This window comes from Haliotis rufescens, unplaced genomic scaffold (assembly GCF_023055435.1).
Source record: "Haliotis rufescens isolate VD_foot unplaced genomic scaffold, xgHalRufe1.0.p SCAF_75, whole genome shotgun sequence".
Lineage (NCBI taxonomy): Eukaryota > Metazoa > Mollusca > Gastropoda > Lepetellida > Haliotidae > Haliotis > Haliotis rufescens.
The window spans coordinates 394,496-637,448 of NW_025964367.1; the positions used below are offsets into that span (position 1 = coordinate 394,496).

Here is a 242,953-nt window from a genome sequence, read left to right on the forward strand (position 1 = left end):
AGTGTTCAAACATTATAAGCCATACCACCAGCTAATGTGGACTTGCCTGTCAGGACTCTGATAGCTTTCCTTGATGTTTTAGCTATTTCAGATGCAGTAAAGGTCTAGTCGAGATGTTCTTGCAACCAAATACCTAAATATTTATAATCATGAATAATTTCAATGTGATCACAACCGATTGTGAAATTAACTCCAGATCTTGTAACAGACGGTATTTTCTTAATATTTACAGAGTCGCCACTGCGAGGACCTGCGAGCTACGCAATCCAACATGCGCTGCAATTCTCATCGGGCGCAATAAGCGCGACGACAATAAAATACTTAACATAGAGCCCTCCAGCTGATTACCAGAATATAAACTACAGATGTCTCTAGCCAAATCACTAATAAATACTGAAAAGAGTATTGGTGACAGCACATATGAATGCATGACCAAGTATTGTCGCACATGGTTTGCACGGCATAGAGAAATTTACCATTATAACCAAGTTTCAATAGTGTATTGAACAGACAGCTACGGTTTACCTAATCGAAGGATTGCATGGCATCAACGTAACAGACATAAGTAGACTGTCTCGACACCCTCCCATTGTATATAACCGAAAATATACAATATATGTGCCCTTGTGTACTGCGCTTAGAACGAAAACCATTCTGTTCATCAACTAATACATTCCTAATCGCCTGCCAAGTATTAAGTATAACTTAAAACTCTTACATGGTACTAAAACATGAGTGAAATACCACGATAACCAAGAGGATCTGCCTTTTTAATTGGATTAATAATATTAGTGCTCCAAATATCAGGGCAAACATTGTTTTCGAAACAGTGGGTAAACAATCTAAACGGAACTTCAATACAGTTCGCATTCTTTAGGGACTCCGCTGCAAGTAAGTCAATCTAAACGGAACTTCAATAAAGTTCGCATTCTTTGGGGACTCCGCTGGAAGTAAGTCAAGTCCTGCATCCTTTTAACGTTTAGCACGTGCAATCACAAAGTCAACCTAAGCCCTGGATATGGGATGATCTGGGTCAGTTGTATCTGAAGTCGAATCCTGTGTCACAAGATTGTTTTCAGACTTTCCGTAAATGGCTATCATCAAACCCCGGGTATGTATTAGCTACAAATAAGGGGCTATACTCGTTTTCCCACTTATTGAGAACATCACCTGTCAGATTACAACATTCCATCTTTCTCGACTTCCAACAGAATACCGTTACATTTTTCATTGGCTGTGCCTTGGTGTCCTATTGCTTCCAAAAGCTCCGAGAATCCCTACCACCATAACCGTCTAAAAACGCCGCTGTTCAGAAAGCTGATAAGAATATTTATGCTTACGTAACATTTTTTCAAAGTACATTCTTTCCGAGGTATAATATTTATCGATACGCCACGATACGGAACGCAAATCTCAAGTACAGCGTTTCCTCGCTATTGTGCCTTTCAATAAACTGCTAACTTGGTTATAGCGCGCGGTAACGCATGGCTCCCAAAAACGTACTTACATTTTTAATAAGCTCAGGTTTTACACCGACAGATGTTTTTCCCATCTCAAAATCTCAATACCATTATTATAGTTACTATCTTGTTATTAAAACGTGTTCATTATATATCTGGACTTGTGTTTGAAATATATTTTATTAATTTTATTCAAAATTTCATTTAACATTGATTTCATTAAGTTATATTATGTGAAATCGTGTGTGAAGAGATACAGCAACGAGGGTCAGATTACCACTTTTGACGCATTGAAACGAACTTTAGTTGCTAGAGAATGGATACATATATTAAAAATGTCATACTTTCACTCGTTAAAAGTCATATTTGTGGCAATTTTGCGAATATATGTCAACATAACGTTTTCGCAATCGAAATACATGTAGCACGGGAAGTCCCTTGGGTGACTGGTCAAATTGTTCCATACGTAAACATATCCTGCAACAGCAATCACCAGTACCAAAATGCTACACTTGTGGTTCTTATAATTTGAAATATATATATAGTAAAAGCTGCAACTAAGGTAACACGATATTGGAATATATTATTCCTGATAAAACAATAATTTCAGATACAATTTCTTCGACCATTGCATCAACATTCTTTGAAGTTGTATCACTGGTGGAGTACATTAATTATTTTCTGGTGTTTGAACTTTGAATGGTTTTTAAGGAAAGTTAGAGAAAGTGCTACTTCAGTAGTCTTGTTATTATAAAATAATTTTGAATGTTCCAAAATCATGAAAAGTTCAGTCTTGACATGCTTTAAGTCTTGTTTTATTTATCATTGCGTATCGAGATACGTATCGTATCGTGACCAGAATATCGAGATGCGTATGGTATCGTGACCTTCCTGTATCGTTGCAGCCCTAGTATAGTGTAGCATTTAGCTTTTCTGAACCTGGCCATTTTTGAATTACATATCTTTTGAAGTGCAAATATCATGACCAAAGAAATAGATTTATTTTACACCATGATGTAGCCAGCACATGTATGATGTACAGTACGATGGCCCAGAAAAATACAGTGTGAAAATGTAAACGCATAGCTGTTGCGCATATTTGAAGGTACTTATGTTGAGGTCTGTGTTCGTCACAACCCAAACGAATCTTAAAAGTGTTAACGAGGAGGCGTGGCTTACTTAGCAGGGCCGTTGTTGCAGGCTCAAAACAATCCCTTAAAAATTCACCCCGGAGTAATGTCAGCCTAAGTTCAATGCACTCTGGAATGCTTTCAGCCTGGGCGCAGATCATTCCCCTCTGCTTGACCATTAAAACACATCTGTGACGTCATTCTATTGTTTGAACGCTCCATTATTTTTCAGGAATGGAGAGTTGCTTGTCAACTATACATTATCTTGAAGCAGCCTTTGAATTTTTCCAATATTTTCAACTACAGAATATTTTGTCAAAGTGTAAAAGTAGGGATGAGTTTTAAGTAGGGGAATATCCTCGTAACTCATTCCTTAAAAATAATAGGCCTCGGCCCCTGCGGGGCCTCTGCTCCATTTATTTTTAAGGAATGGAGAGTTACTCGGACATTCCCCTCTACATAATACACACTCCTGGTTCACACATCACTCCCCTGTTTAGTGTTTGGTTACAACTCCCTTTGATTCCACTTTAGTTGTTTCTAATCAAAATAATCATATCAGAGTTATGTCAAACTTCGACGTACAATTGTGTATACACACAAACACCGTTTCCCCGTTTCAATTATTTTCAAGTCTTACAGTGACATATGTCGTCAGTCGATGGTATTCATTTTGCAAATAAAACGATCCAAATACAAACAGTTCCTTATGAAGTGATAAGTATGTATTGTAGTGTCTGTTCGATATGTGTATATAAAGATAACAAAATAATGTGAAATATATACAATTTATGATGTAGCAAAAACTATATTTTGTAGTCAACTGAAGATCTTCAACACCTTATATTGCATACTGTTTTGAAATGCCTCGTGCACGTGTAAAAAAAATATTTTGTAGTCAACCAAAGAAGATCTTCAACACCTTATATTGCATATTGTTTTGAAATGTCTCGCCTAATGAACACGCTTATTATTTCAATACCGTATTCAATTTCACACAGTACTGTATACAAAATGTATAGTTACATGTATATTACGGCTACGTGGACTATTTGAAAACAATTCCCGTCTGACTCTCAAGACAAATATAACGGTAAACACAAACTTTTGTTTGTTAAACAATTTAGTTTGTTAAAACACATGGTTTTTTAAAGGGAACTATGTGTATTTACTTGTCTGTTCACGTAACCAATTTCAACTAATGTTTCCCGAATAAAATATTATTTAAAACACATTAGCTTACCTCTTGCTGAAATGTGTGGTCCGGGCAATATCAAACATCCTTGTCAAGGAAAACCCAGAGATTACCGGCATACACATATCACATACACATATCATTTGGTATCATGTAACACCAGATGTTGTCGTCAAGCAGTACTCGTGTCGTTAACAACCAGTAGAAATATGAGTGAGTGAGTGAGTTGTGTTTAACGCCGCTTTTAACAGTATTCAAATTATATCCAGATGAGTACCCAGTACTCTCTTACAACCTCAATCATATCTCCGTTAATAGGCATTGGTGGGTTTTTTTAATTTCTTCATTCGAAAGTCTATGACTAGTTGTCCTAGGTCTGTCATGTGATGTACCATATTGTTTTGCCCAGGTGACATATACTTACCTTTTTGTGCAAATTATGTGGGTGTCTGGTGCTATCGAGTGAGTGAGTGATTTTGGTTTGAAGCCGCTTTTAACAGTATTCCAGTTATATCACGACGTGTCAGCTTCATGTGGGAGGAAAGCCCCAAGTGATGCATGTCTTACTCGTTTACCACTTCGGTGAAATCCACGAGCACGGGTATGGTGCTGACAAACCTAGAAACATAATCGGGGCGAACCGGGATTCGAACCCACAATCATAGGTTTCGAGCGTGCACAAGGGACGTAATTGCGGCGCCTTAGACGACTGGGCCACCCGTGGCCCCCGTAGAAATATGAAACGTCAATTCGAGAGAATAACAAGTTTCAATTTTCCAACAATAAAAAATCCATTTTGTATAATAGGTAAAAGGTAACATTGAACATTATCACTGAAAATCAATAATGACGCCAGGTGTTTGCAAGCTTGGACCTTGTCCATATTCCATGTGTAAAATGTATCTACATGGTGAACATGTTTGTATAGCTGAGATATCCAAAGCCTAAACAATAATGTATAGCTGAGATGTCCAAAGCCTAAACAATTTTGTGAACACGAGATATACAAAGCAGAAACAATGTGGTGAAGATGATGTTTACAAAATTGTTTTTCTTTGTATATATTGGTAAAGGGAGATCATTGCTATGTATTGTTATATAATTGTTCTGTATGTGTCAAATGCAGGGTTTAAGTCGAACAATAGTATTAGCAAGTTTCAAATAAAACTGCAATAACGTTTTCATGGGAACATACCAAGGAAGAAAAACTCAATATTTAGACTATGTCGCCCATGGGCCTGCCCATGGGCGAAGTGTGGCCCATGGGCCTGCCCATGGGTAGGCCCATGGGCGAGAATATGTTCCTTTACTTAAAACTCGTGTTTTTGTTTCGCAAATACATTTAATGTATTCATTCAAGTATCATGACACAAAATTTAACTCATTTTAACTTAATTCAACGATTTTATAGCGATATTGAAATATTTCGCCCATAGGCGAGAAAAAGGTTTGGCCCATGGGCGAGAACATGTTCCTTTACTTAAAACTCATGATTTTGTTTCGCAAATACATTAAATGTATTTATTGAAGTATCATGACACAAAATTTAACTCATTTTAACTTAATTCAACGATTTTATAGTTTGGCCCATGAGCGAGTATATGTTCCTTTACTTAAAACTCATGATTTTGTTTCGCAAATACATTAAATGTATTCATTGAAGTATCATGACACAAAATTAAATTTGGTTGGATGTTTCCTTTAGTTCTACAAATTTCACCTGTTTTACATATTGTAGCGATCTTTAATTAACCCGGCCTTACCTCTCAAAACGTTTTGACAGTTTATCATACGAATTCATGTGCGTGTACTCCAATTCATTGGAGTTATTTTCCACAACATTAAATTTTAGTTAGTTTCTATTTCATTTCCCATTTTATGTCCCGTTGATACATCACACTGGGCAATTACGTGACACTAGGTATGCAATATACAGGTACGCGTGCGCGTATTTTAATGAAAGAAACTATTCGTCTTTTATTGCATAACGTTTGGCTGAATATCTTACATTCTAACGAAATCTCGAAATAATTATTTAATTACATGCGGTTTCGAACTGACCAGTGGGAATTATGTTTCAATGCGATTGAGGAAAACGTGAGTGAATATTGTGACACTAAAGCAACTTTCAACTGCATTGTCACTTTTGGTATGAAAATGGTAACAGTTCAGAAAAAACAACAGCCTTCTTATGATAATTCTCATTAGTACGTTGTATCTAATTACAGTGTCGGCCTTATTTACAGGTGATTCTACAACACCTGCTCTCGGTCAATTACGATCTACCACACCATGCGTGAATAAACAGTTATGCAGGTGTTGCTGTGGGCAAATACCTAGCCTGAAAATGTTTGGGTTTTTTAGGATACATGTTTTACAAATGTTCGTTGATATGTGGATATATTAAGCACAAAGACAAAAAAATGTTTATGAAAGATGAATTAGTGCCTTGATATATTCATCGAGATGTGAATCATCGTTTAATGGGGTCATTCAATAAACGTATGTTTGAAGGAGATATCAAAGGAGCCACTCAATATACACAGTGTCGTCCGGTGAACTACAACCCCACCCTGTCCATAAGAGTTATGTAATCGATACACAAATATATTTGATGCGGTGTCAGTGCGGAAGGAGTTTGAATTACGTCCGCCACTTGCCACAGAAATCCTCAAAGTACAGAAACAATAAACAAGGTCAATCCGTACTAATTACCTAGTGACGCACGTAACAACGACTGTCAATAGGGAAAATGGTGAAAACAAATTGAAATAGATTTTAATAAAACATTATTGTACTTAATAACTCGCAAAAGCGGTGCCTAAAATTGTTTGACCGTGTTATGTGTGTTTTAAACTGACGAATAGCAAGTAATTGTCATGCTGTACGCATGGTTCCATATACAAATTCAGTTATACAACCGGTATGAAACTGAGAACTGAGATACCAAGTACAACCTGTATTCACACACGGAAGCAATATACTTGTGTGTATGCCCTCTCCTCTAAAAAATGTATCACTAAAGTATTTGCATTGTAATAAATATAGAAATGATAAAACTTGGTAATTTGGTAGGTCTCCGACAGATATGATTTTCAGTTTGTTTACACCTTTGATTGATACGGATTACGTACCTGTAGTCTAGTCACTGTCTCTAATGTATCTGCTTGTTAGAAATTTTAAATGTCTTGTTATAGCACTGTTCCTAAAATACGGCAGTTTCTTTTATCGGGTATAAATAGTTGATTCGTCTTGTCACGCAGTCATTTTTACTTGATCGAATGATTTCCACAAAAAATTACGGCAGAGAGTTTTGTATTTTAGTATATTTTTAGAAGATTTTAGAAGATGCTTACATCACTGTATCTCAGAACGTAAAACTGATAACATTCAAACATGTAATTACTACACAGTTAATTGTTACATATAATTTCCTGCATATTCCTTTTTGAACAAAAAGCCTACATGTATACTGATATCGGTGTCCACTGTTAAAAGGGTATTAGTGCAGTCAGCCATGGTAAATGGAGAGACAATAATAAGGTGATTAATTATAGTCTGTTGCAGAATATGCGGTATAAGTGTAGTCATTGATACATATACACATTACACATATACAGATGAAATACACGATATGATGCAGTGCAAGAACAAATTAAGATACGGTTTCTATTAAAAATAATTATACGATTTTGGATTTAATTAGCATGTTTAAATTTTCAGGCCAACACGGCTGAGATACAGCATCGGCATACTCAACTGGAGTTGTTTTCTGCCGGTCGTAAGTTCATTGTTTGACTGAGCACACTCGTGTAGGGGTTGCGATATTTTCTTCTCTTTGTTGGCAGCCTGCCACCGGTCTGAATTTTGAGAAAGGTCTCAGCATGGGACTGTTAATTACTTCTTAATGATGTCTACAAGCTTACAAACTTGTAGATGTTGGGTGCGGTTAGGACCAACCTTTTCAGCTCAGAGTGTTAGTGGTCCTGGAACCCATAGTGTCAAACAGGTTCTGCACAAAACGTCCATCAGATTCTACTGTTCAGCAACATTGTCACTGAATTTCAGAACTCTGGCATGATATAATAATCAAGGATTTCGAAGGTGAACGAGGGAAAAGGCAGACGCACGTGGATTTACCCTCAGGTTATTATTGTCTTGAGTTCACATTTTGGGGCATTTCACATACTAATTGAACAGAGTTCACCTGCACATGTCCACTTTAGTGATACAGACTGTAACCAAAAATGCAGTTAATCCCTTATAACAACGGTAACAACAACTAGGATGAGGACACAGCAAGGTTAAACCGTGTCCAACAGACAATCTGAGGTGGCTATCTCCCATCAAGTCAGCTCTGTTTTTAAGCGCATAGTTATGTTTTTACATATTGAAATAAAAGGAATTTAAAAAATTATATTTAACAAACCTACACATTAGCAAATACAAAACTTTATAACCCTTTCTAGACTTCGTTCCAATTAACCTGGATCATTCAACTCGCTCGCGAATGTCGTATGCGACTTTAAAGTGAATACGTCTGCAGTGTTCAAGTAACTTTTAACTGTATCATATATACTCATGATAAGCAATTATTTTCGTTCCTAATTCGAATGAGCACATTCTGAGGCTAAATCTGCAAAAGGACAGATAAAATATTTCTTTGTACAATGCAAACGATACAAACTTAGCGGCTGATAATAGAGACAATGATTTAATAATCTGCAATATATCAAGTGTTCTCGTTCAATCTATTGTACATATTGAAGTGATTGTAAAGTTTCAAGGAGTACTAAAATGTTGTGGTATTATGAATGTATTTAGAATATGAATAGCGAAAAACAGTGTACATGTATAACTTGTCTTCCAACACCACGCTTGTGCCGAGGCCCATGGTCATAAAACTTATCGGTCCCATAAAAGGAGCAAATAGTTTCGCAGATACTTCTTGCTATGGTTCACTCCCAATTGTCAGACGACCTAATCATCAGTCAGACCAGTCAAGTGTGACCAGCGTACCTGCCTGGTTTTGGCTCCTAATTACTGAACTGTCCAATACTGTCATACTGTGGGCAGAGTAAGCAGCCTCGTTGAGTGATACAGACTAACCAGATTATGATTCTGTTTGTAAGTTGCGTTTAATCTGTGTCGGGTTGCAGTTGTTTTATTAGTCAAGACTAGGGGTAGTTTTTTCAATGAAACCTTTTAGCCGTTGAGTTTGTTTTGCATTCATTTCATTAAATACATTGTTAGGTAGAATAATAACACGTTATATGGATTAAACATCTCCCTAATCTGAGTATAATCTCACATGTACTCTAAGTACCGTACTATATTACTTTGCGGAGACAATGAGTATAATTTTTTAGTTGGCATTGTATGCTGTCTAATGACTTCACACAAATCCCTGCATTCAATAGACCCGTGAAGATCTTCAACAAACCATTCTTGACGTAAAAGGGCGACAGCGCTTGTCGTAAGAAGCGACTACCGGGATCGGGTGGTCAGGCTCGCTGACTTGGTTGATGCATGTCATCGTATCCCAATTGCGTGGATCGATGCACATGATGTCAATCACTGGATTGTCTGGTCCAGACTCGATTATTTACAGACCGCCGTCATACAGATGAAATATTGCTAAGTGTGGCGTTATACAACTAACAAACAAAACACAAAAAAGAGAAAGTGTATGAGTACTAAAACTTGCAATAGATATGCGTACCCTACGTACACACATGAGTCCCATTCGACAGTCTACAACACACGAATAACTGTCAAACAAGTATGGGTATCCCTTCTGTTCAGGCAAGTTATTTAGTTCGATAATTTTGTATTAAAATCCTTTTCAATTTGTTTTCATCCTTTTTCCCTATTCCATGCATGTTTATGTTGCTACATCTTATTGCTCATGTTTCCAAGTATTGTAAAACACTTTAATGTTTCTCCTTCTTAATCTAACGTTATAACATTTCCGGTCATTGCCATCATCTAATACACAAGAGATGATACCAAGACATATTTTATTCGGTTTTATGGTCTATGCTGTCTTACAATTGATTTTATTAGTCTTTAAATCTTATGTCTAGTAAATATTTTCACAAACAGGGCTGTTAACTGATATAAGGAATGTGACATCCAGTTGAGGACTGAATACGACGTACGTTAGTCTGGTAACGACATTTCTACAATAATTTTTTGAATAAACCGTTAATACGCCAGTTGTGACAGAGATGATGGTATGGTAGATGTAGCAGACATATTGACAGCCGTTGTTACGCGAGTCACTAGGCTATTAGTACGGCATTGGCCTTGTTGATTGGTACTATACTTGCTGTGGCCACTGGCGGACGTAATTCAAACTCCTTCCACACTGACATCGCACCAAATATATTTGTGTACCAATTACATAACTCTTACTGACAGGGTAGGGTGGTAGTTCACGCGAAACGGACGACACTGTGTATATTGAGCGGCTCCTTTGATATCGCCTCTCAACATACTTTTAATGAATGACCAATTAAACGATGATACACATCAGGATCGCGGAGAAAATACAAGCTTCGTTCGCGTTGAATATATATATCAAGGCACAAATTCATCTTTCATAAACTTTTTGTGTCTTGGTGCTTAATATATCCACATATCAACGAAAATATGTAATACATGTATCCACAAAAATATACATGTACAGGCTAGGTATTTGCCCACAGCAACACCTGCATAACTGTTTATTCACGCGTGGTGTGGCAGATTGTAATTGACCGACAACAAGTATTGTAGAATCACCTGTAAGTAAGGCCGACACTGTAATTAAGACACAACGTACTAATGAGAATATGAGAATTATCATAAGAAGGCTGTTACGTTTTTCTTAACTATTACCATTTTCACACCAAAAGTGACAATGCAGTTAAAAGTTGCTTTAGTGTCACAATATTCACTCACGTTTTCCTCAATCGCATTGAAACATAATTCCTACTGGTCAGTTCGACACTGTATTCAGATATTCAGCCAAACGTTATGCAACAAAAAACGAATAGTTTCTTTCCATTAAAATACGCGCACGCGTACCTGTCACGTAATTGCACAGTGGGATGTATCAACGGGACATAAAATGGGAAATGAAATAGAAACTAACCAAAATTTAATGTTGTACACGCACATGAATTCGTATGATAAACTGCCAAAACGTTTTGAGAGATAAGGCCGGGTTCATTAAAGATGTTGGGTGCGGTTAGGACCAAACTTTTTCAGCTCAGAGTGTTAGTGGTCCTGGAACCCATAGTGTCAAACAGGTTCTGCACAATACGTCCATCAGATTCTACTGTTCAGCAACATTGTCACTGAATTTCAGAACTCTGGCATGATATAATAATCAAGGATTTCGAAGGCAAAACCTTTTCTCGCCCATGGGCGAAATATTTCAATAAATCTCTAAAATAGCTGAATTGAGTAAAATTGTGTTACATTATGTGCCATGAAAATAGTACGAACACCTGCATGTATTTGCGAAACAAAAACATAAGTTTTAAGTAAAGGAAAATATTCTCGCCCATGGCACAAACCCTTTTCTCGCCCATGGGCTAAATATTTCAATATCGCTATAAAATCGTTGAATTAAGTTAAAATGAGTTAAATTTTGTGTCATGATACTTCAATAAATACATTTAATGTATTTGCGATACAAAAACATGAGTTTTGAGTAAAGGAACATATTCTCGCCCATGGGCCTACCCATGGGCCAAACCTTTTTCTCGCCTATGGGCGAAATATTTCAATATCGCTATAAAATCGTCGAATTAAGTTAAAATGAGTTAAATTTTGTGTCATGATACTTCAATAAATACATTTAATGTATTTGCGAAACAAAATCATGAGTTTTAAGTAAAGGAACATATTCTCGCCCATGGGCCAAACCTTTTTCTCGCCCATGGGCGAAATATTTCAATATCGCTATAAAATCGTTTAATTAAGTTAAAATGAGTTAAATTTTGTGTCATGATACTTGAATGAATACATTAAATGTATTTGCGAAACAAAAACACGAGTTTTAAGTAAAGGAACATATTCTCGCCCATGGGCAGGCCGATGGGCGATATAGTCTAAATATTGAGTTTTTAAACAATTGTTTTTTAAATTTTTCTTCCTTGGTATGTTCCCATGAAAACGGCATGTTTAATTTTGTAAATACCTTTAACCGAGACTGGGCAAAGAGCGTAGAGTTTCTGGACTTTTGGGTTTCCAGAATTAAAATTGGACGTGTTAATACAAGAAAAGAAAGACGAACAATATTTTTTTATATGTCACGTGTAAATACATGAGGGTAACGTTGATATCCCAATATATAAATTACAGGCACGCGGCCAATAGTCCTATGAGGCATCAAAAATCATTAAAAAAACATGATTAAAATTGAAAGTTAAAACCATGTGTTGGTACAGATGTTACAGATTCAGGTAAAGAGTATGCATGCATGTGTTACAACGTCTAACCATTAGTCATACCTGTGCGGCTTGGAGTTTAACAGACCTCCCATTCCGCATGAGAAAGATAATCTGCTCATGTTTATACATGAGGGCTCGAGAGAAATGGCTTCCTTCCACAAATTGTATCTAAGAACAGAATAAAATTTACAGCTAATTAAAAAGCGAGTTGCATCCTCGACAGTATTCGGGTTACAAAGCTTACATATTCTGTCCTGTAACGAAGTCTTTGGACGACTAAACCTACCAAGCTCGACTTCTAAGGGGAGGGCACCACAGCGACATGTACTTAAAATACTGCCTTGTGACCTATTCATGATTGTACTAACATACGGTTCTACGGTCTGTAAGTACAGAGCTTGTTGTCGTGGACTTGACCCCTGTCATTCCATAGACCAGTTAACAAATCAGTATAGTCAAGGGAGACCAACTAGTATTTCGCACAATGAAGCTCTAGACCAGACATATTAAACATTTCAGGGACAGGTAACTGAGTGTTCAGCAATGTAACAACAGTGTTATTCCAAGACTTGCGGAAGTGTACAGAAAAACTTTGAGTCCTGTTTTCATCGGCAGTGGAGCCTTCGCCAAAACCGTAAAATGTCGATTTTTGTTTAAGTAAAGAAGACAACCAGCCCATCTCACCTCTGACTGCTAAATCGGGAGGCTTTGTACACACACAGAGAAAATTAAATCCAGATCTTGTAACAGAGTCGTCACTGCGAGGACGTGCGAGCTACGCAATCCAACATGCGCTGCAACGAATTCTCATCGGGAGCAATAAGCGCGACGACAATAAAATACTAGACATAGAGCCGTCCAGCTGATTACCAGAATATAAGCTACAGATTTCACTAGCCAAATCATTAATAAATACTAAAAAGAGTATTGGTGACAGTACACATGACCAAGTAGTGTCGCACATGGTTTGCACGGCATAGAGAAATTTACCATTATTACCAAATTTCAATAGTGTATACCACAGACAGCTACGGTTAACCTAATCGAAGGTTTTCATGGCATCAAAGTAACAGACATTAGTAGACTGTCTCGACATCTTCCCATTGTATATAACCGAAAATATACAATATATACACATGCATAAACGTTAAGCACCACCATATTCATAGTCTCTTGATTTCACGTGTGGGAATCAGAAATACGAAATATGATGATGTATGACTGAATTAGGCTTCCATAGTTTCATGAACCCTAATTTGTCCAGATACCACAAGGAAAGCGTGCTTTACGTGTTGCTGCAGTTCCCCTACCCTATAAATAGTGAAATTCAAGTTACAGACACGTGGTTGCATTTTGCTCCTGTGTGAGATTCCCCTTCCAATAGAGGTTGAAAATCAGCCATGGTGAGGAGAAAGTTAACGAACGCTGAAAGATGGCAAGTGATAGGCATGAAAAATGCTCGCATGTCATGCAGGGCCATTGCAAGACAAATGAGTCGTCATCACAGTGTTATCACTCGTTTGATTGTCAAACATGGTCAAACCAATGATGTCAATGACAGGCATAGGTCTGGTAGGCCAAGAAAGACCTCTAACAGAGAGGGTAGACGTCTTTTCAGGATAGTCAGACGAAATCCATTTGCCACTTCAACAGATTTAAGACTGCAGTGGATTACCCATCAGAGACTCTCGACGATGACCGTAAGGCGTCGCCTCAGAGCAGCTGGTTATAACGCCAGAAGACCAGTAAAACGTCCTCAACTGACTGAGAGGCACATGCGGAATCGTCTGATATGGTGTCGTGCCCGTAGTCGATGGAACTTGGCCAACTGGAGAAGGATCCATTGGTCTGACGAGTGTCGAATGCTGCTACGAACTGTTGATGGTCGAATACGTGTTTGGAGGCAACGTTACACTCGTTTTGCACCAAGGAACATCCAGAAGACCTTAGCATGTGGCGGGAGGTCTGTCATGATATGGGGCTGTGTTTCCTTCGGCTGCAAACTTCCGCTGGTGACAATTCGTGGAAACCTGAATGGCCAACAATACCAAGATGCCGTTCTTCGTCCAGTGGTAGTCCCTCATTTTGACAACCATCCTCTTCAGACAAGACCTATATACATGGACGACAATGCTAGACCACACAGGTCTCGGGCAGTTTTGGCTTATTTGCGTCAAAAAGCTATTGCCACTCTTCCTTGTCCGGCCTGTAGTCCGGATCTTAATCCGATTGAGCATCTCTGGGACATTCTTGACCGGACTGTCAGACATCGTGATCCCCCAGTTCAAAATCTCGCTGGACTTGAAGCCGCACTTCATGAAGAATGGATCCGTTTGCCTCAGAGAAGCAGTCAACGACTTGTAATGAGTATGAGGCGTAGGCAGGGTTGAAGCTGTGGTCGATGTCCGTGGATCATAGACACGTTACTGACGTTTCTGTCTTGCAATAGACTCTGCACTCCCTAGGGTATCTATGATATGGTCTGCTGATATCATGACAGTTACATGACAAAAAAAGTTTTTCAATGTTTTCTAATCCTTCAATTTCTGGTCTTCGGTAAAATTCCTTTCTGCTCATATTCTTTTGGAATACAAGATAATCTTGCTTTGGGACAACTTTTGCATCACATGAGGTTTACATATACGGCTTATAACAATCGTACATCTCGTATAATAGTCATCATTAATTGCCAAAAGTAACAGCTCACAAATATGGTTGGTGGCGCTTAACTTTTGTGCATGTGTATATGGGCCCTTGTGTACTGGGCTTAGAACGAAAACCATTCTGTTCATCAACTAATACATTCCTAATCGCCTGCCATCTATTAAGTCAAGTATTAAGTATAACTGAAAAATCTTACATGGTACTAAAACATGAGTGAAATACTACGATAACCAAGAGGATCTGCCTTTTTAATTGGATTAATAATATTAGTGCGCCAAATATCAGGGCAAACATTGTTTTCGAAACAGTGGGTAAACAATCTAAACGGAACTTCAATACAGTTCGCATTCTTTGGGGAATCTTCTGGAAGTAAGTCAAGTCATGCAGCCTTCCCACGTTTAGCACGTGCAATCACTAAGTCACCCTAAGTCCTGGAAATTGGATGATCTAGGTCAGTTGTATCTGAAGTCAAATCTTGTGTCACAAGATTGTTTCAATAGTCTCAAAAGCATCATTTACGGTTGCAATGCACTCATCACCCTGTAGAAAAGATTACTTATCTTACTCTTTACATAATACAACCAGCGTCAGCAACATGTACGGCTATGGCTAATGACGTGCCCGCTAGGTACAGACAGTTCCCAGGAAAGTGTTGACTGGTCTGGAATAGAGTCCGGAACATTAGTGCCGTCATTAAGGGATGACATCGAAAGTACTTTAAAAATTCTTAAAGTAACTCAGCTGCTCTTAAGACAAGCCGTTCTGAATGTACAAGAATCCTGATTACCAACACGCCCATTGGGCATACATAAGTTACATTCTATCAAAAAGCCAATACAATGATCCCCAGGGGAGTTCTCTTTGAAGTCGATCACCTCCCTGTCTGGGATACAATCAACACTTTCGATACATCAGTTCCAGTTCCAATACGGGAACTAAAATACCAACAAAAGCACAGTATTCCTTTATTCTTGGCTTCATATATATTTTCTACTTATTTCTGAAGGAACTGTTCCATGTCATTTACCCTAGATGAGGACATTAGGGCACAATTTTAAAATTGACATCAAGACGAGATCTAAGTTATACCATATAATGTCACATCAATCTCTATCTGAAATTTCAACGCTAAAATCTTGCGATTAACTGATCTAAAAAAGCACCAAGTCCCTCGGAGTGACACTTGACACGCTATGTAGTTAGCTCGATTGTTGCCTAACCATGTATAGCCATCCACGGCGATGGTTTCACCTTTTAGTAGAAAAGTCTCGTTCACACGAAAGACATCGAAGTTTAGATTTGAAACAACAGTTTGTCGAAACTATGTATCACTGGAATCCCGCTAAGATCCTCCCGAATATCAAAAACCTTGCGGCAAGACGTCCTATGCCTTATTGACAGGGATCTATCGATCTATGGTCTTGTACCGGACTGACATAGACTGGTAGCTTGTTGTTGAAGCAGGTCGCATAGATCGATGTTATCCACTTGAATATCTCTGGATGAAGGACCTCTCTATGGGCACGATTTGTTCATTTGGGTAGGCCATCTGCAAGGATGTTTAATTTCCCAGGGATATGACGTGCTTCGATTTTGCAGCTCACTGAGTCTGCCGTGTAACCTCCTTTAACTAAAGTCGTGCCCCCTTGATGCTGTAGTAGGTTACTACTGTCGTATTGTCTGTGGTATGCAGTATGCCCTTGTTGAGCTGGAATCTTGTCCCTATGTAAATGATATCTTGGGAGAGAGGATTAATTCGGACTCTTTGAACACGACGTGTTCTGCTTTTATGTTTATTGTAGCATCCGTGGGTGACTGGTGGAATGACGTGTCTGATGGAAGAGTTAATGTAGGCATTGATATTCAAGGCTTGTTTGTTGATATGATCCAAATCCTTGTATCCGAGTCCTCGGACAGACCGATATTGTGTGCTCCAGAAGCGTTCATGGATGAGTTGATGTTGTTAATGACGTCATATATATAGGAAGGGTAAGGTAGGGTACAGAATGTATCTGACTTCATCTTGGGTTCCCCATAGCCTGCAGGTTCCATTTTTGGTTTAGACTCCTCTATGATGGACTGTAATGCTGGCATTAGATGGTATAGCTCCTGAATGATGTCTCTGATAGAAAAGTTGTTTGGTCGAAATATATCTTCAGGGACGGGGTCAATGACTGATGAAGTACTATAACTGTTAGGTCTGGACCCCCTAGGCAGGCTGCATGAGGGAGAGCTGTGAAAGCTGTGGTTAGAGCTGTGTGCTTCACGTGCAGAGTAACAGGACCCTGCTGACGCAATCTCGGGCGAGCTGTCGAAGGCAGAGCTCGTACAGGTCGTGGTATGAGATGGGCACGCTCGTAATCTGCATGAGAGTGTTAATGGTGTCTGCTATCATGTTTCTTTTGCGACCTGTTATAATGATGTTTGCGGGAGCACGTGATTCACGTTGATTACCTTTGTAATTAGGTGAAGTTCTGTTCCAAGTGAGTGAGTGAGTATTGTTTTGTCACTTTTAGCAATATTCCAGCAATATCACAGTGGGGGACACCAGACATGGGCTTCACACATTGTACCCATGTGGGGAATCGAACCCGGGTCTTCAGCGTGACGAGCTAATGCTTTAACCACTAGACTACACCACCGACCCTCTGTTCCGATTCCCTTTGTTTGTTAATTACTTTGTGTCTGACCTGGTTGACTCTTGTATGGTGTTATGTCATGCATGGAGCTTGCTTGTGACTTTGTATTTTAGTGTGACAGAATTTTTTATTAGTAAAATTTCTTGAGCAGCTGATAGCATTTGTTGGTCAGTTTAGTTACTGTTGATGAGATTTATTCCACCCTAGTGAATCAAAGTGTAGTTTTGGACTTTTTTGCCGATCTTGTGGCTCTTTTTATATCAGGGTTTTTGCCCCATGGCTTGTACAAAAGTTTGAATTTTGTCTTTGATGAGTCCTTGCAGTAACCCCATCTCCGACAATACTTTTAATAACTACATTGTAATTACCTACAAGACCCATCTTGCTTCTTATACCCCCTTGAAGTGCAGCAGTTCCTGTAGAATGTATTAGTAGTCAAACTTGAAGATGTAAAGTGTATATTGTAACCTATTGTTCAGATGTGTGGAGCAATGTTTTTGCCTGTTTACATCTGGACACACAGGAAAGAAGTGATGGTTTCCCGCCTTGCACATGTGCAGTTGCGCTTCCTGTCAGAGATTGTATTAACCTCACAAATATATACATAGATTGGCAGTGAAGAGGACGTCTGTTGAAAATATCAATAAATTTATGGTGTGATTGACAGCCCAAACAGGAATTTATGAGTGAGTGAGTGTGTGAGTATGGTTTTACGCCACTTTTAGCAATATTCCAGCAATATCACGGCGGGGGACACCAGAAATGGGCTTCACACATTGTACCCATGTCGAACCCGGGTCTTCGGCGTCACGAGGGAACACTTTAACCACCAGGCTACCCAAGCACCACTGGGAATTTATGACAATGATGTAATATTGGTGGGGTATTCAAAGGAATTATGGCGTTTAACATCGCATCCAATATTATGCATGCATGTGTGTGTGACTGCTCGTACTTGTCCAGACTGATACCAATTTTACCTTTTTTAATGCTGAGTGCCAGGTATGGTAACAACAAGTACCATCTTTTGGTATGACACTTCCGTTTATCGAGCCCCATACCTTCCTCTCTCAGGGTGAACACTCTACCACTAGACCACAGAGGCGGTCCTGACTAAATGAATAATTAGTAATGAGTCTGTTAGTAAGCACTTACTAACATAAACTTCATCACTTGGTGACACATGCTTTGGAAGGACAGCCCATTTTCTTTGGATGTCACTCTCAAATGAACTCCAGTTTTTTATATCTCTTCTGAAAACACCTATTCAAAGCCTGCTACTATTAACAAAGATGTCATTTTGTGAAAACTGTACAAAATAAAGTTGACATGATGATAAAAAGGAAAATTAACATGTACCATAAGTTTATTCTAAATATGCAAGTGTTACACAAAGTATTCCTTCAGAGACAAAGCATAGGCTGATATAAAGGCAACACACATTACATGTTCCCTATTTAATGGTATACATGTAGTCAACAATTGGAAGGAGCCACATGATGAACAAATACATGTGCCTCTGACATCCATCCGACATTACACAACAACCTCAACCAGACAATAGAAGCATCAAGGGAAAAGTATTCAAATAAAGGCCAAAATTTAAACAATGGTACCACATGAAAGGCCACTCTTATGAAAGTCGACAAGATATTTTACTCCAATCAAATACCAGTACCTCTCTTCGGGAAGATCCATTATATTTGGTTCAATCACGTTAACTTTCCAATCAGCTAATCAGTATTGATGTTTCTAAAGTCTCAGCAAAGTTGAACAAATGAAGCATTCAGAGCAGCATATTTGATTTCAATACTGAAAGGAACATCAATGGGCTGAATAATGTTGTGCTTATTTCATATACCTTGTTGTTTGACAAAACAAGAAACAAAGAGCTCTGCAAAACAGCAACCAGGAAACCAGAAACAACACATGCCTGATTTTCTGTATTTTGTGAAATGTCTGATGGCAGCCACATTTGATCTCTGATCACGATTCAAGAAACAAACTTGAAATGGAGATCACCTCAACCAACAATTTTCAATCCACAAAGTCCTTAAGTTTTGGAGACGATGTTTCAATCCTTTTCTAAAAATTTAAGATTGCAACCACATTGATGCCTTGAACAAACTTGACCCCTCTTCTCATAGCAACACACACACAAAATTTCAGCTGAATCCATCAACCATTACAGAAAAGACTTAATTATTTTTAAAAAGTTTATTGATGATAATGACAAGATCAGCTACCGTGTCCTTTTTGCTACAACTTAAATATCAATGATGAAAGGTAATAAACTAAAATGAACGACACGCAGATGCATAAGATGGAATCATAAACAGATAAGGGGTGGAAGTTCACACACAAAAGCATGTTCCACATGTACCTTTCCATTGTTATAATCCTGAATCTAAGAGCAAAAAATGTAATTACTAATTAATTACTTTTCAGGCTCTTACCTAGAAGTTGACCTTGATATTACTGTCCAAAGTCTCAAAAACCTTTATTCACATTATCTTGAAGTATTTAAATCTAGATAGATTGATTACCATATTAATACATACTGTGTATTGGACATTGTACTTGTTGATAAAACAAATAAATGTTCTAAATATTATTTGAATCACATTCTAAACTCATATTAGATTTCCTGTGTGAATGGATGTGAAAATATATCCTGGGAGAATCCCTGCAAATTTTTGCTGGTGTTTGTTTTTTCTTGAAGCATGGTGTGTATACATTTCCTTTATCATCATATTAAAAAACATTATTATCAGGCTGGAACAGACTCTCTCACTGGTTTTGAATGATCTCCATGGGCTAAATGTTGAGGAAAGAATCCAGTTAAATGTACTGACTAATAGATAAAGTGTTGGAAACACACACAAAAGCAATTATTGTATGTACCGATCCATGGTTATGATGCTAAATCCAATAGCAAAAACTATGACATATTTCACATCGGTACCATGACACAAATGCCTTACCACCTTTTCTATTAAGTTACATGGATTATTGCAATCAAACATATTTGCACAAGTAATTTGTCATCTAGCATGTATCTTGATATTTGAAAAGGTACAGTGATCTGTAGGTAAATGTGCTCTTGGCCAGACACTGGATGATGTTTTGAAACTGATGTAGTCAAGAATATGAACATATTGAAGAGGACATGACTGTACTGGCATACATATTGTTTTTCTTTTCCTCTTGTCATAAATGTAGTGTTTTCAAAAATAGAACCACAAGGCTCTGTAGCTCACCTAAATCTTTCTGGAATATAATATTATACAAAACATGTCATTCAAGGGTAAAGAAGAATCAACAAAAGAAATAATAGTTTTCACACATGTTCATATTAATACATCATATCTGGCTATGTAGAGGGCCAACCGTAAACAACCATCATGATTGCCATGTAAGAGAAGCCATTTCAACTCTCAAAACCTTAAGTAAAAAGTAGACCACAGTTGATTATATCAACATTATTTACAAATGTTAAAATTAGAGAATGACATGTCAAGAATTACATCTATTATGGTACTCTATCATGTTAGACAATTACTGCAGATGCTAAAATCTGAGACAAATAGAAATGGTGCTTTAATTAATATAGTGAGTGAGTGAGTTTGGTTTAACACCGCTTTTAACAGTATTCCAGTTATATCGCAGCTTAATTAATATAGAATTTGGAGGATGAAGGTAACCTTCATATAGCATCTCTCATCTCATTTCACCTGGGTCAACGATTTCCATGGTGGAGAAGCACATCTCCTTACACTTTTGTCATTTTGTACTGCCAAACTAGATTTTTTAGATTAAATTTATACCATGTAAATCTCTGACATTCCAACTCGTCACAAATATATGTTGTCAAGACCAATAATAAACATTGACAGTGAAACCATATTTCCCAGTCATAAATATGTAATATCTATGATTAATACATTCTTCATGATTGTAATGTTAAGTATTCTATCATAACATTTGAGTCACAGCTATTAATTGTATGCATATCTAGCATACAAAATTGTAAAAGCATCACATGCCATGTTAAAGGAGACAAGATGGATACACTTACACATTTCAAGATGTAATTGCAACACAACAGTACAGCTAAGCTGTCAAAGAAGGTTGTGTACTAAGTGCACCAAAGTGGTGGCGTTAATGGATATCCAAGTATATAAATGATAAAAGCATGTTAATATCTATGTTCATACACAAACTATTTGACAACCTACAACAAACCTAGTGCAGCAAGGTTAACAATCTATCAAACTCATATTCTTGTAAACATTTTAAATCCCTTTTAGATATTGAAATTTATTTCAGAGTTTCTATGTCTCTTCATCTAAGAATCTTTAGATGCAGCAGTCTTAAAACTGGCTGTAAAAACTGGAAGATACCAAGACATGAACTCTGAAGAAAGACTTTGTTCAGACTGTGTACTGGAGTAAAATATTACACAGAAATCAAATTTCACATTTTGCTTGTGTATGAATATGTATATTTGCATACTATTGATATAGGAAAATGTATACATATCCAATTCTATGCACATGATGAAATATTCCATAACACCGGTGTATAACCTTAACAGGACAGCAACATATAAATAGTTGCTAACATATTCACATTGTTTATACCTGTATCTGATTAATTGTATGTTTTAATCGGAGTATATGGCATACCCGGTAGGTAAATTTGAATGTGAAACTGTCTTCCTGTAATGTCTTACCATTAAAGCTTTAATAAATATAAAACTTTCTTCTACTTTTGAGTGGAGGCAGTCAGGTAGCCTAGTGGTTAAAGCATTCGCTCATTACTCAGAAGACCCAGGTTCGATTCCCGACATGGGTACAATGTGTGAAGCCCATTTCTGGTGTTACCATGTATTATATGTGTGCATGTGTGTGTGTTTGTACTAGTCCGGACTAATGCCTGTTTTATTGTGAAAGCTGATTTATTTACCATACCACAGTTTAACATGGATACCCCACTCAGAAACATTATACTGACTCCGAGCCAACCAGTCTTTGTTTTATCCCCTGAATACCAAGTGCCAGCCAGGGTAACAACAAGTACCATGTTTTAATGTCTTTTGGTATGACACGGTCTGGAATCGAACTACCAAGTTGAACCTTCCACTCTCCAGGTAAACACTCTGTCCACTAAACCACAGAGGCGGTCTTCAACTTTGTGTAGAAAATTGGCATAAATAAAGTGTTAACCACACACAAAGAACCATGACATAAGTTCACATTGATGATGTTAATCCAGCAAAATAACAAATATACAATATATAAAGACAAAGAGGACACTGTCATCACTGCCACATTCAAAGATACAGGATAAATTGAAAGCTGAAAGATAACTGAGAGATTAATAATAATGTGGTTTCAGTGAAGAGCTGTTACTTGCAGATAGCATGTATCATATTGTTTCAAAACTTTAAATATAATACTGTCAAATTAACCGGTAATATTAAGAAACAGATTTACACATACATCAATGTACATTTAACACATAACTCCTCTCAACTGTGTAGACCTGTGATATGAATCATCAACTTCCAGACCTGTATCAATACAAGCTGGATATGAATCATCAACTTCCAGACCTGTCTAAATACAAGCTGGATATGAATCATCAACTTCCAGACCTGTCTAAATACAAGCTGGATATGAATCATCAACTTCCAGACCTGTCTCAGTACTAGACTGGATATGAATCATCAACTTCCAGACCTGTCTCAGTACTAGACTGGATATGAATCATCAACTTCCAGACCTGTCTCAGTACTAGACTGGATATGAATCATCAACTTCCAGACCTGTATCAATACTAGCTGGATATGAATCATCAACTTCCAGACCGGTCTCAATACAAGCTGGATATGAATCATCAACTTCCAGACCTGTCTCAGTACTAGACGGGATATGAATCATCAACTTCCAGACCTGTATCAATACAAGCTGGATATGAATCATCAACTTCCAGACCTATATCAATACAAGCTGGATATGAATCATCAACTTCCAGACCTGTCTAAATACAAGCTGGATATGAATCATCAACTTCCAGACCTATATCAATACAAGCTGGATATGAATCATCAACTTCCAGACCTGTCTAAATACAAGCTGGATATGAATCATCAACTTCCAGACCGGTATCAATACAAGCTGGATATGAATCATCAACTTCCAGACCTGTATCAATACAAGCTGGATATGAATCATCAACTTCCAGACCGGTATCAATACAAGCTGGATATGAATCATCAACTTCCAGACCGGTATCAATACAAGCTGGATATGAATCATCAACTTCCAGACCTGTATCAATACAAGCTGGATATGAATCATCAACTTCCAGACCTGTCTCAGTACTGGACTGGATATGAATCATCAACTTCCAGACCTGTATCAATACAAGCTGGATATGAATCATCAACTTCCAGACCTGTATCAATACAAGCTGGATATGAATCATCAACTTCCAGACCTATATCAATACAAGCTGGATATGAATCATCAACTTCCAGACATGTCTCAATACAAGCTGGATATGAATCATCAACTTCCAGACCTGTCTCAGTACTAGACTGGATATGAATCATCAACTTCCAGACCTGTATCAATACAAGCTGGATATGAATCATCAACTTCCAGACATGTATCAATACAAGCTGGATATGAATCATCAACTTCCAGACATGTCTCAATACAAGCTGGATATGAATCATCAACTTCCAGACCTGTCTCAGTACTAGACTGGATATGAATCATCAACTTCCAGACCTGTATCAATACAAGCTGGATATGAATCATCAACTTCCAGACCTGTATCAATACAAGCTGGATATGAATCATCAACTTCCAGACCTGTCTCAATACTAGCTGGATATGAATCATCAACTTCCAGACCTGTATCAGTACAAGCGGGATATGAATCATCAACTTCCAGACCTGTATCAATACTAGCTGGATATGAATCATCAACTTCCAGACCGGTCTAAATACAAGCTGGATATGAATCATCAACTTCCAGACCTGTCTCAGTACTAGACTGGATATGAATCATCAACTTCCAGACCGGTCTAAATACAAGCTGGATATGAATCATCAACTTCCAGACCTGTCTCAGTACTAGACTGGATATGAATCATCAACTTCCAGACCTGTCTCAGTACTAGACTGGATATGAATCATCAACTTCCAGACCTGTCTCAGTACTAGCTGGATATGAATCATCAACTTCCAGACCTGTATCAATACTAGCTGGATATGAATCATCAACTTCCAGACCTGTCTCAGTACAAGCTGGATATGAATCATCAACTTCCAGACCTGTATCAATACTAGCTGGATATGAATCATCAACTTCCAGACCTGTCTCAGTTCTAGACTGGATATGAATCATCAACTTCCAGACCTGTATCAATACAAGCTGGATATGAATCATCAACTTCCAGACCTGTATCAATACAAGCTGGATATGAATCATCAACTTCCAGACCTGGCTCAGTACTAGACTGGATATGAATCATCAACTTCCAGACCTGTATCAATACAAGCTGGATATGAATCATCAACTTCCAGACCTGTCTAAATACAAGCTGGATATGAATCATCAACTTCCAGACCTGTCTAAATACAAGCTGGATATGAATCATCAACTTCCAGACCGGTATCAGTACAAGCTGGATATGAATCATCAACTTCCAGACCTGTCTAAATACAAGCTGGATATGAATCATCAACTTCCAGACCTGTATCAATACAAGCTGGATATGAATCATCAACTTCCAGACCGGTATCAATACAAGCTGGATATGAATCATCAACTTCCAGACCTGTCTCAGTACTAGACTGGATATGAATCATCAACTTCCAGACCTGTATCAATACAAGCTGGATATGAATCATCAACTTCCAGACCTGTCTCAATACTAGCTGGATATGAATCATCAACTTCCAGACCTGTATCAATACAAGCTGGATATGAATCATCAACTTCCAGACCTGTCTCAGTACAAGCTGGATATGAATCATCAACTTCCAGACCGGTCTCAATACAAGCTGGATATGAATCATCAACTTCCAGACCTGTCTCAATACAAGCTGGATATGAATCATCAACTTCCAGACCTGTCTCAATACAAGCTGGATATGAATCATCAACTTCCAGACCTGTATCAATACAAGCTGGATATGAATCATCAACTTCCAGACCTGTCTCAATACAAGCTGGATATGAATCATCAACTTCCAGACCGGTATCAATACAAGCTGGATATGAATCATCAACTTCCAGACCTGTCTCAATACTAGCTGGATATGAATCATCAATACAAATTGATGAAAATACAGCTGTATCAAACTAAACAAGTCTGATCTACACTTAAGTTTGTAAGTGTCTCATTTCTAAGCATAGTCAAATCTAAACGTTGCAATATAAGTATCACAAAAAGAATCAGGTCCCATATGATTCACTGAAATCATTGCTTGATTTTGCATGTGCACAGATATTCAAGAGTATATTTAATTTGGGATAAAAGTTCACAATTACTAAAACTTATACACAAACTGATGTCTGTTTGGTGTTTAACGCTGCACTCAGCAATTGTCAAGCTCGGTGTATGGTGACGGCCTCCAAGTAACTGAGTCTAGAACAGTGATGAGCATGATGAATATATCGTGAGCACCATTCCACGCTGTCAAGGAACCAGGACACACAATCCAGTCACAGAGCCTGGCTTTTACTTGCTCCATACAAGAAGCCTAGCTGATGGGGACCAATTCTAATCAAGAATCCACATGGCGCCGCCAGTTAATAAAGAACAACAATATGGATACTAATTCTGTAAATCTGGGAACATGCAAACACAAACAATTCTTAAGTCAGGTTACAGTCTTACCAATTTACAATCCTTGCAAATTAGGTTGCTTTACAAAGCCATCTGGTATCTTCAATATAATATGATCACAAGAACAATCCTAACTGACAAATGATTACCCTAACTACATTGAAACTATCATCTTCCTGAGGCAAGGGTGTTAACTGACTGTAAAAGTCCAGTTTCCACCCTTGCCGAACTAAGCTTGAATTTCATGGCTTCATGGTAGCCCCACCAGTGGCTATTACAAGTTATGTCCCTTCGACGTCCCTCCTATTGGCCAATCAGATTCCACTCTCACATCACTTGCATTTGCTTGAAACAAAATAGCGTGGCCCAGTCAAAATGATCTGATCGATAATCAAGATCTATATTGTAATAAAACAGGATTAACCCTGCGAAGTGCATCAAATCATTTGAGCACCTTCATGAAAAACATGAGGAGATTTTGAAATTATCAGTCGACAACCAGTACACATGCTTAGCGAATCCTTCATTCAACGGAAATCTGCACTTTGAAATCCATGTTGTTTATGAACCGGATGTCTAGTTCATTGCATGACTTTGATGGGACTATGCATAGACTTGTTAGTCAAGTCAAAATGTAACTCTGAAATTCCAGCCTATTTTGGCAAGGCTGGAAACTTGACTTTCTCAGACAGTTAACTCCCTTGCCTAAGAAAGATGAGAAACTATGTAATTCACACAAGACAATAATTACACCATCTTAACCTATATCATGAATGAGCCTACCTCGTGCCTCACTGAGGCAAGTTAACACAAATACTGCTTAAATACATTGAAAGAATATAAAAGGTCATTGAATTCATGCATAAGTGATAAGGTATTCTGGATAGGCCTGGGTGTCATTAAAGATTATGTACATTCCAGGTCCACTGACATTGTCAACCACAGAATCAAACTGTATGTGATTGGCAGCATCTCTTTGTGGCGGGACTCTCATCCCACCTTGTCCTCGACAGTACATCCCTGTGAGCACCCGGGCTTGAAACATGTGCTTGTGACCCTGTCTGTCTGGCACGGCGTAGGTATTTCTGTCTGAATAAGCAGCTTGAACTGCGAAGTATACACCTTCTCCTACTGCGGTGGCTAAAGGAAGTAAGAATTCATCATGTAATATTTGTCAAACATATTTTGAAATATTTCAAAATAATTTAAGGTCATGATACCAGGGAACTCAAGAAAATGCAAACATTTAAATAAAAACACACATGTGCTTGAGCTTACACTACTGTGCAGTGGAACCCAAATTTCTACCTTCTATAAAAGTTTTGGATGAGTTGACATCTCCCATCCAACCACAGTTTACTGTCTACCAATAAAATATATATGTCTGAGTGATAACAAAAATGACATTTTCAATATAGCTATCATGGCTATTCTGTCAGCAAGTATTAGAGAGGCTAACGTTGGTAACATCCACGTAAATTTCTGCATGGCTTCATGTGTTAAGTACATCATATGTTAAAAGGCACAACACTCCAAGGTATTGAAATATGGATGGCAGTTTTCTTTGCAGAGTCACAATTGGCTTATTTTGCACCATAATCTTGACTGATGTGACTATGGGCATCTGGTGATTACACTGTTTAATTAAAGCGGCACCGGTAAGAAGAGTTGCTCTTATAGAAAACATAAACGTCAGCAGTAGGAGGGTAAACTGACAGTTGGTGGGACAGAAGGAAAATGAAAACCAATGCCACAAAAGAAGCTCACTTCAGCCTTTAGTTTAGGCGAGGTGAAAATATGACTAATGCAGCTCAGTCATTCTCTCTTGAATGACCACCTGGATAGTACATACCATTCTTTCCACAGTAGCTGCGATTAAAGCCACCTTTATAGATACTGGGAATGGCATCCACAGCTGTCCCATGCCACAACACTGTCTCATTCTGATGTCCTGGGTTCTGTTTTTCCAACTGTTGTTTCTTTGCAACATACTGCTGCCACAGGAACTTAGTCTGTACCCGCTCAATCTGAAAACATAAAAAATCATACAGCACACTTTTAAGTTTTCTGGAATATTATATCTCATGAGATTCACAGAAGGGAAAACAAGAACATTCAATACACTCACAGACAGACAACCTCACTGCAGATACTGTGAATGCACATAGCTGGCTGAGAAGTGGGTTGGTTGGTTTGTTGTTTAATGCCACACTCAGCAATAATCCAGCTATATGACGGCGGTCTGTAAATAATCGAGTCTGGACCAGACAATCCAGTGATTAATATCATGAGCATCGAGCCACGCAATTGGGATCGATGACATGCATCAACCAAGTCAGCAAGGCTGACCACCCGATCCCGTTAGTCGCCTTTTACGACAAGCATAGCCGCCTTTTACGGCAAGCATGGGTTGCTGAAGACCTATTCTACCCAGGAAGCTGGCTGAGAAGAGTGAAAACAATGATGTTCAACAATCCCTGGTTTCAAAGGCTTTATGTATTTGGCTTGTCTTGCCAAAACAGAGGTTCAACAAATCATCAAAATAATGGTTAATAATTCTTAGATAAATACCTCTATTACATCATTGCCATAATCCTGTATTTTGGCTGCAATCAGATGATAATACATTTTTTCAACAAAAATCCTCTTCAATGTTAACTACATAACCAATTGCAGACAGCTCATCTTTCAAAACTTTTATCCGCAAGAGACTTCCTCTGTGGCAGAGCGTCCGCCAGGAGAGCAGAAGGTCCGGGGTTCAATCCCCGGCCACATCATACCAAAATACATTAAAAGATGGTAGTTGTTGTTACCCTGCCTGGTACTTGCCACTGAGGGGCCAAAACAAGGAGTGGTTGGCCAACAGTCAGTATACTGTTCCATTCATTAATAGCCATCAAGAGGCCTGTCCAATCCATCAACAGAGCATCGACTTGGAAAGCCATCGGATCCGGCACTGGGCTCATATACACTGGAAGTTGATTGTTTAGGTAGGTTCCAGATGTGGAGTATGCCATAGAGAGGTTAGATTTCTTGATTAAGAATCCATTCCGTTGCTCCAGTTCTCCCTCGTTAGGAAAGGCTGTCTGCTAAGATGTTCACCTTCCCAGGAATATGTCTTGCTTCCATCTGAGTCTAAGGCAAAAAATCATGTAGTTTACATTATCAGGGAGCTGGACTTGGTCCCTCCTTGCCTCTCGATGTATGCCACAACTATGGTGTTGTATGCGGCGATGAGTGAGGAGTAGGCGATTCAAGAGAGTATACAATATTGTCTTCATCTCCTTGCAGTTGATGTGGAGGTGCTCCTCTAAAGCATACCATAAACCCTGGATCATGAGATCATCCATGTCGAGTCGGAGGTGTCCGTATATAGATGGTGCTCAGAAAGACCAATGGATGTCTAGTCGCAAGTCGTGTCTGAACAAGAAAATCCAAGGTTTGAGATCAGAGGGAGATGAACCAGAAGATGCAACATCAATCTTCCTCTGTTAGTCATGTCTTGGGGAGATGTTAGGTTTCCTAGCATGTGGCATCCAGGGAATGTTCTCCAAACTCTTTGTCAGGAAAAGTTGACCCTTGGGCTTTGACTGCAAAGTTGATCATAGAGACTTGAAAGGGCTCTGCAGTATATTGACGGACCTCGTCAACGATATTCCCAAGCTTGTCATTGAAGATCTTGGGAGCAGTGATGGATTGGGACATGACCACCTTCTTAGCTTGAGCCGAGACTGCTCTCAAATTAATCTGTGGAGTTGTTGTCTCTGAGCCCAAAGTAGTTGGGACAACATCCATACTTGAGTGGCAAGTAAGTCCCCTTGCATGGTTTCCTGCAGACTGTGTATGAGGCCAACGTGATCTATATGAATGTCCGACAGCAGTGTGTCCCCTCATTCAATGATTGTTATAGTGGGTGACATACCTAATCCTTTGCCCAGTGCTATTGTTTTTCACAATCATATTAGAAAGAGTTTGCAAATTCAGTAAACCTGGTAACCTGTACACATGTAGAATGCCTCAAAAAGATGATCTGGATCTACATATGATATGTTATTATTCCCCTGACATCATATAGCTGTAACATCACTGAGTGCGGCAATAAAAAACAAACCCATATATATCCTCACACAACATACTTACTACATACAGAATGCCATTAGGATACATGCTCAAACATGAAGGTGTTTGCACTATGTGCACAAACTGAAGATGTTCAATCCCTTGCACAAAGATACAATGTCAGGACCTGTCAGTTAAAATGGTAAGCTGTTGACTAAACTTGGTTCATCCTACTACTGTGAACACTTCTTGAGTAATCACAAACATTCAATAACTCAATGAACAACAAAAATATAGCATATGTTTCACATTTAATGGAGGTCACTGTCTGCCACAATAATCATAGGATTGTCATCACATGTCATGCATAAACAGTCAGATAAATTGAAATAATATACGATTTAATAAATATATCTGCAGGAACAGGTATTTAAGTGAAAATAGCAAACATTGTTTACTAATAACCTTCACTGTGACCTTGACCTTTAAATAAGGTCACTCAAGACCATTTCTAATCTTTGTCACGCCCTAAAGAAGACTGTAACAAGTTTCATAGATCTACAGTAAATTCCTTTTCAATAACGCAGTGATCATGAAAAAGCCTTTTCAGCCTATGATTCACGCTATCAGTAGAGCCTTGATACTGTAACAGCGCAAGTTTGGGCGGCAATAAATATAAACTGAGTACAAGAAATGTCCTTCCTTGAGAAGTAAAGTTAGAAGTGATTTTTTAAAATGTATACAATGTAAATGCAGCAGGATGTGGAGTCATCCCATGGATGACATCGTTACCATGTCAGCTTGCTGACGGGGTTAATCTCTTTGGTTACGTGGACACGGCATCAGACCTTGGACCAGAAGGTCCATGGTTTGAATCACATCAAGGGACTCCGTAGTTTTATAGCCGCTACATAACATTGAAGTTGTAGCTATGGCCAGCTTGGCAAATCAGCGAGGCAGACCCGTGAAGATCCGGGGTAGAATAGGTCTTCAACAACCCATGCTTGCCGTAAAAGGCGACTACGCTTGTCGTAAGAGGCAACTAACGGGATCGGTTGGTCAGACTTGCTGACTTGGTTGATGCATGTCATAATATCCCATTTGCGTGGATCGATGCTCATGAAGTTAATCACTGGATTGTCTGGTACAGACCAGACCACCGTCATATCGCTGGAATATTGCTGAATGTGGCATTAAACAACAAACAAAATTCAGCGAGACAAAAGACAAGGCTGGTGCATGCAGGGGCAAAGAGTGTTGCAAGTCAAAAGCATGCAGTGTGACAATAACCGGAGGCTAAACTAATAGAAAGCTTACTTGATGTTACAGAGCTAAGGAATGAATGTTTTAGCTATACAATACTGAAGGATAACATATATTCTAATTAATACTATATTCTTTGATGTAAGTATCTAAGGTATTTAACTGATTAAATGTCTTCGAGTTCATACAACCTTACTAATTACTTACATAACTTAATATTGAGCTATGTACATATGTACAAATACTTGAACCTGCCACATAACAACACATCAATATGTCAAAAACAATAAATATAACTTGTGTATGCTTTAATAAGCACTCCACTTTGTCAATTTTGTAAGCATCAAGGGTGCTTTTACTGCAAGTACGACATGATGTGGCCCAAAAATATTCAAGTGATCCTACCTTCAAGATGGTGGGATATCTTCCAAGGCTGCTCACAAAACTCTGCTCAACATCTGTGTACTCTTGAGAGGGATTGTTAACTGGAACCATTTCACTTTCTTTTGTCATTGTGGTCCAGTTGGCAGGAGCCTCAAATGATGCACCTGAAGATCATAGATACATGTCAGCAGCCTTGTTTTGTTTGTTTGTTGTTTAACGCCGCACTCAGCAATATTCCAGCTATATGATGGTGGTCTGTAAATAATCGAGTCTGGAGTCTCATGAGCATCAATACACCCAATTGGAATACAATGACATGCATCACCCAAGTCAGCGAGCCTGACCACCCTATCACCTCTTATGATAAGAATAGTCACCTTTTACGACAAGCATGGGTTGGTGAAGACCTATTCTAACCCGGATCTTCAAGGGTCAAGCAGCATGGTACCAACATATTACCACCATAATTCTGAACAACATACACATGCTATTAAGTGTATTGTAACATCAATTCAGCTTACATCAGCTATCGTGATTCCAATACAGGAACTTAGAATAGAAACATTGTGTTACAACAACTTAGTTAACTCAAAATAAAAGTTCCATACTAAAGTGGGTAAAACTGTAAAAATAGTAAATAGGGTAGTTCATGAGACACATTAAAAGGTTGAACTTGTTTCAAGGAGTTACATTTTGATTTACCACAGGATGTACATGAACACATGTTTACATCATTACTAAGGAATTGACCTTCACTTTGTGTGAGTTCATTGGAGTATGAACCTTCATAGAGTGAGGGCCAAACTGTATGAACGTCGGAGCATGCGAGGATATTCGTGAACAATCATGCAGTCACGCTCTCTGACATTTCTCAATGTATACTGAAACGCTGAGACCAAGAATAAAGGTTCTAAATAATCAGAAAGAACACTTATGTGTGTTTTCTTGCTAGGGAATTCCCAGGAGTTTCCCCAGGAATGTGGAAGTAGTCCGTCAGTGTTTACGTCATTTCAAGAACACGGTCTCGTGAAAAACGTATGAATGTCAAATTGTGTTGTTCATACAGTTATGAATGTCAATTTCGCGGTCATGTGACCGCTCTCTCGTCCAATGGAAAAGCCGTATATCGTGTAAACTTCAAATTAAAAAATTATTTGCAGATGTACAATGACAGGCATTGTATATGTTAAAGTGTGAAGAATGGCTTTAATACTATCTACTTGTGTAGAATGCATGCATATTTTCCTCAAACATGGGTACTTCAAAAGCAAACATGAAGAGTGCACCCCCAATGAAGCCCTTTCAGAACAAGACACATGATGTGTGCACATGTGGAGGGATCCAACAATATGTTCTGCAACATGTGACAATAGTTTCTAACCTCAAATAATCTGATGATATTGATCATTGATGCTGAGACCAACATACCTTTGATTAGATCTCTTCTGATGACAGAGACTCTATCACTGGGATAATCTGAATTATATTCTTCCATTCTGGTTAAATCAACAATGTAAATGTCTCCATTAGTGTCAGGCGGCAGAGATACAGAAGACTTCTTGCTCTGATAGGCTTCTTCAATTTGTTGATTGATGATCTTTTCATATTCCACTGTTGTGTGTGAGCCTGCTCTATCTACATCAATGTATGACCACTGAACATAGGATGACAGCATCTCGGCCTTATCAGACAGCTGTTCCTGTCGAAGAGCATCCTGTACAATCTTGTGTACTGCCTCCATGGCTGCGATGACATCATTTGTCAAGCCCTGAAGTCTAACTCTTCCTGATGAGCGGCTGTAGTCAACAGAGATGCCAAACTTGGATCCTAGATCTTGAATGTTTGCTTCCTAAAACAAAAAAGATAGACAAAATGTCATAATTTAAATTCTCTCCCTGCTCCTTGAGCTGCAAGGATAGCTAACTGGTCATGGTGATTTCATGTTTCCTGCAGTCATTCTGTTTTGACCTCCGTGGTCTAGTGGTAGAGCGTCCGCCGGGAGAGCGGAAGGTCCGGAGTTCGATCCCCGGCCGCGTCATACCAAGTGACGTTAAAAGATGGTACTTGTTGTTACCCTGTATGGCCCTCGGCATTAAGGGGCTAAAACAAGGACTGGTTGGCTCAGAGTCAGTACACTGTGTCTGAGTGGGGTATTCATGTTAAACTGCGGCATGGTATCTCAGTGGGCTAGCACTATAAATCGGCATCAGTCCGGACTAGTACAAGCAGCCACACAAACACACACACGTACATGCACGTCGCTTTATAACTGCAATAATCTTGGACGCGACGTTAAACCCAATTTCACCTCACCTCACCTCATTCTGTTTTGCACAAAGATACAATGTCATGACCTGTCAGTTAAAACGGTAAGCTGTTGACTATGTCTGTCTATGTAAAATCAAACCAAACATATTTCATTGAGGAATTACTTAAAAACCAAGTTCTACTTTGTAGCAATTTATATCCAGAAACCTCTTGATTTCAGTGAAAGTCACAAATGACATGACTACTAAAGTTAAGTTCAGATCCACTAAAATATGCTCAAGATATATATCATTCAGGATCTTTCTTACAAGGATGAGCTATGTAAATAACCACTAATACCAACTTAGTTTACAGGCCACTGTACTAGTCTGTTTGGGAGAATGTTAAAAAAAAGTGTTTTCAACTAGTACAGATTGCAGCATCCATTTGATTTCTTTCACCATGTTCACAATAATGTTCCAAGTCCTTTATTCCTGTACCATAAGTCTTATCAAACAAAATAATTGTTTGTGCCTACCCTATTGCTGCTTCTTAAGGTCTAAAATCAAATTCTATTCTAATTCTGTTTTGTTGTAAGTTGTAAATAACAATGATCTTCACATGTAAAGGTACTCACCTGCTGTTTAGTCAACGTCTTGAGTGCTTCATCGGATATTGGCCTTGTCATCATATTATTTTGGTACTCGGTTTCTAACATAGATTTTGCTTGTTCAATATGTTTGATGTCATCCGAGAAGAAGTAGAGGGTGACATCATTCACCGGCTGAACTGTTGGCTGTGTGACATGGCCAGTCTGATCATCAGATCCCCCCAAGACAAAATCTACAAAACAAGAGTGAAAGACTCACATGCTGACCCACAACAGCTTGATGAAACATGTATTTCTGATTAAAGTGAGTGAGTGAGATGGGTTTAACGCCGCATTTAACAGTGTTCAAGATATATCATGGCATGTCAGCTTAGTGTGGGGGGAAAGTCTGAGGTGATGCAGGTCTCAGACATGTACCACCATCACTGAAACCCACGAGCACGGGTATGGTGCTGACAAACCTAAAAACATATACGGGGCGAACCAGCTTTCGAACCCACTATCATAGGTTTCTGGCCTGCCAAAGGGACGCAACTCTGCACAGTGAATCGCAGTGCCTTAGTTGACTGTGCCACTAGTGCCCCCATTTCTGATTAGAGGAATTGATTTGCACACAACAGTCATCACAGGATCACCCCAGTCCTATTTGGATGAATAGCAAACGGTGTGTGTGTGGTTATTGCTTAATGCTGCTGTCAGCCACATTGCAGCTATAAGTCGGTGGCCTGGACCAAGCAATCCAGTGATTGGTATTATGAACAACATTCAACACCATTGGGGCAAGCTGACCTGCAATCAACCATGCCACAGAGGCTGATCTTACGATCCTGCATAGCTTGCTTTTGCTAACCCGTGAAGATCCGAGGTAGAATAGGTCTTCAGCAACCCATGCTTGCCGTAAAAGGTGACTATGCCTGTGGTAAGAGGCAATGAACAGCATCGGTATGCTGACTTGGTTGATGCATGTCATCGATCCCAATTGCGTGGATCAATCCTCATGATGTCAATCACTGGATTGTCTGGTCCAGACTTGATTATCAACAGACCGCCGTCCTATAGCTGGAATATTGCTGAGTGCGGCATTAAACAACAAACAAACAAAGCATAGCTTGCTATGGACCAATTCTAACATGATATCCAATTTTACGACTAGCAATGGTGTTTGGGACACACTGTACCCTGAGTGTACATAGGGTTGCAGATTTGCAAACAGCTTATAATTACCGTAAATTTTTTGGAGCTTTCCTTTCTTTTTGGTAGATAGAGCCTTGCTAACTCCTGCAATGAATGGGTCAAGCATATCTTTCTGGAAAATCACCATTCGAATATCTGATATCATTCCATGTTTTTGAGGAGAGCTCTGGTAGTCCTTCACAGCTTCAATCAGGCATGTGGCCATCTGTTCTGGTGTCATATTGCCCTGACCTGTTGAAAAGTTTAAAATGTAAACTTCATTTACAACATTCTCAATGATTTAATGCAGGCTTTTTGCAATATGCAGCTCACTTCGATATACTATGTGATTATAAGACATAACAGAGTAATACTCAATACTTCAAAATGATATATAGATTGGTTATGCCAAAATGGTGCATTAAATTACTTCATCTATACAACAGTATAGTTTGGATAGGCATATAAAACTGAAGAAATGCTTACATTTTCGTTGTGATCATTGTAATTCCTGCATTCTAATTCGCTGAATTGGTCACGTGTTATTGCATTCATTTCTGAATGAACGTAAAACAATTAAGCCAGGCCCACAAAATGGCCTACTTTTATTACTACAGAATGTCTAGGAATCCCTATATTACAGTTGAGGGAATTCCCATTCTGCTCACATGTATCGTCGTGCACTGGACATTTATTGTAATTCATGCATATTCATTGTCCAAAGTACCCATTGAGACCGAAGGCCGAGAAGGAATGATAAAGCAAACGTGGAGGCTTGCTTTGCCAGTTTTTTGTCCGCTCGCCTGGTTTCCACAAATTTCATGTCTTTGGGTTTCATTTCTAACCTGCATTTTTGCAACTATTTCTTCCAGTTCTCAGGGAACTAATGTTTGAATTTGGCAGTAACTGACCAAGTCATTTGAAACAGCTGCCTTCTCCCTTGTGAAGTATTTCAGTGAAATCCCACTTTTCATTACAACCATTCAGTTGAGTTTGCCTGTGCAACTTTTGGGAGATACCCTGGAATGAGCACATGGCTGAATATACTTAGTCAGATGTTGACTTGGCTCCCTGTTGAGTCCTATGTACCAGTACATGACATCCCTTACATATTTTTTCCGGTTTGTTACAGTCTGACTATTGCAGTTCTTCTTGCCTCTTGCCTGGATTGACAGGTCCTATGAACTTTGTTTTCATCCTACTCTCCTTGATTGTCTGCTGACTTTGTGGGCGTGTCAAGTTATGTGCAATAAACTCCAGTCAATCCTTAACCGAAATAATTTGAGCAAACTCTTCATCCAGTTGAGCTAAACATACGTACCTGTTCCAAGGGCTGGGAATGCTATTGACCACACACCAGGTAGAGTTCCAGCTTCTTTAAGACATTTTGAAATGACTTTTTTCCAGTCGTGCTTAAAATAATCTCCAGAGACATGAATAATGTAGTCTGCTTTGAGACCTCCTGCTGTCGTTGTAACAGTTCCTTTACTTTTCATTTCACTGGCTGAAAATATAAAGTATGTTTAGTCAATGCTATGTTTTGTTTTGTTTTGCTGAAATGCATCAACCAAGTCAGCAAGCCTGACCACCTGATACAGTTAGTCGCCTCTTAAGACAAGCATAGTCGTCTCTTACGGCAAGCATGGGTTATTGAAGACATATTCTACCCTGGATCTTCACAGGTTCAATGCTAATTCCAATTAAATGTACCAATATAAATTGAACTGAAGCGGAAAAGCCAAATCATCTTCCTGAGGCAAGGGAGTTAACTGACTATAAATGTCAAGTTTCCACCCTTGCCAAACTATCCTAGAATTTATATTTTGGCTGAACTAACCAGTCTATGCATAGTCCAATCATAATTGGGTAACAAAATTAACATCCGGTTCATAAACTGTTGTTCAGATTTTGGTTGATTGCAGGAGTTGCAAAACATGTGTAACGTAACTTTAGTGTCAACAGATATTTTCCAAATCTTTTCATGTTTTAAATCAGGTGCTCACATGATTTGATGCACTTCACGAACTAAGACCCATATTATTACAATATAGATATTGATTATCGATCAGATCGTAATCGCTTAGCGCCACCATTTTGTTTGAAGCAAATACAAGTGATATAACTTATAAGAGGTGGAATCTGATTGGTCAGTAGGAGGGACATAGAAGGGACACAACTCTTAATAGCCACTGGTGGCACTATGATGGAACCAAGAAATTCCGGCCTAGTTTGGCAAGGGTGGATTTTTACATTCTGTTAACTCCTTTGCCTCAGGAAGATCAAGCCAGATTGGGTAATGACCTTTCTTACAGACAAGGCCAAGTCTGCTATGCAGCTCATATGTCCCTGAGGAGTCATGGGAAGATAACTCCACATAGTAGAATTGTTGTAAAAATCTCTATTTGCATCTGTCATTCATGGTCACATCTGTGAGAGGGATGTGTGTGACCCTTGTATGAACAATCTGTGAGTCAGATAGATCAGGTGAATGACCAAGTTGTATTTATGCTGCTTATTTAGTAGAATGGGATTCCCAAGGACATACACAAAACTATAAATGTCACTACATTTGGAGTTTGAGGGACAATTTGTCTCGCGCTGAGAAAGAACTTGGAAAAAGTGATACCAAGGACAGGTAACTCTTGATCGTAATGTTTCAGGTAACTTAAAATTGAGATTTTGCCATGGATTACAGATGTGAAATGGAATGCTGATGTTCAAACAATATTCAAATTTTCTTTTTTCCTGTATATCTATAAAGGAGTAATTTTCATTTAGCAACTGGTAGTTTAGAGAGATATCATTGTAAACAACATGCTTAAATATGCTGAAAACTCACTGCTGAAAATTATCACTAGATCAAGATCACTGAAAGTTATTACTTAAAAGTAATGTTCATATTTGTATAAATACTCTACTATAGAACCATAACCTAGAAAAGTTTAAAGAATGATCAAGATGAAAATGAAAAATTAAATTGTTTCCTATGTATGGTATTATATAAACTGACGTCCAAAAGAAACTTTACCAGAGTTTGAAGTCAGTCTTGCTCAAATACAACAAAACATACATGCATGAAGTAAAGTGTATTGAGAAGATCAATATATCAACATAATAACACTGAAAATGACAATCATACCGCGACCGAGAATGACGTCAGAGCCCCCCAAAGTTGGGTGTGGTACAAAACTCGAGCTTTCAGAATCATGTACAATAGGCAGAGTACATAAACAATTGCTCACGTTAAATAACAAGTCATTAGTAGCGTGCGTGACCACCAAATGCCTCAATACACGCAAAAACTCTTCGACGCACAGAAAAAGTCAGTCGTCTGATGAGGTCACGTGGGATTTGACGCCATTCTTTTTGGAGGGCCAAGATCCGTTCTTGCGGGTTGGCTGGAGAGTGTGGTCGTTGTCGAACACGACGATCCATCAAGTCCCAGAGGTGTTCTATGAGGGACATGTCGGGTGAGCGTGCATGCCACGGCAGGGCGTTGACGTTGTTGGCTGCGAGGAAGTTAGTGACAATTCTGGCTGTATGGGCTCTAGCGTTGTCATGCTGATAAATGACACCACGTGGCTGCTGTTGGAGAAATGGTAGGACAACTGGATGAAGAATGTTATCCATGTAACGCTGAGCTGTCAAGTTTCCGTCAACGATGACCAGCGGTGTCCTCTCCTGCCCACAGAACCCTCCCCACACCATGACACTCCCTCCACCATATGGTATGACCTCCTGCACACAACACACCGCCGTTCGTTCCCTCCTTCGGCGGTAAACACGTTGTCTTCCATCAGCCCTAAACATACAAAATCGACTTTCGTCAGTGAAGACAACCCTCTGCCAGTCACGTCGTTGCCAACGTCGTACAGTCCGGGCCCATCTCAATCGCAGACGACGATGTTGCGCTGTCAATAGCTGTCCTCTGTATGGTCTAAAAGCCCTGATTCCATGAGCCCTGAGTCTCCTGGCCACTGTCTGTCGATTAACCCTGTGACCTAAGGCATTTGTCGCCGATGACGTCATTGTCAGGAAGCGATTTCGGAAGGTGCAAGGTACGCAAGTACCGGTCATCATGGGGCGTGGTCACCCTGGGTCTGCCTGTTCTTGGCCTGTCAGTGGTCCGCCCTGTCTGTCTGTAACGTTGCATCAAGTTTGTAACGGCAACACTGCAGCAAACAAAGGTTCGTGCAATATGGGTGTGGGTGGCTCCAATCTGTACCATACCCAAGGCTCGTTCACGTTGTTCGACTGTGAGTCGTGGCATTTCTTTTGTGTTTTTTTATCACTTTGGATGTCTGACTTGCCATTGCAATCGTTTTATACCCTTACCTGCACATGCATTTGCAGTTGTCTGTGGTGCACATGTTTTTCACTTTTTCGCGTGTTATCTCGCAAACATGTAACAAAAGGTTAACATTTTCTGCATACACTATTGTTGTATTTAGGTTATGTGTTTTAGTTAGACCTCATCGAAAAAACTTTATACTTTGTCTGAAATTTATATTTTCAGTTGGTAAAGTTTCTTTTGGACATTCCTCTGAAATCCCTGTGGGATCCGACATAGATTCAATCCTTGTGAGATCCCAGTGGTATCCGACCTAACAGCAAATACCTTATCACACAGCAATCCCAAATGTCAATACATACCTTTGAGGCTAAGTTCAACATGAAGATTTTCTCCACCTTGTTTCATTATAGACTGGGACACTGCACCTAGACGATAACAAACAAGCTGGGTAAGATCATTTTCTGACATGTCATTGTGGTATTATCCAAATCCTTTAATTTTGTCACTGTTTACAACTGTCAGTCCAGTCAAAGGTAATGAAGACTTGAACTCTGTAATGGTTACTTTCTTATAATGTACAGCATTCGAGAATGTACACATATTGAAATGATACATCGTCTTTCTGGATGCCTCTTGACTTACCGATTTTCAGGTTGAGATCAGTGTTGGTGCTGTTGACAATACAACTGGCCTTCTCCTTCAACAAATCACCTTGTTTAATGGTCAGCTTCACCTTGCCCAGCTGATAAACTTGAGTCAAATCTGTTGTAGTGATAAGCTGCCAGCCGTCTTCTTCTGTTGAACCTGACAAAAAAAATTCCCAAACTCAATGTTTTATATATATACAGAGAGAGAGAGAGAGAGAGAGAGAGAGAGAGAGAGAGACACAGAGAGAGAGAGAGAGAGAGAGAGAGAGAGAGACACACAGAGAGAGAGAGATAGATATAGAGATAGAGAGAGGGAGAGGGAGAGAGAGGGAGAGGGAGAGAGAGAGAGAGGGAGGGAGGGGATAGAGAGAGGGAGGGAGGGAGGGGGGAGAGAGAGTGGGGGGAGAGAGAGAGTGGGGGGAGGGAGGGGATAGAGAGAGAGAGGGAGGGAGGGGGAGAGAGAGTGGGGGAGGGAGAGAGAGGAGAGGGAGGGGGAGAGAGAGAGGGAACATGTCAGTAGTATGATTATGATCTCCAAACTAAACTGCAGAAATCTGGACCTGTTTAAATAATGAAATATCATCGAGACCTGCGGATGTTCTATGTTGTGTTTGATTCATTTGGCCAAAGTTTCTTTGACTCCTGCGACTGCTGCGTTGCGTGTGCCCACTAGCACCACCAATGGCTTGCCCCTTCTGGTATTCAAAAGCCTGAAAGGTACAATGAGAGTAACAACTTAAAAGTGGTGCACCGATTGACATAATGATTAGTTTGACGATATTTTGTATATGTATATAGAAATATGATCTATCACACAAACTTCAAAAATATATATTACTAAAAAATAATATTAACAAAATCTCAAAATTCTAAACCATACTATAAAAGTGTTTGGTTCTGGCTGTATATACAGAATGAGTGAGTTGTCTGCATCAAAAACAGCCTAACCCCTACCTCTTACTGAATGTGCATTTCCCATCAGATATGCATTATGAAACATTATGACTACCAAATCAGGTGAAGCTGACCTCATCAATATCTGTATTCAAGTTTGCATCCTTATTCTGTCTATCTAGTCCAAAGCCTGTAGAAACCCGGAAAAGAGTGAAAAAAAACACTTCCTCTGTAAAACACTACTTCTGAATTTCTATAAAAAACATGACCAATGCAATGCAGTACACTTTTGAAAACGAAAGTCCTGTTCCTAGTGCTCCTTATTCTGTCTATCTACGTAGTCCAAAGGGTTACAGGCGGGCAACGCCACATTTCGAAAATAGATAGCCCAAATTGATGTGGCGCTCCCGGCAATGGTTATGGTTGCGTGATTGTATAATGTGGCTCTCACGGCTATGCTGTCAAAACATGCTTTGTGATTCTAACAGGTTACCGTATATAACAAAACAAGTCTTGTTTTCTCATTTCTTATTCAACAAGGATATATATTCATCAGAACTTTACATTGATGAATATGAAGAGCATATGAATATCATAATGGATCATAACTGCAGATGAAGGAGGTCGCCCACGTGGTCAGCATATTCCATCTCACTCAGGTGTTGGTTCAGGAGCTGGATCTTGAGGGACGCAATACGTGCATCGATTGCCTTGTACTTCTTTCTTCGTGAAGGTTCTGACCACTGGTGAGAGAGTCTCAGGACTGCAACCTCTTTGAGTGACTGCTCTCGCTGAAATAGCTTCACTACCTCGTAGATGTTCGGGTGGCACTTCTTGGCAAGTTTCTTTATCTTGTTGTGCCACCCTTCCAGGTGATTGTTGGTACGGTGGCCTTGGTTTTCGGGATGAAGGCCTGTCCTTGAACCCAACTGGTTGTCACGTAGTCCATGAAAGCAGTCACTTTAGGGCCAGCAGGAGAGTCAGCAATGGCATCAAGCCACACATCATCCACTTTGTCACGAGGTACTAGAGGGAGGGCAGCAGCTCTTCTCACCAGCTTCTTCACCTCCTCATCTTCCTTATAGTCCATCACCAGACCTTCTTTCTGCACCCTCCTCCAGATACATTGGGTGAAGTGAAAGAAACACCCTCTAACTAATGTCCCAGGAAATACATCAGTCACGGCATTGTGAGCTGCACGTTCAAAGTCCAACTGAATTGTAAGTGGGGCAAACTCTAGACCTCCTCTACTAGCAAAATCGCATAGGTACTGAAACATGTTGACATAACACTCTTTTTTTCGATTGGACAACAGACAGTAAACTAATGGAAACATATGGCCAAACACCTCAGCATGTAAACAATAAATCTGATCAAACAACTTGGGACAGGCATAAAATGTACCATCACAAAATACAATGTCTGCAGTACACAAATGTTCAATGTTCTTGTCTGTAGTGAAGATGAGGATGTCGTCACTAACACGGTGTAGGAACTGGTCGCCTCCCTCAGTCTGGGAGTACTTCTCCTCCAGCTGGATCTGGGGTCTGCTGTCAGGAAGGCGGGGCAAGGTCTTGTGTCTCTGGCGGTAGAGGATAGTGGTGAGAGACTTCAGGGCTGGTATCTGCTTCAGGAGGTCATCTGAGACGATGTCGTGATGTTGGCGTAGTCTGGATATCTCCTCTCCGTAGATAGTGGGTATAGGTGTCGTTTCTGTCCTCGCTCTCTCCATCAGTCTAGCCTTAAAGGCATCAACCTCAAACTCGAATGGTTGTGGGTCGTGGGAGTGACCCATGATCTCAATGGCGTGGAGCAACTCACCCAGAGTTGTGATCCTTGCAGTGCACTCCTTGACAATACAGGACCAGTATCTTCTTTCACCACGACTGCTCTTACACCGAAACTTAAAGCCATCATAGTATAAATGTACGCCTCCTCTGACACTTTCAATGAACTTTATTTGAACTTGTGCGTTTGCCATGGTTATGATATGGAGTGAACACGACATCACTTAAATATGTTATGAATAACAGGATGAACTCAATGTCAATTAAGACGGCCTTTGATCTCTAAAGAACACCACGCTTCGTAATTTAAATGTGAGATACTCATTTAAAGGTATCTCTAAAGAACACCACGCTTAGTAATTTAAATGTGGGACACTCATTTAAAGGTATTGGTAATCGGATTAATTAATTACCCGCTAGAATAGGTGAAATGCACTCAGCTGGAAATGTGGCCCTACCGGCAATGGCCATTTCTGAAATGTGGCGCTCCCGGCTAGACACCGTCCAAAGCCGGTAGAAACCCGGAAAAGATTGAAAAAAACTAGGGCTGTTACGATTCACTCATGTATTCGGTGAACTGCTGACTTGTTATTGTATTCGTCAATAAATATTCGTATTTGTTACCCTATATTCATTATACAAATCGTATTCGCCTTATAGTGTATTCGTTGCAGCCCTAAAAAAACCACTTCCTCTGCACAACACTACTTCTGAATTTCTATAAAAAAACATGACCAATGCAATGCAGCACACTTTTGAAAACGAAAGTCCTGTTCCTAGTGCTATCGTAACTACAAAGTATTAAGCCCTTCCAGTTTAATAACACCACATCAGGTTTTGGAAACACATGCCCAACGTTTTAATCTCTGTTATTCCTTTGGTACATACAGCACATGTGCAATCCACAGAAACTAGTGGCTTATGTTTCCTGATCTACGCCGATCACTCTCATGCATAAAGTCCCTTCAGAAACAAGCTGATATAAGAGCATTGGTGAGGGAGTGAACACCATCAAGTCACTTCCCGTATCTTTATCTACCATAATAAATAGTGTATGTGCAATTCTGGTCTAAATTGTTTGATAGGAATTCCTTGGAGTGAGTGAGTGACGTTTTACGCCACTTTTAGCAATATTCCAGCAATATCACGGCGGGGACACCACAAATGGGCTTCACACATTGTACCAATGTCAGGAATCCAACCCGGATCTTCGGCGTGACGGTCGAACATTGAATTCCTTGGAAGCTGACACATGACACAGTAGACATTTAAGGATAACAACTATATGTCTTGCTTTACAATGGTATAAGAATCTATACCAAAATGTTGCTGTAACACTAGTACGTAGTTTTATAAATATGAATTCTCCATACCACGATAATATTTAATGTATATACAACTAAGGAGTAAATTGCTTTTAAAGTGACCTTAACATAACCATGAAATATGGCAGGTATTGAGTTGGTTTTCTTTAAGTTTATCTTTACTCAATGGAATATGCTCATATTTTTCCTAAGTAATTTGTAATTTCCTCAAATTTGAGCCATGTATCATAATGTGACCTCTAGCGACTTTGACCTTCTAAGGACGTCACCCAAATGTTGATGCAATGAGGACCCCACCCTAGAAATCATGAATATTAAATTTCATCAAAATTCAAATCAGTCAACTGTTGGCTAGTAAACATTTGCATTAAAGTTATTGGCACAGACTGTTCTTGTTTCTACCATGAACTTATCTACAGAGACTAATGATGTTTGATTGTGAGACCTATCTGCTGCTTTGGCTAGGCAGGGAAAGGTGGGGACAATCCACATCTGGACAACCCGTGAAGATCTGGGGAAGAATAGGTCTTCAGCAACACATGCATGTCATAAAAGGCGACTATGCTTGTCGTAAGAGGTGACTACCGGGATCGGGTGGTCAGGCTCGCTGACTTGGTTGATGCATTGCATCAAGTCCCAATTGCGTGGATCGATGCTTATGATGTCAATCACTGGATTGTCTGGACCAGACTCGATTATTACAGACCGCTGACATATAGCTGGAATATTGCCGAGTGCGATGTTAAACAACAAACAACATCTGGACAAAGATTTGGCTAATATAAGTGCAAAGTGATGGAAGAAACAGCAAATGTAAACCAGTGTCATCAGAAGATGACAAATCCCTAAATAGCAAAGGGCACCACTTCAGCCCTTGATTAATACATGTACCAAGTTTGGATGAAAAATGTTGAATAGTGTTTTAGTTCTGCTCCAGAAACTTGTTACCATGGAAACAGAGAAAAATCAAATTTTAAAATTATTCCTAAATAGCAAAAGCACCACTTCAGCCCGTGGTGAATACATGTACCAGGTTTGGATGAAAAGCCTTCACAGTTTTCATGTTGTGCTCCAGAAACGATGCCCACCCCCACCTTTTGAAACTAAATCCAAATTGTTTCCATGGAAATCAAGAAAAACAAAAATGCCCCAAATCCGCAAAGAGCAAAAGGCACCACTTAAGGATCTGTTCGATATATGTTCCTAGTTTTGTTGAAAAATATTAAACGGTTTTCGGATAAAGCCCTGGAAACGAAATGATTGCGATGAGGGACGGACAGACAACACCGAACTATATCCCCCGCATTATATGCCGAGGGGATCAAAAAGTATTTCAGTGGAAAAACAAAATCATCAATCAGGATAACCACAGTAACAAAAGATATCCTATTGGTAACCATGGTAACACAAAAGCATCAGTACCTTTATTGTCGGTGTATCATTGTGGTACACAACTATCTTCACCTCCTGGAGTGATGTTCCGGGGTTGTCCTGTCCGAACTCTTCCACCGTCTCCATCATGGTTTTGGCCACCACATCTCGTGGGTATCCCAGGTTACCAGTACCCAGTGCAGGGAAAGCAATGGATCTGTAGCCTTTTTCTGTAGCTTTTTTAAGGCAGTTTGCAACTAAAGTTTGCAGAATCTGAAAATATAGACAATTATGAGCTTTGCTTGTCCACCTGCAACAGCATCCTGATAATAGATGATGTTTAATCATTACTTTGAAGGAGTCTGGAAACAACCTCACTATTTGGTGCTATTCCATCTTATTAATTGGCCTCATTAACTCATATCTAGTCATATCTAGTATCATGCCTAACCGATAGTTCCCTAATCTAACTAGAGATCTAGCTGTACAAAGTCATGTAAAAGACCATTTGGAGACAGTTGACACAACGTTGAAACGGAGTGTGTACACCTGCTTGTCATCAGCCCATGGAACTACATTCATGATGCTGATTTAATAAGATTTTTTCCATAGCAAGTTGCAAACAAAATATGTGTTGGGGTTGTTTTTGAACTGAGACATTTGAAACAAGCATGAAATACTCATATCATCCACCAATATGACATGTCCGGTTATGTGCAAGGCATTAGCCCTCCGGAAACGAGCATTTTCACTTGTCATTGTTTTCTTTGGAAACTCGAAAAATAATTTTTTCAAAACTTTCAAACTATCAAAAGGTACCAGTTTACCTCTAGACCTATCTATATGCCAAGTTTGGTGAAGAAATATTGTACATTTTTCAAGATCTGCTCCAGAAACGAGCACTACCACCATTTTCAGTCAAAGTCAAAGTAGTTGCCATGGAAACTCGAAAAAATATATTTTTATAAAATCCTATACCGGTACTATCAAAAGGAACTAGTTCACTAATACACCTATCTGTGTGCCAAGTTTGGTTAAGATATCTCTCATGGTTTTTGTGTTCTGCTCTGGAAATGAAAAATGATGGATGGAAGGACTGACAGACAGCACCAATTCCTATATCCCCCTTCTACTTCATAGTGGGGGATGATAATCCTGTTTGGTTTTCCAACCACAGCAAAAGTGTGCCAGTCAAACATGGTGTATAGGATAGTGTGCCAGTCAAACATGGTGTACTGGTTAGTGTGCCAGTCATACATGGTGTACAGGATAGTGTGCCAGTCAAACATGGTGTACAGGATAGTGTGCCAGTCAAACATGGTGTACAGGATAGTGTGCCAGTCAAACATGGTGTATAGGATAGTGTGCCAGTCAAACATGGTGTACAGGAGAGTGTGCCAGTCAAACATGGTGTACAGGATAGTGTGCCAGTCAAACATGGTGTATAGGATAGTGTGCCAGTCAAACATGGTGTATAGGAGAGTGTGCCAGTCAAACATGGTGTACAGAATAGTGTGCCAGTCAAACATGGTGTACAGGATAGTGTGCCAGTCAAACATGGTGTACAGGATAGTGTGCCAGTCAAACATGGTGTACAGGATAGTGTGCCAGTCATACATGGTGTACAGGAGAGTGTGCCAGTCAAACATGGTGTATAGGCAATATAGACACCCATACAGTTAGTTGTCTCAGATATCTGTTAACATGTAGAGCCCATGGTCTGCATGCAACTCTACTGTGAAGAGTGGAACCACTATGAAGAAACAGTCTGATCAAACACATTTCTAGTTACCATTTCACCGTTCTGATCATGTGGCCAGCTCGGTAGGCAGGTGTGAAATATACGCTGGCACATGAGGTTGCCGGCGCCAGTGATGGCAATCTGTCCACGTTTGATTCTATCTGGATATTTGGCAGTACACTCCTGCTGAATCATGTTGCCACCAGCCTTCAGTATTGACATGGAAACTGCCCCCTTACTTAGATCAAGACTACTTGAAGTGGTGTTCACGATAACATCAACCTATAATGAGAAATACAAGAATATTATTCAACCATGGACATTTGAATTCTCAAATGCTGTAAAAAATTAAGTTTTACCTGATAATCTTATATTGCATAATTCTAGCATTTCTTTTTCTTTTTGATTATTGATTAAATGACTTAAATTCCTAAACAAGTTAAACAAACTAATTTTAGGCTACATTTACACCAAATACTGCCATTCTGCAACTTATCGTTACTGTTGATGAATGAATTAAGTGAAGATTGTCTGTTCATATTTCTAATCTAGAAACAAACATCACCCTTGTTTTAACATCATTGAGTTATTATCTAGAATCACATATGCAGCATTTGTATGACTGTTGTTTTATTTCATTGTATTGCTTAAGCACATAATTATTGTCATAAAAAATCTGAAAGGAAAGAAATGCCATAATGACATGAAGTTCCAGTAGCCTTGTGCTAACCACCCCTCTGTAGCTAAGTCTGGCATCCTCTACACACAGACCAAGAGAACCAAGAACATCTGCTCCAGTAGCCTTGTGCTAACCACCCCTCTATAGCTAAGTCTGGCATCCTCTACACACAGACCAAGAGAACCAAGAACATCTGCTCCAGTAGCCATGTGCTAACCATCCCACTAAAGCTAAGTCTGGCATCCTCTACACACAGACCAAGAGAACCAAGAACATCTGCTCCAGTAACCTTGTGCTAACCACCCCACTAAAGCTAACTCTGGCATCCTCTATACACAGACCAATAGAACCAAGAACATCTGCTACAGTAGCCTTGTGCTAACCACCCCTCTATAGCTAAGTCTGGCATCCTCTACACACAGACCAAGAGAACCAAGAACATCTGCTCCAGTAACCTTGTGCTAACCACCCCTCTATAGCTAAGTCTGACATCCTCTATACACAGACCAAGAGAACCAAGAACATCTGTTCCAGTAGCCTCGTGCTAACCACCCCTCTATAGCTAAGTCTGGCATCATCTACACACAGACCAAGAGAACCAAGACCATCTGCTCCAGTAGCCTTGTGCTAACCACCCCACTAAAGCTAAGTCTGGCACCCTCTACACACAGACCAAGAGAACCAAGAACATCTCCTACAGTAACCATGTGCTAACCACCCCACTAAAGCTAAGTCTGGCTTCCTCTATACACAGACCAAGAGAACCAAGAACATCTGCTCCAGTAACCTTGTGCTAACCACCCCACTAAAGCTAACTCTGGCATCCTCTATACACAGACCAATAGAACCAAAAACATCTGCTACAGTAGCCTTGTGCTAACCACCCCTCTATAGCTAAGTCTGGCATCCTCTACACACAGACCAAGAGAACCAAGAACATCTGCTCCAGTAACCTTGTGCTAACCACCCCTCTATAGCTAAGTCTGGCATCCTCTACACACAGATCAAGAGAACCAAGAACATCTGCTCCAGTAACCATGTGCTAACCACCCCTCTATAGCTAAGTCTGGCATCCTCTACACACAGACCAAGAGAACCAAGAACATCTGCTCCAGTAACCTTGTGCTAACCACCCCACTAAAGCTAAGTCTGGCATCCTCTACACACAGACCAAGAGAACCAAGAACATCTCCTCCAGTAGCCATGTGCTAACCACCCCACTAAAGCTAAGTCTGGCATCCTCTACACACAGACCAAGAGAACCAAGAACATCTGCTCCAGTAGCCTTGTGTTAACCACCCCTCTATAGCTAAGTCTGGCATCCTCTACACACAGACCAAGAGAACCAAGAACATCTGCTCCAGTAGCCTTGTGCTAACCACCCCTCTATAGCTAAGTCTGGCATCCTCTATACACAGACCAAGAGAACCAAGAACATCTGCTCCAGTAGCCTTGTGCTAACCACCCCTCTATAGCTAAGTCTGGCATCCTCTATACACAGACCAAGAGAACCAAGAACATCTGCTCCAGTAACCTTGTGCTAACCACCCCACTAAAGCTAAGTCTGGCATCCTCTACACACAGACCAAGTGAACCATGAACATCTGCTCCAGTAGCCTTGTGCTAACCACCCCACTAAAGCTAAGTCTGGCATCCTCTACACACAGACCAAGAGAACCAAGAACATCTGTTCCAGGAGCCTTGTGCTAACCACCCCACTAAAGCTACGTCTAGAATCCTCTACACACAGACCAAGAGAACCAAGAACATCTGCTCCAGTAGCCTTGTGCTACCCACCCCTCTATAGCTAAGTCTGGCATCCTCTACACACAGACCAAGAGAACCAAGAACATCTGCTCCAGTAGCCATGTGCTAACCACCTCTCTATAGCTAAGTCTGGCATCCTCTACACACAGACCAAGAGAACCAAGAACATCTGCTCCAGTAACCTTGTGCTTACCACCCCTCTATAGCTAAGTCTGGCATCATCTACACACAGACCAAGAGAACCAAGAACATCTGCTCCAGTAACCTTGCGCTAACCACCCCTCTATAGCTAAGTCTGGCATCCTCTACACACAGACCAAGAGAACCAAGAACATCTCCTACAGTAACCATGTGCTAACCACCCCTCTATAGCTAAGTCTGGCATCCTCTACACACAGACCAAGAGAACCAAGAACTTCTGCTCCAGTAGCCTTGTGCTAACCACCCCTCTATAGCTAAGTCTGGCATCCTCTACACACAGACCAAGAGAACCAAGAACATCTGCTCCAGTACCCATGTGCTAACCACCCCACTAAAGCTAAGTCTGGCTTCCTCTACACACAGACCAAGAGAACCAAGAACATCTGCTCCAGTAGCCTTGTGCTAACCACCCCACTAAAGCTAAGTCTGGCATCATCTACACACAGACCAAGAGAACCAAGAACATCTGCTCCAGTAACCTTGCGCTAACCACCCCTCTATAGCTAAGTCTGGCATCCTCTACAACCAGACCAAGAGAACCAAGAACATCTCCTACAGTAACCATGTGCTAACCACCCCTCTATAGCTAAGTCTGGCATCCTCTACACACAGACCAAGAGAACCAAGAACATCTCCTACAGTAACCATGTGCTAACCACCCCTCTATAGCTAAGTCTGGCATCCTCTACACACAGACCAAGAGAACCAAGAACATCTCCTACAGTAACCATGTGCTAACCACCCCTCTACAGCTAAGTCTGGCATCCTCTACACACAGACCAAGAGAACCAAGAACATCTGTTCCAGGAGCCTTGTGCTAACCACCCCACTAAAGCTACGTCTAGAATCCTCTACACACAGACCAAGAGAACCAAGAACATCTGCTCCAGTAGCCTTGTGCTAACCACCCCTCTACAGCTAAGTCTGGCATCCTCTATACACAGACCAAGAGAACCAAGAACTTCTGCTCCAGTAGCCTTGTGCTAACCACCCCTCTATAGCTAAGTCTGGCATCTTCTACACACAGACCAAGAGAACCAAGAACATCTGCTCCAGTACCCATGTGCTAACCACCCCACTAAAGCTAAGTCTGGCTTCCTCTACACACAGACCAAGAGAACCAAGAACATCTGCTCCAGTAGCCTTGACCTTGAAGCATCACCCATCTCAACCAATACCTTACCAAGCAAGTCAAAAGGACCATCTCCACCACACCATGTGAGTTCATATTATCAATTAATAATATCTGCTATATCTTTCTTCGAGTTCCAATTTTTATTTTGCACTGCTACATCAATTTGCCTCTTGCCATGACCAGCTTGACAGAAAGATACTAGTGGCCACTAATGGAGTGGGTATATAAAGGCTAAAAATAAATCCTGATACAAATAACATCATCCTGGCAACTACACAATCGATTGTTGTGGCTTTAATTCAAGTAAGTTTCATGTTAAATAAATATTCTGCTCCAGTGTACTTCCACCATAAAGTAATATTTCATTAAATACTATCATATTTTTTTCACACATGAAATCATCACAATACTCATCCAGCAATGTTGAACATACCTGTTCCGCAGCTATCTCTCCGGGGACAACACTCATCCTTATCCTGGACATGCTGTGTGCTGCTCTTCCACGTGGAGGAGAAGGATCCGGTGGAAAAGATCCTTGAAAAGGAATCATAAAGACAAATCTGGAAACCAGTCATGGGACGTTAAGCCTCACTCATAATGACAAAAAGAATGGTGACTGAACGTTTTGTTTTTCCTGAAAAACTAACTAACTGTAAATTCGAAAATAAGAGGAAAGATAATACTCATGAAAAAATTATATATCCTGCTGCACTAATGAATATTTAAAATTGAAAAAAATAACACACTTAAGGTTATCTAGATGACATAAACTACAAAGTTCCAAAGAACAAACATCATTTCAGAAACAATGTGATAAGAAGACATACTTAACCTACCTTGTGCCCCTTGTCTGTGTCTTCGGCCCTTTGCTTGAACATGTCTGTCTTCATCCCGATCATCTTCTACAGATTCACCTCTGTTTCCTGCAGTTACACTATCTGCTCCAAACCTTTGTTTCACAGCTTGCATGAACTCCTGGACTGTGGATGCTTTGTTGTCGCACACATAGACGTCCCTCACCTGACTCCTCGGAGTGTCTTTGAAATGTTGCTGTATTGCTTCGATGATATTTTTGGTAGCTGCTGCAACAGGGTATTTATAAATACCTGTGCTCAAAGCAGGGATGGCAATGGACGAAAGTCTACGGCCATCAGCTTTCTCAAGGCTGTTAAATATAGCTTCTTGAAGAAGACCCTGCTCGTCGTTCCTCCCTCCAGACCATATAGGCCCTACAGCATGGACGACAATCTTGCAGGGCAGGTTGCCTGGCTTGGTGACCGCTACTTCTCCAACACCAATGTCACCCTGACTCCGTCTTATCTCGTCGCTTTCTACCTGAATAGAATGTCCTCCTGCAGACAAGAAGTGTTCTTTATCAGACATAGCATATGGATGAAATATAGACCCCAAACTACTGTAGCTCACCTGCATTTTCTGTCAGTTATTATTGTTGAAATATTCTTTAAAAGAACTGACTTCAATATGTTTTGCATTTGTGGAGATATAAATGTAAAAAATTGGTGTGGACACTTTGCATAAAGCCACTTCCAAGATTTACAAAGTATGCACACTGTTTCTTGTGTTTATACCTCAAATTTGAACAAACAAATCTAGCACTACCACTACCACTCTAGCAATATACCACTCTACTCATTCACATGCAAATGTGTGATACTAATACACACCTTTGTCTACAATAGCCTTTGCGAGTCCGCCGATGTGTGCCAGTTGCTGATTGGCTGCATTCACTATGACATCCACTTTCATTTGAGTAATGTCACCTTGACATACATACAGCGTTCGGCCTGCCCCAAGGTCACATGTTGCCAAGGTCTGGAGCCCTCCTCCTGAACTTCTCATGTTTCTCTGCTGTCTTTTGTTGCCATAAATTGGCTGCACTTGATCATCATAGTTTCGCTCTATCACGCACCTTTCATTTTGCTCAATATTTCTGATATGACTATCACCTTTGTCAGACAGGATCAGCTTACAAATCCCTGGTTTGCGAAATGTATTGCTAGTGTGCACCACAATCTTTGAAAGTTCCTCCAATTTTGACATGCAAATTCTTAACCCAACTTTGGTTCCTTTTACTGTAAAATCATGTGATGACTTTTGAAATTTTATCTCAACAGAGTGTGCCTCAAACGTTTTTGAAAGTCCTGTGATCTTCCCATCCATGTGCATTGTCATGAACCGCTGGATTCCCCGTGGGAACTGAACAGTGTCGCTATACACTGTCTTTTCTGTGATGAAGTTGTTCACCTCTTCTGCCACCTCAGCTACCAGTTCATCTATAGCAGCTATGACAATACGAGACTCATCCACTGCTGTGATGATCTTCACAGTGTCCCCTCTGTTCTGTGTCTGGGTATCATAGATCCTCTTCCAGTCTGGAGAGGCCAAGAGTGGGACAGATTCAGGGTCCAGGTCCACCACCTGCTGGACCACACTCTGTCTCACAATGTGCGATACCTCTGTCACTTCAGTGTCTGTCCTCCCATACACTTTCAGTTTACCATTGTCTGCCTCCCAGACACCAACCAGATGTTTCAGCTTCAGCTTCTTCACAATGTAATCCCTGACATCAGGCTTCTGAACAAGCATCATCTGGGCATCAGACAGATTTGATAACGCTGTCTCCTTGAAGTTTTGCATGGCTTCATACATGTCAACCTTTGCAGATTTTACAACAGACATCAAGCCGGTGATTATCATCACATTCTTGGTCACATTAATTTCCACCTTCAGGTGTTCATATTTCTTCATCATATCACCTGGGAACCCAAGAGCAAGCAGTAGGTGTAACTGCCATGACTTCAGACTTGACACTGTTTCAGTGATTTCCTTCTTCTTCCGCTCATGATCTCCCTCCACCGAGGCTACCACCTCCTTCACCTGTTTTGACAGTTTTTCTGCTAACATTTTATGGCCAACCACAACTATCAGATGAGACTCATCAAAGACAAACAAAGTTGCTGCATCTGGCTTTGGCATTTTCAAACCCTTTATCTCCGTCATGACACTATTCCAAATTTCTTGCAACACATTCACCTCCTCACTGATCAGGAGACCCAAGAAATGCTCCAAATCCTCAGTTGCATCTTTCTTCCAAGACTTAACCTTGCTTCTTGCATCAGGCACATTTTTTGTAAGGCAGCATTCAAGGGTCACAGAGCCATCTGACTCAAATTTCAGATCAGTGTGGCCATCTTGCAACTGCTTTCGTAGATTTTTCATATTTGGACTGGAATCTCTGATGAAGTGCATTTTGTTTCTGTCAATATCTTGAAAAGTTACAGGAGGTGGCAATGTGAACCATGTGGGGTCGCTGTGTCCCCCTCCAGAACCCAGGCATTCGGTGTACAGGGATACTGTGAGGGCCACACCTTCTAACTTGTGGGATCTGCCCAAAATATCTGGTATCACTGAAACATGATCAAAAACACATAACCAGCATACACAAGGTGAAGTGAAATGGGGTTTAACGTCACGTTCAAGATTATTGCACTTATATAGCAACATGCATGCACGTGTATGTGGTGGCTTGTACTAGTCCGGAATGATGCCGATTTTATAGCACTATATAATGTCAGTCTGCCAAAAATCGAGCCTGGACCAGACAATCCAGGGATCATGAGCATTGATCCACGCAATTGGGATACGATGACGTGCATTAACCAAGTCAGTGAGCCTGACCACCCGATCCTGTTCGTCATCTCTTACGACAAGCATGGGTTGCTGAAGACCTATTCTATCCCAGATTTTCATGGGTCTGTTGACAAATTAGGTGACAGCTGACCTGATCTTATGCATATAGCTAATAAAAGCTGTAAGTACTTCAAGTTTAATTAAATCACTTCCGGTTTGGGGAAACACATCCCCAGTGTATTACTGTGATACAAAAAGTCCCCTTAATGGGAAAGTATATGCACTTCCAGTTGAATTACATCACCTGCGGTCGGGGAAATATGCATATGCAGTGTGATTATTAAACAGAAAGTCCCATTCTTCTAGCCACATCAACAAGAAAGTTACATGCAGAAGCATACAGGGGTGGAAGTTTGCCAGTTGGTTGTGTGCTCGCCTGTGTGCACTTCATGAGCATCACATTGAACTCCTCGGCATCCCAATGAATGGTTATGGCATGGTCTACCATCCCTACCCACAGTGTTCACACTTGTTTCTTAAGTTTGTTTAGCAGTAACTGTCATACTTACCTTTATGATTTTCAAAGAAGACAATTGCTTGTCTTGGTTCCTCAACAATGTCCACCTTTTCCACAAGACTTTCTATGGTATTCCCTGACTTTTTACTTTCAAAGTAGTATTGTAGAGTGTCTGTGGATGTCCTCGCCGTGATGCCACAGACTTGGATACAGTTGGAGACTGACACTGCAGACAGCTCCAGGAACGCCCCTTCCAGGGGATGCTTCCGGCACACACGCTGCATCTTCTTCAGTTCTGAGAGAAGGCGAAAGACAAAAAGTCACATACACTTTTCCGAATAAGTATGACACATATTTTGGTCTATATTGGTACATTTTATTTTTATAAAATACTTATAGATAAAATATATCTATCTCTTTACACCATAAAAACAATTTGAAGCATGTTCAAATAGTTTACAAATTCACACTGAATATTCAATACCCCTCGCAACTTATAATAAAATGGCATTTTGTTCATATTCAAGACATGGAAATGGTTGTTTTGTATCTGTAGGTCTGAGTAGTTATCATTGGGTGATTTTTAGAGCCTGATTGTTGTTGTTCCTGAAGACAACATTACCTAATATGGTACATATATGGCTGTAAAGTTTATACATAACTTACTCAAAGGACCTTTTTGTGGATCTATATTAACAAGAACAGATCCAGGTTCCTCCCCGTACACAAGATCCTTGGGATGACAGGCCAGTTTATGCTTCAGGAACTTCATCAAAGTCTTTTTAGTGGTCTTCTCTCGGAGTCCGGTGATGAAGAATCTGTCATGATACTGCGGCCGTGGGGGAGGAGGGGTGGGGGGTCTGTACAGACTCACCAGCAGCTTGTGCCCATCCACAGTGTGGTGTCGCTTGGCAACAACAGCTTTTGCTTCTGTCAAACAAAACCAGGGTCGGAACTGAATATATAGATATTGGAGATAAACTGTGTGTTGTTTTTAGGAAAACATTGTTTATTGTTATTACGGATGCGCTTTATTTACCCAGTGCTAATAAGTGGTGCTATTTGCTGTTTGATTGGATTAAGGCAAGGATATGTATCATTCCACTGGGGATGGGGATGGGGGGGGGGGGGGGGGAGGAGGGGAGAGTTGCATTGATTTGAGTCACATTTTTGGCTAAATATAGGCTTGACTCGGAAAGTAAATTAGCTCATAATTGTGTTTCGGAAATTAGCTCCAGTGTACGCATGCTGAAAAACTTCATGGGGTATTTCCACGTGCTGTTTTCAAACAATTGAGTTTTTCATTTAATGCATGCGTTTCTGTATGCAGGTTAATTGAAGGTAATTGGGTTTTGAATAGTTTGGGGAGATATTTTATGCAAATACGCTGCTTATTTGTAGCTCTGAGACAACATACCAATATGTTTGTTTGTGCATCGAACCAAGCTAATATCTCTTGAATATGAGTAATTCTTCATATATTAACCAACAAATATACTATTCGTTATTCTTTTGTCAACAAGTATATATATACTGATAAACCCACTGAATGTTGTACAATACTGCTGGGCCTCAAATAAACCCACAGGTACTGAAGCTCACCTTTACTGTATGAATAAGTACATGCTATATCTTTGTATTGAAATACTAACCATTTGATGTCAAGCTTGCAACAACAGATGTCTAATCTGATATTTTGACATTTGTAAAATGAAAGATACTGAATAACAACTAAATACACAAAGACAGTGAGTCGATAGATTACCAAAAGTATGGTCAAATATGGTCATATTGAGAAACTAGTCTTGTTGCATTTTGGTTCCAATTTCAAAGTTTCTGGGTGACATCAGATACAACTCTTTTGATCGCCCATATTGTTCACATACATCTTTGTTCTAAATTAAGGACAGTCGAGTCTCGTTAATTTGAGTCTCGTTAATCCGTCAATCGGCTTTATGAGGCACTAATCATGGGAATCGATCAAATCAATGCTTTTTAGACCTGTTAATCTGACAATCTCGCACTTCCGAAAAGCCTAATTTGCAAGGAAGTAGCAAAATCACTCATTAATCAATTTTGTTAATCCGACACAGTGATCAACATACTCCGTGGTGACTTCCATCCCAGACTTTGCTTTTAAAAGCATTTTGAATCAAGTCCTACAGTCCGTAACAGTAGTTTTGTTTTAAGCTTTAGAGGTTTCATGATTAGGAAACATATTCCCCTAACAACATGAACAATGTAACATAACAATATGAATATTTCATTTTTCTTGTTCGTTATCTATTGTGTAGTTGTCCGATTTTCAATCACAAATGTTGATACTGCTAAATTTTGTTTATCCGACACACTCACTTATCCAACATAATTATATGCAACCAACCATGTTGGATTAGCAGGACTTGACTGTACCTATTATACCTACAGTTGATTAGGGCTGGGAGGAGTCCAAACTTACCACCCGGGTACCCTGGCTCCTATTACCCGACCCTACCCAGGTACCCTGCCTCCTATTACCCGACCCTACCCAGGTACCCTGCCTCCTATTACCTGACCCTACCCAGGTACCTTGCCTCCTATTACCTGACCCTACCAAGGTACCTTGCCTCCTATTACCCGACCCTACCCAGGTACCCTGCCCCCTATTACCCGACCCTACCAGGTACCCTGCCCCCTATTACCCGACCCTACCCAGGTACCCTGCCTCCTATTACCCGACCCTACCCAGGTACCCTGCCTCGTATTACCCGACCCTACCCAGGTACCCTGCCTCCTATTACCCGACCCTACCCAGGTACCCTGCCTCCTATTACCTGACCCTACCCAGGTACCTTGCCTCCTATTACCCGACCCTACCCGGGTAACCATTGTAGGTCTCAAGAGATGTCTCAAAATGTCCAATTGGGATTTTTTTTACCATAGCCCTGGCAAAACGTATTTAGATACATGTATTAAACAATCTGATCATGCATACACTGAAGTTGACTTAAGTTAGTCTATATCTATATTCAACCCTATGAAAAGTCAGAAGGAATGGGTGCATAGTCAGAAAGAAATGCGAACATTAGTGACTTGAAGTGTAACCATAGAGTTCAAGATAATTTTTGTCATTAAACATTAAACATTATATTACATGACTAACCACGGGTCCGGGTAGTCCTGTGGGTACCCGGGTCCTACTCAGTACCCACCCGACCCGGATACCGGAGTTACCCGTTCCAGCCCTACAGTTGATGCCATGTTGACTTTTTATGGCAGATTGGGCTATTAAACTTGTAACAGTAGTTTGGATGATACATTGTAGTGTGCAAGTAGAAGTACCCATAATGAACAATCAGTAGCTTTATACTTAGAAGAAAACTCTTAAGAATTTCCAAATTGTTCCATGTAAACACAAAATAATAAATTAAAAAATTGAAAAATATGAAAAAGGTAAAAGGCAAAAGGTGAGCAAGTGGTCATTGCTCCTGTAAAGTTTAATGCCAAAAAAGTTTAAAGTTTAATGACCTGTACCCTATGTGTTGATGAAGTTCACAACATGGCTACATGGATATTCTATACCAACGCTAATTGCGTGAAATAAGTCGTACCTTCAGGAGTTTCAAAAACAATATATTTTGCATTTTCTTGTACATCTGGAATGATCTCCCTCACTTCAGACCCCCCACTCCTCTTCTTGTTCTCGAAGTACATGGTCAGTACTTCATCATTTGTCTTCAATCCATATTTCTCAACTTTCAAAACTGTTCCTTCTTTCTTTCCTTTCAAGACAGTATCCATGGTAACCAAACCTGGCTGTTTGGAAGGGAGATATTCAGAGACTTCAATCTTTTTTCGATCTAGTAGGTGAGGAGCTTTCTGTAGAACCCTCTCTACGGCTGAAAACAATGTGCATACACATTACTACTACCTAGGACCAGTTCAGTCAGTGCGGGAACCCTTGCCAATTATTTCACGGGGATGTTGGAAAATACAGATAGCTCTCACTGAGTGAGTGAGTGAGTGAGTTGGGTTTATCGCCAGTTTTAACAGTATGCCAGTTATATCACGGCGTGTCATCCAGTTATATCACAGCTTGCCAGCTTAAAGTGGGAGGAAAGCCCGATGTGATGCTGGTCTTAGATGTTTATCACTTCGATGAAACCCATGAGCATGGGTATGGTGCTGACAAACCTAGAAACGTATTCGGGGCGGACCGGGAATCGTCCCTCAATCGTAGGTTTATGGCACTTCCAAGGGACGCAACTCTGCACAGCGAAACGCGGCGCCTTAGACGACTGGGCCAGCCGTGTCCCCCTCACACACAGATCTAGATGAGATGTTTTTCATCGAAATCATTTCTATTTGGGATAGAGTAATATACAAGTGTTGCAGTGTTCTACCAGTATCATATGGCAGCCATATTGGATTTGGTGGCCATATTGGATTGTTTTAGGTGGCTCCATATCTGAACATTTCATGCTTTTATCACAAAGTGCAGAATTTACCCCATATCTGCCATGAAACAGCTGCACTATTAAGTTTGTACAAACAAATGTCAAGTCCTAACTTTTCTAGTGTTTTCATTCAGATTTTAATGTAAAAATTCCAATTGCATTGAAGATTTGCCTTTGTTTATTTTTCTGCTGGGGTGGTTCACTATTTCACTTCAAGTGAAACAATGCAGGTTTTGATTGCACATTCAATACTAAGGACTAAGTACAAAGGTGTTTCTTTCACTCCAGAAATCATGCTACACATTTAGGACCAACTAATTTAGCCTAAATGAACAGAAAAAGATAGGTGAATACCCAATAATAATATCTACCTGGTCAAGTAAATAGATGCTAATCATGTTCATGTACTGGTCATATTTCAATCATTCAATTCTCTTGTTTACCACATATAGAAGCTTCACAACTGAAGTTACACAGACAGAAGTGGATATATTTGAGAACCGATTCCTGCAAAACTTCCATGATGACTTTCTCTGTGATGATTGATGTTTTGAAGTATGGTGGCCTTGACCTTCCACAAAGGTCACCAAAAGTCTGTTCAACTGTAAACTTTTGTCCATGCGGTCAAAGGTGAATATCCAATCAAAGGTTATTGGGATCACAAGTTGCTTGATCCTTATCTAATGACCTTCTTTTGACTATATTATTTGTCGTAGCTACTATTGGATATATTCTAGTTAATTACACATATTTCACTTCTTGCATCTTTAGATTTTTACCTTTGCTTTTGAATCAACTCATGACATGTCAAAACAATCATGTCAATAAAGGTACAAAATTATGACATGAAAACTGACACCTGTCGTATTGAAAAAAGATATTTGTCCCTTTACCTGATTGATTTATAATTTTGATAGATTCATTGTTTAATCAAACCATTATAACCTACTTTCAATCGCAAATGCTTAACATGAATCAAATATTTCTGGAGCTAGTAACGGTTAAAGTTCTTCAGCTGTTTCACTTACCATCACCTTCCGCAAAGTAGATAAGAGCTGTTGCTGAGTCTCTGTCAATCTCCACAATATCCACCTCTCCTCCTCCGCTTCGTCGCCTGTTTTCAAAATAGAGTGTCAAAGTGTCTTCACTCACAGTATTTGCCAACCCTTCCAAAAGGAGAACAAAGACACTGTCATCTTCTACATCATCATCCGGCTCATCATCTTCTTCTAAAACAGAAAGAGATATCGTCAAACAGATTCAAACATGTCAAATTCCAAAGCTAAATAAAAACTTTACTTTTGTTGTTGACAGGAAACATGCTTGAAAAAAATTGTTTCTCATATTAAATGTCACAGAAAATAGGGTTATGATGGACTGTGTGACTCATCAACTGACAACATTAATTCATACTCATGAAAAACCATATCCCATTCCAATTTTCACATAAACCCAATTACGTGGATCGATGCTCATGATATTAATCACTGGGCTGTCTGGTCCAGACTCGATTATTTACAGACAGCCATCATATAGCTGGAATATTGCTGAGTGCAGCGTTAAACAACAAACCAAACCCAAAAAAACATAAGGCCCACTGTTTTGTATTACAATTATCTGACACTATTTACATTAGAATGTCGTCAGTTCTCATACATAAATCTTCACCACATAAGTACTTCAGCGTGAGGCTGAACATATCTACAGGAAATGGCTTCACGGTCTATGTCGAGATCATACTTTAACTTCATCGCAAGTTTGACCTTACAAGTAGGTCACTCACTACATTCACAAGATGGCCACTCTCCTACCCAGAGTTCCATGCGGCCGGCAGCCAGCTAGCATAGTACCTCTGCCACAGGCCAGCGCCATGTGACGATTCGTCACATCTTTCACAGTCCATTCAAGATAATGCATATGCTTTTCATTCGTTTCATGTTTGACAAGTCTACACATTTTCATAAACAAATGTCAAAGAATGGTTAACTTTCATTGAGAAAGTATGCAAATACGTAAAAATCTACTTGTTTTTGCGTAGTTATCCTATGTTTACATTAGTTGTACGGCTCCACGTGCTGTCATCGAAACCGAACGGAGAACTAGCGACACGGTCACTTTGATGCATAAATATATATTGTCATGCAACTCACTGTCGCAGTTGTAGTAGCATATCTATATAGTTATGCAAAACAATATGTAAAGCGCCCCCCAAATACTTGCATTAGTCCGTTCTATACTGATTTCTGAAAAAGCGCGTTTGTTTACAAACAAGAGAAAAGTCCGGTCATGTGATATGCAAATTATCCTGTGGCAGTGGTGTTATGCTGAGTCACCACTGCGACGGAGTGTGCAAGATGGCCTCACCAAAATTGACAAAGCATTAAAGCATTGCCACCCACATGGGGCTGCTTATTAATCTGAGTGAGTGAGTGAGTGAGTTTGGTTTTACGCCGCTTTTAGCAATATTCCAGCAATATCACGGCGGGGGACACCAGAAATGGGCTTCACACATTGTACCCATGTCGGGAATCGAACCCGGGTCTTCGGCGTGACGAGCGAACTCTTTAACCACTAGGCTACCCGACCGCCCCTTATTAATCTGAAGATGTATACATGGTACAAACACTCTGATTTGTAACAAATATATGTACCATAATAACTAAAATCTATTGGCATCAAGATAAATGAACACTTGCTCCAAAGTATAATCCTGACTTCAATATTAATCTATGAATCCTTTGAATATGAATTGATACACACTAATTGAAATATTGGCCAATTGCAAACCTGCAATATCAATCCTGACTTCAATATCAATCAATGAATCCCTTGTATATGGTATTATATATATATACCAGTTGAAAGTTGACCAACTACAAACCTGCAGGATCAATCCTGACTTCAATATCAATCAATGAGTCCCTTGTATACGGCATTATATATACCAGTTGAAAGTTGACCAACTACAAACCTGCAGGATCAATCCTGACTTCAATATCAATCAATGAATCCCTTGTATACGGCATTATATGTACCAGTTGAAAGTTGACCAACTACAAACCTGCAGGATCAATCCTGACTTCAATATCAATCAATGAATCCCTTGTATACGGCATTATATGTACCAGTTGAAAGTTGACCAACTACAAACCTGCAGGATCAATCCTGACTTCAATATCAATCAATGAATCCCTTGTATATGGTATTATATATACCAGTTGAAAGTTGACCAACTACAAACCTGCAGGATCAATCCTGACTTCAATATCAATCAATGAATCCCTTGTATATGGTATTATATATACCAGTTGAAAGTTGACCAACTACAAACCTGCAGGATCAATCCTGACTTCAATATCAATCAATGAATCCCTTGTATATGGTATTATATATATATACCAGTTGAAAGTTGACCAACTACAAACCTGCAGGATCAATCCTGACTTCAATATCAATCAATGAGTCCCTTGTATACGGCATTATATATACCAGTTGAAAGTTGACCAACTACAAACCTGCAGGATCAATCCTGACTTCAATATCAATCAATGAATCCCTTGTATACGGCATTATATGTACCAGTTGAAAGTTGACCAACTACAAACCTGCAGGATCAATCCTGACTTCAATATCAATCAATGAATCCCTTGTATACGGCATTATATGTACCAGTTGAAAGTTGACCAACTACAAACCTGCAGGATCAATCCTGACTTCAATATCAATCAATGAATCCCTTGTATATGGTATTATATATACCAGTTGAAAGTTGACCAACTACAAACCTGCAGGATCAATCCTGACTTCAATATCAATCAATGAATCCCTTGTATATGGTATTATATATACCAGTTGAAAGTTGACCAACTACAAACCTGCAGGATCAATCCTGACTTCAATATCAATCAATGAATCCCTTGTATATGGTATTATATATACCAGTTGAAAGTTGACCAACTACAAACCTGCAGGATCAATCCTGACTTCAATATCAATCAATGAATCCCTTGTATATGGTATTATATATACCAGTTGAAAGTTGACCAACTACAAACCTGCAGGATCAATCCTGACTTCAATATCAATCAATGAATCCCTTGTATATGGTATTATATATACCAGTTGAAAGTTGACCAACTACAAACCTGCAGGATCAATCCTGACTTCAATATCAATCAATGAATCCCTTGTATATGGTATTATATATACCAGTTGAAAGTTAACCAACTACAAACCTGCAGGATCAATCCTGACTTCAATATCAATCAATGAATCCCTTGTATATGGTATTATATATACCAGTTGAAAGTTGACCAACTACAAACCTGCAATATCAATCCTGACTTCAATATCAATCAATGAATCCCTTGTATATGGTATTATATATACCAGTTGAAAGTTGACCAACTACAAACCTGCAGGATCAATCCTGACTTCAATATCAATCAATGAATCCCTTGCATATGGTAATATATATTTATGATCCAAAACTGGCTCCCACAGGAGATATCGCTTGGATGAGATCAAGCGATATCTACACTGTAGATATCTCTGCAATGAAATTACATCACAATGCTTTGCAGACCATTGTGACGTCACTGGTTACCATGACGTCACAATCAAATGACATCACTAATGGCTCTGCTACTGAAGCTGTTTGCAGTACTTTTTACACTGAAGACACTGCTAATTACTGTCTTCAAATTGAAAAAGTTGAAAAAATGATGTGTATGATAAATAAAATCTCACCCTTGTGTCTTTTGATATCAAATATATCAACACTCGTTGATAAAAGTGGCAAAAATCCTCGGCAAGCCTCGGAATTTTTCCACTTTTATCAATTTGTGTTGATATATTTGATATCAAAAGACACTTGGGTGAGATTCTCTATATAAATATATACCAGCTGAAAGTTGACCAATTACAAACCTGCAGTAAGGTACAGTTCTTCAGTTGCTGCCCGTTTCCGGTGGCGAGCTGATCGCGAGGGAAGAGTGTACTGGGAAACCTGGAGAGAGACTTCTTGTATCTGGTGACTCCTCTGAAGCACAGCTTCCACATCTGAAAAAAACATACAAAAGACACCATATTACCTTTGTCAGTGCTTACTAACTGTTGACACATATCAACAAATAGTAAAATAACCACAGTACCACGGGTACAGAAGCTCACCTTTATCCAACCACATAAAACCTAATGAGTGAGGATGTGTCAAAAGATGTGTATAAGAGATCCTTAAATCTTTTGTTCTTATAATAGTTTGTGATGCCTTGTGTTGAATGACCACATTTATTGTTGCATAAGCTGATACAAGAAAAATTACGATGAAGTCGTATTCCACAATTATATTTCCCCAAAACCTGAGATTTTATATAAATGTATGTAATGAGACACAAAGAACTATTTCATTTCTTACTAAAAAAAGTTAGATAATGACATTAATGAGACAAACCTGATAGAAAGTTGGAACCTCATTAACCTTTCACACAATCAGATTCACCCAAGATGTAGATGATGAAAGTGAAATAAAAAATGAGAAATGAAGTATTCTAACAGCCAAACAATGAAAAACAGTTACACCAGCCTGTACAGTCTTTGGAATAGAATGAGTAGTGAGTGAGTGAGTGAATATGGTTTTACGCCGCTTTTAGCAATATTCCAGCAATATCACGGCGGGGGACACCAGAAATGGGCTTCACACATTGTACCCATGTCGAGAATCAAACCCGGGTCTTCAGCGTGACGAGCGAAGGCTTTAACCACTAGGCTACCCGACTGCCCCGAATAGAATGAGTAAGCTAGTGACATCACATGATCAAGTTGCACAGGAATAAGGCAGTGCAAAGCCCTTTGTTAGTGGTGGTAGCCATGATTATGTCCCGTATGTGTTGGGGTGAGGTGTTTTTGAAGCTGGAAACATGTTTTAGGGTTGCAAGAAAGGAGGATGAAATGCAGAGTGTGATGTAGAACAAGTATGTATGAATATACAATTTATTGTAAAATTTACAAATTGTGAAAACTTATCCTATTTCCCACTGTGCATATATCCCATGGTTAGATGGTGGGGCGCAGATACCCAAGCCTATCAAAGACCTCAACTATGAGATGTACACAAGGCTGTCAGTCCTAAACCATGATCCGATCCAGTGATCATGACAATGTACAGGTTCATCAAAAATGAAAAAACTTGTGTATGGGTTGCTTCTGAAAAAACCCTTTGCACTACTCGGATGCACTGAGGTCGGGTACTCATGTGCTCTGTGTTTTGCACAGGACGCCATTCTTTACTGAATAAACAGCTGTGTAGCATGGAACTACGGCATAGCTTGTTACCACCCCGTAGACGAGAAAGAGCAAGTCACCAGACCAGACTTAAATTTCTTCAAGACTCCCCCCAGTCTTATATCCCTCAGACATGAGGTGTAGCTTGGCATCTCTTTTCACACTTCACTAAAGCTATCAATCATGCTCGCAGCTATTGAGTGATTGTGATTGAGTTTGGTTTAACACCACTTTTAACAGTGTTCCAGTTATATCGCGGTGTGTCAGCTTAATGTGGGAGGAAAGCCCGAAGTGATGCAGGTCTCAGACGTTTACCACTTCGGTGAAACCCACGAGCATGGGTATGGTGCTGACAAACCTAGAAACATAATCTGGACGAACCGGGATTCAAATCCACAATCATAGGTTTCTGGCGTGCCCAAGGGACGCAACTCTGCACAGCGAATCGTGGCATCTTAGATGACTGGGCCACCCGTGCCCACAGCTATTGAGTACTCCAGAACAAGAAGGGGAAAAGGATCAACAACTCACCCTGAGATGAGTGGGAGCGGATCATCCCTGGCCTGGACTGTGTGCCCGGACACTTACCGGTACATTCCTGAGACATAAGGTGTATCATCAGCCTTAGCATCTTTTTTTTTGCTTCGTTAAAGCTATCAACCACAACCGCAGTGATTGACTATGCTAGAACGGGAAGAGGAACAATCAGAACATGATCAGAATGATTAATCTTCAAACCAACTACTCTGTCCTAGCAATATCCATAGTCAGAGGTTAGCAAGCTGAGGGTTCAAGACACTGAGTTGCTAGCAGCCAAATAAGTAGTGAACATAGAACCTTTCAGCTTTCTTTATGACCTCAAGTGCTGAAGGTATTCCACTATCTGTTGAGTCGTGGGGAATGAATGTCCTCAGACTTCCAATAACCTTCTAAGGCCTTTGACTTGTGATCATAAAGAGACTTAGTGCAAGCCACACTTCAAGAATATCCTTTCTCAATCAGGAGAACATAGGGGATTTCGTTGATCCCATGTTGTTGATGTACCACACCACTGCTGTGTTGTCCGATTGAACCATCATTCGGGATGCACGTAGGACCTCTGCCCAATGTATTATTGCAAACACCACCATCCAGGTTGGTGAAGTGAAGATTTTGTTCGTCTGCAGAGTAAGGCCCTGTAAGCCTTAGATCTAATAGATGTGGGGCGGTCAGGTAGCCTAGTGGTTAAAGCGTTCGCTCGTCCTGCCGAAGACCTGGGTTCGATTCCCGACATGTGTACAATGTGTGAAGCCCATTTCTGGTGTCCCCCGCCATGATATTGCTGAAATATTGCTAAAAGTGGCGTAAAACCATACTCACTCACTCTAATAGATGTGATCCCCAAACGGATCATTGAAGCGTTGACAAATAGGTGATACGTTGGTGTGAACAGCGTCAAGAAAACTCCTTCGCTGATGTTCGATTCCTGAAGCCACCATCGAAGGTAATGGTGTAATGACATTGGGAATGAATCTTGATCTTGCAGTTGTTTCTCTGTAGAAACGAGCACAAAAAACACTGTAATGGTTGAAGATGTCGTTGACCTCTCAGTAATAGCTTGCACTGAAGTTAGGACACCCCAGGATTCCTTGCTACTGTCGAAGGGTAAAGGACTGTTTGCGTGCCAAAGGTACTAGTTTTTGTATCTTCATCCACCTGTCTAGACGAAGATGACCATGGTTGTTTGTATAGCTGTACCTTGAGCTGGTCCTCCAAGGGACAGGATTGCAACAGGTGGTGATGTTGCCAAAAGAAATGCAAGAGCAAGTCCAATACCACATGAATGAGGACTATTGCTCCCTTGATATGAGCCTCTTCAGACGCCTTAGCGAGCATGGGCTACTGTCATCGGGATGGCTTCTGTTGCTGATAAGATAGTATATGAGATAGTTCCCAACCATCTATGATGGAGGTGTGAGATGACTGTTTAGGGTTGATTGTCTGTATAATCCTGCTTAGGTCATAGGAAGTGGCAATGGAGTCCATTCCATGATGCTGACTCTAGGTGCCTGCAGTTTTAGCCTTAATTCTCCTAAAGCAAAAGAAAGCCATTACAAGTGCCACAACATGTTATTCATTTTCAAAAATAAAACCTAACTTAATGATAAAGGATGTTCTTATGAACACAACAAATATGTGAAAACAGTACGTCTAATAGTTGCTGTGGAGAAATGAGTTGCTGTGGTAGACATTTGCAAACCTGACACAGGTAATGTGGAATTCTACTAAGGTTGGAAGAGAACTTAAAGGCATCATCCATCATCTAAGAAACTGCAGATAGTGCTGTATGCTGTCGCATAACCACCTCTCTCTGTCTGAAGTGTGTATCTCCATCATCCATGGTACCATATGTCCATGGTACACAAATCACACCTTCCACTGGGGCTGTAAGACAGTATTAATTGTAATCTTTTACAATCGAGGGCCTAAGCTTCATATGAGAGACAATAGATGATCCCCAGTTCAGTTAATTCAGAGGAGAAGAGATTCTTATTTTCAGTGCTAACATTGGGCCAGACTGATGAACAACAGAATAATACGGGAATGTAAGCTCGCTTAGATGAACTAACACGCATTTCATAAATTAAAGTTGATGATGTCAAGGTGAGCTGAAATAGATCGATCATACCAACCTTCAGGGTCCTCAAATGTGACAAGGACCACATCCTCATCTATTCTCTCAATGGATTTCACGTTTCCTCCTCCACTCTTCTTCGTGCTCTCAAAGTACATCTCCAGGAATTCATCAGACATATCTTTGCATCCTGTCACTACTATTGTGTCTGGTGAGACAACAGGTGGTGGCGTTGGTGGCCTGGGTTTGTACCGGGAGACGTCAACATCCTTTCTTTGTATTTTGTGAGATCCCTTCTCTAACACTCTCTCGACATCTTGAAACAAAGCAGACACACATATATTTATAAAGTACCCTTGTGATTCTTTAATAAGATTTTGGCATGCTGTGGCGGGCTGAATGTCCAGTGAATAAATGGAGACTGAGTTAACCATCGACTCTGCTTTATGCAGAGAATTCTATTGGATACGGTTGGTTGGTTGGTTGGTTGGTTTGTTGTTTAACGCCGCACTCAGCAATATTCCAGCTATATGACGGCGGTCTGTAAATAATCAAGTCTGGACCAGACAATCCAGTGATTGATATCATGAGCATCGATCCACGCAATTGGGATCGATGACATGCATCAACCAAGTCAGCGAGCCTGACCACCCGATCCCGTTAGTCACCTTTTACGACAAGCATAGTCACCTTTTACGGCAAGCATGGGTTGCTGAAGACCTATTCTACCCCGGAATCTTTACGGGTCTATTGGATATGGAAAGGGTTTTGTGACTATATTTACATAGCCTCACTAAGACTCCAGACTGTCGACCAAAGACAGTTTCTGCTTCCAAACTTGGCCTGGCTCATCTCAATGAAACATCACGACTGGTGTTGATTTGCGAGTTCTATTTATTTGAGGAAATTGTTGGTGTTTCATGAAAAGGGTACCATTTGTTTTGATCTTATTCAGAAGTAAAAACATCTGTTAATAAGCCATTAACGTTGATTAAACTTACCTTCAGGGTCTTCAAATGTGAACTAACACCCATTTCCTAAATTCAAGCATCTTCCCAAGGCAAGAGAGTTCACTGACTATAAAAGTCCAGTTTCAACCCTTGCCGAAATGGTCTGGTATCATGGAGTTAAATTTTGGCTGGACTAATGAGTCTATGCATAGTCCATTCAAAATCGCCAACCGAAACCAAATCCGGTTCGTAAACTGTCGTGCAGATTTCAGTCGATTGCAGGATTTGCAACGCATGCGCATCGCCAACTTGTTGCCAGAAGATATTTTCCAAATCTTTTCCTGTTTTTAATCAAGGTGCTTACGTGATTTGATGCATTTCACGATGTTAGACCCGTATTATCACAATATAGATCTTGATTATAGATCAGATCATCCTGACTCGGCGCCACCATTTTGTGTGAAGCAAATGCAAGTGATACGAGAGGTGGAATCTGATTGGTCCATAGGAGAGGCTTAGAAATGGTTATAGCCACTGGTGGCGCTACGCTCGAGACCAGTAATTCCAGCCTAGTTCGACAAGGGTGAAAACTGGACTTTTATAGTCCGTTAACTCTCTTGCCTCGGGAAGATGAAATTCAAGTTGATGATGTCAAGGTCAGCTGAAATTGATCGACCATACTAACCTTCAGGGTCCTCAAATGTGACAAGGACCACACCCTCCTCTATTCTCTCCATGGATTTCACTTCTCCTCCTCCACTCTTCTTCCTGCTCTCAAAGTACATCTCCAGGAATTCATCAGAGAATCCTCCACAGCCTGTCACTATAATCGTGTCTGGTGAGACAAGAGGAACTTCTTCTTCTTCAGGGGGTGGCGTTGGTGGCTTGGGTTTGTACAGGGTGACTTTAACATCCATCCCTTCAATCTTGTGAGATCCTTTCTCTAACACTCTCTTGGCATCTTGAAATAAAGTACACCTCTGTATTACATGGACAACCATCTTACTTTCAATATGGGGGTTGGTTCAGTACTCAAAGAAGCAGAGCTACCTTACGAAAGGCCATTCCATGGAACTTGACCTTCCATGAAGATCATGATTGACCTTACCAATGCTCTACCCTATGTTCAAAATTCAATCCTACAACAGTGTGCACTCCTTGAGTTGTATTTACAAGGAAGAAAAAACAAAACCTTAGGCTTAAAGAAAAGAAAGAACTGATTCTCAGGCAATGACGCTTGAAAATAAAGTGTGGCCAGGCAGTTGGGAGGACTTGTTCAAACTAGCATGTAACCAAATAAACAGTTATGTACCGTCAACCCAGGAAAGGACCTACCTACGTACACAAGCATACAAACCCCTATTGCCGCCAAAGTAGCCGAGTGCCTGAGAACCAAGACTATTATTTTATTAGCATTATTATATTATCCCAATTCACACTGCATGCATCGGGATGCTAAATCATCACATCAGTGTGATCAGGTATGTGTGAAAAGACTTCAGAAAATATCACCAAAGTAAGGTAGAATGAATTTGCAGTGAATAAATGGACACTCCAGACTGTCAACCATGTCTGTGGAGGCAGGCTGTACTAATATAGCCTCACTCCACACTCCAGACTGTCAACCACATGTGTGGAGGCAGGCTTTACTAATATAGCCCCACTCCACACTCCAGACTGTCAAACACATGTGTGGAGGCTTCTTTACTAATATAGCCTCACTCCACACTCCAGACTGTCAACCACATGTGTGGAGGCAGGCTTTACTAATATAGCCCCACTCCACACTCCAGACTGTCAAACACATGTGTGGAGTCTTCTTTACTAATATAGCCTCACTCCACACTCCAGACTGTCAACCAAGTGTGTGGAGGCAGGCTTAACTAATATAGCCTCACTCCACACTCCAGACTGTCAAGCAAGTGTTTGGAGGCAGGCTTTACTAATATAGCCCCACTCCACACTCCAGACTGTCAAACACATGTGTGGAGGCTTCTTTACTAATATAGCCTCACTCCACACTCCAGACTGTCAACCAAGTGTGTGGAGGCAGGCTTAACTAATATAGCCTCACTCCACACTCCAGACTGTCAAGCAAGTGTGTGGAGGCAGGCTTTACTAATATAGCCTCACTCCACACTCCAGACTGTCAACCAAGAGTGTGGAGGCAGGCTTTACTAATATAGCCTCACTCCACACTCCAGACTGTCAACCACATGTATGGAGGTAGGCTTTACTAATATAGCCCCACTCCACACTCCAGACTGTCAACCAAGTGTGTGGAGGCAGGCTTTACTAATATAGCCCCACTCCACACTCCAGACTGTCAACCACTTGTGTGGAGGCAGGCTTTACTAATATAGCCCCACTCCACACTCCAGACTGTCAACCATGTGTGTGGAGGCAGGCTTTACTAACATAGCCTCACTCCACACACCAGACTGTCAAGCAAGTGTGTGGAGGCAGGCTTTACTAATATAGCCTCACTCCATACTCCAGACTGTCAACCAAGAGTGTGGAGGCAGGCTTTACTAATATAGCCCCACTCCACACTCCAGACTGTCAACCACATGTATGGAGGTAGGCTTTACTAATATAGCCCCACTCCACACTCCAGACTGTCAACCAAGTGTGTGGAGGCAGGCTTTACTAATATAGCCTCACTCCACACTCCAGACTGTCAACCAAGAGTGTGGAGGCAGGCTTTACTAATATAGCCTCACTCCACACTCCAGACTGTCAACCACATGTATGGAGGTAGGCTTTACTAATATAGCCCCACTCCACACACCAGACTGTCAACCAAGTGTGTGGAGGCAGGCTTTACTAATATAGCCTCACTCCACTCTCCAGACTGTCAACCACGTGTGTGGAGGCAGGCTTTACTAATATAGCCTCACTCCACACACCAGACTGTCAACCACTTGTGTGGAGGCAGGCTTTACTAATATAGCCCCACTCCACACTCCAGACTGTCAAACACATGTGTGGAGTCTTCTTTACTAATATAGCCTCACTCCACACTCCAGACTGTCAACCACGTGTGTGGAGGCAGGCTTAACTAATATAGCCTCACTCCACACTCCAGACTGTCAAGCAAGTGTGTGGAGGCAGGCTTTACTAATATAGCCTCACTCCACACTCCAGACTGTCAACCAAGAGTGTGGAGGCAGGCTTTACTAATATAGCCTCACTCCACACTCCAGACTGTCAACCACATGTATGGAGGTAGGCTTTACTAATATAGCCCCACTCCACACTCCAGACTGTCAACCAAGTGTGTGGAGGCAGGCTTTACTAATATAGCCTCACTCCACACTCCAGACTGTCAACCACGTGTGTGGAGGCAGGCTTTACTAATATAGCCCCACTCCACACTCCAGACTGTCAACCACGTGTGTGGAGGCAGGCTTTACTAATATAGCCCCACTCCACACTCCAGACTGTCAAACACATGTGTGGAGTCTTCTTTACTAATATAGCCTCACTCCACACTCCAGACTGTCAACCAAGTGTGTGGAGGCAGGCTTAACTAATATAGCCTCACTCCACACTCCAGACTGTCAAGCAAGTGTTTGGAGGCAGGCTTTACTAATATAGCCCCACTCCACACTCCAGACTGTCAAACACATGTGTGGAGGCTTCTTTACTAATATAGCCTCACTCCACACTCCAGACTGTCAACCAAGTGTGTGGAGGCAGGCTTAACTAATATAGCCTCACTCCACACTCCAGACTGTCAAGCAAGTGTGTGGAGGCAGGCTTTACTAATATAGCCTCACTCCACACTCCAGACTGTCAACCAAGAGTGTGGAGGCAGGCTTTACTAATATAGCCTCACTCCACACTCCAGACTGTCAACCACATGTATGGAGGTAGGCTTTACTAATATAGCCCCACTCCACACTCCAGACTGTCAACCAAGTGTGTGGAGGCAGGCTTTACTAATATAGCCTCACTCCACACTCCAGACTGTCAACCACATGTGTGGAGGCAGGCTTTACTAATATAGCCTCACTCCACACACCAGACTGTCAAGCAAGTGTGTGGAGGCAGGCTTTACTAATATAGCCTCACTCCACACTCCAGACTGTCAACCAAGAGTGTGGAGGCAGGCTTTACTAATATAGCCTCACTCCACACTCCAGACTGTCAACCACATGTATGGAGGAAGGCTTTACTAATATAGCCCCACTCCACACTCCAGACTGTCAACCAAGTGTGTGGAGGCAGGCTTTACTAATATAGCCTCACTCCACACTCCAGACTGTCAACCACGTGTGTGGAGGCAGGCTTTACTAATATAGCCTCACTCCACACACCAGACTGTCAACCACTTGTGTGGAGGCAGGCTTTACTAATATAGCCCCACTCCACACTCCAGACTGTCAACCATGTGTGTGGAGGCAGGCTTTACTAATATAGCCTCACTCCACACACCAGACTGTCAAGCAAGTGTGTGGAGGCAGGCTTTACTAATATAGCCTCACTCCATACTCCAGACTGTCAACCAAGAGTGTGGAGGCAGGCTTTACTAATATAGCCCCACTCCACACTCCAGACTGTCAACCACATGTATGGAGGTAGGCTTTACTAATATAGCCCCACTCCACACTCCAGACTGTCAACCAAGTGTGTGGAGGCAGGCTTTACTAATATAGCCTCACTCCACACTCCAGACTGTCAACCAAGAGTCAGGAGGCAGGCTTTACTAATATAGCCTCACTCCACACTCCAGACTGTCAACCACATGTATGGAGGTAGGCTTTACTAATATAGCCCCACTCCACACACCAGACTGTCAACCAAGTGTGTGGAGGCAGGCTTTACTAATATAGCCTCACTCCACACTCCAGACTGTCAACCACGTGTGTGGAGGCAGGCTTTACTAATATAGCCTCACTCCACACACCAGACTGTCAACCACGTGTGTGGAGGCAGGCTTTACTAATATAGCCCCACTCCACACTCCAGACTGTCAAACACATGTGTGGAGTCTTCTTTACTAATATAGCCTCACTCCACACTCCAGACTGTCAACCACGTGTGTGGAGGCAGGCTTAACTAATATAGCCTCACTCCACACTCCAGACTGTCAAGCAAGTGTGTGGAGGCAGGCTTTACTAATATAGCCTCACTCCACACTCCAGACTGTCAACCAAGAGTGTGGAGGCAGGCTTTACTAATATAGCCTCACTCCACACTCCAGACTGTCAACCACATGTATGGAGGTAGGCTTTACTAATATAGCCCCACTCAACACTCCAGACTGTCAACCAAGTGTGTGGAGGCAGGCTTTACTAATATAGCCTCACTCCACACTCCAGACTGTCAACCACATGTGTGGAGGCAGGCTTTACTAATATAGCCTCACTCCACACACCAGACTGTCAAGCAAGTGTGTGGAGGCAGGCTTTACTAATATAGCCTCACTCCACACTCCAGACTGTCAACCAAGAGTGTGGAGGCAGGCTTTACTAATATAGCCTCACTCCACACTCCAGACTGTCAACCACATGTATGGAGGAAGGCTTTACTAATATAGCCCCACTCCACACTCCAGACTGTCAACCAAGTGTGTGGAGGCAGGCTTTACTAATATAGCCTCACTCCACACTCCAGACTGTCAACCACGTGTGTGGAGGCAGGCTTTACTAATATAGCCTCACTCCACACACCAGACTGTCAACCACTTGTGTGGAGGCAGGCTTTACTAATATAGCCCCACTCCACACTCCAGAATGTCAACCATGTGTGTGGAGGCAGGCTTTACTAATATAGCCCCACTCCACACTCCAGACTGTCAACCACGTGTGTGGAGGCAGGCTTTACTAATATAGCCCCACTCCACACTCCAGACTGTCAACCACGTGTGTGGAGGCAGGCTTAACTAATATAGCCTCACTCCACACTCCAGACTGTCAACCACATGTGTGGAGGTAGGCTTTACTAATATAGCCCCACTCCACACTCAAGACTGTCAACCACGTGTGTGGAGGCAGGCTTTACTAATATAGCTTCACTCCACACTCCAGACTGTCAACCACGTGTGTGGAGGCAGGCTTTACTAATATAGCCCCACCCCACACTCCAGACTGTCAACCACGTGTGTGGATGTAGGCTTTACTAATATAGCCTCACTCCACACTCCAGACTGTCAACCACATGTGTGGAGGCAGGCTTTACTAATATAGCCTCACTCCACACTCCAGACTGTCAACCATGTGTGGAGGCAGGCTTTACTAATATAGCTTCACTCCACACACCAGACTGTCAACCACGTGTGTGAAGGAAGTCTTTATTAACATAGCCTCACTCCACACTCCAGACTGTCAACCATGTGTGGAGGCAGGCTTTACTAATATAGCCTCACTCCACACTCCAGACTGTCAACCACATGTGTGGAGACAGGCTTTACTAATATAGCCTCACTCCACACTCCAGACTGTCAACCAAGTGTTTGGAGGCAGGCTTTACTAATATAGCCTCACTCCACACTCCAGACTGTCAACCACGTGTGTGGAGGCAGGCTTTACTAATATAGCCTCACTCCACACTCCAGACTGTCAACTAAGTGTGTAGTAGGCTTTACTTCCAACCTTGATCTGGCTGACCTCAAGCAAGCATGATGACTGGTGTTGATTTGCAATGTGTTCAATGCATTTGGGGTTATTATGGGTGTGTTTCATTACAAGGAGTAATTTCAGTTTTGATCTTATCCAGAAGTAAAAACATCTGTTAATTAGATAACAAATGTCTTGGCTGCTCCAGATCCTCAGGCCAAGAACTTACCTTCAGGGTCCTCAAATGTAACAAGGACCACATCCTCCTCTCTTCTCTCCATAGATTTCACTTCTCCTCCTCCACTCTTCTTTCTGCTCTCAAAGTACATCTCCAGGAATTCATCAGAGATTCCTCCACAGCCTGTCACTATAATCGTGTCTGGTGAGACAAGAGGAACTTCTTCTTCAGGGGGTGGCGTTGTTGGCTTGGGTTTGTACAGGGTGACAACTGTGTCTGGTGTTGGCTCAGGAGCTTCATCACATGTTATGGAGACCTCAGACTGTAGCATCTCTGGTGGGTATCGACTCACTTGAATATGTGTGTCCGATATTGTGTGTGTCACCTTCTTCAACACTCCCTCCACAGCTAGCAATGGTGCACCAATATTAAACAATTACTAATTTGCATTAACAATTTAGGACTGTATTGTCATTTTCTTGGTTGATGGCTAGCAGAAACATGTGAAATAAGCTCTTAAATAATCTAATTTGACCTCTTTTTCTGTTCACTCCCTACCAAAGCCACAATCCAGAATACAGGGGTAGCTTATTGTAGCATCCAATATACTGACAAAGGTTTCCAAAAGAGTTGCAGCAAATCTGTATACATAATTTGTTTGTTTGTTGTTTAACGCCGCACTCAGCAATATTCCAGCTATATGACGGCGGTCTGTAAATAATGGAGTCTGGACCAGACAATCCAGTGATTAATATCATGAGCATCGATCCATGCAATTGGGATACGAAGACATGCAACAACCAAGTCAGCGTGCCTGACCACCCGATCCCGTTAGTTGCCTCTTACGACAAGCATAGTTGCTTTTTACGGCAAGCATGGGTTGCTGAAGATCTATTCTACCCCGGATCTTCACAGGTCCTGTATACATAAAGTTAGGAAATATTGAACAGTTATCATTCTACATTCTAAAACATTGATTATCTGTGATGTCTGCATCAAGGACACTAACGCATGTGTATTTTCTTTTGGTCAAGCCTTCTTCATCTTCAGGATATACAAGTCAAGATTCAAATAATTATACTGAACCAAAAAAGTTACGGATGCCGAATACTTTTTTGTAGTGAAAACTAAGAACAATTAAAAAACAAATATTCATGATCCATGACTTTTTTTGTTCAGTATATTTATATCAACTGGCATGAAACAAGACAACATAGGTTTATTAATCTATCATTTTCCCGCCCCGCTGAAACCAAGGCCTACCGTATTTTCTTGAGTATAGTGCGCACCCATGTATAATGCGCACCCCCCTCTAGCGGGTTCAATATTTTGGGAAAAAAGAAATTTGAATATTATGCGCAGAAAATTTTTACACCGTACCCTTTGAGCGAAGTCCGGCAAACGAACGGGTGCTGAGAAACTTCATCAGTACAAATTCGAAATTTGAGATAAAAAATCACCAGACATGTTTATTTACCTTTTAAATAGTATTTATTGTTCTGCTAGGCATTGTTTTATATTTAGGGATTAAGATTACCTTGCGTATTTTCTCGTAAACTAAGCTGGAAACAGCAATCAGCTGTACACACGTTTTCTTGGAATCGACCGGTGATTCGGTTAAGACACACCCAATGATATAACTTTATAAGATTTTTAATGCAAGGATCGGCGACAATTGTATCTGAAACTATTTTATTTATCAGGAATAATATATTCCATTATTTTCTTAATTATATGCAACCTTTACTAAACATATTTAAAATAATAATAACCCTAAGCGAAGTAGCTGATCGCTATTCCCGGGTATTATTTTTTACATGGAACATGTCTGACCAGTCACCGTCAAGGCTCACGCGCACGTGATCACGTGATCACGTGATCGCGTGATCGCGTGAATTTCATGTTGACATAGAATCGTCAAACAAAAACAAATATGACTTTTAACGAGTCAAAGTATGTCATTTATGATATATGTATCGATTCTCTGTCAACTAAAGTTTGTTTCAAGGCGTCAATAGCGGTATTCTGACCGTGGTTGCTGTTAATAACGGTGAGTTGTGCGATCTTCCGATCGCTTCACACACGATTTCGCCGAAATTAATAAAAACAATATTATAAGGAATTTTGAATAAAATCAATGAAATAAGTTACAAACATAAGTCCAGATATACAAAGAACACTTTTTATAGCCAGACAGTGTAATTACATGATTATTTTGCGTACTTCAGTATGGATTTGTTGACATGGTATTCCCGGTGTTTCATGCTCACGGTAATGTCTTTCCATGGGGGAAAAAAACATCCAAACTCATAATTCATGTATAATGCGCACCCCCTTCCACACAGCTGTGTTTTTTGGAAAAAAAGTGCGCACTATACTCAAGAAAATACGGTACATGGGGTACATGCCAGTCCCTTGTGGTATCTATACCCTACCATCTGGACGTGCAAACTCCACCACGGCTGTTCCATCTTCTCTGTTCATCACATTGACAACAGGCCCCCCTCCCGATCTGCGCCGGTTCTCGAAGTACAGACTGATGCTGTCATTGCTGAGGGAGGCAGGTAGTCCTTTCACTTCAATTTTGTAACATGGAGTGATTTCTGGAAATATACAAAGGCACTTGTGTAGCACAATATGTTTTAGAATAGCCTCACGACCTTACAAATATCTTTATCAAACCTCCACGTCAGAATGATGAGATCAGATTGGTCCACATGATCATGATAAAATACGGTGTAAACCGCCTTGTAGGGTAATAAATTTCTCAGCGGGGGAATAAATCTCTTATACCCCACCACGAGCACTACAGGCTGCATGTGTATTTCTGAGAGACAGAATAAATCCTTTAAACCCGCTTCCAAGCAAAAAGCTGCACTCTTTTTCCGAGCCAATGGATGTCACGTGACATAGCACAAACTAACTTAAGCTCAATCAAGTAGATGTTTTTTTATAAATTGGGAATTTAATTGAATTATTTTACAATGTCATATTTAAACATGTCGGTAAGATAAATTTGTTGTAGCAGGATCACGAGGGATCATACTGAGGTCACTCACAAGACTAGTGATCATGTATCTTAAATCTTCAAATTCTAATCATAAATTCTCAAGTTATAGCATTTCCGGTTTTCTTTTTACCAAAACATTCCAAGGGTCATATAGGTGGTTCATAAGGTAGGAAGTCTTCAACATTTCTCATAAAAAAACAACAAAAAAAAAACAAAACAATTGTGGCAATCATGGTAACTGGAGGCCATATTTGATCAAACACACCAAGCAGCCTCCATAGTGTGATTCTAATGGAATTCACAATGCGGAACAGTATAGAATGAGTCTTAGTTAGTTATAATAATTGATTAGAGATCATATAATGAAGGATGAAGTTTAGCCTCTATAATTATGACACTACAATAACTAACTGGAACTTTATGTCTCATCAGACATGTCAGTAGAGAAATATCAGATAAACCTAGCATGCCAATAGGACCAGCACTACATACTTGGTGCGCTATTCTCAGTCATATTGAATCCCGATTAGAAATTGGCACTAGTCCTATAGTCCTTGCCAAACTGCCCAATAGTAAAGGTATCCTAAGGACTAGTATAAATTGGCCATTTTTAAAGGTTTTGCTATATGTTATCATTATAAGGACTAGTGGACTGAAACTGTTAGTTTCTGTTGAATACAGAATGCAAACCTTCAATAATCTACCCTGGAAGATATCTACCTGTTGTGTCAGCACCTTCAGTTGACCAATCCCGATCGGGGTTCCTTGCTTTATCGCCTGTTTCCGCAGGGTCCGTGACCACGCCCTCATCTGTCCCAGTCCTGTCAGGTTCGGCTGCTGACACTGCATCTTTGATGGCAATCTTCTTTTCCATGTCATACTGATCTGAAATACAGTGAATAGAGATACCTCACACATCTATCATTTAGCAAACAACCCTGAAATAACCTTGTGCAATATGATTATCACAAATGTGGTTTCTATGTTGCAATGTTATATTTTCTGTGAACATAATATAAAAGTCTTTTGAAAGAATCAGTATGTTTTAAAGACTCAAATTAAGGGATGGATATTTTTGCAAATTGAAAAATGATTTTCAATTTTAATCAGTCCATATCACACACAAATGTTCAGCAACCAGAAACCGATATGTAAGTCACCTATATGAACATTCATTGTGAATCTCTTGAACTATACAGACAGCCACCGACATTTTGGTGGACAAACTGCAAACAACAAGTGAGCTACCTACCCTGCTCCAGTTACAGCTCTACTACCTACCCTGCTCCAGTTACAGCTCTACTACCTACCCTGCTCCAGTTACAGCTCTACTACCTACCCTGCTCCAGCTCTACTACCTACCCTGCTCCAGTTCCAGCTCTACTACCTACCCTGCTCCAGCCCTACTACCTACCCTGCTCCAGTTCCAGCTCTACTACCTACTAGGGCTGGGACGAGTCCAAATTTACTACCCGGGTACCCACCCCACTATTACCCGACCCTACCCGGGTACCCGCTGTAGGTCTCAAGAGATAGGTACAATATGTCCAACTGGGAAACGTTTGACCGTACTCCTTTCAAAAAGTATTTAGATACAGGTAAAAAATGATCTGGTCATGCATACACTGAAGTAGACTGAAGTTTTATATTTTTGCAAACATATAAAGTCAGAAGGAATGTGTGCATCATCAGAAAGAAATGTGAACATTTGTCTCTTATAGTGTAACCATAGAGTTCTAGATAAATTTTCCCATTTAACAACTTAATCACTTGATGATCCACAGGTCCAGGTAGTCCTGTGGGTACCTGGGTCCTATTCAAGACCCACCTGACCCGAGTACCTGAGTTTCCAGTTCCAGCCCTACTACAAACCCTGCTCCAGCCCTACTACCTACCCTGCTCCAGTTCCAGCCCTACTACCTACCCTGATCCAGTTCCAGACCTACTACCTACCCTGCTCCAGCCCTACTATCTACCCTGCTCCAGTTCCAGCCCTACAACCTACCCTGATCCAGTTCCAGACCTACTACCTACCCTGCTCCAGTCCTACTACCTACCCTGCTCCATCCCTACTACCTACCCTGCTCCAGTTCCAGCCCTACTACCTACCCTGATCCAGTTCCAGACCTACTACCTACCCTGCTCCAGCCCAACTACCTACCCTGCTCAAGTTCCATCCCTACTACCTACCCTGCTCCAGCCCAACTACCTACCCTGCTCCAGTTCCAGCCCTACTACCTACCCTGCTCCATCCCTACTACCTACCCTGCTCCAGCCCAACTACCTACCCTGCTCCAGTTCCAGCCCTACTACCTACCCTGCTCCAGTCCTACTACCTACCCTGCTCAAGTTCCAGCCATACTACCTACCCTGCTCCATCCCTACTACCTATCCTGCTCCAGTTCCAGCCCTACTACCTACCCTGATCCAGTTCCAGACCTACTACCTACCCTGCTCCAGCCCAACTACCTACCCTGCTCCAGTTCCAGCCCTACTACCTACCCTGCTCCAGTTTCAGCCCTACTACCTACCCTGCTCAAGTTCCAGCCCTACTACCTACCCTGCTCCAGTTCCAGCCCTACTACCTACCCTGCTCCAGTTCCAGCCCTACTACCTACCCTGCTCCAGTTTCAGCCCTACTACCTACCCTGCTCCAGTTCCAGCCCTACTACCTATCCTGCTCCAGTTCCAGCCATACTACCTACCCTGCTCCAGTTCCAGCCATACTACCTATCCTGCTCCAGTTCCAGCCCTACTACTGTGCAGAGTTGCGTCCCTTGGGCACGCCAGAAACCTATGATTGGGGGTTCAAATCCCGGTTCACCCCGATTTTGTTTCAAGGTTTGTCAGCACCATACCCGTGCTTGTGGGTTTCACCGATGTGCTAAATGTCTGAGGCCTGCATCACTTCGGGCTTTCCTCCCACATTAAGCTGACATGCCGCGATATAACTGAAATACTGTTAAAAGCGGCGTAAAACCCAACTCACTCACTCACTGCAGACCTACTACCTACCCTGCTCCAGTTTCAGCATGATTCCCTGATGTCCATTATAAGGAGGGGGTGGTTCTGGTGGGTACTGAGGAAATCCAGGATAAGCAGGATAGGAGTGTCCATCTTGCTGTCCTGGGTAAACCGGCGGTTGTACGGAGTATGAGCCAGTGGAGTGCGGCCCTGGTGAAATATCTCTTCCAGCTGGAGAATCTGCTTGGGAAGTTTCAGTGGAGGTTGGGTCATTCTGTGTCCTCTGATCATTTCTGGGTGGTGCAGGTTGTTGGCCTGTCTGTCCAGGGGTCTCATCACCGTGCTGGGAGAGGTTCGGATGCTGCTGCTGCTGGCTGCCATCAGGATGGGGGTACTGATGCTGACCATAAGGGGCAGGACATTGGAAGATAGCACCAGTTTGTGGATTAACATACCCACCATATCTGTAATCATAATAGCCAAACCTAGGATCATAATAAGGTGTTTGGGGGTATGAAATCTGCCCTCCTTGTTGTGGGTTGGGATATGATCCCTGCGGATGTGGATAGTAAGGCTGTCCTTGACCAGGCCACTGTCCTTGCTGACCTGGATAAGGATATGAGGGCACCTGTTGACCCGTCTGTCCATGTCCTTGTACACTGGGGTGTTGTCCACTGTCCTGAGGCTGTCCTGGACCAGGCCCTTGACCCGGCTGACCTGAGTAAGGATGACCTGTAAAGCCTTGCTGATATGGCCTCTGAGGCCCTGTCTGTGTCCGTGGTGGCAGTTGAGTATTAGTGGAAGCAGGATCAGCTTTGATGTCATCCACTCCTGATATATGCCCATCTGAGGGCAGGTCTGCTCCATCAGTGGCATCCTTCAGATGTTCAGCCATCCCAGCTGCAGGATCAGGTGGCTTTCTGGTATCCATCTGAAGAGCAAGCACACAAAAAGGTCAAAAGGGAGTCAAAGGAAGAACAGTTTGTTTTTGCTGCAGTCAGTAAGTAATCATGCGTTCAGTATTGAGCGGTTCAATGGTTAAAGCATTCACTCGTCATGCCGAAGACCCTGGTTCGATTCCCCACATGGGTACAATTTGTGAGGCCCATTTCTGGTGTCCCCCGCTGTGATATTGCTGGAATATTGCTGAAAGCGGCATAAAACAATACTCACTCACTCACTCACTCAGAATTCAGCACAGTCAGCCTTCATCTATTCATTTTCTGATGCTTGGAACTGAGAGAATTGATCAATTTCTGGTTAAAACAATCCTACTCTGCAATTGAGTTCTTTGGCAATGACATATTTTGGTCCAAAATAATTTCAAAAAAATGTTTGGCAGCCCATGCTACATAAAACATCTTTCCTGTTTGGAGTTCAGGGTATTCTGGAACAGCTATACCAACCCTGCATAGTATGGAAATTTCCTTGTGTGTATGTATGTTGTTTAATGCTGCACTCAACAATAATCAGCTATATGGCAAGGTCTGTGAATAATAGAGTCTGGACCATACAATCAAGTGATTTACATCATGAGCATCGATCCATGCAATTGGGATACAATGACATGCTTCAACCAAGTCAGCGAGCCTGACCACCTGATCCCGTTAGTCGCCACTTATGACAAACATAGTTGCCTTTTACAGCAAGCATGGGTTGCTGAAGACCTATTCTACCCCGGATCTTCACGGGTGTGAGAGAAGTGATCAGTTTCTGATAAAAACAATCCTATTCTGCAAAATATGTCATTCTTTGGCAATGACATATTTTGGTCCAAAATATTTTCAAAAAAATGTTTGGCCTTGTTGGCAGCCCATGCTACACAAAACATCTTCCCTGTCCATATAAAAAGTTTCAAAATAAAAGTCAACAAAGTTTTCTCAGAAAATGGTTTAAGTGGTGATTACAATACCATAATACAAATACTATGAGTGAGTGAGTGGGTGGGTGTGTGAGGAAAGCCTGAAGTGTTGCAGGTTTCACACATTCACCACTTTGGTGAAACTCATGAGCCCAGGTATGGTGCTGCAATCATAGAAGCATAATACATAATCAGGGCAGACTGGGATACGAACCCACAATCATAGGTTGCTGCTGTGCCCATCTGGGTACTTGAGTCCTTGAAAATCGAACCAATATCGGGAAATATGTTGGAAGAATGCTGAATACCTCAAACACTATCAGGACATTCTTGATCACAAGGAGAAGACGGCAGTCCCTTAAAGTGATGACACTATTTGCAATTAGGATTAATACTTTGAGATATTGACCCAAACTGTTCTGAATCCTGAATGCAGTGAGATCGAGGGGTAGAGAACAAACTTATCTTAAAAATTGATGAAACTGATTGTTCGCAATAACAGGTCACTAGACAAGGAGTTTGATAATCCTGATACTGAAACCATTTCCAAAATGTTGTAATCAATATTGTTGTATGTCAGTGTAATGTATTGTTAACAATGTTGCAACTGTTTCACATTGTCTCTATTAAGACTCATTTGAAGTTCATAGCAAAGTGTTTTCGCAATGGTTAGTTGTCAGGAATGTAGTACTATATATTGTAAGCAGTGATGTGGAAGGTACTATATTCAGATGGTTTTGGAGTCAAGGGTTGTCCGGAATCTTCTTGAACAGCTATACCAACCCTGTATAGTATGGAAATTTCTTTCTTTGTTTGTTTGTTTGTTTGTTATTTAATGCTGCACTCAACAATATTCCAGCTATATGGCAGCAGTCTGTAAATAATCGAGTCTGGACCAGACAATCCAGTGATTGACATCATGAGCATCCACGCATCAACCAAGTCAGGGAGCCCAGAGCTCCAGATAAGCTGCGTATCTCCGTAAAATACGCATCAGAAATGCAGAAATATGCAGTGAAATAAAATTCAAGCGTATCAAATACGCAACGAACATTACAGATACGCTACAAAAAATGAAACTAGTGCGTATCATCAAAATATTGTGAAGTAACCCTGCATATTCGATTAGCAAATGAGCAACTTATTTTGAAATTATATACGGACATTCCGTCAACCTTGCCAAACTCCACGATGACAGTTACATCATGATCATTTGCCATCACACTTTCTTGTGGAAGTATGCGTTATTTTTTAGTCCTATAAAGTTCTCGAACCCACACGACAACAGTTTGAAGGGACTAGATGAATAGTGTTTTTAAATATTTAACTTAAATACCCACATGTGTAAAAACTAGTGGGTAACAGAAATTTGAATACCCAGATAGAATTTCTGATACCCAATGATTTTAAAATGCATGGGTAAAATACCCACAACACCAAAAGCTTATCCGGAGCTCTGGGGAGCCTGACCACCCGATCCCTGTAGTCGTCACTTATGACAAGCATAGTCGCTTTTTACAGCAACCATGGGTTGCTGAAGAACTATTCTGCCCTAGATCTTCACAGGTCATTTCTAGACTCTACCTAGACTACATAAGTGGGGAAAGTACATGTCTCTAACATCTCACATTACATCAAGACCAGCAGATCATTGTTATCACCCTGGATATCCAGCCTAGGCCTATTTTGGAAACTTGACCACTGTTACTGCTAGGTGAATATAATCACTTACTATTTCGCTATTAACACAGCTTTTGTATTTTATACTGCAATTAAATTTTGTACTGCCATCAAACTTACTTTGCAGTAATTTGTATTGATTTGTAAACCCAGTTTATTAAATAGTACAATTGTTACTTGTAAACAATTTTTTTTTTGTCGGTTCACAATGAATTCTTTTAAGTGTAGATTTCTGGGTTAATATATTGTTTAAATTTGGAAGTTGACACGTAACAATACTGCCATGTGTGATTTTACTGCACATGATTATCTTGAAATGGCAATAATAATGACATATGATTCATCCTCTGCACTACCGGTGATTCAGAAAACAATGCCTCACATCGATATTTCAGTGACTGTTTTAGTTCGAAGACCTAAAGATAATAATCTGCAACAATTATTGTATCGTACCACACCTAAACTCTCTGTCATTCTTGTTGCTTGTTGGTTTTCAAAAACAGAAATACATAGCTAGTTTAGAAATAAATATTTGCCATCAATGAGTAGTTTTTTTTCAGATCTGAAGTGAGGCAGGTATTAGACATTTACCAGTTTAGTGAAAACCCAGGAACATGGGCTGACACACTTAGAAACATAATAGGGGCAGACCTAGATTCGAACCCACGATGATAGCTTTCTGGCATGCCCTAGGGATGCAACAATGCACAGCAAATCACAGTGCCCTAGACGACTTGGCCACCCTTGCTTCACTGATCTGTATGAGGGCATGCAATGATAAAGTCTGTTCTTATCAATGAAATATTGCACCCTTCCTTGCTCAGTATGCAATCAAAATGTCAAACAAAACAAATTCTAACCTGATTTTAATATCATCTAATCAAACGTAGAATCCTCCATGAAAATGTAATATATGCAATAATCATACATGTATGCTGTATTTATCATTTAGCCATCTTATCCACAATTGCTTATGTCAACAACTAATTTCACATTTTCACAATGTTTCTAAATACTCATGAAGGTGCAAGAAAGGTTTTGCATTTGTCTTATGTGAGTGAGTGAGTTGGGTTTAACGCCGCTTTTAACAGTATTCCAGTTATATCACGGCGTGTCAGCTTAATGTGGGAGGAAAGCCCCAAGTGATGCAGGTCTCAGACGTTTACCACTTCGGTGAAAGCCACGAGCATGGCTATGGTGCTGACAAACCTGGAAACATAATCGGGGTGAACTGGTAGTCGAACCCTCAATCAAAGGTTTCTGGCGTGCCCAAGGGACGCAACTCTGCACAGCGAATCGCGGCGTCTTAGACGACTGGGTCACCTGTGCCCCCTCATTAGTCTTAAACAGAAAACATGGGTTGCCACTAATGTTTAGTTTTCCCACTTGTATTTGAGAATCATGAGAGGAAGAGAAAATGCATGAGACAAGTCAAGTAGTAGGACGAGTTCTATGGATGAACAACTTCTTTATTACAATTAGTGCGACGTTTCGGTTTAGATCCTAACACCTTTATCAAGCAAGTGATGGATAGTGTTAAACAACATAGGTATATATATATATACTTATTAACATCAAAGTTTATACAGTAAATTGATTGATGGACACAGAGAGCTGATTAAGATAATGGGCGATGTTTTTCAATTTATCTTCCCTTCACTAACCCGCTAGGTGCGCTGACCCGGACGGTCCAACTTTAAACTGACGGCGCATGTGGTATGCGCGATATGAGCACTACATGTTACTATGACGCCTATAGACAGTTAACTAGTATAACCTTCACCTTTTTCGGCAACGGTCACGCTTGTGTGTGGACAGCATATCTTTTCGCCTAAACAATGATTTATCTATTGCCATGTCCGGAAATAAATGTTCCTTGATTTAATGATACATCAGGGATGACCACGACTGATTATATTGTATAGTTATCCACTAGATAGGCGTTCGAAGCGATGCGGTGAGATCAGCTGATCGTTCATCCCAGGTCGCTTTGTTGAAGTTTTGCAATCGGTACTGAAAGTGTTGCCCTTCATGTATGAATATGAAAATTAAGTAGATTTTGTATACGTTCCTATATCTATGTTGTAGCATCGTCGAGCAGGCTACATCATATGCATGCATTTCAGTATGTACAACGGTGAGGGGATACGGTAAGCGAAATGTGAAGGTATCATGCAACGTTGCCCGTAGCCTCAATGTTGTGAATATTGACAGCAACACATGTAAGTATTTGTCAGATATATAACAGAGAGCAATGAGGAATGTTCTCAAGAAATTGTAAGAGTATCAGGCACTGTAAAATTATGTCATAAACTAGATATTATGTTACAATGTTCAAAATAAAAGAAATGGAATTCACTGAAATCTGTTTTGATATTTAAAAAAATTGGTGCATGTTGTATACAAGGATTTTTCAATGTTGTGAATATTGACAGCAACACATGTAAGTATTTGTCAGATATATAACAGAGAGCAATGAGGAATATTCTCAAGAAATTGTAAGTGTATCAGGCACTGTAAAATTATGTCATAAACTAGATATTATGTTACAATGTTCAAAATAAAAGAAATGGAAATCACTGAAATCTGTTTTGATATTTTAAAAAAATTGGTGCATGTTGTATACAAGGATTTTTGTATATGAATGGTATCACTTTGTTGCCAATTACTACCATGATTATATTTCAATATGATCAATGAAAAATATATTATTTTGGCCTTACAGGACCCTACATGTTAGTTAAAATACATATTCAAGAGCATTAATTTGTACAAACTACATTTTTTAAAATAAAACAATATATTCATACTAATTGCCAATCTCTAAAATGTTGATTGTATTAACAATGCAGTGTCTGCATTGACAATAATCATATGATTGTGACACAGATAAAGCTGATTCTTAACTTCATTAGGCCTTGCTTTTTATGTTTCCTTGTTCTAAGCTGATGTTTCAAATTCCAACATAAACAAATTATTAATGTTTTTCTTTTTTCTCTTCACACCAAAAGATATCTTCATTGCACAATGACTCTAATTATTTTATTTAATATCTTGGCACACTTGTGCATGTCTACTAGTATTTGATTACACATGCATGACTTTTTAGCTGTCATCTGTTTCTGAACTGAATTTTATGCTAATAAAGATAAGTAACATAAAAAAGGGACTCTGGTATTCTTTCATGTTTGGAGAATCAATCTATTCATTGTGAAAACATTTTTAATTCCTTACATAAGTTACTTTGATCTTGATAAGATCAAAATAGATACAAATTAAATTGAGGAGATTAAATTATGCAGTCTTATTCATTTCAGCCAGTCTGTCTAAAATCCGGTCCTATTTTTCAGGCAATAATAAATGAATGAAAATTTAAGAAAAAATATACCTTACCTGAGTGAATCAGTCAATATGCATATTGACTGAAATGTTGAGTCAAAATACATATTGGGCCTGATTATAGACACTGACTGTAACATATGTAAGTATAATCTGTTATATGCAAAAACAAATAGCCTGAATAAATCCATTTATCTTCATGGAATGACTGTGGGGTTCAATTTGCATTTATTTAACCATCATAAGATTTGATGATAAACTTTCATATTCATATTTACATATAAAATTCATATTTGCTATTTGATAATAATATCAACAAAATATACTTTATACTACAGGTGTCTTGAAGTACTGTTGAATGAAAATCAGGATACTTAGATACAGCAGGATAGTGTGTTGGTTTGTATGGGAAATAATTTGTCAACATTAAAATAAATATAATGTTCCTAAAACAAAAAGATAAAACTATGATTTAGATCTATTTATGCATCATACACATTTTGTGGGGTAGTCAGTATGATTTGTTATTTGTTGGGACACATCTCTGTAATAAACTACTATTTTAAGAGCATGAGTATCAGAATTCTGTGAGAAATGATGGATCAACAAATTAACACCTGTGATGACTCAGCACTTAATGGTGGGACACATGTTATAAGAGGCAGAATAATATGGGTAAATCTCTTATTTCAATGTATGATGACTGGTATGTATATTGCAACTGAGTAACTGAGTGCTTAGAGCTAATAGATGCATGGTAGATGTTCATTTGGCCTATTTCTAAAAAAATAATATGAATTCAAATATTCAGATGCAACTTTAATTTTGATATAAAAAGTAACATTTAAAATCAGTTGTTTTATTATTTTGAACGTTATTTCTTCATAAAATATTTGTAAAGGCGCGGATGAATACTCACTATATAGATCATTGGTTAAGGCCTGTCAAAGTTGTCTGTGTGCTGCAAATGTTTGCGTATCACTAATTTTATTCAATTGAAGTCCATGGTAGTGTTTGTTGAGATTTGAATGCTTGAATTGTTGTGGGAAATAACACAAAGGCTGATAAATAAAATGAGTTTGCATTATTTCATCGATGCACTCACTGTTTTCTGACGTAGAAAATACCATGGCAATATACCATTTTTAATGACGTTTTTCACGCTATATTCCAAAGTGACAATTCGTCTTGTAGATGAAGACTCAACAAATGTTGATATTATAAACTAATAATCACTACAAAATATGTGCTAGTTAAAAATATTCAGTTGTAAACGACCGTTTTTGAACGAAGGTGCAACAGGATAACTCTTTAGCTTGGCTCCGTCTCTACATGTCAGTAGTTGTCGCACTGCGCATTGATCCGGGAACCAGACCGGAAGCGACAGTTTGGACCGTCGCTTATATCATTTCAAAAGAAGAGTTATTGCCCTTTGGAACAAAAAGATCGCCCATTGGAAGCCAGTGGATGACTAATGAACACAGAGTCAACAAGCAGACTGATAGAGTATAGGGGCAGCAGGATCCTGCCAGCAATGTACAGAGACCAAGGCTACTACATCCCGCCTGCTTACCATCACCTAACTGCCAAATCCCTATGTCCATCCAATTAATCTACTGGCTTCCATCATCTCTATCAGTCTGCTTAGAATAAATAAGTCTTGTGTACATTGAACAATCGGAAGGGGTGCAAATATTCGCAAATATTGCCGTGGGGGCTTATTAGGGCGGGGCGCTTATTACGTCGAATACGGTAACTATTGTTATGTGGGTTACTGCTGACTGAACTATTCACGTATGGCAAAGGTTGCTGCAAGTTCAGCCAGCAGAGCTCCTAGTCTATTAATCACAAAGTATAAACTTTTAGGAGGGATGGCCTATCATTCTTTTACATGTGACACAATGGTGTGGTCGGTCATTCAATATGGGTCATGCATTTGGGGTACCCAAGACTCATCAAGCTTCAATTGTGCCATTTGATTTTATTAAGGCCTATGGAAATTTACACCAAATATGGCTGTTAATGGTAATGTAATTTGGATCCCTCCAATTGTCCGTCAATGGGAAATGTTGTTAGATATTATGAACGTTTCTCTAATCTAACCATGCTAACCCAAGATCGAATCCCCCAGAAAATCTTTGATTGGAGAATAACTGGGCTACCAGAAGAAAACGAAATTTATACTTCAGGATACATAAAAAGCTCAGAGATCTTGGTTTAGAGCATTATCCCCCCTGAAAACAATTTTAACATATATTTTATTACACAAGTACAACATGTGCTATTTGACATGTTTGATAGATTTAAAATTGACTGGAAACATGCTATTTTGCAACCACAGAGTGCTTCAGGAAAGGGAGGTAAAAAGCAAAGACTGTATTGGCCTTTTTATGAACAGTCCCAATAAACAGAGCATGGTCGATTCAGTAATAAGCCAGTAGACGAGAGATTGGTTGGTTGGTTGTTGTTTAACGCCGCACTCAGCAATATTCCAGACAATCCAGTGATTAACATCATGAGAATCGATCCACGCAACTGGGATACGATGACATGCATCAACCAAGTCAGCGAGCCTGACCACCCAATCCTGTTAGTCGCCTTTTACAACAAGAAAGTTTTAACTGCGATAATGTTGTTGAAGATGAATGCCATGTACTTTTAAATTGTCCTATGTACACTGAGCATTTTAAACTTTAAGAAGAATGTTGTGATAGCCTTTATATTATCAAGCAATGTTTCATGTTCTTTGACAGCCAAAACCTGCCATAACATTTTACAAAATAGGAAATTTATCTCATATAAATGTATATAAATATTAAGTTGCGTGTGTGTGTGTGTGTGTGTGTGCATTTTACAGTCTCTCCATATAGAGTCACCCTTCCTGTTCTATGTTGTATATGTATCTTACTGTATTTTATTGGGGGTGTGACTTAAAAAATTATGTCTGTTTGGTATTACCTCTCATGTTTTTAAAGGAAAGTACAAATGGTTGATATATATATTCAAAATACACAAAGACGTTAATAGATGGTACTGCCTGGTGCTAGACAATAAGGGGCTAAAACAAGGACTGGTCAGCTTTGAGTCAGTATACTGTGAAAGTGGGGTATTCATGTTAAACTGCGACATAGTATCTCAGTGGGCTAACACTATCAAATCAGCATTAGTCCGGATTAGTACACGCAGTCACACACACACATTGCTATATAAGTGCAACAATCTTGAACGCGATGTTAAACCCCATTACACCTCACGGCCTTTCTCCCGTGGTACTGAGTTGCCTCCCCTTATTCTATTTCATACCCACATATTTCTCTGGTATGGCAATAGGTCAAAAGGGCCACAGACACCTCAGTCAAAATGGACACACCACAACTTACATTTGGTCCTTTTGACTATCCCCCTGTGGTACAGTTGTCTTTTAACACATACTGTATGTATATGTGGCCGATGTAGTTTTTGTATATATTTGTTTTAATTTCATTTTAGGTTTTTACGTATATTTATCATATATAACTAGTTGTCCGTTTCAGTCAGCTATAACAAAGTGTATCTGACCTGTCTTACCTACTAACTGCCCCATGGCCAGAAGCTTCATTTGCTGATTGGCCAAGCTAACACCTATTGTTAAACTGCATGCTTTGATTACACTGCATACTCTCTCAGCACATAAACTGACAGAACTGCTCAGACCAGCAAAGTGTAAAGAGAGAATATTAAATCAGGTGAGTTAAATAGTTATAATCTATATCTTGTGTTGTATTTAAATAATACAGTATGTTCAAAGTGTTATATGAAGTAAACTAAATGTATGTAATCTAACATAAATGTTGATTTATGTCTAAATATTTAAATCTGCATAGGATAAGCTAAACATCCATACTTTATCACTAAAATGTATTCTATCACTTCAATGAAATATGTGTGAAAGTGTTTTACCTCAAGAGTGTTTTAATAAGCTTTGTAATGTAGAGATTTAGATGTGATACAATGCAAATCATTGTAAAGAAAATGTGTGTATTACTTTGTTCAATATATTAAATGTTAAATAGTGTTTTAGTCTATGTATTGTTTATTCAGATAATCTATGGTGTTGCCATATAGGCAGTTGGGATCCACACCCTTGTATCACCCACAGGGTATGCATTGTGTTATTTATATTTGTCTAAGACTTACAATGTAATCTAATTGTGATAACCACATTTAATGTAATATCATATCATTAATTTCTGTCTTAAAGTATTGTATATGTTTATGCAGAATGTGTAAGCGTTATGCATTTATATTATGTATATATATTGTGTATATATTATAGTCAAATGAAAGTCAAGGAGTTATCTCCCTTGAATGTCGGTATTGTTGATCATGTACATACTGTATATGTTCTAGTATAATCGTTTAAGGTTCAGTCTATCTTGTGTTTAATGGATGACTAATATATGTAAATAATTACTTGTAATAAGCCTATGCTGTGTATCTAGCATTAATGATAATGTTTTACTTAGTATTTATTGTGTTATTATGTGTTTCAGGGTGTATGATATATAGATCCTTATCACACTCGACGCATCGCAATAAAGACCTCAACCCCGCAGCATGTGTTTGTTCGCTATAAAAAGACCTTCACTAAACTGCTACATATAGATAAGCAAAGTCATAAATCATCCACCAGGAATCTATGTACGTCCAAAGTAGGGCAGGGATAGGTAACTCGGGTCGGGTGGGTCCCGAGTAGGACTCGGGTACCCACAGGACTACCCGGACCCGTGGTTAGTCATGTGTTATATTGTTTAATTATAAAAACTCACTATGGCTCAGTGGTTACACTACATGTCGGCAATGTTCGTAATTCTTTCTGATAAGGCACACATTCCTTTAACTTGAATATGTTTCAGTAAAGATGAAGATTCGGTCAACTTCAGTTTATGCATGATCTAATCGTTTGATACATGTATCTAAATGCTTTTTGCCAGAGCTGAATCAGACATCTTGTTCCCAACACTTGAGACCTTCAGTGGGTACCCGGGTAGGGTCGGGTAATAAGGGGTCGGGTACCCAGGTATTAAATTTGGACTCGTCCCAGCCCTAGTCCAAAGCATTGCTGGGTAGGTATTTTCCCACTACAACTTCAATTATTTTACACCGGGTCACAACAAAAAACAAACATATGACATCAACAGACATTCCCTTTGACCAGCAACAACATACTAGTATTCATAAGTCATTCAAGCCTCTACTATACTATCAAAATGGCTGCTCTGATAAGCAATGATATTGATAAAAAAATGAAAAGAAAGTTAATTCAGTTTACAATGAAAAGAAGGTTAGCAATAATAAAAGCTAACATTTGAGGATATACACACACTCCGTCAAAGGGATTGCGACACTGTTGCGTAATGGACGAATAAACACGTGATTGGAGAGGATTTTCGGTTTCAAGATGAAACCGAATTGTTGACAATTCCTGTTTCAAACATTAATAAACGTGGTAGAATAACTTTAAGGGTTATATCTTAAAATGCACCCTTAAAGTGTTTGACATTCTCGCTTTGGGCAGACTGCTCTCTGGGACGATTTGCCATTATTCATGTTAATGATCACCTGATGATCGAATGCTTGTCAGATAGCCATGTAGAATTAACAGTGACACACAACAGCACTCGCAGCTGAGTGCAGAGCGATGACAGTTAATATTACCTCCTTTCGGACAAGATTCGAACACTCAATTTTTTCCTTCTTCAAAATCCCTTTCACAGGAAGGTAGAGGCATTATGTGACTAACTGTCCAATCGATTCGTTCCCGGAATTGATAACAAAACAAAGCTTTCGTACTTTCGTTTTGTAAGTCACATGTCAAAACATTGTATTTTCCTTGCATCGACAAGGATCGCTAAGGCTCCTTTGATAGCATACTGGATTTACTTAGCCGTGTTAGGAGCTAGTGTGCTGTACGGCAAAAGTTATCTCCCTTACAAAATACTGCTTCCATAACCCAACCTGCGTGTCAATATTTTTACCATATTCGGCTGTGTAGCTGATAACAGGATATCTCTTTTCCCGGTAGTTTCGCTAACTGTAGTACGTTTCATATCTCTGCATTTATTTGTTTGAGTAAAGACAAAGCTTCAGTCAATTTCAGTGTTTGCACGATCAGATCGTTCATCTAAATACTTTTTGCCAGGGCTACAGTAAAAAAGCATTTTGAACATTTTGTACCCAACCAGAGACCATATAATACATTATATAATGGCCCCCCATCTTTTTATGGGGGACCATTATATATATCTGAACATGGCCAACGTCTTGTCCCGGAAACGCAAACAATAAAAGTTTTAAGACGAAAAACAAAAGTCGAAACTCATCACTTGACGCGGCCCTTGCCCGGATACGGCACTGGATACTCAATAATAAAGTGTATTCTATAAAAATGTGTTCTTGTATTTATTATAGAAAATAGCATATAGCGAGAAGAAAATTACATACACCCCTATTCTTTTTAAATGGTGAATACGATTTCATTTAATTCGAACTGACGTACGTGGTGGTCGTAAGGAAGGTTTTGAAGGATACAAAGTAAATCTGCTTATGGAACAAAAATAATGTACATTAATAGTGTCATATTCTGTATACTTTTTCATAAGTAATATTGAAAGACGTGCGTTTTCAAAAGTTCATGCGTGGCCACATATGGTTCACTGAGTGCAAATCGTGCGGTACTATAGCGTCCGGTTGGTTTGTTGTTTAACGCCGCACTCAGCAATATTCCAGCTATATGACTGCGGTCTGTAAATAATCGAATCGTGTCCAGACAATGCAGTGATTGATATCATGAGCATCGATCCACACAATTGGGATCGATGACATGCTTCTACCAAGTCAGCGAGCCTGACCACCCGTTAGTCGCCTCTTACGACAAACATAGCTGCCTTTTACGGCAAGCATGGGTTGCTGAAGACCTATATTCTATCCCGAATCTATAGCGTCCGGGCAACGTCGGGGAGCATCTGGGGCGTCCCTCGGAAAGTTAAAACCCCGACCCTTTGCACTTTTGTGTTGTTGATCCAGACAGTTCGTTTTAATTAAACATTTCTGTCCATAACAATAATAATATATAATACTATGCAAGATCTACACTCCGATAAACTACTTACTGTTTAATTTAGATGTTAGTTTTGGAATAAAGATTTGTGTATATGGAAGGTATTTCATGACATTGTCGGAAAGAATCAAGTTATACGCAATTCATCAAATCACCAATATGTTATAATAACATTAATTAATGGTGTCGGTTAATCCAATTACTGCCACTACTCACTACTTATTATAGAGTATATACTAACCCTTGCGAACACAATCTGTAATCGCCTAAACTTGCGTTTTGTGTTGTTTTAAAGGTATTGAGAGTCTCATTACGGAAGTCAAAGCCGTGTTTTCCAATTTGCCTGAACTGACTGTTAATAAACCGAACAGCGTGACCACACGTTCTGTTGATGATGCTGCGTCAATTATTCAACAGTACGGTGGTAAGATGCCGGAGACTCCACTGAAGGTGACAGGAAACGGGAACTGTCTGTTCAACGCTGTCAGTATTGGTGTCTTTGGGTCAGAAATCAGAGCCACAGAACTGCGAGTGAGGACATGCATTAATAGACATGACACTGAATGCTCCATTTACTACACTGAATTATCAGACAACAGGCGTCTGACTCATTGTCAGTACAGACTACACTGGACTTAAACTGGAATGTGCAAAGCACAAGTCACGCTCATCTGCTTCGACTATGCACGCTGTGGCTTCTGTTGTTGGAAAAAAACATTATCTCGTGTTACCCCCCAATCAATGGCATGATGGATCAGTCTCTTGCTACATTTGAATCTTGCAGGACATCTTCTGCCAAGCCCATTAAAACATTTATGGAGAAGTACCACAACACCCCCTGCATCGGAACTCGACAGGACTTGGTTACCTAGCCAGTTTGTCCTGCTTAGTGAGCAAATTCAACCCCCAATGAAAAGAGGACATGGGCATGAGTTGGTGAGGTGAGGTGAAATGGGGTTTAACGTCGCGTCCAAGATTATTGCACTTATATAGCGACGTGCATGCACGTGTGTGTGTGTGTGTGTGTGTGTGTGTGTGTGTGTGGCTGCTTGTACTAGTCCGGACTGATGCCGATTTAAAGTGCTAGCTCACTGAGATACCATGCCGCAGTTTAACATAAATACCCCACTCAGACACAGTATACTGACTCCGAGCCGACCAGTCCTTGTTTTAGCCCCTTAATGCCGAACGCCAGACAGGGTAACAACAAGTACCAGCTTTTAACGTCTTTTGGTATGGCGTGGTCGGGGATCGAACCCCGGACCTTCCGCTCTCCGGGCGGACGCTCTACCACTAGACCACGGACTACAGTTTGACTACCAGATATTACCGTATGTATATGTCAATTATTTGTATGTATTGAACAGAAGGAAAAAGTTGTTCTTGGTTGGGTTGGTATAGCTCGTCCAAATACACTCGATTAATATGGAAGTGCTCGCCCAAACACACCCGTTGCGCATGTTCTTTTTTGGGGGAAATCTCGTGCGTGTCATGCTGATGTGACGGACCACTACGTTGAACGGGGTAACATGTGGAAGTTGATGTTTATTCGTTGTGTGACGAAGACGTCCTCAGAGCTCCAGTCAGGAGATTGCCTTTGCTAATACTAGAATTAACTTCCATTATCCACTTTATAACAGAAAGTGGTCAATTATTCACTTTAGATGAATATATAGACACATTTGATTTTGGGGCGATTTGGTTAGTGTGGCAATGAAGGTTTGTGTTTCTGTCTTCTGTTTCTGTTTAATTAAAATGTCCGACATGATATGTTTGACTTGTTGTTTACTTAACGGGGAATAACGTGCCTCATTTCCCATGTATTATATTTATTTTTTTTAACAAAAATATTTATATATGCATTCTTTGATCCAATAAATGTTATGTAACATCGGTTATTACAGGTAACAAGATAACATTAGTACTTTGGAGCTATTATTCCGAAAAGACCAATTAATAAATAGATAATAACAACTAATTAAGAGGCTTTGGAGAGGATCATCGATCGTAGTCATTTTAAACAACTTCAACAGGCAAGGAGTACTTTGCATATTGCGCTTGAAGAGATGACATGTGCATTGTAACATTTCAATGATATTATATTGTGTTAATAAATGGCATTCTGTATTATTCCTACATCTTTTTCTGATAGTATTATATTTCACTTATGTTCCAGATTAGCAACTGTCTCTAAGATCAAGGAGACGGTAGCAGTGGTGAAACAACACTCGATGTGACAGAGACCAGGGATGCTGTCATCACCATCTCCCCTAGACCATCAGTCAGTGAGGCCTCCTAAGGTTGCAAGTGTTGATTCTGATGTAAAGTTAAGCTCTTCTTTGAGATCAGAGGTGAGATGTGGTAAGTTATTTTTCGACCAATATATTTAATGGTCATTATCTCTTTGCAGATGAAGGGGCGGTCGGGTAGCCTAGTGGTTAAAAGCGTTCGCTCGTCACGCCGAAGACCCGGGTTCGATTCCCGACATGGGTACAATGTGTGAAGCCCATTTCTGGTGTCCCCCGCAGTGATATTGCTGGAATATTGCTAAAAGCGGCGTAAAACCATACTCACTCACTCACTCTTTGCAGATAAGGGGCGGTCGGGTAGCTTAGTGGTTAAAAGCGTTCGCTCGTCACGCCGAAGACCCTGGTTCGATTCCCGACATGGGTACAATGTGTGAAGCCCATTTCTGGTGTCCCCCGCCGTGATATTGCTGGAATATTGCTAAAAGCGGCGTAAAACCTCACTCACTCACTCTTTGCAGATGAAGCGTGAAGAACATTTCGAAAGGAGAAGAAGCCTCGCCACGACGACAAGACACAAACCGACTCAACACCGAAGAAAAACGTACGTCGCTCATAGACATGTATTAGCTGTATGTACAGTGAAACCATATATTTATGCTATATACCAATTGCTACATATCGGATACGTCTTGTCTTGTTTATCAATATACTGTTTGTTAGCAGACGAAACCAGAAACGTCTTCTCCGGTCTTCAGCGAAACCCCGATTGACATGGGTATCAGCCGAATAAAGGTACCATGATCTTATAAATTATTATGTCAAAAATGTTGATTAGAAAATGATATGTACGCCAATTAATTAATGTCTTACTATGAATTAGGTTGTCTCATCGACGTGTTTTGACAAACCATCGAATGACAGTACAACCTAAGATTATTCACTTTACATGACGTGAACCGTTCCGGTGCTGTCGCTCCTGCAGATGAAACGATGGACCTTGATCTGACGTCACTCGACGTACGCATCTCTTTCATCTAGTTTCTAAAAATATATAAGGAGAGAGAATTCGTCACGTTGCTTTTCAATACGAGTCTACGATAATGTCTCAGACAAGGTTGATATTTCACGTTCATATTAACACTAGTGACGAATTCTATTCATCATAACTTTTCTATTTCAATTTAATTCGCACCCATGAAGATCCGAGGTAGAATAGGTCTTCAGCAACCCATGCCTGCAGTAAAAGGCGACAATGCTTGTGGTAAGAGGCGACTAACGGGATCGGGTGGTCATGATGCATGTCATCGGTCCATTGCGTGGATCGATGCACATGATATTTATCACTGGATTGTCTGGTCCACTTACAGACCACCGTCATATAGCACGAATGTCATAAAACGGTGTCATGCCCACGGTCAACTCGTATATAACGCCACCTATTATTACATGACGTTATTCCGTTTGTTGGAGCTAATTTGCATAGTAATGTAAGGTAGAAGACATACGGGTGGCTTATGTCAGGGATATCTCCCTCATTTGTATGATATGATTGTTTCAGGATACAGTCAACCATACAGCAGTCAACCATACAGCAGTCGACATAATGGCGCCTCTAGTGTCCACCAAGGAGGATTCATCTGTCAATCCAAGTAAAGATGAGCTGTCCCTACAGGATTCATCACCAAGTGTCCGTGTTCCTTATGGATAAGTGGAAGGCTCACGGACGTACTGGAGTTGTTTCGGACAATAATCAATGCAAAAAAACATTCAGTCAGAGATTTCGGTAGAATAAAAGAAAACGAAACATTTATCTGTGACAATAGAATTTATCCCTCAGGTTGATGTCCAGTCGAAGTAAATTTGTAGATGATTGTGGTGTGTGGGGAAATGGGTCCACAAAGAAACATTTTTTTCATATTGTCATATTGTCATACTTAGATCAAAAGGAAGGAATGTATTGTGTAATGAAAAAAAGTATGAGAGTACCGATGGCAATTCAGCCGCCAAATAGCCAAGTCTTAATTGTTAAACGCTATTATAACAAACTGAAACGATGTGCAGGCTATCATAAGTGGGTGACCTGGATTGAGCAGTTCCCCACCGGCCACATTCCAGTTCATCCACAAGTAGCTATTGTCGAATACACTGGCAAGTTTCCCGAGGTGGGCCTACCTCTTGTGTGTAAAAGTTGCACATCTCTGTAATAATTTTGTCAAGAATGAAATCTAAATCTTCTAAATAGTAGTCTTCCAGTCAATAACTACTCAAAGGCGCTTCTGTTTCCCCCGATCAAATGATCTGTATGCGTTCATTGTCGTCAGTCTGAACTCCCTGGGAATTATGGATTCCAAGCTGTATACTCATGCTGCTGAGATTTAACGTATATGGGTCAACCCCTTGACGTCGCGATTACAGTGTAACAAAAAAGTTGTTATCAATAAAGATTGTGTCTACTTTGGCGATGCTGATGGACATGGAAAGACAGACCCTTTGCTACAGATGTCACTCCCAAATGAAATGGAGTTATTAGATCTCTTCTGAAAACAAAGCATGCTTCTACTAACAAATGTCTTTTTGTGAAAAATGTATAAAATAACGTTGGCACGATAAAATGTAGGAAACATAACATACACAATAAGTTTATTCTAGCGTAGTTTATTGAAGCAAAACATCAAGTGTTATACAAACCATTCCTTCAGAGACAAAGCATAGGTTGATATAAAGGCAACACATATATACAATATTGCCTATTTGATGGCACGTGTAGCTCACAATGGCAACAACTGGAAGGAGCCATACGATGAACAAATACTGACATCCTGCATTACACAACGACCTCACCCAGTCAATTAAAGCATCAAAGGAAAAGTATTAAACGATGGCCACACTTTGTACAATGGTATCACATGAAAGGCCATGGACAGGACGACTGTGTGCAAAAACGAAACAGTAAAACAGTGCGCCAAAACGCACCCAAACGACTATTAAAGACATGAAAATGTTGTGTTTCACCGGCAAGATGAACTTACATGTTACGCGACAGTGGTTTTCAGTTTTAGTTGTCAGGTGGCAACATGTGCTTATCATTTCGTTCCAATACGGGCATTTAGAATAGAAACGTTGTTATAAAACAACATAGTAACTGATCACATATGAAAGTGAACTTATCCACAATTAGTGGATAGAAACTGTTAATAATAGAAAATAGTGTAATTGATTAGATACATAAAATGTTTGAACTTGTTTCAAGAGTATATTGTATTGAATTTAAGGGGTTATCTTCACTCCAGGTAAATCTTAATAAAGACAGCTAGATTTTTGACTCCAATCAAATACCTCTCTCCGTAAAGATCTGACAAGCCCATCATATTTAGTGTTGAATCAGGTTAACAAATGAAGCATTCAAGCAGCAGATTTGATTTCTATATCTTAAATAAACATCAATAGACTGAATAATGTATGTACCACCTTGTTGATTGACAAAACAAAAACAAAGGTATCTGCAAAACAGACACCATGAAACCAGAATCCGAATTAGGTGTTTAAGACAAATGTTTTCTGTATTTTCACAAATAGCTTCTGGCAGCCGCATTTGATTTCAGATTACGATTCCATAACACATTTTGAAAAACGTGACCATCTCACCCACCAAGTTTTGAACATGAGATTCTTTAAGATATGGAGATTACTTTTCAGCCTTTCGCTTGTTAGATACGTTTTGAAACAACTGGTTGAAAGAACAATGGTATCTGACAGACACCAGTGCAGTAATCTCTATATATACAATGGTATCTCTCATCTCGTTTCTCAAAGATTCTACAGGTACAGAAGCCCACCTCTAGATATTAAACTGTTGAAACAAAGTGCGACTGAACTAGCTAGCTGTTTTGTATTAAATTTGTACAATTCAGATCTCTGATGTTCCAACTTTTCAGATACAAATACTGTGAAGCCCCTCGTCATGCATATCTGACATCTATGATTAATAGATTCTTCCTGATTATATTGTTAAGTATTCCATTATAACATATGAGTTACAGCTGTTAACTGTATGCATATCTAGCTACACAATTGTACACATACTGTGATCAAGGAGACAGAACATCAATGATGCATGCACTTTCCAAGATTGAATGGGGGCACGGGTGGCCCAGTCGTCTTAGGCGCCGCGATTCACTGTGCAGAGTTGCGTCCCCTTGATACGCCAGAAACCTATGATTGTGGGTTCAAATCCCGGTTCACCCCGATTATGTTTCTAGGTTTCTCAGCACCATACCCGTGCTCGTGGGTTTCACCGAAGTGGTAAACGTCTGAGACCTGCATCACTTCGGGCTTTCCTCCCACATTAACCTGACACGCCGTGATATAACTGGAATAATGTTAAAAGCGGCGTTAAACCCAACTCACTCACTCACTCACTCAAAGATTGAATTGGAAGACAACAGTACAGATAAACCTTTGCTTTCTGAAAGTTGTGTATTAAGTGCTTAACCATGTCTTACCTGGCGGGACCGCCTGAGGCACCCCAACTTAGAACATTCTCTCCAACTTGGGGCATTTATGATGTCCAAGGATAGAGGTGATAAATTCAAGATATTTATGTTCAAACACATATTTTTTGACAACCTACAACAAACCTGGTACAGCAAAGTCAACAATCTATCAAATTCATATTCTCATAATCATTTCAAATCCCTTAAGTTTCTATGCCTCTTTATATAAGAAGGATTTTATCATGCTTCGAATGCAGCAACCTCAAACTGGCTTTAAATACTGAAGACACCATGACATACCCTATGAAGAAAGACTTTGTGAGAAGGAGAAATAAATTACACTGAAAATGAATTCAAAATTTTGCTTTTGTGGGTGTGTGGGAGTCTGTGAGCGAGCAAGATATATCATGCTTCATCTCCACTTTTCATCCGAAAAGAAATGTGTGGTCTATATTATATCCAGATCATAATGTCTGGTATAAATGGACTTATATCATATTTGAAAAGACTACATTTCAACCTTACATGTGCCTATGCCTAAAATGAACATGGTCACACTCGACTAAAACTATACTGTAATAACTGATATATATAAGTGGTATGTAACTAGTTGATTTTTAAAATACAAAGTCAAAAGGACTAAAAACAATTGACAATACAACAAAGAGCAAATTATGTCCCTAGAATAAATACAAGAATACATTAAAATGTGTGCATTTACTTAAACATGCAACATTCAAGTTGACATAGAGGAAACAAAAAAGATTTTCAGGATTGTATAATTACTATAAAGGGGAAACATTAAAAATTAACATCAATGAAATCTAAAAACGTAACCAAATGTACATTTAACTGCTGCACTGTATTTTTCAGTGACTGACTTGATTAAGTAGTCAGCCTTATAGCTTCTGATGAAATTGTACCAATTAACAAGTGTGTAAAGTTGCCTCAAAATATGCCTGGCCAGACGGGCTAGTTAGCCTTTAAAATGAACAAGTCAGTTTTTTCCCCAGAAATGTGATTCTAAAAAAGTACTAATTATGTCAACCAAATTGCAAAACAGGAGTCTAATATTAAATCTTAATCCAGTGACAAGATAGTAGTTGTATCATAGTATTGATCTGATATTCTGAATCTCAATCTGTTTCGTCAATCTAGTTTTTATTCAAATAGTCAGAGTAAACTTATTAAAAATGGCTGCAGGTTATGTTACTGCAATCTGTGATGAATGGTCCTTTGCAATATTTTTCATAAGTGGTCCATAGCATGTATAACAGACATTGCAAAACATTCCTAAATTGTCAGCAATCATACATACTGATCATTTTGGAAGAAATTTCTGTTCCTGACCTGTTTTCCGGACTCCCAATTTTGCTCCCATTCCCCTTACGACTCATTTTAGGCTAAAGAGCAGGGCCAGGTTTCCATCCCCCAAATTGTTGAGACGATTTGGACGTGTCGAAAAATCATACTCAGAGTCAAATTGTCAAAGTAGAAGCGGAAACGTTCACCGTCCCAACAATGTTTGACAGGGGCAGTCAAAGTTTGGTTAGTAGCATAGCTTGTGATTGGTTAAACTTTGAACAACCACAAATCAAAATATGTTTCCTGACCACAGTATTACAGTCACAGTATTACAGTCACAGTATTACAGTCACAGTATTACAGTCACAGTATTACAATCACAGTATTACAGTCACAGTATTACAGTCACAGTATTACAATCACAGTATTACAGTCACAGTATTACAGTCACAGTATTACAGTCACAGTATAACAATCACAGTATTACAGTCACAGTATTACAGTCACAGTATTACAAACAAGATGAAAGGGGGTGGGGGAGTCCTATCCTATCAAACGTGATTCTTTATGAATTTTTATTTTTAATTTTGACTTCTTTTACATTTTGATCAACTGTTAAAATTTCAGTAGCCAGTTTTCAAAGGACATTTCATAACCTATGGCCTATGAGACACATTATATACAAAGTTATAAAAACATGTTTTCATAAAATAGCACACAGTAATTACATATAAAGTTATACAAATATTATAGAGTGTTATGGGCTGGTGGAGGGTGAATAGATTAACCTACACTTTGTCTTCTGTTGTACATTAGTGCAAGAGTTCTTGCTAGAAGCGGTTGTAAAATTCCCGCTTGCATCAGGCAATTTTGCTGATCATCGCTGGAGAGACCGTGAAACTGACGTTCACAAGCACCTGAACGACACAATTTTTTTAGATTCATACGTTTTTCAGGAGCCTGTATTCTTGAAATGACATAAAGACTGACAGATTCCTGATAAACTACGGGGAATTCCCTTGCACGAATACATACAGAAGCATTGTTTCTGATCAATGAGATCCTTTCACCTTGACCTCAGTGTTTTAGCATACATTGAGAAAATAACAGGGAGTTTGACTGCATGATTGTTCACAAATATCCTCGCTAAGACCCATCCTAGTTAACAAAACGAAGAAATGCACATGAACTATTGTAGTATCGACTCGATCAGTGTCTAGACTGACAGTTACAGTCCACAGCAATCTATGAATTTACCTTAGTATCTACTTGACACATCTTCATAATCACCTTTCAGTGATCGGCCAACTGACCAATGATGACCAACACATGTAACCGCCACAGATTCATTAACAACTTGGGAAATCTCTCCTGTCTCATTTCTTGTGTCGGCCATTTTGACGTCTTGTACTTAATGCAAATGTATTACGACGTGCTGTCATTGTGACTGACTTACTGAGGTAGTTCTTAAAAGGCCTTTCTCACCCAATGATGATATTATTTGAATACATTACTTGTAAACAAACTACAACAGATGTTCCTGTCAAGCAAATTGAGCATACATACGCTCAATCACCTCTCATTTTGAGGAACTATTCTATTCCAGGATACAGTTGATTGTTGGATGGCTGTCAAGAGTAAACATAGTCACAGGTATAGATCTAGCACTACATCCCTCGAGATATACACAGTCACAGTGAAAGCCAATTTTCAAATATTTAGAAAGATTTTTGCATTCCATGCAACAACAGAAGCAGCACCATCACCACCATTTCCCTTAAGCCTTCCCATCAGAAACATTATCATGAACCATTTTGACTACCTACATCACTTTCAGTTTAATAACATCACTTCCGTTGAGGAAAACACATTGTTAGTTCAGCAAAAATTTGAAACAGACAGTCCCATGCCTCTAGCTACCTTAATAACAAAGTTAAAAAGCACTCCTGGGTCCAATGACTTTGGCCTTTATCTCTGGAGGTCATTTAAATAGAGTTTTTTTGTAATTTCCAATCATTAATGTTCAAGACGTTGTCTACACACAAGTTTTTAGGGACATCTATTTTCCAACAAATGCCCTTGACCTTTAACATCATCCAATCACATGCAAGATCATTACTACAATGATGGTTGTGTTAAAAAAGGTATCCCTACCCTACTAACAATAATTATTGAATGAAACTATTTACAAGTCATTTCATGTGTCTACAACCTTCAAAGTGACCTTGCCATTTGACACAGTCATGACATATGATAGGTGTTGAGTTACTTCATTTTAATTACTTTGACTTCATTTTAACTGATAACTTACGAAATTTCATGAAATTTGAACCATGTTTCATAATTTGACCTCTAGTGACCTTGACCTAGCTTAGATGGAAATCATCCACACATTTGATGCGATCAAGACCCCACTTTAGAAATCATGAATAAGTTTTGTTAAATTCCATCTGTAAATACTTGTGTTATCTTGTACAGGCTTGTTGATACCAAGTTCACACTGGGCCATTGACCTTCAAGGTCATCCAATCATACCTGTCCTAAGTTGTGGTGGTGGCAGAGCTCAAATTTGAGCGAACACATTAAGCTGGCCCCTCTTACAGGAGCTACTTAAGTAGTTACGCAGACCACATATAACAAGTATTTGTCACAGAGTGACGAAATATCCCCCGCCATATACACCATAGTACCAAATATGAAGACAATCCAGCGATTAGTTCTTGAGATATTGTGGCAACACCGTTTTCCAACTCCAAAAACAGATTTGCCTGCTGTGACCTTGAAAATGGGGTCAAGGTCACCAAATCTGACAGGTGTATGCGGTGTCTGTATATACACTATAGTTCCAAATATGAAGACAATCCAGCGATTAGTTCTTGAGATATCGGGGCAACACCGTTTTCTAACTCCAAAAGCAGATTTGCCTGCTGTGACCTTGAAAATGGGGTCAAGGTCACCAAAACCGAGTGGTGTCTGCGGTGTCTGTATATACACCATAGTTCCAAATATGAAGACAATCAAGAGGTTTAGTTCTTGAGATATCGCGGCAACACCGTTTTCCAACTCTAAAAGCAGATTTGCCTGCTGTGACCTTGAAAATGGGATCAAGGTCACCAAAACCGACTGGTGTCTGCGAAGTCTGTATATACACTAGAGTTCCAAATATGAAGACAATCCAGTGTTTAGTTCTTGAGATATCGCGGCAACACCGTTTTCCAACTCCAAAAGCAGATTTGCCTGCTGTGACCTTGAAAATGGGGTCAAGGTCACCAAAACCGACTGGTGTCTGCGGTGTCTGTATATACACCATAGTTCCAAATATGAAGACAATCCAGTGTTTAGTTCTTGAGATATCGCGGCAACACCGTTTTCCAACTCTAAAAGCAGATTTGTCTGCTGTGACCTTGAAAATGGGATCAAGGTCACCAAAACCGACTGGTGTCTGCGGAGTCTGTATATACACCATAGTTCCAAATATGAAGACAATCCAGTGTTTAGTTCTTGAGATATCGCGGCAACACCGTTTTCCAACTCTAAAAGCAGATTTGTCTGCTGTGACCTTGAAAATGGGATCAAGGTCACCAAAACCGACTGGTGTCTGCGGAGTCTGTATATACACCATAGTTCCAAATATGAAGACAATCCAGTGTTTAGTTCTTGAGATATCGCGGCAACAAACAGGTGGGACGTACGGACGGACGTACGGACGGTCGTGAATACTATATCCCCCGCTTCGCGCTTTCGCGCGGCGGGGGATAATAATACTAATACAGGAGAATGTATTGTCGCTAGGAAGTTTTAACATTAATTACTTCATGTGTTTTGTATTGTCATAAATATTAAATGAGGACCCAGTGTGTCAGATGGTAAAAACTGCAATCAAACTTATCAATATTGATCCTATAACTTTATCACAGTGTACATAAATCACTAACAATTGCATGCCATCACCCTTTCAAGAAAGTACTACAATGTACTAGAATTACTGGAAGGTAATAAGGTATTCTGGGTATGCCTGGGTATCATTGAATATGATGAACATGTCAGGTCCCGTGACAGCATCAAAGTTGATGTGATTAGCTGGATCTCTAATTGGTGGGACTCTCATTCCACGCTGACCTCGTGTGGTCACGCCTGTCAACACTCTTGCCTGGAACATGTACTTGTAGCCTTGCTGATCAGGTACAGAGTAGGTGCTGGAGGCGGAGTACTTTGCATTCACAGCAAAGTACACTCCATCTCCATGTGCTGTTGCTGTAATGATAAATACATTTGTCAGGAGTCATTGAACACCCATCCATCATCTCTCAACACCGATAATTTCATTCAGATCAAACAATATCTGCTCACAACCAGTTTTAGTCATTATTAACTGAACTTTGACCTTGGCATTATATACTGATAGGCTGGTTACAAAACAATGTCTGTTATGAGGATCTATCAATAAGCACAGGTTAACTTGATTTACTTGAAACGAACATTAGTCGTTACGGATACAAAGTCTTCAGTCTTCCTATATTGAAATTTCTTGTTATGATATTGGCCATGATATTGAGTATTTTTAAAACCAAATCACTCTTGGATTGGGGAGAAAATATGTGAACAGCTGGTTGCTATTTTCGGCTTTTCTTACGATACAAATACACATGTAATTTTAATCTCTGAGTATGGAACATTGTCCGGCATGCAGTACACAAATACCATTGAATTTGTAAATCATCATGTCCAGTGACGTTATATTGTAAATTTCATGTTTTCATTGACCAAATTTGGAAACGGCAAAACAAGCACACAAACTCCTATTGCCAACACATCCATAACACCAGATGCGCAGTAAAACAGTGGGATATTGTGATTGTTTTGAAAATGAAAATAAAACCAAACAGTGTGGCAGACTTTATGATGATGCATCCTGCCTGAGAACCAAGAGTATTATTTTAGCCTTGGAATCAGATTTTAAAACTTTTGTATTTTTTATCTTCATTAGAAAGAATATGCATGCCAAATTTCATCAAATGTGCAGTTCTTTCCACTGCAAAGGTCAGTGTCAGTTACGGGGGGAGTCATGTACATTTTAAGAAGTCCATCACAAGAAAGAGACCCTTCTTCATGGATTTCCCTGGGATTTTAAACTAAGTGCCCTGGGCGGGCAAATTGAGCAAATAATCATTATCTTGTTCAAAACTGGGATTTTTCTAATGTTATTTATAATTTCCTAAATAAAGAGACATTGAAACAATCAGTGCAATAATGTAAAACTATGCATTAAAACTGCTTATTGTTTCTGTTATCAGGAAACACAAGTCATCTCTACAAGGCCATAGCAACCGTCATAACTGTATTGCCACTGAATTGGGAAATTGTTAATTCCAATTTGGGAATTTTACTGACTGACAAGGCAGTGGGTGTTTTCACTTTGACCTGCAAAAGTTTTAACGGTCATTTTGACCAAAATGCAGGCCAGCCTTCTGTAGTTTTGACATGTTTGAACTCGTTTTGCTCTTTCATCCAATGCCGTAAATTTGGAAATCAATGCTTCTCCAAATTAATATAAGTGCTGGTGCCAAAAATGCGATTCAATATCAATGTGACTCCCCCAACCCCATCCCCAGGGGAGTGATACATATCCTTACCTTAATCCAACCTTACCTTAATCCAATCAAACAGCAAATAGCACCGCGTATGTGCTATGAGTAGAGCATTAAGGATGTTCAAAGGCAATAAAGTAATTGAACCAACAACAGTTCACTGATTGGTATGCGGAGAAGGTGTCAACAAGCTTGACACGAGTGGGAAGAACTCTTGACCCCAGCAGTGATAACTGACTGGCTGCCCATTGTGTAATTCCTATTCTTTGAATAACATTGTTATATACTTGTTACAACTGCTGCTCAATAAACTGTGTTTGTGTTTATATTCAAGTTGGCATTTCGGCTATCCAAAGTGTGCACTGAGGTTGTCTTATTGTTGATAGTCATTTTGAGACAAAATGTGAAGTTACTTAATGCGAACAAACACCACTCACATTTTTCGAATTTAATTCACGCTCTCGTCAATTTCAAGATTTACAGTATCACAAAGCGTAGGATGGTGAATCAATGCCTGGACAATATACAGACAACATAGCTACTTAAGATCACTGATGCAACAGCTTCATAGGCCTTGTTGTTGGACTGGCAATGTTGAAAACTCATAAAAAATCAAGGACAGGTGGAGTCAAAGGTGGTAGCTGGATCAAAATCAAAATACGCCCAAATCACATGACCTGACAAATAGAAATAATATGCATGGCAATATCACTGGAAAGTACTTACCATTTTTTCCACAGTAGCTCCTGTTGAATCCCCCTTTACAGATGCTAGGAATAGCATCAGGTGCTGTCCCATGCCACAGTATCATTTCGTTCTTATGTCCAGGAGGGTTCTGCCTGTCAAGCTGCTGCTGCTTGGCTAGATACTGCTGCCACAGGAACTTGGTCTGAATCCGTTCAACCTAAAACACAAGAAGAATCAAGCCCGACATAATATGAAAGATAGAATGAGAGCATTCACTCCAAACATGATGAGGCCTGTATCAGATTTAGTTCACGGTTTGTTAAACTGTAAATACATTATTCTATAAATACCATGGTGACAGTTACATCATGATAAGTCTAGGAACTCACATAACAACATGGTTAAGTGACATTATGGTTTGGAAACTGTTTAGGACCCATTATTCCAATGACCCATCAGCAACCAGTAGAAATAAATTTTCATTTGGACTTAAATTCTACTATTCGTCATGTTTAAGAGTGATAGACTGACACATGTGCTTGCAGTAGGCCTGGGACGAGTCCAAATTTACGACCAAGGGCCCCGTTCCACAAAGCGATCTTAGCGATAAGACTGTCGTAAGTCTATGTTAAAGTATGGGAGTTACGATCGTCTTACCGCTACGATCGCTTTGTGGAACGGGACCCAGGTACCCACTACCCAGGAACCCAAACCCTACCCGGGTACCTGCTGTAGATATCAAGAGATGGGTACAAACTGTCCGATTTGGAAAAGTTTGATCGTAGCCCTGGCAAAATGTATTTAGATACACGTGTAAAAGGATCTGGTCTTGCATACACTGAAGTTTACTGCATGAAGTTTTATCTTTATTCAAACATATAAAAGACAGAAGGGATGGGATTCACAGTCAGAAAGAAACTGGAACACTATTGACTTATCGTGTAAGCATAGAGTTTTAGACAATTTTTGTCATTTACAATATATCACGCGACTAATCACAGGTCCGGGTAGTCCCTTAGGGTATCCGGGTCCGTCCCAGCGCTATATTGCAGCACTACAACCACTGACGAAACAACACCGAATAGAACAAAACAACATCGAATAGAACAAAACAGCACCCAAACAATCTCAAGGCTACAGGAGTTACTTTCAATTTAGGCCATCATAATTAAAATAATTAGAGTTTCATCTCTGTCTGTCTCATTGCCAAACATCACATTTCACGCAATCTTATTGTCCAACAACACACAGATGAAGAAAAATCTTCTTTCATGCCTCCGTAACATATCCCAGATATGTTGACCTATCAAAACATTAAAGTTTGAGTGAATCATATACGTTGACTTTTAATGTACATGGATGCCTTAAAACAGTTTGTTAAAAATATTTTAAAAAACCATTAAACTAAAATGACTTCTGCTTGACACTTTCAAATTTTTTGGATGAATATCTAATTATTAAGGCTTAGAAAATGAAAGAATTGGTTCTCGGGCAATGTCATTTGAAAATATAGTGACGGCGGGTGGCTTTTTTTGTTTGTTTGTTCAAACTAGTATGTAGCCAAATGAACAGTTGTGTACAATCAATCTGAAAATAAGCCTCCCTACATAAATGTACCCGGTATTCCTTGATGAGTAAAATACTGGAATACCGTTTGACTACCAGTGTCAACAAATCCGTACGGAAGTACACTTTGTAGTTCTGTTATTACACTATCTGGCTATAAAAGTGTTGATTGTGTGTCTGGATATACGTTGTAATCCCTTATACCCGGGTATTACTTTTATCAAAGATTCCATTCAATTTTGATTACATTAATTTCATTGAAATCTTGTATGAACTACTTTGCAAATCACAAACTCGATGAACACGCCTTGAAACAAATATTAGTCGTTAGAGATACAAAGTCTTCAGTCTTCCTTTCATTGTACTGAAATTTCTTTTCAATCATGATATTGGCCATGACAATAAGAATTTTTAAAACAAAATGACCCATAGCTGTGAACAGCTGATAGCTATTTCCAGCTTATATTACAAGGGAACTAACTACACATGTAATCTTAATTTCTGCATATGAAAGATGGTCTGGCATACAGTACACAAATACCATTGACTTCATGTTTTCATTGACCAAATTTGCAAAGAACAAAACAAGCACACAAACTCCTGTTGCCGCCATGACCATAACACAAGATGCACAGTAAAGCAGTGTGCATGTCAAGGGAAGTAACTGCACACATTTATTGGATCGTACTGTTTTTAAGTATCGAGCATCTTCGGTGTTCGAGACGTGGAATATTTAAGGAATTTGTTTTGTTCTTGAAAATGGAAATACTAACGAAACATGCAGCAGACTTTATGATGATGTGGGGCCTGCCTGAGAACCAAGACTATTATTGTTTTAGCCTAATATTATTCAGTGTTGTCAGAACAGGATTTCTGAGAAAAGAGAACATGTTGATGACAGATGACAAAGTGATAGAAGAGACACCATGTTTTTGGCACATGTTATTCAATGTCGACACTGAAGAATTACATATTGGCAAGCAACATCCACTTAAATTGGTTTTCACATATATATATACTGAACAACAAAAGTTCCTGTGACATTGAATAAGATTTAATGCAAAGTTATGTTTTTTACCAAATCTGAAGCAATTTCTGTTAGCAACAGATAAAAGACTCCTGTAAGTGTTCAAATGGTGTAATTTGCCATACTAACTTCATAAAATGCGTGATTTCATAAAAAAACATGAACATGCCAAAATGTCAATTTACAAATCAATGGTGTGTGTGTCCACTTTGGTTGCGATGCAAGCAGCACATCTTCGTCTCATGGAATGGACCAGTCGTCGCACAAAGTCCTGTGGGATATCTGTCAATATCTGCTGGAGCATGTTTCGAAGTTCCTGGAGTGTCTGTGGAATCAGTGGTTGATGTCGAAGGCGCCAATCCATCTCATCCCACATGTCCTCGATTGGTGAGAGATCAGGGAAGCAAGCCAGCCAGGGGATGACATTCACGTTATTTTGTTGAAGAGAATCCTGAACACGTTGAGCAATATGAGGATGGGCGTTGTCATGTTGGAAGGTAATGCCTAGGCCATGACGATGCAAAAACTGCAGAACAACAGGCCTGATGATCTCATCGCGGTAGCGCTGTCCATTGAGAGTTCCCTCTACCACTATCAAACGGGTCCTCTGTCTTGCTGTAATCCCACCCCATACCATAACGCTGCCGTCCCCGAACTGATCTTCTTCCATGACACAATGATTGACATAACGTTCACCTCGACGTCGGTACACTCAAATCCATCCATTGCTGTGGCTGAGGTGATAACAAGACTCGTCAGTGAATAGAACTTGTCCCCACTGCATGGCCGTCCAGCGTAGACGTGCTTGACGGTGGTTTCCTGTCAAAATGGGACATCTGGCGGGTCTTCTGGCAACAATCCCTGCACATCTGAGGCGAAGACGTACGGTTTGTGATGATATTCATCGAAGGCCAGGGATGCTTCTTCCAGTCACTGTTGCTGGAATCGATTTCGTAGGTGTGTTGTTCGAATCCAGTTGTCTTGTTGATTATTGGTTACACGTGGCCTGCCACTCTGAGGATGGTCTCTGACTGCATTCGTCTGTTTCCAACGTTGCCGTGGACATTAAATTGTCTTGCAACATCACGTTGACTCGATCCTGCTTCAAGCATACCAATGGGTCGTAGGCGCTCATTTTCGAATAGGTGTGGCATTTTGTAATGTTGAATAATTGCATAATTTTGTTGTATTTCTGAGTGGTTGTTGTCAGCACGATGCTAAACAATGCATATGGAATCCGGTTAACACACGTTTTTATACCCCTTCTTGTGTAGTAAAATGCATGGGGCATGCATAAAAGTCAACTTTTGCATGGAATGCATGCTTCTCTGTAGCAGTTGCACTTGATTCCATAAATGTACTACAATATTGAAAACCAAACTTTACTTGTTTGAAAAATACACTAAAATATTGGTGTCACAGAAACTTTTGTTGTTGAGTATATTAGTACATGTGCGTTTATTCTTACCTTTATGATAGTTCTTTGTGATCCAACACTATTCCAGAAACTTTGCACAAGTGTTTGATACTCAGTGGAATTCGTATCAACAAGAACATTTTCACAGTCTGAACTTGTTTTAGTCCAATTTGGAGGAGGTTCAAAGGATGATGAATTTCCTGTGAAGAAAAAGAATGCCCATCTTCCTGTTAATATACCTCTGATACATCAAAGTGTGCAAAATCTGCTATATCCCACAAGAAATATATATTCTTGAACAGAAATTAGCAACAAATTGTTTCTTGTGGTGATTCTGTGGTAAAGTACATTTTATTAATTACTTTGTAATGGGATGGCATCATTGCGCTGTTCAAATTACCTCCCCATGATCTAATGTATCCTTGGTAACACCGTAATATCATTACATGGGAAGAGTGAGTGAGTGAGTTAAGATTTAACGTCACATCGGCAGTATTTCAGCCATATCGTGGTTACATGGGAAGAAATATGGCAAAACTATGTCTCATGTCGTGGGGTTTTTAACAGACATATTCAAACCACTGTGTCCGTGACACAGCAGCCCCAGAGTTGTCAGTAGGCATTATGTGTCTCTGGACACAGGCATGAGCGATCCTTAAAGAGTTTTATACCATATATACACCAGATTCTCAGTGCATGGCATTTAGCAGCATACTGCAGTCAAACAAAACGACCACTGTTCGTTCCACGATGGGGGCACGGGTGGCCCAGTCGTCTAAGGCGCTGCGATTCGCTGTGCAGAGTTGCGTCCCTTGGGCAAGCCAGAAACCTATAATTATGGGTTCGAATCCTGGTTTGTTTCTAGGTTTGTCAGCACCATACCCATGCTCGTGGGTTTCACCGAAGTGGTAAACATCGAAGAGCTGCATCACTTCAGGCTTTCCTCCCACATTAAGCTGACACGCCGTGATATAACTGTAATACTGTTAAAAGCGGCGTTAAACACAACTCACTCACTCACTCGTCCCTTGATGATGCTATATCATGCCCCAGGCTGGCGATTCATATCTGTTTCGGTATCATGTAGTGGAACCTAGTTGGTAAGCACACTATTTCATGGCTTTCAACTGCAGCAGTCTGCTAAACTTAATGGTGGAAAAATTGTCGCAATTTAAAGGGGCACTGATCTAACGCAATTCCCCGGACTGGTTGTTGCCTTTGTTATTGTTTTTTCCCCTGTGAGTACCCGGATGATACGCAACGCAACTGAGCGTGACCAGAGATTGGGCTACCGTCTGGAAGGACAGCTAAATAAACTTGGAGGCTGGAGGCAATATTTGTTTTACGCATTTTTGCATAAACACTGATTGGTTAACTGTGATCTATAAAGATTTCGACATAGGGCGCATGTTAATTAATTTCTTCAGCCTAAACAAACAGACAAAAAGAACGGAGCTCATCGGATGTCATCATTGTGAAAAACCCAAGATGGTTATAGTTTAAATACTAAAAAAAGTATCCATGCAGTGAAAGCATTTTCGGATTTCGGATCGCATCGATAATACGATTATTACTCCCTTGTTCTCATCCACGTTTTCTCGTATAACCCTACACTTGTGTGTATTTGTCGTCATTCACTTGATGCTCAGTTAATGAATTTATTACAGGTATAATTAGTGGTAGCACCACTTAGATTACCTGACAAAGGTTCCCATTTGGCATTTATTGTGTCTGGGGTAATTATTCAATCTAAATCAATGTTTGAAGTGAGGTGATATGTGTGTTATCATGGTTATGTAATATGCACGTGGCAGCCCAGCAAGAGGTGAATGATCAGTTGATTTACTTTTTTTTTGTAAATCAACGGATCGTTCCTATTCATCAAAGGATTAACAGAAAATATGTTGATTGATTAATCCCTGTTATCTTGCACAGTGGATATGTCAAAAGTGAGTGTTTACATGTCTAGGTTTACTAAAACAAAGGGAATACACTCATATCATGGTGTGAAGTGCCGATGTAAAAACAACATACTTTGTTTAAAGGGTTAACTGATAATACGTTGATTGATTGATTGATCATTGTTATCTATCACTCAATGGAAATTTTAGGAACCGTGGACGTCAGGAAAATAGTTGTCACGTGGTCAGTTGAGAAACGAACGCAGGTTATAATATCCCGAAACGATATATATGTTTTAAAATATTTGATTGTTACGGAGATACGTGACAGTCAGACATCGAATAAGTTTCTTTGTACAGCTGCAGATGAGTGGGATATTGTTCCTTTGTGTGGATATTCACGGATACATTCCTCGAACAAGGAAACTGCCTAAAATTTATACACATAAATTTGGTAGGTTGTAATTATGGTATTTGCATTTTGTTTTCCTTCATTTGCTGTAGCATTGAACCGATTCGTCCTTGTTTCTCTACGTATTGGTTGGGAAATTCTTCAATGCGCGATAGACGTTGTTTTCACAGGTATTTTCCTTTGTAAACGTGTATACATTACTGTCAATTTGTAAAATGTCATTCTCTCAGGCAATTTATAAAATGTGTAAATATTTCAGTCATTTTGACTAAAAAATCTGTCCAGATTGATTAAGATGATCAAAAGGGCCTACAAACATCGCAACAGATTATTATGTAGGATTAGAAGCCAAACAACATAGAAATGTACTTTTCAACGTAACATTTTCAGTCTCTTGGTGAATACATTAAACATCAAAATGTTTGGAATTCGTTATCATAATAATACAGATGGAAATGTTTTTCAGTCACTTTGTAAAATAACTGAATATTTAGGCGTTTAATAAATTTGAAAATGTTACACATTTTGACAGTAAAAAATATACACACTATAAAAAAAGCAAGGCTCAGGTGAAATATTAACTTTGTGTTGCAAGTCAAAATAGTGTAAACGAAAATCGCAAAATTACCAAGCAAGTGACTTATCAAAACTTCATCACCATTACCGATGCTACACTCAAAGATACCTACATTTCCTTATTATCTCGAAAACTGTGTTTTATTTTGTTGATCAATGTGACCATACGCCCTTATTACTACCCATAAAAGTGATTAATGCGCTTACGAATGGCGCAACAGAGGTCGCGAACTAGTCTAGATTTCTGCTATACATCCGGGTACTCACTGGGGAAAAAAAATAACAAAGGCAACAACCAGTCCCGGGGAATTGCGTTAGATCAGTGCCCCTTTGAGCAAATTAATATACAAAAATTATATTCTTTTCTTGCTGCATGTGCTGTGCATAATCCCTCACTGACATGCAGATAATAAAAAGTGAGTTAATTAACCATAAACTAACCATTTTAGTGGTGTTATCTTATGTTTTATACATAGTTTGTTTCTAAATGTAAGGGTGCAAGCAATTATATGGAACAGCTTGTCAGTTAGCCCTGTTCGAGGATTTTCAATTTACATCACCGTTTATTAGACTTTTAATTTCGGCACCTTATAAAAGTAATAAAGTTTGCTCTTGCCCCATGTGTAGCGTAATAAGGCATAGTTTTGCAAGCATCCTCATCTTTAACTATAATAGTTCTGGGCAAAATTATACTTAATAACCTACACATGGGGATACAGAGCAAACTTATTTCTTAAATACATAATAGTTGCTTGTGTGTTATTGTCATTACAAAAATGTATCATAATATGACAGTGTGACCATGTTAAATATATGTTAGTAATATATATTATTAACTTTGTTCAGAGTTATTTCTGTATGTATTATTATCCTAAATTACTAAACCGAGGGTCCGGGCAACTCTTGTCACCCCATCCTGCTGATGGTCCCCTGCCCCACATGCACCACTGAGGCAGAAACTAACAGTTTCAGTCCGCTAGTCCATATAATGATAACGTGTAGCAAAGCCCTTACAAATGGCAAATTTCTACTAGTCCTTATGATGCCTTAACAAATAGGCAGTTTGGCAAGGACTAGTGCCAATTTCTAACGCTGCATCACATGGTCTTAAGTCTTAACCAAGAAAATAATGTGTATGTAAGACAGATGAGATAACTTACATATCATGTTGTAATTAGCCACCAATTTCTTGGTCTCAAGGACCAGTTCACACAGTCTATCAAGCCTATAGTATTACTGACCATCAAATAGAGCCCACATATAGTTCCAGATGTGACTTCTTGGTTCATTAAATAACACTACATGTACTTGAAAACCTACAAGTAAGTTTCTCATTTCTTGGAGACCTGTGAAGATTGGGAAAAGGCGACTATGCTTGTCATAAAAGGCGACTAACAGGATCAGGGGTCAGGCTCGCTGACTTGGTTGATGCATGTCATCGTATCCCAATTGCGTGGATCGATGCTCATGATGTCAATCACTGGATTGTCTGGTCCAGACTCCAGACTATTATTTACAGACCGCCGTCATATAGCTAGAATATTGCTGAGTGGGGCGTTAAACAACAAACAAACAGACTATTATTTACAGACCGCCGTCATATAGCTAGAATATTGCTGAGTGGGGCGTTAAACAACAAACAAACATTTCTTGGACTGTCATCTCGGACTGAAAAACTCATGTGGTCATGTCTAAACCTTTTAGTCCATGTTAGACCTAAATGACAGGTAAAGTATATAGCATAATATTCTTTCTTTCCTTAAAATGTGTTTTATAATTATTGATTGTCTTTTCAAAAAAACAGAACCTCATTACCAAGTGGTTGACAGTATATTCCAGACCTTAAGGGTCTGTTTTTTTCGATATTGATAAAGCAATCAATTAATCTAAAAACAGCAATACCTAAACTCTTCTGATCAATATCAACTAGAACATGGTGGTATTTGTATGATTATGAAACCAAAAAAACATAAATGCTAGAGGTTTGTTTATCACATAATTCACACTGAAATAAATAATATGAAAGCACAGATGTATTTGTTTGTTTGCATGTTTGTTGTTTACCCCCGTGGTCAGCAATATTCCAGGTATATGAAGGCAGTCTGTAAATAATCGAGTCTTAACCAGACAATCCAGTGGTTGACATCATGAACATCGATCCACGCAATTAGGATACAATGACATGCATCAATCAAGTCAGCGAGGCTGACCACATGATCCTGTTAGTCACCTCTTATGACAAGCATAGTCGCATTTTACGGCAAGCATGGTTTGCTGAAGACCTATTCTACCCTGGATCTTCATGGGTCAGATGTATTAGTACAGATGAACAGACAATGAATGAACTCTCAAAATATCCTATATTAACATGTAGTTTTTCTAAAACTTACCTTGAATCATGTCTTTCCTGATGATGGCTGCTTTGTCACTTGTGTTCTTCAAAGGATACTCTTCCATGTTTTTGAAATCTATTATATAAACCGTATTATCGGTTGTACTTAGCGTGACGGAGGGTTTCTTGCTCTTGTATGCTTCTTCAATTATTTGGTTGGATATTTTGTCATAATCTCTGTGAACATCGCTCCCATTTTGATCTGTTTCCACATATTTCCACTGAACAAATGAGGATACAATCTCAGCCTTTTCTGTCTCTTGTTTTTGGCGTTGTACCCCCAGAGTAAGTTTGTGAAGTGCTCCCATAGCAGACACAACATCCCCAGGCAAACCCTGGAGCCTCACTCGACCCAACTTCCGGTTGTAGTCCAGATCAATTTGATACTTATTCTTTAAATTGTCCAGTTCTCTCTCCTGAAACAGGTTTTTAAAAATAAAAACATCTTCTGTCAAAAGAGTGGCAAACACGGCGGTTTGGCAAAGGGAAATGGAGTAACCTTCCTTGCCATACAATAATGAATACAATAGTTCATCATTTGACCGATAGATGTCAGGGCATGGAGAGTCTGAGTAATGTTTACATGAGATAGCCAGTTTATATAATCCTTGCAAACACATACAACTTCTTTACGTTTCTACATGTAAAACAAGTTTGTTTTTAAAACATTGATACACATTTATTAATATAGGGTCAGAATTATTTTTAATTTCAGCAAAATTTAGAGTCGGCAGATAAATTTAGGAAGTGTATCGTTGAAGATGACATGAACCTTGTTTCATTGACATACAGTAAATTGTTCTTGAGTCATAATCTTAATGAATTCCTTTCTTTTACACCCTAATATTTCTCACAAAAGAATGACTAAGTATTCCTCAAAACACACACATCTCTAAAGGAAAAACAGGTGAGAGTCATAATTACCTCATTTATTGACCTTCAGACAATCAAGTAATGCCCATGTCACATTGTAAAACATAGATACTAAGCAAATACATGTACACTATGAATATCTTGGAGGCCACATTGAAAATTGGATGAAACCCCTTTAACAAATTCAGGTTCCATTGGTTGGAACAGGATTGTGAAGTAACAGCTGCACTGGTCCTGTGATTTCCAAGGGCAAGATGTTTACATTGGAAGGAAGGCATTTAGAAAGAATTTAGGAGCATGGTCAAAATGCAAAAGTTAACTACACATGTAACCAGTGAAGTGAAAAAGGTGTTAGGATCTACACCGAAACATCGCACTTATTGTAATAAAGAAGTTGTTCATGCATAGAACTCATCTTACTTCATCACACCAACTTCTAAATGCCACTGAAAGAAGCTCCCTTCTCTCATACAAAAATGAATACAATAGTTAATCATTTGACTGATAGATGTCATGCTTTGTTTATTGTATTGTCAGACCTTTTGGAAGACAGCCCACCATGATGACAAACTCAGCATCCCAGAATATGGAAAACATAACCTTTCCAGCTGATGGTACACTCTTTGCCTATTTTGGTTGTGGTAATGATAATGTTTCCACCATTTTGGTTATTGTTTGGAAAAATCCTTCCAAGAACCTTTCTGGATTAATTTCAAACATAGCTAGATTATCATGATACATTTTGTGCCTAGTGTGTTTTTGATCAGATGTCAGAAACTTTTGAACCACTTTCTTCATTGCCAAAGATTCAGTGCTAATGGAATGTTCTCTCTCCTGAGAAATGCCTACTGAACTACTATGAGATTCTCTGTCAGGTCATATCGTGGATTCTCGTGATTTTTGGTGTTGCTGATGTCACAGGCACAGGATGGGGGTCCTGGGCCCCTGCTTATTTTACTGACTTGTCAGACCGAAACAATTTACTCAAGTTTTTGTGGAGAAATACCTTAATGACATCATGTAATGTTAGCGAAAAGATTTCACTATTAGGTTTAAAAAAATTAAAAGAATTGGGGTTCTCAGGCAATGTTTTCTGAAAATATAGTGCGGGCGGGCGATGTCTTTTTTTCTTTTTTTGGTTGTTCAAACTAGTATGTAACCAATAAAGAGTTGTGTAATCAATAAACAATTGTGTACAATCAACCTGGCAAAGGGCCTCCCTACATAAATGTATTCCTTGATGAGTAAATTACTGGAATACAGTATTTGACCATCGTTGGACTTAAAGTATTTGAGGATTTTTTTGATTTTTCTTAAAAATTGAAATGAAAACGAAACGTGCGGCGAACTTTATGATGATGCGGGCGGTGCCTGAGAACCAAGACTGTTTTTTTTTTCAGCCTTACACAATTCCTTGTACATCCTGTGAGGTTCAGAGTTTGGTTGGTTTGTTGTTTAACGCTGCACTCAGCAATATTCCAGCTATATGACAGCAGTCTGTAAATAATCGAATCTGGACAAGACAATCCAGTGATTAATATCATGAGCATCGATCCACCCAATTTAGATTGATAACATGCATCAACCAAGTCAGCAAGCCTGACCACCCGATCCTGTTAATCGCCTCATAGTCACCTTTTACGGCAAGCATGGGTTGCTGAAGGCCTATTCTACCCCGGATCTTCACGGGTAAGTCAACCTTAGTATGTCCATGGCTTTGTACAATAGGAAATGAAAGCATAATCATGAATAACCTGAGCCTTCGACAGGTCTTTCAAACCCGGGTCTTGGAATACTTGATCTGCTACTGATTCCCTGTATGTCTTTTCCAGCTTCTGAATAGCCCTGTCAAGGTGCATGTCATCATCATAGAAGAAGTGGAGGGTCACGTCGGAAGGTGCAGAATCAACAGTTCCTGGTGTAGATCCAGAAGATCCTGCCTCATGTCTACTTCCACCACTACCACCAGTGAAGAAGTCTGTTGATCAAAATGCACATATATATTCCAACATCTACCAACATATTTTGTACAACATAGTCATACAAGCAGTGCAGGTTGCATAAATGAGTCAGTATTTCACTTTAATGGCATTTGATTTTAATGCAATTAACCAGAAATATAAACAACATGAAAGCTACAGTGCTATTTTGTTTTGGGTTGGTCGAATTGCGGAACAGGCTCATAGTTTGGAGATTAGTTGTAACCAGGGAAATCCCAATTTTACAGATTCAGGGGAAGGATTTTGTATCACATGAAGTAAACAAGCAGTTTACATCTGTCATCTGTCAACACTTCTGACAATGACTTCTGAAACACAAATGGTTCAAAAAGCAAACCAAACTGGTCATCTGACCAGACCTTGCTCCTGACCCAACTTCTTGCTGAGTGGAAATATCTAGAACAAGTTCTAGTTGCAAGTGCCATCAAGGATGAAGAGTGAGTGAGTGAGTATGGTTTAATGCCGCTTTGAGCAATATTCCAGCGATATCACGGCGGGGGACACCTTAAATGGGCTTCACACATTGTACCCATGTCGGGAATCGAACCCGGGTCTTCGGCGTGATGAGCGAACGCTTTAACCACTAGGCTACCCAACCGCCCTCAAGGATGAAGAAGGAAACATGGGGGGGAGGTGGCAGCAAGGTGTCAAGGCTGTTTGTCCTAATGCTGTACGATCAATGGAGGATTGTGAAACGTGCTGGTACAACATGTAGTCAAAGTAAGCGGAGGAGATGTCTGCTTTCAAGAGACAGCTTAGTGGCACAGGTGGTAATTACAGTGATCAGATTTTTGCCAAATAGCGCAAGGTAATTGCAATTTTAAGCTCAGGTGCTATTCTTTTAGTGAGTGAGAACAAATAGTCTCTTACCAGATCAGTCATAAAAAAGGAATCCTGTTTGATCCAAATGGAATCTTGTGATTAATTCATGGTCACTGTACATTGTGAAAGCATCTACCCGGTATCGATTCTTGAAAATGACCAAGGTGACAGCTGCTTTGAGTGGCAGGCATTTCCAATTACAACATTTGCTATTTACAGTTTTATTCATGATGATATAAAGTCATATTGTTGCCAAAACATAATACATATATCATTGCCATGATTATATGTAAACAAAATAACCATCTGTTTATTTTAGATATTAGTCAAGTCACTACTTTTAGTCAATTGTTCATGGGTTGTTACCAGACAGGAAGAAATGTGTAAGAAAATAGCAAAGAAAAGTAGAAGAAAAATGTTTCTTAAAGTGGTTTTGTATTGGATTGTTGTTGAACACCGCACTCAGCAATATTCCAGCTATATCATATATGATGCCGGTCTGTAAATAATCGAGTCTGGACCAGACAATCCAGTGATTAATATCATGAGCATCGATTCACACAATTGGGATCGATGACATGCATCAACCAAGTCAGCAAGCCTGACCACCCGATCCCGTTAGTTGTCTCTAACGACAAGAATAGTCGCCTTTTACAGCAAGCATGGGTTGCTGAAGACCCATTCATACCCAGATCTTCACAGGTATCTTAAAGTGGCATACTATAGATCACAAAGTCTTACTTTTGCAAGGAAATAAGGTTAAAAAACAGGCCATAGTTTTGCAGACATATCTGCCATCACATAAGGTCCCAAATCAGGGCACGGATAGCCCAATATTTATTGAAATACAGTCATCCTGTTAATCCGAGATGGTTGGTTGCATATAATTATGTCAGATTTTCGTGTATGTCGGATAAACGAAACAAAGTAGTATCAACGTTCATGATCGAAAATCGGACAACTACACGATAGATAACGATACAAACATTAATTGTTTATTGTTAAGCAAGTTTATCTCTGCAGCCGTTGTAATATGCAGCTACCAGCCAGCTTGTCTCGCATCAAAACACAGGCTGTGTACTCTCGGGCAGATGACCACAGAGTACACCGATCACTGTGTTGGATTCATGAGACTGATTAATGAGTAATTTCGGTAATTCGTTGCAAATTAGGTGTGTCAGAGTCGGAGTGCGAGACTGTCAGATTAACGGGTCTAAATAGCACTGATTTAATCGGTCGCCATCATTAGTGTCGGATAAAGCTGATTGTCGGATTAACGAATGTGGGATCAACGAGATTTGACTGTATGTGTCAGTTGATTTGGAAACGTAATGTAAATTTCTTCAATACGGCAAAAATGCAACATTCATTTGCCCATCCTGACCATCAGAAAATTTCATTCAATTGATAAAGTTTCTTGTATTGACTTCATCAAAATTAAAAAGATATTTATCAAGACTTTCTCACTTACCCATTGCCTTCCGCAATAGTCCTTTTTTCCCCTCATTTCTGGCTGTCACAGCTTCAATGACCCCAGCGAAGAAAGGTTCAAACATGGTCTTCACGAAGATAACTATCCGAACATCTTCGACAATTTTCTTTGTTGACTGTTGGTAGTCATCGAGAGCAGCTACAAATGTCTTTGCCATGTCCTCTGGTTTTGTGTTAAACATGCCTAGAACAATAAGATTGAGTTAGGGAACAGTTTTATGTACCATGGCTGAAGTAAAGTGGATATTTTATGGTTTGTGATAAATGCCACATGACGAGGCTTTGATAATTTTTATGAACATCATAGCCACATACAGAAACTGAAACCATGGAATGAGACTTGGCCTGAAAATCACCTACATAAGGAAACAGCTCCAAATTATGAAACTAACAGAAATTAGAAAACAAATAGCCCCAATGCACTGTTTGCTCACCAGTTACCATGGTTACATTCAAAATGAGGGAACATATGGCACAAATCAAAATTTGCATAGGACATCATTTCTGACACTGATTCCTCAAATTGGGAAATGTCCTCCACATGTCTACTAGTACTACCATAAGCTTTTCTGAGGCATGGAATGTTGTAACTTTGATCAAACAACTTCTGAGCAACTTCTGAGCAACTTCTGAGCAACTTCTGAAATCTTTGTATAAAGAGCATGTTCGATTCCCTCAAAATGTAAACACCAAAGGCTGAAGCTGCTGGAAAATTGCTCGACATAAAGGGAAAGTTGACGATTGGAAAGTTGAAATCATCCCTCTTGTCATACAGTCTTGTGGAGAATGTTTTGTCACTCTGAATCTTTATGCATAGATCTAAATATGAAACAGACAAGATGGCCTGACTGGTCTCCTTTACTTCTAGTTCAGGTGGGTAAACCAGTGGAAGGGAATTGTTTTTATGATGGTTATTGAACAATACCAAATCATTGATATGCCTTAACCTTAAGTTATACTTCATGCCCTTGAAGTGATACGATAACGCTCATCATTTATTTGGACCCCTAAGGCAGCGTTGTTTGTTTTTTTAAAATGTCCGGACAGAACAATTTAAGTGTTCGGTAAGCAATATTTTAAATCGGACATTTGAGATTCCCAGTCGGACATGTCCGGCACATATGACCATTTCCAGACCCCTACTTCATGGCCAAATTCACTTGTTTTGACTTTGCCAATCTGAGCAGAAATTCCGATTAATATGCATTAAGAAACAGATCAGCAAGAAGGGGAGCACAATTGGTGCTCTTGGCTATGCCTACTTCCTGCCACAATGTCGTACTCCCACATTTTACGTAGACGTTATCATTGAGGAATGCCAACATTTTACATATTGTTTTCTAGGTAAACTTCAAATAGCATATGTTTCAGTATTGACAATTTGTCCTGAACCTCTGAAGAGAGACATTTTACTACATCTCCGGTAACCACCCTCAGTAACAAAAGCCCCATGATCAAGGAAGTTTTGTCATGTGGGATAGTGGTGTACAAAGCTGTAAGATCAAATCTTTTGAGAGAACTCTTTGTTGTAAGGCCATTAATTAGTTGTGTAATGTGGTCTGTTTGATGTGAGATGAAAGTACAATCTCAAAGTAATTATCTTGAAACATTAAAGAGTATTGAGATGGTAACAAACATACATGAACAGAATATGAATAAAAGATAATTAATTCCTTGCCAAAAACATATTCAAGTAAAAGATGTTGGTTAAAAATCTTCATAAATTTCCAATCTCTTGACTTTTGGTTTCTCAGAGGAAGACGATTCTAAAAGATTTTTGAAGTTGTAAAAAGATTAAATTGTTTACTTTCCCAGCAAAAACAAATTGTGATCCCAGCGTGTTTCGGATTCCTAGACTTTGTGCTTTTTATGAGAACATTTAAAAGAATTTCAAAAAATTCATTTTTCTTCCATTTAATAAACATAAAGATAAATGTAATTCAATTTAAAATGATGAATGTATATCAGGATGCTAGATAGACAGATGGATGGACAGACAAAGGACAATGTGCCATGTCATACAAACTCACTTCAAGTTTTGGTCCTGGTGATCACGAGGGTATAAAAACCCATGTCAGAAATTGCTAACTGTTTTATAAGAATGTTAAGTGATCTCCTCAAGCCAAGATGTATCAGGCTACCCTGACCTTGAGCCATGACCAGTGGCCTGGAACTTTGACCAGTGGATATATGTGATATTCCCATGCTCAAGTGTGAGTATATCAGTTGATCATCCTTTGACAGGAAGAGGAGATTTATATCACTGTTAGAGTAGGCCTACTCACAGCCAATTCTAGAATAAATTAATGTATCACATGGTTTTAAAATCTTTTAACCAACAAAACATCCAAGAACCAGTGCCCATAGGTTACGACACTGGGAAACCCACTGGGATGACATCAACACTCAGAACAATTGCTCAAATATATATTCCTCAGTATTTCATTGATGAAGGAACTTGCACACAGAACAGCCTACAATTTGTTATCTAATTATTATGGATAAATCAGATAGAAATGATTGATAACTCCTACCTGTTCCAAGGGCAGGAAAGGCAATGGACTGAAGTCTCTGTTTGCTAGCCTCCTTCAAACACTGGACTATTGCTGGCTGCCAGTCTTGAAAGTGTTCTCTTGATAAATGGATAATATAGTCAGCTGGAAGACCTTTTGCTGTTGTAACGGCTATTCCATTGTTCTTCATATCACTCTCTACAAAAGAAAGTCAACATTATGTGTGACATTTAGAATCCTTTATTCTGATTGTTCCTCCAGCTGCATCAAATGTACATTACACTATATCCCATAACTGTCACTGACAACAACATCACCATGAGAGATAATATTCATTTTGATGCACTTCTTTGCAACCCCAATCAGTAAGCAGTTTGAAATGCTGTTCTGGAACATTGCTTAATAACGTGGTGCGGTTCCACTATTATAAAAACAATGTATTTTAGATGGAAAACTTGACACAAGACTTGGAGGGTGAAGCGTTAAATCACAAGGGGCTTCAAAGGTAACCTTAACACAGCCTGACTTGTGATGTCATGTCTTGTCAAAATGCTTGGACTTCCTTTGTGTAGAACATTGTGACAACATAAGAACAAAACAATGCAATGGTTGCTCCATATTCTCAAGGGATGACAGTAAGAATACTCCTTTGTCTGCACCAGATCATTTTATTGTGTCTTACTGACGTGGTTAGCAATCAAGGAGAAAGTTATGGTTTGGGTATATTAAAGCAAAATATCATGAGGACCTATCATAACTGATCCCTGAATTTGCCAACTCAGATTAGTAAAAATAGTAACTTATCAAATTGTCAAAATAAACCTGTAATGATTTATGAAACATCAATCAGTTGAAATGAATTTGAGTAACAATAAAAGGTACAAAATGGTTTCCAAATATATTTACAATTGTAACCATTACTAAGGACTTGCTTAAGATTTTAGATTAGTTTTCATTAATGTTTGAGGGTAGATAAGATATTCAAAATGGATATGTAGCAGATATGTTTTTCCGAAGCAACAGAAAGTCATCTGATCATTATCAAGTAATAAGCATTCTCACTTTTAAGAATCAGTTCTTTTTCTAGATCGTTTCCACCAGCTTCTAAAATAGACTTGGATACAGCACCTGTGAAAAAAACTCTAAAAGTAACTAAAAAATGGTTACACTAAGTCAGCATATCAATAAGTCAATATAAACATGGTGATATGAAAACTTGTTAAAATTTATTCTTGTACACATAACAATTTGGCAGTTAACTCCAGATAAGTTACAAAGACATTCACTAACCCACATATGATTAAAAAATATATGTACCGTATTCGACGTAATAAGCGCCTAGGGCGCTCTCAAAATTAGAAATAGGGGGCTCTTATTAGAATATTATTTTGGTGAAAGAAAAAACAGAGTTGAAAGATAGATTTTGTGGTTTTTGCTGACTGCCTGAAATGTTTATATACGAGAGATACATTTTTCCAGAATTTAATTGCCCAAATTAAGGTTGCATATAACACACGAGTGCGTATTACACGCAAATAAATAAGTGTTGTGTACATTGATCAATCGGAAGGGGTGCTAATTGGTATTGTTCAATAGCAAATATATTAGCAAATATCGCCGTGGGCAATTATTAGAGCGGGGCGCTTATTACGTCAAATACGGTATCTGCAATAAGAAGTTTGTTCTCTGTGGTAGTTATAACATGAATATGTAAGTGTTAAAACCAAACGTTTCAGGGTGTCAATGCTATGGAGGTGTAACAATGTAACTGTATTGGCCGAAACAATGAGGATGGGCATAACTAACGTATCCCTCAATCTATATAGTTTTTCCCTTTAATGTGACCTTTATGCATCACTGTTAACACTGCATCAAGTTAATGTGCAGTTTGTAGAGAGGGTCAGCAACCCTGCTCCGACTGTATCATGAGCATGAGTTTATGAATCACTATCAAATAGTGGTGACAGTGATGTTTGGAAAAGATGACCATATCCTGCCCCACCAATGGTATCCATCACAGACACATGCAAAGGCAAGTCAATTGTTCAACTGAAGAAACACGGGAACATATAGGACACTTCAAAAAAAGAAATTGCATCAGACATATCACCGTCACTGGTGCATCAAATTTGGAAATATCCTCCACATGTCTACCATAAAACTATTTGAAAACTGTACTGAGGCTATGAATTTGGTATAACCTTGATCAAAGAACTTTTGAGCAAGAGTTTTATGATGCTCAGAACACCAGAAATGGGCTTCACTTCATAGTACCCATGTGGGGAATCAAACCCGGGTCTTCGGCTTGACAAGCAGCCAGGCTACCCCACTGCCCCTTTGACATAAAGGGAAAGTTGACTACTGGAAAGTAGAAGTCATCCCTCTTCTCAGACAATCTTGTGGGGAGTGTTTTGTCACTTTGAATCTTGATGCACTAATCTAAATATGGAACAGATGAGGCGGTCTCACTGGTCTCCTTTATTTCTAGTTCAGGTGGGTAAATCAGTGGAATGGAATTGGCTATTTGATGGTTACTGAACGATATCAGATCATTCATATACCTGAAGCTTAAGTTAAACTTCTTGCCAAATTCACTTCTTTTGGCTTGAGAAATCCGAGCAGAAATTCTGTTTCATATGCATAAAGAAACTGATCAGCAAAAAGGGGAGCACAATTGGTTATTGTGTAGGTAGTGAAAACAAGAGGTGTATTGGGCAATACAATTACATGTTCAGATAAAACAAAGCGAGATCAGAAGTGGGGCATAAATGCACACAACAACTAATGAATGATATGCACCAATATATGGGTAGGTTACCTTGTTTAAGGTTCAGTTGACTGTTTGTGCTATTGACAATGCAGTTGGCTTTTTCTCCTGTGATGTTTCCTGGTTTCAGAGTTACAGTCACTTTGCCAATCTTGAAGACTTGTTCCAGATCAGTCGCTGACAAATGTTCCCATCCATAATCCGCACTCCCACTACGGTCATCTGACAAACAAACATGTCCCTAATCATCATCCAAGCTGTCATCTGACAAAGCCCTGATCTAACCATCACCCACACTGTCACAATGGTCATCTGACAAAGCCCTGATCTAACCATCACCCACACTGTCACTATGGTCATCTGACAAAGCCCCGATCTAACCATCACCCACACTGTCACTATGGTCATCTGACAAAGCCCCGATCTAACCATCACCCACACTGTCACTATAATCATCTGACAAAGACCTGATCTAACCATCACCCACACTGTCACTATGGTCATCTGACAAAGCCCCGATCTAACCATCACCCACACTGTAACTATGGTCATCTGACAAAGCCCCGATCTAACCATCACCCACACTGTCACTATGGTCATCTGACAAAGCCCCGATCTAACCATCACCCACACTGTCACTTTAATCATCTGACAAAGACCTGATGTAACCATCTCCCACACTGTCACTATGGTCATCTGACAAAGCCCCGATCTAACCACCACCCACACTGTCACTATGGTCATCTGACAAAGCCCCGATCTAACCATCACCCACACTGCCACTATGGTCATCTGACAAAGCCCCGATCTAACCACCACCCACACTGTCACTATGGTCATCTGACAAAGCCCCGATCTAACCATCACCCACACTGTCACTATGGTCATCTGACAAAGCCCCGATCTAACTACCACCCACACTGTCACTATAGTCATCTGAGAAAGCCCAAATCTAACCATCACCCACACTGTCACTATGGTCATCTGACAAAGCCCCGATCTAACCACCACCCACACTGTCACTATGGTCATCTGACAAAGCCCCAATCTAACCATCACCCACACTGTCACTATGGTCATCTGACAAAGCCCCGATCTAACCATCACCCACACTGTCAGTATGGTCATCTGACAAAGCCCCAATCTAACCATCACCCACACTGTCACTATGGTCATCTGACAAAGCCCCAATCTAACTACCACCCACACTGTCACTATGGTCATCTGAGAAAGCCCCTATCTAACCACCACCCACACTGTCACTATGGTCATCTGACAAAGCCCTGATCTAACCATCACCCACACTGTCACTATGGTCATCTGACAAAGCCCCAATCTAACCATCACCCACACTGTCACTATGGTCATCTGACAAAGCCCCGATCTAACTACCACCCACACTGTCACTATGGTCATCTGAGAAAGCCACTATCTAACCACCACCCACACTGTCACTATGGTCATCTGACAAAGCCCCGATCTAACCATCACCCACACTGTCACTATGGTCATCTGACAAAGCCCCGATCTAACCACCACCCACACTGTCACTATGGTCATCTGACAAAGCCCCGATCTAACCATCACCCACACTGTCACTATGGTCATCTGACAAAGCCCCGATCTAACCACCACCCACACTGTCACTATGGTCATCTGACAAAGCCCCGATCTAACCATCACCCACACTGTCACTATGGTCATCTGACACAGCCCCGATCTAACCATCACCCACACTGTCACTATGGTCATCTGACAAAGCCCCGATCTAACCATCACCCACACTGTAACTATGGTCATCTGACAAAGCCCCGATCTAACCATCACCCACACTGTCACTATGGTCATCTGACAAAGCCCCGATCTAACCATCACCCACACTGTCACTTTAATCATCTGACAAAGACCTGATCTAACCATCTCCCACACTGTCACTATGGTCATCTGACAAAGCCCCGATCTAACCACCACCCACACTGTCACTATGGTCATCTGACAAAGCCCCGATCTAACCATCACCCACACTGCCACTATGGTCATCTGACAAAGCCCCGATCTAACCACCACCCACACTGTCACTATGGTCATCTGACAAAGCCCCGATCTAACCATCACCCACACTGTCACTATGGTCATCTGACAAAGCCCCGATCTAACTACCACCCACACTGTCACTATGGTCATCTGAGAAAGCCCCAATCTAACCATCACCCACACTGTCACTATGGTCATCTGACAAAGCCCTGATCTAACCACCACCCACACTGTCACTATGGTCATCTGACAAAGCCCCAATCTAACCATCACCCACACTGTCACTATGGTCATCTGACAAAGCCCCGATCTAACCATCACCCACACTGTCACTATGGTCATCTGACAAAGCCCCAATCTAACTACCACCCACACTGTCACTATGGTCATCTGAGAAAGCCCCTATCTAACCACCACCCACACTGTCACTATGGTCATCTGACAAAGCCCCAATCTAACCATCACCCACACTGTCACTATGGTCATCTGACAAAGCCCCGATCTAACCACCACCCACACTGTCACTATGGTCATCTGACAAAGCCCGGGTCTAACCATCACCCACACTGTCACTATGGTCATCTGACAAAGCCCCGATCTAACCACCACCCACACTGTCACTATGGTCATCTGACAAAGCCCCGATCTAACCACCACCCACACTGTCACTATGGTCATCTGACAAAGCCCTGATCTAACCATCACCCACACTGTCACTTTGGTCATCTGACAAAGCCCCGATTTAACCATCACCCACACTGTCACTATGGTCATCTGACAAAGCCCCGATCTATCCACCACCCACACTGTCACTATGGTCATCTGACAAAGCCCCGATCTATCCACCACCCACACTGTCACTATGGTCATCTGACAAAGCCCCGATCTAACCATCACCCACACTGTCACAATGGTCATCTGACAAAGCCCCGATCTAACTACCACCCACACTGTCACTATGGTCATCTGAGAAAGCCCCGATCTAACTACCACCCACACTGTCACTATGGTCATCTGACAAAGACCCGATCTAACCACCACCCACACTGTCACTATGGTCATCTGACAAAGCCCGGGTCTAACCATCACCCACACTGTCACTATGGTCATCTGACAAAGCCCTGATCTAACCATCACCCACACTGTCACTATGGTCATCTGACAAAGCCCCGATCTAACCATCACCCACACTGTCACTATGGTCATCTGACAAAGCCCCGATCTAACTACCACCCACACTGTCACTATGGTCATCTGAGAAAGCCCCAATCTAACCATCACCCACACTGTCACTATGGTCATCTGACAAAGCCCCGATCTAACCATCACCCACACTGTCACTATGGTCATCTGACACAGCCCGGATCTAACCATCACCCACACTGTCACTATGGTCATCTGACAAAGCCCCGATCTAACTACCACCCACACTGTCACTATGGTCATCTGAGAAAGCCCCAATCTAACCATCACCAACACTGTCACTATGGTCATCTGAGAAAGCCCCTATCTAATCACCACCCACACTGTCACTATGGTCATCTGACAAAGCCCCGATCTAACCACCACCCGCACTGTCACTATGGTCATCTGACAAAGCCCCGATCTAACCACCACCCACACTGTCACTATGGTCATCTGACAAAGCCCTGATCTAACCATCACCCACACTGTCACTATGGTCATCTGACAAAGCCCCGATCTAACCACCACCCACACTGTCACTATGGTCATCTGACAAAGCCCTGATCTAACCATCAACCACACTGTCACTATGGTCATCTGACAAAGCCCCGGTCTAACCATCACCCACACTGTCACTATGGTCATCTGACAAAGCCCCAATCTAACCATCACCCACACTGTCACTTTGGTCATCTGACAAAGCCCCGATCTAACCACCACCCACACTGTCACTATGGTCATCTGACAATGCCCCGATCTAACCACCACCCACACTGTCACTATGGTCATCTGACAAAGCCCTGATCTAACCATCACCCACACTGTCACTATGGTCATCTGACAAAGCCCCGATCTAACCACCACCCACACTGTCACTATGGTCATCTGACAAAGCCCCGATCTAACCATCACCCACACTGTCACTATGGTCATCTGACAAAGCCCCGATCTAACCATCACCCACACTGTCACTATGGTCATCTGACAAAGCCCCAATCTAACCATCACCCACACTGTCACTATGGTCATCTGACAAAGCCCCGATCTAACCACCACCCACACTGTCACTATGGTCATCTGACAAAGCCCCGATCTAACCATCACCCACACTGTCACTATGGTCATCTGACAAAGCCCCGATCTAACCACCACCCACACTGTCACTATGGTCATCTGACAAAGCCCGGGTCTAACCATCACCCACACTGTCACTATGGTCATCTGACAAAGCCCTGATCTAACCATCACCCACACTGTCACTATGGTCATCTGACAAAGCCCTGATCTAACCATCACCCACACTGTCACTATGGTCATCTGACAAAGCCCCGATCTAACTACCACCCACACTGTCACTATGGTCATCTGAGAAAGCCCCAATCTAACCATCACCCACACTGTCACTATGGTCATCTGACAAAGCCCCGATCTAACCATCACCCACACTGTCACTATGGTCATCTGACACATCCCGGATCTAACCATCACCCACACTGTCACTATGGTCATCTGACAAAGCCCCGATCTAACTACCACCCACACTGTCACTATGGTCATCTGAGAAAGCCCCAATCTAACCATCACCAACACTGTCACTATGGTCATCTGAGAAAGCCCCTATCTAATCACCACCCACACTGTCACTATGGTCATCTGACAAAGCCCCGATCTAACCACCACCCGCACTGTCACTATGGTCATCTGACAAAGCCCCGATCTAACCACCACCCACACTGTCACTATGGTCATCTGACAAAGCCCTGATCTAACCATCACCCACACTGTCACTATGGTCATCTGACAAAGCCCCGATCTAACCACCACCCACACTGTCACTATGGTCATCTGACAAAGCCCTGATCTAACCATCACCCACACTGTCACTATGGTCATCTGACAAAGCCCCGGTCTAACCATCACCCACACTGTCACTATGGTCATCTGACAAAGCCCCAATCTAACCATCACCCACACTGTCACTTTGGTCATCTGACAAAGCCCCGATCTAACCACCACCCACACTGTCACTATGGTCATCTGACAATGCCCCGATCTAACCACCACCCACACTGTCACTATGGTCATCTGACAAAGCCCTGATCTAACCATCACCCACACTGTCACTATGGTCATCTGACAAAGCCCAGATCTAACCATCACCCACACTGTCACTATGGTCATCTGACAAAGACCCGATCTAACCATCACCCACACTGTCACTATGGTCATCTGACAAAGCCCCGATCTAACTACCACCCACACTGTCACTATGGTCATCTGACAAAGCCCCGATCTAACCATCACCCACACTGTCACTATGGTCATCTGACAAAGCCCCGATCTAACCACCACCCACACTGTCACTATGGTCATCTGACAAAGCCCCAATCTAACCATCACCCACACTGTCACTATGGTCATCTGACAAAGCCCCGATCTAACCATCACCCACACTGTCACTATGGTCATCTGACACAGCCCCGATCTAACCACCACCCACACTGTCACTATGGTCATCTGACAAAGCTCCGATCTAACTACCACCCACACTGTCACTATGGTCATCTGACAAAGCCCCGATCTAACCATCACCCACACTGTCACTATGGTCATCTGACAAAGCCCCGATCTAACCACCACCCACACTGTCACTATGGTCATCTGACAAAGCCCCGATCTAACCATCACCCACACTGTCACTATGGTCATCTGACAAAGCCCCGATCTAACCATCACCCACACTGTCACTAAGGTCATCTGAAAAAGCCCCGATCTAACCATCACCCACACTGTCACTATGGTCATCTGACAAAGCTCCGATCTAACTACCACCCACACTGTCACTATGGTCATCTGACAAAGCCCCGATCTAACCACCACCCACACTGTCACTATGGTCATCTGAGAAAGCCCCGATCTAACCACCACCCACACTGTCACTATGGTCATCTGAGAAAGCCCCGATCTAACCATCACCCACACTGTCACTATGGTCATCTGACAAAGCCCCGATCTAACCATCACCCACACTGTCACTATGGTCATCTGACACAGCCCCGATCTAACCACCACCCACACTGTCACTATGGTCATCTGACAAAGCTCCGATCTAACTACCACCCACACTGTCACTATGGTCATCTGACAAAGCCCCGATCTAACCACCACCCACACTGTCACTATGGTCATCTGAGAAAGCCCCGATCTAACCACCACCCACACTGTCACTATGGTCATCTGAGAAAGCCCCGATCTAACCACCACCCACACTGTCACTATGGTCATCTGAGAAAGCCCCGATCTAACCATCACCCACACTGTCACTATGGTCATCTGACAAAGCCCCGATCTAACCACCACCCACACTGTCACTATGGTCATCTGACAAAGCCCCGATCTAACCATCACCCACACTGTCACTATGGTCATCTGACAAAGCCCCGATCTAACCATCACCCACACTGTCACTATGGTCATCTGACACAGCCCCGATCTAACTACCACCCACACTGTCACTATGGTCATCTGACAAAGCCCCGATCTAACCACCACCCACACTGTCACTATGGTCATCTGACAAAGCCCCAATCTAACCATCACCCACACTGTCACTATGGTCATCTGACAAAGCCCCGATCTAACCACCACCCACACTGTCACTATGGTCATCTGACAAAGCCCCGATCTAACCATCACCCACACTGTCACTATGGACATCTGACAAAGCCCCGATCTAACCATCACTCACACTGTCACTATGGTCATCTGACACAGCCCCGATCTAACCATCACCCACACTGTCACTATGGTCATCTGACGAAGCCCCGATCTAACTACCACCCACACTGTCACTATGGTCATCTGAGAAAGCCCCTATCTAACCATCACCCACACTGTCACTATGGTCATCTGACAAAGCCCCGATCTAATCACCACCCACACTGTCACTATGGTCATCTGACAAAGCCCCGATCTAACCACCACCCACACTGTCACTATGGTCATCTGACAATGCCCCGATCTAACCACCACCCACACTGTCACTATGGTCATCTGACAAAGCCCTGATCTAACCATCAACCACACTGTCACTATGGTCATCTGACAAAGCCCCGATCTAACCATCACCCACACTGTCACTTTGGTCATCTGACAAAGCCCCGATTTAACCATCACCCACACTGTCACTATGGTCATCTGACAAAGCCCCGATCTATCCACCACCCACACTGTCACTATGGTCATCTGACAAAGCCCCGATCTAACCATCACCCACACTGTCACTATGGTCATCTGACAAAGCCCCGATCTAACTACCACCCACACTGTCACTATGGTCATCTGAGAAAGCCCCGATCTAACTACCACCCACACTGTCACTATGGTCATCTGACAAAGCCCCGATCTAACCACCACCCACACTGTCACTATGGTCATCTGACAAAGCCCGGGTCTAACCATCACCCACACTGTCACTATGGTCATCTGACAAAGCCCTGATCTAACCATCACCCACACTGTCACTATGGTCATCTGACAAAGCCCCGATCTAACCATCACCCACACTGTCACTATGGTCATCTGACAAAGCCCCGATCTAACTACCACCCACACTGTCACTATGGTCATCTGAGAAAGCCCCGATCTAACCATCACCCACACTGTCACTATGGTCATCTGACAAAGCCCCGATCTAACCATCACCCACACTGTCACTATGGTCATCTGACACAGCCCGGATCTAACCATCACCCACACTGTCACTATGGTCATCTGACAAAGCCCCGATCTAACTACCACCCACACTGTCACTATGGTCATCTGAGAAAGCCCCAATCTAACCATCACCAACACTGTCACTATGGTCATCTGAGAAAGCCCCTATCTAATCACCACCCACACTGTCACTATGGTCATCTGACAAAGCCCCGATCTAACCACCACCCACACTGTCACTATGGTCATCTGACAAAGCCCCGATCTAACCACCACCCACACTGTCACTATGGTCATATGACAAAGCCCTGATCTAACCATCACCCACACTGTCACTATGGTCATCTGACAAAGCCCCGATCTAACCATCACCCACACTGTCACTATGGTCATCTGACAAAGCCCTGATCTAACCATCACCCACACTGTCACTATGGTCATCTGAGAAAGCCCCGATCTAACCATCACCCACACTGTCACTATGGTCATCTGACAAAGCCCCGATCTAACTACCACCCACACTGTCACTATGGTCATCTGACAAAGCCCCGATCTAACCACCACCCACACTGTCACTATGGTCATCTGACAATGCCCCGATCTAACCACCACCCACACTGTCACTATGGTCATCTGACAAAGCCCTGATCTAACCATCACCCACACTGTCACTATGGTCATCTGACAAAGCCCAGATCTAACCATCACCCACACTGTCACTATGGTCATCTGACAAAGACCCGATATAACCATCACCCACACTGTCACTATGGTCATCTGACAAAGCCCCGATCTAACTACCACCCACACTGTCACTATGGTCATCTGACAAAGCCCCGATCTAACCATCACCCACACTGTCACTATGGTCATCTGACAAAGCCCCGATCTAACCACCACCCACACTGTCACTATGGTCATCTGACAAAGCCCCAATCTAACCATCACCCACACTGTCACTATGGTCATCTGACAAAGCCCCGATCTAACCACCACCCACACTGTCACTATGGTCATCTGACAAAGCCCCGATCTAACCATCACCCACACTGTCACTATGGTCATCTGACAAAGCCCCGATCTAACCATCACCCACACTGTCACTAAGGTCATCTGAAAAAGCCCCGATCTAACCATCACCCACACTGTCACTATGGTCATCTGACAAAGCTCCGATCTAACTACCACCCACACTGTCACTATGGTCATCTGACAAAGCCCCGATCTAACCACCACCCACACTGTCACTATGGTCATCTGAGAAAGCCCCGATCTAACCACCACCCACACTGTCACTATGGTCATCTGAGAAAGCCCCAATCTAACCATCACCCACACTGTCACTATGGTCATCTGACAAAGCCCCGATCTAACCATCACCCACACTGTCACTATGGTCATCTGACACAGCCCCGATCTAACCACCACCCACACTGTCACTATGGTCATCTGACAAAGCTCCGATCTAACTACCACCCACACTGTCACTATGGTCATCTGACAAAGCCCCGATCTAACCACCACCCACACTGTCACTATGGTCATCTGAGAAAGCCCCGATCTAACCACCACCCACACTGTCACTATGGTCATCTGAGAAAGCCCCGATCTAACCACCACCCACACTGTCACTATGGTCATCTGAGAAAGCCCCGATCTAACCATCACCCACACTGTCACTATGGTCATCTGACAAAGCCCCGATCTAACCACCACCCACACTGTCACTATGGTCATCTGACAAAGCCCCGATCTAACCATCACCCACACTGTCACTATGGTCATCTGACAAAGCCCCGATCTAACCATCACCCACACTGTCACTATGGTCATCTGACACAGCCCCGATCTAACTACCACCCACACTGTCACTATGGTCATCTGACAAAGCCCCGATCTAACCACCACCCACACTGTCACTATGGTCATCTGACAAAGCCCCAATCTAACCATCACCCACACTGTCACTATGGTCATCTGACAAAGCCCCGATCTAACCACCACCCACACTGTCACTATGGTCATCTGACAAAGCCCCGATCTAACCATCACCCACACTGTCACTATGGACATCTGACAAAGCCCCGATCTAACCATCACTCACACTGTCACTATGGTCATCTGACACAGCCCCGATCTAACCATCACCCACACTGTCACTATGGTCATCTGACAAAGCCCCGATCTAACTACCACCCACACTGTCACTATGGTCATCTGAGAAAGCCCCTATCTAACCATCACCCACACTGTCACTATGGTCATCTGACAAAGCCCCGATCTAATCACCACCCACACTGTCACTATGGTCATCTGACAAAGCCCCGATCTAACCGCCACCCACACTGTCACTATGGTCATCTGACAATGCCCCGATCTAACCACCACCCACACTGTCACTATGGTCATCTGACAAAGCCCTGATCTAACCATCAACCACACTGTCACTATGGTCATCTGACAAAGCCCCGATCTAACCATCACCCACACTGTCACTATGGTCATCTGACAAAGCCCCGATCTAACCATCACCCACACTGTCACTATGGTCATCTGACAAAGCCCCAATCTAACTACCACCCACACTGTCACTATGGTCATCTGACAAAGCCCCGATCTAACCATCACCCACACTGTCACTTTGGTCATCTGACAAAGCCCCTATCTAACCACCACCCACACTGTCACTATGGTCATCTGACAAAGCCCCAATCTAACCATCACCCACACTGTCACTATGGTCATCTGACAAAGCCCCGATCTAACCACCACCCACACTGTCACTATGGTCATCTGACAAAGCCCCGATCTAACCATCACCAAAACTGTCACTATGGTCATCTGACACAGCCCCGATCTAACCATCACCCACACTGTCACTATGGTCATCTGACAAAGCGCCGATCTAACTACCACCCACACTGTCACTATGGTCATCTGAGAAAGCCCCAATCTAACCATCACCCACACTGTCACTATGGTCATCCTACAAAGCCCCGATCTAATCATCACCCACACTGTCACTATGGTCATCTGACAAAGCCCCGATCTAACCACCACCCACACTGTCACTATGGTCATCTGACAAAGCCCCGATCTAACCATCACCCACACTGTCAGTATGGTCATCTGACAAAGCCCTGATCTAACCATCACCCACACTGTCACTATGGTCATCTGACAAAGCCCCGATCTAACCATCACCCACACTGTCACTATGGTCATCTGACAAAGCCCCGATCTAACCATCACCCACACTTTCACTATGGTCATCTGACAAAGCCCCGATCTAACTACCACCCACACTGTCACTATGGTCATCTGACAAAGCTCCGATCTAATCACCACCCACACTGTCACTATGGTCATCTGACAAAGCCCCGATCTAACCACCACCCACACTGTCACTATGGTCATCTGACAATGCCCCGATCTAACCACCACCCACACTGTCACTATGGTCATCTGACAAAGCCCTGATCTAACCATCAACCACACTGTCACTATGGTCATCTGACAAAGCCCCGATCTAACCATCACCCACACTGTCACTATGGTCATCTGACAAAGCCCCGATCTAACCATCACCCACACTGTCACTATGGTCATCTGACAAAGCCCCAATCTAACTACCACCCACACTGTCACTATGGTCATCTGACAAAGCCCCAATCTAACCATCACCCACACTGTCACTTTGGTCATCTGACAAAGCCCCTATCTAACCACCACCCACACTGTCACTATGGTCATCTGACAAAGCCCCAATCTAACCATCACCCACACTGTCAGTATGGTCATCTGACAAAGCCCCGATCTAACCACCACCCACACTGTCACTATGGTCATCTGACAAAGCCCCGATCTAACCATCACCCACACTGTCACTATGGTCATCTGACACAGCCCCGATCTAACCATCACCCACACTGTCACTATGGTCATCTGACAAAGCGCCGATCTAACTACCACCCACACTGTCACTATGGTCATCTGAGAAAGCCCCAATCTAACCATCACCCACACTGTCACTATGGTCATCCTACAAAGCCCCGATCTAATCATCACCCACACTGTCACTATGGTCATCTGACAAAGCCCCGATCTAACCACCACCCACACTGTCACTATGGTCATCTGACAAAGCCCCGATCTAACCATCACCCACACTGTCAGTATGGTCATCTGACAAAGCCCTGATCTAACCATCACCCACACTGTCACTATGGTCATCTGACAAAGCCCCGATCTAACCATCACCCACACTGTCACTATGGTCATCTGACAAAGCCCCGATCTAACCATCACCCACACTTTCACTATGGTCATCTGACAAAGCCCCGATCTAACTACCACCCACACTGTCACTATGGTCATCTGACAAAGCTCCGATCTAACTACCACCCACACTGTCACTATGGTCATCTGACAAAGCCCCGATCTAACCACCACCCACACTGTCACTATGGTCATCTGAGAAAGCCCCGATCTAACCACCACCCACACTGTCACTATGGTCATCTGAGAAAGCCCCGATCTAACCACCACCCACACTGTCACTATGGTCATCTGACAAAGCCCCGATCTAACCACCACCCACACTGTCACTATGGTCATCTGACAAAGCCCCGATCTAACCATCACCCACACTGTCACTATAGTCATCTGACAAAGCCCCGATCTAACCATCACCCACACTGTCACTATGGTCATCTGACACAGCCCCGATCTAACCACCACCCACACTGTCACTATGGTCATCTGACAAAGCTCCGATCTAACTACCACCCACACTGTCACTATGGTCATCTGACAAAGCCCCGATCTAACCATCACCCACACTGTCACTATGGTCATCTGAGAAAGCCCCGATCTAACCACCACCCACACTGTCACTATGGTCATCTGAGAAAGCCCCGATCTAACCACCACCCACACTGTCACTATGGTCATCTGAGAAAGCCCCGATCTAACAATAACCCACACTGTCACTATGGTCATCTGACAAAGCCCCGATCTAACCACCACCCACACTGTCACTATGGTCATCTGACAAAGCCCCGATCTAACCATCACCCACACTGTCACTATGGTCATCTGACAAAGCCCCGATCTAACCATCACCCACACTGTCACTATGGTCATCTGACACAGCCCCGATCTAACTACCACCCACACTGTCACTATGGTCATCTGACAAAGCCCCGATCTAACCACCACCCACACTGTCACTATGGTCATCTGACAAAGCCCCGATCTAACCATCACCCACACTGTCACTATGGTCATCTGACAAAGCCCCGATCTAACCATCACCCACACTGTCACTATGGTCATCTGACACAGCCCCGATCTAACCACCACCCACACTGTCACTATGGTCATCTGACAAAGCCCCGATCTAACCACCACCCACACTGTCACTATGGTCATCTGACAAAGCCCCTATCTAACCATCACTCTAGCGCTATGAGCACTAACTGAAGTGTATGGAATTAGGAGCCTTTGAAATGTACTTATTATTTGTTGTATATATTAGAAAGAACTATAAAAAAAGCACTTTATTTTCTCTAGAAAAAAAAATATTTGCATAATATTTTACCTTTGTGTATGTTGGGATAACTTTCTAATATTTGCACATGTGCATCATAGCAATTCTCAAGGCTAATTGACTGCCTCCGTGGTCTAGTGGTAGAGCGTCCACTCGGAGAGCGTAAGGTCTGGGGTTTGATCCCGGCCGCATCATACCAAAAGATGTTAAAAGATGGTATTTGTTGTTCCCTGTCTGGCGCTCGACATTAGGGGGCTAAAACAAGGACTGGTCAGCTCGGGGTCAGTATACTGTGTCTGAGTGGGATATTCATTTTAAACTGTGGCATGGTATCTCAGTGGGCTAGCACTATAAAATCGGCATCAGTCTGGACAAGTAAGAGCTGCCAAAAACACACACGTGCATACATCTTACAGTTGCGGATTAACTGTCCCTTGTCAATGAATGCTGTATATCCCTTGCCAAGGCTAAGACTTTATCATTCCTTCACTTTGGACAGGTAATTAATTATTCTCGCCATTGTTTTGTCCATTATCACCACTGAGTTTGTTTTTTTGCATTTGTTAAATATGTGCATATACGTAACTTTAGCAATGTAACCATTTCCTACCCAGTTGTTAATCATTTACTTGATAAACATACTCATATCTTTTTCTGAAATGTTCAAAAATGTTCCACAATTTGAATATTACTGATTCAAATTTGAGAAAAAAGATGAATACTTCACTTTTATTTAGTGCTCAAATCCAACACAGATCATGCTACAGCTCCTTATAAAAGTGGCAGTTTCATGATTCCTAAGGTCACCCAACTTCAAAGAAGTATTATCCAGGACTTTACATGTTTTGCACATGTTGCTTTACATGTCTTCAAACCATTACTCAAGACCAACCTGTCTTTTCTTCTGCAGATGATGAACCTCCCTTTGCGAATTTTCTCCTGCTACGACTACTTGATGTTGCTTTGCTATGGGCACCTGAATGGGCACCTGCACCAATGGAACCAATTTGTCTGTGGTACTGAAATGCCTGGAAAAAAGACTTCAATTGCTGAGTAGAAACAAAGATATACATACAAAACTGGATATTCTGATCCATTCGGTGATCACATGACAAAGAAAATACGAAAGACAAAATGGCTACTGTTAAACTCATCATCATGCGATCTACATGTGTATATCTACTCACTGTTCTTTATATCATGGTGTTGATATCTTGATTTATCATATAATGGGTAGGTTTCTCGGCAGGATAAAGCCAACGGATAAAAACAATATCCGTTGGGGTCATTTGCGGATAGAGATGCATATATCAAAGGTCAAGTAGGGACTACTTTCCCTGTTTATAAACAAACATGGTGTCGCCCTCGTCATTCGGCGATCGAGTCAGATTTAACCATCGGGAATCTGGATAAACTACACAGATAATTGCTTTCATTATCAAAAGAACAGTCTAATATACTGAAAATCAGTGTCTTACTGTGACATAGCTAAGGCATTTTATACGTTTTGGCAACTTTGGAGATATAAATTTCGACACAATTTGTGAGGGCACGAGGCCTAGCCAAGCGGGATCAGTAGCCATATCTGTGCTTGTAGACCTCTGCGGCTTGAACCTTTCTCCACAAATTAAAATAGTTGGATTTGGTCGAAATATGTTTAAATTGTTACCCTGTTTCGTTTTGTCGCTTTGTGTACATCTGACTACACTTCTTAACGTTATGACAGGACAGACTGACTGTCAACAACGTCTGACCGTGGCCGTGACGTCTCATAGACTAGGGTTAGAGAAGCTTCCCTTTGACAAAGAGCAGTTACTCTAGCAGACAGACTGATGGATTGCCGCGAAAGGCAATTAAAACAATTGTTGTTTTGCGTATATGTTTCTTCGACACTGTATTAGAAAAAGATTTCAGTTGTAACTATATTGGCTACTGTCACTGTCCGATTGACACATCACTTACCATGTGACGTAATAAATATTAATGCGCGCATTCCAGGAGACCTCGGAGAGGGAAAGTGATTTTGAAGAACAGAATTAAAGAATGACATTATGTGATAAAGAGGTTATCACGCTTGTGTGTTTGGGAATGGTAAATATCCTGTATTAGGAATAAACACAATGTTTTTAGCTCGCCAAGGCTTGCTAAATACAATGTTTATTCCTAATGCAGGATATTTACCATTCCCAAACACACTTGCGTGATAACCTCTATATATACAAAGTCTGTATCCTCCAATTAGCAGCAAATCACTGAGTAAGACTGGGAGTCAAACAGCTTGCAGATAGTTCTTTATGTCTCCATCCAGAAACTGCACTTTGTCATAATATTGTATATTAAGCTCATTTGTTCAAAGCAAATTATGACAATATCTAAGGTTTGGTTTGTTGTTCAACACCTCACTCAGCGATATTCCAGCTATATGACGGCGGTCTGTAAATAATCAATTCTGGACCAGACAATCCAGTGATTGACATCATGAGCATCGATCCTGACCACCCAATCCCGTTAGTCGCCTCTTACAACAAGCACAGTCACCTTTGTAGCAAGCATGGGTTGCTGAAGACCTATTCTACCCCAGATCTTCACGGGTCCTATATCTGAGGGCATTAATTATTTCTACAATATTCTAGTTCTTTGGCTTTTGTATACTGTATCTGATTTATCATATTATGAACGATTTCTAGAATGCATAATTGTACCATGACACTGAAGAATTCTTGATTCTGATTTGTCAAATTAAGATCAAAATCAGCCACCTAATTCCCTTTGATACTTCAGAACTAACATGCCCTTTCACACAAAACCCTTATATTTGAAAACATTTATCTATAGATAGCCTACAAAACAACGCATATAACAATAGCTGCCAAAACAACATTATAATTGTATACATTTGACATGAAACATGATGAAATATATTTCAGAACACATGACATAATTATAACATACATTTAGGACTGTACTGTGTCAGGGCCACAAAATGAGCAGTCTTTCATACCACAGCTAGACAGCTAACAACAGTGGCTTTCATTTCCACCAGTAAATCATCGCATTAATGTGAACAAAGTTACAGATCGGGGTTGACCTCTGGGTTCACTGAATTTGTAAATATTGAAATTTTACAATGAATTGTATATTCATAAACTTATCCCATCTTAAACTATGCATTTATCCAACTGTTGGATTGTGGGCGCAGATACCCAAGCCGGCAATAGGACCTCAACCGGGAGAGTAAAGCAGATCCATAAGGGCCAGCACATTTAAAATAACTGTAGGCCCTGTGGAAAAACTGTAGGCCCAAACATTTTAGCTGAAGCAGGGAGACAACCTCTTGCAATATAAATTACAGAACCAGTCAGCCAGAAGCTTTTACTGCTATCACACTGAGGTCCCAGAGACTCTGGACCAGAACCAGCCCTGCATGATGGCCAATAAAGTACAGTCGCTGTGTGACGCCATGGTAGATGCAACTGCTCTTGTCTCATGTGGGTTAGAAGCTACTGGAGGTGGTAATCCCAGAAAGTTGTAGGCTGTTAAGATGACAGAACGCAGCCAAAAGGAGATCACGGTCCAAGATACTAGTTTGCAGGCGTTGATAATGGGATAAAAGCAGGCTTGAGTGAGCATTGCCAGGCCTCAGATGACTCAGATGCAAGGCTTCAAGTAGACTCTCAAGTAGATGTTTTTTAGCAATAAAATACCAACGTAATCCCCAAAAGACTTTGCCATGGTGTTGTCTTTCAAACCTGTACTCAATTTATGTCTAACTCAGTGATCTCACTGATGCGAGCTGCTGTAGCCAGTGCAAGGAGGAAGATCATTTTGAACTTCAAGTTTTTGAAGTCCTTTTCCTCCAAAGCTTAATAATCCACAGAAGATAGATGATGGATGATGATGTAGAGATCGATTGAAGATGGTCTAAACCGAGATGACTGATCCATAAGCCAGAAGTGATGAATCAAAACTGTAACTCAGCAACAACTGGTTGTGCGCAGATGTTGAAGGTACTGAGCTATTTGTTTAGGAGAAGCGGTCGGAGAAATGGTCAGAGAAGAGCTATCTCAAGTAGAGCAATAGCCTTCAAATGCCTTCCATTCATGATCATACTGAGCTTTAATAGAAGTGTGATGCGCATCAGTGAGAGAAGGCACCACCTACGAGAATAACCTTTTGAAGATCTCTCCCTATGTCCAGTCAGAAACATGAGAGTCTATCAGAGATTCCTGGAAATGTGCCAAACACCCTGCTCTCTGCTTGTCCTGAATCCACAATGTTGTAACTTCCAGGAGATGACAATAACATCTATTGATCACCATGATTAGCTAGCTGTGTCACCCCGACTGGAATGAGCTCTGGCGGTATAGGCGCTATGCAAAAGACTTGTCCGCAGGAAACTGCGCTGATCAAGAGCCGTGGACATTGCTTGAACAAGTATCTGGACGTTTGAGTAGTGTACTGAAGAAGCGTCTGTATGAAGATCCAAAGATGAAGGGAATGTAGAAAGATTCTCGTAATCAGTTTGATCATGGGATTTTTTTATTTTATTTTACTTTATAATTGATATATTAACTGTTATTTTGGTACCTATTATTCTAAGTAATGTCATTATCACACCAAGCCCTATACCTCTCGCTGTAAGGGTTTATTGTAAAAAGAAAGAGAAGAAAGTTGAGAAGAAGAAAAAAAGTACACCAGAGATTTAGTGCGACGATCCTTAGAAGGGGATTGATCTGAAGTTGAGGAGTGTTGAGGTGGTCTGGGCATAACTACAGGAGAACAACGATCCCTTGATGCAGAGCGATTCCTAGATCGACGATGAAGGCAATCCCAAAGGAGATTAACAAAGAGGCTGAACGACCAAAACGAACCGACAATCTTGAACGAATGTGTATCTTGGCTGTTTCAAAGTGCGCAGTCGACCATACGTCCCTTGTTGATAACTATCCCTGCAAGAGGGTTAAGGGCAAAGATTCTGTCTAACATCCGGATGGTCATGGGTCGAATCACAATGATCCAAGGAGACATATCAATCTGATGATCCATAAGAACCTTGATGATCCCTTGACAAATGACAGTGCTGCTGATCCCTTGATGTACGACAATATCTAAAGCGACAGCGATCTCTCATTCCCATGGCAGTCTAATGATGGGTATCGATCCCTCGAGGTTACACATGTGATCAACTGCTCTCTGTCGATCTGTGGACGCTTGTTCATTCCTAGATCTAGAATGATCCGTTGAATCATGTTGATCTAGCGATTCATAACAGCATATTTCTGTCAAGGTCTGTCGATCTCTTGAGGAATGTCGTTCTGTCAAAGACAGTCGATCCTCCGAGTGATGTCAACCCCTTTGATGTATGTCGATCTATCGCTTTGTCGTTATGTAGATTCATACGTAGAACATTCATCGTAGAGATAAGAAGGGACTCGTCAGTTGATAGTACAGTACGGCGGTTGGGTGAATGCGGGACAACTGTAGGAGAAGATGGGATATCCTCACGCACACAGGGTGTGGTCGTCTTAGCTGATCAGCTGTGAGGAATGAGTCAGAAAGTACGTCCTCCTCTATCGGTAGCGCAGTGATTGTCGTTGAATTGGTCTCACAAGGAGACGAGGGAGGTACGGAAACATTAGAAAGCACTGTTCGCTTGGATTTCTTGGCTGACGATGGCCTGTGCTCAGAATCCTTTAACGATGCCTTGGAATGCCGATCTGCTGAACACTTATGACATTTGATATTTATGACAGGTAGGTTTAAAAATCTGTTTTGGAAAGTTGGGGACATTGCTGACATCGACTATTGATAGTAGCTGTGCTCCAACAGTCACAATACACTGAGCGTGGGTCAAGTGGAGAAAACAGGTGTTTGCAGTCTTTGCAAAGAGGACGTAATGGTTCAATGACATTGTTTTAGTTTCAGCGGTTGGTAACGAGATAGACAGACAATCCTGAGCCTCCAAGAAAAGAAGAAAAATGTATTCTCTGTTCAAGTACATCTTAATCTTAGGCATTTAGAAAGACAATGAGGGTGCAGAAAATGTCAGGTGATCAGGTCGCACGGGGTAGCATCACACGGGTTGGCAGTTGTGCTTGACCCATGGTTGAATGTGGTGGCTATGGTGGGATGTGTTGGGGCGAGTTGTTTTTTTAATGCTGGAAACTTTGTTCTGGGACGTTTTAAACAACTGAACAACTGTTGTGGCAGCTATGAAGAGTGAAGAGTTACGGATGGATGTAGGTCAAGTTCAGCCACGTCGAAGTTCGGAGTTCAATCTGGATATGTATTACTGTTACTGAGGGGATATTTCAAACCAACTGGTTAATAAGCATAACTTACCGTGATTTGGGTTATTTGAGAAATAACTTACTTGAGCATTTTTTGCTACAATTTCTATAACCTGTGACCCTAACAATGGAAGATGTCATGTTGAACTTTTAGAAATGACTTGGTAGAGTCCAAGCAGTGCAAATATGCAAAAAGGTTGCAATGAAAACAAAATATATATCTATGGAAGGTTTTTCCATTAATTTCTTAAAAAAACTATGTTTTTTGTAACCATTATTTTCAACTAGTTAACACATTTGAAACCCCAAGCTAAAGAACCCGGTTTCGAATTGATATAAAAGGTATCTGAATTACATAAAGACTACCTCAAATCTCAAAACGTAGTAGGTTTATATCCTGAATATTTACCTCTGGTAATTTTTGAAAGAATTCACCACATTGTAGACTAAAGATGTCAACTTCTTACTTAAGTTCATGGAGATTATTCAATATTTCCTGAAATGCTGCATTAAAAATCCATCATCTGTATGAAGATAATGTTCAAGCATTTACCACAATTTGAACATAAGTGATGTAATTTTGAAAAAAACCACAAAACTAAATATTTCACTTTCAGTCATGTTATCATGGTTACTAATTTTTTAAATATTTTATATTTATAGATATATGTACCTTAGTAGTCGCATTATCCTTGTGGTACACAACTATCTTCACCTCCTGGAGTGATGTTCCAGGGTTGTCCTGTCCGAACTCTTCCACCGTCTCCATCATGGTTTTGGCCACCACATCTCGTGGGTATCCCAGGTTACCAGTACCCAGTGCAGGGAAAGCAATGGACTGGTACCGTTTTTTGTGAGCTTCCTGAAGACAATCTCGAATCAAATCTTGCAGAACCTTCCAGCAAAAAATGATAAGAAAGAATTAGTTATGAGACTCATAGTATTTTCAGAAAGTGCGAAAATACCAGGTTAACATTTGCAATAGTAGTTGAAATGTTTGTTTGTTTAACACATCCAGCTATATGACAATGGCCTGTATATAATCAAGTCTGGACCTGACAGTCCAGTAATCAATATTGTAAGCAATGATCCATGATATCGGGGTACGAGGACACCTTTCAACCAAATTACCGAGTCCCACCACCCATTCGGTCACCTTTTATGACCAGCATAGGTTGCTGGACACTGATTTTAACCTGGAACCCCTACAAGGCAAGTGGTGTGCCAATATATCGTAAATCGTGAAAGCCCTTTGATTTGTAACAGAATCTATCAGAATCAGAGTATAGCAAGCTCAAAGTGTATTGCACTCTGTCTATCATCTTTGCAGGGTGTTCACTGTGGCACCTAATTGATAACATCATATAGATGTCCCACACAAGAGACGTCTCAACACTGAGGTTGTGGTCCAATTGGTGTTTGTCATGTGGAGTATGGTTAGTTATATCCTGATAATGAACAACATACAATATCAATGCAAGAGAATAACCAGGCTTTATTACCTGATGAAAACAAAAGATTCCACTGGGCATACAAGAGAAAATAGCGGAGAAAAATATATCTATGAATGGATCAGTGCTTGAGTGAGTGTGTTGGGTTTAATGCCGCTTTTGACAGTATTCCAGACATATCGCAGCGTGACAGCTTAATGAGGGAGGAAAGCCAGGAGTGATGCATGTCTCAGACGTTTACCACTTCGGTGAAACCCACGAGCTTGGGTATAATGCTGACAAACCTAAATAAAATAATCGGGGCGAACCTGGATTCAAACCCGCAATCATAGGTTTCTGGTGTACCCAAGGGACGCAATTCCGCACAGCGAATCACAGCGCCTTAGACGACTGGGCCACCGTGCCCCCCAATGGATCAGTGAAAATCAGTGATGTTCGCAAAAGGGTAAGCATGTCCTGCCATACTGGTAGCACCCGCCATACACTCATTACACCAGAATCCCAGCAGGACTAATCCTGCAGACACTGGTACCAGGCCAACTCCTTTACTGGTAAAATAAACTCATTATTTAACATATTTTAATCATCGTCACTAATTTCTTGCTTGTTATCAAAACCTCTCCCCATTCACATGTGTTTCATAAGTGTCTCTCCATCCACTAAATTTGGTCGAACCATCCTGAAGCCACAACCTAACGGCAGCAGAAAGGACAATGTGCTGTGTGCTCTTCTGGTTTACATTCAGAGGCTATTTGTCCTTTCTGTCAAATCATAGAAAAACTCATGTTGCAGTGTCACCTTTTGTATTTGCATCTTATGCACTCTGTTATCCCATACTCTTACAAATATACAAATACAAATTCAAATGCATATTGACTCCAAGTCAGGTCCGTATTTACAACTTGAGTTACTAAAACCAGATTGGGTGTAAGAAGTAATAATCCCCAAACCTAAGCCAATCAGATGTCTCCATTTGTTGGAACCTCATAACGTTATTGTAGCGGACATAGTTGGCTGTGTTGAATCTACTTTTCTCTTTATTATATAATAAGACAATACTTTATAGAAATTAAGTAAAGACACCCCATGGACCCCCACAATAATCAATATCAACTTCATCCTCTGTCCATACATTAAAAATCAATGCGGATCAAGGATGAAGTCTGAGGTCAATATTGCTTTTTACTGGTCCATTAAACAAGTATTGATAAAGTCTATAATTATATATAATCTTTTTTATATAAATGCCCACATTGACATCAATGAACTACCTGTTGCCCATTGGCGTCTTGAGTCCAGCTTGGAAGACAGGTGTGGTAAATCTGGCGACAGCTCAGCATTCCTCCACTGGAAATGGCAAAACATCCTGGATGAACACCGCTTGGGTACTTCTGAGAACACTCGTTTTGTATAACCATTCCAGCTCTTTGCAGGATGGATTTGGACACCGCTCCATTGTTCAGATCTAAGCCATTTGAGGTCGAGTTGACGATAACATCCACCTGATGGAAGAAAACAGACCTTACAAATGAATACTGACTGGTCATATAAGCAATGAACAATGCACAGTTGTGCAGTATGGATCAATTCGCTATAGGATCTGTCTCAAACATTGAGTCAGTTGCTAGACTTTAAAAAATGATTGAATTTTTTTACCACCATTCTAAGTTAGAGCAGTGAAAGAGATTGTATTTCACTGTTAAATGACAATTCTGATCAGCATTCGGGGCATAAGAATAATAGTAACTTAACATCCCCATGTTTTGGAATCTTGTCAGGCAACTAAATAACTGTGTGAAAATCATAATCATGTTATAAATAATTGAGCTGGAGCTGTAACAGCTACTGAGCCAAAGTGTCGTGTTCCAACCATGTGGAGAAGGCGTGTGCAACATTTCAATCAGAGTGAATTCACATTAGAAGAGCCAAGAAAACATAAAAAGCTGTTTTCAATTTTTTTGGAGTACCTATCGCTTCACATACAATTTCGCCGAAAATAATTAAAACAATATTAAAAGGAATTTTGAATAAAATTAATGAAATAAGTTACAAACATAGATTTCTAAGTCCAGATATACAAAGAACACTTTTTATAGCCAGATAGTGTAATTACATGATTAATTTGCATACTTAGTATGGATTTGTTGACATGGTATTTCCGGTGTTACGTCCTCACGGTAATATCTTTCCATTGGGGGAAAAAACATCAAAACTCATTATTGCGTGTATAATGTGCACCCCCTTCTACACAGCTGTGTTTTGTTTTTAAAAAGTGCACACTATACACAAGAAAATATGTTAACGAGACTCTCACCCACCTACCCATTCTTCTAAAGTAATTACATCCGGCAGATGACTGTGAACCTTAATGATGATCCCTGATATAAATAACTCTGCATCTATAACTACTTTGGGCTTATTACACTGGAAATCATTGATCAGAATAAATCATTTACCTGTTCTGTAGCTATTTCTCCAGAAACAATGTTTATCTGAATACTTGAGGAACTGAATGCATCCTCCCTCTCTCGACTGAATGCGTCGTCACTCTCTGGAGAAGCATACTGTTGTTTAGAATGCCCTTACAAAAAAGTGCCTCATGTTAATAAAGATTACATATCACCAAATGAGATTGTTATATTTCTTCAATAAACAGTGCAAAGATCTGATAATAGTGATGTCACTTATGCAAAAGAGACCCTCCGAAACACAATTAAGGTCACAAAGGCATAATATTGTTTAGACAATGTCACTGCCAATAAAATTATATATTCTTTGATATCCTACTCAGTTGTGATTATTTCCTTGATAAAGGTACTGGCATTTTGTACCAAAATGTCGCATTGAAAGAAAAGAATTTAAAAATCAAACGTTTACTCTGTCTTCAAGATTGAGCTCACGGTCATATTTTTTTATTAATACACAATGTATGCTTAAATGCTGGACAAAGGTGCTCTTTTGATGGCAACTTTCATTTTCTTTAGCTTCTGACAAGAATATATCCTAAAGAAAACTGTAAGTTAAGTTAGAAAACAGTCTAATAAGGTTCAAAGGTAAGATTCCATGTCCATTTCATATAAATCGCACCAAGGCACTGTTCACATTGATTGCCCTGTAAGTGAGCAGAGTGTTACATAGACTACCAACAATAAATAAGGGAACTAGTGATCTGAATGTAGCTATTGTTGAGGTGTACATTTACAATACTGTCACGTCGCATTTGAACGCAACATCTAAATCACAATGAAATTTCAAATCATGCATGAACAGAACGTGCACACACAAGCCAAAATGTGTGCTCCCATCGGGGAACTCACAATCACTAAAACAATTGTGTTGAGCACATGCTCAAAAATGCCTCAGAGACTGTATCTCAATGAACAGACAAAATGCCAAATTGCGGTTTCGATAGAGGGGCGAATGTTGCCTGAATGCTTGGCAAATCAAGATGTGTAATTTCCCGACTGGGGAACAAGAACCATCATTCAGGGCGCGAATGCAATGAGACCAGAATTACTGTTTTGTTTGTTTGTTGCTCAGCACTAGACTCAGCAAACGTTCCAGCCATCATTGGATCGAGAAAGGTCTACTGATTGATCGTTGATTGTTATTGATCAATGGATCATCAATAGCTCATTAAACACAATGAAGATACATTTTACTCACTTGGTCTCCTTGATCTCCTTTGGGATCTGTGTTGTCGATCGTCTTCATCTGCAGCTACCACACCTTGGTTCACAGAAACCACTTTAGCGGCACCACAAACTTTCTTCACAGCCTGGATAAATGCTTGAACAGTGTTGACATTGTTGTCACACACGTAGACATCCATCACCTTGCTACCTGGATTGTCTGTGAAAAATATCTGTACTGCATCAATGATAGACTCAGTTGCTGCTGTCACTGGGTATCTATAGATACCAGTGCTTAGAGCTGGGATGGCAATAGAAGGAAGTTTACAGCTATCAGCCATCTCAAGACTATTAAATATAGCTTCTTGAAGGAGTCCTTCCTCGTCATTCTTCCCACCTGACCATATAGGTCCTACAGCATGGATGACCTTCTTGCAGGGAAGATTTCCAGAACTGGTCACAGCTACTTTTCCGACATTCACATCACCATTTTTCCGTCTGATAGCATCACTTTCATCTTGAATAATTCTGCCACCTTCAAGAAGATCAACAACAATCTTTTAACATACCTATTCATATGCCCCCAAAAGGAGTTCTTGAAAACAGAATGAATGTTAAAGGGATATTTTAGAACAACTCATATTTTGGCAAATATCCTCAAAATTCTTTGATAACTGAACTGCTGTGTTATAATTGTTATCAAAAATGAATTTGTCAATGATTAATTTATAAATACTTGGTTCACAGTTAGGAAAGACTGAATTTTCCATGACGTCCTCACTCAGTCATATTTCGTCTCTTGTCATGGATTAAACACCGACTGTAATCAGATAATATCTGGATGTTTCGGTTAACCAAACTATACAAACCTTTATCAACAATGGCTCTGGCCAATCCACCGCCATGAGAAAGATGTTGATTTGCTGCATTAACGATAGCCCCCACCTTCATCTGTGTGATGTCACCTTGGCACATGTACAGAGTACGGCTGGACCCAAGGTCACATGTAGCTTGGGTCTTAGGCCCTCCTGTAACTGTTCTTAGACCCCTTTGCTTCCGTGTATTACCATAAACCGTCCGCTCATTTGGATCATAAGTTCGCTCTATCACACACCGTTCTGTTTGCTCAATCCTTTTGATATCAGCCTCTCCTTTGTCAGATAGGATCAGTTTAGCAATCCCTGGTTTGTTGAAAAGGTGGCTGCCATATATCACATTCTGGGAAAGTCTTTCCAATTCCCCCATTACAATTCTTAATCCATCTTTGGTTCCTTTCACTGTAAAATCACCAGATGTCCTCTGGTAGATAATCTTAACAGAATATATTTTGAATTTTTCAGAAAGCTCTCTGATTTCAGTATCTTTATGCGTAGTCATGAACCGCTGGATTCCCCTTGGGAACTGGACAGTGTCGCTATACACTGTGTATTCTGTGATGAAGTTGTTCACCTCTTCTGCCACCCCAGCTACCAGTTCATCTATAGCAGCTATGACAATATGAGACTGATCCACTGCTGTGATGATCTTCACAGTGTCCCCTCTGCCCTGTGTCTGATCATCACAGATCCTCTTCCAGTCTGGAGAGGCCAAGAGTGGGACAGATTCCGGGTCCAGGTTGATGACTTGCTGGACCACACATTGTTTCAGAACTCTTACAACATCTGCAGCTTCAGTGTCTGTCCTCCCATACACATACAGTTTACCTTTGTCTGCCTCCCAGACACCAACCAGATGTTTCAGCTTCAGCTTCTTCACAATGTAATCCCTGACATCTTTCTTCTGAAGAAGCATCATCTGAGCAACAAGCACATTGGGCAAAGATGTCTGCTTGAAGTCAGTCATTGTTTCATACATGTCAACCTTTGCAGATTTCACAAAAGAAACTAATCCTATGAAAATAATCTTTTTCTTGGTCACATTAATTTCAACCTTTAGGTGTTCATATTTCTTCATCATATCACCTGGGAACCCAAGAGCAAGCAGTAGGTGTAACTGCCATGACTTCAGACTTGACATTGTTTCAGTGATTTCCTTCTTCTTCCGCTCATGGTCTCCCTCCACCGAGGCTACCACGTCCTTCACCTGTTTTGACAGTTTTTCTGCTAGCATTTTATGGCCAACCACAACTATCAGATGAGACTCATCAAAGACAAACAAAGTTGCTGCATCTGGCTTGGAAATTTTCATCTTCTCGACCTCTTTCATCACATGATCCCAAACCTCCTGAAGGACATTTACCTTCTCAGTGATCAGCAAAGAAAGAAAATGTTCCAAATCCTCAGTTGCATTTTTCTTCCAAGACTTAGCCTTGTTTCTTGCATCAGGCATATCTTTGGTAAGACAGCATTCAAGGATCACAGAATCATCTGACTCAAGCTTCAGATCAGCACATCCATCTTTCAGCTGCTTTTGTAGATTTTTCATATTTAGACTAGAACCTCTGATGAATGTCAGTTTGTAAGAGTCAACATTCTGTAAAGTAATTGGTGGTGGCAATGTGAACCATGTGGGATTGCTGTGTCCACCTCCAGATCCCAGACATTCAGTGTACAGGGATACTGTAAGGGCCATGTCATCTAACTTGTGGGTTCTGTCCAAAATCTCAGGTATCACTGAAACACAAACGATTGCACTTAATCAAGAGTTCATCTATTCTGAAAACAACACAGGAAAACCATACGTTTTTGCCAAAAACGGAAAATACTGTCATCAGTGATGGAAACAAATATTGATTCTGTCTCTCTCAGATGACAAGATAATAATAGTATTGGCTGAATATTTTCTCTTTTCTTAATGTGGTACAGAATTGATATAATAATTCACAGTATAATACTATTTTACTGAAAACAAACTTATTCTTATCAAATCAGAGAACAGATATATTCAACTTTTCACATTCAGTAAAAAAACATTAACAAGTATATTCTTAATATGATCTATTTCATCAACATTTAATTGAATTTTATTCTACTTTATCACACTCAAGCATGTACTGTCTTTTATTTCTTTGAGTTCACTGGAGAATCAACCTTCAAACTGTAGAACATTAGACCATTAATCTTTTTGTTTCACTCTCTGGAAATCTTGTCCGGATGTCTACACAATTTCGTTCTGTACATGTGACCTGATAATACTTTAATAATGACATGCATACTAGTTCTTGTCAGTTATATGAGGAAACAATAATGTCCAGAAATTGTCTTTGTTTGATTTCATTGAAGCCATTCATTGACAGCAAAACAAATTTTCAATGAATGTTCATCTAATGTTTGGCTGTCTCCCTCTGATTGATGCTATTAAAGTGCCATACAAAACCCAAATGACCAAATAATCAAACACAAACACAGAGTTATCATATTTGGAATGACATACACTACTCAAAACAAGTTAATGGTCAAACATATAATCCTGCACGATCGTGAATTTGACATAGAAAACATAGGAATTAGAAATTTCTAATCACAAATCGGGTTAAAATGAGTTTAATGTGTCCTAAAGCTTAGCACTGAGTGCAAATCATACGCACTATGCAACCACAACGACTGAGATTCTTTTGACAAATCACCAATTCAAGCTGAAAAACAAGGCTCAATGAAACTGTGTGCGTTGCCCGGACACAGTGCTGCCCGGTCATCATGCTTTTGTTTGTCAATGCACCTGCAAACTGTGTTATCTGTGAACATTTGGGGCATACAAATCACTACCATGATCGTGTTGTTCTCACTTGAAATTTCATCATGGTCAGACGTCAACTAAGCAATGCTGATAGAGGAAGAGCCATTGTGTAGCTGCAGGATGGTTATTCACAGAGGAATGTGGCCTAAAGAATTGAATTAGTTGCAGCCAAAATGTTTGGTATACTATGACAGCAATTCCAAGCCACCAATTTCATTCAGAGAATTGTCCTCACTCTTGTAGGCAAAGATCAATATCACAGTGCGATGACCAGTATATCCTACACATGGCATTACCTCAAAGTCACTGCTAGACACCTGAGAGATAAAATGTGACATGCAACTTGTATTCGGGTATTGGACCAGACCATACGGAATCGTTTGCGAGCCAACAATGTTCGATCTCGGCAGCAAGCAGTTGGACCACCTCTTCTTCAACGTCATGGGTCAGCATGAGTCTGGTGCACACGTCACAGAGCCTGGGCACGTTATCACTGGGGGGTTGTACTCGCCAGACTCAATAATTTTCTCAATCCAAAAGGCATTCAATGAATGGATTGCCTGCATTCTTGCCTGATTTGGCACCAATTGAGCATGCATGGGACGAGTTGGGGAGACGAGTGACAGACAATCATAGGCAACCTGATACCCTTCCAGAATTGGCCCACTTCCTTCAGTTAGAGTGGCAGGCTATTCCACAACCTTTCTTTCAACATCTGATCGACAGCATGCCTCAACGGAGCATCAACTGTTCACAAGCACGAGGTGCTGTCACTCGGTATTGACATTGACATTGATTTGCATGCTTCTGGTACTCACAACTTACCAAACTGTACGAGGGCCATTCAATATATAACCAGCCTAACCTATTTGCTACTGCTCCTCACTTCTTCTTTTTCCACATAATCACCACTGAGGTCTATGCACTTTGTCCAGCGATGTGTGAGAGCTAAAAGCCCTTTGTGATAGAAACCATGGGGTTGTTCATGTAACCATCCCTCCACTGCTGTTGTGAGTTCATCATCGGACCGGAAATGACGTCCACTCAGTTCTTTCTTCAAGTTTGGGAAGAGAAAGTAGTCGCTTGGTGCCAGGTCTGGTGAGAAAGGTGGATGAGGCAATACTTTGAACCCATTCCGCTTCACTGCGGCAACCGCAAGTCGACAGGTGTGCACTCTGGCATTATCATGTTGGAGCAGCACACCTTTTGTTATCTTTCCACGATGTTTGGCAAGAAAAGCAGTCAGCAAACGGTCCAGGAGATCGGAGTAGTACTCTCCAGTAATAGTCTGGCCACGTGGCAAGTAGTCAATGAGCAAGACCCCTTTGTTATCCCAAAAGATGGTTGCCATGACTTTGCCAGCCGATGGTTGAGTCTTTAACTTTTTGGGACGGGATGAAGCAAAGCCAGTCCACTGCTTACTCTGTTCTTTGGTTTCTGGGTCATAGTGGTGTACCCAGGTTTCATCACCAGTAACAATTCTCTCCATAAAGTTGTCTGCATCCCGACTGCATTGCGTCAAAAGTGCCTGACACATTGACACACGTACAGCCTTCTGATCATCTCTGAGACATTTTGGGACCCATTGGGCAGACAGCTTCCTCATACCCAGACAATCATGCAAAATGGTATGGACACTTCCCTCTGAAATCTCCAAGGCCTTGGCCATTTCTGACACCTTCATTCGCTTGTCTTTGACAACCAGTTGTCTCACAGCTTCACTGGTTTGGTCATTGGTCACCTCTACAGGCCTGCCAGGGCGTGGCTCATCTTCCAGGTTCACCCGACCCCTCTTAAATTCTGCAACCCAGAATTTGACCTGTGCATACGAAGGTGCACTGTCACCATAAACATTTGACAATTCATCATGTATCTCCTTTCCCGGTTTCCCTTTTAAGTAGAGGTACCTAATAACAGCCCTGTATTCAACCTGTGACGAAAATTTGGCAGAATCTACCCTTGCCATCTTTACAGATCACGTGTGTGACTTCAAATACAATTTCCTCATTGAAACGTTGTCTATGCACGTGACATACATTGGTGCACAGCACATGACAAGCATGCAACCGTTAAGATCTGATAAATAGCTTAGGCTGGTTATATATTGAATGAACCTCGTATTACAATGAATTTAAAATATTTCGCTTTCTGTATTATAACAAAATATCATCAATAAATTTTGTGACCCTTAACATGTTTTGAGTAGTATATATCAGAAATGTCAATAATTGCTTGGTGCGTATGCATTTAATAGCAAAAACAAAGTTGCACAAAGAAATGTGAATATTTTGTGACTTACTCTCTAGAAAGTAATGTGACAGACAGAATCAGTTTCTATATCACATGACAAACTTTGTCAGAACGGGGCATAGTCATTTGGGTGAGAAATAATTCAGTCACTACATGTACCTGAATGGTCTTCAAAATGGACTATGGCATGTCTTGGATCTTCTATGTTCACATTTTCCACAGAGAGTTCTTTTGCATTGCCTGCCCTTTTACTTTCGAAGTAGTATTGTAATGTTTCTGTGGATGTGCTGGCCGTGATGCCAGTGACTCGGATACAGTTGGAGACCGGCACTGCAGACAGCTCCAGGAACGCCCCTTCCAGGGGATGCTTCCGGCACACACGCTGCATCTTCTTCAGTTCTGGAAGATGACAGGCAGATCATATTATTGTGTTAAGGTGAAACAATGTCTTATTTTCTGGCTTACTGATCAAGTGATCACAGCCAAAGGTGACAGAACAAACAATAGTCCATCGTTACTTTAGCTTACCTACTATGTGATCACCATACAGAAGACAACGATGCTCCACGGTCTGGAGTCAATGTTCCAAGTATCAATCTTGGCCAAGGCATTGTACTTAGAACCTTCGTAAATCTTAGCTATAATCAATACTTATATGCCAGGCATGAGTTTTCTGTGTGAAAAGAGAAAATCCTTTGCATAGTCAGAAAAATCATTGGCTGGAATTCAACAGTTTTTCTTTTGACAGATAAGAGCGAAGTCATCTTAGATTGCTTGTTAACATTCTGCCCATGTCTATATCTCTTTCAATATTGTAAGTGTAGCCGTGCGTGGTGTGATGTGTCCAGCCACTGGGCTGCTAGTCAAAACATGAGGCAGTTCTTGAAGATGATGATGATTTTTATTCTTGTGTAGTAGATGGTGGGAGGGAAGCTGTAAACAAGAGTCCTCCCTCCATAAAGAGTTCATGCAGAATGCATGAGGAGGGCAGGTGAGAAAGGAAGTTAAAGAAGTGGACCAAAGGGCCAATCAGAAGAAAGGTAGCATCTGACAGATATTAAAGGAAGTCAAGATGCTTCAGTCACATAAAGTGGTGGACATATCTAAAAATAGATAGGGGGAAGTCCAGGTGAAGCTGGAGAAATTACAGAGGCTGCAAAAGGGTATCAGGTTGGTGTTAGTTGGCTGACATTCAACTGCAGACAAGGACAACATATAATGAACATATAATGAACATATAATGAACACAGAATGAAGTGATGGTGATAATAGATGAACATGTATGTATATATGTATAGAATGAATCTAAGGGGGGTTATAAGTGGGTGGTACTTATGTGGCTATAACTCATTCAGAGTTAGCACCACCACCCGGCTACATAAGCATTAACATGAAAATATAATACTGAATATTTTGATCATTGGATTCCTTGTGACCTTGACCTTAATCGGAGGGCATCCACAATCTTATAAAAAAAAGAGCCACAATGGAGGTCAAGAAAGGCAAAGCAGGATTACTCTTAAACATCTTATGAAAGTTTCAATACAATGGTTACTGAGAAGTCTGGACTCTGTTGAATATGTAAAAGTACTGTCATGGAACTGTAGCTCACCTGGATATTTAGTCAAGATGCTAAATGTCAACCAAATTCATTTGGTAAAATGAAATGAAGGCGTTGCTAGTCCACAAATATTGTTAATTGTTTTTCTCAATGATTGAACGATGTATCACGACAAAATTGTCTTTGTAATCTACATGCATGAAAAAGTAAAAGAAACGCAGTTGTTTAAGAAATAAATAATCCAACATTAAACAATGTTTTCTATAAACAACACACCGTTAAAATGTTTATTCTGATGATTGGCATTAAGGAAGTTCAAAGGCAATAAAATGATTAAACCAACACCAGTTCTCTGATTGGTATGCAGAGAAGGTATAAAAAACTTGAAGGCAGATGACAAGACAAAGGCTATAGATCTGGCGAGTGTGGTGAAGCCTATCGGTACATGTTGGGTCATGTCGGCCTTTGATGCAGTGTTGCATTGGTGGTGACTGTCTGGACTGCTGGAGTGATCAATGATACCTAGTTTGACACGAGTTGGTAGAACTTGTGACCCCAGCAGTGATAACTCACCGGATGCCTATTGTGTAATTGCTATTCTTTGAATGACAGGGTAATATATGTTTGTGTTTATATTCAAGTTGGCATTTCGGCTATCCAAAGTGTGCAGTGAGGCCATCTCATTGTTGATAGTCATTTTGGAGACAAAAATGCGAAGTTTCATAAAAGCGAACAAAGACCGCTCACATTTTTTGGATTTCATTCACGCTACCAAATTTCACTCAATTGGAACCTCTTCAACATCATTGGTGGGTACAAGTCTGTAAAATTTCAGCTTTGCTGGTCCAGGGATTTCTAAGGAGAAGATGTTTACAATGGACCACGGATAAACAGGCCGCGACATATTCTTCCTTGACTTTCAATCAGATGAGCTGAAAGTGATACTGAACATGCTGAACCGTTCAGTGTATTAGAAGAACAGACTTATAACTGAAGTCCAAACTAATAGACGGACAGATGACAGATGAAGACCCTTGATATAATTGTTAATGTCAAGGTGATAAATACATTGTAGGTACTTATGAATTGAATTCTGATCATACACAGAACATTTTGTGAATGGTCCCAAATATATATATACATATATATTTATATATAATTTACTAACTTAGTGATCCTTGTGTGACTTCTATATTAACAAGAACAGATCCAGGTTCCTCCCCGTACACAAGATCCTTGGGATGACAGGCCAGTTTATGCTTCAGGAACTTCATCAAAGTCTTTTTAGTGGTCTTCTCTCGGAGTCCGGTGATGAAGAATCTGTCATGATACTGTGGCCGAGGGGGAGGAGGGGTGGGGGGTCTGTACGGACTCACCAGCAGCTTGTGCCCATCCACAGTGTGGTGTCGCTTGGCAACAACAGCTTCTGCTTCTGTCAAACAAAACCAGGGTTGGAAAAGAGTATGTAATTAAATACCAAAGCTGTACAATACACATTTGCCTGCAATAGATATATGCATGTATAATTGCTTAAACTTTTAATGCCAAGTTTTATCTCTTAGTTATTTTCTATTTGGTGCACTTTTGCTGCACCTTTGACTTAGCATCACAGGGCACCAAACAATTCAAGTCACCATTTTGGATATTGATAGTTTTCCTTGGGAATCCAATATATTTACACCCTTGGGTCCAGTCTTTTGGGTATTTTTACATAAATGTTTTTTTACACCAATTCTGCTTATAATGCAGTTTCAGATGACTTCTAATTGTATCTGTTCCAGTGCTGTCCCAAGTGTGTAGCAGTCACATAAACTCACAACAGAGATATACATGTCTAACTAACAAAAACAGGTACTCAATTTGAAAATGATACAATTATGCTGATTGTTTTTAAACCATTGGGTCTTTCATGAAGACAATTAAATTATTACTGACAGACAGACATTTGATGAGTGACTACACCTATTATTTTCAAAGACATATGCCACCAAAGGTCCTATCTGATTCATTTGTCCGAGGTTGTTAAACAGTTTTACCAAATCCGAATAGATAATCCATTCGGAAACTATACCTTCTTTGCTTCCAAAAACAACATATTTTGCGTGTTCTTGTACATCTGGAATGATCTCCTTCACGTCAGACCCCCCACTCCTCTTCTTGTTCTCGAAGTACATGGTCAGTACTTCATCATTTGTCTTCAATCCATATTTCTCCACTTTCACAACTGTTCCTTCTTTCTTTCCTTTCAAGACAGTATCAATGGTAACCAAACCTGGCTGTTTGGAAGGGAGATATTCAGAGACTTCAATCTTTTTCTTTTCTAGGACAAGTGGTGCCTTCTGTAGAACCCTCCTCACAACTGAAAACATAACATGCTAACACATTCACAAGTAGTTCAAGTAGATTTTCACAAACAGTTTCTTTACAAACCAGTCAAAGTCTGGGTATCATATCTTCACATCCTTAATGTAGTGGACATCATATACACATGTGTAACATAGAGGGGATGATATACACACGTGTAACATAGTGGGTATCATATACACACATGTAACATAGAGGGGATGATATACACACGTGTAACATAGTGGGTATCATATACACACGTGTAACATAGTGAGTATCATATACACACGTGTAACATAGTGGGAATCACATACACACATGTAACATAGTGGGAATCATATACACACGTGTAACACAGTGGGAATCATATACACACGTGTAACACAGTGGGTATCATATACACACGTGTAACATAGTGGGTATCATATACACACGTGTAACATAGTGGGTATCTTATACACACATGTAACATTGTGGGTATCATATACACATGTGTAACATAGTGGGTATCATATACACACGTGTAACATAGTGGGTATCATACACACACATGTAACATAGTGAGTATCATATACACACGTGTAACAAAGTGGGTATCATATGTGTATATGATACCCACAATGTTTCATGTGTTTATATGATACCCACCCTGTAACATAGTGGGTATCATATACACACGTGTAACATAGTGGGTATCATATACACACGTGTAACATAGTGGGTATCATATACACACGTGTAGCATAGTGGTATCATATACACACTTGTAACATAGTGGGTATCATATACACACATGTAACATAGTGGGTATCATATACACACGTGTAACATAGTGGGTATCATATACACACGTGTAGCATAGTGGTATCATATACACACTTGTAACATAGTGGGTATCATATACACACATGTAACATAGTGGGTATCATATACACACGTGTAACATAGTGGGTATCATATACACACGTGTAGCATAGTGGTATCAAATACACACGTGTATTGTAGTGGGTATCATATACACACGTGTAACATAGTGGGTATCATTAAACTTACATTTATAACATGGGGTTGGCATCATATAAACATGTGTAACATAGTGGGTATCATATGTGTATATGATACCCACAATGTTTCATGTGTTTATATGATACCCACCCTGTAACATAGTGGGTATCATATACACATGTGTAACATAGTGGGTATCATATACACACGCGTAACATAGTGGGTATCATATACACATGTGTAACATAGTGGGTATCATATACACACGTGTAGCATAGTGGGTATCATATACACACGTGTATTGTAGTGGGTGTCATATACACACATGTAACATAGTGGGTATCATATACACACATGTATTGTAGTTGGGGTCATATACACCAACCGTAACATACTTAAGAAAAATATAGCATGTGAATCAGCTCCGAGTTACCGTTTATCAATTCTGAAAATTTTCGTGTCATTTTTGATCCACAAGGCTTTGTTCCATTACAGTCTATGGAACATTAGCTTAACTAATGAGAAACAAATAATCTGATAACTGAAGAAAAGACAATTAAAAAACCTTCCTCTAACATTCCCATGAACATGATGGACATGTTACGTGTTTCATAGTAGGAATCTTGCATGTCTGTTTATCAAATGCAATTCATGTCTTGTGCATGTTAGTTTACTGAGTTTTACATGCCCTTTTTGAATTAAGGAATAATGACCCTGATCTGTGACCTTGCCAACAATATAAACAGGTACAGAATTAGAATAAAAAAAAATATTTTTGAAAAATAATAATTGACTTTTACTGAGTTCAGCTGGTACTTTTAGGTGTTTGTTGATTGTTTTATTGAACTACTTTAAGTGACTTCTTTTAGAAATGCTAGATATACATGTAATCAAACAACAACCTGTAGTCATTCTAAGCTGCTTCACTTACCATCGCCTTTCTCAAAGTAGACAAGAGCTGTTGCTGAATCTCTGTCAATCTCCACGATTTCCACCTCTCCTCCTCCATTTCGACGTCGGTTTTCAAAAAAGTCCGTCAGAGTTTCGTTTGTCACAGTATTTGCCAATCCTTGGACAAGGATAACAAAGACACTGTTATCATCTTCCTCTTCCTCTTCATCCTCATCCTCTTCTGAAAAAACCCACAAAAACATTCAATGACTGAAATCCTCATTTAAACAAGTTTCAAATACTCATTTTATCCCCTGCCAGTATGACATGTCTGGTTGTGTGCAAGGCATTAGCCCCTGTGAACTATGTTCACTGGAACTGTTTGTAAATGGCCTAATTGCAGCACTAAAAAGATAATTACTGGTGTTTCTTGCCATTTCAATAGAATTTGTAACTGTATTTGTGATGAGTTTTGTTATTACTAAAACAATAATCAGAGAAGTAAGGGAGTTCTTACTTCACTTAGAGATCAATGAGACAGGGGTCACCATGAGATGTACTAAGAAGTACAGCACCAATCATCTGATGATTTAAGTAGTAGACAGGAGTCTGGAATGCCACAGCACTGGCATGATCAGTAAACAACAAGTCCAGTGTAGCTCCAAGACAGTGACTTGGAGAGTGAAACAAAACGTGACGGATGGACGGAAGGATGGAAGGATGGATGGACAGCACCTATTACCATATCCCCCTTACACTTCGTGGCGGGGGTTAATAAAATAAAATCTGCTCGTATTGAAACAACAAATCAAATCCCTATGAATGGGAAAGTCATAGATCGTTTCCTTAAATTTTCCTTCTGCTCCAAATATTAATTCACTCTCAAGTTTTCAGTTGCCTGTCAACGAAAAAAGATATGATGCATTTTGGACACAAACTGCAGAACTCAAGAATCAATGACAGAGACTTGAAAGGTTTACAACTATACACAACTCAGGCAAAAATCCAAATTTGAAAAAAAAAAAATAGGTCATGAATATTTTAGTAGTAATGGACAGTGGACTATTAACAACATAGTTATTCCCAAAAATTAACCCCGACATATGACTATCGTAGTGCTATGATCGCTAGAAAAAAATCCTCAAATAGCAAAAGGTACACCTTCAGGATCTGTTTGACATATATATCTGCCAACTTTTGTTAATAGACATTGAACAGTTTTGAGTTGTGCTTCAGAAACGAAATCAACCCCCTTATGAGACTAAGTACAAATTGTTTCCATGGAAATCAAGATGAGACGATTACCCCCATCCCCCCCAATGATTATTATTTTGACATGATTGTACTTTGGAAATACTCTCTTGTTTGTAACAATGTATCATCACTACTCAATATATTGGTATCAAGATAAATGAATACTAGTAGCTGTAAATTATTACAACGTATCACTTCTCCACAATGATCCTGACTTCAACATAATTCAGTGTGCATATATATAATTTTCAAAATATTGTCCAATTACAAACCTGCAGTAAGGTACAGTTCTTCAGCTGCTGCCAGTTTCCGGTGGTGAGCTGATCGCGAGGGAATAGTGTACTGGGAAACCTGGAGAGAGACTCCTTGTATCTGGTGACTCCTCTGAAGCACAGCTTCCACATCTGAAAAAAAACATACAACATGCACCATATGTTCTTACCTGTGGAGTTTCTCAGGCTGTAATCACTGCAAGCGTTAACTTGGTCCGGGATAAGGTTGCAGGGATAAAGGGTTCCTAAATTGTTTGCCATTTTGTAGAATAATGATAAAGATTGATTTTTGCACCTTAGTGACAATGGTTTTACATTTGTTGCCACAACACAATTTCAAAATAAATCCTAACTTCATGACAAAGGAGGATATTATGAACCTACTCGGTATGTCCAATAGTTTCTGAGGAAAAAATGAGTTGCTGCGGTGGCCATTCTTAAAGATTACAATGTTGTAACCATGGACACATGGAACAGCTTGAATGGAATTCTTTCATGGTTGACAGAGAAATTAAAGGTAACACCTATCTCCTAAGAGTGAGTGAGTATGGTTTTATGCCGCTTTTAGCAATATTTCAGCAATAACATGGCAGGGGACACCAGAAATGGGCTTCACACATTGTACCCATGTTGGGAATCCAACCCGGGTCTTCAGCGTGACGAACGAATGCTTTAACCACTAGGTAACCCGGACGCCCCTTATCTTCTAAGAAACTACAGATAGTGCTGTACATTGTGGAATGAACCACCCCTCTCGATCAGAGCTGTATATCTTAACAGATGATTTTGCGTTCCATATGTATGGCCAGACCGAGTGCTCATGTTTGGTTTGGTTTGGTTTGGTTTGTTTGTTGTTTAACGCCGCACTCAGCAATATTCCAGCTATATGATGGCAGTCAATCCAGTAATTAATATCAGGAGCATCGATTCATGCAATTGGGATCTATGACATGCATCAACCAAGTCAGCGAGCCTGACCACCCGATCCCGTTAGTCGCCTTTTACGACAAGCATAATCGCCTTTTACGGCAAGCATGGGTTGCTGAAGACCTATTCTACCCCGGAATCTTCATGGGTCCCAGGTTACCCGGACTCCCCCTATTTTCTAAGAAACTACAGATAGTGCTGTACATTATCGAATGAACCACCCCTCTCGATCAGAGCTGTATATCTTAACAGATGATTTTGCGTTCCATATGTATGGCCAGACCGAGAGCTCATGTAGGTGAACTAACACCCATAATACAAATTCATGTTTATCATGTCAAGGTGAGCTAAAATAGATCGATCATACCAACCGTCAGGGTTCTCAAATGTGACAAGGACCACATCCTCATCTATTCTCGCAATGGATTTCACATCCCCTCCTCCACTCTTCTTAGTGCTCTCAAAGTACATCTCCAGGACATCATCCGAGATTCCTCCACATCCTGTCACTATAATCGTGTCTGGTGAGACAACAGGTGGTGGCGTTGGTGGCCTGGGTTTGTACCGGGAGACGTCAACATCCTTTCTTTGTATTTTGTGAGATCCCTTCTCTAACACTCTCTTGACATCTTCAAACAAAGCAGACACACATATCTTCACAATGAATAAGTACCCAAGTGCTTCTTTAGCTAGATTTTGGATCTATTGCTGCATCATCATGTCAACAGATGTCACGAAGATGCATTGATTGTCAACAGGAATTACTATCTGAATAATGGCGCTAAACAAAATGCCTATAAATTGAACCTGCGTTGAATTTTTACTCAAGGCTCAATGGTCTACACTTATGGACAGACACAAAGAGCGTTCATTACATGATGTACATGAGATGCAATTGATAATCTTTACATTGACAAATACACTTTAAACAACAGTGCCGCTCAAACTGGAATGACCTCAAGGTTAACACAGATGCTTGGGCCATGGGTTTGAGTGGAAAGTGAAAAAGTATCACGAAAAAGTTTGCGCGAACTAATTGTTATACCGCATATTGCCGTATATCGCTGTATACAAGGGTATATTATCATGGAGCTCAAGACATTTTTTGTGCTCTAAAATAGATGGAGGACTTGTGCTGGAGGAGATGGTGACAGTACTTTCATTCGTTGGATACGTTTTGAAACATTTATGCTTATCCTGACTCATACTAATTGCTTATCTCTTCTCATTCCAAAACACATCTTGTCCAAACGCTGCGCAGCCACACCAGAAGCATGTGACCAAGCTGGTACACTCATCACTCTCTCATTTCGTGGGGATGGCTGCGTGTGATCTACAGCGAATGAGTCAGTAATAGCGAAGTATAAATGATATTTTCACCCTATAAAATACATATTTGACCTTATCCTGACTGATACTAATGGCTTGAATCTCATGGTTGGTGGTGGGTAATAAAAAGTAGCCTTAACTTTTGACCTAAGAAATTTGTCCTTCGTCAATGAATACGTAAGGCTCTGACCGGACATGTTGATAAATCTTCCATATCTTTGGAGCCAAGTATAGATGATAAAAGTGAAATGTGAAACTGTCCATCTGGCTGACCTGGCAGTTGATTCTTGGCAATAAAATCACATTGGAGACCAAGATAGGCTTATGCATTGTCCAGAGGATTTCTTGTCCTTATAGCCTTCTGTATTCCGGAGAACCACCGCTTGAAATTGGTCACTTGAATAAACTGTTTAAACATAGAGTTCATAGTCTAGACAGATTTAATTATCATCTGGCCCTTGGAATCATTGTTGACTCCTCAGATCTGACCATTGAAGATAGTAGGGCAAGCCCAAGTTTGGCATCATAGAGGCTTTGTGTAGAAGGCTGACCAGTTAGAGTTGGAGACCGACCCTTGACTTTGTGACAGTGTAAGTCTGGCTGAAGCAGAACTTATTTGTTCGGAAATGGATTCCTGAAACTTCTGCTGGCTGACTATAGCTGACAATAGCATATGTTCACTGTCGGATTCTGAGTTCTTGAGGGGAAACATCATCACTTCATTAATAGAACGAGACATGGTCAATCCCAGATTTGCTTGTCTAACAGTGGTGTCAAATTGTGTGAGCTTCTTGTCCTTATCTTGTCATTGACTTTATTTTTTTTTATTAGGTGTGATAATGGTAGCCGCTTCTACTGAGGAGGATGACCGAGAAGAATCACATCTTTTATGGTCCGGCTTCTCCCTCTGTACTACAAACAAGTACGCTGCAAAGTCTTCTTCACCCAGGGAGAAGCAGAAACAGGTCTCAGTAGTACATGGTTAAGGGATGCATGTGGAACTGATGGGGTGTTGATTACAAATTGAAACACGCAAGCACCAGATATCCCAAACCCCAACATACAAATAGGGCAAACTTTTAACCCAAAACATAGAAAAATGTATGTCAAAGAAGCAAAATAAAGTTCTAGTATGATGAAGAAAGGTTTGAAGAATGTAATCCAAGCAAAAGAATTTAAAAAACCTAATAATTTTGATAGGATGGCTTGGATTAAGAGAGCACAGAAATTTAGCCCAAACCACCAAGCTGGCACGAAAATGAGAGAGTGATGAGAGGAATGGCTTGGTCAAGTGCTTCCGGCTGTGGGGTGCGTTCGGACAAGATGTTTTTCTGCTCTTGGGGAACACAGCACAGAAGTTTCCACTACGCTTTTCAAAATGAAATGAGACAAGCAATTAGTATGGATATTGGTCAGGTAAAGGCAAGGTAAAATAATGGTATCTAAAGGGGACTCATTTCGTAATTATAGAATAACCCACGAGGTACGAGTGATTACGGAAAATATGTCACGAGTGAAATTAATGTTTTAAGTTCCGAGCTTTAGCGAGGAACTTAAAACATTAATTTCACGAGTGACATATTTTCCGTAATCACTCGTACCGAGTGGCTTATTCTATTTATTACCCATATTCATATTAAAGACATGTTTCAAGAAAAAAAACAATCAACTGTCGCCAATCGAGAATCAGCTGTTTTGTATCAATCCGCGTGTGAAAAAACACTGTCCACTCATTCCAACCGCATTACCCAATTAACATGTTGTTACGCGTGAAAAAAATAGTTCTGTTAAAAAACTGTAAAGATCACTTTATTGCAGTTATATTTCTGTCGGATTTACACAGCGTACACTATCTAGCATTGATAAAGAAGACGGGTTTCCAAAAAGGTTCATCAGGTTACTTAATCAAACCTTGTTTTGACAAGATCTCGTCACTGACAGACAGCCCCCGTGGTGCATCGGCAGATACATGCATTTCACATTGAGAAGAGGAAACACGGAAAACCTGTCAATTTTTTTATGTGTCATTTGACAAAAATGCCAAAACCTATAACAACAACATAGACGGAATGTACAGAAGTCTTGTTTGTTAGAGAAAAGCTACGAAAAGAATGTAAACTTTGAAAAGTACGATTGCTGTCACTGTGTCGGAATGAATGACCCGACTTGACCCAGATATGAGACAGCCGAAACCAGAAATGACAAGAGAACCGGTTACAGTTTAATCCGGACAACAAGTTTAATGAACATCGTGTGTGATTTGAGACAAGTGTCAATGATGGGAAACACGTGCATGTGGGATTTCAGGAGGACTTGTCAAACGCGGAGTGGACAGTCAGATGACGAGAGTTTGTTGATATTTTGATGTGAATGTTGTGATTCATAATGGTCGAATACCTGTTGATAGACAAACACGGTATCTGGCATGGAGACTTGGTGCTAAGCTGTCCGCATTCACGGAGTTCATTTAGTTCAATATCGGACACAGGATCAGCTTGCTGGGGTAAGTTTTCTTTTCCTTGTATTTTTAATTATTTTTGTTTTGATTTCAAAACCTCTCCGAATTGAGCAAAGTGAATCGATTTCGCAACCAGATGCTGGTAATCATGTCGCTAAGGTTACACTCTATGCTACACTTGATCTCCTTCAAAGTAGACAGTTCGAATTCTGAACCGTCTGATGTGCATGCCGAAATAATAAATTTGCAAATAATAATGTTTAGTTGCAACTTTCCTGTGTCATTAACCCTCATAGTCATATGGTCCCCGGACGTCAGTCAGCCTGCATACCGCTCAGCGCCGTACTTTTGCAGACGTCGCGGTTACGAAAAACGTATACATTGTATAAAAAAATGTGTCACGTTCTTATTTCTTCACCAAACGTTACAAAATTGTACGAAATAGTGTATTGTTATGATGTCTTTCGGAAAGTCTAAATGTTGTTGCAAAATGAATTTGTTTTTTTTCTCATGCCATCGTTGAAAGTGTGAGTAGTCATATTTTTCGTGTTTTTCTTACCTGTATACATTTGTGAACTAAGTTCATGTCAACTTGTCAAGTTTAGTCTTTTTCATTGTGTTTTCATTTTCATTGGCAGTTTTCGATGTCATCATCGTTCACAAAGGCAAACCTGTCTATACAAAGTCCAGTTTTTGGATTCGGGTGGTCGAAAAATTCATCAAACAGCAAGCCCTCTAACACAGACGCAAAGGACTTGGTGGTGATGATCTTGGCGCCCTAGAAACAGTTGCTGGCAACATCACAATCTGAATCTTGGAACTTCAATCTGGCCATATGCAGTTTTGACAACAAAGACATTAAATGTGTTCAGAGGTTGAATTATACGAATAACTCTTCATGACAGTCAGATCTCCGTCCGCTTTAACGAGGTCATTTACTTTGACAGGTCTCAAATGGCCAGCCATGTTTGTTTACAAACGGGAACGTAGTTTTGGTTATTACTGTAAAATGAAAATCATGTGAAATAAATGAAAAATTGATAATGTGAAATCATGTTGTTAATATGAAACTATGTGTCTTGTCTTAAAAATCTCGAATCAGTGAGATTGTAGCACGTAAAATATCTGAAGGGAAAGGCGTGGATTTGTGAATGAATGGGATGAGAGAAAAAATAGTTCCGTTGTCCAATGAAAATTGATCTTTGTTCCACTGACCAATCAGCTTCGAGAATCACTAATTGCACACTGTGCAAATATCAAAAAGTTATTACACTGCATATTTGAGCCCATATGGGTAATAATCCAGATTTCACAAATGATCACAAAGTGCATTGGGCTGAATGCGCAGTAAAAACTTTAAGTTGATAATACTATCAACCATGTGTGTTGAGCAAGGAAAGACAGTTTCTGCTTCCAACTTTGGCCTGGTCGATCTCAATGAGGCATGATGGCAGGTGTTGATTTGCAATGAGTTCTATGTATTTGGGTATACTGTCGGTATGTTTCATGAAAAGGATTTAATTTGTTTAAGAGTAAAAAACATCAGTTAATAAGCCAATAAACGTTGTTGCTGTTCTGGATCCTTAGACCCAAGAATTGTTGCATGGTGTGAACTTACCTTCAGGGTCCTCAAATGTAACAAGGACCACATCCTCCTCTCTTCTCTCCATGGATTTCACTTCTCCTCCTCCACTCTTCTTCGTGCTCTCAAAGTACATCTCCAGGACATCATCCGAGATTCCTCCACATCCTGTCACTATAATCGTGTCTGGTGAGACAACAGGTGGTGGCGTTGGTGGCCTGGGTTTGTACAGGGTGACTTCAACATCCATCCCTTGAATCTTGTGAGATCCCTTCTCTAACACTCTCTTGACATCTTCAATTAAAGGAGACACACATATCTTTACAATAAGTACCCTAGTGCTTCTTGAGATTGATTTTTGCAGCATTCCAAAATCTAACAATACTTTTCATTGTATATAATTCTAAGAATACTACTGGCTAGCGACCAGTTATCACTGAGGACCAATTATCGCCAACTCCCCATTATAGCGCGTACTTCACTTTACTTTTGCTTGGTTACAATTCTAAAACCTTTTTTTGAGCTATTTTTCCAAAATTGCATAACCCTGCATATATCGCAAAATCCATAGTACATAGTGTTGAGGATAAGCATGTGTAAATTGAACTTGGGGAATATTGGTGTATGTCAGTTTGCAGACGACAAATTGATGCCAGAGAAAATGGAAAATGTAATTTGTGTAACTGAAGCGGTGTGCGTGATGACGTGTTTAGATAGATGATGGAGATAACTAGTACAGTTGGTCGATGGGAAATACCAATTTCTACTGTCTTGATTTCCTGTCGTCGCATTATAACAGAAATCTTCTGATTTTTTATTCCACTGACAGAAATATGTGCATTTGTTCCTAGTTTCACACAAACCAAAGTTTTTTGCACAGTTAACTTTGTTCACGGAATATTTCAGAAATAACATGAAAAAAATGGCTAAAACTGGTCGCTGACCAGTACCTCTATGACATCATAGCTAGAACTTCCTGTTCATGCTGAGAACCACGCTACAAATTTTAATAAATTTTCAACAGACGTCCTCTTCACTGCCAACATAATTATGTTACAGTTGTGAGGGAAATCCTATCCCTAGTAAGAAATGTCACTGCGCATGTGCAAGGCAGGAACTCCTCACTTCTTTCAACCCATAACCCTCATCAACTAGATGCAGATATTTTGGAGAAAGGCGGGATGGATTAATTCCTGATGTAACAGAGGTAGTATTCTTAGAATTATACACAATGATAACTATTGATAGATAATTCTTGCGAGTACCCTACCTCTAATACATCATAGTCAGTATACACCAGAGGGACTGGTGGAATCTGGTATCTAGTATCCCTTAGAAAGTTGGATTTTGTGAAGTATGAATACATATAAATAAAAGGACCAATTCACATTGCACGCATTGGGATGCATAACTATCACATCAGTGTGATCAGGTATGTGTGAAAAGACTTCAGAAAATATCACCAAAGTATGGCAGAATGAATTTGCAGTGAATAAATGAAGTTGCTAATATAGCCCCACTCCACACTCCAGACTGTCAACCACATGTGTGTGGAGGCAGGCTTTACTAATATAGCCTCACTCCACACTCCAGACTGTCAACCATGTGTATGGAGGTAGGCTTTACTAAAATAGGCTCACTCCACACTCCAGACTGTCAACCACGTGTGTGGAGGCAGGCTTTACTAATATAGCCTCACTCCACACTCCAGACCGTCAACCAAGTGTGTGGAGGCAGGCTTTACTAATATAGCCTCACTCCACACTCCAGACTGTCAACCACGTGTGTGGAGGCAGGCTTTACTAATATAGCCTCACTCCACACTCCAGACTGTCAACCATGTTCGTGGAGGTAGGCTTTACTAATATAGCCCCACTCCACACTCCAGACTGTCCATAACGTGTGTGGAGGCAGGCTTTACTAATATAGCCCCACTCCACACTCCAGACTGTCAACCACGTGTGGAGGTAGGCTTTACTAATATATCCTCACTCCACACTCCAGACTGTCAACCACGTGTGTGGAGGCAGGCTTTACTAATATAGCCCCACTCCACACTCCAGACTGTCAACCACATGTGTGGAGGTAGGCTTTACTAATATAGCCTCACTCCACACTCCAGACTGTCAACCACGTGTGTGGGGGCAGGCTTTACTAATATATCCTCACTCCACACTCCAGACCGTCAACCAAGTGTGTGGAGGCAGGCTTTACTAATATAGCCTCACTCCACACTCCAGACTGTCAACCACGTGTGTGGAGGCAGGCTTTACTAATATAGCCTCACTCCACACTCCAGACTGTCAACCACGTGTGGAGGTACCGTATATGACCGCGTATAAGCCGAATTTTGAGGACCAGAAAAAAGATTCTGTAGAAAGGGGTCGGCTTATCCACGGGATACACTTTCATGATAGTATTTTTCAGATCGTGATCTGTCAGAAACATCGCCTGAATGACGGTCCGATAGATTACAACTTCCCGAAAGTTTGGAAGTTGCCACAACTAGAGCCATTATTGTTATAAATTATCAATAAAGTTATTATTATACACCAATGTTGTCATTATTAAAAAAATGTTATGCATGTTACTACTTCCGATAATGTTTTCAATTGAATGTTCAAAGTTTATCGTTCTTCGTCAACTCCACAATCTTTACATGTAACAATATACGTAATTCACAGCTATAATATATAATCCCCAGATAAAATCGCCAATAGCTATTACGTACGTTTTGCAAAGTTCATAAATTGATAGTGAACAAGTGTCTACCTTTATTGAAAGGGGCAAATAAACAACTGTATTGGCGAGTTATTCCGTTCGCCATTTGCAAAAACATGTGATTAGCTGTTTCCTGTGACGTCACAAACGGTGACCACTGTGATTGCTTCCTGTTGTTTAAAGCAACACGGTACACAAGGAAATCAGCATTGATAATAACGGGCCGATTGCTATTGTCATGTTGTTTACACAAACATTTTCAAGTTGTGGGTGCTTAGCGATCGTGTTGGGAGTAGGGGCTTAATTCCTTTGTTTTCGAGAGATTAGTTTAATAAACTGGAAAAGCCTGTGAGTAAGTGATGGTCATTCAATGTGTTCATAGTATGATAGTTTATTTAATTCAATTGGATTAACATACAATAGTGGTGTAAAGGGGGTTATAAAAGTTGGTATATTTTTACTGACTGACATTTTCATCATGAGTTTTAAACGAAAACGCCATGCTTACGATGCTGAATTCAAACTGCGAGTTTTCGCTCCAGCTGATATATTTTCTCACGGGTTCAGAATTCTATATACACCGATTCACAAAATGGCGCTTGGTTGTTGATGGCAACTATAACGATCATTATGAGATTAAAAAAACCCACGAGAAACAGCTTCCCACATTATGAAAGTGGATGACTGGTTTGTTAAATCTTTATTAGAAATAATAATGACTTTTTCAATATAATTACAACGTTTTTCATCTTATATTTTTGAATATCTGCGAGTACCGGCACATGTCTTGCAGTCCGACTTCGCAGTGTTTTTTGTCTTTCAATTCCTGATTCGGCTTATCTGCGGGTCATATCATTTTCTTTCGTATTTCAATGGTCAAATTAACACCTCGGCTTATCTACGGGGTCGGCTTATCCGCGGTCATATACGGTAGGCTTTACTAATATAGCCTCACTCCACACTCCAGACTGTCAACCACGTGAGTGGAGGCAGGCTTTACTAATATAGCCCCACTCCACACTCCAGACTGTCAACCACATGTGTGGAGGTAGGCTTTACTAATATAGCCCCACTCCACACTCCAGACTGTCAACCACATGTGTGGAGGTAGGCTTTACTAATATAGCCTCACTTCACACTCCAGACTGTCAACCACGTGTGTGGAGGCAGGCTTTACTAATATAGCCTCACTCCACACTCCAGACTGTCAACCACGTGTGGAGGTAGGCTTTACTAATATAGCCCCACTCCACACTCCAGACTGTCAACCACGTGTGGAGGTAGGCTTTACTAATATAGCCTCACTCCACACTCCAGACTGTCAACCACGTGTGTGGAGGCAGGCTTTACTAATATAGCCTCACTCCACACTCCAGACTGTCAACCACGTGTGTGGGGGCAGGCTTTACTAATATAGCCTCACTCCACACTCCAGACTGTCAACCATGTTCGTGGAGGTAGGCTTTACTAATATAGCCTCACTCCACACTCCAGACTGTCAACCACTTGTGTGGAGGCAGGCTTTACTAATATAGCCTCACTCCACACTCCAGACTGTCAACCATGTTCGTGGAGGTAGGCTTTACTAATATAACCCCACTCCACACTCCAGACCGTCAACCACGTGTGCGGAGGCTGGCTTTACTAATATAGCCTCACTCCACACTCCAGACTGTCAACCATGTGTGTGGAGGCAGGCTTTACTAATATAGCCTCACTCCACACTCCAGACCGTCAACCACGTGTGTGGAGGCAGGCTTTACTAATATAGCCCCACTCCACACTCCAGACTGTCAACCATGTGTGAGGAGGCAGGCTTTACTTCCAACCTTGGTCTGGCTGACCTCAAGCAAGCATGATGATTGGTGTTGATTTGCAATGAGTTCTATTTATTTGGGGATATTGAGAGGATGTTTTATGAAAAGGATTTAATTTGTTTAAGAGTAAAAACATCAGTTAATAAGCCAATAAACGTTGTTTCTGTTCCGGATCCTCAGACCCAAGAATTGTTGCATGGTGTGAACTTACATTCAGGGTCCTCAAATGTAACAAGGACCACATCCTCCTCTCTTCTCTCCATGGATTTCACGTCTCCTCCTCCACTCTTCTTCTTGCTCTCAAAGTACATCTCCAGGACATCATCCGAGATTCCTCTACAGCCTGTCACTATGATCGTGTCTGGTAAGACAAGAGGAACTTCTTCTTCAGGGGGTGGTGTTGGTGGCTTGGGTTTGTACAGGGTGACTTTAACATCAATCCTTTGAATCTTGTGAGATCCCTTCTCCAACACTCTCTTGGCATCTTCAAATAAACATGACAATGCAAGTTGTTACAGTAAAAATGCCCCCTCCTTGTTAATGAGTGGCATCAAAAAACAAAAGTGGATGCCGTCTGTTTCTCATGGTTGCTATCTTATGGATAGACATTATGAGTGTGGAAATGTCACTTTAAATAATCTTACAGTCAAATACATATGCAACACCAATGAACATTATCACATATGTCGAAATGGAAAAGTCATTATTCTTTAAAGAGGGTCCTGATGGGTGGGTCCCATAAGCAGTAAGCAGTAAAATTTAGGGTACTTTTTCATTAAGCAGTAATTTTTCTTCTTTTTCAATAAAATCGTCCCGAAAATTCATCCTGACAATTCATATTTTTAATACCGGGTAAAATCTCAAATCACTTAACATTCTAGACTGGTCCCCTGCATCAGTTGCGCAGCCTGCTTTCTGTCGCGAAGCATTTGGATCTTGAAGACAGACTGTTTTTGACCATTTTAATCATTTTACGATAAGCAGTAAATTATATATTTACGTTAAGCAGTTATTTTTTGGTATTTTACGATAAGCATTTACAATAAAAAAAGATGAATTTTATGTTTACGATAGTGTTTGAAGGGTGTTTTACGTTATAAGCATTAAAACCCATCACGACCCTCTTTAAAAAAACAGTCAGTGGTCAACTCTGCTGCTCCAGACCTGCTGCTTCAACACTCCCTCCACAGCTATAAATCACACATCAGTATTAAACCATTACTAATTTGCCTTTATAATTTGCGTCTGATTTGTCATTTTCTTGGTTGATGGCTAGCAGACACATGTGCAACAGGGACTTAAATATCCTCAAGTGGACTCTTTTTCTGTTCCCTCCTTACAAAAGTCACAATAAAAAAAGGGCTCACTTATTGTAGCATCCCAGATGCTGATAAAGGTTTCCAAAAGAGTTGCAGCAAATCTGTATGCATTAAATGAGGAAATTTTGAACAGTTATCATTCTACATTATAGTATACAAACACATGTGTGTTTTGTTTGGGTCACATATCAACAGAATATAAAACATCAAGATTCAAATAATTAAACTGAACAAAAACATTACCTTTTTTAAAGAAAACTGAGCACATAATTTCATAAAAATATCCTCAAGAATCCTCACGATCCCTAACTTTGATTGTTTAGTACATTTGTCCCAATTAGCACGAAACAAGACAAGTTAGGTTTACTGCTCTGTCCTGTTCTCGTACTGCTGAAACCAAGGCCTACATGGGGTACATGCTAGTCCCTTGTGGTATCTATACCCTACCATCTGGACGTGCAAACTCCACCACGGCTGTTCCATCTTCTCTGTTCATCACATTGACAACAGGCCCCCCTCCCGATCTGCGGCGGTTCTCGAAGTACAGACTGATGCTGTCATTGCTGAGGGAGGCAGGTAGTCCTTTCACTTCAATTTTGTAACATGGAGTGATTTCTGGAAATATACAAAGGCACTTGTGTAGCACTATATGGTTTAGAATAGCCTCACGACCATACAAATATATTTATCAAACCTCCACGTCAGAATGATGAGATCTGATTGGTCCACATGATCATGATAAAATACGGTGTAACCTGCCTTCAAGGGTAATAAATTTCTCAGCGGGGGAATAAATCTCTTAATACCTCACCGCGAGCACTACAGGCTGCATGTGTATTTCTGAGAGACAGAATAAAACCTTTACCCCCGCTTCCAAGCAAAAAGATGCACACTTTTTCTGAGCCAATGTATGTCACGTGACATAGCACAAACTAACCTAAGCTCAATCGAGCAGCTGTTTTTTATAAATTGGGAATTTATTTGAATTATTTTATAATGTCATATTTAAACATGTGGGCAATATAAATTTGTTGTAGCGGGATCACGAGGGATCATACTGAGGTCACTCACAAGACTAGTGATCATGCATCTTAAATCTTCAAATTCTAATCATAAATTCTCAAGTTATAGCATTTCCGATTTTCTTTTTACCAAAACATTCCAAGGGTCATATAGAAAGTCTTCAACATTTCTCATAAAAAAAAAAAAAAAAAAAAAAAAAAAAATTGTGGCAATCATGGTAGCTTGAGGTAAAGTTTGATCAAACCCACTGAGCAGCCTCAATAGTGTTATTCTATTGGAATTCACAATAGTATGGAATGAGTCTTAGTTAGTTATAATAATTGATTAGAGATCACATTATGAAGGCTGAAGTTTAGCCTCAATAATTATGACACTACAATAACTAACTGGAACTTTATGTCTCATCAGACATGTCTGAAGAGAAATATCAGATAAACCTAACATGCCAATAGGACCAGCACTACATACTTGGTGCGCTATTCTCAGTCATATTGAATCCCGATTAGAAATTGGCACTAGTCCTATTGTCCTTGCCAAACTGCCCAATAGTAAAGGTATCCTAAGGACGAGTATAAATTGGCGATTTTTAAAGGTTTTGCTATATGTTATCATTATAAGGACTAGTGGACTGAAACTGTTAGTTTCTGTTGAATACAGAATGCAAACCTTCAATAATCTACCCTGGAAGATATCTACCTGTTGTGTCAGCACCTTCAGTTGACCTATCCCGATCGGGCTTCCTTGCTTTATCGCCTGTTTCCGCAGGGTCCGTGACCACGCCCTCATCTGTTCCAGTCCTGTCAGGTTCGGCTGCTGACACTGCATCTTTGATGGCAATCTTCTTTTCCATGTCATACTGATCTGAGATACAATGAACAGAGATGCTTCACACATCTATCATCAAACATACAAACCTGAAATTATCTCTCTATATAAAATACAAAAGTCAAAACATGAGCTGTATAAAACTATACTATAGACTATAAAAGTCCTCTGAAAGAATCGGTATGTTTGAAAGACTCAAATTAAGGGATGGAAATCTTTGCAAATGGGACAATGATTTTCAATTTTAATCAGTCCATATCATACGCAAATCTTCAGCAACCAGAAACCAGAAATGAATGGTCATTCATTTTAAATCTCTTGAAGTATATAGACAGCCACCAACATTTTGGTTCTTGTGAGCATAAAGTGCAAACAACAACTGAGCTGCCTACCCTGCTCCAGTTCCAGCCCTACTACCTACCCTGCTCCAGCCCTACTACCTACCCTGCTCCAGCCCTACTACCTACCCTGCTACAGCCCTACTACCTACCCTGCTCCAGTTCCAGCCCTACTACCTACCCTGCTCCAGTTCCAGCCCTACTACCTACCCTGCTCCAGCCCTACTACCTACCCTACTCCACTTTCAGCCCTACTACCTAATCTACTCCAGTTCCAGCCCTACTACCTACCCTGCTCCAGTTCCAGCCCTACTACCTACCCTGCTCCAGCTGCAGCCCTACTACCTACCCTGCTCCAGCCCTACTACCTACACTGCTCCAGTTCCAGCCCTACTACCAACCCTGCTCCAGTTCCAGCCCTACTACCTACCCTGCTCCAGTTTCAGCCCTACTACCTACCCTGCTCCAGTTCCAGCCCTACTACCTACCCTGCTCCAGTTCCAGCCCTACCACCTACCCTGCTCCAGTTTCAGCCCTACTACCTACCCTGCTCCAGCCCTACTACCTACCCTACTCCAGTTCCAGACCTACTACCTACCCTGCTCAAGTTCCAGACCTACTACCTACCCTGCTCCAGTTCCAGACCTACTACCTACCCTGCTCCAGTTCCAGACCTACTACCTACCCTGCTCCAGTTTGAGCCCTACTACCTACCCTGCTCCAGTTTCAGCTCTTCTACCTACCCTACTCCAGTTCCAGCCCTACTACCTACCCTGCTCCAGTTCCAGCCCTACTACCTACCCTGCTCCAGTTTCAGCTCTACTACCTACCCTGCTCCAGTTCTTCTACCTACCCTGCTCCAGTTCCAGCCCTACTACCTACCCTGCTCCAGTTTCAGCATATTTCCCTGATGTCCATCATAAGGAGGGGGTGGTTCTGGTGGGTACTGATGACATCCAGGATAAGCAGGATAAGATGGTCCATCTTGCTGTCCTGGGTAAACCGGCGGGTGTACGGAGTATGAGCAAGTGGGGTGCGGTCCAGGTGAAATGTCTCTTCTAGCTGGAGAAACTGCTTGGGAAGTTTCAGTGGAGGTTTGGTCATTCTGTGTCCTCTGATCATTTCTGGGTGGTGTAGGTTGTTGGCCTGTCTGTCCAGTGGTCTCATCACCGTGCTGGGAGAGGTTTGGATGTTGCTGCTGGCTTCCATCAGGATGGGGGTACTGATGCTGACCAGTTTGTGGACTAACATACCCACCATATCTGTAACCATAATAGCCAAACCTAGGATCATAATGTGTTTGGGGGTATGGAATCTGCCGTCCTTGAGGGTGGGGATATGATCCCTGCGGATGTGGATAGTTAGGCTGTCCTTGACCAGGCCACTGCCCTTGCTGACCTGGATAAGGATATGAGGGCACCTGTTGACCCGTCTGTCCATGTCCTTCAACACTGGGGTGTTGTCCACTGTCCTGAGGTGGTCCTTGACAAGGCCCTTGACCCGGCTGACATGAGTAAGGATGACCTGTAAAGCCTTGCTGATATGGCCCCTGAGGTCCTGTCTGTGTCTGTGGTAGCTGTTGAGTATTAGTGGAAGCAGGATCAGCTTTGATGTCATCCACTCCTGATATATGCCCATCTGAAGGTAGGTCTGCTCTATGAGTGGCGTCCTTCAGATGTTCAGCCATCCCAGCTGCAGGATCAGGTGGCTTTCTGGCATCCATCTGAAGAGCAAGCACACAAAAAGGTCAAAAGGGAGTCAAAGGAAGAACAGTTTGTTTTTGCTGCAGTCAGTAAGTAATCATTTTTTTCAGTATTCAGAGGGGCGGTCGGGTAGCCTAGTGGTTAAAGTGTTCGCTCGTCACACCGAAGACCTGGGTTCGATTCCCCACATGGGTACAATTTGTGAAGCCCATTTCTGGTGTCCCCCACCATGATATTGCTGGAATATTGCTAAAAGCGGAGTAAAAATTAGACATTTTCTGATGCTTGGAACTGTGAGAGAAGTGATCAATTTCTGGTAAAAACAATCTTATTCTGCAATTGAGTTCTTTGGCAATGACATAATTTGGTCCAAAATAATTTTTAAAAAATGTTTGGCAGCCCATGCTACATAAAACATCTTTAGAGTCAAGGGTATTCTGGAACAGCTATACCAGCCCTGCATAGTATGGAAATTTGTTTTGTTTTTTTTGTTTGTTGTTTAACTTCACACTCAACAATATTCCAGCTACATGGCAGCAGTCTGTAAATAATCGACTATCTGGACTAGACAATCCAGTCATTGATATCATGAGCATCGATCAACGCAATTGGGATACGATAACATGCATCACCTAAGTCAGCGAGCCTGACCACCTGATCAGGTTAATCGCCTCTTATGACAATCATAGTCGCCTTTTATGGCAAGCACGGGTAGCTGAAGACCTATTCTGTCCTGGATCTTCACAGGTCATTTCTAGACAGTACTTTGATTACATAAGTGGGGAAAGTACATGCCTCTATCATCTCACATTACATCAAGACCCTCAGATGTGTGAAGATCATTGTTTTCACCCTGGCTATCCAGCCTAGGCCTATTTTGGAAACTTGACCACTGTTACTGCTAGGTCAATATAATCACTTACTATTTCGCTATTACCACAGCTTTTGTATTTTATACTGCTATTAAATTTTGTACTGCCATCGAAATAACTTTGCAGTAATTTGTATTGATTTGTAAACCCAGTTAATTAGATAGTACAATTGTTACTTGTAAACCACTTTTTTGTTGTTGGTTCACACTGAATTCTTTTAAGTGTAGATTTCTGGGTTAACATATTGTTTTAAGTTGGAAGTCGACACGTAACAATATTGCCATGTGTGATTTTACTGTACATGATTATCTTGAAATGGCAATAACAATGACATATGATTCATCCTCTGCACTACCGGTGATTCAGAAAACAATGCCTCACATCAATATTTCAGTGACTGTTTTAGTTCGAAGATCTAAGGAAGATCTAAATCTGCAACAATTATTGTATTGTACCACAACTAAACTCTCTGTCATTCTTGTTGCATGTTGGTATTTAAAAACAGAAATACATCGCTAGTTTAGAAATAAATATTCAATGAGTATTTTTTTATGCATGGAACAGTTTCACGGGTCACTGTTTGAAATAATTATTAACCACTGAAAATCACTATATGGGCAACACCCCTAAACTATGGATCAACTTATGATCGACAACTCAGTTTATATTAAATTATGGCAATTAAGATACCCTTCACCACGAGTTATATATAACTAGTCATACTACAGAACTATGGCCTACTCAGTATAATGAATAAATATTTATTGAAACCACAGGTCAAATTAGCCCAACTACATGCATAAACATTTAGCTAACCCTATCATTGAATACACAATGCCATTTAGAGAGTGGTTAAATGTAACCGGTTATATTTGGGATAACACTTTCTTAGTAAAGTACAGATTCTCATACTTTTTGGGGTTGAGTCCCGTCCGGGGTTCGAACCCACACTTGCCAGAGTGAGGCACCTCATCGCCAGCACACAAAGTCAGCGATCTAACCCACTCAGCCACCGAGGCTTCCACAAAAATGAAAGTCCGACAACTGGTAGTCTAGATTACGTACTTTGAGTACCCCTCTGACAAGTGTAAATTGGCAGGGCTCCTATGGAGCAATGCCATTTAGAGAGTGGTCAAATGAATCCCGGACGGGACTCAAACAAAAAAGTATGAGAATCTGTACTTTACTAAGAAAGTGTTATCCAAAATATAACATCGGTTAACCCTATCATTGTTTGTAATTGAGGCAATGGTTACAAGGCAGCTGCCAGTGTTCAGTGAGCGTTATGTGATGTATCATCTGAATATTAGCTGGTTAACGAACTTGCCAGCACCTCTTTCCATGGATGCAGACCATGAGCTTATTCATCGGTTAAAAATAGAATAATGGCTGTTTACATCCATTGTAATAATTGCATTTACCACATCAGTTTTCAAACTCATTTGAGATCATGACCAGTAAGACCAGTGGTGCAAATTTCATTTCTCTGACTTAAATCTTGTAAAAAGGTTTGGAGAAAAAATTTCCCTTTTAAGATCCGGACGGCAGAAGGAAGGAAGGAAGAACTCTGTGGCAGGGGATAATAACAGTGTAATTATAAAAAATCTATCATGTACATTTTTCTCGACTATTGGCTCAGTGTACACCTCCACATGAGGGTACATCAAGGAATATTCTCCTCGTGCTAAACCTACAACTTATATGTCACATGATTGCATGTTGATTGCATGCTGTTTGGTAAAATATAAAGAATACAAACTAATGTTAACTACACATCCAAATATGTTCAACAATCAATCCTTATAAATATACTGCAGGGGCGGATCCGGCATGTTGAAAAGAAAGGGGTTTGCAACATACTACATTTGGTTTTCAAAAGGGGAGTGAGGTGTGGGGTGTGGGGGGTCCAGACCCCTCCTCTGGATCTCCCTATGTATTGAAAAACATTAGAATATTAACAAATGAGCGAAGTGAGTAAGTTGGGTTTTATGGGGGTTTTTTTAACAGTACTCCAGTTATATCAAGACGTGTCAGCTTGATGTGGGAGGCGGACCTGAAGTGATGCAGGTATTAGGCATTTACCAGTTTTGTGAAACCCCTGAACATGGGCTGACACACCTAGAAACATATAGGGGCGGACCAAGATTCGAACCCACGATGATAGGTTTCTGGCATGCCAAAGAAAGTATCTCAGTGGGCTGACACTAAAAAATCAATATTAGTCCGGACTAGTACAAGCAGTCACACACACACATTGCTATATAAGTGCAACAATAACTGTAAAACCCCATTACACCTCACAGTGGTAGTGAGTTGCCTCCCCTTATTCTATTTCATACACACATATTTCTCTGGTATGGCTATAGGTCAAAAGGGCCACAGACTCCTTAGTTAAAATGGATAAACCAAAAAGTCCAATCTTCCATTTGACTATCACCCTGTGGTACAGTTGTCTTTTAAAAAATACTGAAAGTGTAGATTAGCAAAGTCATAAATCATCCACAAGGAATCTATGTATGTCCAAAGTATTGGTGGGTAGGTATTTTCCCACTGCAACTTCAATTATTTTACACTAGGTCACAACAAAAAACAAACATATGACATCAACAGACATTCCCTTTGAGGCTTTGACCAGCAACAACATACTAGTATTCATAAGTCATTCAAGCCTCTACTATACTATCAAAATGGCTGCTCTGATAAGTAATGATATTGATAAAAGCTGAAAAGAAAGTTAATTTAGTTTACAATGAATAGAAGGTTAGCAAAAAAAATAAAAGTTAACATTTGTGGATATACACACACTCCAACAAAGGGATTGCGACACTGTTGCTTAATGGACGGGGATCTTACAAACGAATAAAGACGTGATTGAAGAGGACTTTCGGTTTCAAGATGAAACAGAATTGACAATCCGTTTCAAACGTTTAAACTAAACGTGGTAGAATAACTTTAAAGGTGAAATCTTATAATGCGCATTTAAACTGTTTGACATTTTCGTTCTGGGCAGACTGCTCTCTGGGACGATTTGCCATTATTCATGTTAGTGATCAGATGGTGATCGAATACTTGCCAGATAGCCATGTAGAATTAACAGTGACACACAACAGCACTCGCAGCTGAGTGCAGAGCGATGACAGCTAATATTACCTCCTTTCGGACGAGATTCGAACACTTAATTTCTTCCTGCTTCAAATTCCCTTTCACAGGAAGGTAGAGGCATTGTGTGACCAACTGTCGAATTGATTCGTTCCTGAAATTGATAACGAAAGAAAGATTCGCATATATCGTACTTTCGTTTTGTAAGTCACGTGTCAAAACATTGTATTTTCCTTGCATCGACAAGGGTCGCTAAGGCTCCTTTGATAGCATACTGGATTTACTTAGCCGTGTTAGGAGCTAGTGTGCCATACGGCAAATGTTATCTCCCTTACACGATACTGCTTCCATAACCCAAACCTGCGTGTCAATATTTTTACCTTTTTCGGCTGTGTAGCTGGTAACAGGTCATTTCTTATCCCTGTAGTTTCGCTATCTGTAGTACGTTTCATATCTCTGCATTTTCGTACCCCCCTCGTCGGTTTCGTATCCCTTTGTATATCATATTTAAAATACATCGATTCTATTTAAAGCCTTGACCATCATTTAGGGACTGCTCATTCATTATAGGGTGGAGGGGTCGTGGGTCATGAACAATTTAGGGCCGGGACGGGTAATTCGGGTACTCGGGGCGGATGGGTCCTGAGTAGGACCCGGTACTCACGGGATTACCCGGACCTGTGGTTAGTCATGTGATATATTTTTTATAACAAGAACAATAAAATTCCATAGCTACAATCAAATACAAGACGCTAATGTTCGCATTTTTTTCTGACTGTGCGCACATTACTTCTGATTTTTATTTGTTTGAGTAAAGACAAAGCTAGATACAGTTATATTCAAGGACTGAAAAGTCGGACTTGGTTGACGCATCCCAATTGAGTAGACCGATGCTGATGATGTCTGGTCCAGGCTTGATGTATTTACAGACCGTCTTCATATAGCTGGCATACTGCCGAGTGTGGCGTAAACAATAAGCAAACAAAGAAACATATCTGAACATGTCCAACGTGTTGCCTCGGAAACGCAAACAATACAAGTTTTAAAACGATATAGCAAAAATTGAAAACTCATCACTTGACTTATGTGTTTAGAAAGTTTCACAACAAAAAGGAAACAGTTTATGACCTTTTCTCCGGAAATGAATCCAACTTTTCTACGCACCTAATGCCTGACTGCCTGGAAACGCAAACATACAAACTCTTGAAATCCTGAATAGCAAATTGTACTTTCAGCACTTTTCTGGTGTGTATATGTTACAATTAAAACATCACTTATTATATATAATACCTGAATATTTCAGGTATTGTGTGTAAAACCCGATTCACTCAGATATTATACATAATAACTGAAATTTTCAGGTATTATACATACTATCTGAATTGAAATTGCAATGTTAATGTATGGTAGTTAACTTTTGTGCTGTTTTATTTGTTTTGATGTTCACTAACTAAGAAACTGATGAAAACATCTTTGTGTAAAGAATTGCTCAGTATTGCTATTTCTCTGAGATTGTCAGTGCAGAGAGAATCAATACAGTTGTGGTTGTCAAGCTTTTATTATATGCAATTGTGCTGACACCAAGAAATGCTAAAGTAACAGATGCAAATGCTACAATTCACGATTGATGTGCAACTCAAGATGACATTCAAGCCTCTCCTGCACAAAAAAAATGTTAACGTACAACCAGTAACTATATAAAATGCCTGACAATTATCAGATATTGTGTATATTTCTTTAAAATTTCAGTTATTATGTATAATAACAGTGAATCAGCTTCTACACATAATACATGCAAATTTCAGGTATTACACATAATAACTGACCATACGTTTTAACTGTAACATATACATTGATTCTGCCCCAAAGCGAACCCTGCCCTTTTGTATTACTGTGTGTAATTTGTTTAGAGGATTTACACGGTTTTGCATGACAACAAATTCAAAGAAATAAAGCATGACAGCTTGATCAAAAGCCTTTTAAGAAATGTTGGTGGATAGTTATTATTTCTAAAGTTGAAAAGAGTTCGTTCTGACAAAGTAATGATGCGGTTTAAAGGATTGTACTTTTCGATAAATGATCAAAAAGAACAGTTTCATTGAATATTGTTACCAGGCTTTGCATTTTGTGCGATATCCAAATTTCCATGCCTCGCCAGATGTAGCTGTATTAAGATAAACCTAGCGTAAATCATAGAACAAACGCCGGTTCAACCAACACAGGGAATATAACATACATTTGAAGCAAAATTGAGAAGTAAAATGTGATAAGAAACCACACCAGCTTTGAATAAACTCCGGGTCAAAGGACATTCGGAAAGAATGCTAATTGTCTGGAATTTATGGTAAACTTTGATGCGAGGCATCCACACACCCCAAACACTTTCTGAATGACAATAGGACAACGTTATGTCAACTCCGGTGAAATAAATTTGAAAGTTTTGAAAATCACACCATTTACATGCCATTGTATAACATATGCACACTATTACAGGTTATGCCTCTAAGGCTACTGTACACTTTTAAACGTATTTACCATAAATATCCACATTCAAAATAACACAATATAGATTAAATATGATACCCCCACACAATACCAGACTCGATTCCCCACAAGGGTACAATATTTGTTGGATGTTTAACGCTGCACTCGACACTATTCCAGCTACATGACGGGGGTCTGTAAATATTCGAGTCTCGGCCAGACATTCCAGTGACTGACACCATGAGCATCGATCTACGCAATTGGAAGACGATAACATGCAACAACCAAGTCAGCGAGCCTGACCACCAGATCCCATTAGTCTCCTCTTACGGCACGCATAGTCACCTTTAAAGGCAAGCATGGGTTGCTGAAGACCTATATTATACCCAGGATCTTCAACAGGATACACTACTCGTGAAAATATCTTCTTACCCCTGTCACATGATGAGAAAAGATGACATTTCACTCGAACATGAAATATCCTCTACATATTCAATAACTTACAGATATATATATACATACATGAGCTGCAAGTCAATATTAATGTTATTTCAAGTCCTACCTTTTATAGCCAAAGCTTAAACTCACAATACATCATGGGTCGAGGCAGATTTGTGCCTCTTGAGTGTTGCAGGCTGTTTGCCATTTACCGAGTATGATAATACACTTCCTAGAAATCAGTTAACACTTCAAAAGAAAAAGAGACGTTTCCAGGTAAACACCCAGTCCTGTGCATGTCGGGTGGAAGGCTATACTATAAAAGGAAGTGATATCTCACTTGACATACCAACATGGCGATATGTAGTCACAATCTAAATCGGAACTGGGCCAACACGACTCGGCGAGATCAGTATATGTTCGAGGTGTGTTAGTGAGTGAATGCTATATTCCGACTGTGTTAGAGCGACCTGTACATCAAGGTAAAGAGCCATCACTGCAAAAATCTGTACTGGGTAAAAAACACATGCTAGACATGCTACATGTGTTCGGGATTGTGGTTGATTATAAATCATTAACGGAACAAGGACTTTGCGCGTTTTATGTAAACAATCATTCCTGAATGCATATGCGGCATTCTCCTTATACTGGCATTCCATAGTTACCTCCCCTTCGCGAGTGAACAGGTTATATGAACAACTTATCTACTGTCATCAAAGTATTTATCGGGTCGGTGAGGTAGCCCAGTGGTTGAAGCGTTCGCTGTTAACACCGAAGGACCGGTTTGATTCCCTACATGGGTACAATGCGTGAAGACCCATTTCTGGTATCACCAGCCGTAATGTTGGTTGAATATTGATAGAAGCGCTATTAAACCCAGCCCACTCTGAAAGCATTTATCAAGTCGGACGCTGATACTGATTTAAGTAATATCTGCCAATTATCCAAGACACAGTAGAAACTGGATATTAGGATTTGTGTGGTTTTCTTTCTTTGTGATAAATACAACACCATGTGTTTTCAGAATGTAGTTCAGTCTTCATTCTCGAGTTATTTATTGATCGTGGATTCTTCACATCGGCGCAATGTGCGAGGCACATTTCTGGTATCCCCCGCCGTGATATTGCTGGAATATCGCTAAAAGCTTCGTAAAACCTGATTGGTGTGAGTACTGCATGTTTCCCCGCGCATCTTTGGAATCATCTCGTTAACACGCTGAAACTAAACTTAGAATGTAGTTTGGGCATCAATATGTTTACACATCGAAGCCAAAGTTTCCCCGAATCTTGGGACAATAACATGTTTACGCATCCAAGCTGTGGTACGATGTATCTTGGAAAATCAATATATTTACACTTTAAAGCTATAGTGTAGGTGTATCAATGGACAACCTGACGTTAAAGATAATGGCCTGGACACAATCAGTGGCTAGCCTTAGAACCCTGCCACACCCCACAACCAGATACTGTATCACACAAGTGTAGATGTTGTAAGGCTACACTTTGTGATGTTAAATTTATCTTAAGAAACAACTGATGAGGATCAAGCGTTGTGAACAATGCGTGACCTTGCTTGTGGGTGTCTTGTCGCGACGGCATGGATCGTTTATTTTCTAATGCCATCAACACCAGGGTGCCGTTTCACGAAAGCCTCTTAGGGATACTAGTGATACAGTATCCGGTTGTAGATGTTTTCTTGATCACAGGCTTCCTTTTAGATTTTCCTTGAAAACAAATTTGTATTGTTATTAACTAGAATTCATGATATAGTGACTTGATTTTTTTAATGTTAATACAAATTTACTATTGAATAAAGTTGCATAATGTTTAATACATACTGGCTCTGATAGCAGGAGTCATCATTATATCCTCCAGACTGGCTTGGTTCTTTTCTGAAATGTATATAATTTGTTAAGATAATTGTAACGATCTCACATGGGGTACCGGTATTCAGATTGTTCACATGTATTTACAGCATACACTTGGATTTTTAGAATAAAATAGCACCAAGTATATGAATTTATTCACCATGTCAGTGTAAATTGTAACATTTGATTATCTTTATTAATAAAATTATTTCATACCTGTGCTAGTTCCACAATCAGTTTCTCCTGTGCTTACTTAAGCACGTAGCTGTCAGTGGAGTGTAAAACACTTCCTGTGGAGAATCTGAAATATATAAGTTGTGAGAGCACTAAAATATTTGTATTGAAGATATTGGTCAATTGTGCCTGACCATTAAGTGCATTGAGAGTCTCATACATTTCTTCAGTATACATGTGTTCATTTATAATACATTTAATATGTAAGGGGAATTTGCCAATATGCAGGAGGCAAAAAGGAGCAATAGTGCCTACAGATAAATCAAAATTTTATCAACAAGATATTACAACACACATTTAAGAAAAATGTTTATTAAATATGACATAGAAGAGCTACACTTTAACATAAAAAGTATTAGTTTTTTAATATGGCAATATTTAGTTTATTCACATCTTCAAAACAAAGAAATAAATGAGTTTGAAGTATTATTTACCAAACATTAATGCCTGTGTAGCTCTTCAGCTTCATCAGCTACTGAATGAATCATGCTGAACACTGTTAAATTAATAAAACATATTTTCCATTGGTGTTATCATAGACAAATACTGTCAATATTTCATAAATATACCATCAAATACACATAAAACTTGATTAAGTTACATACTTTATTGACTTTAATACACATGTCCATGAATCCTAAGAAGGAAGTGCCATCATCATCAGGTGTTTCTATGCCCCCTGGGATCCCCTCAATAGCACAGGATGGAATCAGTTGTAGAATTTATTTAAAGAAGGAATTGGTGGCTATATTACTATAATAATAGTTTATTTTAAAATGTGTAATACACAATTAGTTTTTCATGAATTAAGTCTATTGTTACACAAACTCAATATGTGTCAAACCATTACTTTATCAGGTACATATTGAAACATTTTGTTTGTAGGCTTCATGCTAACATGAATTTATGTTAATTATTTACCCTCTTTTCAGTTGCAGTTAGGTCATGTTAAGTAATGGTGTCATTTGTGAAAATTATTTGAAATTGGTATCTTTATTTGAAAATAAGACTGTACTGTGTAAAATACGTGTAAGATGTTACTTTATTTGTTCATCATAAATTATAACACTTCCAGTTATGCCATGAAAACTGGTAAGATTGATGCTGTGGTTTTGAGGAACAATCACTCACCTGTTCTTTCATATTTGATCATTATGCAATGATCATTAACAGTGAGAGGTTAATAACATTTTGAAGTGAAGTGGTGGTTAGTAGTTGTTTATGTCAAAAAGTGAAACCAAACAAATTAAAATAATCTGACCTCATTTAACTATCATTACATTATGTAGTCCAGTATAGCAGTATAGAGCCACTTCTCTCAACTTACGTTGGAACTCACTTTTAGATTTTATGAGAGTTTCATTTAATGTATCATCAGAATAAAAGGCGCTTACTTCGTGGTGATATCTTTCCAAATCTTCTTCTTTGCATTATTTGTCACTGTATTCGTAAAGGCCGAATTCAGCATGTCAAAATTACTTTCCACACCTGATACAATGATATCTATGTCAGCCGAGGAGAAGTTTCTCTTTCTTTTCTTTAGTCCAGAAGCGTCCATGATATATATGTCGTCTGCTGTTACAAAGGGGAACAACTCTAATATTACAATCTTCCGTGTTTCCACACAAGAGAGTTACTATTTTTGCCGATGCAGCTTGTTGTCGCTGGATTTACTATTCAAACCATCACACTTGACAGCTATTGATGGAACTATGTGTGACTATCATTAAACTCGAACAGGTTTGTAGTTATCTATACTCACCATTTGATATTTTATTTCATTCATGTTAAGCATCTGGCTCTTGTTTGATAAAAAGTAACAGGTGCGCTTCCATTTCCGGTTTGAAATTAGGATGTCGTAAATCGTAATCTCACTCTTATCTTATAGAGGGGTTTACGACGGGCTTACGATGCCTTTGTGAAACGGTCGTAAAACATGTCGCTAGGACATCCTAAACTAGGTCGCAGCGCTAAGAGGCTTTCGTGAAACGGCACCCAGGACTGCCTGATCTGATATTGGATTAGTTGCATACTGATCACGTGACATAGGTGGACACTTACGACTGCGGTGTAAAATAGAACTCATTCAGTCACTTAGTACTGCGCGACAAAATGTTAGTGGAACAACGTACGAACCTCTGACTGGCATTATCTGCATTACATAGCTTTATTTAATTCATTCTTTGAAGATTTAAAATTTTCGAAAACAGAGATGAAATAAGAACATTAAAGGCCTGGAACAATATACACATTGACCACACAAACTGAATAGCTGTTAACAGGAGAAAAGTAGTTTACTTTTACTTATTATATGCAGAAAAACATAGTCAAAGAATTTTCCGAACTGATAAAATACGTGATGTTGTTTTGACTGAGGAACAGAGCAGAGCATGGAACTGAGCATTGGATCTTATAAGTGTACATGTATGTCAGACATTGTAAGCATTTACCTTAGGATGTAATATTCAGAAACAAATTTTAGTAACATACACTGGTTATTCTTGTGGTTCACCGATTACACCGAATGTCATGTTCTCATAGGGACAGGTAATTTATAACAGAGGTGTGTGTGTGTGTGTGTGTGTGTGTGTGTGTGTGTGCGGGGGTTCAGAAGACTCCTATGCACTAATGAAAAGAATACTGAAAGTAATTACCCTTACCTCATGATTGTCATTTTAGCATACCCCTTCCGGAAAAGACAAAATGCCAAAGCAATTTATTTTTCATTATAAGATGTCTATTTTATGTAATAACCCTCCCGTATTATTTTGTATGACACTGCCGTAGAGACTGTCATATTTTTGAGTGACCCTCTCCTGACTACCTCGACACCCCGACCCCCCAACCCCCACCCTCACCCTCAGCAATAATGACTGCTGAAATAGGGGTAAGTGGGTGATTTGGGGTAACCCACATTTGAACGGTATTATTTCAAGGGGTGTCAGATCAGCTTGATGTTGTCCGAAAGTCCTAAGTTATGTGGGACGTTTACCACTATGGTGAAACCCACGATTATAGGTTTATAGTTCGCCTAAGTGAATTCTGGCGCTCAGGACGACTTGGTCACCCGTGCCCCCACTGAAATATGGACGTGTAGATGTAGCACGTATAATGCTTTTAGGAAAAAATATCTACAAAACACATAAACACAGTTAAACTCCTGCAATACCAACAAATAGACAAAATATAACATGTTATAAACAATAGTTGTTTTAAAATAGAAAAGCGTGTACTTTCATTAACCATAAGACCATAGACTTTTTAGAAACCTATTACAAATAGACCAGTGAGTACAATAGGAATGAGTAAGTCACGACGAGTTTGTTCTAACATGAAGTTTGATTAAAAATATACATTGTATAGCAGTTTAAGTGAAGGCCTGGGTAAGAATATAGATCTTGAGAGGCGATTAAATGGATTGGGTAGTCAGGCTCGGTGACTTGTTTGACTGCTTGTAGTCTATCTCAATTACATTGATCCATGCTAACTTGATTGTCTGTACCAGACTCGATTATTACTCGATTACAGACCGCCGTCATATAGCTGGAATATTGATGAGAGCGGCGTTAAACAACAAACAGAAAAATATAAAAATAAATAAACTGAACGACTGTTGTTAATAAATATGGCCTTTATACCTCAGATAACCAAACTGAACAAAGTGTATCAGGAAGTAACTCTCTATAGTGAGTGAGTTGGGTTTATCGCCGCTTTTAACAGTATTCCAGTTATATCATGGTGTCGTAGCTTAATGTGGGAGGAAAGCCCGAAGTGATGCTTTATCACTTCGGTGAAACCAACGAGCACGGGTATGGTGCTGACAAACCTAGAAACATAATCGGGGCGAACCGGGATTCGAACCCACAATCATAGGTTTCTGGCGTGCCCAAGGGACGCAACTCTGTACAGCGAATCGCGGCGCCTTAGACGACTGGGCCACCCGTGCCCCAAGTAACTTGCTATAAGGGGATTAAACCAGTATTAGTGTATGAGCTTAAGAATGGAAGAGAAACCGATGCTGGCTCTTCAACATTTACTGAACCTAACCCTTCACCCTAAAGCCAAGTGCAGATGAGTTTAAAAACCCAACCAACACGTGGCAATTTGTAAGAGGAAGAAGATGAATAATTAATGGTATTTCACTTTGCCTCACGCAGTTGCCTACGCAGATTAGCAGGATATTGGATATTTAAGGTCGACCTTTCGGGAGGTAGACCTCCTGTAGGATTACTTTGGAATCACGGAATACTGAAGCCATGAACAGACTTTGCCTTCTTCGTCCGAGGAGGAGACGTGGGAAGTTTCCATCGCTTTAACTGTTAGTCTCTTGCTGATAGTGATGAAGCCAAGACTCTTTTGGAAGTTACAACTAGTTCAACAAAATCAGCAGAATCTGCTTCAAAACGACATAAAGGAAATGATGAAAGTTGAGTGTTCCTTATCAGAAGTCAGGAGCCTTGGAACCCAGCGTGCTGAAACCTTTGTCATGCCAAAATAATTTCTCAGAATGTTCTCAACTGTGTCATGTTAGATGCCTACTGTCCTGGCTACATGTACGTGGCGTGTGATGAGTCGTCGTTCTTCCACAATTTTATCAACCCCTTCCTTAGTGGTGTAAGTTGAAGAATCTCCTGATCTTGGACCATCTTTGAGTCTCTCGTTCCCGTCTTGAACTCCACTGCCCACCTCTTAACAGTGGCACACGAAGGAGTATCATTCACGAAAGATGACTTCATGTCCACATGTGGATTGCCATTGGACTTCAATTCAACCAATGGTCATTCGTGATACTGATGAGGCCAAAAGCTTATAGCACATTGTTTTAGTTGGGAACTACTTGCTGATAGAGTGGTAGCCCTTTTCAACAAAATTGAATACGTAGTAATTTTGATGGCTGCAGATAAATGCTGGTTGTATTTCTGGTTCACAGACACCCTGCAAGCAGGATTGTAGTTCATATTTGCAACTTGTTAAGGATGTGGGGCGGTCGGGTAGCCTAGTGGTTAAAGCGTTTGCTCGTCACGCCGAAGAACCGGATTCGATTCCCGACATAGGTACAATGTGTGAAACCCATTTCTGGCGTTCCCCGCCGTGATTTTGCTGGAATATTGCTAAACGCGGCGTAAAACTATACTCACTCACTCACTCACTCACTCACTGTTGAGGGTGTACTACACTTCCTTCGTAGTTAGACTCAGAACTTTTCAGCCACCGCTTATAGGATTGCCGTCAGGTTATACATAAATATTGAAGTAAGCAAACCACCCCATGCACAAAACATTAACATATCTGTTCACAAAGGCATTTAACTCAAAACAGAAATATGCTTTCCCGATGACCTTGACCTTACACGTAGATTATGTACGACCTTTCGCAATCTCGGCACACTCTAATGTACCACATTTCATTGACTTACATTAAATACTTCTCTGGGTTATCGTTTAACCAATTTTGATTCTGTCTATTATATCGAGGATGACCTTAACCATTGACCTGACTGGTCAACTTGTCAAAATTATTTCACAGGGATACACAAATGGTTTTAAAAACAAAGTGCGGTCGTCGTCAAATTCAGACAAAACATTAAATCATCCCATCTTACAAGACCCACCATCATGCTTGACATAAGGTAGTACAGTGTCTTTCTTTTGATTTTGATACTATCCCGATACAGTAAACTACGGTTATAACGAACTCAAAGGGACTACTAATTTTAGTTCGTTATAACCGTAGTTCGTTATAAGCATATATACAGCATAACTACAGCAAATAGTCGGGACCAAAAAAGTAAGTTCGTCATACCCGTCAGTTCGTTATAAGCGTGTTCATTTTAACCGTAGTTTACCTTAGTTTCAACAAATTGTCATAATCAGGAATATTAGCAACACAATTCTCGATACTTTGAAGTTAAGTATCAGTTCTAGCGTTGGAATATTCTTCGATAAGTATACAGATATTAATTAGGGACATTTGTAATACTTCTATAAGTTTCTAAGTGTACCATGCCAAATCTGGTGGAACGTTGTGGACACGTGGTATCAGAACATATCAGTCAGGATTAAATACGAATATTGCCTCATTTTTTCGAGCACTGTACACACAGTATCAAAGAGTGCCTAGTGAGGATTACATTTCACTTGAAAGTCTTCCTTTACCATCTTCTGTCTTCTCGATATCCATGCAATAATGTATATATTTAAAAAAAATTATAATGAAAGTCTTTTCAAGAAACCGACCATGTCGGAATGATTTATATAATGTATAATAATTGCATGAATGCTTCTATTTAGTTAACCAGCTGTGTTCCAAAATGACAAATCATGTAAACGTTCATTGATAAAATATGTATCTCACCCTTGGTTTTTGGTTTGTTGTTTAACGCCGCACTCAGCAATATTCGAGCTATATGACGGCGGTCTGTAAATAATCGAGTCTGGACCAGACATTCCAGTGATTGACATCATCAGCATCGGTCTACTCAATTGGGATCGATGACATGCATCAACCAAGTTAGCGAGCCTGACTACCCGATCCCGTGAGTCGCCTTTTACGACAAGCAGTCACCTTTTACGGCAAGCATAGGTTGCTGAAGGCCAATTCTACCCCGGAATCTACACGGGTCCCTAGGTCTTTGAGACTGATTCTGATTCACAGGACTGGTCATCAGATGCGTTGATTTCAGAAAGCTGACAGCAGTTTTGGCTTGGAAGATATGCTGAACGTGTACCTGTTGAATCGAACTTGAACCATGTGGATAATTATTACAGGAGGATGTATCGATCTGGTGTATTTCTTTCTTTCGTTTTTCGTTTCGTTTTTGTTTTTGTTTCATTCAACGGGTGCCACCGGTGAGGCAGGATACGCTCACCTATTCGCAAACACCTGATATCATTACTACTTGATAGTGATTCATATACACATGCTCGTGATATAGTCGGAATCTGACAATCGACTCTGCTTTATGCAGAGATTTCTATTAGATATGGAAAGGATTTTATCGCTTAATCCAATTCACTTTTATGTACTTCAGCTTCATCAGAGTTTTATGTGGCAGTAGAGATTGTCGTTGACTTATTTGTGATAATTTCAGTGGCAGCAAATGACTGAAACTCTCTTAAAATGTCGAGTGCTGTTGTGGCCAGAGTATTACAGGAATTCTGATTTAGACTTTCCCTTTCTGTGTCGTTCGCTGTGTCATGTCAGCATATCAGTGTGCTTGGCGTATTGTAGACATGGATTGCGCATGCGCTAAAAGTGTGGATGGACTGTCACATCGCTCCATCAAAAAGTGAGATTTAAAAATTTCACAGAAATGTAGAAAACCTCAAACGAACATCGAGTTTGTAAGAAGATTTTCGATCATTATTTGAAGCCTTTTGTTGAAGAAAACATGACATTACAAACCTTGTACTTAAAACTCAAATCCTTTACACAAACTGTATAGTGTGTAAACTTGACAAGACCTAGCCAGTGTACCTGGGCTTATATCTTGATTGAACAACAATGAGTGACAGGGAGAGGAGGACGTGTTGTATAACACTCAACCCAGCGACAGCCAGGACAAAGCAATATATGACAAGCTCAAGCTTGGACACAAAGACAAAGACTCTTTTCAAGAAGGTCTGATTAGTATCTACAAAAGTGACCCCAAGGAGCTTAACCACATTCGTGAAAGTGTGTGTGACTATGCTAATGCTACCTGTGACGAATTTCCTGCTGGAAGACTTGTATCACGATGATATAAAAACAACAACAAGCAATCTATTCTCAACAAATACGCAAAACATGTGTATTATATATTCCAATATGTGGAGGAAGGATCACGTTTTACAGACGAAAGTACTCAGCCGGGCAAGTATCAAATCTGTTGGAAACCATTCGATTCTCGGTGACGAAGACAGCCATGGAGGAGACGACGGAGACGAGAACGCAGTGGAGAAAAACATGACACACAGTGAAAGTGACTCGTTACCCTTGATTTTAAGTCATGTGATCCAACTTAAACAGTGTTTTAACCAAGGTAATGGTGGAATAGACAACAGGATTAAGAAACTGGAGAAGAAGTTTGAAGATGAAGTTTTGACATTGAAAAACACTATCTATGAGAAGGAAGTACAGGTGAACGAGTTACAGAATAGACTAAATGAATCAGAAAATCGAGGAGCAGAACTCAGAGCTGAACTTAAAATTAGTAGCCAGGAAAACAAATGCTTCCGGGGCCGTATCCATGAACTGGAAAGCGAAGTATTACGCATGAACTACTTAATTGATGCTAAACTTAAGATCATAGAAACGAAGGTCAGCAATATGGCGTCTAAACTGAATACTTCAAATACCCCTAATAGACCGAAATCAAATGGAACCATTTCCACAATAAATGAAGTCCAACCGATTGAGATGCAAGCTGAACCTGGACCAAGAACTAGAGAAACTTTATCGGATCCGATGCAGGTGACCAACATAAAGACAATAATGACAAACCAAATAAAGACGCCCATGTGATACCTTCACAAAATAGACAGCAGACAAATGAAGTTTATATATCAGCAAATCCTGGAATATCAACATCTTCAGATAAAGGTGACAACTGCCTTGATCTCACCAACAAAAAACTCTCTGCACGACTTCACTTATAATGGTGAATAGTGTCAATGATTGCTCGAACTCTGTGAGACGAAGACAACGAAGCAAAGACAATGATGCGCGTGAATCTGGAAGTAAACAAGCTTGATATAAATCCTATCCTATTAAATCCTTAGCTAAAACCTATCAAACTCTTGAAGGTGTACCAAGAATGCGTACTGTCGTAACTGCTTTCGGGCGTCCAGTGCGACCCTACTACAGTTACTAATTGTATTGCCGTTCCTGGTCATCATGGTCAGTTACGCCATGACTTTGCCACTCACCTTGTCCGCAGCGGCTCGGCTCCATCAAGGAGTGATTGGTCTAACGACACTTACTCCAAGTTATCTCTATCAGCATTCATACTCGCATTATAAAGAAACGCAACACCAGCTTTATACTCTCATAGCTTTACTTACTCTCAGCCCATCTATCAATACAGGACAGGATCAGACCGGCCAGACTCGTCACTAAAGTGGGGAAACTTAGAATGATCGGGATTCGACTCGATCGATTGCAAACCGCGCTCTCCTCTCCTAATGTTGAAGGTATCATTTTATAGTGTTCGGGCCTGGCCTGTCTCTGTCACATGTCACAATACCTCATTTTGATTCGTTAAAAGTTAGATCTGACCATGAACTCATGTGTGTCGTAATCGGAAAACATACAGAAGCCTACGTGCCAGATTGCAATGAAATACACCTTGAAACTCTCTATTTGTTTCATTAAGTAATGGACGATAACCAGGAACCAATCCAATGATAATTATGAAATGTCCAGAATACCTTGTGATAAATGTGAAATATCTTTTATCTATTGATTCCTTTCAAACTAAATGTTCTCTGTCACAAACTGTATCTAATGCAACTCATTGCAGCTATAGCGGTTTTATTTGTTACCATTTTCTAATGTTTTTGAGATGCATTTTTAACCTTATAACAGTACCAAACGGATTGTGCTATATAACATTAGAGCAGATGAACCTTTTGAAACTGTGAAGGATCTAATATACAACTATGCCCAGGACAAACACGTTCGCGTGACATTTGTACGACTCATGAAGAAGAGAATGATATATAACCACCAGGATACCTATACTGTGCAAGTTAACATGGACTTTTATGACTACGAAAATGACGTGGCTGGTAAGTCAGATTTATGGCCCCCTGACATCAGAAGTAGAGACTATATACCTAAACACAGAATGAGCTATGACCAGACTGACTCATACAAATATTAGAAGTTGCGATATAATATTCAGAATGCTTAATCTCATGTCTCTATTCACATTTGTTCAAGTGACTCTGTCCTTATAAACAAGGAATGCACGTGGGGTCCTCCATGGTACAGATTATATTTGTAACACCTTATCAATGCCAGTTGACCTAGTTGCCTTACAAGAGCACTGGCTATCGTCTGACAAAGTAGACTGTTTAAGATCATTTCAAAACCTAAATTTAATCACATACAGAGCTTTACCCCCAAATGCACGAGGGTCAGATGGGTTAGCTATCTTATCTAATATCTAATACCCACACCAAGTGGAAAGTTATTTCGATAGCTATAAGCTCTGATTATGCAATAAGTATTTAAATTGTCACAAACAGGCTACTGTGATGTTTATGTAATAGCCATAAGCATCTGCAAATGTGTTAAACTCTGTATACTGTAATGACCTTGATGAACTGATGAATATATATGATAATCTGTGTGAGTTAGGAACAGTTTTTATTGTGGGTAATTTAAATGCTGATGTTAGTAAGGCCGATCTAACAGCACGGGATAAGCTACTTAGAAAAGTTATAGAAAATAGACATCTATTATATGCAGTAAATATGGTACAATTCGGAGGACCAGGATATACATGCAGATCAAAAGATAACACGTCAGGAAGCCTTATAGACTATATTCTTGTACCGTCATGGCTACGGAACTTCATTACAGACTGTTACATTATAGCAAGCTGTCCTTATGAAATATCTGATCACTTTCCCTGTCATATTTCTATATCACAAGAAGGGCTAACTAGCCACGATCAAAATATAAAGCGAGTTATCCCTAAGTGGGAAAAAGCAAATAATACTAATATTTCTATGTTTCAAGCAGAAGTCGATAGATATATTAATTGTGCATGTGATGGCAATCCAGATCCCCACTCTTTAGATCCACAAAATTTAGAAAACCGATGTGGCATCATAAATGAAATTCTTATACATGCAGGTAACAAATGTATTCCACAAAGTGTGTTTAAGCCCTTTCTTAAACCATTTTGGAGAAAGGGTGGTCTTGATAACGCGCACTATCATAAGAGGGTGGCTCGAAGAACTTTGATTCAAAATGGTAAATCGAGAGATAAAGATTCAAACGAACGTATATCTTACAAAAATGAAATAAAGGTGTTTTAGACGCCTTTATCGCAAATCCAAAAAAGATAAAAGGAAGGAAGTCCTTACAGAAATTGAAAAATCATCTGAACTTGATATACATTCCTTTTACAATCCTGTAAGAAAGCAAAGGTCACAAACTACAGATATAACAAAACTCAACTATGAGGGAGAGAGTGTCACAACACCCTCGGACATTTGTAGATTGTGGGGAAAATATTACTCTGATCTAGCTCAGCCATATTGCTCAGACACTTTTGATGAAAATTTTCGAAAGAAAATATCTTCTTCTCTAGAACGTATTCACGAAGAGATAGGGACACATAATGAGGAACTAGAAAGACAATGTTCTACTGTAGAAATAAATGAAACTGTAAAAACACGAGTAGAAACAAATCCCTTGGGTCTGATGAAGTTACAAACGAGCATATAATTCACGGGGGTCAATCCTTGATAAGATATCTGTGTGGCCTGTTTAATGTTATGTTACGACTACAATACATTCCTTTTAATTATTGACTAGGAATTGTCATTCCTATATACAAGGGTAAGAATGACAAATGGGATCCCCGAAACTATAGAGGTATAACCTTAACTTCATGCATTGGAAAGCTGTTTGAAAAACTTATCGTTAAGCGCATTGAACTAAAAATGATAAAGACAAATCCTGATTTCCTGACATGCTCCAGTTCGGCTTTAGGATTGAACATGGGGCAATAATGTCCGTTTTTACCCTTATTGAAAGAATTCAATTTTACATACAGCCAGATTCTACAGTATACGTTGCTTTCTTCGACAGAATATGGCAGGACGGCCTTTTTTTATAAATTACACCAAATGGATATCATGGTAATACATGGAAATTATTACACCATAGCTATACAAATAGCCATGCATTTATTACTTATCAGGGTAAACAGTCAGATATATACCACATAAGACAAGGTGTCGGTCAAGGAAGAGTTCTCTCTGCTTGGTTCTTTTTAGTCTTTATTAATGATCTTATAACAGCCCATAGACAAGCAAATAGTGGTATTTGTGTATGCCTCAAAGTGGCGACTAACGTATAACCCTTCAAAAAGTAATGTTGTTGTCTTCTCTAAGACATAACAAAAGGGGTAACAAATTAACTGCAAACTTGGTGATATAAATATATCAACCTGACTCTGTCCTGTATGGTGAATTACTACCAACACATAACCTGTCATGTAAATCAAGCATTGAAAAATGTTGTCAAAAAGCAAGACAAAGTATTAATTCGCTAGAATCGCTAGTTCTGAGCTACATCCAGCAACCAGTGTAAAAATCTGGTTACGAATGATATTAAAAACAAGTTTTTACGGCTGCGAACTGCTCTTTCATATTAAGGGTCAAAACATTAATGTCATTGAAAATACTCAACGCTATTTCGCACGAACTGAACAAGGACTTGATAAAAGATCTCCATCAGAATCCACTATTGCTAATGACAATGATCGGCTATGTAACTTAACCTGTAACAATTTTGCTAAACATCTTTTTTTGTGCATACATTGCAAATCCAACCAATCCTAAATCTGTATGTGGAGATTTATTTTCAGTTCCTAACAAGTATAACCTACGAAACAACCTTTGTACATATGTAAGCCGTGGTGTATTTCCTACAAAGTGAAACTGGAAGCAACTGGTTAATAAAAAGCATATATGAATATGAAGAATATATGTGGCACAGAAAAGTTTCTGTCAATACAGGTCTTTCATGCTGTGTTAAATTATTTTTTTGTGTTAGAGTTTCATCACGAAACAAAACTTCCAGGGACTGTTTATTTTGCAACAAGCATGCCTTTGATTATGATAATAACATCATATTACATTGTGAAGCTCTACTGCAGGAAAGAAATGAACTGTTTTCAACTTTTATTGATCTGCTTGGTGTTGAAACCTATGTCCAGTTGGAATTACGAGAAGAAGAAGATATGTTGTAATTTTTCTTTGGTGCTGATGCTCACTTCTCACAATGTATTGATATTGTTACATGGGAATCTGTTATACTGATATTTTCTGCTTATGTACTTACACTAAAGCCTTACCTTGATTATGTTATCTAATCTAACCTTTTGTACTGTGTGAATGGCATGACACTGGTGCTACTGTCTTGTATTGCATAATGTACATGTAATGTGAGTTTGTGTGAATACGTTTGATTAATTATATATAATCTTCGGATTAACTTCTGGAGGAAATAAAGAATCTCTCTCTCTCTCTCTCTCTATATATATATATATACTCCTCACAAAAAGTTAAGCAACAAATCTATTATGTGTCAGTCCATGTTCATATATTCCAATACCTAAAAACTGACTAAAGCAATACAAAGAAAGAGCACAAACACACATTGTCCTCAAAGGGAACTGAAAAGCGTTTATGCCTAACAGGTTTACAAATGATCAAAAACAGTATCATGAAAACAGTCGTGCAAAATGTGCTGCACTGAAAGATGAAATTCTTTAAATTTGAGCTTAAGTCAGTTTGAAACAATGACCCAATGTTCAGTAACGTGTATGTCCACCATTGGCTTGAATGCAAGCTTCTACACGTCTTGGCATTGACCAGATAAGCCTATCAAGTGTCTGTTGTGGAATGTTCTGTCATTCTCTCCTTAAGGCCTGTTAAAATTGATCCAGATTCTGAGGACTAACAAGAAGACCATAAACACGCCTTCCAAGAATGTCCCATGCATGTTCAATGGGATTAAGCTCCGGAGACCTTGCAGGCCAGTCCATATGCGTGATGTTGTTGGTCTGAAGAAGATCAGTGACAACTCTTGCTCGATGTGGACGAGCATTATCATCCATAAAGATGAAGTTAGGACCTGCTTGTTGTGCCAGGGGAATGATCACAAGTGTGACAATCTCGCCCCTGTACCGTACTCCAGTCATGGTACCAAGTCTGATGACCACAAGATCAGTTCTGTGTCCAACCCTGATCCCAGCCCAGATCATCAAACTTCCACCTCCGTACTGGTCGTGTTCAGCAATTGTACAGTTGGCTTATCGTTCATTACGGTTTCTCCACACACGTGCCCTACCATCGTTGAAGTCAAGGCAGAATCTTGACTCGTCTGTGAAGAGAACGTTACGCCAGCGATTGACCCTCCAGTTACGGCGTTGATTGGCCCAAGCAAGTCTCTGTTGTCGATGGTGTGCAGGCAATGGGATACGTCGTACTGGTCGTCTGGACCCCATATCCTGAGCGTGAAGTCTGTTTCTTACTGTCTGTGTTGAGACTCCGTTTCCTGCAACTCTCTGAAGGTCATGCTGGATAGATCTGGTCGTAGTAAACCTGTTTCTTCGGGCTAGGGTGGCTAAATGCCGGTCCTCACGAGGGGTTGTCACCCTTGGACGACCTGTGTGTGGTCTCTCTGTCATCAGTCCAGTTTGATGGTATCGAGTTATCGCTCTTGAGATGACACTGCGGTGAACATAAAAATGATTGGCAACAGCAGTTTGGGTGAGACCCCCCTGTACCATTCCAACAATCTGAGCAACCTCATCTGGCGTTAAGTGACGCCTAGTGTTAATGTCGACAAATTGCCCTTGCTGGTAGTTTTTAAGCAATCAGGGTGCATGGGTGAAGTGTGTAAAACATGCATGTCGTGCATTTTGTATGTGTGTTTTGAGGGTGGTTGTGTTCAGGCGATGTTATCAGTGTTATCAGGAAAATCTACATGGAAAAGGCTTTAATACGAGTATTCGTAGGTAATTCTCCTGCCTGAATTTGTTCTCAATGGATGGCATTCAACACTGATGAGAATGTTGCACGGAAAATAATACTTGTTGCTTAACTTTTTGTGATGAGTATACTAACCCTTGCAAACACAATCTGCAATCGCTGCATCAATTATTCAACAGTACAGTGGTATGATGCCGGAGAGTCCACTGAAAGTGACAGGAAACGGGAACTGTCTGTTCAACGCTGTCAGTATTGGTGTCTTTGGATCAGAAATCAGAGCCACAGAACTGCGAGTGATGACATGCATTGAAATGACACTGAATGCTCCATACTACACTGAATTATCAGAAACAGGCGTCTGACTTATTGTCAGTACAGACTACACTGGACTTAAACTGGAATGTGCAAAGCACAAGTCACACTCATCTGCTTCGACTATGCAAGCTGTGGCTTCTGTTGTTGGAAGAAATATTATCTAGTGTTATCCCCCAATCAATGGCATGACGGATCAGTCTCTTGCTACATTTGAATCTCGCAGGACATGTTCCGCAAAGCAAAAAGTACCTACACCTGGCACAAACCAGCCAGACATTCCTTTCCAAGAGACCACTATCGTGTGGGAGGCGTCGATGAATTGTGGCAAGCAGACTTGAGTGACATGATTGCCTTTCAAGAAGACAACCAAGGATTCAAATATTTGCTGTGTGTCATCAATGTGTTTTTAAAGATGGCATGGGTGCAACCCCGGAAGGCCAAGAGCAGTTCTGCTTTGACCGAAGGTTTTTAAACCTTGCTGATGCATCAAGCGAAAGACCGACTCCCTGCTCAATTGCAAACAGACAAAGGCAGAGAATTTGTCAACCGCCCTTTCCAGGCTCTCATGACGAAGCATGGCATTCATTTCTACACCATTAGGGGTGGACTTTTAATCAAGTGTTAGATACGTTGGTCTGGAAGGACACCCCCAAGAATGATGCCACGGTATTAGCATGGTTTCATACCAAAGTGTCTACCTCCGTTCCTGTGGATGAGATGCCTGCCTTTCGACTGAGTGCCCAGACGCGTAACCTAAATCAAAAGAACCAACATTTCTGCCCTTATTGACCTGACACTTGTTCACTGAACCTACGATCAACTGAATGTCAACGTCCCCGGAAACGGATGTGACGTCCTCTTTGAGGTGCAGACCCATTCCTCGTCCGGAAGTAACGCTACCAAATACTCACATGGTGTTGTATTTATAACAAAGAAAGAAAACCACACAAATCCTAATATCCAGTTTCTACCGTGTCTTGGATAATTGTCAAATATTACTTAAATCATTATCAGCGTCCGACTTGATAAATGCTTTCAGAGTGAATGAGTGGGCTGGGTTTAATAGCGCTTTTATTCTTCCCCGCCCTTAAGGCGGAGAAGTATACGGGAGAGGTTAATTTTATAGCATGTAAGTCGACATGTTGGTTTCTTTGAAATTTCAAGCCACACAGTTACCGAAACGAAATATACAAATCATGTGAAATGTTGATGTTTATCTTTTCCAGCAATAAGAGATACTTCAAAATCGTCTTGCTATTCTGAGACTTAGTCACTTTTCGTAATGCTGATAACCCATGACATTTGTTCATTTTGTTTTGTTTTGCGCTGCGAATTGCAGCGCCTTCGGCGACTGGGCCAACCATGCCCCCGTAAACAACTGTAAGAAACTATTATACAACAAAGATGTTTTAGATGAGATATGTATTGCGGAACATTCCATGAAGAAACAGTGGCAATATTACAAAATCACAAACTACAAAATACATGCACAATAAACGACAATTAAAAAACACAGGAACATTCAACATTCAAAGGAGGTACATTATAAGAATTTTATTTAAAAAACAAGTGTATTATAATGATATGGAAACAATATGAGAATTGAGCAAAACTATGGTAATGTTGTACATACATGTACAAGGAATTTGTTTGTAATTGTTGATATGTTAACAGATCTTGGATGTTGTTTCTGGATAACTGTTGGTAAACTTATTAAGAATCTGCTCATTTTAACAGAGTGTACCAAATTCTTTATCATGATTCGGGATTATTTGTGATTCTCTGTCTTGGTTGTATTATGTAAGACAGTGCGTAATGTTGTTCATCTTCTGAGACATCACATATTTCACAGAGACGTTGTTCAAATGGGGTTGGTGTTTTTGTATATCAACAATTGTTTCAATTTTTAGTTTGTGATTACTTAAACGAAGTTTTGAGAAAAGTGACCTATGGCCTTTGTTTTTACAATATGTAAGATAATTCTCAATATTTATAGATAACGTGACCAAACTGTATGTTCCTAACTTGCTGCTAGATAAATGGGAATCCATTAATGATTGCGTGAATTTTTACATTTGAACTGAAGTATATTTAGAGTGGATTCATTACATTTTTTGTGTTTACTATTTTAAAAGTTTGCTTTATTTAACCCAACCAACATTTTGACCAGAAATATTGATATTTGCTGCAAAAGCATGCTTTAGAATGACATTTGTTGTGTTTTCTATATAGGATTTTTTTTATTGGTACTAATAGTGGGCATATATCAAGTTTTGCCTGACAGGCCCAGTTTTCTTGCCCGGGTTTTCTTTGTGCTGACCAATTATAGACACTGTTTCTTTTATTGTGCTTTCCAAAGATAAGTACATTAATAACAACCAATTTGTACTTAACACAAATTATCTGCTCCCATAGCTTACACTTCCTTCCTCTGCACATAACATTATATTGCGGGGAGCTATTCATGCTCTGCAGCAATCTCTACTTGTCAATATTCAACCAACGTTACGGCTTGTGATACCAGAAATGGGCCTTCACGGCATGGTATCGTAGCACTATCAATCGGCATCAGTCAGGAATAATACAAAAAGCCACACACACACACACACATGCATGCACGTCGCAATGTAAGTGCAATAATCTTGGACGCGACGTTAAACTGCATTTCACCTCACCTCACCGAATACGTGTGTAGCGACCAGAACTGGGATAAACACCATAGAGAATTATATCTCTGGCATGCAACTATGTGTTTAATTGACAAACATTTAATAAGAGCAAAATAACCTGCACTTCTTGTGTTTTGTATTTTTACTCCGTTCTGCAATGTGCGCCAATGGCAATGCCACTGACTCGATAGCCACCATTTGCAGCTAAATATAGCAGCGTATAAAAGTGGTAATGCGGAACTAAAGCGGAATACAATTTCTTATTTTTATGCAGATTGCGAATGAAAAAATGCAATTCCCATAAAAATGGTCGTGTTGCTTATTATCTGTAATTACTGCCCATTTCCATGTTTAATTTCTAACCATGATATCACTGCCAAATGTATTATTTGATTGTCTGTCATATCATAACCTTTGTGAGGTGGTGACATGTTTAAGAACAGTAAATTTCTGTTAAATAGTTATCTTGGCCACTTCTGAACACAGTGTTTTCCTACAAAATAGTATAAGCCAAATGAAAATAATTTTTTTCTCTGTATTTTAAAGATGTTATGCCACTCATTGGTGGGGATAAAAGTGTAATAATTCAAGTTCCTAGGATGTTTGTGTTATGCTATTTTTCAAGAGACACATTTCTTTTCATATACATGAGGAAAATGTCTTGGAGATGGCGATGATGTTCACAATACATATGTGGGAGGGTATGTACATTAATTAAATAATATTATTTATTTTGAATATTACTAAGTCTGTCATTAAACATCAAACAATGAATACTCAACATGTCAGAGTTAAAAGGGGTACAATTACATTTGTACTATTCAAGGGATTTCTAGGCCCCAATACCTCACAGTCCTCTGGCAACTGATGCGTGTATTTTTGTTTGTATTCTCAAGTCCCAAAGTCATTTTTTATAAATATTATTATAACTATAATGCTAGATTTTAGTGGTAACAATTATTCAAAATCACTCCATTTGATTATTGTGTACATGATGATAAAAGCAACTATTTATTTTAATGTTGGAAGTGCCTGTAACTGTTTCCAGGCATAGCAGATGTGGGATGTGAGAGAGTTTGTGCTTCATCTAAGACGTCTAACTTAAAAAATAAAAGAAACTAATTACATATAGAATTATTAGAGTAGAAATTGTTGAAAAAGATTTCTTTAATGTTCCTTTGATTCACCCACCACCCTATTCTTTTTCTCTTCATTTTTTAAAGGAAAAAGTACCATATGTAATACTCCGTATTACAAAATCTCCATCAGCATTAAAATAACTGGTAAACTCATTGAACCATTCCTGGTAGCTTATTGACATATATACATTTTAGCTTGCATAACAGTTTGGCCAGTAACATGTCCTCATATATATGGAGAGACCATAAATATTTTATGGTCTCTGTTACATATGGAATCTAAATAATATCATTTATTATGATTGAAATATTTACAAAGGCTTCAAAATAACATATATTTAATGAACCCATTACTAATAGAGAATTGAACTTGTTATCTCATGCTCTGTCATCATTGACATTAATATTTGCAAGACAAAGCAACAGTAAGAGTTATCCTCCCTTCACAACTTGATCAAAATGGTCGTCTGGTCCTTGCTGTTGAAGGCCAAGTGGCTGGAGTTTCTAAGATAATATTTCTTTGAAAGACGAGAACATAAAGGTAAGTCATTATACCTTTATGTTTTACTTTTTTCTGTGTTTTCTATCCAGGCAGGTACAGACCTAGCACAATGTCATACATTGTGCTGTCAGTCCATCCATGATGATCAGTTAGCCTGTACAGTTGTGAAGGGACGAGGCTTTTTTTAAAACTATGTAGTTTCATATGCACAGCTTATTGTCAAAGTACATGTTTCTCAAAGGTTGGAAATGTGAATGACAATGATCATTAAACAAAACTCATTACATTTATGCAGCTACTGGTCGAGGGGAGATGAGTAATGATATAGTCAACTAGCTCTTAAAATTATAAATATTGACCCATAGCATTCAGATTAGGCTCACAAATTAGAAATGCTATTTACTATCAGCAGCCAAAAGAAAATCTTAAGATTAACTTAATTGTAGATTTTAAAGGCCGTATCCCACTTCTGGTCAAGGGGATATGAGTAATAAAAAGGTAGATAATCTCTTAAAATTAGAAATATTGTATCATAGCGATCAGGCTTTGCTCACAGGTTTGAAATGCTATTTACTATCAGCAGCTAAGAAGAAATCTTAAGATTAACTTAATTGTAGATTTTAAAGGCAATATCCTATTTCTGGTCTAGGGGATATGTGTAATGATATAGTCAAAAATCTCTTAAAATTATAAATATTGACCCATTGCATTCAGATTCTGCACACAAGTTTGAAATATTCTTTACTATCATCAGCCCAGAAGAAATCTTAACATTCCATTAAGAGTAGATTTTACAGGTGTTTTCCCATTTCTAGTCAAGGTGATATGAATAATAATATAGTCAAAAATCTCTTAAAATTAGAAATATTGTATCATAGCGTTCAAGCTTTGCTCACAGGTTTGAAATGCTATTTACTATCAGCAGCCAAGAAGAAATCTTAAGATTCCGTTATTTGTCGTGTTTATAAGCGTTATCCCACTTCTGGTTGAGGGGATATGAGTAATAAAATAGTCAAAATTCTCTTAAAATTAGAAATATTGTATCATAGTGTTCAGGCTTTGCTCACAGATTTGAAATGCTATTTACTATCAGCAGCCAAGAAGAAATCTTAAGATTAACTTAATTTTAGATTTTAAAGGCGTTTTCCCACTTCTGGTTGAGGGGATATGAGTAATAAAATAGTCAAAAATCTCTTAAAATTAGAAATATTGTATCATAGTGTTCAGGCTTTGCTCACAGGTTTGAAATGCTATTTACTATCAGCAGCCAAGAAGAAATCTTAAGATTCCATTATTTGTCGTGTTTATAAGCGTAATCCCACTTCTGGTCGAGGGGAGATGAGTAATAAAATAGTCAAAAATCTCTTAAAATAAGAAATATTGTATCATAGTAGTCAGGCTTTGCTCACAGATTTGAAATGCTATTTACTATCAGCAGCCAAGAAGAAATCTTAAGATTAACTTAATTTTAGATTTTAAAGGCGTTTTCCCACTTCTGGTTGAGGGGATATGAGTAATAAAATAGTCAAAAATCTCTTAAAATTAGAAATATTGTATCATAGTGTTCAGGCTTTGCTCACAGGTTTGAAATGCTATTTACTATCAGCAGCCAAGAAGAAATCTTAAGATTCCATTATTTGTCGTGTTTATAAGCGTTATCCCATTTCTGGTCGAGGGGAGATGAGTAATGATATAGTCAAAAATCTCTTAAAATTAGAAATATTGTATCATAGCATTCAGGCTTTGCTCACAGGTTTGAAATGCTATTTACTATCAGCAGCCAAGAAGAAATCTTAAGATTATCTTAATTTTAGATTTTAAAGGCGTTTTCCCACTTCTGGTTGAGGGGATATGAGTAATAAAATAGTCAAAAATCTCTTAAAATTAGAAATATTGTATCATAGTGTTCAGGCTTTGCTCACAGGTTTGAAATGCTATTAACTATCAGCAGCCAAGAAGAAATCTTAAGATTCCATTATTTGTCGTGTTTATAAGCGTTATCCCACTTCTGGTCAAGGGGAGATGAGTAATGATATAGTCAAAAATCTCTTAAAATTAGAAATATTGTATCATAGTGTTCAGGCTTTGCTCACAGGTTTGAAATGCTATTTACTATCAGCAGCCAAGAAGAAATCTTAAGATTCCATTATTTGTCGTGTTTATAAGCGTTATCCCACTTCTGGTCGAGGGGAGATGAGTAATGATATAGTCAAAAATCTCTTAAAATTAGAAATATTGTATCATAGTGTTCAGGCTTTGCTCACAGGTTTGAAATGCTATTTACTATCAGCAGCCAAGAAGAAATCTTAAGATTCCATTATTTGTCGTGTTTATAAGCGTTATCCCATTTCTGGTCGAGGGGAGATGAGTAATGATATAGTCAAAATTCTCTTAAAATTATAAATATTGTATCATAGTGTTCAGGCTTTGCTCACAGGTTTGATATGCTATTTACTATCAGCAGCCAAGAAGAAATCTTAAGATTAACTTAATTTTAGATTTTAAAGGCGTTATCCCACTTCTGGTCAAGGGGATATGAGTAATAAAATAGTCAAAAATCTCTTAAAGCTAGAAATACCCATAGCATTCAAATTCTGCTCTCTAGCTAGAAATGTGATTTACTATCAGCAGCCAAGAAGAAAATCTTAAGATTCCATTAACTATAGATTTTAAACATGTAATGTCAATTCTGGAGGTCATATTACACATATTTTCCTAAACACTATTACGAGACTTAGGATGATAACCATCAGTGCAGAGTAGTCAATATTAGTTTGATATACAAGACTTACAGAGTGAACATTTGATATCATTTTATTCTTTAACACAATGAACACAAGTCAAAACTGGATCAAGTTACAAACGCTTCGGATGTAATTCCATTTCTGAACATTCTTTGTCCAGATGTTGGTACTCCATATCCAGACATTTCTGGATGAGGAATGGGCATGCCTCTTTTACAGCTACATACAAAATGTAGTGTGTTGTTGCACTGTAAAAGACAGAAAGACATGTTTAACATATCATGTTTGAGCAAAGTTACTAAACCCCCCAAAATTACAAATGAAACAAATTGTATATGGTCAGAACGGAAATATGGCAAGACTAGTATTATGTGTTGGTTTTCAGATTTAATTGTGACTAATACTTAGCAGTAGGTTGAAAACAAGAACAGTACAAAATGACATTTCAGAACACTTTATTTGATTCTTCCAAAGTGCGTAATGGTAGAAATGATATGCACATGTATAACTTCTATTCCTACATGCTACTGATTTTACCACACTGAGGTCTGTTTAGTACCTCTATAGGTCAAATTTATCATGTCAAAATTGATTTACTGCATGTCACATGTAACAGAGATACAGTTACATTGATCTAGTGTAGTTCCATTTCTTAAAGGAATTAGATTTTTTGTAAATTTATATTACCACATATACTGCAGACTCAGTTTTCTCAGATTCTCATCCACATTACGCACAGTTAGCACACTGGTCAATGAACTGGTGTAGGGATGGCTGAAATGAACAGTTCTACATATTGCATTAACATGAACAGGTTTAGGCAGTTTCCTTTTCCTCTTTGTAACACATAGCATCACATTTAACTTTAGTGAAGCTGAATCGAAGGTAAACTGATTTTGTTTACATGTTACTCTTCCCTTTCTTAAGATGACATTTCATAACCACAGTAGCATGTGTATTGAAATTAAGACCTTGACAAGAATTTGTATCAACATCAACACCAAGAAAAACAAATTCCTTTCAAAAAGAATAGTGAGACTTCACTGTATGTTATACACTCTAATAACTTACCTTTTGTCTTTGTGAATACGACGTGTGAAGGTGCTTCTAATCCACTCTATGATGTGTCCGTAGAGCTGTGAATTCAACGTTCAGTCTCATGACACTTATTTATGATATATGTATTGAAACATATTTAGAGACCTTATTTATGATATATATATTGAAACGTATTTAGAGATTTATCTTTTTCTGTATTAACAGTTTAGTAATTTCAAGCATTACAAATCATAAGACATGTGGTCTTCAACTGCCATGGAGGACACTTTGAAAGAGTAACATTGTACTTAACATCTTTATTTAAGCACTGTACCTCTGCAGGTATGAATTGGGATGCAAATCCTGCCTTAACATCCTGATAGAGATAGCTCTCCAGAAACATTGTGTGCCTCTGTCCCCTTCCGTCCCTGTCACCACTGTAAGGAGAGTATGTACATACACATCTGTTACTGCCTTTGCTAAACATACATTGGTCAGATGTTTAGAGTATGAAGGAACATGCAGTAGAAGTTATTACCGGTAAGTAGGGTTTGGGATCTAATAGAAATGTGCCAAACACTTTCAATCTGTATATATATGTATACAATAAGAACCTTATGGAGACATCCAGGATACACTCATATAAACATAAACTTTTCTCTTCCTTACATGATTTCAAAAGGAGCAATGACGTCAATTTCATGACATTTAACTTTGTGGCTCTTCAGAACTGTCTTAGGTTTGGCGTATACTTGAATACCTCTTACCTGAAGTTTCGCTGCATCAGGTTCTGTAGATACATGGCAAGATTTTGCTCCTAGAGAAAAAAACACAATGAAATCTATATAGAAACTGACCATATACCATGTAGACAGTAGACATTATGAGACTCAAATACCGTCATTTTCTTTCATATGCTAAAATGTTAAACAATTTATTTATTGTTATTTATCTTGAAACTCTTACCTCTTTCTCAAAGAATGCCCTTGAAACTTGTCTAGTGTCTGGAAGTGGATCACTGCTAGTTTCTGAAACAGAATACAAAATTCATATATATTACACATACCGGGGTATTACATCAATTTCATTATTTATATAGAATATCTTTCATATCAGGGAGGACAAGGTTAGTCAGCTCAGTTCACAGAAAATAAGTACGTTGATGATACAAAGGATATATTCTTATCTGTCATTCTGTACCTGTGGACACCTCTAGGAATGTCATCATGTCTCCTAATCATAGGCTTCTGCTTTATGGCCAATCATTATGTCCTTGTTTCAATAACTGGATCATGCACATGTAAGGTATCCTCACCCATGTCCTCTTCACTGTTGAAGCCATGTGGGGATGACCCTATGTCGGTTGCTGAGTGAGTGAAAGTAAAGATGACTATGAGTATGAGTATGTTGCAGTTGGTGGTATGATACATGCTGGTACATGCATGCATAATGTATATTTCCTGACTTGTGTGATATGGCACAAGTTTAAACAATAAAACCCCACTGTATGTATGAACCAAATGCCATGGTTACCATGAATGAACTTTAAGCATATCTGATTGTGACCAGTGAAGATTCCGGGGTAGAATAGGTCTTCAGCAACCCATGCTTGCCGTAAAAGGTGACTCTGCTTGTCGTAAAAGGGGACTAACAGGATCGGGTGGTCAGGCTTGCTGACTTGGTTGATGCATGTCATCGATCCCAATTGCGTGGATTGATGCTCATGATATTAATCACTGGACTGTCTGGTCCAGACTCAATTATATACAGACCGCCGTCATATAGCTGGAATATTGCTGAGTGCGGCGTTAAACAACAAACAAACAAACATACATATCTGATTGTAGAAGAAATACATGCTATAATAATAAAAATAATAATAATAATGATAATAATGAATATATAGTAGGTAATTGTTTGTTATATGTACTGACAGAGATGGTCCTTGGAGCAGTCCGTTTTCAGGGATTTAAGTATTGGTACACCAGTCACTGTGCTATCTACTTGTATCACTACATACTATAACTGCAACAGTATAAATGTTCTAAAAATGTTCAATCAAGTCTTACCATTAATGTTATCCACACATTGGCACATATGCATCTCTAAGTGACAATCACTGCAAAGTTGTCCTGTGAAAATAAATATATTTGTTACCCATAGATTTAGAAATAACCAATTTAATAAAAAAATTGTATATGCACTAGTGCAAATATCACTTCATGTGTACCAGTATATTATTTACGTCATCCAGACAGCATTGTTGACATCACTCGAATCTTACTGTGACATAAGGTAAAAAAGATGTCACAGTAGAAATGACATCATAGCTGAAAATTTGTGCCTTTCTTCGACAATTGTGGTTTTCTAAGTTGTCGTTCTTCATCTGTCCATTTTTCTGAAGGAGCTCATAAGGATTAAGAAATCATGGGTATTAAAGAAATTGTTACACTCGCATGTATGTCTGGCACTTGTTTTCATAAAAATCAGTATGACACACATTCGTATAATAATCTTTATTTAAGTGAGTGAGTGAGTTGGGTTTAAAGCCATTTTGAACAGTATTCCTATTATATCAGGGCTTGTCAGCTTAAAGCCCGACGTTTACTATGAGCAAAGATATGGTGCTGACAGACCTAGAAACATAATCGCCACAAACCGGGATTCAAACCAATAATCATAGGTTTCTAGCATCCCAAGGGATGCAACTCTGCACTCATTCCCCCTCTATTTAGGTATATCAAGTTGAAAACTAAGATGACTAAGTTTAATGTTATGTTTTCAAAACTTTTCTCAGGCAGGAAAGCCTTAGCCATTTGTTGCTCAGATAATTTTGTACTAAAGTAATGATATGAGGGAGAACAATGTATGACAAAGTATTAATAATATCCAAACCATGGACAGTGAGCCTTTTTAGGTTATCTTATATTTACATAATTTTAGTACACAAAATTAGTAATCAATTACACATACACAGTAACATGTACCTAAACTAGCCACCCTTGTGTTAGTTGTAAACATTTATTTAGATTGATTGTTTTGCCTAAACACTGTGAATCAAAAGAAGTCCTCAGTACTTCATGATCAGATGGTAAGTGTGTGTTATTGATCATACGATTCATAGCTCATGCTGTCAACCACTTGTTTTTTGTCATAAGGCTGAAACAATCCTGACTGTTATGTAAGATAATATTCACTCAGTCAGCTTCGAATAAAGGTTGAATTTCATTTGTTTCATAAAATTTACCAAGAGTTATGATTCATATCATTTTAAAATAAGTGTTGAAAGTTTGGTTAATCTATTGATATTAGCTTACCTAATTTGTGCAGGCTGACATAATGAAACTCAGATATATGCCCCAGGAACAGCTTTTTGGTTGTTTCTTGTCTCTTTACTGTCTTGAGTAGGATTGGGTGAGTTTCAGATGCACTTGTGAGGACCTCAATGTCAACTTGGAGAAACTCCACAGCTCCCAAGACAACTAAATGATCTCCCCATGTGCCCGGGGCCTCCATGGCTGAAAGATAGGCCTCCCAGGACTGCTGTGTGCTGACAAAATCTTCCAGTGGTGTTCCATCTATCTGAATATATGATCAATTATTTTCAAGCAAGTAGTACAAGAGGGTTGACTCAAGGTGAAATTGGGTGGTAGGGCAGCATAGTTGTTATAAAGCATTCACATTTCATGCTGAAAATCTATTTTTGATTGTCCACATTGGTACAATGGGTAAACCCCATCCCATGTCTGGTGTCGCCAAGCCATAAAATGACTTGAATAGTGTTAAACCCAACTCAAGTAGCCACTCTTAAGGTAAAACAAAAACCAATGTCATGCAAAATGACTTTATACTGACTTTATTTTAAAGTAATCATATTTGTTTGTTTCCTATGTTGACTTACTGTATTTGGGTGTGCCTTCAGATGCTCCACAATGTTTTCCCTCACTTCCAGAGCATTCATTTCTATGTTTAACACATGGTAAATCTGGTCACTCAGGGAGAGAAACATGCAGTTACCGCCACCTGAGTTGTGTTTAACGATACAGCCTCTTCTCCCTGCCATGTCTTCTAGCTTCTGAAGAAGACTGTCAGAAGATAATACTGTTGGCATCATCATTTCTTTTTGAAGTCTTGCCATGACATTCATGTAGTCATCTGAAAATATTTGTAAAATTTCAGAACTGATGATTACGTCAGAGAATATGGAAACAACCAGAAATTCTTCAGATTTGCCTTCACTATTGCTTACAAGGTGTAGTTGTCAAATGTCTGATTTGGCAGCCTTGATCTGTGTTCATACATGCATTAAATAATGTTAATTAACTTCTTAGACATATTTCTTTCTTTAAATGATGACATGTATATGGAAACTCAAACGAAGATTGTTGTACTCGTATGTTTCCTATTCAAACGTCACATATTCCTATATAGTTAAAAAACATTTTTGGTCATCATGGTTCATATTCTCTTCAAAAAAAAGAAACCATACATGTATAATTTGATGACACAGGACCTGATTGTTTATGTATGGTCAAATTTTTATTTTATTTCTTAAGTAATCATTAAATTTCAATTTAAATGTTCGAGTAAACATGCCGATTGAGCAAAACGTAATGTTGGGACGTCATGACGCAGCAATTCGCCCAAATGCAGCTGCAATGCCATTAACGTGCAGTATGCAATTTCCTGAACTGTCATGACAATTCTTCTGACAGCAAGGTTTAAAAGGCCTGGACAATGGCTGCTGACACATACATCAGAAAATGAGAAAACGAGCCGTTAAAATGCCACGTCTTTCAGAAGCACAACACAACAATGACATTGTCCGACTGCAAGCGGGTGAAACACAACAGCATTTGGCGCAAGTTTTGGGTGTGACCAGATTAACCATCTCTAACTTGTGGAGATGTTACAACACCACTGGCAACGTTCATGACAGGCCAAGGTCAAGATGACCTTGTGTTACAACACCTGGCCAAGATCGCTACATCCAGGTATGGCACCTGCGGAACCGTTTCATCACGGCGACGTCAACAGCCTCACAAGTACCAGGACTGTGTCGAATATCGGATTAGACTGTTCCAAATCATCTGTGAGCAGCCGGTATTCTAGCCAGGAGACCTGTCCGGCGTAACATCCTAGCTGACTCCGCATCACCTCCGTGTACGTCTTTTGTCGGAAAGTCACATGGCCTCAAGCAAGGTGGAGACGTGTTCTGTTCGCAGACGAGTCCTGTTTTCTGCTGAAGGGTGCTGATGGACGTGCACATGTCGTAACAAACGTTACACTGAAATTTGCATTCAGCAAGTGGATCATTTTGGAGTCAGAAGTGTCATGGTACGGGGAGGCATTCATCACGGAGGCCGGACAGCACCTGTTAGAGTGGATGATGCTCTAAATGGTCAATGCTACGGAGATAAGATCCTGCAGAGCCACGTTGTCCCCGTTGGAGGCATCTTTCAGCAGGACAACGCCAGACCCCATGTCGCTTGTGTTTGCACAGAGTTTCTGCATCAGAACAACGTGCCTACGCTACCCTGGCCTGCCCACTTGCCATGCTTGTCCCCTATTGAGTGAGTGAGTGAGTTGGGTTTAACGCTGCTTTTAACATTATTCCAATTATATCACAGCGTGTCAGCTTAATGTGGGAGGAAAGCCCAAAGAGATGCAGGTCTCAGACGTTTACCAGTTCGGTGAAACCCACGAGCACGGGTATGGTGCTGACAAACCTAGAAACATAATCGGGGTGAACCGGAATTCGAACCCACAATCATAGGTTTCTGGCGTGTCCAGGGGGCGCAACTCAGCACAGCAAATCGCGGCGCCTTAGATGACTGGGCCTACCGTGCCACCTTGTCCCCTATTGAACATCTGTGGGACGTGCTGGATCGTCGTATCAGTCAACGTCAACCACTGCCACATACACTTCATACACTAGAGCAGGAGAGGCAGAACATCCCCCGGGCTGTTATTCAGACTTTGATCTCGGCTATGGGCAGTCGCTGCACTGAGGTGATAGCAACTTGAGGACGCCACAATCGTTACTGTCTTTCCACCAACCCTGGTCGTTTTTGCACCTGTTTTTGTTAAGTGCATATTGTACCGCAATAATTTACCTACACATTCCAATATTGATAATATTGAAACTCGAACAATAAACCCAGTTGCAATCCTGATGTTTCTTTTTTTTAAGACTGAGTATATTATCAATATTTATAATAAATTTGATTCAGGACATCAGAAATGTTTTCCGTGATTATCACATGATAGTTGACCATTGTCCAGAAACCAACCTCACACTAGTTCCTGTCTAGTTATTTTGAACAATTGGATAGCAAACTTGACCTGTCTCTTACAAGGGACTAACCATGAATCCTATTTGGTTAAAATGTATTCTAAAGCTGCTTTAAGTCGCTTAACATACTTTTAAATACTGAGTATCTATGTGCAAGTAAGAGCAAACATAAAGTTTGTTACATGCAGAAATTAGAGAAAAATTAATGTCTTGAGCATTGACATCCTTATTGAAGTGACCCTCCTGATTGAATATTTTATTACTGTACTACCAGGGTACTTTCTGCAGTCCAGCTATGGAGAATGTTTGTAAAGAAAGGTCCCCATTAGGCTTGTCACTTGACAAGATAAATATACTTCATCATTCCTCGAACTAATTACTTCAACAGACTGTACCTGCATGTCTACTGTGCCTTCTCTTCTGTTCCTCCTGTTGCCTTGTTATAGATGTAATTTGAGAGACAGAGCGCCATGACAGTTTCTTTCCTATCCGCACCTTGTACTTGTGCAACTTCTCATTCACTTCCACAATCTCGCCCTCAACAGCTTTTGAAGAAGTGATTTTCTGCCCACCCCTACAAACACCCTTGTCTTTGCCTAAATGCCGAACAAGAACGATCTCCCCCACTTCATAATGAGAAGGAGGATTTGCCTTCAGGTGTTTCTTTATCATTCGTGTGGCAGATTTATCAGAGGTTGCCAGCACTTCCTTCCTGATTTCTTGCAGTTCTTGGAGTCTGGCAAGTGTTCCTCCACTTGCCTAAAAATAAAATAAATATGAGAATATGTATAAAATATATCCATGTTCTAAATTTGTATATCTGATTTTCATGACCAAACTGTGGACATATATTATGAAATATCTTGTTGTGTAATTCTTGGTGAATGCATGTATATGTTGACAATAGCTATTACACACTGTTATTGGCTATGAGAAATTAAGTAATCTCTCTCCAGAGTTAGTTGATATAAACACAAAGAGAAAACAAATCTGAATGTCCATGTGTCAAATGCTGTTCATGTTACTCATCTAACTCATATAACTCTGTTATAAAGGTCCATAGTCTTGCTGCTGCTGATAGCTAAATAGATTTCTTACGAATATGGAAAGTGTTTTGCTGCTTTTATTGTAACGATGGCTTCAAATTAGATCAAAAGCTATTTTTTTAACAATCAATGAAAGGCTAGTTGATGTAAAATGTAAACAATACCATCCATTGCCATTGCATTCGACCATGAAAAGATATTAATTCATATTTAATTCTATTCATAACAAATCACCTGAGAATGTTCTTCTACAGTTTCATAGTCCTCACTGTCTTCACATATGTACGCATCCCTACTTCCTCTCCTGCTTTCAAGAGCCTGCTGATATGATGCGGGTGGAATCCAAACATGGCTCTGTAAGGGCTACAACCTGAGGATAGAATGTGCAGTACCTCAGAATAAATTCAAACAAGCTGCAGAGGAAAAACAAATTGTACTGGCAGGGAATTATTACAAAATGTTTGACAGGGCGTGAGGCAAGACGGGAGGTAGAGGAAATAGTGTTACTATGCAAACCAAGAGTAATCAGGGGTATTTTGTTTTGGGAAAAATCTCCCATAAAGAATTTGTTGTGAAATATGGCCAATATTTTGCTCTTTTAAACATCTTACCAATTGCTGAGTTGACTGATTCATTGTGAATGCGGCAATAGTCAGGAAGATTGTCTACCCAGGAGATTTCATCCAGGTGTTGAAGGTCATACCGCAGGCAATATCCTTCCAAACTCTATGTGAACGCTCGTCCTGAAATTATCAAAATTACAATAATTTTTTAATTTTTTATTTACATTCAATGATTCCTTTTATATGCATCAGTGATAGAAATGATGTCCCATGCAATTCCCTTTTTTGACTTGTACCATATGTTCCCATGTTTTTTCAGGTGAACAATTGACTTGCCTACACATGTGTTTGTGATGGGTGCCACAGGTGGGGAAGGATACACTCACCATTTCACACACACCTGGTACCATCACTATTTGATAGTGATTCATAAACATGTTCATGAAAGTCTGCTTTTAGCAGAGATTTCTTATGAATATAGAAGGTGTTTTGTTGCTCTTATTTACAGCTGTAACACTACTGTGCCCCTTGACATTTATTTTAATGCATTTTACGATAACCTTAAGGACCCATATGCAACATGCAGTTTTGTTAGAAATAGATACCAGGTATTGTTGAAATCATATATAATACTACATTACTAACCTTTCCTTGAGACTGAGGGTGGTAGGCTTGTGAATGGATCAGTCTGACGCCAAGTTTTTCACAGAGTGAATTCACCATCCCCTTAAACTCCCCACCCTGATCTGTTTGGATAATTTTGGGAGCACCCCACTGCTGATCTAAATATACCTGCACTAATGATTTAACAACACTCTTTGATGTTTTGTCACAAAGTGGCCTAAGCCATAAAAACCTAGAAAACACGTCCAATATCTACAACACAAAACGGTAGATGATCCCATCTTTCGTTTCCGATTTGCTGCTGAAATCTACCAAGTCAATTTGGTGTCTTTCAAAAGGTACAGATGCCCTCACAGGTTTTAAAGGTGCCTTGTTTGAAAAGGTTGGATGCAACTTTGTCAAACTGATGCTGGGGGCACGGGTGGCCCAGTCGTCTAAGGCGCCGCGATTCGCTGTGCAGAGTTGCGTCCCTTGGGCACGCCAGAAACCTATGATTGTGGGTTCGAATCCCGGTTCGCCCCAATTATGTTTCTAGGTTTGTCAGCACCATACCCGTGCTCGTGGGTTTCACCGAAGTGGTAAACGTCTGAGACCTGCATCACTTCGGTCTTTCCTCCCACATTAAGCTGACACGCCGTGATATAACTGGAATATTGTTAAAAGCGGCGTTAAACCCAACTCACTCACTCACTCACTCAAACTGATGCTACTCTGGATGTAACTTTCTATTTGGGGCCTGCTTACTCCATGGAAATGCTGAGCTATTATGGAATAAAGACGTCGTGCTCCAGCCCCTTTAGTCATTTTACTGAAAGCCTGTATAATATTTTCTACTTCATCAGTTTTGGGGACAATTTTACCCAAGGAAAGAATTCTGTTTTCTTTTTGACCTGAAACTGGGTTGTGGATATCTGTAAGACTGAGATTATATTTGCTAATTTTCTTATATGCTAATTTTTGAATTAAGGATCTCTCCTTCACGGGAATGGTGGTACTAGCAGAAAGTATGGCTTCCACTGCATCGTTGAGCTGTGGTGACAGGCATGGTGGAGGCATGGTGTTCTGATGGGGGAAAAAAGAATGATACTCTTCTGACATATTTCGGAGGATTATATAATGTATTTCATTGATGCTCATACTTTTAACATAGAACTCACTACAGTGTCATCTTTTGTAAAAATCCAGAATGATAGTTTCACTAACATTAGATTGATGATATGCTCTTACTAAACATTGTCACGTCATGTGGAAATGTAGCTGTTTTCAATATTACGCTTTTACACATATGGGAAACAGTGTCATGAGCAAATAATAGAGCAAAAAAAATATTATATCTATCCCATGTATCACATTATGTTCTCAATTTGTACAATGAAAACTACCCAGCCAATGTAGGTATACTGTTCAATATTAATGTTATTCCCTTCATACCATACCTTTTTCCAGAACATCAAATAGATTAAACCATAAAAAATACAAATGCCTTTTTCAAATTATGTATCATAACATTATGACTAATGTAATGTGTATTTATCATTATTAACTGAATGAATACCACTCTTAACTCCTATTAGGTATAATAACATTAGGAGTAACATAATTATTTATTATCATTACTCGAGTGAATCCGATTCTTATTCCAATCACTTAAAATAAAGTAAGGAGGTAAAGGGAATACCAGTCGGGTTACTACACTGGCACAATGGTTTGAGCCTACTAGCCTGAAATTGTATTTTGGAATCATCTTTAGTATATTTTAGTTTTCTTAAGTTTCTTATAGTATTATGTAAAGAGTAAAATACTTGTAATAGTTTCAATACTTGATTTTAAACTTCCTTCTGAGACAAACAGAAATAAATGTATACCATCAACAAATTAACCTACGGTATATCAATAAAACTTTAACACAAGGTCTGTTCATTTTTTTCTTTGAGTAATCAGCTCTAGCAACTTTTATTTTGCTATTCTATTCATTCTGCCACATCAATTGTTAGGTTTGGCATTTCAATAGTGTAAGCTGTTCTTCATTTCTATATTATCTATATTATCCACATTATTGATAATAGGGGTGAAATATAATATTTCATGAACATTCCTTTCATTCATTTAATACCAATTTTTCTTTAGTTATTTCCCAATTCTATGTTACAAGACAACTGATTAAGTTATTTGTGTAATTTTCATTTTCAAGATAGTCAGAAGTAATTGAATGTGGGGGGTTTTCATTTTACCGTTGGATTTTATGTAATACCTGTATTCCATGTATCTCATTCATGTAGTTTTTCGAGATCAAGTCCATATTTTGAAAAACTTGATAACATACTTTCATTGACACTTTTGAAGTTTTCTGTTCTTCAGTTTTAAAGTTCTGTAATTATTGTTTCCAATATTTTTTTTATATTTCTTTAAGAAAAAGGGAAAAAGAAATTGATTAACATATCATCAGTATCTAACATTATTTCTGAAAAGTCTTTTTCCATTTCAATTATCTTAGGTTTGGGATGATATAATTAATTCCTTGATAGATTAGAATTGTTTTTTCTTCAGTATTTCAACCTGGTTTATTGTTTAATGTCTCTATTTTAATAGTTTAATTGTTTCTATTACTTTATTTTTAGCTTCTGGATTGTTTTTACCGCTTTCTAATTTCCTAAATCAGTTTAGGGGTCAAAGACTAATTGAAATCCCCATTAATTACTATTGACTCATTCTTAAATTCTTGAAATAATTTAAGCCTGGTCACCATTCCTTCCCAACAAATGTATAGCATAGTGGAACAATATAAACGCAAATCTAATTTGAAATGTGAAAGAGTTGGTAAAATACAGTATTTCTAACATTGAATGGCTAATGATACAGTTCACTCACTGGTAATAGATTTGATAGATTTATGAAAGCTTAACTTACCTGTTCATGTGGGCATTCAGTTGAGGGTGACCATCGCTTCTACTTTGAAATTTTCCAGAGTGTTGTTTCTATATCAGTGACTGTACTGAGACATTTGCTGTTCTTGAAGGAAACATCACACTATCTGATGAAGTTATTGTAAAATGGTTGGTTATATACCCAGAGGTCAGAATTTTTCTCACTATCAATTAATTCCAACAACCATCAGCTAGTTACCGGATAGACAAATGACACTGACACTGGGGATGGATACCGAAGGGAGGGGTGTCTTGGCATCTGGCACTGAGGGAGGTATGGGTACTAGCAGCTCAATGAAGAATGTGGTGGCATTTTAGGCAACTGATTGAGTGATTGAGAATGCATTTTAATTTTTGACAGTAACCTTGCAAGTATTTACAGCAAATACAGTTTTAGTTCCCATATGGTCCTCAGTTTGGTTAAGGCATGTCATGTATATATAGGATTTGCCACTAAAATTGTATACATACATTTCATTCCTCAACATCAATATACGGTTATATTTTTTTTAATGCAATCTTGAAATAAATATACATGTAAGAGTGTTTTGTTTATTTCTATACCATGATGGGCTTGAGCGTATGGGAAAGGGCTGGACATTGAACAAGCTCTTGAGATGAATATATTGTTACATATGTTAATACCCCCAACTTTACAAAGTACATGATGTGTATGTAGCAAAGAAACCCTATGACACCAAACACATGCCCACCATTCAAATTTTACTTACCCTTACAAACAAAAGGCTTTCCTTAGTTATGAATTATGAATGTTATGGAGATAAACCATAAGAAAGAGTCATGTTTCATTGTCCTTTTAATGATATCATTACATATAGTCATATCTATGTTGTATTTCTTATATTTGCTGCAAACAATTAATACTATGTAATATATACAGAAAACATTATGGTACAGATGCAATATTTAAATGTATAAATACAAACAAATCATTTAAAGAAAATATGAATATTAACAATCTGATGATATTATGCATAAAATGCCATTGGTTGCTTATGACCTGTGAACATCTGTATAGATTGATGTATTACCACCTTCCTTGGAAGTGTGTATTTGTCTATTTCTAGACTTATTTCCAGAAGCCAAACTGGAGCAAGTTGAAACTCATAGTTTTGGGATTAATTGGTCTGTTGAGGGCTCAAACAACTGAATACAGGCGAGCTGCTGCTAGCACTGACTTGACACACTAGCCATAAACATGTCACAAGATGATTCCCTAATTACTACTGACTAGTTGTCTGTTCAGATCTCTTACTGCTCAGAAGATTGTTGATACTTGAATTCCAAGGAGGAACTGGCTCTATGAAGGGTGTGAGAACCTCAGTGTAAATTTAAGCAAGGTGATTAGCTCATATTGTTAATGTTGTAGCAGAAGAAAATAAATTATTTTACTTGAATTATTTGAATTCCCCTATGGCAATGAACACAAAAGAAGATTTAATAATATTTTGTGAAATAATTTGTAAATCTGTAAAATTTGGATAACATTGTATATGGCAAGTTTATGTTTTAACTTTTGTAATGAATGTAAAGAGATATACAAAATATATTGAAAGTTTAAAGTTGAACCATAGGGCATAAAGTGAGAATTTTCATGAATATGTATACTAGGATAAATACATAGAAGAATGACTGTGGTGTAAGCTCTCACATAGAAAAGTTTCAGTTTCAATGCAGAGAATTTTAGTTTTAAAATTGAAAAAAAAGGAACAGGAAAATATGTAATAAATGTTTTTTTAAATGATTTTTGTCAAGAACAAAGCATTGAAGAAAAATCATGAATGATATAGTTATAGATATGCAAAACAACTAATAACTGAAGATATTAAAGGTCATTATAAGATGTAAGTAATGCCTGTCATTTTCTCAACCTGTCAAACAATTGGAATGGAAAAAGAAACATAAAAGCAGGGGAATAGCTTTGAAGTATTCAACCCACTTGTCTGTAGCATATGTCCAAAATTACAGATAACTATGAGTACTATGAACACTGACCTTTCACATTGATAATGTTGTGGCAAGCCTATGATGCAGTTTCCAAAAACAAAAACATCTTCAAGTAGTTGCTGGTAGCAGTATTTGACAAATTGTTAAAACGAGCAACACTGTTTTGTACTGTGTGCTCAATTACAACAATTGCGCAAAATTCTGTTCAGAGTCTGGCTGTGAAAAGAACATTCATATCATTCTTTTCAAGAAGTTACATGCATACAGTCTTTAAGCTGATATCTTCAAAACTTATGTACTAAGGGACAATGAGAATAACTGCCTTTCAAAGTAAGGCATGTTTTCTCATTGTCCCACATTTTATTGGACAATATGCCAATAGATAAATTACATAACAAGAAGAGCTTTCAAGTTGATCAGCTTACCATATTGCTGCCATACAGTCATGATTACTGTGTGCAGACAGAACTAAATGACAACACAATAATAATAATATTATCTTGAAGTAGCATACCGTTACACCTCATCGTTTATGAACAAACAATTTACATTTTCTCAATGCTGATAGATATGATTATGATGTGAAGGTCATTGGCCAAGAAAAGAAGTTCCCCAACAGATCATCAGATACGGGCATATGGAAAGCTGTAGATATGGAGACCCGTTACATGTGATCCAACCAAAAAACAACATAGTATAACCTCAGGACACCTTCTTTTAAGTAAGGGTATACTTTGAGTAGTAGCTCAGATTCTCAAAAGGTTTTAGGGGTTCCAGTAGTCCAGCAGATGTGTGAAACAATTGTGCATTTCATCATAAAAGCATGAAACTTGGCAGAGTTATGGATCATGGTCCAACAAATAATTCTAGAATTGGCGCCATCGAAAATAATGTCTGTGACAGCCCTGGCAGCCATTTTAAAAATGGCCGCCCGGAAAATATTATCACAAGAAGATATTATGGTTTTACTTGTAAGAAAGATATATTTGACATGCCAATATAACAGAATATTGATACACAGTATGTCAGAGGATGGTAACATTTAAAACTGGAGATGTAAGGGGGGTCAGAATTATGGCTGAGTCAGCAAAAATGTCAAAATAATCGGTTCTCAGCTACAAACTTCACTAATGCTCCAAACTGATTCAGAAAAAAGTTCAGCCATGTTTATGCTCTACCCTAGAGACCTTTAAGAACACATTATTGACTGTTAATATGGTTACTATATGCTGTATCAGTTTATGTATAGGCTCGACCATTACATATAGGTCTGATTTCCGGTCTACACATTGCAGTCCTTGCCACCGCAGTCACACAAAGCAGTGCATTTCAGTCCTGCTTGCTTGCATTTGCAGCGTCCTTTACATCCCTTCTTGCACCCACAGCGCACCAGCTCTCTTAATGCTGAGCTGGCCTCAGGCAGGGTTGTCCAGAATAGCTTCCAGTTAGTGGGGCCGACCCATCCCCAGTCGCCTGGAGATGGCAATTCTGGGGCCACTTCAAGAGCTTTTCCCCAGCAATGTCCACCCTGGTACACAACCCTCTTGATCTGCTGCAACAGTGCTGCCTGAGTGGGAGGGATGGCATCCATAGCACGTCCTTTCTAAGCAAATAACTCTTGTCGAGCATCAATGATGTTCTCCCTACTGCTAGTGCGGTCATAGAGCAGGATAACAAACCGTTCCAGCACAGACACTTGAGCTTCAGATACATCATCTGGTCCTTCTGACAAAGCTAGGAATGTTGGGGTTACCTCCTCAAAAGCCTGCCATGTACCCCACCCAGTCTTCTTTCCCCTCGTGCTGAAAGATGAAACAGTATCACAGCCAGTGTAGGCGTGAAAGAGTGGGAGAGCCTTGGATTTCTCAGGTCCAATCGAAGCAGAGATCTCGTGTGCAGGTATATAGCGAAAGTGCTGACCAGTTCCAAAGGCAACCCATACCTCCTGGACTTCTACCCTGGCTACTGCAGCCACTGCTAAGACAACAATGTCTGTATCGACTGTCCTGAGGAGGATCTTCTGGTAGCCATGGTGCACTGCATCTGCTTGATGCAAGATCATCCATGTATCCGCCTCCTCGTGGCTGCAAGGGGCCAGTAGGCCGGTGTCTTGTGAAAGATGACACAGAACCTGTGAGCCGAATGTGGTAATAACCTACTTATCAGTTTCCAGTTGTGAAATGTACTCTGCCAAGAATGCAAACAGCTCTTCTTTGTTTGCATCAACACGTAGAAACTGCTGCCAGTTTCCTGGGAGAATGGTGGACCCTTCAACTCTCCTTCTGATGCCTTTCCCCCGCTTACTTCTGGTCTGAGCCTTGAGACAATTCTCCTGATACTGATCCCAAACTACATCAACCCGATCAGCTTGTTTAAGTTGGCTCTGTATGTATGGACAGACTACATTCAGAGCGTAATCTCTGAATGTTTTGGCAGCCAGTGGTTTGAGAATGTTCACCAGCACAGCTCCGTCAAGGATAGTGACATTGGTTTCTGGCACATCGGGTTTGGGTTGTGCACAGCAACATTCCAGGCACACAAGCAGATCAGACTTTGTACCAGACCTGAGCTTGCCATCCTGAGATAATGATGGGGGACATACTTGATTCTCGTGACGGAAGAAGTCCTCAAGGTTGCCATCTCGGAACTGGCAGGCAATGTAGAGTTGTGAGAACAGAGAGCAGTCACTCTTCAAGGAAGTGACTTGCAAAGTGCTCTGGGATATCTCTCTTGTAGGGGGTCGACTGAATAGATCCAGCTTGTTCTTCTTGATTGGCACCATAATAGATACTGATCGTTGCAGCAATCGGTCATCTACCCAGGCCTGATACTGCTGCTGGCCTATCTCCTCAGCCTGGCCAACTGAAGATGCCACAGCAGGATCAACAATGTCTCTTGTGTTCAGTCTCAGAAGGTCACTCTTTTCTTCATTGAATGGGTTGCCAATTTCCACCAAGACTTCAACAAGACTTTGCACATGTTGGGCAAAGATCACTTGGGAGCTCCTTTTCTGCTCATGGTGGTGTGTCTCTTGTCCTTTGAGTTCTGTCTCCAAGGATGCTTCAAATTCAGCTGTCATTCGCATCACTTCTGGTACAGCAAACATCCAACGTCTGAGTGCCGCAGGAGTTTGGGTAAGCCCAACAGCCCCACCATCACTCTTCACAGCAGCATTATTTTGTTCATGGGCCTGGTCCATAGCCATTGATGAGAAGACCCGTTTTGACTTGTGAACAGTGAAGTTTCCATTGTTGAACTTTGCTTTGATTTGTGGGTGAGCTTTCTTCAGACTTGCCATATCTCGAATGTGGACTGGCACCCACCGTGCATAGTTAATGTGGTCCATGCTGTAGAACCATGGTGCAATCTTTGTCAGGCTGTCCACATAAAGAGAGAAGTGATCCGCAGTGATCTGATGTATGTCAGGACCAGCAACTCCAGCTGGAGAGCAGTGTACCAGAACTTGAATTGGGGGGTTGCATCACACTGCCGGGTGCACCAGTCATCAAATTGATCAGCTTGGCTTTCTGGTTCCAGGGAATCTGTGTACTGGGTGTAAGCCTTCCTCAGTAGGATGTACAAGCTGCTGGTAGTCACTTGATGTGCGTGTCTGGTTCTTGTGACATGGGATGCCTTCAGTAAGGAATCTGCAGTTCCAGCAGATGCCACCTTTGCCTGGACAAGGGCCTCTACCCACCCACTGTCTTCTAGCCAGTCTCCAATCACCTTGAGTGCTGCCATCTCAATGTGGAGGCCTCCCAGCATAATGATGAAATGGTCCTCTCCATAGTCCGCTGGCCTATGCCACTGTATCTGCTTCGCAATTGCGTAGAGTGGTTGATCCACAGTGATCACTGGTACTTGACCTGGGTTGATTTTCTGCACAGCTTGCTTGATCACATCCATTGAGTGCCGTATCATTGCAACAGACTTTGAGTCATCAGGAAACAGAGGTAGCAGTGCAGTGATAGCAGGGAAGCACTCCTGTGCTTGCTGGTGACTGGCATGATAGGCGGCCCAGGATATATTACTGTCACTGCGGACATCCAACAGATAAGTCTTCTCCACCCACTCCAACCATCTGAAACATATTATAAGAAAATGATAAGTCTTGCTGCTGCAGTGGCTTTTGCAGTGCCTTGAGGAATTACACAATGAATGATACTGACCTCGTCTCATCTTGCAATGCTTGATGTACCGCCTGGCCATCCCCCTTGACTGGACCATCAACCTTGGGGATCGTCAAATCCTTCTTTGTCAATTGCAGTGGTCGTACACTGGTATATGATTCAGGCAGCTCCAGTAATGTCTTTGTGGTTGATATATGATCAAGAATGCGATGTTCCCTGCGGTCAGTTCCAAGATGCTGAGGATGAGGGTGTTGGAAAAGTGACATGCCTGTACCATGGAAGGAGTCAGTAGCTGTTGTTGAGCTGGGGTTGTGGTCAATATTGTCGATGGCAGCAGTAGTAAATAGCCCTTGTCGCAGGTTTGGAGGACACACAACCTGATCACGATGGTACTGCTCACACACTCGGTTACCCAGTTCAGTGGAGATTTCCAACACTCGATCATATGATATGGACATTCCCAGTTCGAAAAACGTTTCTACCAGGTCCCGCTTCCGAGTTCTTGCATGGATTGTGAGGCCCACATACATGGGCAGTGGTGTTTCTCTTGCTTTGCTGTGATGAACTCCTGTACTTTCAGCCCGTCGATGAATGGAACTGTTGAACAGAAGTAGCTGAGCCAAACTGAGAGTTGCCTGATGTACTGCATCATCTGTCTGGGTCTTTATGTTTGGTCCATCAAGGATCATGGATATCAGTGCCATAAGTGACTGAGGAACAGGTTTCTTTTGACAGTCATGATCAAATGATCCTGTGAATACTGCTCGCATCTCAAACATGTCTCTGCGAAGAATCTTGGCAGTCTTTGACAGGCAGATGGCTTCATCATCATGGTTGTCTTCACATGCCTTGCGTAAAACAGGCCCTATGTCTTCTTCAAATGCAAGAAGCACATCACAACCTTCTTTGTGTGCACTCAAGCCTGGAATGTGAGCAAGAATCCGATTCTTCAGCCTGGTGCTATGGGTACGCACATTTTGCTCAACTCCTAGTTGTTCTAAACGTGCCGAGTAGAGTCGGGCAAGATCAGCAAGTTTGAAGACAGTTTTTTTTATCATCATCCAGTTTGGCTTCCTCAATGTATGAGAGCAGCTCAGCAAGGGCAATGCAATGGCTGACCTTGGAAGTTTCATCCTCTAGATCATCCTGATCTTGCAGTGATGCAGATTTATTGTACAGTGACGCCAAGCAAGGTGCATGATACTTAGCCTCCTGTGCCACCATGTCCCCGGCACTCAGTTTGGCAAGGAGTCCTTGGTCTTGCAGGTCTAATGCACATTGCCTAACACGACTGTCTAGGCGGAAAGTGGAGTTGCTCTGTAACAGATGCCTTCTCACAGAAGAAGCAGGCATTTTCTGATGTGGCACCCTGTTGATGACTTTGACGGGTATACTTTCTAGTGCTTGCTGAATCAGGGTCATCATATTTTGCAGTTGACTTCCTCTTTTCTGCCCTTTGTAGCCTTGCAGCACTAAACTTTGAAAGGCAATATTTGTGCCACTTGGCCTTGTTCACCTGCAGAGTATTGGCTATGCCACCTCCTTCATCCAGGCGTCTCACATCTATGGGCATGGGTAATTCGTGCAGCTCTTGGAAAAGCACAATGTTCTCTGAAAAGGTTGAGTAACCATGGCCAGCACCAACATCATGACGCTTTGATTCTGCTGGGCATTGCAAAGCTTCACTTGTGACTGTTTATCAAAGAACACACCTTGTCCAGTCAGTTATGGGTGTATTTTTGCAAGGATCAGGTTGCTCTGGACTATAAAGCTGAAAGGCTTTAGACATTGTCACTGTTACTACCACCACCTCGAAATTACACTTTCTGCTAACTCAGCATTAATTCTCTGCGCACACACTGGAGCTGCAAAAGACCATGTTCTGCATCATTCAAACATAGCTTAATATTACTAATGTCGGGGGCAATATTCCAGTTATTTGGGACTTGCAAAGAGTCATTATTGACAAATAAATACAAACATTTCAACATCGCGAGTGATTTTGAGTCACCATTTTCAAATTGGCTGCCAATGCTGACACAAGGAATTTTTCTGGTGGCGCCAATTCTGGAATTGTTCTTTAGGGCATGGTCTATGACTATACCAAATTTCATGCTTTTATGACAAAATGCACAATCCTTTGATATTGTTCACATATCTGCTGGACTACAGAAACACATATAAAGTATAGACTAACACCTAGTCTCTGAAATGAACATATTTTACAGATGAAAACAGTTGTTAAATTATAATTATAAAAATATAATAAAAAGGAGAGACTCTTTCGGATATATTTGTTTCAGGGTCTGTATTGCAAACTAGACCCAGTCATCCAAGGCTTGCATTTAGCTTTGCAGAGTTGTGTCCATTATACATGCCAGAATACTATGACTGTGTGTTCAAGTCACCAAATTGTCCAGGTTATGATTCTTGGTTTGGCAGCAGAATATACCTGTCTTCTTGAGTTTCACCAAAGTGGTTAACGTCTATGACTTGCATTGCATCATGTTCGGCATCCTTCCCCCATTAATCTGACATGCCATGATATGCCTGAAATACTGTTCCAAGTAATGTGTCACTAAATGAAGCAGATTATTTGTTTCTTGTTTGACACCACACTTGTCAATATTCCAGCTGCATGAGTGTGGCCTGTAAATAATCAAGTCTTGACCAAACAATCCAGGGATTCATACATGTGACATATAGTTATAATAAAGCTTAAAGTAAGATATATGAAAACAGTTGAGCAACAAGTGTAACATGTTTTACCACCTTTATTTTAAAAACCATCCCATCCATAAAGTTTTAATATTATCAAATATATCATTCTGTCAAGAAGTGGCACAACCTTTTTAAGATATATCAACTGTTGAATTTGCTTTTGTTTGAGGATAGTCGGTTCCATTACAATCTTGCTTTCAAGGCAAAAGGACAAGAATTTTTGTTTGAGAAGAAATTGACTTCCAGTATATTATTTGCTCACCGAAGGGTCCATGTTAGATGATGGTAGCAATTTTGTATTCTTTCCATCCCTCTGTTGTGTGTCCTTTAACCTCAACTTCTGGGAACCAGCAACCTGAAACTTTAGAAGGATACCAAGCACCATGATAGTGTTAGTAGTGTTAAAAATATTTAAGGCTCTTTTTACAGGTAGCATATAAGGCCAAATGGAATAAAAATTTTCATGAAGTGCAGCAACAAAGTGATACAGTGAAGTATCTACAAATGTTCTCTGAAAGCATAGGTCTTGGATGTGACTTTATACTGTTTTTCTTAAAATATAAACAGGGAGATGGTAAGTTGGTATTCCTTGATAAGATGTTTGTAAGGCAAACCACGAGCATGCAGAGCCTTGTATTTGTGCACCAGGACAGCCAGGCAGTTCATTCACAGTAAAGCTATTCCCATGACAAGTACTCCCAGTATGACTACACATGATTATGGACACCCATTAATTATAGTAATGCTAGAATGGAATGACCTAAAATAGCAAAATGGTACATATGAAATAAGAAATTTCACAATAAGTAGTTTGACTCCTATTTGTTTCATGTACTTAATCTGTTGTGATTGCGATTGGCTTAGCAATTGTTTTTACTGGATTCAGGATTAGAACTGATAGAAAAACTGGTTTTTGGCCAGGAACGCCACATTTGAACAGCAGCTAGTGCTGCGAATGCAGAACACAGAGTTTTACTGTTGGTACCGCGAGTGTCACATCCATGGATTAGCTGTGAATGTGTACAGAAAGAGCTTAGAAACTGAAGAGTTCTTGACTGTGTTTACAGTTACAATGACTCTGCTCACAATACAGATAGTTTTACAGATAAAGTGCTTGTTTCAGAACACATAAAATATTTGTTAAAATGTTTATAACCAGTCAAAACATATTAGGTATTATCATTCAAATTACCTCAACCATTAATGAGCAGAATCTGAATGTAATGGGTCAATATTTCTAATTTTAAGAGATTTTTGACTATATTATGACTCATATCAGCTTGACCAGAAGTGGGATAATGCCTTTAAAATCTACATTTAATGGAATTTTAAGATTTCTTGTCGGTTGGTGATAGTAAATAATATTTCACACTTGTGGACAGAATCTTTATGTAATGGGTCAATATTTCTAATTTTAAGAGATTTTTGACTATATTATGACCCATATCAGCTTGACCAGAAGTGGGATAATGCCTTTAAAATCCACAATTAATGGAATCTTAAGATTTCTTGTCGGTTGATGATGGTAAATAATATTTCGCACTTGTGGACAGGATCTGAATGTAATGGGTCAATATTTCTAATTTTAAGAGATTTTTGACTATATTATGACTCATATCACCTTGACCAGAAGTGGGATAATGCCTTTAAAATCCACAATTAATGGAATCTTAAGATTTCTTGTCAGTTGATGATAGTAAATAATATTTCGCACTTGTGGACAGAATCTGAATGTAATGGGTCAATATTTCTAATTTTAAGAGATTTTTGACTATATTATGACTCATATCAGCTTGACCAGAAGTGGGATAATGCCTTTAAAATCTACAATTAATGGAATCTTAAGATTTCTTGTCGGTTGATGATAGTAAATAATATTTCGCACTTGTGGACAGAATCTGAATGTAATGGGTCAATATTTCTAATTTTAAGAGATTTTTGACTATATTATGACTCATATCACCTTGACCAGAAGTGGGATAATGCCTTTAAAGTCCACAATTAATGGAATCTTAAGATTTCTTGTCGGTTGATGATAGTAAATAATATTTCGCACTTGTGGACAGAATCTTTATGTAATGGGTCAATATTTCTAATTTAAAGAGATTTTTGACTATATTACGACTCATATCACCTTGACCAGAAGTGGGATAATGCCTTTAAAATCCACAATTAATGGAATCTTAAGATTTCTTATCAGTTGATGATAGTAAATAATATTTCGCACTTGTGGACAGAATCTGAATGTAATGGGTCAATATTTCTAATTTTAAGAGATTTTTGACTATATTATGACTCATATCACCTTGACCAGAAGTGGGATAATGCCTTTAAAATCTACATTTAATGGAATTTTAAGATTTCTTGTCAGTTGGTGATAGTAAATAATATTTCGCACTTGTGGACAGAATCTTTATGTAATGGGTCAATATTTCTAATTTTAAGAGATTTTTGACTATATTATGACTTGTATCACCTTGACCAAAAGTGGAATAATGCCTTTCAAAATCTACAATTAATGGAATCTTAAGATTTCTTGTCCGTTGATGATAGTAAATAACATTTCAAACCTATGAACAAAGGTCTGAATGTAATGGGTCAATATTTCTAATTTTAAGAGATTTATGACTATATTATGACCCATATCAGCTTGACCAGAAGTGGGATAATGCCTTTAAAATCTACAATTAATGGAATCTTAAGATTTCTTGTCAGTTGATTATAGTAAATAATATTTCGCACTTGTGGACAGAATCTGAATGTAATGGGTCAATAATACTAATTTTAAGAGATTTTTGACTATATTATGACTCATATCAGCTTGACCAGAAGTGGGATAATGCCTTTAAAATCCACAATTAATGGAATCTTAAGATTTCTTGTCAGTTGATTATAGTAAATAATATTTCGCACTTGTGGACAGAATCTGAATGTAATGGGTCAATAATACTAATTTTAAGAGATTTTTGACTATATAATCACTCATGTCCCTTTGACCAGAAATGGTATAGCCCTTTCACATGTACAAATAATGGAATACTTGTAGCTGATTTTTATTAATTATCGATTAGATATTTACCCTTGTATTACTGTAATCAAACCGTGCAGAAGCGGCATAACACCTTTAAAATTTATTAACTGTTGAATATTTATAATTAATTTTAGCTTTTGAAAGTGATTAGGACCACAAACTTAGCAAATATTGAGGGAGATCATGAGTGGTACTTTTATAGGGAGTATTATACCAGAAAGTGTGTTACACAAGGAGTGTCAGAATTCAGAAATTCTTGTATTTACCGAGTGAGGGTGAAGGTAATACATGGATTCTTACATGAGTTTTGTAAAACAGAATATGTACTGTGTTTATCCACGTTTATCCACGTAATGCCAATCGCCAAGCACGGGTACTATCTTATTCCGTGTATTTTACCTTACCTTCCGCTGTCAGGAGTGCGATTGGTTAGCCTATTGGTCAAAGCGTTCGCTCGTCACGTCGAAGGCCCGGGTTCGATTCCCATCATGTGTTCAATGAGTAAACCCTATTTCTGGTGTCCCGTGCCATGATACTCCAGGAATGCTGCTAAAAGCAGTGTAAATACATATTCACCCACTTACTCACTCCTTCTGCAGACGTCTATCCACTAGACCACTCAGGCAGTTGATTTCGTGTAGAAGTGGTCCCCAGCAACACATGCTTAATTTTAATTGTCTTACTAGGTGACTACATGGATCGGAGGTTCAACGTCCTCCGATGTGCTGGATGTTTGCTTATAATATCAATCACTATTTTGCTCTCTGCCTATGTAGACCAACATTTTACTGCAAGAACCAGTAACAGCAAAGCTGACCATGCAGGTAATATTCCCATGATCGGATGGGGAGTCCGGCTTAGAATCGTATAATAAGAGGCGACTAACGAGCCTCGGGTAGTCAGGTTCGTTATTTGGTTAATTGCGAGACATCGTACATGTCGGCGTGGGACGTTGTTCATACTTAAACCAATCGTTTATTTACATGTATTTATATCGGGGTACATGACACACAATTAACGAAGTCACTATACAAGCATGCCCACCCGGTCCATCGATTGTGGTGCCCGTGAAGACCCGGGGTAGAATAGGTCTTTTCAGCAATCCATGCTTGCCCTAAAAGGCGACTATGCTTCTCGTAAAAGGCAACTAACGGGATCGGGTGGTCTGGCTCACTGACTTGGTTGATGCATGTCATCGTATCCCAGTAGTATAGTCTAAGTCCGCAGCAACCCCCTTTTGGTTGAGGGAGGTTGAGGGAAAATAGGGAAGGTGATTGGCTGATCCAACTCACGTGATCGGATAGGATGACTCATGCATCAACAGCACGTCACAGGTGAGGGGGAATGAAAGGTGTGTGTTTATAAAGCAGAAAAGAATTCATAAGAAAACAAACGTAAAAGGTTATGAATAGAACTAAGTGTATAGCGTGCTGCCTTGAATAGACAGACCGTACCCGTCAGCCCAGTTTGAATTGAGCGCGCTTGACAACTCACGTGGCCTAGTCGTTTAACCCGCGCTCGCTAGAGCGTGCGATCTGGTTTGATGAATGCAGGGTGTGTGTTGAAAGTACATCATACCACAATAGAGACGGGTTAAGTCAACACGATATACGCCGGGTAATGTAGGAAAAAAAATGTACGTCTAGCTGGATTAAATTCATCTTGTACGGTCTACACGTTGTACACCACGAACGTTAGACAACCTGTATAGAAAAAAATATATAGACAAAATAGATAAGACTTCACAATCAGCAAGCTAGCAGTGTCGTTTAATTACATTTAGCGCGCAACAACGAGGTAGTCACGTCACCCTGCATTGACTATAACGCTGAAGGCAGCCGGATTTCGAATCACCCCGCTGCGTACTATTGTGAACCATTTGTAAAGAATTATTCAACCCTGTCCCGACTTGCATAGTTGATATTTCAATGCTAGCTTTTCCATTTAACGCGATGACAAATAAACCGTACGGTTTGAGTTTTAACCGTGTAACATGATGTGCACAGTTTTACTTCAGAACGTGCTATTTTGAAAATAGATAAAAAAACTGATAAGTACATGTAGCAGTGTGACGACACGAAGCTAGGTTTGTTGGGAAAGTGATGGAAGCAATCTATAGGACATTTTCATGTTTACAATACTCACCTTTAATTCGAAGAGAGAACAGAGTTTATCAT

At 40.0% G+C, this 242,953-nt stretch overlaps 3 protein-coding genes and 2 long non-coding RNA genes across 17 annotated transcripts; 2 read left to right on the plus strand and 3 right to left on the minus strand.

Moving 5' to 3' along the window:
- Window positions 1–18,880: 18,880 nt before the first annotated feature.
- LOC124121153 (protein mono-ADP-ribosyltransferase PARP14-like) lies at window positions 18,881–95,865 on the minus strand. 3 transcript variants are annotated; one of them, XM_048388638.1, is made up of 27 exons: window positions 95,721–95,865; window positions 83,195–84,074; window positions 80,900–81,064; window positions 79,605–79,772; window positions 77,221–77,577; window positions 71,114–71,389; window positions 69,537–69,794; window positions 65,512–65,643; window positions 61,611–61,811; window positions 59,737–60,024; window positions 56,813–57,076; window positions 56,199–56,441; window positions 53,664–55,406; window positions 52,815–53,330; window positions 52,412–52,512; window positions 48,248–48,478; window positions 46,507–46,728; window positions 41,668–41,788; window positions 41,074–41,235; window positions 40,791–40,856; window positions 37,459–37,641; window positions 36,189–36,389; window positions 34,992–35,197; window positions 33,536–33,956; window positions 32,129–32,271; window positions 28,254–28,428; window positions 18,881–27,541 (listed from the first exon to the last, which is right to left on the minus strand). In XM_048388638.1, exons 2-27 carry the CDS (start codon window positions 84,072–84,074, stop codon window positions 27,258–27,260), a joined length of 8,007 nt encoding a protein of 2,668 aa, XP_048244595.1. In that variant the 5' UTR covers window positions 95,721–95,865; the 3' UTR covers window positions 18,881–27,257. The 3 variants fall into 3 exon arrangements, with proteins under 3 accessions (XP_048244595.1, XP_048244596.1, XP_048244597.1); XM_048388639.1 differs by lacking the exon at window positions 77,221–77,577; XM_048388640.1 differs by lacking the exons at window positions 37,459–37,641; window positions 40,791–40,856; window positions 41,074–41,235; ... (1 more) ...; window positions 46,507–46,728; window positions 48,248–48,478 and having other exon boundaries at window positions 36,189–36,270.
- Window positions 93,471–94,615, plus strand: LOC125376770. The gene is made up of 2 exons (XR_007219250.1): window positions 93,471–94,162; window positions 94,556–94,615. It is a non-coding gene; the product is annotated as an uncharacterized LOC125376770 (long non-coding RNA).
- Window positions 95,866–108,928: 13,063 nt separating the features above from the next.
- LOC124123063 (protein mono-ADP-ribosyltransferase PARP14-like) lies at window positions 108,929–192,607 on the minus strand. Of its 11 annotated transcripts, none has more exons than XM_048388645.1 (28): window positions 192,400–192,606; window positions 189,379–189,481; window positions 184,536–185,376; window positions 183,187–183,351; window positions 181,915–182,082; window positions 180,360–180,632; window positions 175,647–175,904; window positions 170,613–170,870; window positions 169,315–169,446; window positions 167,829–168,029; window positions 165,618–165,905; window positions 164,715–164,978; window positions 162,145–162,384; window positions 156,930–158,672; window positions 156,095–156,595; window positions 154,885–155,009; window positions 153,700–153,930; window positions 151,651–151,872; window positions 145,580–145,715; window positions 131,253–131,423; window positions 129,497–129,562; window positions 128,456–128,632; window positions 125,902–126,105; window positions 123,363–123,586; window positions 120,734–121,151; window positions 115,506–115,654; window positions 111,484–111,661; window positions 108,929–109,423 (listed from the first exon to the last, which is right to left on the minus strand). In XM_048388645.1, exons 3-28 carry the CDS (start codon window positions 185,374–185,376, stop codon window positions 109,152–109,154), a joined length of 7,905 nt encoding a protein of 2,634 aa, XP_048244602.1. In that variant the 5' UTR covers window positions 189,379–189,481; window positions 192,400–192,606; the 3' UTR covers window positions 108,929–109,151. The 11 variants fall into 11 exon arrangements, with proteins under 11 accessions (XP_048244602.1, XP_048244604.1, XP_048244599.1 ...); XM_048388647.1 differs by having other exon boundaries at window positions 154,885–154,979; window positions 192,374–192,606; XM_048388642.1 differs by having other exon boundaries at window positions 192,374–192,606.
- Window positions 173,282–174,728, plus strand: LOC125376771. The gene is made up of 2 exons (XR_007219251.1): window positions 173,282–174,073; window positions 174,667–174,728. It is a non-coding gene; the product is annotated as an uncharacterized LOC125376771 (long non-coding RNA).
- A 23,892-nt stretch (window positions 192,608–216,499) lies between the features above and the next one.
- Window positions 216,500–226,465, minus strand: LOC124123068. Its single transcript, XM_046486328.2, has 14 exons — window positions 226,024–226,465; window positions 225,427–225,558; window positions 225,050–225,185; window positions 224,165–224,528; window positions 221,376–221,629; window positions 220,792–221,056; window positions 219,544–219,606; window positions 218,790–218,840; window positions 218,441–218,502; window positions 218,242–218,291; window positions 217,809–217,911; window positions 217,508–217,572; window positions 217,124–217,210; window positions 216,500–216,684 (listed from the first exon to the last, which is right to left on the minus strand). Exons 4-14 carry the CDS (start codon window positions 224,439–224,441, stop codon window positions 216,549–216,551), a joined length of 1,413 nt encoding a protein of 470 aa, XP_046342284.1. The 5' UTR covers window positions 224,442–224,528; window positions 225,050–225,185; window positions 225,427–225,558; window positions 226,024–226,465; the 3' UTR covers window positions 216,500–216,548.
- Window positions 226,466–242,953: the final 16,488 nt, after the last annotated feature.

Excerpts from the sequence above, each read along its gene's own strand:
- LOC124121153 (XM_048388638.1), bottom strand. The coding sequence starts at position 84,074 with ATGGATACCAGAAAGCCACCTGATCCTGCAGCTGGGATGGCTGAACAT. Across the intron at positions 55,407-56,198 it reads CTTCTTTGAAAATCATAAAG|TGATACCAGATATTTTGGGC; the intron begins GTAAGTATGACA and ends ATCATGTTTCAG. Across the intron at positions 52,513-52,814 it reads ACACAGACAAGGGGCACAAG|GATCTTTTCCACCGGATCCT; the intron begins GTAGGTTAAGTA and ends TTCCTTTTCAAG.
- LOC124123063 (XM_048388646.1), bottom strand. The coding sequence starts at position 185,376 with ATGGATGCCAGAAAGCCACCTGATCCTGCAGCTGGGATGGCTGAACAT. Across the intron at positions 170,871-175,646 it reads TACATTTGAGGACCCTGAAG|ATGTCAAGAGAGTGTTAGAG; the intron begins GTAAGTTCACAC and ends CTTTGTTTGAAG. Across the intron at positions 164,979-165,617 it reads TGTTTTTGGAAGCAAAGAAG|AAGCAGAAGCTGTTGTTGCC; the intron begins GTATAGTTTCCG and ends TTTGTTTGACAG.
- LOC124123068 (XM_046486328.2), bottom strand. The coding sequence starts at position 224,441 with ATGATAAAGAAACACCTGAAGGCAAATCCTCCTTCTCATTATGAAGTG. Across the intron at positions 218,503-218,789 it reads CAACAGTGAAGAGGACATGG|AAACTAGCAGTGATCCACTT; the intron begins GTGAGGATACCT and ends ATTCTGTTTCAG. Across the intron at positions 217,573-217,808 it reads CCCAATTCATACCTGCAGAG|CTCTACGGACACATCATAGA; the intron begins GTACAGTGCTTA and ends TTGAATTCACAG.